This window comes from Staurois parvus, unplaced genomic scaffold (assembly GCF_062004578.1).
Source record: "Staurois parvus isolate SC_StPar_1 unplaced genomic scaffold, SC_StPar_1.0 ptg000147l, whole genome shotgun sequence".
NCBI classification, from domain to species: domain Eukaryota; kingdom Metazoa; phylum Chordata; class Amphibia; order Anura; family Ranidae; genus Staurois; species Staurois parvus.
Window position 1 is genome coordinate 8,729,285 of NW_028317943.1, and position 288,358 is coordinate 9,017,642.

Consider the following 288,358-nt stretch of genomic DNA (forward strand, 5'->3'; position numbering starts at 1 on the left):
ATATATTGATTTGCTTACTTTATAATTTATATGTTTGTTCACATAGTTTAGTATTTCATTTATTTAGCACAACACTGGGTATTTATTAATTATATATAATTATATTTTATTTACAATATAATTATTTATAATTAATTATATATATTCTCTGCTGGAGAATCAGTAACCTTAAATTTAGGGGTAATTATAGACACCCACATGGTTTACTGCTCTGGATGGATTATTATCCTCCAAGAGAATATAAGATAATTGTCACTTTTAATGATTGTAGATAGGGAGGGTATTGTTGATTATTTTTTAGGGACATTATTAATAATGAATTTTGTGTATTGTGGAATATTAGAGTGCACTCCCCCCATATTTTTTTCTTTTATTGGTAATAGATAATTGGGAGTCACACACCACCTTATACTTTTGGTGGATTTAGTAACCTGCAGTGCTGTAAAAGACTGAGCTGGACCACATCCATAAATCCAAAACTAGCTTAGCTTAGCAGTAATATATTTATTTACAAACACAAAGAACAGGACAGAAAATTTGTTTAATAACTTTATTAAAAACATTGCTTTATTTCCATTTATAGAAGCCTCACACTTACATTAGATAACAAAACAAGTAAAACAAAATACCTATCAAATATGCACCAAAGAAATAACTGTTTTTGTTATTTCTAGGAATGCAAAAGTCCGGTGACACTTTATGAACAACATTCAAGTCACGTTATATGCCCTCAAATTCTGTCTTTGAAAGCAACAAACAACATATTGTCAAAATAAAACATTACAACATACAGTACAGTGCAATTATAACAAAGAAACAGGGAGTCATTTAAACACTGTGGAGCAAATACTGAAATTTGTTACTCTGACAGTGAATCTGAAAATGAGTAAATTACTGGAAATGTTTAAGAAAAGCAGCTACGGTTCCTTATGTGGCTAACTCGGAGCCAAATTCAAATCCAAATTCTATTGCATTATTTAAATATCTCCCGTATTTCAGTGTACTACATAATGTGCTTAGTTTTACAATGCATACTTCAAGTATTTATTGGTTCCAAATATCAGAATATTCCATAAAGACAAATATACACTGAATGATTTCAATATTATAAATACTGGTTGATAGTACTGCATTTTTACGCACCAGAAAATAAATAATGTTTGGTCATTTTGTAAGAATCCTGGAAAATATTTTAAATGGTGATTACATGATAGGTGACCTGGTCACCCAAGTGTGTTAAAAATTACATTTATTACCTACAAAACTGCAAAAATTGTTCAGAAGATGTATTGAACTACACTCAATGGACAGTGTCAGTGTGGTAGCAGAAAGTAAAAAATCCTTGGTGCAAACTTTAAACAGAGAATCCCCCATATATTAAAAAAATTAAAGCTGAACTCCAGGGAAACAACTATATGTACAGATACGGCACATGCAATGGATTTGCTTCACCTGCAAAAAGATTTGTATTTTTTTCTATCCAGTCCTGAGTTGTACACAGCTCTGTCATATAGCACTGTCCTGTGTGCCAGGACAGAATACTCTGCTGACGTTCAGTAACACTTACAGGTCTTCTACAAAATACTTCCTCTAACCCCCCAGCCAATGGGGAGGGAAAGAAGACTTGAAGGGACTTTAAATGTGCCACAAAGAGAAAAACATACAAAAATAAAAATTGTTAAAATAAACATCTTTATTATACAATTAAAACATTATTAAAAGAACAACCCCCCAACCAGTAGTTGTCATGTACATTTATATTTAAATTATGTATGTTGTTCCAGAGTGACGTGATGGATCGACATGTTTCGCACTAGTCTCACTTCCTCAGGATCAGCACCCTTGTATATGCAACCAATATGAATCTGGAAATCTAACTTTTGCAGATTGATATTGGTTGCATATACCAGAGTTTGTATCCTGATGAAGCAAGACTATGGTGAAATGCGTCAATCCATCATGCCAGTCTGGAACAACATACATCATTTAAATATAAATGTTCATGGCAACTACTATTTGGGGGGTTGTTGTAATAATGTTTTAATCGTATAATAAATATGTTGTTTATTTTAACAATTTATTTTTGTATGTTCTCTTTGTGGCACAATTAAAGTCCCTACAAATCTACTATCCTCTCCATTGGCTGTGGAGGTTGGAGGAAGTATTTTTTTTGATTCTTAGTTTGTGCCCAAAAAGAAATTACAGGAAGTCCACCCACAATACATTGGGTGACCTACAGGTCTCCTCTCCATCCTCATCCTGTGACAGTAAAAGGAAAAGCAAAAGCAGCAAACTAATGAGCTCATCTCTCTGCTCACTCCTTCTATCCAAATGCTCCTTTAACTGCAGCACAACTAATTGGCTGCTTGTTCTACTTCTTCCTGCCCTAGTCTGAACTCTGCTGTACAAGGACTGCAGGAGGCTGATGCCACAACAAATTCAGATATTTATGTGGCTTGCTGATAAGCAAAAATGTAAGGATATATTAATAAAGACAGAGCTGCATTAATGTGTTTTTTAAATTTACCTGGAGTTCAGCTTTAATCTTTTTGGCTGCTAATGTTCTCATAAAAAGTACCAAGTTAAAGTACAGAAAACTAATGATGAAAGTTGCATATCCGCACAAAATGTATTATGAGCATATACTGTATCTCATAGGTATGGGTGAAGCAGCAGCAAGATACAGGGGGTGATTTACTAAGGCTGGAGAGTGAAACATCTGGTGCAGCTGAGCATGGCAGCCAATCAGCTTCTAATTTTAGCTTGTTCATTTACGCTTTGACCTGGAAGCTGATTGGTTACTATGCAGAACTGCACCACATTTTGCACTCTCCAGTTTTAGTAAATCAACCCCACAATGGACCTAGGAGGACTATCTGCTATTGCCTCGTACTAATGTACAAGTGGAACACACTGACACTGCCATGTCCATGTAGAATTTAGGTGCAGATTCCTTGCAAAATCACATTGGTATGAATCAGCCCCTTTGGCCTGTTTTGTTATAATTAACTGAACTTGTATTGCCACTGTTTTATCCAGGTTGATTGTAATTTTCAGTGTATAAGTAACCTAATAACTATTACATACATTGAACTGTTCCTATAAAAAGGTAAAGAATATTTTAAAACGTTCATCATCTACTGTGGTTAAAAAGGGTTCCCTACTTATTGTGTCTGCTTTATTGTATTCTTTTGATTTTCTTTCTGTATTTATTCCTAAACCCTAATAAAAATGTTTAAAAATAGTAGCAATGGATAGGGAAATAGTATATTGTTATTGCATTTAGGAATGTTAACAGGATTTTCTTTTTTAAAATGCAATCAGTACAGTGGCTAGTTTATGCTTCCCTGTAACCTTTTAAGTTACATACACATGTACAAGGTACATACACATGTACGTGCGGGTCATGCATAAGGTCATGCATACGGGCACAGAGGGCTGCACACTGTCAACAAGGAATGTATTTCTACACCTAGAAGTCATGGCTGTTTGCTTACAGCTTCAGCCGGGAGCCAGTACAAATCAATGATGGATGTAACCACACATCTGAGCTGTTACAAGTGTACAGGGTTGGATGAGTAGGCCTGAACACATACTGTTTGCATCCAGGGCTGCTCAGACATACAGCCAAAGAAACTTTCAGCCTGTCATTGCTATATACAAGCTGATGGCCATGGCTGTAGGCAAGCATTTGTAAACCTCAGGTGCAGAAATTAGCTCCTTCTTGGGCCCTCTGCACCCATGTGCATAGGCTCTTTGTTTGCACTCAATCCTTTTCCTGTTCAGGAAGTGGCGCTCACTTAGCATTTGGTTTGGTTCAACCTTACAAAGGAATGTTTTATTGTTTGGTTCCACTAAACAGGTATAGGGAATGTGCTTTTGCTTGTGTGCTCTTTTATCCAGCGCTGTTGTATGACAATGGTACATCAAGATGTGCTCATGATCTGTAAACTACATTTAAAGCAGAACTAAACCCATCAATTCAACTGGTTCTCAAAACAGTTACATTCAAGCCATGCTGTGAGTGATAACTGTCACATTTGCTTGTGCTCCCAACGGAACTGTCAAATCATCAAATGGCTGGTGTCATAACTGATCACATGTACAGCACCATGGCAACTGCAGATCAAACAGAGGCTAAGAGGGCAGCTTCCTTGGTTGTAAAGGATAGGAGGGTTTACTTCCGCTTTAAAGTGGAACTAAACCGAACAGGTTTAAAAATCCAGTTACATTCCTGGAATGCCAGGAATGATAACTGTCACATTTGCTTATGCTTTGCAACCAGACTGTCAAGCCATCAAATGGCTGGTGCCATAACTGATCACATATGCAGCACCAGCAACTGCAGATCAAACAGAGGCTAAATTGGCAGCTTCCTTGGCTGTAAAGGATAGGAGGGTTTAGTTCTGCTTTAATTATAGGCAAATCAAATGTTCAAATATTTATAAAAAGTATAGTTCATCAATATGTTATTCTTAATAAAGGGAAAGCACCGCCTTCCTTGGGTCCAGTAACAGATGGCAATGTGGAAAATTTTTACATATACAATACATGTTAAATTATAATAGTTTGTTTTTGTCTTAAGAGTTAACTGTAAGACATGTTTACTTCAAATTCTACACCAGACTACATCTATGAAAATACTGAAAATATGATAATTTATGTTTTTTCTAACTTGACAACTAAAAATAAACCATTGCAAAAATATATAGCATATTATCTATGTACAGCATATATACATATAAACAAACAAATAACTCTGAACCAAGAATATCCAATGCATAGAGTTGTAACTTTCAGGTTGTGTGATGATGTAGCGTGATAACAATCCCCACTTGCTGGTGGCTATTAAATCTTATATAACTACAATATCGAATTAATGATACACATTAGCCTGATATGTTTTATATGACTAATACATGATGGATCTGATCACGTCATTTCTTACTTCAGTCTACAGTGCTTTCCATGATTGATCTAATCATACCATTATTACTGTTTCACTCAGACTACGGCAAAAAGAAATTTACTTTTTTTGTACGTATAATATTATACAGCAATTTTTACAGTATATGCGAAGACCAATTTAATAATTAAAATTTCCCATGTAACATAATGGTAATTGTTAAGGATTAGAGGAATAATTTATTTACCATTTCACCATGAGAAAAGAAAAAAAACAGTACATTTAAACATGTTACGAGATAGGTAATATATGTAAAAGCCACAGAGCCTGGCTGCAGCTCAATATGAAAAAAGTGCACTCACGATATTGTGCTGCTCTTTTCACAAAAATACAGTATTGCATTGCAGTTTGCTTAAGGAAAAAACTGCAAAGGTGGTCACAAACAACAACACTACTAACACTATTTATTACTAGACACTACACTATAGCTTAGAAAACTAAACATGTTGTTCCCTCTGAAAGTAACACAACACACGTACAAATACACATCATCTCCTGCTACTTTACCCAGCTGCATCCAAACTCCTCTACACCTCCTAATTCAACCTGTAGAGTTTTAGGCTATAAGATCTTATTAACTGTTATTTTCCCCACTAACTTACTTGAAATAGTCACTTATGCTGGGCATAAATTGGACAGGCTTTTCATCCATACAATGAAGGAACTATTGTTTAGTTATTATCCAAGTGATTACAGAGCAGCATAATCACGCAGCAATGTGTTCTTTATGACTCCAATTTCTATCTCTTCCCTTTAATCTCTGACATAAGTATATGTCATACTGACTGAAGTCCTCCTATTGCCTGCGTTAATAAGGCCAGCCATAAAGGGCAAATTTCTCACAGAGAACATGTAGTAAGAGATCTGCCCATACTCATCTAGATTGCTGTATTGCCAAGACCATCATGATTCTTCCTGATTCTGCTGGCCTTGCATTCAGTTTAAAAAAAAGCTGAAAATTTCTAGCACATTGGGAACTGCAGAATGAGCATTTCCAAGGCTCACAAATGCTCAGTTTGATTTGGAACTTAGTTCATAGCTGCCTGATTGTTGAAAGCAACCTTTAAAACCTATTTGCAAATATTGGGCCATGGATGGAGGGCCCCCTATTTTCTATCCACCATCTCCACATCAGGTTGGCAGAGGTATGTGGTACTCAGCAATATGCATGCTATAGGGAACCACAACACACTTTAGATCTTTGCTTTCCAAATGTTAGATCTTTAAATCTTTGTTTTTTTACATCTTAGATCTTGGCTTTCTAAATGTTAGATCTTTAAATCTTTGTTTTTTAAATCTTAGATCTTTAGATCTTGGCTTTCTAAATCTTAGGTCTTTGCTTGCTAAATCTTAGATCTTTAGATCTTGGCTTTCTAAATCTTAGATCTTTGCTTTCTAAATCTTAGGTCTTTGCTTGCTAAATCTTAGATCTTTGTTTGCTAAATCTTAGATCTTTAGATCTTTGTTTGCTAAATCTTAGGTCTTTAGATTTTTGCTTTATTTGATGAGTTCTTCACTCCTAAATACTGATACAACTGACAGCTGATGGTTATGCCCAACTGCCTGATTAGCAGACTCCATGCCACACCACTTTACTTTGCTTTATTAAATATTATAACAATTGGTACATCTTTTTAAGAATGTGCTGTTGTTCAGTTTTCAATAAATACGTTTAAATACCTTCCAACAAACTAAAAGCTTTTAAAAATAAGAAAAAGACTACAAAGTACTGTACCCCTCGAGTATAGCCAACATTCAATACTAATACATAGCAGCACTCTACATCTAGCAATTTAAAAACAAATGCAGCATATATATTTATTTCTTGGTAAGCACACCTGGTCAGTAATTTAAAATAATCAAAATACATGGAGCTATTCAGCAATTTCGTGTGAATGTAAAGTCAAAGCTGCTGGAAGCTATTTTTTCTTTGTGAGAAAAAATATCCCTAGGTGTCATTAATCTGAGGTAGAGACAAGTAAGACACCCTTCATTTGTTATACTATACAAACAATAAGACAGTTCAAGTTCCTATACAACTATAATATATGGAAGGATCACGTTGCTATTTACGTCTATGGGGTCATTTCCTCCAAAGACCAGTCCACAACATATAGCTAGATTAGCCATGGTTAAATTTTTGTGTAGCATTTTTTCAAGATATCAGATATACTTCGGAAGATGTTGTGTTGTTTAGTGTAAAATAATACCCAGTGTACAATTACTGTTTTTAACTATTCAATGCCTGAAAATCTGGCAAAGTGTATATATAATGCATACGTTAAAACACTTGGGGGTCTATACATGTTTCCACCCAAGATTCACAAAACTTTACCCCGCGATTCACACATTTTTTTCAATTGTATTGGATTCAATTGAAAAAAATGTGTGAATCTTAGATGAAAAGTGTGTGAATCTTTTGTGAAAACATTTATAATTGGGTGGCACAGTGGCTTAGTGGTTAGCACGTCTGCCTTGCAGTAAATGGGTCATGGGTTCGATTCCCGACCATTTTGCCTCCTGCATGGAGTTTGCATGTTCTCCCTGTGCTTGCGTGGGTATCCTCCGGGTGCTCCGGTTTCCTCCCACACTCCAAAGACATGCTGGTAGGTTAATTGGATCCTGTCTAAATTGGCCCTAATATGTGTATGTATGAATATAACTTAGGGACCTTAGATTGTACACCCCTTGAGGGTTAGGGACTGATGTGAATGTACAATATATATGTGTAAAGCGCTGCGTAAATTGACAGCGCTATATAAGTACCTGAAATAAATAAATAAACCAATGATATTTATTTTGGTTCTGCAAAGCAGCTTCAAGATTCAATTTACATTGGTCCCCTGGTCAAACAATTTGAAGTAATTCTCTACAATAGAATGAATTGTTGTAATTTACATCTTTTCAGAATTTAGATAAGAACATGGTAACATTGTGTATATATATATATATATATATATATATATCACTATGTATGACTACTCTATGTAGACACATATATAAATAGAAAAGATGTGGAGTACATGTTCCATCGACAGTGTTAAAGGATGTCATTACAGGTAACAACAGTGGTGACATCGGTGGGATACATTGCAGTGATTTACAACAATTAAGTTAAAGGCAAACTACACAAAAACTCTCCAGGAGTAGAATAGATGTACAGTTGTGTATACAACTGTAGGTTCAAAAAAGACAGGAAACGTAATGTCGGATGATAAAATAGCAATGACATTGTGATAAAGAAACATAGACTATAACGTATGCAGACTTTCCCTTCTGAAATGTTTGTGCCTTTGATTGTGGTAATGAAGGTAAGCAGCCATTGTGTAGTCATACTTAGTTTCCATTTTCTTTGCCTCCTCCATGAGCCCAGTCATAGATCACTAAAGGAATACTTACTAAGGAGAACAGCAAACCCAATGCAAAGAAAGCAAATGCCTGCAAGAGAAAGTAAGGTATGTTGTTAAATGGATATTACAGTCTGGTAACCTCCACCCAATGGTTCACTGTAGTGGTTTATACTTTGCATAGATTTTAGTGCCAACTGTGAAAACATAACAAGACCTCAGATACGCTTACAGCCATTCATTGTATGGCTGGCTGTGCTCATCTCTTGCAGCTCTCCAGGTATTGAAAAACACCAGCAATTTGATTTTTTTATTCTCAAAGATCACAACAAAAATTCAAAAGTCAGGTTTCACCAGCTTAGGGCTCAATCACACCAGGTGTCCTGGGACTGAGCTGGGCAGCCTTACTTACACAGTTCCAACACAGGGCAAGGGAAAAACCCTGTTCTCTATGAGGACAGTTCACACCACTGCGTGGAAGCGGTGTCCACTGAAAAAAGTACTGCATGCAGCAGTACAAATAGAAACAAATAGAACATAATGAAATGTCACTTGTGATAATTCAATAAAGTTTCAACAAAGAAAGAAAAAAGTAAACAGTGCAGAGTTCCAGGATCAGTGCATTGACACAGTTTATTGTGCCAGCACACACCATGAGTCATGTGACCAGCATGGCTGCTGGTGTAAACAAACTTTAGAAACACCTTCTTTTGTTTACATCAGAGGTCTGGCAGCCTGTCAAAATCTGCTCTCAAATAAAAATGCCTGTATTGTGAACTTTAAAAATTAACTTCATAGCTTATAGATACAGAGGTGAATGAGGGATAAGAAAAGACTTCTGAAATAGTTCTTCCCTAAGTTACCTTCAGCTAGGGGCTGTGTTGAAGAGCTTTGGGCTTATGTCATTGGCATCAGTTTGACTTCAGTCTGAGATGCTTTTGAGAGCATTCAAAATGGACTGACAGGTGCATTTGACCAGCAGTAAATCTCCTTCTGACCTACAGTTAATCTGTGTCATGCACATTTATCACTACCATAGACTTACATACACTATATTGTTAAAAGTATTGGGATGCCTGCCTTTACACACACATGAACTTTAATGGCATCCCAATCTTAGTCCACGGTGTTCAATATTGAGTTGCAGCTATAACAGCTTCAACTCTTCTGGGAAGGCTGTCCACAAGGTTTATGAGTGTGTCTATGGAAATGTCTGACCATGCTTACAGAAGCGCATTTGTGAGGTCAGGCACTGATGTCAGATGAGAAGGCCTGGCTCGCATCTCTAATTCATCCCAAAGGTGTTCTATAGGGTTGAGATCAGGACTCTGTGCAAACCCGCTCATCCATGTCTTTATTATTATTATTATACAGTATTTATATAGTGCCAAAAGGTTTGCTCAGTGCTGTACATTATAGTGGGGGACAGAACATGAGACAATACAATAACAAAACAATACACGAGGGGTTTGAGGGCCCTGCTCTTTTTCGAGCTTACAATCTAGGAGGGGGGGATAGTGGTACAGAAGGAAGTGGCTGTGGGGGATGGAGTGGTAGGAGGAGTGGAGGAGATCGGCTGTTAGGTGAGGGTGGGGTAGGCTTTCCTGAAGAGATGGGTTTTCAGGGTTCGCCTAAAGGTGAGGAGGGTAGGTGACAGTCTGATGGATTGGGGTAGTGAGTTCCAGAGGATGGGGGAAGTCCTGGAGAAGTCCTGCAGTCGGACGTGGGAGGAGGAGACCAGGGAGCTAGAAAGTAGGAGGTCTTGTGAGGAGTGAAGAGCTTTGTACACAGTCATGTTGGAACAGGAAGGAAGGGGCCATCCCCAAACTGTTCCCAAAAGTTGGGTGCATGAAATTGTCTATGTATTGGTATGCTGATGCCTTAAGAGTTCCCTTCACTGGAACTAAGGGGCCAAGCCCAACCCCTGAAAAAACAACCCCACACCATAATCCCCCCTCCATCAAACTTTACACTTGGCACAATGCAGGCAGGTAAGTACCATTCTCATGGCAACCACCAAACCCAGACACATCCATCAGATTGCAGAGAAGTGTGATTCGTCACTCCAGAGAACACATCTCCACTGCTTTAGAGTCCAGTGGCGGTGTGCTTTACACCACTGCATCCGATGCTTTGCATTGCACTTGGTGATGTAAGGCTTGGATGCAGCTGCCCGGCCATGGAAACCCATTCCATGAAGCTCTCTACGCTGTATTGTTGTGCTAATCTGAAGGCCACACAAAGTTTGGAGGTCTTTAGCCATGGACTCTGCAGACAGTTGGCGACTATTGCGCACTGTGTGCTTCAGCATGCACTGACCTCGCTCTGTCATTTTACGTGGCTTTCCACTTGGCGGCTGAGTTGCTGTTGTCCCCAGTTGCTTCCACTTTGTTATAATACCACTAACAGTTAACCATGGAATATTTATTAGCAAGGAAATTTCAAGAATGGACTTATTGTACAGGTGACAACCTATCATGGTACCATGCTTGAATTCCCTGAGCTCCTTAGAGCGACCCATTCTTTCACAAATGTTTGTAGAAGCAGTCTGCATGCCTAGGTGCTTGATTTTATACACCTGTAGCCATGGAGGTGATTGGAACACCTGAATCCAATAATTTGGAGGGGTGTCCCAATACTTTTGTCAATATAGTGTATATAGCAATGCAAAACCTGTCTGAAGAGAACAAAAGCCTGTCGACACAGGCCCCTAAAGTGCTTAAGTTAAAGCTGCTTAACCACTTGCCTACCGGGCACTTTAACCCCGAAAAAGAGCATCAATATTGAAAAAAAAAAGTTTCTTTTTTTCTATTATAAAATTTTGCAAACAGGTAATTTTTTTCCTTCACTGATGCACATTGATGAGGCTGCACTGGTGAGCACTGATAGGCAGCACTAATGGGAACTGATGAGGTGGCACGGATAGGTAGCACTGATGGGCACTGATAGGCTGCACTGATGAGGTGGCACTGATGAGGCGGGCCTGGTGGGCATTGATGAGGAGGCACTGATACTGCTGCACTGATATGCAGCAATGATGGGCATTGATGGGCACTGACAGGTTGCACTGATGGGTACTTACTCATAGATGGCACTGACAGGCGGCACTGACTGACAGCACTGACTGGTGACACTAATGGACGGCACTGATGGGCGCAACTGCTGGGCGACACTGGTAGCATTGATGAGTGGCACTGCTGGACACTGGTGGGTGGCACTGATGGGCACTGGTGGGCGGTACTGATGCTCACTGGTAGGCAGCACTGATGGGCACTGATGATCAGTGCCCTGATGATCAGTGCAGGTGTCCTCTGTGACATTTGCCGGTTATCGGCAGTACTTTCCTCCCGCTGTGACAGAGTGAGGAAAGTGCTGCCGATAACTGGCAACTGTATTTACTTTGTGATCTGCTGTGTCATTGGACACAGGTGATCACGTGGTAAAAGGCTGCTGTGATTGGCCTGTTACCATGTCATGTGACCAGCTGTGTCTGTAGGACACAGTGCTCACTGACAGCGCTGGATGCGCACCGCTGGGGTGTGTTCTGGAAGGACGTCATATGACTCCCTCCCACACCTGGACAACCACGCCGTAGCCATCATTCGGCTATAGCGTGGTTGTAAAGTGGTTAAAGGTATAAAATGCAGACACCTAGGGGTAGATTTACTAAAACTGGTGCACTCAGAATCTGGTGCAGCTGTGCATTATAGATAGCGTCAAACTTTAGCTTGTTCAATTAAGCTTTTGCACTTTCCAGTTTTAGTAAATAACCTCCTCAAGGTTCAAATGCTGGGATGTTCTAAGCCTCCATTCATACTTTATGCTCAGTCACCCTATACTCTACACTCAAAAAACGTACATGATCATATGTGGTTTCATTTTTTTTTGTTGCTCTCACTGACTTAAAAGTGTGTGCTTGTAAACACACATGCATTTTCTTGCACTTTTGCACCTGAAACACATCTTTCCTTCTGTAGAAATACTCTCTTCTCTCATTGCCCAGCCCAGGAAAAAAACCTGAAGCTTGATACACATCTACAGTAGGTGCTGACACGTTATACCTGCTAGCATCTTTCTTTTTTAGGAGACCATCTCTTTAAATACTTAGCAACCATATCTTTAAATACATAGCTTTTCTTATCTTTTTACTGTAACTGCTGAAATCAATTTCTGAGTATTCCATCTTTAGTATAATTTACAGTTATGGCTGTTAAGAAATGAGCTGTATTCAGTTAGTGCTTGAATGCAACCCACAAGCCTATTTGTAGAAATGTGGGAATTCTGAAGATTTTTATCTATACTCAGTCCAGTAAAAGGAGAGAAAGAAGAGGAAAAGATCACTAATAAGAATCAGGTACTATAGGACATACAGTATTTAAAAAATGTTTTATGTTTTTAGTATCATGAAGGCATCTAGTGACAATAAAAAGCAAACTTACACATAATCTTTGAGTAGCCAGTGCATCATTTCCTTGAGTAATTTTCAAATATAAGGAAGAGGGGAGAATAAAGATCAGCATGTTGGCAGATGTTGCACCTGTAAAACATAGCAGAACATATAGAGTGAGCCAGGAATATAGGTGATACATATTATATTGTATGGATGTGAGTATATATATATATATATATATATATATATATATATATATATATATATATATATGCATTCATACACATTTATACTTGTCTGCATGATGAACAGAATGAAATGGTTACATCTTGGGGGTTAGTTACCAAGCAGAAAATGATATACATCAACTCAATAATCTTTGGTGACTTAAAAGCAGGGGCGGACTGACAACTCATGGGGCCCCCGGGCAATAGGGGATCATGGGGCCCCTGTGTCCTTGCCCAAACTAAAAAAAGCTTATGAAAAAGGTACCAGGGGCATCTCATGGGGCCCCCTACTGACCCCGGGCCCTCGGGTAGTTTCCAAATGGTCAGTCTGCCCCTGCTTAACAGTAACAATTTAGCATAATAGATGCAAAAAAAACATGCATTAGTGCTTTTTATATGTGTTTTTATATTATATATATATGCACATTTTATATATATATATATATATATATATATATATATATGCACATTTTATATTTTTTGGTCCTTATAGCAAATACAGCTTTGCTAAGTTTAAGTATATCCCCTTATTGTTACCCATACTGGCAAAAATGTGACCATTCATTGAAAGAGGTGGAATTCGTAAGTATCAAGGGTACCAACAACTTCTCTCTACTAATATGTCAAAACTGTGATTGGTACAGCACTGTGTTCAGAGGGTGGAAAGGTGTATAGTGAGGTTACAACACAATATACTTTTCAAATACACCCAAAACGTATCATACCCAACCTCTCTGGATCAGCAGACTGACACTTACCAGGCTGTAGGTTTCCTTCTGACATGAAGCTTTACCCATTTCCTGCGCATCCCTTCCAAGCCTAAACTCTATTATGTGATTGCAGGTGGGGTTACCTGTCACTTACTTTGTGAGTTTTGTCTTATTTATAATTGCAGAATGTAGTTTGTAAAGTAAACTATGAACTTCACACCTAAACACATTGTCCCCCATATACAGTAGTGAGAACTTCATCTCAATGTTACATAGACCAGATAAGATCAGTAACTAACAAACTGGTTTCTGAAGGAGAAGCCACCATTTATATTTATTGGTGAAACATAGCAAATGCATCAGGTCCAATTATTATTTTATTAATTTCCATACAGTAGGCACTGATGTAAATAGGTGTAGAAAATGTAGTATGTTACCTTTAGAAGAACAACAGAAAAATTTGAGCGTAGCCACATTCATTAATTCAACTGTTATCCAAAATAGTTACAATCAAGGCATGCCATGAATGATAACTGTCTCAGTTGCTTGTGCTGTCAATCGAACTGTCAAGCCATCAATTGACTGGTAATCACATGTGCAACTGCAGATCAAACAGACGCTCAAATGGCATCTTCCTTTGAAGTAAAAGATTGGAGGGTTTAGTTTCACTTTAATTAAAATCGCTTTGATTGTAGTAAATTCTTGATTTGTAGTAAAATCTAAAAAAATCTAATGTTTATATGTTGCTTAATATTTTCCTATAAGCCCAAAAATAGAAAAAGGTTTTTACCTATTGCACCAAATATATCCTTCATTGATGGTATGAATATAACAAGTAGATCGATCAATGATAGAAGAACAATCGTCACTGTTAAATGCTCCAAAAGATTATACTTTGTCTTCCGAGCAAGTTCAAATATTGAAGAACGTACCTTTAAAAAAACAAATAGATGTAAATCTTTTGAACACTGTAGTCATATCAAATATGTATACACAGTTAGTAGACTCAAGGCATCTTATTAAAAAAAAAAATTTAAAACATTTAAATCCATCTTCACTTCAATACCAGTTGAGCCTGCCAGTGAAGTCCACTTAATTCAGCTTCCTCTGATGGGGTGGCAATGATGCTGCACTACTCAATAAATGCAAAGTGAACCAACCTGCACAGTGTAAATCATTAGGCAAAACAAAAAATACGTGACAAATTATGGTGATAACTAATATGTGAGCAACAATAATTGTAAATAGATCACTCAATAAATAAACAGAAAAAATAAATAAACCCGTAGAGTGTGCATAAAGGTGACAGTATACAAGAAAATCACAGAGCAAATAACATTCGTGTCCAAAAAAAGTGAGTAAGCAAATTATAGTGAATGAGTAACATGGATCATATAAATATAAAGTTAACAAATGAATGTGCGAAATGCAACAATAAAATGCACAGACGCAATAAATCTGTGTATCTTCAGCAACAACGTGAAACATCCAGTGACCACTGCAAAAAAAAACACAATCCTCCAGCAGCTGGCATGCGCACTCACCTCCAGGCTACGGCCCACAAGGGGTCATAAAACTTGTATGCACTCAGCCGATGATATCCCTGTATATCCCCTCAATACTTGTCAGGGCAATCCTCTATGGTGGAGATGATGAGCACTCATAAGCGTGCTAGCAGTAGTGGCTCAGATGTCCCCTCACGGATATAGCCAAACACTCTCCTCTCCAATGACCCACACATGGAAAATGAAATCAAAAACTTCTCAGTGTAGTAAGCAAAAACATTTATTGAATAAAAAAGGCAGAGTGACTACTCACATTAAAAACAGGGTCCGCAGACCTATACAGGCAAGTAAAACTGCAATAGCAGAGAGGTGTATTACACTGAGGTGTACCAAGATGGCGGCTGCCGTCCATACCGGAAATTACATCACCACGCTTCTGTCCTAGATGTTACGTCACGAATCATGTGACTTCCTCAGGACTTCCTGAGCCCTGAGGAAGTAACGTGATTCGTGACGTAATGCCTAGGATGGAAGTGTGGTGACATCATTTCTGGTACGGACGGCAGCCGCCATCTTGGTACACCTCTCTGCTATTGCAGTTTTACTTGCCTGTATGGGTCTGTGGACCCTGTTTTTTAATGTGAGTAGTCACTCTGCCTTTTTTATTCAAGAAATATTTTTGCTTACTACACTATGGGACGTTTTTGATTTTATTTTCCATGTGTGGGTCATTGGAGAGGAGAGTGTTTGGCTATATCCATGAGGGGACATCTGAGCCACTACTGCTGGCACGCTTATGAGTGCTCATCATCTCCACCAAAGAGGATTGCCCTGACAAGTATTGAGGGGATATACAGGGATATCATCGGCTGAGTGCATACAAGTTTTATGACCCCTTGTGGATCGCAACCTGGAGGTGAGTGCGCATGCCAGCTGGTGGAGGATTGTGTTTTTTTGCAGTGGTCACTGGATGTTTCAAGTTTTTGCTCAAGATACACAGATTTATTGGGACTGTGCACTTTATTGTTGCATTTCGCACCTTCATTTTTTAACTTTATATTTATATGATCCATGTTACTCATTCACTTTAATTTGCTTACCCACTTTTTTTGGTCACGAATGGGATTTGCTCTGTGATTTGCTTGTATACTGTCACCTTTATGTACAGTCTACGGTTTAATTATTTTTTCTGTTTATTCATTGAGTGATCTATTTACAATTATTGTTGCTCACGTATTATTTATCATCATACTTTGTCACGTATTTTATGTATTGCCTTATGATTTACAATGTGCAGGTTGGTTCACTTTGCATTTATTGAGTAGTGCAGAATCAGTTAGTTTCTTTTCTTTTTATACACTATTAGGATTATAGTTAGGTGTTTGCAGCCACTCGGGGGTTTTTTTAGGGTTATTGGCAGTGCAGGAGGTTTTCTTTATTTAATGATGCTGCACTGCTCCTGAATTCAAAGCAGAGTTGCCACACTAATGTAGGCTGTGCCTGCTTGAACTACAGTAGGATAAAAACATTTTCCTGTGGGTGTGGCTATCAGCACTGTCACTTCTAATTCACAAGTCTGTAGCTTTTCAATGGATGCCTGGCCACACCTAGTCCTGCCCACTGCTTTCTGTACTGACTGCACTGCCTTTCTTGCTAAAACCTTTTCACTATGAGCTGCAGTGTCTGGGAGGGGGAACATGTTAAAAACCAATAAAGGAGGAATTATTATTATACAGGATTTATATAGCACCAACAGTTTGCTCAGAGCTTTACAATATAATGGGCGACAGTACAGCAACAATCCAAGAGGGATAGGAGGGCCCTGCTCCTCGGAGCTTACAATCTAGGACTGGCTCAATCAGTGAAGGTAAATAGGTAATTGTATTTTTGCTTATGTTATGAGGCTTGTGCATTACTTTCTACTTGTTTAGAACATAAAAACAGAAGTCTGTAGTTGTAAATTAGTGATCTCTTAAAAAATACCTAAAGCATAAATGACCAAAAAAAGGAATCTACAAAATTGTATTAAAATTGCAGCCTAATATTGCCTACATAAGAGACTAAAACTTCAATCGCATGGGTGCTTTGTTGCCACGTTGAAAATTCCAGCAGCAAGAATCTACCGATTTCTGATTTTGGAGCTGACAGCTGTATACAGATAGCATAGAGTATATATACATACAGATAGTATACAGTATACAAATACCTTGTGTGTGTCCAGCCACCATTTTTTTTTTAAGTCCGCGAACGTGCGAAAAACGAAAAAACCCATAAGTGTTCACAAAAAATGTGCAAGTGCAAAACACCACACAAAAAAAGTGCACTTAGGGGTGTGCTTTGCCCTTCCCCCGAAGGGGATGGACCTCTACCCTGATCCCCCGGGGCACGAAGCTCCTGACAGGGACAAGGTTCCCATTTGGTCCACCTAGCCAAAAGGCCTGGCGGACCACCGTTCCTTGTGGCCAGCCGAAACCAGCCACTCAGTACTTGGCCAGGGGGTTCTCCTGAAGAGAAAACCCCCTAGGGACAGGGGAGGAAGGAACCAAAAGGCCACACATCCTCCCCCTAGACTTCAGGCCACCATTACTATAGGCAATCGCTGGCTGTGTGAACAGTCACAAATAGCTGCGGCCACTGACATTCTGTCATTGCACTGTATGGGTCTGGTGGCTACAGCTATCCACATACAGTTGTCAATCCCAGATGCAGGATTCAGGAGACTTTTGCTTCTGAGACTCCTAGTGTGGCAAAATGCCAGTGTCAAGAACCTACAATGTCTTCTATTGGGAGAACATACTACTGGTTCTTAAAGCATCCTTTATTAGGGATCTTGATAGTTTTCACTGCTTTCAATTATGTTAATAAATATCAGTATTACTTTATATTTGAATTTGTACCGTGAAGTTAAACACTAGCTCTGCCTGCTTATACATAAAGTGAATATTTCTATACACCCATATATAGTATTTTCAGTGGCATCTTATTTCTCAAATATGTAGTCTTCCTTATCCATGTAAAAGAATAATCCTAAAAACGTCATATCTCATGCAAATAAACAGAGAGAATTTATTTTTACTTACAGTAAAAAATAATACTGGGACGGTGAGTATAACTGCAGTTATAACAGCCAAGCGTATGGTTAAGATGAGGACATCTTTTTGATTGGTATATGTGCTGAGGAGCTCTGAATGCACTTTACCTAGAGGAAACAAACAATAATGTTACTAATAACAGTCAAAACTAAAAATATTGTACACTAACAAAATATTATATGTATTTTTATGTGATATTTAGCAGAGGGCATATAGCAGGGTTTAGAGCAGGAGTCTCCAAACTGCATCCCGAGGGCCGGATATGGCCCTTTGCTACCCTTGGGGCACTATTCCTCCCACTGAGACCAGCAATGGGGCAGCACTTCTTCCATTGAAACCAATGATAGTGTACTATTCTTCCCACTAATACCAATGATGGGGCACTATTCCTCCTACTGACCATTAACCCTGAGGCCATGTTTATTCTCACTGATGCTTGGACCAGAACATTTTCTATGCTCACTGGCCCTAATCCAGCCCTCCTAAAGTCTGAAGGACCATATACTGGCCCTTTATTTGAAACATTTGGAGAGCCCTTGGTTTAGAGGGATATAATTTTAGCAGGTGCACATTCATACATGCACATACTACAGCCAAACTTAGACAGGAGCCAATTAACCTACCAATGAAGTTAAATAGCTTCGATGTCATGTGATGCAAAATCCCACCACACACTGGGGTTGATTTGCTAAAACTGGAGAGTGGAAATTATAGTGCGGCTGTTCATGGTTGCCAATCAGCTTCTAACTTCAGCGTGTTCAATTAAGCTTTGACAAAAACAACTGGAAGCTGATTGGTTCCTAAGCAGAGCTGCACCAGATTTTACACTCTCCAGTTTTAGTAAATCAACCCCACTGTTTGTAGTATAGCATTCCAGCAAGGATATAAAAAAACATGTTCCTACTCCTTATCATGTCCTTGATATAATTAGGTGATTATTTGTTTCTGTTATTTTGTCCAACTACTGTCACCATAGTTGCTGATGTGCTTTTTTTGTCTAGATGGCCCTAAATTTAAGCCTGGGCACCACTCTTTTACTGATCCCACTGTCATCTTGTGAAGATACAACACAAGAATAGTGCACAACCTAGAATAATGTGACCCGAGGCAAGGCGTCGGTCTTCTCCAGGTGCCCTGTGAGAAATCTGTAAAGTTAGGCTTGCGTGCATTGTAATAAAGCTAATTTTCTGATACATGGTAAGTAAGATGACAATGTTTCAGTGAACCCTGAAAAAAATGCAGTAAATTGTAACTTTTTCTTTATTGATACTATTATGGAGTTACCAGCAGTAGAAAAGTCAATGATTATGATGCCTTTTTTTAAATTTCTGACTCAATATCCAATATTTGTATGTGCCTGGTTACCCTAGACCAGCCATTCTCAACCATTCCTCTGGGGATAGCTAGGAGTTCCTTGAGCTGTGGCTAGCTGACTTTCCATGAGCTAACTGACACTTAGGTCCACTTCACACTGACTTGTGCTAAAATGCATGGAAAATGGATGTACATTTCCATCCATTTTAGTCACGGGTTGACGTCCATTGACATACATTTTAACGTCAGTTGACATGCATTTTAGCGTGCGTTAAAGCACACTGGGGTTTATTTACTAAAGCTGAGGAGTGTAAAATCAGGCTCACGTCTGCATAGAAACCAATCACCTTCCAGGTTTTATTAGCAAAGCTTAATTAAACAAGCTGAGATTAGAAGCTGATTGGTTTTTATGCAGAAGTGAGCCTGATTTTGCACTCTCCATCTTTAGTAAATAAACCTCACTGCATTTTCAAAGGCTATCCTTTGCATTGCGTTGACATCCACTTACATCCATTGCATTACACTAAAATGCATTTTAGTGCAACTCAGGTCCAGGGGCGGACTGACCATTTGGAAACTCGGGCACTGCCCAAGGGCCGGGGTCAGTAGGGGGCCCCATGAGATGCCTCTGGTACCTTTTTCATAGGCTTTTTTGAGTTTGGGCAAGGACACAGGGGCCCCATGATCCCCTATTGCCCGGGGGCCCCATGAGTTGTCAGTCCGCCCCTGCTCAGGTCAATGCAGCATTATGGTGTGAACAGGACACATTGGAAATTATTGTTTTTCAGATGTCCTCCATAGATCTGCATTTTACAGCTGCGTTAAAGGCAGATCAACACACTGGTGTGAATTGGCCTTTGGTATTAGTGAACTGTGTATGGTCACAAGTTCTTTTCTTGGAGTTAGATTACTTTTAGGGCCAGTTCACACTACATGCATTTCAGTGTGTTTTTTTTTCTGCATCCAAACGCACAGAAAGTAGGTTATATGGTTGTAAATGTCATAGTTCATATCAGTGCTTGCAGTTTCAGTGAGTTTCGGTTGCAGAAAAAAAATTGAATAGGCTGCATTTTTCTTGCACTGAACTGTACAGGAGCACGATAAAACGCATCAAAAACGCACTGGAACGCACCAAAAATGCACTGCAATGCATATATCCCTATTTCAATTGAAGAAAAAAAGGGGGGAAAAATTAACTGAAATGCTTCAAAAACGCACCGCAATGCACCAAAAATGCACTTAAACGCATATATCCCTATTTCAATTAAAGAAAAAGAGGGGGGAAAAATTAACTGCAATGCTTCAAAAACACACCGCAATGCAACAAAAATGCACTGAAACGCATATATCCCTATTTCAATTAAAGAAAAAGAGGGGGGGGGGGAAATTAACTGCAATGCTTCAAAAACGCACTGGAAGACGTTAATGATGCATCAAAAATGCATCGGAATGTGCCAAAAGCGCGAATGCATAAAAGCATCTTGACTGCATTTCTATAGTGTGAACCGACCCTCAAGGTAAAGTAACTTGACTTTGTGACCTTAAATGGAAGACAAGTCAACACCTAACAGACTAAATCTACTCCCGCCGCCATTCTAAACCTATTCTATTTACTCTGTAAAAGGAAAGATGACTATACCTACCTATTTTGAAGTTGCTCCGGTCTGGTCACATGATCGGGGCCCAGCGCCGGCTTGAGTGTACAGGAGGGACAGCTGACAACGGCTGTAGAGCCTGAGCTATGACGTCACCCATAGGCTTATTGTCGGGCAGCTGTTGTCATCTGTCCCTCCTCTACAATGAAGCTGCCACTGGAGAGATCATTTTACTGGACCGGAGCAACTTCATAATAAGTAAATAAAGACATATTTCCTTTTTCAGGTTAGATAGAATAGGTTTAGAATGGGGGTGGGAATAGATTTAGGCTTAGTTAGGTTTTGACTTGCCTTCTACTTTAAGACATTTGCCATGATTTCCAAGTTGCATTAGTATTTCACCTTACAGGCATACCTCGGTTTACGAACGCCTCGATTAACGTAATTTTTGGTTTACGAATGAAATTCCGATGAAAATAATGGCTCAGTTTACAATTTTTTTTTTGCAATACGCATGGATCAATTGGTTTTCAATGCATTTACGATTTTTTTTTTAATCAGGTTCCTTTATGCCTTTAAAGTGCACATTATTAAGAGTTTTGAACAGATAAAACTTTTGACTTTTTTCTGACCTCTGATTCATTGGTTTTCAATCCATTTACAAATTCATTTTTAATCATGTCCCTGTACAGTATTTATGCCTTTAAAATGCACTTTATAAAGAGTTTTGAACAGATAAAATACTTTTTTTTTTACTTTTTTCTGACCTCCGAAATGGATTAATTGGTTTCCAATGCATTCCTATGGGAAACAGCGTTTCAGTTTACAAATTTTTCACAATACGAAAAGTCCCGCAGAACGAAATACATTTGTAAACCAAGGTACAGTATATTGGGGAAAAGATCAATGTGTGGGACTTTTAAGGTGCTTTTATTACACTCAGGAAAAATGATTTTACTTGAATTATATATATAAAAGCACCTTAAAAGTCCCACACATTTTGATCCTCTCTTTTCTCTAATATAAGCTAATAGGGATGTGATGCTAATGGATCAGCTATTCCTACTAATGGTTTAAAATTAGTATTTGACCTATTTTACTTGCCTTTATTTGCTCTACAGTACCTACCATAAAATGTCAGATATCCGAAAACAGCAGTCATAAGATACATAGCAAACATGGCAAAGAATGATATATGGGCAACGAGCTGCATTTTCTTCTGGGAACGGCTAGAACACAAAATGAAATATATTATACATTTCTGTAAATCAATACACCTTAGTATCTTGTGTTGCTATTTGCAAGTTAGATGGAATAAAAATCTATATGACCAGTTTGTAAGACATGCTTTGTGTTCATCTAGAAAGCGAGAAGCAAGAAAATATCTAAATTATGAGTACTGTAAACCAGGGGTGGACTGACCATTTGGAAACTCGGGCACTGCCCGAGGGCCCGGGGTCAGTAGGGGGCCCCATGAGATGCCCCTGGTACCTTTTTCATAGGCTTTTTTGAGTTTGGGCAACGACACAGGGGCCCCTTTATCCCCTATTGCCCGGGGGCCCCATGAGTTATCAGTCCACCCCTGCTGTAAACTGATATTGTTAGATTTGTTTATTTGTTTGTTTTTACTTAGCCAAAAGAAACTGTGCTTGCTTCAAACACCCAATCATGTGCAAGAGAATTAAAAAACAGGACGTTTCTGCACATTAGGTGTCAAAACTAAATACTGATACACAGGGCAAAGGGAAAAATGTACTTCTTAAAGTATATGTAAACCCTCACCTTGTAAAACAACCCATTCAGTTTAAAACAGAAATGAAAGCAATACATTTGTGTATAGATATAAATACATGACGTATAAATACCTTTTTTTACCTTGTTTTATAAGTGATCACATATACTCTTTATGCAGCTGAGAACAGAAAGCTAGGAAAGGAGAAACAGCAGCAGACTGAACTTCCCAGTGAATGGTTGTGCGGGGGGTTGTCAGCAGAAATCTGATCATTGGAGGGGAGCAGGCTGAGTTCCAGCACAGCTAGAGAACTGACCATGCTGTGGGGTTTATTTACTAAAGCTGGAGAGTACACAATCAGGCTCACTTCTGCATAGAAACCGATCACCTTCCAGGTTTTATTGCCAAAGCTTCATTGAACAAGCTGAAGTTAGAAGCTGATTGGTTTATATGCAGAAGTGAGCCTGATTATGCACTCTCCAGCTTTAGTAAATAAATCCCTGTGTTCTGCTTAGTGTGGTCAGTTTTAATAGGAAAGCAGAGGGACTGGCAGGAACCAGGGATTTCACAGATAGGATGCAATACAAAGAGAACTGAATACTTTTTCATACAAGTACATGGTACAGCAGGCACATATCAGGAATATGAAATGTTGGGTTTACATACTCGTTCAGTAATTATTACCCTCAATATTTGTATGTTCTTTTCTTCATCCATTTTTTTTTCTCAGTCCTTGACTGTAGTAAGCAGTCAGAATGAATGTTTCACTGATATGGCTAATAACTTGACAATTTTATTGGCTGATATCACTTTCCACATTATTTCACTCTGTGTGGATTTAGTGAAAAGATTGAATGACTCTTGCCTCTGTTGTTACATAGTCTGGCTGAAAAAAGACAAAAGTCCATCCAATTCAACCACAGAAAAAAAAAAAAAACAAGTTATAATCCTATACCCACAGTTGTTGTAGATAGACACACCTATAAATCTGCTTGTCTTCAACATGATTGGGACTTTTTGAGTACAGCTACAACAGCTGTTCCTCACTTATGCACATACTAGGCGTATGCACAGTGAAAGGATCAGTCTTTTGTCTTTAACCTCTTGCCGACCGCGCATAGCCGAATGACGGCTTCACCGCGGCCGGCCAGTTCTGAGTGGACGTCATATGACGTCCTCCCAGAACGCGCTCTCCTGCGTGCCCCAGGGGGCGCGCACTCGGCGATCTCCGTGATCGCTGTGTCCTACGGACACAGCTGATCACGTGATGTGGTGAAAGGCCGATCCCACCGGCCTTTTACCACGTGATCAGCGGTGTCCAATGACACGCTGATCACAGGGAAATGCAAGTGCCGGTTCTCGGCTGCACTTTCCTCACGCTGTCAGATCGTGAGGAAAGTACTGCCGAGAACCGGCAGTTGTCAGAGCGGGGATCGGCACCGATCATCAGGGCACTGATGATCAGTGCCCTGATGATCGGTGCCCAGCAGTGACACCCGCAAGTTCCGCCCAGCAGTGCGCCCACTAGCCCCGCCCACCCGTTCCCAGCAGTGCCCCCACCTGTGCCCAGCAGTGCCCCCACCTGTGCCACTCTGCAGTGCCACCTACCTGTGCCCAGAAGTGCCACCTACATGTGCCCAGCAGTGCCACCCACCTGTGCCCACCCACCTGTGCCCACCAGTGCCACCCACCTGTGCCCACCAGTGCCACCCACCTGTGCCCACCCACCAGTGCTGCCCACCAGTGCCACCCACCAGTGCAGCCCAGCAGTGCTGCCAGTCAGTGCCACCAGTCACTGCCCAGGGGTTGTGCCAGCCAGTGCCGCCAGTCAGTGCCCAGAAGTGATGCCAGTCAGTGCCGTCTATCAGTACCCATCATCAGTGTCACCTATCAGTGCCGCCTATCAGTGCTGCATATCAGTGCCGCCTATCCGTGACCCCTAATTAGTGCTGTCTATCAGTGCCACCTATCCGTGCCACCTCATTAGTGCTGCCTATCAGTGCCCATCAGTGCCGCCTATCAGTGCCCATCAGTGCCGCCTCATCAACGCAAATCAGTGAAGGAGAAAAAATACCTGTTTGAAAAATTTTATAAAAGAAACAAATAAACTTTTTTTTTTTTTTCAAATTTTTTGCACTTTTTTTAATTTATAGCGCAAAAAGTAAAGCACCCAGTGGCGATTAAATACCACCAAAAGAAAGCTCTATTTGTGAGAAAAAAATGATCAAAATTTCATATGGGTACAATGTTGCATGACCGCGCAATTGTCAAAGTGCGGCAGCGCTGAAAGCTGAAAATTGGCCTGGTAAGGAAGGGGGTATAAGTGCCTGGTAGGCAAGTGCTTAAGCCCCGATTTTGAATCGCAGCAGATTCGCATGACATGTGAACCAAGGTCCTTTTGTATGGAGCTGGTTCACATATGTGCGGGTCGGCCACAGTGCGATTTCAAAAAGAGTCGGATACAATTTTTTTAGCGCATTTGAGGTGCGATTTCCAATGTCACAAACTTTAATGATTCACACCTGAACTGCTGAACGAAGAAGCATTAGACGTGGCTTGAAATCACACTGCAAACCGGCCCCAAACATATGTGAACCAAGGCTAAAACATAAAATCTGTTTCCTATAGAACAAAACATTCGGTTCAAAAGGCTTTTCACCGTACAAAAACATCTCATTGACCAAATGCGCAATTGGGAACAGTTCCACAAGCGGAACAGTCAGTGCAATAGTCAGTGATTCAGGAAAAACGTATAAATTCACTTTTTGAAAAAAATATTACACAAAAAATGTGCATTTACTTTTTTTTTTCAAGGGAGCCTGCAGAGCATTGCACCCATGATCAGGAGATCGCAGGTGCAATGTCAGGCTCCTGCAGATTCTCAGGATAGCTGTCTGCCTGTACCTCTTATACAGGAAGGCAGTTACTTGAGAACAGGAAGAACAATGAACTAATGTCTGACAGTACTTGTAGTCTATTCATTCACAGGATACTACACAGCCATACTGTTTTCAAATCGTGACAGTGGGTGTGGGAAGAAGGTCCTGCTCCCACTGTCACAGTGCAAGGAAGAATGTCACCAGCACACCGAGGATCACCAATATGGGTCCAAAAGTTTTAATGAACGATCACATAGTTACAGCAAGGCAACGTTTCGGAGTCTCGCAGGACCCCTTCATCAGGCATGTTACGACTGACATGCCTGATGAAGGGGTCCTGCAAGACTCCCAAACGTTGCCTTGCTGTAACTATGTGATTGTTCATTAAACTTTTGGACCCATATTGGTGATCCTTGGTGTGCTGGTGACATTCTCCCTTGCTGATTCTGTTCAGTTCCAGTCAACGGTCGCTGCAGCACCCACTTATACACACAGCCATTTTTAAAGCAGGAACATGTGCGTTTGGATTATACACTTGCATACTGAACATGTTACACCTTAAGTGCACGTGTAACACATAACATGTTCTGAAGGTTAACTTAGCCTTTAAATCAACATAACAGCCAGGCAACTAGCATTTTTAGAAGGAGGTTAGGAGCAGAAGTCCCCATATTACATAGATAGTTACATAACTTATCAGGTTGAAAAAGACACATGTTCATTACGTTCAACCAAAAGACAAAAAGTAAATAAGATGTAAAACCATAGATCTGCAGTTGATCCAGATTTCTCTTGCAAGAGGTTTAGTTTAGTATGGGTAAATCTTGGGTCAGTAATGACAAAGTTGTTTGATGAATTAATTATTGTACAAATGTTCTCCAAACACCTTGCAGTGACTTCAGATTTTAAATGCTCGTATGTTCAAACAAAAGATATACATTCAATCTTTATAATATGTTGTGAACATGGTTTGTATATTAGTAGTTATTGTTGGTACTAACACAAATTTAAAGAATATGCAAACCCAACATTTTATATTCCGGATATGTGCCTGGTGTAACGTACTTGTATGAAAAAGTATCCTGTTCTTGCATTGCTTTCTTTGTGATAAATCCCTGGTGTTCCTGCCAGTCCCTCTGCTTTACTATTAAAACTGACCACACTAGGCAGGAGAACACAACGTGTGGTTCGTTTCTTACCGAAATCAAACTCGGACAAATTTTTTGTTATTCGGAAATTCGGATGTATCAGAATGTCTGAATTACAATAGCAACAAACTTAAACAATTCCAAAATAATGAAACAACATTTTGGCCAACATTCCAATTCAAATTGAATTCAAAACCAAAAATAGACTAAAATAGAGTATAAAATAAAGGAATAGATTTATAATAGAAAAGAATAGAACAGAATAGAAAATAAACAAAAAGGAATAGAATAGAGTAAAACAGAATAGAATAAAATAGATTAGAAAATAAAGGAATAGATTAGAATAGAAAAAGAATAGAACAGAAAATAATAGAATAGAAAAGAAAGAGTAAAACAGAACAGAATAGAAAATAAAATATAAGACTATAATAGAAAAGGAATAGAATAAAAAATAGTATAGAACAGATTAGAATAAAAAAAGGATAGAATAGAAAATAAAAGAATAAAATAGAATAGAATAGAAAAAAATAGAATACAATAAAAAAAAGAATATAACCGTCTTCCGGAATGTGAATTTCAAATAGAATACATTTGAATTCGAGTAGAATATATTAAAAAAAATAGAATAGAATAAAAAATAAAGAATAGAATAGAAAATAATAGAATAAAAAAAATAGAATAGAATAAAATAGAATATAACCATTTTCTGAATTTTCAAAATTTGAATAGAATAAATTCAAATTTGAATAGAATAGATTAGAATAGAAAACAATAGAACAGAAAATAAAATAAAAAGAATATAACTATCTTCTGGATTTTAAATAGAATAAATTTGAATCATAATAGAACAGATTAGAGTAGAAAATAACAGAATAGAATAAAATAGAAAGAATATAACTGTCTAATACTAGAATAAATTTCAATTTGAATAAAATAGATTAGAATAGAATAGTTTAGAATAGATTAGAAAATAATAGAATAGAAAATAATAAAATAGAATAGAAAAAAAGCAATAGAATAGAATAAAATAGAAAGAATACAACCATCTTCTGAAATTTGAATTTCAAATAGAATACATTCGAATTTGAATAGAATAGATTAGAATAGAAAAGAATAGAATAGAAAATTCTAGAATAGAAAAAAAAGAATAGAATTGAAAAGAACATAAAAAAGAATAGAAAGAATATAACTGTCTTCTGAAATTCAGATTTTGAATAGAAAACATTTGAGTGTCAATTTGATATTTTTTAATGCAGTCGAATTGAATTTGAAAACGAGTAAATGAAACAAATTCCGAAAACAAATTAAATGAACCTAACTAATCAAAATAATTTAAGTAATGAATTGAAACTAAACACATTTTTTCGTTCTGCACACGTCTGTGATCACTTATAGAAAAAGGAAAAAAGGTATTTATGTTTTTTTATACCTATACACAAATGTTTTGCCTTTCATTTCTATTTTAAACTGGATGGGCTGTTTTACAAGGTGAGGGTTTACAATCATTTTAAATGTAATCCTCTGAAATGTAACACAGCCAAACGGTTTGTCTCTCCAATGACTAGATTTCCAGGTTGCTATTATTTTGATGAATTCTGCATTTGTATTACTCCTGCTGAGAACGATGCTGACGTGATACAAATAAATAAAGGTAAGGTTTACTCTTACTCTCTTAGCTCACTGTATATGGGAAGGACAGACGGGTGACACACAAATGCAAATGCTAGTGTCGGCAGTGCATACGCAGTCTGTGGATGAAAAAAAAAGACACACGTGATTAGATTACCTTGAAATCTAATAATAGCCATCACTGCAAATGCCAAACACATTTGCAGAAAAAAGGCATATCTAATAATCTGACACAAATGAATATAACACTTTTTACAGTGCAGAATTCATTGTAATGGATGGAAATGGAGGAAGCCAGTGAAAAATCAAATGGAATGGACTGAAATCATTTGTTTAGCTGTTTGAAGGATTTTAATATATTAAGCAGGATTGCGAAGGTGAAGTCATTAAAATAACAATTTGTATTTCCCTTGGGTGATTATGGTCACAGAAATGTCAAATTCAAGTTCCAGGAATATTAATTCACACTCTGTTGGCAGTCTACTAAAGCCAGTCGCACATCACTAAGGGGTTTATTTACTAAAGCTGGTTCACTCTGCATAGAAGCCAATCAGCTTCCAGGTTTTATTGCTAAAGCTTCATTGAACAAACTGAGATTAGAAGTTGATTGGCTACCATACACAGCTATACCAGATTCTGAGTGAACCAGCTAGGTTCACACCTATGCAGGTTACATTTGAGCCATTTGTGCATTGCATTTTGCGTTTTTTAGGTCTTTGATGCTATTTGCGCATTTAATTTTTTTTCTTGTTGCTAGGCAGATTTAAAACGCAAAATGCATCAAAAATGCACTACATGCTTTTCTGCAGCATTTCCATTGAAGTCTATAGAAACAAAAACACAACATTTTGCGTAAAAAAAAGTCCCTGACCCTTTCTAATAAACACACAGGGTGAAAGCATGGAGATGTGAACATGTTCCATAGGAAATCATGTTAAATGGAGTGCTGTGCGTTTCTGCAAAATACTGCGGAAAACGCTTAGGTGTGAACCTAGGGTTAGTACATAAACCCCTAAATATTTTCTAGGTAAGTGACTAAAGCTGGCCATACATTATACAATATATAATAGGAGGTCAAACCTAAACAACACTTTCATATGTATCCTCTTAGGCAGGCCGTTGAACTACATAGTTGAAGGTAAATCTAAAGGAAAATGGGCAGAAATTGGACAGAAAATTGTATAGTGTATGGCCAGCCTAACTGTAGTATAGCTACAGCTGAGCTGTGTAGTAGTTATAGTGGTATTAAGCAAACATTTATTATATTGCAGCTTAACAATTCTTAGATGAGGTGGCTGCATTAGGTTTCTTTTTGTAGACTGTTTTTACCTTTTATGTCACCTGGTGATCTAGCCAGTAAGCCTGTTATTTTTCAACTCCCTTTAACAGACCAAGCTCCTCAGCAAATGTAGAAATTAGAGGGTTCAGAGACACCATGTACCACTGACAGAGGTGGTCAGCTTTTATTCATTAATGTAAAATCTCTATCTCAAAAGAAAAAAATGTTGCTGTAATTGCTTACAAAGTGTTTGCTGAAGTTCAGTTCATTAGTCAAGAGCCCTTTCACATTGTGCTGCTCTGCTATGTGGGTGGATCCCACGCTGAACTGGAGCTGAATGGAAGGGATGTCAGTTTTTTTTAACCTCCCTAGCGGTATGATTATTTCAGATTTTTGGTGCTGAAAGCGGTACCATTATTTTGCATGGAAATATGTAGTTTTTTTATTGTAGGCTGTAATTTTTAGGAATAACTCACTGAAATCTGTCCGAACAAGAGTCTATTAAACATCTCGGGTATGACAAAATTTGAAACACAAAATCATAAATTATAATTTAATAAATAATCATAAAAAATAATAATATAATAATAATAAATTTAATTCAATAATATAATCAAACCAAAAACACTGAAATTTGAAATAGAGCGCCAAGTTCGCACATCACTGAGCAAAGTCGTTTTCAGTGTCTGATGACGAATTTCCCCACGAATCATTATCACTCAATTCTGCAAGTGGTTCTGATTTACTATCGCTGTTCTCTAGCTGGTCTAAACCCGCTTTTGACCTAAGGGGACGCTTTTTGGATGCCATGGACGTTTCTTAGTTTCCAGGCAGAAAGAACAGACAAAATGCAGGCAGGGCACAGGATAAAGCACTCGGGACAAAATGTATGTGAAATGGGTTGAAACAGCAATGTTTTACTATGTAAAATTTGTTTGGAAAAAAATGAAATTTTTTAAAATTTTCAAATTTCCCACCGCCGGCAGCGCCCGTACGTCACGACGTCACAGGGACCAGAACACAGAAGCCTGATGCCGGCATCGGCCGGAGGAGATGGCCAGGGACGCTGCAGGGGACACATCGCGGGAGCGCAGGACAAGGTAAGCTCTGCAGGGAATTTCTATGCAGCGCCGCATGGTAAGCCAGAGTGTAGCTCGGGGTTACCACTTTTGGTACTGACATTTTACCCCGAGCTACACTCAGGAATACCGTTAGGGAGGTTAAATCCATGCCTCTTCAGTTTGTGTCCACAATTGCACAGAGGACAGGGGCGGACCCATGATGACCCTATTGGCAGTCAGATGGAAACAGACTTGTGTCCATTTACATCAGGCTACCTCTGATCCTTCACATTTAGGTACTGAAAAATAGAAAAGGATGCAGTCCTTTTCCATTTTCAGGCGTGGACAGATTCGGAGGTAGGTGTAAACATACACACATCCACTTAAGGCCCCTTTCACATGGGCCGGCCCCGACAGCGGATCCACTTACTCAGTGGGGGATCTCTCCGATGATCCCCACTGAGCAAAAGGATGACAGGTCCATGTCCACTCTGTTGCTGCAGAATGGACATAGACACAGCCCGCTCTCTTCTATGGGCGGTTGGATGGAAACGGACCACCTGTCCCTTTCCATCCAACTGCCATCCCATCTGATCCGATGGATGAAAGGGGAATCTGTTTCTTTTTGGCAGATCGGATCGGATGTTGGCAGGTGTAAATGGACACATGTCCGTTTACACCCACCGCTCCATAGAGGATAATATAGATTCCGATTGGGTCTGCCTGAAAAACGGACAGGTGAATCCGATTGGAACGTCTGTGTGACAGGGGCCTAAATCAGCCTGTCCATAGACCCATATGGAACTCTCGATTAGGCTTGCATGAAAAAAACATACAAGTGGACCTAATCAATAAGACCGTGTGAAAGGGCCCTAAGGCTGGCCATACATTATACAATTTTCTCGAGAATTTTGATTTAGATTTACCAAAACCATATAATATGAGGTCAAACCTAACAAAACTTTCAAACTTTCAACTGTGTCCAATTAGGCAGGCTCTTGCACTACATAGTTGTAGGCAAATCTAAAGGAAATTGTATAGTGTATGGCCAGCCTTAATCTGCTAGTACATCTAACTCTACCCTTTTCCAGGACGGAAAATGCTGCTGTACAAAGGTGTTTCTGTTTCTCCCCCAGTGCAGTGATTTCTCTTTTTTTGTTTTTGGGCTTCATACCACTCAGACAATGGACGTGCTACACATGTCTGAACAAGTGTCAGCAATGCCAGCAATTCTCAGCTCTAAAAATGGAGCTGGGAGTAGACACAGCAGCTAAAACAGCTGTCAAAAAAGAACCATTTGACTCAGTGCTGGTTGAACTGCATCCAATTTGCATGACGTGAGAAAACATTGCATCCTATGGTGTCTGTTCACATATGTCTGGTGCAATGGCAGTGCAGATTCAGTGCAGTTTGAAAAAGAGTCCTCTCCGATTTCTGAGCAGTGCGATCTTGTTCAGGTGCGCATTACAGACTATTGACTTCTATGGCAACCGTTTCTAAACTACATATGTGTGAACAGGATAATCCTGAGAGCTAATCCTGTCCTGAACCTGACGTAAACCTGACATGAACTGCTGAACAACTACACTATCAATTAGCTGTGAAATCTGAGCTTCAATCCACACCGCACATGTGGGAATCAGCTCTCAATTTGCACCGCACATGTGTGAATCCGCTCTCAGTCTAGGTTCACACCTATGCAGTTTGCGTTTGACCCGTTCTGCATTGTGTTTTTGCACCTGCGTTTTTGCCATGTTTTTGATGTGTTTTGCGTTTTTTAAACATCATTTTTCTTGTTGCTAGGCAGATTTAAAACGCATCAAAAACACATAAAAAATATGCGGCAAAAATGCATTACACATACAGCAAAAATGCACTGCATGCTTTTCTGCAGCACTTCCATTGAAGTCTTTAGAACCAAAAACTCAACTTTTTGCATTAAAAAAAATCCCTGACACTTTCCAAAAAACTCATCGGGTGAAAACACGAAAATGTGAACATGTCCCATAGGAAATCATTTTAAATGTACTGTAGTGCGTTTCTGCAAAATGTGGAAAACCCTCAAATGTGAAGCTAGGGTTTGTGTTTATCAACAATGTTCAGACTGAAATGAAGAGATAAAATGTAACATAATTACTTTTGTAATTACTCTGTTTCATTTATCTCCAGATCAAAGGAATGGACATTGATCTGCAGATGCTGTCAGTTAAAGCAACCTGACAGTTAAAAAAAAATAGACACATTTCTAGAAAAAGTGTTTTTTTATTTAACCCTTTATTAACCATTAGTTTACCCTAATCAGCCCTAATTAACTCATTCTTCCCCTTTTCCTTGAATTATTATTTTCCTTCTGTTTTTACTTTTTTTATTTTATTAATCACATTTAAAAAAGCACAAAGGCGAAAAAAAATCCTTTATTTAATATGTAAATAACTTTGCAAATTATCTCTAGTGTAATTTTAACAATGTGAAATTATAGAATAAAATGTATACTTTTATTCTACAGTAGCACATATTTTATTTTTTTTTATACGAACACTGGTCAAAAATTAAAACAAAAGCTTTTTCTAGGGGTTTTTTTTTGCATAAAATTGTTGACTTTTGACAGTGTCAAAAAAAGAAAGGCTTGTTTGTCTTAGAAAAAACAGTCTCTGTTCTATATTGTTATCCTAACGTGGAATTCCAGCCTAGATCTAACTAAGCCTAAACAGCCCCAAACCCAGACCTGACTACTATTCTAACTCCCCTATAGAAGGAAGGTGCTTATACTTAACTATTCTCAGGGTGCTATAGTCTGGACAAGTGATCTGCTCCCAGTGGCCGGCTTCATGGGAGAGGAGATACAGCTCACAATGAATGTCCCATATTAAGCCTAGTTTAATCTAGATGGGAATTCCACTTTAAGCAATGACAACTTTATTGCAGAAAAACAGGACTATAGTAGAAATGCAAAAACGGTTCTGGTCAATAGGGGTGTACAGGTGTGAGAGGGGAAGTGGTTAAAGCACCAGACCACATGCTCTACTGAATGAGCATTCCAATCTGAAATTCTGTCTGATCCTTATCACTGATACTCCTCTCTGTCTGAAACTGCATAACCAATGCTTAAACACTGGACACATTAACTACTGAAACAAGTTACCCAGAGCACCTCTATTTAGTACCTGTATTTATAAACTGGAAATAACTACTGTAAGTTTACAGTGGAACAGAGGAACATGGTCATTACAATACCTTTCACACCTTTCACAGTACAGTATAGGTCTGCTGTAAGGTTCACTAGACCTATAAAGCCACTTTCAAGGGAAACAGTTATCCAAGTTCAGAAGAGCAAATTTTTGAGGTGTATCCACAAAATATTGAATTTTTTTTTTTTTTTTACTGAAAAATGTTACAATTGAATATTTTCTCCTTCAAAGTATGCATCTTGTGAGTGTACACAATGTTCCCAGCAATTTTTCCATTCTTCATAGCATCCCTGGAAGTCTTCAAGTGGGGTGGCGTTCAGAGCCTGTATAGTGGCTTTTTGGATGTTATCCACACTGCCAAAATGGCGTCCTTTCAAACCCTTCATCTTTTGGAATATGAAAAAGTTTTAAGAAGCCTAGTCGGGACTGTAGGGTGGATGGGTAAGCATCGTGATGTGGTTTTTAGCCATAAACGTTCTGACGGCCAAAGTACTGTGACTTGGTTAGTTGTTCTGATGAAGGATCCAAGTTGAGCCAATCTCAAGATGCACACTAAAAACTCTTTGTCTCGAGTGACCAAGAACTTCCAGGTAAAATCTATGATTCACAGTTTGACCAGTAGGTACAAATTCCTTATGGACAATTCCATGTGAATAAAAAAAACAATGACCATTGATTTGACGTTTGATTTGCCCATTCAAGCTTTCTTGGGGCGAGGTGACGTTGGTGTGTGCCATTCTAAACTTTGTTTCTTGATCTCAGGATTGTACTCAAGCACCCAGGATTCATCTCCTGTGATCAGTTGACTCAGAAAATCAGGCTCTCTTTCCAAACGGGCCAACAGGTCTTGGCAAACGTGTTGACGGTGTTCCTTCTGGTCAGGTGATGAGTTCTTTGGAACATGTTTTGCACACACTTTTCTCATGTTCAAATCTTGAGTCATGATTTCATGAACAACTGACTTGGTAATTCCCGTTTCCTCTGCAATCATTCTGATAGTGAGCTGTCGGTCACAGTTGAGAATAGACCTCACTGCATCCACATTCTGTTCTGTTTTTGATGAAGAGGGATGCCTTGATTGATGTTTGCCTTCAACACCTTCTCGTCCTTCCTTGAAGGCCTTGTGCCATCAGTACACTTGTGCAGATAGTGCAGCTTCTCCATAAGCTTTCCTCACCATTTCCAAATTTTCTGATGCACTTTAACCCAATTTCACACAAAATTTTATAGCATACTGCTGTTTCTTAATATGAGATGCTTGAACAGGGTGTCACAAAAAAGAATGTCTCGAATCTGACAGAGCTAGAATGCAACTGATCAATGTTCTAGCGTATACATGGCACCCCACCCCAAGTGTCCTTGGCCAGCTTCTCCCTTCACAGAGCCCTTCTAGAGCGTAGGAACTCCATTCTCATTATATTCTGGACCTTGTATAGTGAACAGACAAATACAGTATATTTATCATGTCTTCCTTACTGTCTGACAGTAAATAACTCTGTCTTACATAATGGTAGATATTGCCTATTTCTACAGCAATTCCACCTAACTGCTTTCCCTTTGATTGTTGGCTCAGGCGTTATCAAGTAAATGGTGGAGAATTTGTTAATCATGAGTTTGCTTGGATTATATAAAATAAAATACATCAAATATAAAGAAGAAATATGTAATATTAAAATACTAAAATGTTACCTTAGAATTGAATGTCAAATACTTTGGTGTACACATGTCATCACTTGTTGTGTTGTGTAGACTACTTGAGGTTCCATTCACGCTGTCTTGGGGGCACGGAATTTTAAATTTGTTGTATATCACCTATAATGCAGCAACATAGGAACCAAAACATCTAAGAATAATTGGCAACCATAATGTACTACACAATGGATAATATTTCTATGACTTACCACAACAAGGAAAAAAACCATACACGTCAAAGAGAACCCACTGGTGTAGCCTAGATAACCTGTAAAGGTAACAGAAAATAAATGTTATTCTCTTTAAAGAATGTTTAAAGCCTTTTAAACACCTATAAATTATGACACTACCTGCCTAGAGATTGTATGTTCTCCCTGTGCCTGTGTGGGTTTCCTCCCACACTCCATAGATATGCTAGTAGATTATTTGGCTTCTGTATAAATTGGCCCTAGTATGAATTTGAGCTATGAACCTTACATTATAAGCTCCTGATGTGTTAGTTCAATATGGGATTGATTTACTAAAACTGCATGGTGCAAATTCTGGTGCAGCTCTTCATAGAAACCAATCAGCTTCCAAGGTTTTTTTTTTTTTTGTCGATTAGCTACCATGCACAGCTGCACCAGATTTTGCACATTCCAGTTTTAGTAAATCAACCTCAATATATGTAAAGCGCTACATATATTGTTGGCGCTATATTAATACCTGTAATAAATAAAAACTGAACGGTATCCATTTTAGTACATTGCACATGTCCATGTTTAGTTTAACTGTATTAACATTCATCACCAGTAGGTGGTGCCTCATATAAACACTTTGGCCATGATTTGCTAAGGTCACAGCTAAGCCATCTGTTACCAGCAGGGATGTCTTTTATTGATTTGCAAAAACTGATACTGACTCACAAATATTTGTCCATTAATTTAAAGTCAAGTACACAAGCCCATAGTTGGTCTCTTCCATGATAAGGAGTAACTGATATGTTCTTGACCAGATCACATTTTGCAATTCTGGGAATTGAATTTAATGTTTTTCAGGACTTTCAGATTTTTAGGAAGATTGTTTTATTAAAATATCAATATGAAATACACTGCATATATGCTTTCTTTATTCAACATGGTTGACAAATAAGTAAATAAAAAAAAAACACAGCCTATTAACCACTTGCCCTCCAGAGGATTTATCCCCGTTCCTGACCAGGCCATTTTTTGCGATACGGCCCTGCGTTATTTTAATTGACAATTGCGCGGTCATGCAATGCTATACATTAAAAAAATTTATGTTATTTTTCCCCCACAAATAGAACTATCTTTTGGTGTCATTTTATCATCTCTGCATTTTTTATTGTTTCTACTACAAACAAAGCAGGACCATTCATTTAAAAAAAAAAAACAATATTTTTTACTTTTTGATATCAAATATATCCAATAAAAAAGTTTAAAAAATACAATTTCTTCATAAATTTATGCCAAAATGTATTCTGCTACATGTCTTTGCTAAAAAACAAAATCCCAATATGTGGAAATTATTTGGTTTTTGTGAAAGTTATAGCGTTTACAAATGGTGGTATATATACTGGAATATTTATTTATTTATTTATACTAGTAATGGCAGCAATCAGAGACTTATAGCGGGACTGAGGCAGGTATTCTGACACTGGGTGGGAACTGACTAACGACCGCTGACATCTCCAGTGACACTAATACAGTGATCCGTGCTAATAAAAAGTACTGACACTGCACTAATGACACTAGGCAGGAAGGGGGTAACATCTAGCGCGATCAAAGGGTTAACTGTGTGTTGTGCTTACACTGTTTTACTAGGGAGACATGCTGCTTTCACTCTCTCTGATTTCCATGCTGACAGGAGAGAGGTCTGTGTTGTTTACACACAGATCTCCCCTCTCTCAGTTTTAGCAGCAATCACAGAGTGCCAGCCAGGACCCAGTGACTGACATCCATTGCATCAATGGCAGCTCGGGTAGGGCGGTGCACGCGCCCCCTACCCAGAACTGCAAAATCACGTATATTTACGTGATTTTGCGCAGCAGTATGTCTGCTATAGGGCGGTAGGTAAGTGGTTTTAATTACATTTTAGATTTTCTAGTAATGTTGCAAATATTTTTACTAAAATATTCCCCTGATTATAAAGACCCCAGATGAAATGCATGTTTTAATACATGCTGTTGGGCTGATTTATTACAGGAGTTGGGAGTCTTCACTCAAAAAAAATATGTGGCTATTTACTTGAATTATTAAATCATGTGAAAAGCATCTGCACATGATTGCATATTTAAAGTAAACAGGAATTTGCTTTTCAGATGATTGGACTAATTAAATAGTTGTTCGTTTTTTGTAAAACCTAGTACACACTATGAGAAAATCGAATAACCGATCGTTTGATTTTCCATAAAAGTGCATATCATAATGTTGTTAGAATGGTATTGACTTGTACGAAAATTCTTGACCGACAAAAGCAAATGTAAGTACGTACTAGCCTAGTAGAAGAGGAAATGTAGGGTTGTTCTATACTTCTGAGAATGCACATTTTTTTCTATTTGATTATTTTCATATGATTACTGTACACATTAAATGAAAATCTGACGTGTTCACTTATGATAAACATTTTCTAGCTTGCACCTCTGGTTTTTGTCGTCCGAAAAGTCGGAATCAGCTGTGGAAAGCACTATACTAATGATCAGATAATCGGCAAATCATTGATCTTATGGACATTTTCGTTTGATCTTCTTATCGTGTGTACGGGCCCTAAGGTTCTCAGCTATTTTAGTAAGTCAGCCTTTAAATCTTGATGGTGTATGGTCAATAAAGACCTGATGAGATGTTATATTTTAGGGTATACTTCAATAAAAATTGAGAATGAAACCATTTATATTGATAGGAGCACTGTTTACCTGCTCAGTACTGTGGTACTTTAAATCCAGGCTTTGCTGTAGCACACTAGTCCATCTCAGTCCCCTTTGCCTGTTATCTTTTGATATGAAAATCTTAGCTTGTAATGTAGGTCCCAAGAACAAAAACTGCAAGCTTTTTACTATCTTAAGCTGACGTACACTGACGACATTTGTCTGGTTCAGCAAGGATTGCCCGAATTTCGATCAGTGTGTGGCTTCCTCAACTTGATGAAAGTCAATCATTTGATCAACTTCTGTCAAAGGACCATGACAGAAAACCTTTCCTGATCAGCGGCTGCAGCCACTGATCAGTGTATTTCGACAGCAGCTGGTCTCACTGTCAGAATATAAAGTCCCAGCAGGGGTGAGGGGTATTCCTCCATCCATCATATTTGGTGAGGATGGAGGAATCTGCTAGATCCTCTGGCTAAAAAAAAAAGAAATGACAGTGTATGGCCATCTTCACTCATACAGAAAGTCTGATGTAAAAAAAAATGTCACCGATAAGAAGTTTCACCCAGCGCCAATTAAATTACCTTCTTTCAACAACAAGATGATTGTTGATACAAAATGCTTAGAGAGAGAGAGAAATAGTTACATAACAACCCCAAAGTGTCAGCACTGTAAAGATTTTTCATTGGCCACTGTCTGTCAGCTTTTGGCAGGGACATCAAGTCACAATTTAAGGGAGAAGTGTGGGGGGAAAAGAAACACATACAGTTGTGTTCAAAATAATAGCAGTGTGTTGAAAAAAGTGAATAAAGCTCAAAATCCTTCTAATAGCTTTTATTTCCATACACACAAATGCATTGGGAACACTACACATTCTATTCCAAATCAAAACATGAAGAAAAATATATCAAATGTGTGTTGTTCCTCTAAAAAAATTGAAGAAAAGTGAATATTAGACTGTTCAAAAAAATAGCAGTGTTTGTATTCTTCTTTACAAACTCAAACATTCACTATATAAACTGAAAAATGTTTGAAGATTTTGCTTTCCTTTGAATCACTTAATTAATATTTAGTTGTATAAGCACTGTTTCTGAGAACTGCTATACATCTGTGTTGCATGGAGTCAACCAACTTCTGGCACCTGTGAACAGGTATTCCAGCCCAGGATGATTGGACTACATTCCACAGTTCTTCTCTATTTCTTGGTTTTGCCTCAGAAACTACATTTTTGATGTCACCCCACAAGTTTTCTATTGGATTAAGATCCGGGGATTGGGCTGGCCACTCCATAACGTCAATCTTGTTGGTCTGGAACCATGATGTTGCATGTTTACTGGTGTGTTTGGGGTCGTTGTCTTGTTGGAACACCCATTTCAAGGGCATTTCCTCTTCAGCATAAGGCAGCATGACCTCTTCAAGTATTCTGATGTATTCAAACCGATCCATGATCCCTGGTATGTGATAAATAGGCCCAACACCGTAGTATGAGAAACATCCCCATATCATGATGCTTGCACAACCATGCTTCACTGTCTTCACAGTGTACTGTGGCTTGAATTCAGTGTTTGGGGGTCGTCTGACAAACTGTCTCCGGCCACTAGACCCAAAAAGAACAATCTTACTTTCATCAGTCCACAAAATGTTGCGCCATTTCTCTTTAGGCCAGTCAATGTGCTCTTTGGCAAATTGTAACCTCTTCAGCACATGTCTTTTTTCCAACAGTGGGACTTTGCGGGGGCTTCTTACAGATAGCTTGGCTTCAGATAGGCATCTTCTAATTGTAACAGTCCTCACAGGTAACTGTAGACCTTCTTTGATCTTCCTGGAGCTGATTGTTGGCTGAGTCCTTGCCATTTTGGCTATTCTTCTATCCATTTGAATGGTAGTTTTTCGCTTTCTTCCACGTCTTTCAGGTTTTGGTTGCCATTTTTAAGCATTTGTGATCATTTTAGCTGAGCAGCCTATCATTTTCTGCACTTCTTTATATGTTTTCCCCTCTCCAATCAATTTTTTAATCACAGTACACTGTTCTTCTGAACAATGTCTGGAACGACCCATTTTCCTCAGAATTTCAGAGAGAAATGCACTGTAATCAGCATGTACAACATTTGCTGCCTTCCTTCCTTAAATAAGGGCAATAATTGCCACCTGTTTTTTAAAGAATGAATGACCTCACTAATAGAACTCCACACTGCTATTATTTTGAACATGCCCCTTTCAATTAGTGATTCAATTACACAGAATCAGCAGCATGCATGTCATGGCTGTTGGGTCTGTTGGATTTCTATTACTCTACTACACCTGCTAGTAAATTATTTTGCCATGTAGAAAACCATTTCTACCAAAAACAGTGATTGATCAGGTTTGTGATGTCTGACTGCTATTATTTTGAACACAACTGTATTTAGCTATGTAGCTGTCTCACGCTGGCTCTTATGCAGACCATATATGTTACGAATTCCGAACGATTTTTGTACGAAAATCAGACCTAAGAATAATCGGATGATTTTCGCTCTGTTAGTGGGGCAATGGCATTGACCGATTTTCGTGGTTCCTCCCCATTTCGTTTATCGGGCATGCTGGAAAATTAGTGAAAAACGACAGATTTTCTAAATCATTGGTGGCACCATCGGATTACAGAACAAACAACGTTTCGATTTTACGGACGAAAAATTGTTCAGTATTCGAACTGATCGAAGTGATCGCTTAGTTTGTGGGTCCGCTCTGAGCACAGTCATTGGCTCTCTGCTCTGCCCCTCCAGCGCACACTGGAGGCCGGACAGTGGATGATGTGGGAGTGGCTGGCTTAGGTTCACAGCGGCACGCTGAGAGGATAAGCCAGCTGCCGATCAGGCATCTGGGTGGATCCCAACATTATTGTCGGGATACATCCAGAGAAAGTAGTGGCTCGGGACATCAGCTGACCGCAATCTAGAGCCCACTGCCAGCTGATTCTGGGTCACAGGAGTGTACCATTAAATGCACTCTGTGACACACAAGAGAAGTATAACCAAACGTTTTTTTTAAACCCCTTGCTGTCTTAGTGACAATGGTTTCATTAGACAGGGAGTGAAGAAAAATCATCAGCAAGGACACAGACCTTCCTCTACTCTAAGAGAAAAAAATGTATTTTTCTTTGTGTTTCTGTTTCATATTTTCCTTGACTGGTGAATCACTGTCACTGTTTCAGGAAGCAAGGATATACTGTATATATACATTTTTATTGTATTTATTTTAAGCATTATCAAAAGGGTGCAGGGTGAATATGATATGTAACCAACAACTAGAAGAAACACTAAAACATGATCCGGATGCCTATGATATTGTACTTTACCTAAATTCTTAAGAAGACACAATGGAAGGATGATGAGCATAGTGACAACGACCAGAAGAAAACGACCATCCAAATACCATGGACTGTAAAACAAAATATAAATAATGAATAAAAACAAAACAACTAAAATATGGTAAAGCACTTAAATGAAATGCTTTGTGCTACTATACTTGTTTTACAGCAACATTCTGAAAGGTTCATTGTGCCATATTCATACCTGAGCATCTCACTAACAAATCTCTCATCACCATCAAATATAAGTTTCGAATTCATATTACTGAATCTATTTTGAGTTTCATTTCTTAAAATCCAAATTACGGTTGGGCGAGAATACTATGCGTCAGTAACATCTTAGCTATTGTTGCACAAAAAAACTTGTCTGAGCAGGAATAGAACTGAAAAAATCCTTAAAGAAATCCTGTCACTGGTGGGGGGGACTGCTGAAGTTTAAATTGCAGGCCTTCACTTAGGGCCAGGATATCAGAAGAATTCAGTGGTCCAACTCCCTAATTCCTAATTTCTTCATGAGTTCAGAATTAAACATCGTTAAAGTGTTACACCCCTAAAAAAAAAAGGTACCCCTAATGATATAATAATCAATATACAGTTGCAAGAAAAAGTATGTGAACCCCTTGGGATTACGTGGAGTTTTGCATGAATTGGGCATAAAATGTGCTCTGAACGTCATCTAAGTCACAACAATAGAAGAACACAGTCTGCCGAACATAATACTACACAAATATTAGATGTTGCCATGGTTTAATTGCACATAGCATGTAAATATTCACAGTGCAGGGAGGAAAAAGTATGTGAGGCCCTAGCTTAATGACTTCTCCCAGAGCTAATTGGAGCCAGGAGTGAGCCAACCTTGACTCCAATCAGTGTGATGATATTGGATGTGTTGCTGACAGCTGTCCTGCCCGTAAAAAACACACACCTGTTTTGGGTTTACTGGTTTCAAGAAGCACTGTCTGATGTGAACCATGCCTCGCAGAAAAGAGCTCTCCGAAGACCTAGGATCAAGAATTGTTGACTTGCATGAAGCTGGAAAGGGTTACAATAGTATCTCCAAAAGCCTTGATGTTCATGTGTCCACGGTAAGACAGACTGTCTACAAATGGAGAAAGTTTAGCACTGTTGCTACTCTCCCTAGGCGAGGTCGTCCTGTAAAAATGACTGCAAGAGCACAGCGCAGAATGCTGCATGAGGTAAAGAAGAATCCCAGAGTGTCAGCTAAAGACCTACAGAAATCTCTGGCACATGCTAACATTTTTGTTGACACATTTACAATAAGGAAAACATTAAACAAGAATGGAGTACATGGGAGGACAACACGGAGGAAGCCATTGCTGTCCAAAAAGAATATTGCAGCACGTTTGAAGTTTGCAAAAGAGCACCTGGATGTTCCACAGCACTACTGGCAAAATATACTGTGGACAGATGAAACCAAGATTGAGTTGTTTGGGAAGAACACACAACACTATGTGTGCAGAAAAAAAGACACAGCACACCAACATCAAGACCTCATCCCCACTGTAAAACATGGCGGAGGGAGCATCATGGTTTGGGGCTGCTTTGCTGCCTCAGGGCCTGGATGGATTGTTGTAATTGATGGGAAAATGAATACCAGAGTTTATCAAGACATTTTGCAGGAAAACGTACAACCATCTGTCCGCCAACTGAAGCTCTGCAGAGGATGGGTGATGCAACAGGACAATGACCCAAAGCATACAAGTAATTCAACAAAACAATGGCTGCAACAGCACAGAATACGCCTTCTGGAGTGGCCCAGTCAGAGTCCTGACCTCAACCCGATTGAAATGCTGTGGCATGACCTTAAGAGAGCGATTCACACCAGACATCCCAAGAATATTGCTACACTGAAACAGTTTTGTGAAGAGGAGTGGTCCAAAATTACTCCAGATCGTTGTGCAGGTCTGATCTGCAACTACAGGAAATGTTTGGTTGAGGTTATTGCTGCCAACGGAGGGTCAACCCGTTATTAAGTCCAAAGGTTCACATACGTTTTCTTCCCTGCACTGTGAATGTTTACATGTTATGTGCAATTAAACCATGGCAACATCTAATGTTTGTGTAGTATTATGTTCAGCAGACTGTGTTCTTCTATTGTTGTGACTTAGATGACGTTCAGAGCACATTTTATGCCCAATTCATGCAAAACTCCACGTAATCCCAAGGGGTTCACATACTTTTTCTTGCAACTGTAGCTTGTTCTTTCTCGCAATTCCTCCTGGTACCTATGTAAGCCCAAAAAAAGATAAATCCAGGTGGCAAGCCACTTTCCTTGAAGCCCCCCACATCTGCACTATCCCTTCTCAGAAATATATGTAATATACACAGGGTATGGGCTCCCCTATCTGAATGTTTAGGAAAGTGTTTGTGGCTGGAGCTGGTGCCAGAGATCAGGAACAGCAGTTGAGGTGTACTGGGGCATGGAAAGCCAGTGGAGTAGGAAGTTTTTTTTACCTTAATGCCAAGAATGCATTAAAGCTGACCTCAGGAAAACTAAAAAGTCCTGTGTTCACACTGCAAGCAGTAAGTGCTCATTAATTCTAGGGAACAGTAAGAGCACTTTTACAAACTTATTCCTCTGCTCCCTCTGGGTCTTCACATCCAACGCAGGTCTATGATCCATGCACTGGTCTTAATAACATCATGGACCTTAGACCACCAGAGTGTAGGGTAGGAAAGCCTGCAGGGACCAGCCTAGAAGCTCATAGAAGCCTGCAAGACCAGAGGTTCAGGCCTCATTCACACTTAGCATTTTGGAATCATGGACAGAATTGGAGCATTTCTGCCTGCGATTTCAAATCGCTCTAAAATTATGCCAAATAGCACAACGTGTGCTTGGGTGCTATTCACTTTTAATGGCAACCCAAGTGCAATTTTGCTGCAATTGTCACGCAACAAAAATGCATGGAAATCACAGCAAAACATGCATGAAATAAAACACACAAAGCTCGTCACCCAAAAAATGTGCAGGAGCTTCATTTGTGCAACAAACATGCATAGAATGAGCTGCCCCATGCCGACAAATGGTAGCGTGTGCAAATTGCCCCCCCCCAAAAAACTGATTCAGAACGTGTGTTCAGGCTACGTGAAGCGTGAATGGGGCCTTAGGTAAGCTGCTTTTTAAGGTGCTCTAGGCATAAACGAGGAGTTAACCCTTTCAGTGCGACACAGACTTTTTCATTTTCCAGAGCTCAGCTTTAAATTAAAAAGCTAAGCCATTAGTAAGCTAAGCCTACTTTAAAATTACACCTACAGTACAGTGAGTGAGCGTTGTCACCCTAGAACAGGAAGTATGTCATTGGCAGGAGCACCAGTGACAATATAGGAAAAAAAAAGCCTCGTAAGGGCTGGTAAGCAGCAATTTATTCATTATTTTCTTGAATATGTGTATATATATATATATATATATATATATATATATATATATATTTTAGGCAATTCACAAACCACTGCTTGGGTATAGGTGGGGAGGAAGAGTCAGGCGCAAATTAGCATTAGGACTCTGTACTTCTCTAAATAAGACTTAATGTACATTAGCTTTTTTAGAGCCATGTACCACAGCTTTACCTTCTCTGGTGTCATACTCATTACTGTTTCTTCCAAGAAATTAATGTCATGGGTTTCTACCTGAATCAAATGAAGCCTGCGTTCATAACCACATATATGTGAAAATTCTCAAAAGGCAATGTTTCTCTTGCATCATTGGTTTGCTATTGCTCGTCTATCATTAAGCTGTATCTTAAAGGTTCTTAGTAGTTAAATTCAAGAATGTTTTGCACAGGCATGAGAAACACTAAGGTTTCATAACCAGGATTCAAAATATGAATAATTAAATGCTTCTCCTCAGTTAACAAAATAGCAGAAATAGTGAAAGAACATTTGCACCTCTGGTGTCCTTGCAAGCTCTTCATCTACATTTTTGCTAGCAATGCAGAAGATCTGGGTATCATGTGGTCTCCTCCTGAACATTAGTCCTTCAAGCACCTTTAGCAGAAATCCTGTGACCACTAAAGGAGCATTTGGTCTTCTGATCCACACCAAATGTAGAACTGAGTGTCCTTGTATTACCATTTATTAGTATAATAGATTGAATTTTGTAGAACAGGGGAGCATAGTTGTTTTGTTATGGATGTATTTTAAGGGTGGAGCCTCCATTTGCTGACGTCACTCCGCCGCTGCCGATGGTCGGAGTGGTGGCCATCTTGGTACACTTTTTATGCTTTTTGATTTCTGTCTCCACATGGATACTTTTTAATGTTCTAATAAATACTACACTATATGCGACTTTACTGGCTCCTGTGATGAGCTATTCTCTAGAGGACAAGAGCAGGTGAGCTATTCCCTCTAGGACAAGGGCTGACTTCCCATCCGAGTGCCCAGGACGAATTTGGTCCAGTTTAACCCTTTGGCCGCCTTCCATTCTCAGATGTTTAATGCTTGATTGCCTGTTACCAGTTTTCATCTGGTGAGTGTACATCCGAGAGAGGTGGTGGATTCTTCTGTGTGATCATCAGCACATTTGCACTCTACACCTTAATTATACTGCGCCTTATGGTTTCACAGACAATTGCTTCCATTTATGGATATTTGACTATATAAATAGCACGTTTAACCACGGACATTGATGTAGAGTTGTATCCTATTTATATATCTCAGTTTTTATATGTTTATTGTAACATCATTTACTACTGCATTTTACTTCACGGATCACCACGGACATTATTGTATTTAGATTCTATCCGTGATACACTTTATTGTTTGGCACTTGCTTTTTGAGCTGTTTAGCTGATATTTTCATGCTTTTACTTGATGCACTTTACTGTTTCACTCAGCTCATTACATTTATGATGCACTTTACCATATTCTTTGATTTTTAGATTTCGCATTTACTAATGTTTTTTGCACTTTTATGTGTTGCACTGTACCATTCTGCAATATAATTTTTTTTTTTTTTAGTGCTGCACTTTCTTACATATAGTATTTTAAGGATAATTGACTTGGCATGAGACCATTTCCAAATTTTGTATTAAAAGAAGCTATATATTTAGCGGACTGATGATTTGTCATGGGTTTTAAGCTAAAATGTAATCAATACATAAATTTAATTCACATCATAAAATAGAATATGCTCAGTATCTAAAAAGTTGACTTACGTTGAATCTTCTATTCCCACCAGAAATTTAAGGACATTGGGTAATTCATTCTTAACTATAAACAGATAGCTGAGCATTGCTGTAAAAGAGAGAAAAATATTAACAATATCCATAGCAATGTTTTACTCATATTTATGAGCAGTCAGGCCTTTAATTACCACTGAAGGATGCAGAGTGAGCAGCAATGCCCCAGCTTTACAATAACACTCAACAAACCAACCATTCCTAACTAAGGTTCCTCCAGAAATTGCTAGGGGTTCTTCCATTTTGAAAGTGCTTGCATAGTTCCAGAGCCAAAACAGCTGCATGACACCATTGAGTTTTTTGGCTGCAAAAAGTGCCATTCTGAATACCACTGTAAGGGTATTCTTCCTACTGGCTATCACGGTAAGGGGCATTTTTCCCACTGACCTCCAATGAATTGGTTTTAGCATGGGTTCCCCAAGACATGAAGATTTCAAGGGTTCCTCAGGGGTACACCATTAGAGAAAGGCTGCTGTAAAGGGTTGGAAAAGAGAAAATTGCACACTGTCTGATGACATCCAATCCAGATTTTATAACATCCCATCCAATCAGATCACTGATTGGGGACCCGAGAAAAAAAGGATCGGGACTGCTCTGTGAATAACCACTGCACAGAGCAGGTAAGTATGACATCTTTGTTATTTTTTTTTTAAGCTGAACCTTTAATACCACTTTAAAGCTACAGTTTAGGTATGGCAATTTTTACATAATCCAGTGGGATCTCAGTGAACGCTGGAAATCACTGTACCAGGCACTGCTACTATAGTGATTTCCACTAACCTCTGGGTCCTGTGCTGAGTGGCTGTCTTGCTGCATTGTGAGCACAGGAGGTCTGCCTCTTGGCACAGTCATCATTTAGAGCAGTGTTTCTCAACCTTTTTTCAGTCAAGGAACCCTTTAAAATTATGGACAATTTCATGGCACTCTTTAAAATTATGGACAGTCTCAAGGCACCCCATTTAAAATGTAAAAAACTATTCTAATAGTTTTACATACTGCGTCAACATCCATACACGTAGGACACCCAACGTTAGAGCCGATTTATTCTTCCAGATCAAATACACTTTTGCACACTAGTACTGACTGGTATTCCAATGTTTCTCTTTCTCTTCCCCTAGTTTTCTCCATCACTCAGCTAATGTGGCCACAGCAAAGACGGAGAGTGGCACAGGAGTGTCAAACAAGGATGCTTTGCAGATGACCACCATTCTCCTTATCAACTGATGATGTTATTGGTTGTTGGGATGCCAGCAGCTAGAAGGTCATAATGATGCACAATGCAAACCCATGGCTTTGTGTAACTAACCCACTTGATTCACCTCTGACTTGTACACATGTTTTGGGCAATTTTTAGGCATTTTGCCAAGGCACCCCTGAAGAAACCTCAAGGCACCCCAGGATGCCTGGGCACCCTGGTTGAGAAAGTCTGATTTTGAGAACACTTTGCATTTTCTCAATGAATAAAAAACATTCTCTGATGGGAGAGTTGTAGAGGTGGCGTGGTGACATCACAATCACCACCTTGTCCAATCAGAGAACACTTTGCATTCATTGAGAAAATGCAAGGTGTTCTCTGAATAGCTCCTGTGCCAAGAGTTAGACCTCCTGTGTTCAGTAAACAGAAGGCTGGCCTGGAAGCTAACAGCAATGACTGTAGTAGTGGTGTCTATGAATGTGATTTCTAGCTTCCACGGGGATCTCACAGGTATGGCCCATACATAATTACTTGGTCCAAACTGGACCAATGTAACTTTATAAAATGACCAAACCTAAACTTCAGCTTTAATTTCCATAAAAGTTGTTTAGATAGCATTTATAGACAAATATGTAAAAGTATCTGGAAATGACCACAAAGTGTGCTAATTATAGTGGATTTCCTGTCTAGTATTTTTTTCAAAGACAACTAGCAACTGTAATTTTGTTGCTTCCTTTTTGTGCAGTAGAAGCTTGCACAATGTAATAGGCAGCATGACGAAGTAAAACAATACTGTATACTTCAAGGTCTGTAGAGCAGGACATACATCTACATTTATTGCTTCGTATTATATTCTCGGGACTCCCACATTCCTATAATGTAACTTTTATGTCCTGGTGTTGCAAACCTTTAGGAAAAATGAAAAACATATGTTGTACTATTATTATGAAATCTAAATCAGTCATTTTCTTACCACCAACATTCTGAAGAGATGTTGATCCGAACACTAGCAACCTTCCTGTTGTGCCAAATACTTGTTCTCCTAGCTTCTCATATACCATACATCCTGGTTAAATGAAAACAACAGTTTTAATCTTGAGCACATTATTGAGTTAGAAGCCATCTACTCAAAGCACAATGAATAAGCATTTTTTTTTCAAAACAGGACAACATTTTTTGTAATTATATCAGTTCTGGGGTTTTAATTAATTCAATGTGGTTGCAACAGGAAATACATTTTTTTTAATGAACAGCACTTGTTTTTTTCAGCAAACAAACATAGGGGTTGACTTATAAAGAATTTGCATAGCCAGTTGAACAGTGAAAGTGCATTTGCATTCATTCTGTGCAAATGAGGCAAAAAAACAAATGTTAGTAAACTATATCCTGTGCTGTTCAAATGTAAATCAATTATCTAGAAAATAAAATTCTGCATTTGGCCATTAGATGGAGCTAAATATCATAGAAATGTCCTATAATACTTAGCTTGGTTGGGAATTTTCCATTTAAAATCAATTATTGTTTTACATTCAATCAGCTTTGGACATAGCCTATTTACATTGTTTTTTACAGAGGATGATATTACCTGCACTTTAAATGGGCAAATGGCACCTGAATTTGACTTGGTATAGATCTCATTCAGTATACTCTACTTTGCACAGCAAAGAGGAGAGAAGGAGGAAGAAGCAACACAAGGAGCCAAGCAGGTGTGCTGCAGTGAAAGGAGCATGCTATCAGGGAGAGAGCAGAGTGACAGGAAGATAAGCTCATCAGAGTGCTGCTTCTCTTTTCACTGTCCAGTCAAGAAATTGGAGTGGGAAGTTGACCTGTAAGTGAAAATGAAACTACAGCAAGAAAGATTAGGTCCCCTTCCCTACTAGAGTGGACTATGCTGTGGCACAGAGAGGTGTAAATCTCAGGATTGGATGGACAGAAATACAAATTATTTGGCAGGTAAAACATATATGTACTTCATCTGTGTACCTAGCTGTTTGCCTGAAGCTTTAAAGCTTCTTTTTTCTGAAAATAATAAACGTTATATTTACCTGCTCTGTGCAATGGTTTTGCACAGAGCAGCCCCAAACCTCCTTTTCTGGGGTTCCTTGCTGGTGATCTTGGCTTCTCCTTTTTTCCGTGTGCCACCATAGCAAGCCACTTGCTATGGTGGCATTTGTACAGGCTCACTCCCGTGCTAGGTTTTGTGAGTCTATAGACACACACAGCACGGATCGGCCCTGTCCCCTGCTCCCTCCTCACTGGATTTGACTGAGAGCAGCAGGAGCCAGTGGCTCATGCTAAATCTTTCATGAGAAGAGAAAGAGGGGAGAAGAGCTGCTTCAGACTGGCACAGTGCTGGTTTGAGATTGGGCTCAGGTGTTTAAGTGGAGTTGGCGGGGAGCAACTCTTGAAACATTTTTATATTTTAATGCAGAGTATGCATTAAGATAAAAAAAAACCTTTTGCCTTTATAACCACTTTAAATATGAATTGAATCACATAGATACTTTATATACATAGTCACAATGTACTAACAATCACCATTTTTATAATTTTATCTCCATTTTCAAGTTCAGATAAGTACTTACATGTAAAAGTATGAGAAAAGAGAAGAGACTGGAGGCCACACTATGTGGATTAAAATTAATAGGGGGAATAGGGCAGGGCCGGTGCTAGACTATTTTGTGCCCTATGCAAGACTAGCTACTTGTGCCCCCCCCCCCAAAAAAAAGTTTGAAAACAGTAGAAAACATTAAATCAACAAAACATGAAACTGATAAATTCCTTTTAATGTGCAAAATGAAGTGCCACAAGATGCTATTAGCAACAATATTAAAGACAGAATCAGTGTCACAGACGGACTGTATCTGTGGCTGGCAGTGGCAGGGTGACAGTTGCAGTGAGTGGAGGATGATGGATCAACACTCTGACAGATCCCAGGCTGGAATTCCCCAGGCAATGGGAGGGGGGGGGGGGGGAAATCACGCTGCAGAACTGAGCAAGCCCACACAGTGACAGATCTGACACAACACACCACCACCGACACAGATCAGCAGACACTGTGGGATTGTGATGATGTCATCACTCACTGACACATTGCACATGTGATGGGTGTCCAGCTGGCCAGGTCACACTCGCACAGACAGGAGACATCAAAGTGCGACATTACCTTCCTCCGCAGGCACAGCTCTGCCTCTGCTGATGAATTGGAAGAGAAGGGCTGGAACTCCACAGTGATCAACAGCTGCCAGCAGGCTTGCAGTAAGGGACTGAGTCTGAGAGGAACACTGGAAGGAGCGACAGCTCAACTGCTACACTGGCCCCAGACACCCGGCATCTTCCTCTGTCCTTTCTTCCTCCCCTCTGCTGCCCCTCCTCTCAGCTAAAGGATCATTCATGATGTGGCGATGTCCCTCACAAAGAGAATGCCGGCCTGTGCTGCGCCCAGGCACCCCTTGGTGGCAGTATGCCCTAGGCGGCCACCTAGTTTGCCTAGTGGAAGCACTGGCCCTTTAATAGGGTGAAAAACTTACCCTACCATTCACTCCCACAGGCTTCTTCCTATTAATGCAACTGTCCCTCAAAGCTCACTGTGAACCTAAACAGAAGTATCACAGCCACTGCACACTTCACCCAGCTAAATGATTAGCTAGTAAAAGCAGCCTCAGCTTGCTCCTTCAAAGTCCCCATGATTAAACCCTGGGGGCGGGACGAAACACATTGGGGCATGGCCTTGATGGAGCGAGCTGAGGCTGCGTTTACCTGCTAATCATATAGCCGGGTGAGGTGTGCAGTGGATCATTTTTCTTAACTTCACAATGAGCTTTGAGGGACTAGTTGCATTCATAGAAGGAATCTTGCTGGAGTGAGTTGTGATGGACTCATCCCTAGCCTGCACCTTCAGTGACAGCAGTATATAACCCACGGGGCTTCAGTTGCCTGAGCAGGGTCCCTAAATCTGATCCATTGTCCCTCGAAGCTGCTTTACTTCATTGCACCGTCGATTGCTGCTCTATGACATCATCACTTATAACACAAAGAGCAGGGGCTCCTCTTCTGTACTGAAATTGCTCACTCTGATTGTACTGCAAACTCTGAGTTTCTCACAGTGTGCATTAGAAGCTGTTGCATGTCAGGGCATACATCATTTCCTGACTAAGGGACGTCCAGTATCATCTAGAACTTTCCTCCCCAGCTAAAGTGTCCCTAGCCTGCCCTTTTTATTGATTGGATTTCAGTTTTTTGAATTGTGGAGGCTCAGCATCACATATAAACATTACGTAGGGCAGCCTGCATACAAATACAACGTGCTAGGATCATCCATGCCTCCAGACTGACCTCCACCCATCAAAGCATTTTGATATTTGCATAACTCTTGAGAGGAGTAACTGAAGCAGGGTGCTGTGAGGTTTTCAGGAAGCTTTGCACAGTATCCTGCTAGTCACTCCTGCCAGCCATGATCTATCTGCATAGCATAGAGAAACACAGAGACCCAGTGATGACATCATTGGGTCTGATGTAATAAAAAAGGAAAAGATTTACTGGAAAATTTCAACAAATTTTTTTATGTGGGGTAGTGGTAAACCAGGAAAGGCAAAATATAAGTAGATTACACTTTAGCTTTTGAAACCAGTGAACAGCTTTTCACTTTGAACAGCTAATCAGCCCCAAGAGAACCGTCTATTTTTTAAAGTGAGATCAAGAATGCTGATGTTCAGAATATCACAACAGTACTAAATCATCCACAAAAAGGGGGATCATGGAATTCTACTGATGAAAATGCTGAAAGAACCCTTGTGCTGTTGTGTAAATAGCGTGCTTATATAAAATTGTACGGCCGCATTATTTCTACCTCAACATGTAATTATATGTAGTAAATATAACATTTAAAGTTTACTTAGCAACAAGTGAGTAATTCAAACATTATAAACATGGCATCTGTATGGTAAAGCTGAAGATCTAGAAATTACCTGTTTCCTGGGAACATTTCAATAGAAGGTTTATGGAATAGATAGACAGTAGAGTGACTGATATCAGAAGCAGTCTACAAAGGAAAAAAAATAGATTCCATTACATTATGTAAAAGCAAAAAAATCAAGAAGAAGTAGATGCAAATGACATGGTATTCAAAAAAGACGGTCAAGGATTATGGAAAGTATGCTGGCTATCGCTAGTCTGACTTCTCAGTTGAATGTATATGCCCATCAATATGAGGGTCAGAATTACTTCATTTTTTAATTAGAAACAGACATGACTGATTGGTTTGGATTTCTATTGATTCTTTGCATGTTGGATAAAATGCAAATTGTACAACGGCAAAATCTGTACAATAGAGAATATGTAAACCCAACACTCCATATTCCTGATATGTGCCTGCTGCACTTGTGTGAAAACGGATTCTGTACTTTTTGTATTGCTTCCTTTGTGTGAAATTCCCGATGTCCATTCCAGTCCCTCTGCTTTCCTTTCAAAAACTGACCACACTAGGCAGGAGAGCACAGTGTGGTCAGTTTTTAGCAGTGCTGAGAATTCAGTCTGCTCTCCTCCAATGATTAAAATTGTCCTGACACGCCCCCCCTTTTCTCTGCATGAGAAGATCAATGTATTGCTGTTTCTCCTCCCTCAGCTTCCTAAGCTCCTTATGCAGCTGACAACAGAGGGTATGTGATCACTTATAAAAAAGGAAAAAAATGTATTTATACTTTTTAAATTACATTTTTTTTATAACTACACACAAATGTTTTGCCTTTCCCTTCTATTTTAAACTGTATGGTTGTTTTATAAGGTAAGGGTTCACATATACTTTAAAATATAGGGGGAGTTACAGTATTTTAAAGTATTTCCAATGACTAATTTCTATAATCACTTTACACTTATAGAAAATAAGAACCGGAAGCAGAATACAGAATTGTGCCGTAGAGTGAAAGCCTATCATTTTATGTTATGCACTGCTAAAAACAGCATAATAGTAAATATTATTGAGGAGACACTGATGCAACGCTGAAAAGCAGAGAGGGTTATTTAATAAAGTCAACTAAAATCATGTGCTTTTTGCTTCAAACATCCAGTGATGTGCAGGAGAATTATACAGATAGGGGCTGTATGTGACTTAAAGCTGAGCGCCAAGCAAACATTGTCTAAATACAGGAGGACTGTGTATTCTTCCTTGAAGCTTAGTGAGCATTGGGCATTTTGTCCAGATCTGTACAGTAATCCAGTGTGAAACCGTGTCTCTGTATAGGCGCTTCATGTAATAAAGACCAGTCACTACTGTTCTCTGTCCTTGTGCACAGTGACCGGTCCTAAGTCTGCCCCTTCTGTAGTTATCTGCAGGCAGCCTGTAGAGGGTGGAGCTTGCTGGGTCCCTCTGCTTTTACAAGGTAATAACTGGGTTTGCTAAAGCATTTGGTACACAAAGTGGATTTATACAGCATTTCCTTTAGAGCAGGGATACTGAATTAAAATTCACGGAGGTCTGTTTGGTAACATTTTCTTTCTGCAGAGCTCCGAAACTCATTTTTCTTCTATTACACAAGTCTTTCACATCAAAGCTCCCTTTACATTAATGTCCTCAGTCCCCTTTTTCCCATCACAGCCCCACCGTGCATCACAACTCCCGTTCACATCAGAGCCCCCCAACATTAAAGCCCTGCTTACATCACAGCCCCCCTTCACATCACAGTCTTTCCTTGACACCACAGTCCTGTAGCAATCACAACCCCCTACATCACAGCTCCCCCTCTCCTGACATCACAGACCTTTCATATCACAGCTCCCTCCTCTCACATCACAGCCCCCCATATCACAGCTCTCCTTCTCACATCACATTTCCCAGTATTACAGCTCCCCACTCTCACATAACTCCCTATCACAGCCCCCCATTTCACAGCTCCCCCCCTCATGTCATAGCCCCCCATATCACAGCTCCCTCCTCTTGCAGACCCCCCATTTCACAGCTCCTCCCTCTCACTTCACAGTCCCCCATATCACAGCTCCCTCCCTCTCACTTCACATCCCACCATATCACAGTTCCCCACTCTGACATCACAGCTCCCTCCTATCCTTTCATAGCTCCCCCCCCTCATATCACAACCCCCTACATCACAGCTCCCTCCTCTCACATCACAGCCCCCCATATCACAGCTCTCCTTCTTACATCACATCCCCCAGTATTATAGCTCCCCACTCTCACATCACAACTCCCTCCTATCACAGTCCCCCATTTCACAGCTCCCCCCCTTATGTCACAGCCCCCATATCACAGCTCCCTCCTCTTGCAGACCCCTCATTTCACAGCTCCCCCCTCTCACTTAACAGTCCCCCCTATCACAGCTCCCTTCCCCCTCACTTCACAGCCCACCATATCACAGCTCCACCCTCTCACTTCACAGCCCCCCATATCACAGCTCCACCCTCTCACTGCTGTTAAAGTCACAGCAGGGAAGAGGGTGGGAGGAATAGAAGGAAGGATTCCTCTTCTGAATGTACCGGCTTGCCTCCGCTGAACTCAGAGCAGGGAGGAGGGTGGGAGGCATAGAAGGTTTCCACTGAGAGCGGGAGCTACCCAACTCTTCCTGGTAAAAAACGAGTGACCCAAATGAAAGGTTGGCTCTCATTTCAACTCCCCTGTAGACCTGCAGTGTTTTCCGTTCTCCTCCCTGCTCGGAGTTCAGCGGCGACAAGGTGGCACATTCAGATGCTGGAATTCAACAGCAGATGAGTACATACAGGAGTCCACCCTACCATTCCTCCCGATTATTAACAGCTGCAGTAGTTGGAGGAGAGGAATCCATTCAGGCTGCTAAGTGGTGTGGCTGCGGTCCAGATGTTAAACCTTTCCTGCCCAGTGTCATTAGTATAGTTTCAGTGCTTTTTATTAGCACTGATCACTGTATTAGTGTCATTGGGATGTCAGTCGCACTTGGTTCCCACCCAGTGTCAGAATGCCCGCCGCAGTCCCGCTATAAGTCGCTGATCGCCACCATCACTAGTATATAAAACAAAATCCCACTATATATACCGCCATTTTCAGATACTATAACTTTCAAGTAAACCAATTAATATACCATTATTGGGTTTTTTTTAGCAAAGACATGTAGCAGAATACATTTTGGCCTAAATTTATGACAAAATTAGTTTTTTTTTATTTTTTTTGGATGTTTTATAGAAAATAAGTCAAAAATATTGTTATTTTTCCAAAATTGTTGTTCTTTTTTTGTTTATAGTGCAAAAAATAAAAAATGTAGAGGTGATCAAATACCACCGAAAGAAAGCTCTATTTGTGGGAAAAAGACATAAATTTAATTTAACAGTGTTGTATGACCGCGCAATTGTCAGTCAAAGTAATGCAGTGCCATATCACAAAAAATGGTCTGGTCAGGAAGGGGGTAAATCCTCTGCAGGGCAAGTGGTTAACAACAGCTTTTTACACAGCACTATAGCTTAGTGTACTAAAGTGTTACTAAACCCAGGACTCTGCATTCACTATATCTTGTCTCCCACAGTACAGAGAACATGGAAATGCAATTGCTTTAGTAAATATAAACTGCTAAATACTTTTTCTCCTCAGCAGTTTGAACAGTCTTTTGACTTCTATCAGTGTCCAGCAGAACACTGATTAAAGCTTGTGGGAGGGGTTTTCATTCTCCTCTGATTGTCCTATGAGGCTGCAGGGCCCCTGACCCTCCATCTGGACAGCGCTGATTGGCCCTGTGCTGATCACATGCACTCCCAAGAAACATTTTTTTGCTGAAGATACACAGATTCATTGGAACTGTGCACTTTATTGTTGCATTTTCACATTTATTTGTTCACTATATATTTATTTCATCCATGTTACTTATTCACTAATATTTGCTCACTTATTGATCACTTTTTTTGGTCATGAATGTGTTTATTAATTTGCTCTGTGATTTGCTTTTATACTGTCACTTTTATTCACACTGTGCGGGTTTATTTTTTCTTTGTATTCTTTGAGTGATCCATGTTATCTATTTACAATTAATTTTGCTCGCCTATTATTGATCACCATATTTGGTCACAAATATTGTTGTTTTGCCTTATGATTTACACTGCAGGTTGGTTTACTTTACATTTATTGAGCAGCGCAGCATCAGTTAGTTTCATTTTATACACTATTGGGGTTATATTAGGTGTTTGCGGCCACTCAGGGTTTTTTAGGGCTATTGGCAGCGCAGGAGGATTTCTTTATTGAGATTTTTTTTATTTGTGGATAGAGTGGGGATGTCCAGGGGCGGAACGACCATTTGGAAACTCGGGCACTGCCCGAGGGGCCCGGGGTCAGTAGGGGGCCCCATGAGATGCCCCTGGTACCTTTTTCATAGGCTTTTTTGAGTTTGGGCAAGGACACAGGGGCCCCATGATCCCCTATTGCCCGGGGGCCCCATGAGTTGTCAGTCCGCCCCTGGGGACGTGTACGACAAATTTTGATTGCTATGACTCCTTTAAGGATTTTCACCCTTCTGTCTGTTCCGTTGACGATTGTCACAGAAAAAGAAAGTGAGGGGAAATACAAAATGTCAAAGTTGACCCCAGAAGAAAAGAGAAGAGGAAACCTTCCAATGGGAACACTTACTCTGGGGACACTTGCAGTGAGATGGGGAGATTTTCTCTACCTGTTCCGCTTGTGAGACAGAAAGCGAAGGGGAATTTCCTCAAGACATCAAAAAGTAAAATGACAGGGTTTTAAACCTTTCCTACTCTACCCAAACTAGAAAAAAAAAAGTTTTCGCTATACATGCACTTTAAAGTGTATCTAAATCCAGTAATGTACTTTATTGCAGCTACCAGTCCTTTCTGTGATGGCAGCATTTGTTTACTGTATTTTTGTTCCTACGTTTAGTTCACACTGAGCTGAGTGTTTTCAGGCATTTTTTAAGCCTTTTTATCAGGAGTTTTTTAGTGTTTTTTTTTTTTTAGCAGATTTGCAAATATTATAGGTGTTTTTCAGGCATTTTTCATTTAGATGTTTTTGCTGTGGCCAAAAAAAATAGAAATATCAGTTTGATCTGAAAATGCCTGAAAAAAACACTCATTCCCACTGTTCAGGCGGTTTCTATTAAAGTCTATGGGGACAAAACACTCAGATCTGCCTGAAAAGTTGCTCAAGTCCTTTTTTAAGTGGCAGGCATTTTGCTACAGGACAGAAAATTCTCAAATGTGAATAAGGGGCCATTGGAAATAATGGGATTTTACATGTTAAGTGTTTCGGATCGTTGAGCTTTGAGATGAAATACGTTCAAATGCCAGCATAAAAAAACTGTCCTCTGTAGTTTCATGTTTAATCTGTCAGTTTGAATAGAATGTACATTTTACAGTGCACCTGACAATTTGTAAAACTTGATAAAACAGCCATACGATATGAACAACACCACCAGGGGCGGACTGACCATTTGGAAACTCGGGTACTGCCCAAGGGCCCGGGGTCAGTAGGGGGCCCCATGAGATGCCCCTGGTACCTTTTTCATGGACTTTTTTGAGTTTGGGCAAGGACACAGGGGCCCCATGATCCCCTATTGCCCGGGGGCCCCATGAGTTGTGAGTCTGCCCCTGAACACCACTATAAAGCAGGTGATATACAGCTTGTCTGCTCTGCTATGTAGGTGATGACTCTTCCTGTTGAGGTCAAGAGCTGACCTACCCCCCTCCTGCACTTCTCTGCTGGTCTATAGCTGTGATGGGGGACCGTAGTAGGAACTATGCACACTACAGTCCCTAAAATTGTGAATTTTTGGGGGCACTTGTACAGATTACAGTTATATTAGAACATTTTAGGAGCTGCTGGGTATACAATCACAGCCAACAAGACAAAACTTAATAGGTCCCTTTGTACTTGTGAGTAGTTTGTCTTCTTGCCGCCAGCCACACACTATAAAAGGAAATGAGACGTCATAAAACTGCCACTTTTTTTTTCTTACAAGGGTTCTGGGAAGTGATGTGGTTTCCGATCTAGTTTCACTGAACTTTATATATTTGTTTTAGCTTCAGCTAAACACCAGCAAAAAGACTGTCAGTGTGTGTTTTATTTCTCAATCTCCTGTTATTTTTTTTTTTTTTTATGGAAGCTGTAAAGTGATTCTAAAGCCTTATTTTTTTATGGAAAAAAAAGAACAAACATGTCTATACTTACCTCCTGTGTGCTGTAGTTTTGCACAGAGCAACCTGGATCCTCCTCTTCTCAGGTCCCCAGCAGGCTCACCTTGCCCCTCCCTCCTGTTGGGTGCCCCCACAGCAGGCAGCTTGCCATGGGGGCACCTGCTGCTCCATTCACACACAGATCCTCGGCTCAGCCCAGTCTGCTCTCTCTTCTCATTTGCTCACTGGCTGTGATTGACAGCAGCGGGAGCCAATGGCTCCCGCTTCTGTCTCAGCCAATGAGAAGAGGAAGTCCCAGGATAGCCAAGACTCCAGTGCACATCACTGGATCGAGAAAGGGCTTAGGTGAGAATTAGGGGGCGGGGGGCTGCACACAGAAGGTTTGTTACCTTGATGCATAGAATAGTAAAAAACCTTGAGCCTTTAGAACCACTTTAAGTTGTCAGTTGTTCTGTAGTTCAGATGAGCACTGACACAGTCCTGTGTGCAGGCTCCCTTTGTTTTTACACCTGCATCCACCCCAGGCTATGTGCGGGCAGGATATAGAAGAGAATGCAGATGCATGGAAACACCTGCATATACAAATTTGAAATGTGAGTAGGAGCAAATACAAAAACCCAGACAGTTTTTGCATTTGGATCAATACACCCGCTCCTGCCCTCATGTCAAATATTGACATGCGGCTTCATGCAGCTGTGCTCATGCAGCTGCTGCATCTACATACACCTCTATAGGCTGCGCGCACGCAGTCTGAGGCAGATGCAGGCACAGTAACAAAGGGAACCTCTTTACAGGACACAATCTTATTTGCACAAATATAAGGGTTTCTATTCAAGATGTTATTGCTGAAAAAGAGATTAAACTAAAGTAATATTTCTGTAAGAATTGTATGCATTATAAAATCAAGTAACATAATTTAATTATGTACTAGTATTCACCTTTTATTTTGCAGTAATGCTGTACTTTCATTTTGATGTATATGTATTAATACCATTAATTAAAATCAGGTATTGGGCTACAGATTTCAATTTAACTAAAAATAATTAATCTATCATACGTGGGGCGTTCAAGTCAAATTGGGACTTTTGAGTTTATATAATAAAATAACAATTTTCGAGCAGAGAAAACTGCATTTATTTTTTGACATAGTCCCCTGCAACATTTATACACTTGACCCAGCATTTAACTAATGCCTGGAAAGCTTTGGCATAGAGAGATAGATAGATAGATAGATAGATAGATAGATAGATAGATAGATAGATAGTACGCCTGAACAGGGTCAGACTGACAACTCATGGGGCCCCCAGGCAATAGGGGATCATGGGGCCCCTGTGTCCTTGCCCAAACTCAAAAAAGCCTATGCAAAAGGTACCAGGGGCATCTCATGGGGCCCCCTACTGCCCACGGGCCCTCGGGCAGTGCCCAAGTTTCCAAATGGTCAATACGCCCCTGCGCCTGAACCATCCTAAGGCAGCCTGCTTTGCTTCGTCATCAGTGTCGAAATGCCCCCTTACAGCCTGAAACAGGTCCAGGCTGTAAAGGGGATGATGGCAATGCCCAGTTGCTGTAATGTGCTGCAGTATGAGCTTGTGCATTGTCCTGGAGAAACAGGATGCCCTCAGTGATCAAGCCAGGCCGTTTTTTTTTCCGCAGAAACATATGCCCATCACTCAGAACATAACAGTAATCTTGGTATTCAGCGTGCACTAACTTTTTGAAAATTCAAATGTTTATGAATGATTGTGTTCTTCACAGAAAGGTTTGTCTCTTGTGCAATTTCCCGACAGGTTATGCGACAATTATCCAGGATAAGGCATTCCACACGCTGAATGTTCACAGGAACGACCACATCCAGGATCGTCACTGACGGACGTATGGCCATCTTTGAAACATTTACATCATTCAAATGTCTTACTGTGGCTGAGCATCTCATCACTGTACTGTGCTAGAAGACTTCTGTAGATATCCACGGGTTTTAGGCCTTTGTTCACAAGAGACTTCATCACCACATGCTGTTCCATGCACACACTAACACTGATGTCTGCCATCTGAATCAACGGTCTCTTGACTGGCCTGCGACATGTGTACCACCTATCAGTACACACTTGCCACTTACTACTGCATGTAGTACTGCCACGCTAGCATTCCTATTTATACCTGTAAAATTAAAAGTCCCAGCGTGACTTGAACTACCCTCGTATAAAAGGGTCTAGTGACACTGAGGAACTACACCAAAAATGCATTCCACTATGAGTTCAAGGTCTCTCACCTGCACAGCTATCAAATACAAGCACTGCATCTTCATAGATTTAAAGGGGTTGCCTGCTTGTAGAACTGGGTATCTTCAGCTGCAAAAACAAACGGCTGATTCACGATGTATGGACCTCAGCACCCATGAGAATGAGGCCATAGGCTGCCAACTATGGTCCAGCTTACTTTTGTACAAATGGGAGAGGGAAATGGGAAATTTGTCAAACTTTTCTGACCCATTAGGTCTTTCTGTTTGTGGCACTGGTCCCTGTGAATGCACCAAAAGAATATATATATGAATATATATTTCATATATATAATATATGAAATATAAAATAAGTACTAAATGAAAAATCCCCTCAGTTAAGCTAGTTAAACATAATCCATTTTGTTTTTTACACTGTCATGTATATGTTTTATGTTCTTAAGCTCGGTACACACAGACCAAAATTGAGCAGTTTTTCATCTGTGTGAGGTCCGCCTTGTTCAACAGAAGTGGGACTGCTGGAAAACTTTAATTTTATCAGCAGCTGCAGCCAACTGAATGTAGAAATCCTCCATCTACAGTTGTGGCCAAAATTATTCAACCCCCACTGAAATTGAGTGTTTTGGCCAGTTTGACATTGCTTTTGATCATTCAGTCATCTTGCTTACATTTACATTAAAGAGGCACTTGTAGGTCAGACAAATATAACATAACAGTTATAATGAAATAACCACAAATGTCTTTTCTGTGCTCACAGCATTATCAGTTTTATTCAACCCCCAAGTGACATTCAATCTTAGTACTTAGTACAGCATCCTTTTACAGTTATAACAGCTTTTAAACGTGAAGCATAGCTTGACACAAGTGTCTTGCAGCGATCTACGGGTATCTTCGCCCATTCTTCATGGGCAAAGGCCTCCAGTTCAGTCACATTCTTAGGCTTGCGCACTGCAACTGCTTTCTTTAAGTCCCACCAGAGGTTCTCAATCGGATTTAAGTCTGGTGACTGCGATGGCCACTCCAAAATGTTCCAGCCTTTCCTCTGCAACCATGCTCTAGTGGACTTGGAGGTATGCTTGGGATCATTGTCCTGTTGAAAGGTCCAACGTCTCCCAAGCCTCAGGTGTGTGACGGACTGCATCACGTTTCCATCCAATATCTCCTGGTACTGAAGAGAATTCATGGTACCTTGCACACGCTGAAGCTTCCCTGTACCTGCAGAAGCAAAACAGCCCCAAAGCATGATTGACCCTCCACCATGCTTCACAGTAGGCAAGGTGTTCTTTTCATCATAGGCCTTGTTCTTCCTCCTCCAAACATAGCGTTGATCCATGGGCCCAAACAGTTCTAATTTTGTTTCATCAGTCCACAGAACACTATCCCACAACTTTTGTGGTTTGTCCACATGGCTTTTGGCATACTGCAGTCGACTCTTCTTATTCTTTGGAGACAGCAAGGGGGTACGCCTGGGAGTTCTGGCACGGAGGCCTTCATTACGCAGTGTGCGTCTTATTGTCTGGGCTGAAACTTCTGTACCCACATCTGACAAATCTTTTCTCAGTTCCTCAGCAGTCACACGGGGACTTCTCTCCACTCTACGCTTCAGGTAGCGCACAGCAGTCGAAGTCAGCATCTTCTTTCTGCCACGACCAGGTAGCGTTTCAACAGTGCCCTTTGCCTTGAATTTGCGAATGATGCTTCCTAAGGTGTCTCTTGGTATGTTTAACATCTTTGCAATCTTCTTATAGCCATTGCCCTTCCTGTGAAGAGAAATCACCTCTTCTCTTGTCTTCCTGGACCATTCTCTTGCCTTCACCATGTTTGTAACCACACCAGTAAATGTCTAGAAGGAGCTGAGTATCACAGTCATTTTAAAGCTGCCTAATTGGTGCTTATTATGCTTGATTGCTGCTCGGTGACATCCACAGGTGTTTTCAATACCTGATGGAAAGCACCTGTATGAACCTCTGTTCTTCAGAGTGGTAGTCTTTAAGGGGTTGAATAATTGTGGCAATGAAGAAACCACATAAGAACCATTTACTACTGTATTACATAAACAATTGATGTCATTTTAGTTGCATTTGGGTAGTTACAACGTCCTTGTAGGATTTGATTCTGAATACAATTCCAAATGTACACTATAGTCCCTAAACCCCTTTACAGCATTGGGGGTTGAATAATTTTGGCCACAACTGTATCTCCCTCACTTGTGAGGATGGAGGAATCCCTTTGGTTTTTTTCCAGTCAGCAAAATAAAAACACGTATTCCCAGCTTTATATGGTGCATTACGTTGTGTATGCTTATATAATATATCACACTAAATTTATTTCCATGTCTAACCAAGCAGTAATCGTCACCTGTATTTAAGGTGACCCTGCCTCTACACAAAATATTTTCAGCAAAAGCATACCTGGTTCCCAAACTCAGTTCTCAAGTAACACCACCAGGCTATATTTTGGGAATTTCCCTTAGATAAAATAGCTTTCATAAATACAATATACCAAGCCACTGCATTGATTTAACCACTTCCTGTCCGGACACTTTTACCCCCTTCCTGACCAGGGCATTTTTCAGCTTTCAGCGCTATCACACTTTGAATGACAATTGCGCGGTCATGCAACACTGTACCCATATGAATTTTTTACCATTTTTTTGAGACAGATAAAGCTTTATTTTGGTGGTATTTATTCACAGCTGGGATTTTTATTTTTTTATAAAATTTTGCAAATAAATAATCTTTCATCATAAATCTTGACCAAAATGTATTCTGTTATATTTTTAGTAAAAAGAAAATAAGCCAAATTAGTTTATAACCAAAAATTATAATTTTTAAACATTTTTTTTACATTTTTTTTTACATACTGTCACCCTAGCAGTACAGTGTCACCATGGTGACACCGTACTACTTGTGGGGGATGATGAAGATTTTTTTTTTTTTTACAGTGATTGCTTTTACACCCATATAGGATGTAAAAGCAATCATTTCTCTTTCTCCCTGTTTGCATTCTTGCAGCCATTGAGAAATACTGAGTGAGCTGTGATTGGTCACACCTTGTCACATGGTACAAGGCTGTTGTGAATAGCCTTGTACCATGTGACCTCTGTGATCATTCACAGATTTCACAGGTAGTAAGCAATGATGTCACAAGTGACATCTTGCTTACTACTTTGCATGTGATCACTGATTGGCCAATCAGTGATCACATGATTGGGACCTCATACAGAGGTCCCGTCCGACGATCGGAGTTTCACTGTGTCCGGAGGACACAGCGGGCACTGGATCGCGGTGCTGCGCGCTCCCAAAGAGCGCGCACAGCTAGAAAAGGCAGGTGCCGTTTATGAACGGCAACCCGCCCCTGGAGTGCCACCACCCTGCCGTTTATAAACAGCAGGTGGATGGCAAGTGGTTAAAGAATCAGTACAAGATGAAGGAAATCCTGAAAACATGATGTGTTGGGGATACCTAAGGACTAAGTTTGGGAACCATTGCTGTAAAAGAACACTCTAATGTACACACTCTTGAATCATAAGAAAATCTTCCTTGCAGTCTGCATGGAAACCAATGATTCTATTAGCATCAATCCCCTGGGTCCCTCACAACTCTCACTGGTTCTGTCTGCTGACCAACCCAGAGGATCAACACTTCCAGAAGAGATGGTTTCCCTGCAGACCAAAGGGGACCATTTCTTAGACTGGATTTCTGGACTGGTGTTCAGCAATGCAGGCAGTGGTAAAAGGTAATAACTTTACAGCAGAATATAGAAGCCTTACAAGAAGATGAGGTTTAATGTTGAAAAAATGTAAAGTAATGTACCTGGGGCCAAAAACATGAATGCAAGTGTCAGGAAAGGACTCATCGCTGGTGGTGCTGGAGCTCACCTGCTCTATGGGCTGCAGTACCAGTTCTTACCAGCGAGTGTGTCAGGAAAGGACTCACCGCTGGTGGTGCTGGGGCTCACCTGCTCTATGGGCTGCAGTACCAGTTCTTACCAGCGGGTGCTTTTCAGCAATCAGGATCTCACTCCTGCAATCAAGCCATCAACTGAGGCTGATTGCAGGAGGTGTATTTAAGCAGTAACCAGGCCTTCAATCAGTGCCTTGGTGTTTGTTCCCTTGAGCCTCTGTTACCTGCTACCCGCTACCCGTTACCCGCTACCCGCTCTGTCTCCTGTCTTCCTCTACTTCCCATGGTTGATCTCCCGTGTATGACCCCGGCTAGCCTGACTACACTTGAGTGCTGTATATATATATATTGGGTGAAGGTTTTTGATTATTTGGGTTTGTTTGCACTGTATGTTGTTATACACTGGTGTAGCTCACAATAATATATATTTATTACATCACTCCTGAAGCCTGCTATTCCCTGTGTCAGTCCACACATTTCTGGTCATATCCGGGTTACTGACAGCAAGTTACTTGCCGGGGGGTTACCTTTGGGGAGGTTCAAGGATGGAAAAAGATCTGGGGGTTCTAGTAGATCACAGGCTCAGCAATGGCATTCAATGCCAAGCTGCAGCATACAAAGCAAGCAGAATATTATCATGCATAAAAAGGGTATTTACTCAAGGGATAAATCTATAATTCTACCATTTTACAAGACTCTGGTTCAGCCATATCTTGAGTATGCTGTCCACTTCTGGTCACCAGTCCTCAGAATGAAGGTTCTGGAGTTGGAGAGAGTCCAGAGAAGGGCGACACAGCTAATAAGAGGACTGGAGGACCTCAGTTATGAGGAACAACTACAAACATTAAACCTATTTTCCCTGGAGAAGAGACACTAGAGAGGAGATATGAAAGCGATACACAATTACCTAAGTGTTGATTTCTGAATAGGGAGGAAACTATTCAGTTCAGGAAGCTTAAGAAGACATGCGGCCACTCATTGAAATTGGAGGAGAAGCGGTTCAATCTTAAACTGCTCAGAGGGTTTGTTACTGTTAGAGCGGCAAAGATGTGGAACGTCCTCCCACAATCAGTGGTGTCAGAGAGAAGTGTCAATAGTTTCAAAAAAACTATTAGATAGGCATTTTAGTGAACAAAATATACAGGGATATGGGAAATGGTATTGATCTAAACACACAAACATACACACACTTACACAGGTTGAACTAGATGGACTGATGTCTTTATTCAGCCTTACCAACTATGTAACTATGAAAGAAGTACAATGTGTAGGTGGATTTTCCCTTTAGAGGTATGACTTTTCTAAGAAAATGTTGTATACAGCTACAGGGACATTTAAGCATGGAATGTGCTAGAAAAGGGTGTCTCTTTAAAGAGTCATAGCTTGCCTACTATTTAATCTCTTAACGGCCTTTTGAATCAGTTGAAATGTCCCATGACTCAAAGCAATGTACTGTGAGAGGAAGCATTTTGACACACAGTGTCAAAGACCTATAGCCGAGAAATGTACAGTAATAGTCTTGGAATGTTTGCAAAGAGCACACTAAGAACAGAAAAAGATATCAATTGCGATATACTGTACCATCTCACAAACCCTCACTTCTAACAGCAGTCATCCATCCCACAAATTCCTAAACATTAAAAACAAACTACCATAGATTAAGGAACACTATATGGAATTCATACATTCCACTTATACATAAATAGTACATTCCTCCCCTCCATGGGCAAAAAAAATTGATATGCACAGGACCAGATTGATACTTCCTGACCCCCCCCAGCCAGCGGTCAACACCCCCCCCATCACACAAACTACAGTCAAGTGGCTACTCCAATTTTCAGTTCATCAGATCAGAAGTCTAAACCACAAAAGCCACACAGACCACACAGATGGATGCACAGAAGCAGAAGAGACCATTTGCCTACTTTGTATCAATACATTTTGAACTGACAGAAGAATAGAGCAATCTCCTGTCCTGTACTATTAGCAGTTAAGTTCTGTGTTTACAGGACCAGAGCACACAAAGATAAACCCCAGAATGAACTATTAAAAAAAAAATGTGTACAAACACAAGGACAGTTTCAATGAGTTCCTAGCTGGAATGTATAGTCAGGTGCAGTTAGCTTTCCCACCTGTGGGTGGCCTAGTGCCATTATTGCGTGGGGAGGGGGCCTTGTATTGGAATTGGTCTTTTAGAGACTTTGTTAAGTGCCTTGAGAAAGGAAAGTAGTCTGGTTGGATACAGAACTTGTGAAAGACTTTGGTGGCCATCTTGAGTGAGGAGACCTTTTAAATAAGGCACCCCTAGTAATTTTCAGGACACTTCTAGTGAGTGGATGGATAGGGACAGGAACCTGCTTGTGAGGCAAAGAACTAAGCACAGGGAGATGTTCCAGGCAAGGAGGGATAGTTTAGGGCAGGCTGCTTCTGCACAACATACACTCTCATATTGAAGCATAGAGCTTGTGCAGGCTGCTGAATTATCCTGTGTATTCCAGGAAAGTGCAATACCCACGCTAACTGAAGCTATCCAGTACTACACCTGACTATATACTGAAACTGTAGATGCTCTGTATCACTGTTATATCACTACCCCCTTAGGAGTTGCAAAGATTTCGGGTCTATAGCCCTACATAGCCAAGCAACACATATTTTCATGCAGACTTGCATCCAGGAATCAGAGATCAGTCCTTGAGCTTTTTTGTGATTTTATTAGGGGGATTTGAACTGGAATAGGATTAGGGGTGTACAGGATGCCCAATGGAACCGATGAACTGAGGACAACTTCCTGGAAATGTTTACAGGCCTCTACTGCAACACAGTCTCTGTTGGAGAGCTAGCCAGCGTCTCCTATTGTGCTACCCTAGAACCTAGATAAGCTCTTCCTTTACCCAGCTGTCTGGAGGTATCCCTGAGCAGGGGATGCGGTGCCTGTCACTTTAAGAGATTAGACAGTCCCAGTAGGTGACAAATCTGGTTTCCCACCAGAGTGCTCCTTTCCTTATCTGGCCCTGGGGTTGCAGGTGTACTCACTCAGTCCGTCTCCAGTGTGGCTGGTGGGTTGGTGGCTGCTACCAGGCCTTCTAGCTAGGCTGCTCCTCCCCTACTACACAGATGGTTCTTGCTCTGGGGGCCAGTGAGGGTCTGAGTTTTCATCCTTCCCAGGTCCACTGCCTGTAAGTGAACCCCTTTCTCCATCTGGGCTCCCTCCCAGGCTCCTGCCTTCAGCCTCACATCTTCCTCCAAAGTTCTAGAGCAGGAGGAAATTCCAGAGGTCTGGTCTGCAGAGCCTTTCAGCTCTGACCAAAGTTTGACTCCTGCTAGCTATCACACCTTGACTACTCAGCCTTCCTAGCTAACAAGCAGGCTCTTAGCTCCCCCAAGCTGGCTATGACTGTGCTCCATTGTATACCTGTGCCAAGAACAGTTTGCTCAGAACTTATGTAAAGGATATCAGTGTGCTATCCATTATGTAAGAGTGATTCCTCCCAAACATCGTACCCATTATAGACCTCACCTACAAATGCATCAGCAGGCAGGGCAGCAATCTGGACCTTTGTTAGGCCCCATACACACTGGGCACCTAGCCCCTGGGCATCCAATCCTGAGGTTTAGGTGGCCCAGGAGGCACAGGTGCCATATTCTGATCTGCTGCTAGCAGCCTGTAAAAGTCTATGACAGGCTGATATGTGTTGGGCTGTATGGGGCTGAACTTTGTACCAAGTGATACTCGAATCTAGGGCTATGTGTATTCCAGGACAAATGCTCGGAGCACAGATGTTCTGCCATATACTTTGACAGGCTGCAGGCAGCAAGGCTGAATGCTGCACCTGTGCCTTCTGGATGCACTAAATGCCAGGACATGAAGCCCAGTGTGCAAAGGGCCTTACCAATAGCCAATCACATCTGTGGGTAGTTGTGTGCCACCAAAAACTTGGCCTATGCTGGCTATGCAGAAATCTGCTCCTGAATATGCATCATACTGAAGACCGTACACTGTACACTATGACAAAATCTGTAGAGCCTGTAATATGACTTCAGGTTTTTACCTAAATGATCTGGTCAATGTTACAACTATTAGTCATTTAATATTGATGATAAACACTAGGCTGTTGGCATTAAATTCACTCAGACAACATTACATAGCTACCCTGCCATTCCCCTTGTGCAGGGTGCTGGCTTTGTGTTTAAGAAAATACATGCCAGTAGTCCACTGGTTTGTGCACCACTGGTCACAATAACATACAGTATATGCGTTGCAGTAATGTGTAGTATAATGTGTGATACCACAACACATGTTATTGTATGAGTATACCGTATGTGCCTTACTGTGCTCTGGCATTCAGTGTGACTGGCACCCTAATGACATTTACAGGGCAACATAACAGGCACCCTAATGACATTTACAGGGCAGCATAACATTATCATGCACAGAAGTGCATTGTGGTATGCTACATTCACTGTTAATTTTGAAGCCAAATTTCAGTTTTGTTTTAGTCATAGTCTTTTGACTAAAATGCCATTTTAGTTTTAGTCATATTTTAGTAACTTGAATTGTTTTAATTTTAGTCGACTAAAATCTCCAGTACATTTTACGCAGCTAAAATCTCAAGTACATGTTAGTTGACTAAAATCTCCAGTAACACCGACTCAGCGTAGCAGGAATGTGTGATGAGTGGGTGGGGGGGGCATATTTAGAAAAATTAGATGGGAGTGTGCAGTATACTTTTCGGGGATGGGGAGGTGACTTGAAAGTGGGGATGGGGAAGTAAATGGAAGTGAGGGAGTGCATAGGGCAGGGTGCTTTATACTTTGGGGATGAGGAGCTGACCTGCAAGTGGGGATGGGGAAGTAAATGGGAGTGAGGGAGTGCACAGGGCAGAGAACTGGACAGTCTGGGGAGGCTGTCATATTACACAGTGCTAAGCACTGCTACCTTGCTGGGAGATGAAACACTCACTGCACCACATCCAGCCTGACATGAATCTAAATAAAGAATTCCTCTGTGGTTTGCAGGACGTTGTTCCAGAACTCCCAGGCAGCAGGCAGACAGAGGGAGCCTGTGTCTCTCAGCTAATACAGCTTGACTGATAAAGTCAGGGGGCTAGGGCTTTAACAGACAGGAAGAGCTCCAAGGAAAGTGCAAGTTTAGGTGGATAAATGTCCCTCCCTCACATTTTTGTTCTGTTTTTGTTCGTTGGTGAAAATACTAATTTTCATGATAGTTTTTGTCAATTGACTTAATTCTAATGTTATTTTCATTTAGTTTTCATCACTGAAAATATACAGCTGATGAAAACAATGATGAAAATATTTTTGGCAACTAAATTAACACTGGACTAAAATTAGAATTGATTTTCATCAATTGACTTTATTCTAATTTTATTTTTCATTCAGTTTTGAGCACTGAAAGCATGCAGCTGATGAAAACTATGATGAAAATTAAAGCTTGTAGAAGGAGTTTTCATTCTCCTCTGACTGTTCTATGAGGTGGTGTTGATTGGCCATGTGCCGATCACATGCACCCTCCCAAAAAGAAAAACTCTATAGCAATACATACCAAACAGATCATCTGCAGACTTACCACTACTGCTCCAACAATGGCAGATGGATTGGGGACAGTAGAAGAAGGGGAGGTTTAGATAAGACAGGATCAAACAGACTTTTTACACAATGTAGAAGATTAACCCCTTAGGTTCCACAGTCAGTATAACAAGCACACTTTAGTGCATATACAGACTGGTTTTACTGTTGTTGGTTTAGTAACACATTAACCACATAAATGCCGCCCTATAGCAGATATACTGCACAAAATCACATATATATACGTATATTTCCAGGTAAGGGGCGCGCGCGAGCCACCATTTGCAGTCGCGGCTGTCAATCAGTGATTACCCGCCGACACCTGATGAATACCAAGGATCTCTGATGGGGAGGAGGGCTGCTTTGTTTACTAACACTCCTCCTCCCTGTCTACTCGGGCACACTGCTCTAGATGGCTATGCACAGCACAGCCATCCAGAGCAGTGTCCTTACAGTGAAGCACCAACACACCACCCCCCAGTACAACACTCCCAGCACACAGATAACCCTTTGATCGCCCCTTATGTTAACCCCTTCCTGCCCATTAGTACAGTGTCAATGCTTTTTGTTAGCACTGATCACTGCATTGGTGTCACTGGGGATGTCAGTGACTCCAAGTCAGTTCCCCCCAGTGTCAGAATGCCCACCGCAGTCCCGCCATAAGTCGCTGATCACTGCCATTACAAGTAAAAAAAAAACAAAATTCCAGTATCTATACCGCCATTTGTAAACTCTATAACTTACACGTAAACCAAATTAATTTACACATATTGGGATTTTTTATTAGCAAAGATGTGTACCAGAATACATTTTGGCCTAAATTTTGGACGAAAATTTGATTTTTTAAATTTTTTTACTGGACATGTTTAATAGCAAAAAGTCAAAAATATTGTTTTTTTCTCAAAATTGTTGGCCTTTTTTTTTAGAGCGCAAAAAAATTAAAACCGCACAGGCGATCAAATACCACCAAAAAAAAAGCTCATTTTGTGGGGAAAAAAGGACGTAAATTTAATTAGTGTGCAGCGTTGCATGACTGCGCAATTGTCAGTTAAAGTAACGCAGCGCCGTAACACAAAAAATGGCCTGGTCAGGAGAGGGGGGGATCCTTAGGAGGGCAAGTGGTTAATACAATGCACATTAATGCAAAACAATACATGTTAACACACCGCAACAATGGATATGGGCCCTTTTCTGAGACCACTGATGCGCTTCTCAAGAAATGTAGAGCATGAGATGAAGACTGCACAGTAAAGGAAAATGTGACAATAAGTTTCACTCTATACCAGAAGCATTTGAAAAGAGTGGTCAACCTAGCTGCAAGTAATTGTAAAAACGACCGAATAAAGACGAACAGAGCAGATTTTCTGATGCTTCTGATGCAGTTTGTTGATTTACAATTATATGGTGCTTTCCCTGGCATCATCATCATTCAGGCCTGATCAGTCTAGACCAGTGTTTCTTAACCTTTTTTCAGTCAAGGCACCCTTTAAAATTATGGACATTCCCGAAGCACCCTTTAAAATTATGGACAGTCCCGAGGAACCCTTTAAAATTATGGACAGTCCCGAGGCACCCTTTAAAATTATGGACAGTCATGAGGCACCCTTTAAAATCATGGACAGTCCTGAGGCACCCTTTAAAATTATGGACAGTTCCGAGGCACCCTCTAAAATCATGGACAATCTCGAGGCACCCTTTAAAATCATGGACAGTTCTGAGGCACCCTTTAAAATTATGGACAGTCCCGAGGCACCCTCTAAAATCATGGGCTGTCCCGAGGCACCCTTTTAAATCATGAACAGTCCCAAGGCACCCTTTGAAATTATGGACAGTCACGAGGCACCCTTTAAAATCATGGACAGTTCCGAGGCACCCTTTAAAATCATGGACAGTCCTGAGGCACCCTTTAAAATTATGGACAGTTCCGATGCACCCTCTAAAATCATGGACAATCTCGAGGCACCCTTTAAAATCATGGACAGTTCTGAGGCACCCTTTAAAATTATGGGCAGTCCCGAGGCACCCTTTTAAATCATGGACAGTCCCAAGGCACCCTTTGAAATTATGGACAGTCCCAAGGCACCCCATTCTAAAATGTGAAAACTATTCTAATAGATTTATATACGTAACACACCAACATTCACACACATAGGACACCCAACATTAGAGGTGATTTATTCTTTCAGTGCAAATACACTTTTGCCCACCAATACTGACTAGTATTCCAATGTTTCTCTTCTCCATCAGTTGTTCTCCATCACTGAGCTAATGTGACCCCAGCACTGATGGAGAGGGGCAGGGGAGGGTCAAACTAGGATGCCGTGCAGACAGCTGACATCCTCCTTATCAACTGATGATGTCATTGGTTGTCAGGACACTGGTGGTTAGAAGGTTGTAATGGTGCACAGTGAAAACCTGTGGCTTTGTGTGACTAAAAGGCAGCCAATGGCTTTTATACAAGTTTTGGGCAGTTTTTAGACATTTTGCCAAGGTCCCCCAGAAGAAACCTCAAGGCACTCCAGGGTGCCTGGGCACCCCGGTTGAGAAAGGCTGGTCTAGACCACTGAGCTCTGTTTAGTTGGTGTGTATAAATGAAAGAGTCAGTCCTTCCAAAATTGATGTTTAACCACTTTCCTACCGGGCACTTATACCCCCTTCTTTACCAGGCCAATTTTCAGCTTTCAGCGCTATCACACTTTGATTGACAATTGCGCGGTCATGCAAGATTGTACCCATATGAAATTTTTTTCATTTTTTTTCTCACAAATAGAGTTTTCTTTTGGTGGTATTTAATCGCCGCTGGGCGCTTTACGGTTTGCGCTATAAACATAAATTGCAAAAATTAAAAAAATTTTTTTTTTCTTTGTTTCTATTATAACATTTTTCAAACAGGTAATTTTTCTCCTTCACTGATGTGCGTTGATGAGGCAGCACTGGTGTGCACTGATAGGCGGCACTGATGGGCACTGAAAGGCAGCACTGATAGGCAGCACTGAAGGGCACTGATAGGCGGCACTGATAGGCAGCACTAATGAGGTGTCACGGATAGTCGGCACTGATAGGCCGAACTGATGATGGGTACTGATAGACAGCACTGATAGGTGGCACTTATTGGCATCACTGCTGGGCACTGACTGGCGGCACTGCTAGGCATTGACTGGCGCAACCGCTGGGTAATGACTGGCAGCACTGCATTGATGGGCACTGGTGGGCACAGGTGGGTGGCACTGGTGTCACAGGTGGGGTGGCACAGAAGGGGGGCACTGCTGGGCACAGGTAGGTGGCACTGCTGGGTGGCACTGCTGGGCACAGGTGGGTGCACTGCTGGGCACAGGTGGGCGGAACTGGTGGGTGGCACTGCTGGGCACCGATCATCAGGGCACTGATCATCAGTGCTCTGATGATCAGTGCCGATCCCTGCTCTGAGAACTGCCAGTTCTCGGCAGTAATTTCCTCGCGCTCTGACAGCGTGAGGAAAGTGCAGCCGAGAACCGGCAATTGCATTTCCCGGTGATCAGCGTGTCATTGGACACGGCTGATCACGTGGTAAAAGGCCGCTGAAAATGCTGCGCCTGCCTTTCTCTGATCTGATCCTTATGTTAGGCTTTAAACTCTGGCTTCTGGCTTGTAGTCACTTTCTGGTTTCTGCTTTCTTGGACCTTGACCTTGCTCAGTTTGCTCAATTTGGTTGGTCCTCATTATGATTCAGATTGGACTTCAGAGATAAGTGAAGGCAAAACTTTTTTTTTTAGGTTTAGCAGGATTAGAACACCTGTCAAGTTTTTATTGCTGTCCCCATCGCCTTTAGGGAGATTCAGCCTATCTATTTGTCCTGGTGACCGTTATCACCAAGACTGAAAGTGAAAGAAAATCTCAAGGAATAGAGGGAACTCTTTTGATGGGGACCAGGGATTCTCTCCACTTTGCTGGGATTTCCTCCCACTTTCCATTGTGGCTACGTGATAGGAAGTGAAGGGAAATCTCCCCAGTGGGACATAGATGGCAAAACAACTTGCATGGGATATAACCATCCCTTACTCTCTCCAAAATTAAAAAGAAAACATTTACCTTTAGTTTTTATTGTTTAGTTTAGCCTTCTGTCTGCTGCCTGCTCTGACCTTTTGATTGACTATAGACTGCTATGCAATTCAGAGTGCCATGCTCCTAGGAGTTGTTTGCAACCAATTCCATACATACCATCAGAGGCACTGGTGAAAACCAGATACGTCTACAAATTAAAGCCCATCTCTGGGCAAAAAAAAAAAAAATTCACATACAGTGGGACTTTACCCGTACTCCACGAGTTAAAGTGTTACTAAACCCACAACAATAAAATCAGTCTGCATATGGAGTAACGCATGCTTGTTATACTCACTGTGGAACCTAAAGGGTTAATCCTCTGCATTGTATAAAAAGGCTGTTTGATCCTGACTTCTCTGATACTCCCCTTCTTCCAGTGTCCCCCTCTTATCTTCTGATAAAACATAGTGTGGAGTCACTCTGCACATGCTCAGTTTGGTGTGTATTGCTAGAGAGGGTTTTTTTTTCTTTAGAGACTGCATGTGATCAGCACAGGGCCAATCAGGACTGTCCAGACAGAGGTCAGGGGTTTTGCATACTCGTAGAGCAAAATGAAAACTCCTCCTACAACCTTTAACTAGTGCTCTGCTGGACACTGATAGAAGTCACAAGACTGCTCTATGAGAAAAGGTATTTAGCAGTTTAAATCTACTAAAATAATTGCATTACCATGTTCTGTGCACTGTGGGAGACCAGATATAGTGAATGCAGGGTCCTGGGTTTAGTAACACTTTAGGTTGCTCTTGGATTTTTACTTTTGTCTGTAGTAATTTTGAAAAACTGTTTACTTGTTTCTTTACTATCACACTCTGTAGCAAAACCACAGAATAGAGAGAGGAAATGACTGGCAGGCCTCTCTTCATTTCTCTTCTTCATTTTTGTCTAGAGGACAGGTGTAAGAAGATATACATTACTTAACTAATCCTCCAATCTTCCCAGCACAAGTGGCTCCTGTCCCCCTGCAGTCTAGTGGTCTTGTTAGAAGGATAGTTACTCAGTCTAGAGTGGGCTAAATAGACCAGGAACTGTCCACTGCTGGACCGTGGGGGAGCGCCGTTTTCCAGTGTAACAAAGGATCGGGTGAATATAAGCTTTCTCCTCATCCCTAGATAAAACGAGCAGTTGACCCGTGCAGTGCGGACACAGCCTGAATGCATGGGAAAACTTTTTTCTTGCCTGATGTTGGGCTTTCATGTGTTGACCTGAGCCTGTTATAACAAGCTTGTGACAGAGAGGATCCACTGTAGCTCTAGGACAGCCATGGCTTTGTTTCTGCCCACGGTGCATTGCTCTGTGTTTGCATCCATCTATTGGTGTTCTCGCTGTTAACAGTTAAATTGCGAAGCAATAGTGCTCTACCAGGCTGCTTTTATTAAAGTAAATGACCGTAACTCCACAGTACACACGTCTTTTGGCCAACTTTGGGAGTTGGTGGTGCAAAGTAAAAGATAAGTAAGATAAAGTAAAATATAAGCTATTTAGCATCACATAGCATGATAATCCACAGTACGTTACTTACAAGTCTCTTGGCAGCCCCTGTCTTAACTAGTCTGGGATATACTGTATGCTTTTTTTGTGCTCTGTTAAAACAATGCTGTCCCAAGATGACATTTTAGTGACCAGTAAATCACGCCCTGCAAACCAATCAACATATATTCTTTTAGGTCAACACTATAATCTGGATTTTCCTCTAAAACACAAAGCTAAAGCTAAAGCTTTCTTGCCGTCTGTGTCTCTACAGTACAAATCAAGGCTGCGAGGACAAAGCACATGGCAGTTTGTACTACTGTACAAGATTAACAAGAGAAACAGGAAGAATAAAGAATACATTTTAACTAAACGTATTAACATTTTAAATTAAAAAGTGATAAGGTCACAGCTTCCTGACAGATAATAGCCCTGATGACCAGTTCAGTACAGTGCTATCTTACAACAGTATTGTTGTGAAGATTCCATAATAACACCAGTCATATTGATAAAAACAGAAAACTGATATTTTAAATGAAAGCTAAATACTAAAGTGTCTGACTATGAATAGGGATAAATGTTCAGTTCAAAGAAGCGAAAGGGGGACATAACTGAAACCTTTAAGCTTACCATAGATGGATCGAAATGCAGACGGTTGAGCAAAAACCGGCCAAACTTTGATCCTTCTATGGGCAGGTCGGTTGTACAAAAGTCAATCTATCGATCAACTTCAGTACAATCATCTGGTTGGGTACAACCAGCCCATGGTTGAAGGAAAGGAAAGTTCATAATCTATGACCAGCCCTAGGCTTCATATACGGGGGTGCAATTGCCCATGCACAGCATATTTCTGCTGCCCAGGATTTCCTGGAGTTACGTACAGTCGTCCATAGATACGAATGGGTAAAGGCAGCTCTATGTGCCATTATCAGTGTAGAGTAGAGCATGCGCACAAACATAATGTCCCGAACGCACATTACCTGCATTCAGGACATTACGTCTGTGCACATGCACTACTTTGTGTTATTAGCAACACATAGCTGCATACAGTTGCCTCCACCTATTCATGTCTATGGGTGGCAGTACGCAGCACTATTACAACTCGGGCACCAAAATACGTAGAAAGTTTACGCGGCAGTGGCAAATGCATCCATGTGCATGTAGCCTTAAAAGAGAAGTATGGACTTAAAAAAAACAGTTATACTCAACTACGCCATCAGATCGATGCTGCGCTACTGATTGCTCAGTTCTCCCTCCTGCTTAGAAGCAGAGAGCCATAACCGTCAGTCACCGGCTCTGTGCTCTGCCTCTCCAGAGCTCACTTGAGCTCTGGGCTGTGGGGGTGGCGGTGGGGCTGGCTCAGGCTCTTGGAGGATTTGCTCAGTTCTCCCTCCTGCTTAGCAGCAGAGAGCCATAACCGTTAGTCACCGGCTCTGTGCTCTGCCTCTCCAGAGCTCACTTGAGCTCTGGGCTGTGGGGGTGGTGGTGGGGCTGGCTCAGGCTCTTGGAGGATTGCGAAGAGGCTGACCCAGCTGCCGGTCCAGGCTTCTGGGTGGATCCTGACCATATGCTCGGGATTGTTGGGCTGTGGGGGTGGAGCTAGCTCAGGCTCTAGGAGGATTGCAGAGAGGCTTACCCAGCTGCTTGTCCAGGTTTCTGGGTGGATCCTGACCATATGGTCGGGATTGCTGGACTGTGGGGGTGGTGGTGGGGTTGGTTCAGGCTCTAGGAGGATTGCGGAGAGGCTGACCCAGCTGCCGGCCCAGGCTTCTGGATGGATCCTGACCATATGGCCGGGATCGCTGGACTGTGGGGGAGGTGGTGGGGCTGGCTCAGACTCTAGGAGGATTGCAGAGAGCCTGACCCAGCTGCTAGTCCAGGCTTCTGGGTGGATCCTGACCATATGGTTGAGATGTTTTCAGAGCCTGGCCCAGCAGAGTGATGTCAGCCAACAGCAGACTTTAACCCGCTGTCAGCTGAATACGGGTCACAGAATGAACTAGAGGAGAAGTACAGTCAAAATATCTCTGGCTATACTTCTTTAAATACATTTAGAGTGTGAAATAGGTTCAGGAGGGCAGCATTTTCAATATTAAGCTAAGATCAAGAACACAGGGGCATGACCTCAAACTGCAAACTAATATTTCACCCAAAAGAATAGTTAATGCTTGGAACAGACTTCCAACAGAGGAAGTCAATCAGTAGTAAGTGAATGTAACCACTTCAATACTTGGTACTTTCAACCCCTTCCTGCCCAGGCCAATTTTCAGCTTTCAGCGCTGTCGCACTTTGAATTGCAATTGAGCAGTCATACAACACTGTGCCCAAATACAATTGGTATAATTTTTGTTTGAGACAGATAGTGCTCTTTTGGTGGTATGTATTCACCACTAAGTTTTTTTAATTTTTGCTAAACAAAAAAAAAAAGACTGAATTTAAAAAAAAACCTTTTTCTTTGTTTATGTTTGAATTTTGCAAATAAGTAATTTTTCTTCTTTACTGATGTGCGCTGATGAGGCTGCTCTAGAGGGCACTGATGAGGCTGCATTGATCACCACTAATGAGGCTGTACTGATGGGTACTAATAAGGCTGCACTGATGGGAACTGATGAGGCAGCACTGATGGGCACTGATAGGTTACACTGATGGGCATTGATAGGCTGCACTGATGGGCACTAATGAGGCTGCACTGATGGGTACCAATGAGGCTGTACTAATGGGCGCTGATGAGGCAGCACTGATGAGGCGGCACTGATGGGCACTAATAAGCTGCACTGATGGGCATGGATGAGGCTGCACCGATGGCGGCACTGATGGGCACTGATAGAAGGCACTGATGGGCATTAATAGGCTTCACTGATAGCCACTAATAATTGGTACTGATAAGCAGCACTAATAGGCACTGATAAGCTGCACTGATGGGCACTGCTGGGACTGAACCAATAATTAGGGTACTGATGATCAGTTCCCTGATTATCAGTGTAAGCAAATCACTGACAGCCTTGCTGGGTATCGGCTTTCTCTTCCTCACACAGACACAGTGTGTGAGGAAAAGACTGCCGATAACTGGTAAGTCTGTTTACATGTGATCAGCTGTGATTGGACACAAAGGACACAGCGATCACAGAGCGTGCCCGATACGTGCCCCAGGACGCATGAGCGAGGCACATTTTCAGAAAGTCTATAGACACCTTCCCAGAATGAGAGAACTGCGCTGTAGCCGTCTTTCGGCTATAGCACAGTATTAAAATGGTTAAACATGCTTGGAACAAACAGATCTATATTTTTAAGATCATCACACTGGAGCTTTCACTTGTACTTAGACTCATTACTTATTTTTATACTTAAAAAACAAAAAAGCAAAAGAGGAAGCAACAAAATTAAACTGGGTCCTGCAAATTCATTTTTTAATCTCCTTAAAGAGGTTCTTCGGTCGGGTTTCAAAAAATTAAAAGTTAGCAGCTACAAATACCGTAGCATGTGATCTTAACCATCTAGCTCTAATAATTATGACTTCCTGTTAGGAGATTAAAGGGGAACTCTAGGAATGATCTTTTTTTGCAAACCTACAATGGTTCGGAGGGTCACTGGTTATGCTGAAAATCACTGTAGTAGGCCACGCTACATACAGTAATAGCTGTGACCTTCAAGGTGTTGCTCCACAGCTTCACCTCTGCACACTGAACACTCGGGGTGTCACTCGCTCAGCTATGCTGCCTTTCAGAGAATGCTCTGTATTTTTTTTCAGTGAATACAAGGTGTTCTGTGATTGGATGAGGTAATGCTCTGTATTTTTTTCAGTGAATACAAGGTGTTCTGTGATTGGATGAGGTAGAGATTGTGAATCATCCACCCCTCCTATCTACCTTGTCCAATCAGAGAGTGCTTTTATTCATGAAAAAAGTACAAATATTCTCTGAATGACAATAGTGCCGAGTGAGTGACTCTCTGTACTTACTGCACAGAAGGAAAGTTGCAGCACCCAGAGAATCACAGTTATCACTGTACGCAGCAACTACTACTGCAGTGCTTTTCAGCATCCCCAACGATCCTCCAGACATCAGATATGGATATTACATCGAGCCAAGCTGGACCAGTTTAAGAAGATAATTCCCGGAGTTCCACTATAATTGCTGATCAGACCTTTGGCAACACTTGGGATGTGCGTGTTGTGAGTTTATTGTGGCATTTTGGAATTTTGGTTACATTAGCAGTTTCTTTACATATACATTGCACTACATCTGTCAGATACTGCAGCAGACCATAAATTAATGATGAGAGGGAGCAGCGTCCCTAGCTTGTAACTCCCTGTAGATTCATTAAATTGGCAGGAAAGTTATCTTTCCTGTTTTAGTTACCGTATCTTGTTTGCAAGCACACATTGAAGGATCTTTATTTCAGATAAATATTTATTTATTGCACCATGCCTGTAGGATTATCTGACAGTGACTTGAAATTGGCATGACAATATACTATTTACATATCAATGAAATAAAATACACACAAACAATATCATAACTGTCTTATGATAACTGATTTGGAAGTAAAACCACAGAACATTTTTTAAACAATATTTTCTTATCGATTCAAACAAAGAAATGCAGTGGAATGAAAAAGAGCCTAAGAATGACTCCTCTGGAATGGCTAACTATAAGGCCTCATGCACACTAGGCATTGGCTCCTCTAAGGCTCCGTTTACGCCTATGCAATTTCCTTTTTGTCCGCTTTGCAGTGCTTTTCACAGTCCGTTTTGCGTTTTTCTACATGCAATTTTACCACGATTTTGCCATGATTTGTGTTTTGTTCAGCTTTTTTTTAAAATGGAATTTTTTTTTGCTAGGCAGAATAAAAATGCAAAACCCAAAATGCGGCAACAACGCAGCATAAACACGCTACCATTCATTTCAGCAGATTCCCCATTGAACTCTATTGTAGCAAAAACACTGCTTTTGGCTTTTAAAAAAGTACATGACCCTTTTCAAAAATGCAGGGGCGCAAAAAAAAGCATAGATGTGAACATGTTCCATAGGAAACCATGTTAAATGCACTGTAGTGCTTTTCTGCAAAAAGCACTAAAAAACGCATTGGTGTGAACTGAGCCTAAATGCGTTTTTTTCCTGACAAGATAAAAGCTGCAGAAAAAAAAAAGCCTTAAAGCTGCAGTTTGCACATGCATTTACGTGATTCAAGCATTTAAGGGTTTGTGGATTCCATTGGCCAGAATCATAATTTATTCTGGCTACTGGAATGAATGAATGCTCAAGAACTAAATGTGCCTAGCATTTTGGTGCATTTAGACATGTGTACACACCTTCAGACGCATTTAGACCTGGTTCACACTAATGCGGTGCAGGAAACACAGCAAATACTGTACGTTTCCCGCACCATATTGCGATCGCACAGCATGCGATCTGGAGCGGGAGTCAATGTTAAATTAATGACACCTCGAAACAGATTATAAAACGCAGTGAGATTGCAGAATTTACATCCCATGAGTGTGAACACCCATGTGATGCAAATCAGGTGTGGGGGAAAAAAGAGTCCTGCACCTTTTTGGTGCAGATGCAATGTGATTTGAGACATGTAAAATGTATGGCTCATATCACGCCACACAGACATCACATGTGATTTGCACAGGAATGTGGTGCAATTCCTGTGTGAATTACATGCAGTGTCCCGACAACGCACAAGTGTGAACACCTTCAGGCATATTTAGACATGTTTACACACTATTAAGCTCATCAAGTGTTTTTTTACACCCAATAGCTTTTCTGAATGCACTGGTGATTTTTTCTGCCTGTAAACGCTCTTCTTTAATATTTCTGTAAACAACTACACTATATTGCCAAAAGTATTGGAACTCCAGCCTTTACACGCACACGAACTTTAATGGCATCCCAGTCTTGGTCTGTAGGGTTTAATATTGAGCTATATCAGCTTCAATTCTTCTGGGAAAGCTGTCCACAAAGTTTAGGAGTGTGTCTATGGGAATGTTTGACCATTCTTCCAGAAGCACATTTCTGAGGTCAGGCACTGATGTCGGACGAGAAGGCCTGGCTCCAAAAGGTCTGGCTCGCAGTCTCCACTCTAATTCATCCTAAAGGTGTTCTGTCAGGTTGTGATCAAGACTCTGTGCAGGCCAGTCAAGTTCCTCCACCCCAAACTTGCTCATCCACATCTTTATGGACCTTGCTTTGTGCACTGGTGCGCAGTCATATTGGAACAGCAAGGGGCCATCCCCAAACTGTTCCCACAATCTTTGGAGCATGAAATTGTCCAAAATGTCTTGATATGCTGATGCCTTAAGAGTTCCCTTCACTGGAACTAAGAGACCGAGCCAATCCCTTGAAAAACAACCCCACACCATAATCCCTCTCCACCAAACGTTACACTTGGCACAATGCAGTCAGGCAAATACCGTTCTCCAGGCAACAGCCAAACTCAGACATCCATCCATCGGATTGCCAGGCAGAGAAGCATGATTCAGCACTCTAAAGAACACGTCTCCACTGTTCTTGAATCCAGTGGCGGTGTGCTTTACACCACTGCATCCAACGTTTTGCATTGCACTTAGTGATGTAAGGCTTGGATGCAGCTGCTCGGCCATGGAAACCCATTCCATGAAGCTCTCTATGCACTGTTTTTGTGCTAATCTGAAGGCCACGCAGAGTTTTGAGGTATTTGACTGTTGACTCTGCAGACAGTTGGCGTCTTCTGCACACTACACTTCAGCATGCACTGACCCCACTCTGTCATTTTATGTGGCCTACCTCTTCATGTTGTTCCCAGTTGCTTCCACTTTGTTATAATACCAATAACAGTTAACCGTGGAATATTTAGTAGCAAAGAAATTTCACGGATGGCCTTATTGAACAGTTGGCAACCTATCACGGTACCACGCTTGAATTCACTGAGCTCCTGAGAGCGACCCTTTCTTTCAAAAATGTTTGTAGAAGCAATCTGCATGCCTAGGTGCTTGATTTTATACACATGTGGCCATGGAAGTGATTGGAACACCTGAATCCAATGATTTGGAGTGGTGTCCCAATACTTTTGGCAATATAGTGTATGTGTGTATGGACACATAGGATAACATAGAGGTGCTTCTTCAAGCAGAAAAAAAGCCAAAAGCCTGTAAAAGCAGTGTTTAAGCCCAGTGTGCATGAGGCCTAAAACATTTTGTTCTTCTGGTCTCTTAATATAAACAAATACTCAGCCCAATAAGTAGGCAGGAAAGTTTGTGTTTTCCCCAAATATGAGCACTTTGGGAAGATAAAATAAGCAAAAGTAAATTAAAGAATAACTGCACTTTATAACACAATAGATATTTAAATATATTCAGCAAAATCAAGCAAATGTAACCTGTTATCTGTGCATTTTTTATCTGTGCTTTGCAGTCTGTCATCAATGGCCTTGTCCAGTTAAACATTGCTTTGTTTACATTGTTCCAGTCTGCAACCTACCCTTAGTTTTAATATGTAGAAAACAGAAACCTATTTTATTCAGTATCTCCAGTGCTGGAAGTCATAAACGGTGATATTATAACTGCAATGTAATCACTGTAGCATGCAAACTGAAGCTGCCAATACTTCCACCGAGTGTGACTCTAAGTGCTGCCTATCCCAGAATTGCATTTGATTCTAGATGAGGTTTGATCTATCAATCAATTTCCATACAACCGCCCTATTGGATTTTCCCTGCTTGATCAGTGCTGTGGGCTATAGCTATATATCAGTGTATTCTGGTGGCAGGGAGGTCTCACCGCTCTCAAAATACTATAGCTCAGTGGGAGGATTCCCCCATTTACCTCAAATATGTGAAGGGGGGAAGCGGGTTAGTTTTTTTGTTCAACCCACTGATATTTTATGGGATGCTTTCGTTTTTTTCATTGATGGCTGAATTAAAAAAATTAACAGTGTATTAAAAACTTAAGACTTCTTTCAGAATCATCCCATGAATTTGATTATTTACATAGATATTTGAGTTTATTTAATAAGGTGGTACAGAGAACAATAAGTGCACTAAGTGTAATAAAACCACACATTTCTACAATTCATCAGTTGTAACTATGAAAGAAGCTTTCTGAATAATTTACATGGGCTGCACTATAAAGAGACCCTTTTGCCAGACCCTAAATTTTAAACCATAAATTAATATGATCATATGTGTATTTACATATTTTATGCATGTTTACCCATAAATGCCTTCCTTGTGTAGGCATTCAAAGGGCCTGAGACTGTTCCTGGATGCTGTCATATTGGATGTGATGTCAGCAGACCCAGTAGATTCAGGTTTGCTTGGGTGTTTATTACCTACTTTGGTAGTTTGCTTCAGGCAACTACTACTCTTTTTTGTCCAGTAGATTCAGGGCTTTCATTCAAGTGACGACCTTTGAAGTATTTCCCCACACACCTTCCCCCAGAAGCTAAATAACACATTATGTAGGGAGGGGTGGAGGTGCTTGGCTAAAACAGAGATAATGTAGACATTCTAGAAGAGGGGAGGGCTATGGCATGCAAGGAGGAAGGAGGCTGAGAGAAGAAATTACTAGTTTCCTTGGCTGTCAAGGTGATCCAATGACCTAAACCGTTTCTAATTTGCTGTCTCAGAATAAACATATAGATTTTAAGTTCTAATTTTTTTTCTAACTTTATTAGTTGCATACATGTTTCAAGTCAGCAACTAAAAGTACTGAAAAGACAATCAGGAAACTAGCATTTTAAGGCCAGCAATGATAGTCTATATGATGTCAGATAGTCTGAATTATACTGTATATTGACTTCATAGCTTTTATAACAGCTTCACATGCACTATATTGCCAAAAGTATTGGGATGCCCCTCCAAAACATTGGATTCAGATGTTCCAATCACCTCCATGGGCACAGGTGTATAAAATCAAGCACATAGGCATGCAGACTGCTTCTACAAACATTTATGAAAGAATGGGTTGCTCTCAGGAGCTCAGTGAATTCAAACATAGTACCGTGATAGGTTGCCACCTGTGCAATATTTCAATCCCTGAAATTTCCTTGCTACTAAATATTCAACTGTTAGTGGTATTATAACAATGTGTAAGCAACTGGGAAAAACAGTAACTCAGCCACCAAGTGGTAGGCCACATAAAATGAGCGGTGTCAGTCCATGCAGAAGCACACAGTGCACAGAAGTCGCCAACTCTCTGCAGAGTCAATAGCTAAAAACCTGCAAACTTCATGTGGTCTTCAGATTAGCACAACAACAGTGCGTAGAGAGCATCATGGAATGAGTTTCCATGGCCGAGAAGCTGCATCTAAGCCTTATATCACCAAGTGCAATGCAAAGCATCGGATGCAGTGGCGTAAAGCACGCCACCACTGGAAGTGGAGACATGTTCTCTTGAGTGACATATCACGCTTCTCTGTCTGGTAATCTGATGGATGTGTCTGGGTTTGGCTGTTACCAGAACAGTACTTGATTGATTGCATTGTGCCAAGTGTAAAGTTTGATGGAGGGGGATTATGGTGTGGGGTTGTTTTTCAGGGGTTGGGCTTGGCCCCTTAGTTCCAGTGAAGGGAATTCTTAAGGCATCAGCATACCAAGACATTTTGGACAATTTCATGCTCCCAACTTTGGCTCCTTCCTGTTCCAACATGACTGCGCACCAGTACACAAAGCAAGGTCCATAAAGACATGGATAAGTTTGAACTGAAGGAACTTGACTGGCCTGCACAGAGTCCTGACCTCAACCCGACCGAACACCTTTGCGATGAAGTAGAGAGGAGATTGCGAGCCAAGCTTTCTCGTCTGACATCGGTGCCTGACCTCACAAATGCGCTTTTGAAAGAATGGTCAAACATCCCCATAGACACACTCCTAAATATTGTGGACAGCCTTCCTGAAAGATCTGAAGCTGTTATAGCTGCAAAGGGTGGGCCAACTCAATATTGAACCCTACGGACTAAGACTGGGATGCCATTAAAGGTCATGTGCGTGTAAAAGCAGACGTCCCTATACTTTTGGCAATAAAGTGTAGCACTACATAGAAAATCCTAATGAACAGATTATGAATAAGTATTCAGTTTTCTATTACATACTGCACATTATGTTAAAACAGTTTTCAGATGTTAATAAAAGTACTAAAAGTACTTACACAAATAACGCTATTCCTGTATTTGCCAAAGCAAAGGCTAAACCGAGGATTCCGCTGCCCATAATTGCATTACTCAAGTTAAACACAGACATTCCAATAGATGTAGTCCCAGGACTCTGTGAACAAGTAATGCTTGCAATTAATGAAAATACATGTCTGTTTATCCACTTAAATATTATAAATAACATATTTTACATTTGCTTTAATGGTGAGTAGAGATAACCTCAAACCCGAGCCAGATTGGTTGCTATCATGAAAAACAGATACAGTCAAATGAAAAAGTAAGCACATCTCATGGAAATTGTTGACTTTTTCAACATATTTGAATAGACATTACATCTTGATTTAAACAGAGCATACAGATAAAGTGATATATCTGATTAAAACACAAGGAAAATGTTCCTTTTCAGTCATTCATTCTGTAAAAAGATCAATGTAATGGTGCAGTGTAGTTTCTGGCAGCTATACAGTGAAATTTGTGACCACTCCTTTATGAAAAATCATTGAGTTTCAAGATGTTTGTGAGATGACTTGCATGAACTGCCTGTTAATTCCCGGCAACATTTCAATGGGATTAAAATCAGGGCTTTGAATCCATTGCAGTCCATAACCCAACATTTGCTTCTTTGTGAGCTAATCCTTGTTAGATTTGATAGTGTGATTCTGGTCATTATATTGTTAAAAGATCCATTTCCATTTCAAATTCAAATTTTGGATAGGTGACCACACATTCTCATCAAGCACACTGATATATTGCATGATTCATAGTTGACATGGTGACTGCAAGCAGCCCTGGCTCTGAACCAGCAAAGCAATCCCAAAATATAACATTTTCACTTACATGAATGTCTATCTGATCTAATGTTTGCCTGTTCAAATTCTGAAACATTTTTCTTGGTTTGGGATACAGTGGGGAAGGATTGGAACCCCTGTCAGGTTTTTACTGCTATCTGGGGCTCTATTAGAAAAAAGTACGCTTACACTCACACTTACTGTTACAGTGACAACCGTTTCACCAAACAGTAAGTGAGGAAAAATCTCCAAGAGCGACAAAGAAATACAAATAATATAGCAATAACAGAAATACATCTGTGAGGATGGACCCAGGTCACAAAGCAAATGACCTCAGGCTTTGAATTGTAATTGGCCAGGTGGAGAGGGAGTCAGAGTTGAAACTGTAGGGCAAGGGTCTATATCTGGGGTCCCCAAACTTTCACAACAAAGGGCCAGTTTACTGCCTTTCAAACTTTAGGGGGTGGTTGGACTGTGGCCAGCTGGAGAAGGAAATGCCATAGGCTTGGTATTCAGTCTGAGTAAAAATAAATTACATAATTGGTTTCAGTGGGTAGGATAGTGCGCCATCATTGGTGTCAGTGGGAGGGATGGTACCCCATCATTGGTATTGGTGGGAGGAATACTGCCCCATCATTGGTGTCAGTGGGAGAATTAGTTCCCTATCTCTAGTGTCAGTGGAAGAAATAGCACCCCATTTTGTGTGTCAGTGGAAGTAATTGTGTCTCATTTCATTGGAAAGAATAGTGACCCAAAAGTCGGATAACGGCAAGTAAATGGCCACATCTGGTCTGCGGGCTGCAGTATGGAGTCCCCTGATCTATATGATCTGCAGCATTTAGAGCTGCAGTGTCCCAGAAGCACAGTGTACAAAGCACAGGGCTGTATTACTCGGGCATGTGAATGCACTCATTTTTAAGACAGTCTGCATGAATGGAGGTTTGCAGGTGAGGCCAGGTTCCCCCAGGTTTAAGTTGAGCCTTCAGGTATGTATAAGCAGAGATTTTGAGCATCATAAAGTACTAAACAATTTTTTTATAAACGTGGTTTCTCATTTTAAACTTATATTTTATACTTGTATGAAATGATAACACAGGTAAGTAAAATTGTAATGTTTTGTGTATACACATTACACAGCATGACTGGTTGGACGTATATGTGTTGTCTGTGTCATGGGACTTAGAAAAATTCTCTAGTTAGCTGCATTTAGCTATAAATTCCTCCAGGCACAACTTCATTTCCACGCTAGCAAAAAGAATGTGGCATCTTGAATATTAACTAGGGTTCTATTTAATATATGCTATTGACTTTTAAAATGTAATTAAAATGTATAAAATGTGTATTGCATTTACAATAAACATTAAATCAAACTTATTGTTCCTTGAATGCATAGGTACAGTTTTTAAAGTGTAATGACAGTTCTTAGTTAGGAATATTATACTGTATCAAACTATATATTCAATGACATGGCCGGAACTAGGGGGGTGCTGGGGTGGGCTATGCTCCCCAGATTCAGTTGCGCCCCCACCAAGGCCATCAGCTCCCCCACTCCTGCCCCTAGGGCTGCTGATAAGGGGACACATTCAGACAGGGTCCCATAAGGTCTGTGGTACAGAGCCTGTACATAAGACTGCCAATATACCCTTTTAATAAAAGATCACCTGTATTATAATATAAGTCCTCCTAGCCCACCCGCATAGTAAGGTAGTTGGCTTGGACTCAGGAGATATTGAGTGACATCAGGAGGGAGGGGCTTAGGAGCAAAATTCAACTACCCATTGGCTGAGGAAGCAGAAGGAAGCACCACCTCTTCAGTCAATGGGTACACAGGGTGTGCTGTCCATCATCGCAATCAAGTCTTTATCCCGTGGGCTTGGTGGATGGATCGGCTCTGCAAAGATCTTGCAGTAATTGAGGTGAGTGAGGAGCAGGCAAGAGGGAGAGTGTTTTACCAAAGCAGGGAGCTGCTGGAAATTTTAGAACTGCCTGTGCAGTACATAGCTTCTACCTCCCCCCCCTTTAACACCAGTCACTGTAATGCCACCTATATTGCTGTCCTATGCTGCATAGGTGTCAGCTTATTGTCACCCTATTAAAAGGACAGCAATATAGGTGGCATTGCAGTGACTGGTATTAAGATAAGTTCTCATTAGCCAGTGCTCTAAAAAGCGATCCATGGTGGATTGCTTTTTAGAGTGCAGCTAAGAAGCCATGGTCAGGCATTCAGGTGCTCTGGGGGCCCTGATATAAAGGGGGGGGGGTGACTCTAGGGACCCTGATGTTGTGGAGAGGACTCTGGGGGCCCTGATGCAAGGTGAGTGACTCTGGGGACCCTGATGTAAGGAAGGGGGCTCTTGGGACCCTGATTATAAAGAAGATGGGCCCTGATGTAAAGGGGGACTCTGGGGACCTGATGTAACTAGGGAAACCTTGGGCACCCTCCTTTAAGAGAGTGAATCTGGGGACCCTGATTCCCCAGATTCAGGGGGCGCTCTGGGGATTCTGATGTGAGAGTGGGTGACACTGGGGACCAGAGTCTTTACGGCAGGCTCAGACAGAGAAGGTGATAACTTTTTTTGTGCAGAAAAGCATGTGTGATGAAAACATTTAAATATTTAAAAATGATCCTTCTTTCTAATGTTTACGTGTATCTGTGAGATTGTCACTTGTAACATAGAAAGTAGAAGTATTTTCTGGGTGCGAGGACTGATTGTACAGTGTATACAGTGACTAGGCACAGATTCTGTTTAATCATCCCCCCTTAATCTTCTCCCACTGTTAGGCAAAATCTGTCCTCTGCATCACTTACTACTGACCCCTGAACTCCGCCCCATCTACTACTGACACTGTCCTTCGCCCTGCTACCCCTGTACACTGCCCTTCAAAATAATGGCCTCTGCACACTTCCCTACAATCTGCTGACCCTATCCTTTGCCCTGCTTATCCCCTACACACTGCCCTGATGACCTCCTATCCTCTTCCCCAGACATTTTTTACTGCACCCCCACATCAGACAGGCTAGATCCAGCTCTGTTCAATGAAAACATTATCATGGTAATGTAACTATTTTGTTTTAAACCAGAGTGCTTAATTTGTAATATAACTAATTGGGAAAACCTGATTCTGATTTTATGATTTGAAGTGGTGGTAAACGTTGGAGGTGTTCGATGAGGTGTACTTACTTTTCTACGTTTCAAGGTTGCTCCCTTGCATTTTGGAGTGAGAACCGCATCTAACCTTGACTGAAGGTCAGTGCTTCAATACTGTGGATGGTTATCCTATTGACCAGATTCAGACAGACACACATATAAGGGGATTTACTAAAACTGGTGCACTCAGAATCTGGTGTAGCTGTGCATAGTAACTGATCAGCTTCTAACTTCAGCTTGTTTAACTAAGCTTTGACAATAAGCCATGCTTCACACCAGAGTGACTTGTCATGTGATTTAACAGTTTCAAATCACATGACAAGTCGAACCATATTGTCCACAATGGAACCATTTCAATTGATGCGACTCCAACATGAAGTCGCAGAGATGTCTTCCAAGTCACACCTGAAGTTGTGCTGACATGCGACTTTGAACTTCACTTGAAATCCCACTATTTCAAAGTTGGATCCAGTGTGAACCAGGGCTAAAACCTAGAAGATAATTGGTTACTATGCACAACCACACCACATTCTGTATGCGCCAGTTTTAGTAAATGATCCCCATGGAGCAATATGAGAAGAAGAAGGCCCACCCACATAGTCAGCCAGATTCAACCCTATAATCAATGTGGTGGTGAACGCTGAGCCAGATTGCCATCACTTTTTCTAAGGAACAGGTATGGATTGGGTGGGCCCTGCCGTTTTCTTAATACATTTTGCCTGGTAAGGATTGGGGTGACCCCCACGCATTTTTTTCTCAAGATTTATTGCTGGCAATTTCAACTGGCAGTTGATGAGCCATCGGTCGTTAAGGATGCGGCAGGCATGCCAGCCCACTCGTTAACAACCAGCTATTGCTAAGGATGCTGGTGGCCGCCTGCTCCTAAAATTTGTGTTAGAATCTTGCCAATTTTGACTTGCCAATTCACATCTAAATCACAGCTGAACCGCTGAATAACGACTTTGGAAATTCGCACTGAAAATGGACCTGAAATCACACCGTACATGTGTGAACTGGGGCTCAGATTGAATAACTTATAAGCAGAACAATAAAACAGAATTGATTTGTAGATGTCCATGCCCATATAAGAATATTTGTCCTTATAGCGTCTATAGTTCTAATGTGCATGTGTGTATGCTATACAAATGGCTATTAATATATATAATGTTACACCACTAACAAATGATAAATTGTATGCAAAGAATAAGTAGTTAACTACAGGCTTACATAATCATCGCAGGATTTCTTTTTTTCAAGGTGACTGTTTGTAAGACTTCTTCTACTTTCACGGTCAGCAATAAATTTACTGTAAAGAGGAAAAAATGTGCATTATTACATAGGTAGAAGACTGTTTTATGTTAAAGCATAGGCATTACTTTCCTGCCTTGAATAAAAAAAAGGTTGAAGGTTTTGATCATTTTTATAACTCCCTGAATAAAGATCAGTTAATCAATGCCCAATCAGCTTATTCGCTTGGGCATAATGGAGTTGTCAGTTGGAAAGTGATTTAACAACTTATGAACTGGCTTGCTCTTGTGTAGTTCCTGAAAAGGTGCATACTTAGGATTGTCTGAATAAGAGGTGATAGATCGGGGGTGATTTACTAAAATTGGAGAGTACAAAATCTGGTGCAGCTCTGTAGAGAAAGCTATCAGAGTCCTGTGACGGGCGCGACGTCAGACCCCAGCCCTTCTCACCAACTTGTGACCGAAGAACCAGCCAATCTAAAACCGCACTGCCACTTGCGTAACAATACCATTTTCAGCTGCACCCTGCATAACGATTTTCCAGCACACTGGACCACAATCTATGTGCCAGCAGCCTGAGAGCGATTGTTACTGGGTCAGGTTAATTATGCAATTAACCCTTCACACTGCCACCACCACCTTTTTAAAGAGAAGGAGGAAACTCACAAATCTTAGCAGTAACACTATGATGTTTGAATAAGCGTCTGTATACACACTGCTACCACAGACAGATGTATGCAGAGGTTTTAAAACTCTTCAGAGACAGGGATTATTAGTTTGTATTAAAGAGCTTTAGAAACAGTTCGACGCTTTTCAGAAAATAGGATTTATTACTAAAAAGGTCAAAAAGGTGCAATAAAAATATTTACAGAAAAGATGTAGCCAGTATATATATATATATATATATATATATATATATATATATATATATATAAAAATAGAGAGAGCAATAACACAACAGAAAGATAAAAGAAATACGTTTAAGACAGTAGGATACTTGAAGTCCTTGGTTTAAGCAGAGCTCAAGTGTCCTGAACAAAAGGGTACCTTTTCTCCCAAAGTTGGTTCTTGATGTTAAAAGGGAGAATCTCTTCATTCTTTCTCCAGGCATGACAGCCTTTTTCTAATGTCCCAGCAGGGGGTGTCTACTAAAGCCAAGGGCCAATCGCCTCATTTGGGGAGGGGTGCTAGGCGGAGACCCAGGCTGTGACCCAAATCCCTCCCCAGTTTATACCATGGTCAACAACCTTCACTAGGTACATGTAGCATCCTAGCCACTGGCAGATTAATATGCAGAATCATATTCTGAACGTCCAGACACCAAATATGACTTACTGCTCCAGATAAAAACATATTGCTTTCTACTCTCGTGTAGACGTTACCTAGGGGTGTAAGGTATCAGGTGACTTGTATTAGAATTACCTATCTGAATATATGCTTTGTTTTAATGTACCTTGTTCCTGTCGGGATTTATGAATTTGTATGAGAAAGTGAGTCAAGTGGGATGTACATTTTACAGCCACTCTGAGATAAGTTTTCATGTCAAGTGAAGGACTGAGTTATAGTTTTACGACCGGCCAGATGAAAGGGTGTATCAGACATCCTGGGGTTACAACCATGAAGCCCATTAGCTGTGCCCTATGCACTCGTGAACTCAGCACACACACAGACCACATTCCTGCAAGGGGAGGGGGACTGGAGGGAGAGAGAATGATATTTGCAGAGTCTGACACAAAATATGGTTGTCATTGTCCATATCTGCACGTACAATTATCACACTTCCAGTTTTTTTTTCCGTCAAAGCTTAATTAAGCAGGTTGACGTTAGAAGTTTATTGGCTACTATTTACAGCTGCATCAGATTTTACACTCTCCGGTTTTAGTAAATCAACCCCATTTTGTTTGGTTACATACATTTCAAATTGTATGTGGATATCAGATGATAGTTAGATGTACAGGCACAATCCAATAGCCATTTAAAGTTAGTTTTATTTCAGAATGCTATATAACCATGCAAGCTGGGGTCTCCTGAGAATGCATATTTACTGCATAAGAGCAAGGAGAGGAACACAGACATTCAAAATAACCCATACAGCTTGTCACTATGAGCTACATTGGACTGTTTGTCCAGAAGTGTCAGATTCTGTCTTATTGTGCCTACAGAAATAATAGCCAGATATAAAAATCAGCAAGCATTTAATACTGGGTAATATTTATGAACCATTGCCATTAGTAGCCAGGATTGTATTTGGTTAACATGGTCTGTATTTGGCTTCAATAGCAAGGTTTGATTGTGTTATATTTCAAAGGAGAGATAATTTAACTTTTTTTTTTTATTACTATTAAACAGGATTTATATAGCGCCAACAGTTTATGCAGCACCTTACAATGTAAAAACATACAGTACAATTACAAAATAATTTGATACAGTAGGAATTAGTAGGCCCTGCTCGTTAGAGCTTACAATCTAGGAGGGAGTAACACAAGATACAAAAGGTGGAAATACAGTTGTTAGGTGGGAGCAGGGTAGGCCTCTCTGAAGAGAGGGTTTTCAGGAATAATCTAAACGTAGACAGAGCAGGAGATAGTCATACAGATTGGGGTAGGGAGTTCCAAAGAATGGGAGAGGCTCGGGAGAAGTCCTGGAGGCATGGGAGGAAGTGACAAGAGATCTAGTGAGCAAGAAGTCTCGAGAGGAATGAAGAGAATGATTTGGTTTGTATTTTCAGACTAGGTACTTGATGTAGCTGGGAGCAGAGCTGTGGATAGCTTTGTAAGTTGTTAGTATTTTGAATTTAATTTGTTGGGTGAGAGGAAGCCAGTAAAGGATTCGGCTGAGTGGGGTAGCAGACACTGTGCGGCTGGTAAAGTAGATGATTCTGGCTGCAGCATGATGGACTGAAGGGGGATTACCTATGTAAAGATAAGCCAATGAGGAGGGAGTTGTAGTAGTAGTATTCTTTAGCAAAATGTGGAAAAAGATATAAGACTAGGGATTTTTCTTCTCAGAGCAAACTTTTGTAGTGGATTTACAATCAAAAAAATGAAGATTTGCCATCTTATATAGAACATCTAGAAGTGTAACTGTGGCTAAACAGTGTCCTGTAAAACTTACATTTTGGCGTTGATTTGCCAAATGCAAATATACTGCTCATTTTTCATCTCCAAGGAGAAAAATCCTCTTGATCAGCTTCAGCAAAGTAACTGTAGAATGGGCTCCCAGGCCAGCAGGGCTGAGACCTTGATGAGCAGCAGAAAGCAGAAGCACATGCTGGCTGCCCAGGAGGGCGGCATACCCTATATAATGGACTTCCTCTTCCAGGACAGGACCATTCTGCTCCAGGTCTCAATCTATTCATACCCATTTCCCAGCAGCCACCTGTACAGGGCTCACAAAGATTGAGTGGGACATTTACATCACTCCACACCAGGGGCAGACTGACAACTCATGGGGCCCCCGGGCAATAGGGGATCATGGGGCCCCTGTGTCCTTGCCCAAACTCAAAAAAGCCTATGAAAAAGTTACCAGGGGCATTTCATGGGGCCCCCTACTGACCCCGGGCCCTCGGGCAGTGCCTGAGTTTCCAAATGGTCAGTCCGCCCCTTCTCCACACCTATGTTCCAGAACCACTGGGGTTCTGAAGATACAGAGAGCAATCACACCTGCAGCCTGTGAGACACAGAACAGACCTAACCAATCACAAGCAGCTGCACTGACTACCGTGAGCTAGAACCAAATTTGCCTAACTCAGAAATTGCAGCCACACTGAGACAAGCTAAATTTGCCTAACAACAAAAATACAGCTTCACCGGATACAGTGAGCCAGAACTAAATCCATCTTATCCTAGCACCTATCTAAGAGGGTGCTACAACCATAAGCTATTTTTCTTTTTTAAGAGGCTTATTTACTAGTATTATTCGGAAAGTGCAGGCTTCAGTTTATGTGTTTTTACTTAGTACTCAAGTAAAAAAGTGTTTTTTTTACTTTATTTTGATCTTTTCATGTCTTACTGTTGAAGATTTCTGTTCTTCCAGCCTAACTAGACAGCAGTAGAAGATAAATATATTCTTTATTATGCTCTTCTGGCTGTGAAGTGGAAACAGTATTGAATTTGTCAGAAGGAACCTCTCCAGCATGATAACTCAATATTAGACACTGAAATCTCTGCCACGACACAGTATAGAAATCCATTCACTGATTAACATGCATATAACAACCTAAAATGTTTTTTATAAGTCTATCTGCTGTAGCTCAGTCTGTTAACAATGTTACACCAAAATGAATGGATAACAGAAATTATGACCATTTCTATAAATTTAGAAAATCGTGCTGAAAGTTTCAATGAATGCCTGTCTTTTAAATGCAGTATGCAGACATATGACTTAGATTTAAAAACACCCCGTACAGGATAATGGGAGGTTTGCGGTTTACAGGTTAACAATGTAATTCATAGGAAATTGTTTACTACATTTATTCAAAAGTTGTTTTTTTTGTGGGCCAAGAGAATTATTTAAAAAATGAAATCTTATTAACATATTGTAGTTTCTAGTTATTATCCAGGAGCTTCAGGTTTGTGCATTGGATTCCTTCCTGACAGAATACTAAGGACTGGGAAATTTCTAAGAGCCTCCATAGCTACAGGTGAAACTCGAAAAATTAAAATATCAAAAATTAGAATATTAGTGCAAAAGTTCATTTATTTCAGTAATGCAACTTAAAAGGTGAAACTAATATATGAGATAGACTCATTACATGCAAATCAAGATAGTTCAAGCCGTGATTTGTCATAATTGTGATGATTATGGCTTACAGCTCATGAAAACCCCAAATCCACAATCTCAGAAAATTAGAATATTGTGAAAAGGTGCAATATTCTAGGCTCAAAGTGTCCCACTCTAATCAGCTAATTAAGCCATAACACCTGCAAAGGGTTCCTGAGCCTTTAAATGGTCTCTCAGTCTGGTTCAGTAGGAATCACAATCATGGGAAAGACTGCTGACCTGACAGTTGTGCAGAAAACCATCATTGACACCCTCCATAAGGAGGGAAAGCCTCAAAAGGTAATTGCATTACTGAAATAAATGAACTTTTGCACGATATTCTAATTTTTCGAGTTTCACCTGTATGGAACATCACACCTTCACCATTCACAGAATGTCTTGTATTTTTTCAAGTTATACAAGGCATTTTTTTATTAGACAAGGCTGAGAGAAGGGGTGGTGATTCACGGTCGCTACCTCGTCCAATCAGCAAATGCCCTGTATCAATTTAAAAAAATGAAGGGGCATTCTATGAATAGCAAAGATGCCAAGCGAGCAACCACCTGTGGTCAATGTGCAGAAGTGAAGCCACTCGCACAGAACTCGGAAGATCACAGGATTCATTGTATAGAGCAGGCTAATACAATGATTTACAGCATCCCCAGCAGTCTCCTGCAAATTAGATATGGGGGTCAATGCACTAAAGGTTTCTATGTGTGATATGAGGGTCACATGACTCAATTTTCAGAAATATTGCATGAGATAGCAAGAGACTCAATTCATCAAAGTCAAATATCAAATGTGAGGTAAATCAAGTCAATTCACTAAAGCAACCCTTTTCAACCAGGGTTCCCAGACACCCTAGGGTGCCTCAATGTTTCTTCAGGGGTGCGTTGGCTAGATACCTAAAAATTGCCCTAAATACTTTATAGAAGTCAGTGAGTGGATCCTCTGGTGGAGTGTAACGTGTAAAAAAAAAATAAAAAAAATAAACAATGCAAAAAATAATGCTAAATTTAAGTGATAACGCATTTGGTAAATAAAGCATGTTTATTAGTGAATTGACTACTTTTGAGATAAATACCACATGAGTTATTTTAACTCAAAAATGTTTGCAGTACTCCCAATGTAAGTATGCAAAAATATATATTTCAATATATATTTCAGGGAGTTCAGCTTTAATAGCTTTACGAAAATGTTAAACTCTGCAGTGGCGTTGCTATGGGGGTGCAGGGGGCTCGGCCCGCACCCAGGTGACATCTGCCAGAGGGGTGACACCAGGGCTTTTTCTTGGCCAGATGTCCTGGAACCCGCTGCTCACTGCTGTCACTTTCGGGTGATAGCGCTCCTCTCCTGGAGCTGAGCACAGTATCCCTATGAGAGCAGAGGAGGGAGGGGTAGGGGATGTGCACAGCTGCTCTATTGTCCTGATGGCAACTTCTTCTGCAGCCTGCACATACTCTGTAAGCTGTAGCTGCTCTTCGGCAGCAGCCCCTCTCTCCTCTCCTGTGAAGCATGCAGAACCTAACCTTGTACCCTGTACAAACTATTCAGCCTTGCACCCTGTACATAGCACACCCTTGAGTCCTGCCCCTGTACATAGCGCATTCATGAGTCCTGCAACCTGTACATAGTGCACCCCTGAGTCCTGCAATCTGTACATAGCGCACTCCTGAGTCTTGAAACCTGTACGTAGCACACCCCTGAGTCCTGCCCCTGTACATAGCACACTCATGAGTTCTGAAACCTGTACATAGAGTACCCTGAGTCCTACAATGTGTACAGAGCGCACTCCTGAGTCTTCCAACCTGTACGTAACACACCCCTGAGTCCTGCAATCTGTATGTAGCGCACCTGAGTCCTGCAATTTGTATGTAGCTCACTCCTGAGTCCTGCAAAAGGTACATAGCGCACTCTTGAGTCCTGAAATCTGTACGTAGTGCACTCCTGAATCCTATAATCTGTACGTAGCTCACTCCTGAGTCCTATAATCTGAATGTAGTGCACTCCCGAATCCTGTAATCTGTACGTAGCTCACTCCTGAGTCCTATAATCTGAATGTAGTGCACTCCTGAATCCTGCAACCTATACATAGTGCACTCCTGAGTCCTGCAATCTGTATGTGGTGCACTTCTGAGTCCTGCAATCTGTACGTAGCGCACCCCTGAGTCCTGAAATCTGTACGTAGTGCACTCCTGAGTCCTGCAATCTGTACGTAGCGCACCCCTGAGTCCTGCAATCTGTACGTAGCACAATCTTGAGTCCTGCAGCCTGTACGTAGCACACTCCTAAACTCTGCACTCTGTATGTAGTGTACTTCTGAACCCTGTGCATAATGCGATCATGATATTTAACAATGGCTTTGTAAGGCCCTCCCATTATTAGTGCAATTCGGCCACACCTACTCTTTCATGTGGTCTTCTCTCCCCCTGTGGGGAGGGGGGGGGTTGCGGTGGGGGCGTGGTTGAGTTCCCGCACCAATCTCTGAGAAAAAAAGCCCTGGGTGTGGTTGACACCATCAAGTGCACTGTGGCAGGCTTGCCAAGTGTCTACTGCTCTGTCCTGCTCCTGCTGTTCCAGCAGCAGGAGAGAGCACTGGGGCAGGCAAAACGTGGTGTTGTCCCAACGGAGTGACTCCATGTTTTACTGCACCGGGTAACACTAACCCTACTGACGCCACTGAAACTCTGCAACTAGAATTGGATAGGATTATATACACATTAAATGGAAAATAATGGTTTTGCCTTGTTTTCCAGAGCAATGGAAGATGGTTGGAGGCTGGGGTGCCCATTTATGGAGGCTTGAAATCTAGTATTGGTACAGAATGTATGGTTAATCTTTAGAGCCTTTGTCTTTTTTCTTCATATTTGTTTGGTCTATTGTTTTGCATCTTTATAATCCATAAAATTATTACGTTGCCTTTGCTAACATCTTCTTTGGTAATATTGACCTTCTAGCTTCCGTAATTTGAGTTACTAAAGCTGGCTACACATGGCTCAAATTGTCAAACGATTCCTGGTGAATTGCCTGATATTCAAGCCATAGGGGGCTTTAATGGCACCACCCAGATCACTTAAAGTCAATTTAAAATCAACGGTGGGGTGGAAAATTATCGGCCAAAGCAGATGTGTCACTGTTCAGGTATTCAAGCAACTGCAGGTGCTGTGGCTGCCTGAATTTAATAGCCATCAGTGTAAATTCCACCATCCATGCTATTTGTTCATAAAAAGGGATGTAAAAGTGAGCGCTCTAAAAACAGCAGCTAATACACCAAAGGTAACCAATATAAAACCTTCATCAATCTAATATGTTAATAAAGTGCAGCGCTAAAATGTCAATGTGAAGTGAAAAATATATAAATGATCACAAAGAGACAGTCTGTGCAGGTCTAGGTGAAGGTAATATCAATCACGATCTAGTGTCGGTGCTCCCAAAATGATATGGTAAGAGTACGCATACAGCGCTGGATCCAAGTAGCTCTGGAAATTAATTGCTCCACATAGGAAGCCAAAGAATAGCGCCCATAGTGTAGTAGTCTTATAATAATGTAATTTATTAAAATGTATGGTAAAAACATCAGATTAAGGGCAGGTAAAACAGCAATGCAAAAATTGGACTGACCGTCCAGATACCAAGATGGCCGGCGGGCCTCAACGTGGCTCCGGCAGCGTGACATCATGACGTACTGGCTCCACTGTATAACTATCCAGAGAGGGGAGTTCCTGAGATATAGGTTTCCATATCCACTCACCCCTTAAAGGGGCCTCTGGCTGACTGGTTCCATCACCATCTGAGAGCTCCTACAGCACCACCTATATGCAGAGGGAGGACCTTTCCTGCCCAGGACCACATCCAACACCTAGAGGGGACCTTTACTGCTTTAACATTGCACATCTGGTGAGTGCGTACTCTTACCATATCATTTTGGGAGCACCGACACTGGATCGTGATTGATATTACCTTCACCTAGACCTGCACGGACTGTCTCTTTGTGATCATTTATATATTTTTCACTTCACATTGACATTTTAGCACTGCACTTTATGCTATTTGTTCATGTTCAGCTCCAAAAACAAAATATGCATGGCAAGCTTTAGTCAAACACAACATGCTAATAAGGGCTTCTGACTTTTATATACAGTACATATTGGTTCAAGGTCAGTGACTCAGAATGTACTGAAGTCAGAGGGTTAGCCAGGTAACCTGCATTTTCAGAACAAGATTAACAATGTAGCTTCTGTGTTTCTCTTAGGAAATGTTTTGTTTCCTGCAGGCTCATACAGTGTACTGACAGTCTAATGGGCTCTGCCATACATTAATTTATCCACCTTGGGATGATACACAGGATGGAACATTCCCTTTGGATTCCCATACAGAAAGGTCTAAAAACAAGCATGAGATATTGAGTTATTCCGGGTATCCCCTTCAACCCACAGAAATCTGCAGAACAGCTATGTATTAAAGTGGTTGCAAAGGCTCAAGGTGTCTTGCATTAAGGCATTCTATGCATGAAGATAAAAAACCTTCTGCGTGCAGCGGCCCCCCTAATACTTACCTGAGCCCCATCATGACCCAGCGGTTTGTATGAGAGCCTCAGTTCTCCGTGGACTCTCCCTAATTTTTTGAGGAGGTTCTGGAGTGAGCCTGTTTCCACAGCTTGCCATAGCAAGCTGCTTGCTCTGGGAGCAACCCTGGCAGGAGGGAGTAGCCAGGAGCACCGGCGGGGGGACCCAAGAAGAGGAGGCTCGGAGCTGCTCTGTGCAAAACCACAACACAGATCAGGTACTGTAAGTATAACATGTTTTTCAGGTTTTTTTAATTGCCTCTAATATCACTTTAACTTAAATAAAGACTGTATTTAAAAGTTTCTGTATACCAACTTATAGAATATGTAAAATCTCACCTTGTAAAACAACCCATTCAGTTTTAAATAGAAATGAAAGGCAAAATATTTATGTATACATACAGTATAAAAACATTATAAATACTTTTTTTTTCTCTTTTACAACCTCTGTTCTTAGCTGCATAGGGAGCCCAGGGAGAAGAAACAGCAGCACATTGATATTCCCATTGCATGGCTGTGCAGAGGGGGCATGTCAGCACATACCTGATGATTAGATTAACTCCCAGCACAGCCAGAAAACTGACCATGCTGTGCTCTAATGCCTGGTGTGGTCCATTTTTATTAGGACAGCAGAGTGACTGGCAGGAACACCAGCGATTTTACACAAAGGAAGCAATACATGGAGAACAGGATACTTTTTCATACAAGTACATGGTACTGCAGGCACATATCAGGAATATGAAATGTTGGATTGATGAATTCTTTCAGTCCTTGAGCAGGGGCCGATTTTATGCACACTAAAATATTTACATATTCTGAACAAGCAGTAGAAGCACTTTATCACTATTTTACTGCTTGTTAAAAATACACTGCTCAAAAAAATTAAAGGAACACAATTTGAAAACACATCTGATCTCAATGGGGAAAAATATCATGCTGGATCTCTATACTGATACGGACTGGGTAATGTGATGCCCCATCGTTTGATGGAAAGGAAAATTATTAACCTACAGAGGACTGAATTCAAAGACACACTGAAAATCAAAGTAAAAAATGATGTAGCAGGTTAGTTAATTTTGCTGAAATTCATTGCAGCAACTCAAAATGGTACTTAGTAGTTTGTATGGCCCCCACGTGCTTGTGTACATGCCTGACAGCGTTAGGGCATGCTCCTAATAAGATGACGGATGGTGTCCTGGGGTATTTCCTTGCAGATCTGGACCAGGATATCACTGAGCTCCTGCACAGTCTGAGGTGCAACCTGGCATTGTCGGATGGACCGAAACATGATATTCCTGAGGTTTTCTATTGGATTTAGGTCAGGCAAGCGTGGGGGCTATTCATTGGTATCAATTCCTTCATCCTCCAGGAACTGCCTGCATACTCTTGTCAGGAGGCCGGGCATTGTCGTGCACCTGGAGGAACCCAGGACCCACTGCACCAGCGTAGGGTCTGACAATGGGTCCAAGGATTTCATCCCTATACCTAATGATAGTCAAGGTGCCATTGTCTAGCCTGTAAAGGTCTGTGTGTCCCTCCATGGGTGTGCCTCACTGACCCACCACCAAAACGATCATGCTGAACGATGTTACAGGCAGCATAACTTTCTCCATGGCTTCTCCAAACCCTTTTACGTCTGTCACATGTGCTCACAGTGAACCTGTTCTCATTTGTGAAAAGCACAGGGCACCAGTGGTGGACCTGCCAATTCTAGTGTTTAATGACAAATGCCAATTGAGCTCTGTGGTGCCAGGCAGTGAGCACAGGGTCCACTAGAGGATGTCAGGCCCTCAGGCCACCCTCACTAAGTCTGTTTCTGATTGTTTGGTCAGAGGCATTCACACCAGTGGCCTGCTGGAGGTAATTTTGTAGGGCTCTGGCAGTGCTCATCCTCTTCCTCCTTGCACAAAGGAGCAAATACTGGTCCTGCTGATGGGTTAAGGACCTTCTACGGCCCTGTCTATTTCTCCTAGGATAACTGCCTGTCTCCTGGAATCTCCTCCATACTATTGAGACTGTGCTGGGAGACCCAGCAAGCCATCTGGCAATGGCACGTATTTATGTGCCATCCTGGAGGAGTTGGACTGCCTGTGCAACCTCTGTAGGGTCCAGGTATCGCCTCATGCTACCACTAGTGACACTGACCCTAGCCAAATGCAAAACTAGTGAAAAACAGTCAGAAAAGATGAGTAGGGAAATAAATGTCAGTGGCCTCCACCTGTTTTGGGGGCCATCTCATTGTTGGCCATCTAGTGCACCTGTTAATTTCATTAACACCAAAGCAACTGAAACTGATTAACAACCCCCTCTGCTATTTAACTGACCTGATCAATATCCCAGGAGTTTATTTGACTTGATGCTATACTCTGTATAAAAAGTGTACCTTTAATTTTGTTTGAGCAGTGTATATATACTATATACCATAGTGCTCATAGGCTGGACATAGGTGCTTTTAAGCTTTTTTTTCTTGGTTGAGCATTGATAACAATTATATTCAAAAGTAAATCAAATTTCAAGAACCATGCTCATATAAAACAGAGCAAAAAATATTTTTTGACTTCAATGACATGATGGAATTTTAATCAGATGTAGTTAATAATTAGTAAGATGACTGTAGTTTCAGTGATCCATATCTAGGAACATTACCCACCTGCTGATACGATTACCATCTGCCTCACTGAGCTCATTGGAGTCGTTGCTGATATTGTCATCCTCTGGCGTGTTCATGTTCTGTAATTCTGTCAATTCCAAACCGTTTTTGAAAGGCATTTTCCAAGCTTGTTTCCAGTTGCTAGCTTTTATTTAAAATGTATTTTTCTCTGTGTATGCTTAGCGGTGAACCTTCAGAAAAAAAATATTGTTTTGTGAATATACATCGCCACTTAATCATTCAAAATAAGCCAAGTCAAGAACTATATACATTATTCGTAGCCTAAATCCATAAACAGTTTTGGATAGAGCAGGAAAGGGTGAGAAATTCAGTCAGGTGTTACATGCTGAAAGTATTGGGATGCTGGATCTCTTCAAACAGTAGGGGGGAGATTTACTAAAACCAGAGCACTCAGAGTCAGGTGCAGCTGTACATGATAGCCAATCAGCTTCCAACTTCAGTTTGTTCCATTAAGCTTTGGCAATAAAACCTGGAAGCTGATTGGTTTCTATGCAGAGTTGCACCAGATTTTGCACTCTCCAGCCATTCATTTTCTTTTAGTAAATAACCCCCTAGGTGTTTTCATTCCACACTTAGTGTAAGCAGTGTAGAAGGACTAAAGCAGAATGTCACCTAAAATGTGAAGTTCTGCCAATCCTCCCCCTCACCCCTCTTCTGCCTGTTTTGGAAACTTTACTTTTTTTAAATGGGTAACTCTTTCTAGCAGGACCCCTTTCCCAATTCCCCTATGTTCACTTAGGTGAGCCGCTGTGAAAGTCACTGCTAGTTTCCCACATCCAAGATAGAGGCACAGGGGCCCTAAAGCCTGGTGAAGAACCAGCGCAGATGGAGATAGCGCTGGATCCCTGGACCGGTAAGTGACTTTTTGTTAAAAGTAAATAGCTACAGTATTTGTAGCTGCTTACTTTTAATTTTTCAGAAACGACTTTACACACATGCCTAACAAGAGAGGTAAGTAAGTACGTTTTTATCACTAACAAAGAGGATGCCTCCACAGAGGCCAAAATTTTGTGCAATGACATCATTCTGAGATGGGGATGCCCTCTTGTGATTGATTCAGATAAGCGCCCAGCATTCACATCCAAAGTGGTAGCCAAATTAATGGTTATTCAGTGGAAATTTCACATCCCTTATTATTATTATTATACATGATTTATATAGCACCAACAGTTTGCACAGCTCTTTACAATATAAGGGAGAGAGTAAAATTACAATACATTTCAGTACAGAAGGAATAGGAGGGCCCTGCTCGTGCAGCTCACAATCTAAAGGAAGGAAGAGGTGATACAAAAGGTGATAACTGCGGGGGATGATCGAGAGGATGAAACGGACAATTAAGGATAAGTTGAGGAAAGCTGCTGAAGGTACATTTTGTTAAGTGGGAGACTTATTTGCTTGCAGCGTTGGCTGAAATCAGGATGACACCAAACAAAACAACTAAATTATCACCTTTTGAAATTTTAATGGGCAGACCATTTCCTACCCCACGGACCAAAAGGTCCGCTGGTGATTATGCCTGGAAATTTAGAGCTGATCCAAGAAGCATATGTGACGAATCTTATAAGGCTTTTGAATGGCATCTACGGTGATGTATCTCTTTCTTTTCCGCTTCCCTCACAGGAACCAACCCATACTTTCAAGCCTGGAGACCACATGGTTGTTAAAGCTCTACATAAGCACAAGGTCCTGGACCCACCTTATGGGGAGCCCACAGTGATAACAGCATATACATATACAGCAGTTCTGACCATGCATTCTCAGGCCTGGATCCATGAGTCAAGGGTAAAGAAAGTCAAAGATTCTCTTCCACCTGTGGTGTTGACTACAAAAGATGGTGAAAGAGGTGTCAGACAACCTGAAGCAGATGTGTTAGAAAGAGAAGCAGGCAATGTAGTTCCACTATAAGAGAGACAGACCGAGTCTAATCAAGGGGTCCATACTTTTGCATCCACAAACCATAGCAGTGACCATAACATGATTTCATTTATTGTTAGCTGTAAACAGCAAACACATACACGAAAAATAAAAACAGTCAATTTTAAGAGAGCTAATTTTCCAAGGCTGAGAGCTGCTCTCCAAGGCATAGACTGGCAGGGAATATTGGCATCAATGAACACAATGGGAGTTCTTCAAAAAGACTGTATGTGAACACAATGCAAAATATATTCCCATGGGCAACAAGTTTAAAAGGCTAAAAATCAAACCTATGTGGCTTACGGTAAAAAAGCTATGGATAATAAGAAAAGAGATTTTGTTAAATATAAAAATGAAGGAACGCTATCAACATTTAAACTTTACAAAGAATATAACAGAATATGCAAAAAGGAAATAAAGGCCGCAAAAATTGAAAACGAACTTCAGATTGCAAATGATAGCAGGACCAACCCCCAAAAATTCTTCAAATATATTAATAGTAAAAGTCCGGTCCGAGCATGTAGGCCCTTTACAAAATAATCTAGAGTGGGTGACTGGGGACAAAGAGAAGGCAAATTTATTAAATACCTTCTTCAGCTCTGTGTATACAAAGGAACATGGGGGAGCTCTTGTCCATAATGGGCATGGTATTGACACAGCTTCAGATGATCCACATTGGCTAACAACTGATATGATCCAGAAATATTTAGACAGAATAAAGCACCTGGACCAGATGGCGTACACCCACGGGTCCTTAAAGAATTGAGCTCTGTTATTTCAACGCCATTGTTTCTCATTTTTAGGGACTCTTTAATGACTGGCATACTACCACTGGATTAGCGTAAGGCCAATGTGGTGCCTATATTTAAAAAGGGGTCAAAATATTTACCACGTAAGTATAGATCTGTTAGTTTAACTTCTATAGTTGGGAAGATACTGAAGAGTTTAATAAAAGACCACATAGATGAGTTCTTGCTGGAATAAAATATTTTAAGCAACAGACAGCATGGATTCATGTCACACAAATTTGATTTCTTTTTATGAGGAGGTGAGCAAAACCTTGGACAGGGGGTGGCGGTGGATGTGGCATACTTGGATTTTGCAAAAGCGTTTGACACAGTTCCCCACACACAGCTAATGTGTAAGGTAAAGTCTACAGGCTTGGACAATTCTGTATATAAATGGATAGAAAACTACAAGATCGTATTTAGAGAGTAGTGGTTAAGGATTCATACCCTGGTCTAGGGTTGTCAGTGGTGTACCCCAAGGTTCAGTGCTGGGACCTTTACTTTTTAATATATTTATAAATGATTTAGGGTCTGAGATTAAAAATCCCATTTCAGTCTTTGCAGATGACACCAAGCTGTGCAGTGGAATAACGTCCTTACAGAATGTCTCCAACTTACAAGCTGACCTCAATGCACTGTTTCATTGGGCAACTATATGGCAAATGAGGTTTAATGTTGATAAATGTAAGGTTATGCACTTGGGGGCTAAGAATGTGCATGCATCATACATACTAGGGGGAATACAACTGGGGGAATCAATGGTGGAGAAGGATCTGGGAGTTCTGGTAGATCATAAGTTCAATAATGGAATGCAATGCCAAGCTACGGTTTCTAAAGCGAGCAAAATCCTCTCTTGTATTAAAAGAGGTATAGACTCCAGAGAGAGAGATATCATATTACCCCTGTACAAATCATTAGTAATACCTCATCTGGAATATGTGGATCAGTTTAGGGCACCAATTTACAAAAAGAACATTGGGGAACTGGAGAAAGTATAGCAAAGGGCAACCAAACTGATAAGAGGCATGGAGGAGCTCAGCTATGAGCAAAGATCAGAGGAACTGAATTTATTCTCTCTTGAGAAGAGGAGATTAAGGGGGGATATGATCAATATGTATAAATACATCAGTGGTTCATATAGTGAACTCGGCATAGACTTATTCACCCTGAGGTCATCACAGAGGACAAGGGGGCACGTCTGGAGGAAAAGAAATTTAATCTTAAAATACGGAAAGGTTTCTTCACAGTAAGAGCTGTGAAAATGTGGAATAGATTCCCTCAAGAGTTGGTTCTGGCCAGCTCAGTTGATTGCTTTAAAAAAGGCCTGGATTCTTTCCTAGATACACAGAATATAACTGGACATAACATTTATAGGTAAAGTTGGACAGAACAGCCATCTGGAACTTGTCTGCTGAACAGCAGGACTCAGCTGGTGAGCAGGGTAGTCAGTGACTACATTTCCCAAGAAAGGTAGTGTGTGGGCGGGGGCATATAAATATCTAAGCCCGGGAGATCGGCCAAGAGAGTGTGGGGAGAGACTGAAGGAGAAGGAGGTGTGCCGATGGCTGAAGTGCTGAACTGGTTGCGTAGCCAGGGTTGGAGAAGAGTGGAAAGAGCCTACTGACCACTTGGTCTGCCAAGCTGCCCAGCAAGAAAACCAGACGGGATGCTGAGTCTGAACCAGAGAGTCAGTGAACAGATGCTATCTGCAGAGATCTGCTGTACTACTTTGATCAGGTGAGAGAGACCCATGCACATGACTACTGACAGTTTGCCAGCTCAGCTATCTACCTACACACTACATATAGTTGCCCCGTTTGCGGCCTAGTTCTCCCGGCCGCCATCGTTAGGATACATCTGCATTACAGTTTATCATACAAGTTGACTGCAGGAACATACAGTTGCAGGCCAGGATACAGCAGTACCAACTGAAACAACACGTTTTCCTTCTTCAATAAAGCAAGATTCCTGATACTGTTAATTTTGCCTTTGATATTCAGAGGGAGTTGTCGTTGTCCATAGACACTTATGCCAATTGTTGCTATTCATTACTTCAAGGCTGTCCTATATTTAGTACTTTAAAAGGGACCCCGCCCTAATTCACTACCACCAAGAGGAAAAGTGTAAATCTCCCTTTTTCTCTCACTATCTTTGTGTTACTATCCTAAAGGAACTATATACCACACTTCAACTCAACTTCATACCAACTGCGCCCCAACAAGCGTGCAGAAGACATGTTAGTGTTCTTAAAAAGACAGTGCTCAATTTCAAATGAGAATTCTATTTTTTTCCACATCTAATCCTTGTCATTTAGTTCTGAGGACCCACAGTGAGCTGACGTGTTTCTTGATAGTTGTTCCTGCTCACTGGGGATTCAGCAGTTCCCTCGGATTGGAGGTAGTGGAATAATTCTGAAAGCAGGCCTGCCAACAGGTATTGTTGCTTTACAGTGAATGTCATTACTTTTACTCACAATTACCAAGAGATATTATATTTGCTGCATATAACAGTGTCATTTTGTTCTTTTTGACCAAGTTACCTTTAATTCCAATACAAACTTCATATTGGTTTATACTAATTTGTGAGAGAGTTCATTTTACAGTTGTGATTTATTTTGGTCACAAGAGCACGGTGGTCTGTTGCTCAGTGGTCCAAAGTCCTCTTTTCTGATGAGAGCAACTTTTGCATGTCATTTGGAAACCAAGGACCCAGAGTATGGAGGAAGAATGGAGAGGCACACACTGCAAGATGCTTGAAGTCCAGTGTGAAGTTTCCATATTGATTTGGGGAGCCATGTCATCTGCTGGTGTTGGTCCACTGTGCTTCATTAAGTCCAGGGTCAATGCAGCCCTCTACCAGGAGATTTTGGAGCACTTCATGCTTCCTACCGCAGACGAGCTTTATGGGGATGCTGACTTCATTTTCCAGCAGGACTTGGCACCTGCCCACACTGACAAAAGCACCAAAAGCTGGTTCAATAACCGTGGGATTACTGTGCTTGATTGGCCAGCAAACTCGCCTGACCTGAACCCCATAGAGAATCTATGGGGCATTGCCAAGAGAAAGATGAGAGACATGAGACCAAACAATGCAGAAGAGCTGAAGGCCGCTATTGAAGCATCCTGGTCTTCCATAACACCTCAACAGTGCCACAGGCTGATAGCTTCCATGCCATGCCGCATTGAGGCAGTAATTGCTGCAAAAGGGGCCCAAACCAAGTACTGAGTACACATGCATGCTTATACTTTTCAGAGGTCCGATATTGTTCTATGTACAATCCTTGTTTTATTGATTGCATGTAATATTCTAATTTCACTGTTCAACAGGTAAAAAGTTTTGGGCATAAAATTAGCTAATCTTATATAATTTTGGGGTGCTGAAAACGAAAATGACCCTAAAAAATGTTGATTGGCTCTAGTTTCCATGATATATTCACCCATCTAATGACGTAAGCCATTCAAAATTATGATGCAACTTCAGCTGCATATTGCGCAATTGATACTGGTGACCAATAGAAAATTGCATGTATACTGAGATGATGCAATATTAGCCTTTAATTGCATCACTTCACTGCATAAAAGCTGCAGTATCTGTAGCTGATTGTAGTTCGACAGCGTCTTTACATTTCGTTTTATGCTTATATAGGCTACTCAGTAATGCCTCGAACTTGTGTGAATAAAGCAGATAATTTCTGCTATATCTGCGGTGAAATAACTTTTATCTCACAAAAAAGGAGGATAACAGGAATGATTAAGAAAGCCTACAACTTGTATTTTGGCTGCAAGATAGGAGACCAGGACAAGAGCTGGGCACCACATATATGCTGCAATTCTTGTGGGACGGCACTGGAGCAATGGTTGAATGGAAAAAAGGCATCTATGCCTTTCGCTGTGCCAATGATTTGGAGAGAGCCAACAGATCATGTTAGTAATTGTTACTTTTGTATGGTGCCTCCAATTGTAAAAGGGCTAAATAAGAAGAAAAAGTTATCTGTGCACTATCCAAATATTCCATCGGCAATACGTCCAGTTCCTCATGGAGAGGGGCTACCAATTCCTAAAGCACCAGAATCCTTCGTGGTTGAGTCAAGTGAGGAAGAACCTGAAGCGTGTAGTCACGTGCAGTTGTAAGAGATAGCCCTTTCCTCGAATACAAGAGAAAAGCCAAGAGAAGCAAAACCGACACAAACTGAAGACAAAACTAGTGAGAATCCTAAGTATTAAAATGATTCAACTTAGTTTATGGCTATAATTTTTCTTGGTAATCCTATGCAATATATTATGCCATTTAGGCTTTGTTATGTAGTCAATATCACTTGCTTTATATTTGTGGAAAGACATCTATCTATATAATTATTGTGCATTGTGTAGTCATTACGCCTATAGTAGAAAACTTTCCGTTTACAGAAAAACTAGAGCCAATTGACAAATTTCATTGTTATATTTGAACTCAGAATGTGAGATTCATTAAGAAATGGATCCTTTTGTTTCCAAAACTGGCAAAAAATAAAAATTTGTTGAACAGTGTTTTCTGAGATTGTGGATTTGGGGTTTTCATGAGCTGTAAGCCATAATCATCACAATTATGACAAATCACAACTTGAACTATCTTGCTTTGCATGTAATTATTTATTTATTTCAGGTACTTATATAGCACTGTCAATGTACACAGCACTTTACACATATATTGTACATTCCCATCAGTCCCTAACCCTCAAGGGGTGTACAATCTAAGGCCCCTAACTCACATTCATACATACAGATACTAGGGCCAGTTTTAGACAGGATCCAATTCAACTACCAGCATGTCTTTGGAGTGTGGGAGGAAACCAGAGTACCCGGAGGAAACCCACGCAGGCACAGGGAGAACATGCAAACTCCAGGCAGGTGGTTCCGTGGTTAGGATTCGAACCAACAATCCTAGTACTGCCAGACGGAAGGGCTAACCATTTAGCCACTGTGCTGCCCTGAGTCTATCTCGTATATTAGTTTCACCTTTTAAGTTGCATTACTGAAATAAATGAACTTTTGCACGATATTCTAATTTTTTGAGTTTCACCTGTACTTATACACAAATCTACCGCTTTCCCATGATCAATACATTTTAAACCCATGATAAAATCAAAATGAAAAAAATTCTGGCATAGTTACATTTTATGTAGTATCTCGTTGCCATTATTTCATGATTCTGTATCACACCCTTATAATGGGCATAGTATGTCCACTTTTTGAACCTTTTTCAGGCAATGCATATTGATACATATAAAATTAATACATGCAATATGGTTCATTAGCCTACTGCAACATATCAGTGTTTCAACATGCTTGACACTAACACCATGGTCAATCATGATGGCAGATGATAGGTAACACAAAGAGATGAAATTAGTCAGATAGCATACATGTGAATGATCCAACAATAACATGGGTTCATAACCAATAAAAGTGTGACCCATGGTTCACATAAATATGTATTTTCTGAAAATTTTTAGTAAACCTACTGTTCAGTTTTATTGAATATTCAGTGAGTATTTTTATTAAATAATTAGTGTTGCCTATAGCAAGTAATTTAACTTGTCACAATGTCAAAAAGTAAATAAAAAAATGATTCAACATTTTTAAAATGTTATTTACTAAGAGTCAACATGCAGAGTAAACATGCAGTATTCATTTAAGAGTTACAGATTGGTTCAACTCCAGTGTGGGTTGATCTGCACAGGATAACTAGCTTGACTGATTTAGGAAGGTCATAATCTCACTCACCAGACTGTTGATCTTGGGCAATGTAGCAGGGATACTTTAATCTGATTAACTAAAAACAAACATGGTGCACATGTGTCTGCGTGACAAATGCATGAGTGTACCCAGTGTACCCAGCTAAGGAATGTGAATACAAATACATTTAAGTAAAATTGAAATCTCGTTGTTTTCTATAGGTTACTGACATTTTTTGAACTGTACATAAAATACGGTAAATCATTTGCATGTAGATTTAAAGTAACACCCCGCACCCTCAAAGCCTCTCTCACCCCTCCCTGAAATTCCTTGTAATTTAAAAATTACATCTTACTTACTTTAAATCTTATTTCCAGGTTTTTCATTTTTTTAAAGGTATTGGAGACCCTTACTGATGGATAGAACACTCTCATGTGATGTGTGATATGTGCCGTTTTGTACATCTGTACTGTAACCCCAGACAGGCATGATGACGCTCCTTGGGGAAGGGTGGACATGGTCATTGACAGTCTGGGCTCACAAGAAGTGGGCTGAATGACATTGGGTGCCATTCAACTAGGATGAGGAGTGGAGGCTGGTCAGTCCCATGAGCAGTGAGTGAGTCTGTGTAGGGGTAGCACCAGAGAAGAGGTGAGTATTGCAGGGAAATTTGTTTTTCTATGTTTTTTTTTCCATTACATTGCAATACATTTAAAGGAAAACCTGGAGTTCTTCCCAACACTGGCAGTTTCCATTTAGTAAGTTATTTACTTAGTAAATGTTAACTATGGGTATTAGTAAATTTAAGACTCCACCAGAATTTTGAAAAATTTAAAGGAAAACCTGAAGTTCCTCCCAACACTGGCAGTTTCCATTTAGTAAATGATTTACTTAGTAAATGTTAACTATAAAATTGATCATATTTAAGGCACCACCATTAGTTTGAGATAAATTGTTGCACTTCATTCTGCTGCTTATTGGTGTATTAATAAATTCTTATAAATAATGCCATAATGACAATTAACATTATTTAGAAATTACCTAAATATAACCTTTTATTTGCATTATTTTCCAAGCCGGCAGTTGACATATGTAACTCATGACAGGTTCCCTGTAAGGCTCCATGCACACTGGGCATTTTAATAAGGCTGGAAACATTAGATGTGTAAAGTCATCTTAAAAACATGAGCATTTCAGCATTTTTGCATTAGCGTTTAGCCGCGTTTTTTAGCATTTTTTTTTTAACAAAAAACCCACTAGTTCTGGGTTTTTTTCCAGCAAAAAAACGCCTCTGCCAAAAACGCTGACTACAGTCTATGTGTGCATGGACACATAGGATAAAATGCTGGGGGGGGGGGGGGGGGGTTACTAGCTGTAGAAAAAAATGGCAAAAGCCAAAAACAGCAGCTATAAAAACCTCCAGTGTGCATGAGGACTAAATGTATGTGCACAACATCAGATACAATTTTATCACTTCCTATGTAAAAGAGAGGAGAGGCCTGCCAGTCATTTCCTCTCTCAATTCTGTGGTTGGCAGTGGTTTTGCTAAAGAGTATGATACTAAAGAACAAATGGTAAACAGTTTTTCAAAATTACTACAGACAAACGTAAAAATCCAAGAGCATCCTAAAGTGTTACTAAACCCAGGACCCGGCATTCACTATATCTGGTCTCCCACAGTACACAGAACATGGAAATGAAATTATTTCAGTAAATATAAACTGCTAAATACCTTTCTCATCAGCAATATATTGCAATCATTTCACTTCTATCATTGTCTGGCCGAGCACAGGTTAATGCTTGTAGGAGGAGTTTTTATACTCCTCTGACTGTCTTATTAGGTGGTATGACCCCTGACCCTCTGTCTGGACAGTGCTAATTGGCCCTGTGCTGATCACAAGCATCCTCCCAAAGAGAAAAAACACTCTAGCAATACACACCAAACTGAGCATGTGCAGAGTGTCTCCTAGGGCGCTGTACTATCAGCAGATGGATTGGGGACAATAGAAGAAGGGAAGGATCAGAGAAGACAAGATCAAACCTTCTTTTTACACAATGCGGAGGATTAGGTTCCACAGCGAAGCAGGCCCAAACCAGAAAAAAAGAGTCACATCCTAAATTTTTGGAAGCTGTAGCTTTTTTTTTTTATTCTTTACTTAGGGTATTTTTGGATTGTACAATGCATCCATTAGACCTATAGAAATATATATTGAGGAGTCTGTGGTCACCAAAAGAACAATGCATTCACTTAGTGAGAGGTATAAACAGCAGTTCCTCAGTTACAAAAAAAAAAAAAACTATTGCGGTTGATTTACTAATTAAAGAATTAATTGAAGAGAGTTTATATTTCAGAAATGCTTGTGTGCAATATTTAATAGTGGCCCAGTTATCAGAAGGGTTCTCAGATGGGAGAGCATGTGAGATCGATACTATGGCAGATGGTGTAAGAGGAAGCTTGAGGAGGCCATCTCTAGGTTTATCCAGTGTTTTAAGCTGCCATGTATTTTCCAATCCGGTAACTGTGTGATGTATGCTGCCGCATAGCAATTCAGGATGTCTAGAAAGGGGGAATTAACTATTTTGAAGAACGAGGGGGGAATGTGGACAGCTAGGGTTGACAGTAGATATAAGAATGTCTGAAGTAATGTCATTTTAAGTATGTTGCAGCGTCCAAACCAAGAAAAAAGGAAACTGTGGCTTTACCTAGGAACAAACAGTAAAGAGGTTGGTTCAGACTCATTATTTTTGAGCCTAAAATGTAAAATGTAGACAGCTTATCACCATATAAAGGTCATGCAGAAAAGAAGGGGGTAATGCAGATAGATCAACAGCACTAAGGATGAAGTTCAGGTTTGGGTCTTATATGGAACTGGGGAAGCTGACAAACTACATAAAGAAAGATTAGGGTCAGTTAGAAAGCTGGAAGGGGGCTGTGAAGGGCCCTGAGCTCTCCACTCTGTAATTTCAGCTCTCTACACCCTTTTTTTGACCTCACAGACAAGCTTTATAAATTCAGCACTTTTAATGCATGTAGAGGAGAAAAGACTGCAGAAAGACAGGTACAACATATGTAGGAGGATTTGTTTAATCTCTATGTATCACCAGGCCGTTCACTTCACTGGGTATATGTGAGGATTTACAACCACTTTACGGTAAGTTGTAAGTCACTATTAGCTGTTGTCCTTCCATAGCAACCTCTTTCTGCTGCAAGGCTTTCCTTTTTAAAAAATGGGCTTTTGTTTCAGGGAGCAACAGTTTCCATTTATTTTGGGGGGTTATTGCTCTGTATTTTATATTGTTAGGACCCTTAGTTTAAGTTGAACTGTTTTTTCTTTTTATTGTTTCTCTTACAATTTAACGCAGACCTTTATCCAAGCATGCAGCCTGGGTGGCAAGGAAAATGAAAGCACTGAGTGTGTGATTATAATTTCTGTTGGGGGTAGGGATACCTTGAAAGCGAGGGCAGAAAAGCCTCCCCCTCTTGCAAAGCACCTTTGTTCCATTGATAACGGACAAGGGCTTCTATTGCAATTAATAGACCCCCAACAAGGTGGTGGAGGTAGCATTGGGAGACTTATAGAAAAATCCCCCTTGTAGGGGTGCTGTTATACAGCGGGGAAAATATTTTTTGATCCCCTGCAGATTTTGTAAGTTTGCCCACTTACATAGAAATGAAGGGTCTATAATTTTTATCATAGGTGTATTTTAAATGATAGAGAAAAAAACACATGATACAAATGTTATAAATTGAGTTGCAGTTCAGTGAGTAAAATAAGCATTTGATCCCCTACCAACCAACAAAAATTCTGACTCCTATAGACTGGCTATGTGTTGATGTGGTACAAAAATTAGTACTGTAAATTTAAGAAGGTGCTCCGAACGCCAACTTCTTATGTGTATAAAAGACACATGTCCACAGAATCTCTTTCTTGAGCCCCACCATGGGCAAGACCAAAGAGTTGTCAAAGGACGTCAGGGATAAGATGGTAGACCTGCACAAGGCTGGAATGGGCTACAAGGCCATCAGCAAGAAGCTTGGTGAGAAGGAGACAACTGCTGGAGCAATTATTTGCAAATGGTAAAAAAAGTGGGAAAACTTACAAAATTTTCAGGGGATCAAATAATTATTTTCCCCACTGTATGTAAGCCAGCAGAATTTACACTGGATTTGCCAAACCTCCCACCAATTGAACCCATGATTTTCTCTTCCCTAGTCAGCACTTATCTACTTAAGGCCCCTTACACACGAGTGGACCGAACGGGTCCACCTCTCTGTTTGTAAACGGACATGGGTGATTTCCCAGCAAAATAAAGCATGGAGACATGGATGGATGGGGGAGTTTGCATTAAATATTAAAAACAAATTAAATTTCAATTTTGGTTTGTGGTGCTCATATGCAGTATAGTTCCACTTTAGGTCATTTAAAAAACAACAGAATGGCTACATGTATTTCAACGTAGACCTGTCTTAGGAGATACAGGGCTGACATTGCTCTCCTCTTTCTCAAAAAAAAATGCCTGACTGTTAAAGCAAGCCTGTGCGTGTGAAAAATGTGCTATAGCCCTGCAGGGCTTCCTTTCCTCACTAGGCCATAGAGGATAGGGGAGGGGGAGGTCAGGAAAAGTAGACACAGGAGCAGTAGAGTGAACCTGTTTTTTTTCCTAAATGAAAAGAACACAAGTTTGTATATGTACGTGCAATAATGTGCATTGTAACTTCTTCCTTTACATGCAATTTCAAGCCTTCTCATGCACACTTTAAAGCGGAGTTCCAACTGAAAAAAAAATACAGCCACTTACCTGTTCCTCGGTCCAGTGGCTTCCTCACCACTGCTGGTTTCACTGACCGTCTTCTCTCCCTGGTGCCGGCATCTTTAGTGTGGGCACCCATCTGTGACAGCTTGCGGCTTCACAGCTGGGTGCCCACTGCGCATGCGTGAGAAGTAGTGCACTTTGTAAATGGCCCCATAGTCTTCTGGGACCTGTAAAGTGTCCCAGAAGACTACGGGGAGGGAGGACAACTTCCACTTCCAATCGCCTAGGTGATCACAATGAAAATGGGAGGAGGTACCTGTCAAATTCGGGTGCCTGCTCCCCAAAGGTGCCAATCCTCAATGGGGAGCGGGGGACAAAGCATTAAAGCGGAACTTCCCCTTTAGGGTGGAACTCCGCTTTACATATTCATCATAGTTAATTTTCTCTGTGTGTTTACTGAATGTTACAATACGGTTAATGCTGCATTAAACAATATCCTTATTCTCCAAAAATAATCCATACACATTTAGTAATCAGTGGCCCTGTAATCTATTTTTCATTAAATCGTTTTTCAATGTTTTTTGTAACTTTCTCCCTTGCTTCCAAACTTCTCCTTTTCCTCTTTACTTCCACTTGTTTGGAACAAGCAGTGCATGTTAAATGCGTTCATGAGCACTTCTCTATGCACATTACAAATCCCATAGTCCATAATCCATTTTAGGAGTGAGCAAGAGGGGGTGGCCATGTTCCAACATACAGTGGGATTGTGGAGAATAAATGTAGCCACCCTCTAACAGGAACTTGGATTACAGCAGTGAAAAATGGAATCTGGAGATTTTGAAGGAAGCTGAGAGCAATATAAGGTACTTTTGGAGTTAAAGTGGTTGTAAACCTCAGACGTGGAATATGAACAAAGCATATCCTTCTAGAGTGTGTACTTGTCTCAATGTAGAGCAATAAGTGTCATTTGTCATGTGTGCTGTATCGTTTCTCTGCTATCTGCATGAGTCACATCAGGTTTTCGTGACACCAAGAGAAAAAAGGTGACAGGGAGGGACCTCTAGAACAAAGACTTTGATTGACAGTCTCAGATCTGTTCCTGTGTGCTGTGTGAAGGGGAGGGTGTCCCTTCCTTCCAATCAGCTCTTACTGAGCTCTGAAAAGTGTAACTTCAGTTCACTGCTCCCTGCCTTGTGAAAGCTGTATAAATTCGGCACTTTGAAAGGCTTTAGAGAAGACAGGGCTACAGATAATCGGGTACAAGTTATGTAGCTGGATTTGTTCCTTCTCTGTGTGTCTCCTGAGGCCAATCACTTCACTGGGTTTTTGTAAGGGTTTACAACCACCTTAAGAATACACATTTAAATCAGAGCTCCACCCAAAATGGGACTCTGCTTGTTTGCATCCCCTCTTCCCCCGCAGCCTTCTAGGACACTTCACAGGTCTCAGAAGACTATGGGACAATCACAAGGTGCAGCACGACTAGCGCACGTGCAGCAGGAAACCGACTGTGAAGCCGCAAGGCTTCACTTTTGGTTTCCCTTACTTGCAATGCCAGCACCTGGAACCCGGAGGTTAGTGAAGAACTAGCCTAGGTGACGACAGAGCTGGACCCCTAGACAGGCAAGTGTCCTTGTATTAACAGTCAGCAGTTACCAATTGTTTTCTTGGTGACTGTGGTCCCAGCTGGCTGGAGATCATTTACAAGATCATCACGTGTAGTTCTGGGATAATTCCTCACTGTTCTCATGATCATTGACACTCCACGAGGTGATATTGCATGGTCCACCAGACCTAGGAAGACTGACAGTTGTTTTGTGTTTCTTCCATTTGCGAATGATTGCACCAACTGTTGTCACCTTCTCACCAAGCTGCTTGGCGATAGTTTGGTAGCCCTGTCCAGCCTTGTGTAGGTCTACAATCTTGTCCCTGACATCCTTGGACAGCTCTTTGTCCTTGCTATGGTGGAGAGTTTGGAATTTGATAGTTTGATTGCTCCTGTGGACAGGTGTCTTTTATACAGGTAACAAAATGAGATTAGCAGCACTCCCTTTAAGAGACTGATTCTAATCTCAGCTTGTTACCTGTATGAAAGACACCTGGTAGCGAGAAATCCTGCTGAATGATGGGGGATCAAATACTTATTTCCCTAATGAACATGCAAATCAGTGCATTTCTTTTGAATTTTTCGTTGCTATTCTGTCTCTCAGTGTTACAATACACCTACCATTCGATTTTTAGACTGATAATTTCTTTGTGAGTGGGCAAACATTCAAAATCAGCAAGGGATCAAATACTTATTTCCTTCACTGTATCTACCCATACCAGACTTTGGTATACTTGGTGATCCTATCTCCTAATGTGGTGTGGAGGGTTCAGCTCAACTGTAGCACTTATCATAAATTTCAGTCCTGCCACTAACATATGCTGCATGGTTTTCTTTGCCCATTTTAATTAAAAGTAAAGGTTCCTTCCATCTGGATTCCATCACAGGGGTTTCAGTTTCATACAGCATTCAAAGAAAAAACTGTTTCCTGGCTGTATAGCAGCTCACATTGGACAACACAGTCCCCAGTCCCGAAACTCTCATTCCAGAACACAAGAGTGTTCACACATACACACGTGCAGCAAAATGTTGGCCTGTCATGTCAATGTAGAAAGTCCCTCATATGTCCATTCTTCTGCTCCCTGGCAGCACAGTGTTCTCCTCAAAAGGGTGGAGCCCTGAACCATAGTCAGCCCCTGTATTAAAAAGGGCTGTGCACACCTGGAAATCAGTGGGCAGATTGTCCATAATACCTGAACCCAGGGTCGAATGCTTCATCCCACCCAATACTCTGCCAGGCTTTAGAACTCCAGAACCTTAGCAAAGCTGGAGAAAATTTTAAAGCCAGTTTTCTCTAGGCATATCAAATTCCCTGGCAACCCTCAATTTGCATGAGTGAGAACTCTGGGTAACACCAAATTCTTCCAACATCATGACATGATACAGCACTGTCGGATAGGATTTCATCTTTTCATGTTTCATATTGTGTGATCCTAGTTTTTCTTTTCAATGAGGCAAAGTTTGCAGCCATTAGCACTTGCATTTGGAGCCTAAATTGCACATTAGTGATATCTAGGAGGCTTTTTCTGCCAAAAGGTTTGCGTTGTCATGCAGCCTCACCAAAATGGGACCCTAGTTTTTTTTCACATTCCTGGAAGCAAGATGGATAGCCGGGGACACATTTGCTTACCCTGTCTGGGACTAGGTACCAGTGGGGGGGCATTACATAAATTGATTCTAGGGCCGTAATATTAAGGCCCCATTCACATCTGGAGTTTTAAGATCTTGGGCAGAATTGCTGTGATTCTTCCCATGATCCCAAATCGCACTGCAGTAGCAGGAAAACACACCACGATTGTTTGGGTACCATCCATTTTCAATGGCACCTAAACTTGGTGGTGTTCTCCCGTGATTGTCACACAATACATTATTCTGCAATTGCTCAAAGCTTGTTGCCCAAAAAGGAGCAGTAGCTTCATTTGTGTAATAAGCTTTGCTCTATGAGGTTTTCTATAATTGCAGCATGATTTATCATTCAACAATCGTGGCAAAACCATACCACATTTCAGGGGAGTTTGAAAATTAATGGCACCCAAACACAAGTGGTGCGTTTTGCCACTATTGCAGTGCAATTTTGGATCATGGGCAGATTCGCAGTGATTCTGGCCAAGATCCCAAAACACCAGATATGAGCGGGGTCTAAAGGACTGGTTGTTGTCCACATTTGGTCCCAATATTGCTGATCAAGGGTGACATTGCGGTCACCTGTCCACGCTCAAGTGTGAATGCAGCCTAAGCGTTTATAGCCATGGGAGACACCAACATACTATAGATATGTATGAGGGCCCATTGTGCCGGAATAAAATGACTACAAGACAGCCTTTGACAGATGAGCCTATTGGTTCACAAATGCTTTGACAAAAGACGGCTAAAAAAACCCCACCTTGTATTATGTTAACAGCATCAGTATTTAATAGGGGTATGCTTACTTAAAGCGGAGTTCCACTCACACTGTAAAAAAATAAAAGTCAGCAGCTACAAAAACTGTAGCTGCTGACTTTTAAAAAACAGCCATTCACCTGTCCCACGATCCCGCAGTGTCCTCCCCGCAGCCCGTTTAACCAGCCGTCCTGTGTTCCAGGCACCGGCATCTTCAGTGTGGGCACCCGGCTGTGACAGCTTGCGGCTTCACAGCTGGGTGCCCACTGCACATGAGTAGCACTGCGCTTCCTGAATGGCCCCGTAGTCTTCTGGGACCTGTCACGTACAGGGGCGTATTTATCACAAGGCAAACAAGGCACTTGCCTAGGGCAGCAGCTTTCAGGGGGGCAGCACCTTCCCCCGGAAGAAGGGAGGAGAGAAGGGACACGCTTTGCCATGGGAACCAGGTGGGATCCGAGAGAGGCTGCAGGCTGCTTGATGGTGTATGTAGAGCCTGACTTTCGTTCCTGGGGAGCTGTGAAGATGAGTGTCTTTTTCTCTATCGCTGGGGGGGCAGTGAAAGGCTGTCCCGGGTGGGAGACAGGGGTGTTGTTGGTCAATGTCAGCATTGTCAGGTTCTCTCCGCAAGAGGGGGAAGGGGGGGTGCCCGTGTGGGCAGATGATGTTTGTGTTGCCTAGGGCAGCACAAAACCTAAATACACTACTTGTCATGTGTTCCAAAAGATTATGAGGAGGGAGGGTAGGAGGACAACTTCCACTTCCGGTCGCAGTGGAAGTGGGAGCGGGTACCAGTCAATTTCGGGTACCTGCCCCCCCCCTGCTCCCCAAAGATGCCAATCCTTAATGGGGAGTAGGGAACCAGTCTTTAAAGTGGAACTTCCCCTTTTGGGTGGAACTCCGCTTTAAGGGCAACTTAGATTGTAAGCTCCGAGGAGCAGGACCCTCCTAACCAGGGGCGGACTGACCATTTGGAAACTCGGGCACTGCCCAAGGGCCCGGGGTCAGTAGGGGGCTCCATGAGATGCCTCTGGTACCTTTTTCATAGGCTTTTTTGAGTTTGGGCAAGGACACAGGGGCCCCATGATCCCCTATTGCCCAGGGGCCCCATAAGTTGTCAGTCCGCCCATGCTCCTAACCCTCTTGTATTGAACTGTATTGTTGCTGTATTGTCTCCCTTATATTGTAAAGCGCTGAGCAAACTGTTGGTGCTATATAAATCCTGTATAATAATAATAATTATAAAGGTGGCCTTTACTACCTCCTCATTCCCACTCAGCGTAATCAAAATAGGAAAATACCTATCTTTAGTCTTTGCTGCAGGACAGCTTGTTCTGTTGAAAAACAACAGACTAACTGACAGGATCACCAGGTCAAATTGAAGGAAGAAAAACATAAAAAAGAAAACTAATGCAGCCACCATATCTAAGAAATGGTAAGCTGCAATATAATAAATGTTTGCTTTTGGGTTTAATACCGCTTTAACCTGCACTATTATTATTATACAGTATTTATATAGCGGCAGAAAGGTTTGCTCAGCGCTGTACATTATAGTGCGGGAACATGAGACAATACAGTAACAAAACAATACACGAGGGCCCTGCTCTTTCGCGCTTACAATCTAGGAGGGAGGGGATAGTGGTACAGGAGGAAGTGGCTGGGGGAGATGGAGTGGAGGAGATCGGCTGTTAGGTGAGGGTGGGGTAGGCTTCCCTGAAGAGATGGGTTTTCAGGGTGCGATTAAAGGTGAGGAGGGTAGGTGACAGTCTGATGGATTGGGGTAGTGAGCTCCAGAGGATGGGGGAAGTCCTGGAGAAGTCCTGCAGTCGAGCGTGGGAGGTGGACTATAAAAATTACAGCTGAAAACCAATTAGTTGCTGTTGACAACTCCTTAGCTTTCCATTTTTAAGAGTACTGTGATGGCGATTATTATCAACAACAATTATAATAATTGTTATTTTATGTGGCGTAATGTTTTAAACGATGAATCCCGTAGACTATTTCTTTTTTTTTTTAATTCACACACAATATAATAGATAATTCTCTAAAGCAAAGAAGAGCCAGAAAAGGCATGTGATATATGTCTGTGCTCCCTTTTTCCTTTACACGCAGATCAGAATCCAAGATTATACTGCATGTGCTAAGAGGATTATGGAGGATGGAAAGCCTCGCTTCCTGCAACGTCATTCCTCAATGACCAATCACAGAGGAATTTCCCACGTTACAGCAATGTTGTCTTGGTAAGGAAACATAAACCCACCAGAGAACACACTGCTATTGCTTGACATAAGCTTTAAAGCCATGCAGGATTCAATGTCACAGCTGCTGCTTTGCAGTACATTGTGAACAGTGCGACGATGCTTTCACTGGAGGGGTCAGCTGACAAACGCCTAGAGACCTCTATATGTAGATGATGAAGTGCCGTGACGTCACAACCACCTCCGTCCATGAGGCTCCCTCCCAGTCATGTGCCAGCTCATTAAAGTACAGTCATCACCAACCTTCGTCATCGCTTATGTGTTTTATAACACCGATCAATAAAATATTCCACTTCGATTGTATAGGAAATACTAAGGGGGTGGCAGCACTTTTCCCTCCAAAGCATCATCATGTTATAAAGGCAGCAATCCAATGCAATCCTACATCAGGCTTGTAAAAAAAAAAAAAGTGACAGTTGTGGGATAATTATTAATATTATCCAGTGTGTTATCTGTCTAGGTAGAAAAAGAAGAGTGCATGAAAGGGAGGAGGGGTGGGAAGCTATTCAGCTCTAGATTCATCTGTGACATAGAAATAGGAGCGGCCGTGTGACTCTGCCTTTGGGTCGCATGAAATGGGTCATTCAGTCTCATCGAAATGGGTCATTCAGTCTCATCCAGAGATAATATACCCCAGTGACCGTCAATGCACTCCATTTAATAAGGACACGCCATGAAAACGTGCTGCTATTTACATCCATCTGTGAACATACCAGCCCCATCCAGAAGGACATGCCATAAATGAAGTGCCCTGTCCAAGGAGACTGTGGTCACATAACTGCCATGCCACAGGACATCCACAGAAGAACAGGATGTACCGGATCTGTTCCCCCAGCTTAACAAAGTATTCTGATCAGAGAATATAATATATTCCCCAGTGACAGCTAATCATAGAAGTCACAGGGACCTTGAGCACATGTTAGACGCCATACAAGGATGCTAGCTACTCTGTGCTTCTAAGCAGCAAGGTCTTACCTATACGTTGAAGGTGTTGAGGTAGTTCCACAGTGAGGACTAGGCAGTACATCCAAAGATGGGGAGCTAGGATCACTTGCTGGAGGGATGGATGGAGGAGACAGGAAAGAAGCAGCTGTACCAAATGGATGTGCGTACTCTACTGTGCAGACAAAGGATTGCATCAGACTGAAGCGTGTAGAGCTGGGAGCACCTCCTACCTACCTACATAACTGCTAAGATCCTGAAAGACACACAGGGGCTCAGGTTCTAGCAAAGTCACTCATGCGTTTCTTGATTATCTGGAATTCATTTCTCTTTCTCTGTAAAAGACATGACAACACTTTAGATTTTTGCTTAGGAGCTTACATTTTAACCCTTTTGCTGCTTTTTTTTTTTTTTAATTCCTGTTGTGCACATGTGCTAAAAACCTAAAAAACTCAAAACATTATAGAATTTCTGAAAGCAGAGACCCTGTTGAATAAAATGAAGGCGGTGGCAAATTTATTTATTTTTATATTGCAGAATAATGTGCTACTGTTTGTCAAATTTATTGGTTCAGTAAAAAAAATACACTCACATTCATTTTAGTGAACACCAACACAAAATAATCTCCAGTTTTAGTAAATAGATAAATTGTGTTGAGTAAATAGATACCAAATATGCCAAGTCTAAAAAATTGTGTGTACATGCAAAATGGTGAAAAACAACAGTATGCAAAATTATGCATAGCGAATGTTTTAAGAAACCTTCAGGTAGGGATCAGGGATGCCTAATAGGTGCTGCACAATTGTTGTTTTCGAACATGTGTGTCTGACATTGATGTTTGAGTTTAAAAACATGGGGGGGCAGAAATTTTTAAAAAGGTTTTTCTTTATTTTGTTTATGTAGCTGTCTTTTCTTTTTTTTTTTAAACCTTTTATTTCTTTTTTATACTAAGTCACCGGTCACACTGCTGCAATTTAAAATTGTTTGTGTGCGATTTCAGCACGATTTCAAGTGCAATTTCTGAAGACTTTATTGCGAATTGTGAAGATGTTCAACAATTTCTTGTGATTTGCTTTGCGATTTCCATTGTATTCTACGCATGTGAAATCGCACAAAACTTCAGAAAAGTAATGGAAGAACTACTGTAGAAACCGCGCTGCAGCAAATCGCATATGTTAAGACACTGTCGATTTTAGGTGCGATTTCAATTCTCAAATCGCACCGGTATCACTGGACACTTAAAGTATAACTGAAGGCAAAATTTTTTTTTTTAGTTTTGGATAGAGTGAAGGGGGATTAGAACCCTTGTCAGTTTTTATTGCATTCTGTGCCCCCCATTAAGGAAATTCATCCTCTTTATTTGTCCTGTTTACCATTATTATTGCATTTTCAGGTGTGATTTCAATTCGCAAATCGCATCTGAAATCGCACCAGTATGACCGGGCACTTAAAGTATAACTGAAGGCAAAATTTTTTTTTTTGTTTTAGTTTAGTTTTTTTAAAACCTTTTATTTTTTATACTAAGTCACCGGTCACACTGCTGCGATTTAAAATTGTTTCTGTGCGGTTTCAGCAGGATTTCAGGTGCGATTTCTGAAGACTTTATTGCGACTTGTGAAGATGTTCAACGATTTCTTGTGATTTGCTTTGCGATTTCCATTGTATTCTACGCATGTGAAATCGCACAAAACTGCAGAAAAAGTAATGGAAGAACTACTGTAGAAACCGCGCTGCAGCAAATCGCATATGTTAAGACACTGGCGATTTTAGGTGTGATTTCAATTCGCAAATCGCACCTGAAATCACACCAGTATGACCGGGCACTTAAAGTATAACTGAAGGCAAACATTTGTTTTTTAGTTTTGGATAGAGCGAAGAGGGATTAGAACCCTTGTCAGTTTTTATTGCATTCTGTGCACCCATTATGGAGATTCACCCTCTTTATTTGTCCTGTTTACCATTATTATTGCATTTTCAGGTGTGACTTCAATTTGCAAATCGCACCTGAAATTGCACCAGTATGACCGGCACTTAAAGTATAACTGAAGGCAAAAATTTTTTTTTGTTTTAGTTTAGTTTTTTTAAAACCTTTTATTTATTTTTTATACTAAGTCACCGGTCACACTACTGCAATTTAAAACAGTGTGGTTTGTGTGCAATTTCATTGTGATTTCAGGTGCGATTTCTGAAGACTTTATTGCGACTTGTGAAGATTTTCAATGATTTTTTGCGATTTGCTTTGCGATTTCCATTATATTCTATGTATGTGAAATCACTCAAAACTGCAGAAAAGTAATGCAAGAACTACTTTAGAAATCTTGCTGCAGCAAATAGCATATGTTAAGACACTGAAGATTTCGGGTGCAAAATCGCACCGGTATGACCGGGCACTTAAAGTATAACTAAATGCAACATTTGTTTTTTTCATTTTGGATAGAGTGGAGAGGGATTAGAACCTCGGTCAGTTTTTATTGCAGTCTGTGCCCCCATTAAGGAGATTCACCCTCTTTATTTGTCCTGTTTACCATTATCATTGAGGGCCAGTTCGCATTACATGCGTTTCAGTTGTTTTTTTTCTTTATCCAAAACGCACAGAAAGTAGGTTATATGGTTGTCAATGTTATAGTTCAGATCAGTGTTTGCAGTTCCAGTGCGTTCCGGATGCAGAAAAAGAAGTAGAACAGGCATCATTTTGTCTGCACAGAAGTGTACAGGAATGCAGTAAATATGCACCGGAAAGCACTGGAATGCACCAAAAATGCACTGGAACGCACATGTCCCTATTTAAATTGAAGAAAAAGAGAGGGTAAAAAATGAACTGGAATGCATAAAAACGCACTGAAACATGTTAAAAACGCACTGTAATGTGCCAAAATTGTGCATGCAGAAACGCATCCAGAACGCATCTGGACTGCGTTTCTATAGTGTGAACTGGCCCTGACAGTTAAGAAAATCCCAAAATTTGCCCCCGTTGATACACATGCGATTTGTCATGCGATTTGATGGTTCAAAATCGCACGACAAGTTGCACCCTATTTGTGCCTATGGAACCCTTCAAAACGGTGCGACTCCGACTTTGCAGTGAGGCACCGATTTTGAAAAAAAGATTCCTGCACTTTTTTGAGGATTTCATGTGCGACTTGCATAGACATCTGTGCATGAAGTCACACGGATGCCAGGCAAGCCGCACATGAAATTGCACTGCCCAGTGGCTTTGAAATCGCACTACTTCAAGTAGTGCAATTTCAAAGGCGCATTCAGTGTGAACCAGGGCTTTGGGTTGTCTTCAGAAAAGTAATAGAGGGGAAATCTTCTATTGGGGACACTAGTTCTGGTGACCTGGAGGTCCCCAAGGGATTTGCATATATTTCCTCTCACTTTGGCTTTGGGACAAGAAGTGAAGGGAAATCTCCGAAATTGGACAGATGGCAAAAAAAAAAATCTCACAGGGGTTATAACTAGAGATGAGCGAATCAAACCAGGCAAAGTGGAATTCGTTTCGAATATCGGGAAAAATTCGATTCGCATCGAATCCGAATTTTAGCCAACTTCGGGTGCACGAATCAAATTTTTCCCGATCAGCCGGCAAAAGTGTCACTGCAGAGAGCTCCGCTATTTCTGACAGTTCATTTACAGCGGTTGAAACATTGTATCTATTTGTTTCCATTTAGGATACAGATGTTTTTATTCGGAAATAAATAGATACAATGTTTCAACCGCTGTAAATGTGAAGGAACTGTCAGAGAACTGTCAGAAATAGCAGAGCTCTCTGCAGATACACTTTTTGCTGTACTGGAATACTTCTTCTTTTCATTCTTCTTCTTCTTCTTCTTCTTCTTTTCATTCTTCTTTTCATTCTTCTTCTTCTTCTTTTCATTCTTCTTCTTCTTCTTCTTTTCATTCTTCTTCTTCTTCTTTTCATTCTTCTTTTCATTCTTCTTCTTCTTTTCATTCTTCTTCTTCTTCTTTTCATTCTTCTTCTCCTTCTTTTCATTCTTCTTCTTCTTCTTTTCATTCTTCTTCTTCTTCTTTTCATTCTTCTTTTCATTCTTCTTCTTCTTCTTTTCATTCTTCTTTTCATTCTTCTTTTCATTCTTCTTCTTCTTCTTTTCATTCTTCTTCTCCTTCTTTTCATTCTTCTTCTTCTTCTTTTCATTCTTCTTCTTCTTCTTTTCATTCTTCTTTTCATTCTTCTTCTTCTTCTTTTCATTCTTCTTTTCATTCTTCTTTTCATTCTTCTTCTTCTTTTCATTCTTCTTCTTCTTCTTTTCATTCTTCTTTTCATTCTTCTTTTCATTCTTCTTCTTTTCATTCTTCTTCTTTTCATTCTTCTTCTTCTTTTCATTCTTCTTTTCATTCTTCTTTTCATTCTTCTTCTTCTTCTTCTTCTTTTCATTCTTCTTTTCATTCTTCTTCTTCTTCTTTTCATTCTTCTTCTTCTTCTTTTCATTCTTCTTTTCATTCTTCTTCTTCTTTTCATTCTTCTTCTTTTCATTCTTCTTTTCATTCTTCTTCTTCTTCTTTTCATTCTTCTTCTTCTTCTTTTCATTCTTCTTCTTCTTCTTCTTTTCATTCTTCTTCTTCTTCTTTTCATTCTTCTTCTTCTTCTTCTTTTCATTCTTCTTTTCATTCTTCTTCTTCTTTTCATTCTTCTTCTTCTTCTTTTCATTCTTCTTTTCATTCTTCTTTTTCTTTTCATTCTTCTTCTTCTTTTCATTCTTCTTTTTCTTTTCATTCTTCTGTTCATTCTTCTTCTTTTCATTCTTCTTCTTCTTCTTCTTTTCATTCTTCTTCTTTTCATTCTTCTTCTTCTTCTTTTCATTCTTCTTCTTTTCATTCTTCTTCTTCTTCTTTTCATTCTTCTTTTCATTCTTCTTCTTCTTCTTTTCATTCTTCTTCTTCTTCTTTTCATTCTTCTTTTCATTTTTCTTCCTCTTCTTTTCATTCTTCTTCTTCTTCTTTTCATTCTTCTTTTCATTCTTCTTCTTCTTCTTTTCATTCTTCTTCTTCTTTTCATTCTTCTTCTTCTTTTCATTCTTCTTCTTTTCATTCTTCTTCTTCTTTTCATTCTTCTTCTTCTTTTCATTCTTCTTTTCATTCTTCTTCTTCTTCTTTTCATTCTTCTTCTTCTTTTCATTCTTCTTCTTCTTCTTTTCATTCTTCTTTTCATTCTTCTTCTTCTTCTTTTCATTCTTCTTCTTCTTTTCATTCTTCTTCTTCTTCTTTTCATTCTTCTTCTTCTTCTTCTTTTCTTCTTCTTCTTCTGGCAACTCCACCACGCAGCTCATTTTTGTTCCAGTATTACTGTATTTTGCTCCTTCAAAATCCTGAAACTTTCTTTTGGCAGGTGTACAGACTCAGGTACTCAGTGCAGGAATGGTGGGAATCCCTCACAATGGACACAGCAGGTGTACATACAGACCCAGGAATTCAGCACAGGGATGGTGGGAACCCCTCATAATGGGCACAGCAGGTGTGCATACCCAGAACCTCAGCACAGGGATGGTGGGAACCCCTAGTAATGGGCGCAGCAGGTGTGCAGACCTGGGACCTCAGCACAGGGATGGTAGAAACCCCTCATAATGGGAACAGCAGGTGTACAGACCCAGGAATTTAGCACAGGGATGGTGGGAACTCCTCCTAATGGGCAGGGCAGGTGTACAGACCCAGGAACTCAGCACAGAGATGGTGGGAACTTCTCATAATGGGCGCAGCAGGTGTGCAGACCTGGAACCTCAACACAGGGATGGTGGGAACCCCTCATAATGGGCACAGCAGGTGTGCATACCCAGAACCTCAGCACAGGGATGGTGGGAACCCCTAGTAATGGGCGCAGCAGGTGTGCAGACCTGGGACCTCAGCACAGGGATGGTAGAAACCCCTCATAATGGGAACAGCAGGTGTACAGACCCAGGAATTTAGCACAGGGATAATGGGAACTCCTCCTAATGGGCAGAGCAGGTGTACAGACCCAGGAACTCAGCACAGGGATGGTGGGAACTTCTCATAATGGGCGCAGCAGGTGTGCAGACCTGGAACCTCAGCACAGGGATGGTGGGAACCCCTCATAATGGGCACAGCAGGTGTGCATACCCAGAACCTCAGCACAGGGATGGTGGGAACCCCTCATAATGGGCACAGCAGGTGTTCGGGGGTTTAACTCTCCAGCATCCATTAGAGACTGATATAGTAATATAGTTCATTCTTCTTTTCATTCTTCTTTTCATTCTTCTTCTTCTTCTTTTCATTCTTCTTCTTCTTTTCATTCTTCTTTTCTTTCTTCTTCTTCTTTTCATTCTTCTTTTCATTCTTCTTCTTCTTCTTTTCATTCTTCGTCTTCTTTTCATTCTTCTTCTTCTTCTTTTCATTCTTCTCATTCTTCTTTTCATTCTTCTCATTCTTCTTTTCATTCTTCTCATTCTTTTTCTCATTCTTCTTTTCATTCTTCTTCTCATTCTTCTTTTCATTCTTCTTCTTTTCATTCTTCTCATTCTTCTTTTCATTCTTCTTCTTTTCATTCTTCTTCTTCTTTTCATTCTTCTTTTCATTCTTCTACTTCTTCTTTTCATTCTTCTTATTCTTCTTTTCATTCTTCTTTTCATTCTTCTTCTTCTTCTTTTCATTCTTCTTCTTCTTCTTTTCATTCTTCTTTTCATTCTTCTTCTTCTTCTTTTCAATCTTCTTCTTCTTTTCATTCTTCTTCTTCTTCTTCTTCTTCTTCGTCGTGCCCCGTGACTGCCCAAATGAGTGAAGTGTGCGGTGATTCTAAGATCGACGGCACTCATCTGCATGTCATACTGACTGACAGTATTATTTCTCTTCCCCAGCAGACTCCAAGGGCATTTAAATTAAAGGTACAGTGTTCTGCACTAATATAAAGGCTCTCTGAAGCCTAGAAACCCTTTAAATAAGTTAAATTCGCGGCGAATAAATTCGCATCGAATCAAATTTCTCCCGCAAATTCGGCGAATTAGCCGAATCAAATTTTTGAATAATTCGCTCATCTCTAGTTATAACTCTCCCTTCTCTATCCACAATAATAAAAAAACGTTTTGACTATAGATCTACTTTAAAGTATATGTACACTAGTAATACATTTCTCTTACTTGCTCCCTGGTCTGTTAATTACATTTTTGAAAGCATTGTATTTTATCTATCTGACAAGTACAAAAAAAAAGCTGCTCACCCAGCCAGGATTCTTGGGAGCTCTCTCAGCATTGTTTCCTGCCATCACTATCTACAAAACACCTCCCATGTTATGGAGAAAACAGGAGTATTCCTACTGATATTTAGTCCTAGTAAACTCCTTGTCCTAGTGTGACAATGCAGCTCAGTATGGCTGTCACTCTAGGACAGAAAGTGTGTTAATGGTAGGATTACTGGGTGAAAATAAATGAAAAAAGTATGAAAAAAGAAAACTAATGCATCTACATTTTGGACCAGTAACCTGCAATACTATCATTTTTAGTTTTGGGGTTTAGACTTTAACTTTGCTGCTATTGTAAGGGGGCTGGTAAACTCTCTTTATGATAGCACAGCACAAGTGACAGGTCCTTTTTAACCGCTTCCCCTCTGCCCTATAGCAGAGGTACAGCACCAGGGCGGCAGGGCTGCGCAAAATCACATACTATATATAAACGTGATTTGCACTCTCGGGTAGGGGGCGCACGTGCGCACACCGCCCTACCCGTGCTGCTATTGGTGGCTACAGCTGTCGATCACCGGATTCTAGCCAGAGATTCCCTGCCTGCACCATGGTGATTGCTGAGTAACACTGACAGGGGAGAGAGCTGGGTGTAAAAAACACAGGTCTCTCTCCTGCCAGCAATAACATGCTGCTGCGTATTTCTCTGCACAGCAGCATGTCTCCCTAGTAAAACACACACAGCACATGGTGTAACACAGCACACAGTTACCCCTTTGATCACCCCAGACGTTAACCCCTTCCTGCCCAGTGCCATTAGTACAGTGTCAGTGCTTTTTATTAGCACTGATCACTGTATTAGTGTCATTGGGATGTCAGTGGCAGTTAGTCAGTTCCCCCCTTCCCAGTTTCAGAATGCCCACCATAGTCCCTGATCGCTGATCGTCGCCATTACTAGTATGAAAAAAAAAATTCCAGTATATATACCGCCATTTGTAGACTTTCACGTAAACCAATTAGTTTAAATGCACTGTGAGGGTTTTTTTTTTTTAGCAAAAACATGTAGCCTAAATTCATGAAGAAATCTGATTTTTAAAATGTTTTTAATTGGATATGTTTTATAGCAAAAAGTCCAAAATATTAGGGTTTTTTGCAATTTTTTTCAAAATTGTTGGTCTTTTTTTTGTTTATAGCTCAAAAAATAAAAACCGCATAGGTGATCAAATACCACCTAAAGAAAGCTTTATTTATGGGGAAAAAAGGACGTAAATTTAATTTATGTACAGCGTTGCATGACCGCGCAATTGTCAGTTAAAATAGCACAGCACCATATCGCAAAAAATGGCCTGGTGAGGAAGGGGGGTAAATCCTCTGGAGGGCAAGAGGTTAAAGAGACATCAGGGATCTGTTAATATGGCCATGAACTATATAATCTTCTTGTACGATTCCTGTAAATCTCCTTTGCAGTTACTATGTAAACTGAAGGCAAACCTCAACAATTCATTCAATTTGAATGGAGCCAAGCAGGAACTTGTACTACAAAGTGTACTACAAAGTTGTTAGTAGATCTAAAGGAGATTGCATAGTCAGATTGTACAGTGTATGACCAGCTGTAGACCACATTGCTCATTATGTGGTCCAGGAAAGACTGATCTCCTGAAACTCATCCAAATGGTATGTCTTACAATTCACAAGCCATCAGACAGCACAGAGTTTTTTGTTTTAGAAACATAATTTGTAATATTTGTAAACTGTGAGTGATGTTCTTGAACTGTCTTTGCACTGCATGATTCATAACCCTTTGTAAAGCTGCAGCCTCTCTCAGCTCATTATTGTTAGTTGTACTTATAGAGCTTGAACATCACTAAATGTCCCACCACCTCTACCACTATCATTGTTTTTTCCTTCATGTCATGATGACAGGTCACAATGGTTTCCACAGTTCTCTACAGCTGGGGTATGACATTACAACTGAACAATGCATGTGTACTGGCACAAATACAAAAGACTAATTGAAGGAGATTGGTATCCAAATTAAGTCCTCTTTTTAATGAATAAAACACATTCCTTTAACCAAATAGTTGCTTTTATAAAGCCAAGCATTGAAAATTTCGAATTTTTTATCACTTCATTATTTTTTTCTTAATAGTACTTGTGTTTTGCAGAATACAGCCCACTACATAAACGGAAAAGGTGATGGTTCGATAAACTCTGATGTCTCAGTAAAGACCCCTGATGTCTCAGTAAAGATAATTACAGCAAAATGCTATCACATAGGGTCCTTGCACCTCCATGTGAAAGCAATAAATTAAGTAAAAAAGTGTACAAAATTAAAGTTACAACGAAGCACTTAAAAATACCCTCTAAAAAATGTAAATCCCCACATATGAACATAAATGCATGCACCAGGGGCATAGGAAAACATTGATTACCTTACACATGCTGATGACACCCAGATCTATCTCTCCATTCTCCAGCTCACCCCGTCAATCTCCTCACGTATCACAAATCTACTAAGCAACATAATAGTACTTGTGTTTTGCAGAATACAGCCCACTACATAAACGGAAAAGGTGATGGTTCGATAAACTCTGCTTTGCTCCCCCCCTTTTTTTGCTGGATTTATCTAGAAATGGGGATGGGGGCCACTAATACAGAGGAGGGAATCAAAGTGGTGTATTGATTTGTAAAAAATATAAACAAATAATAATGCCACACTATATCAATCTGTATAAAAATGTGGGTCTATTAGACCTCTGATGTCTCAGTAAAGAGAATTACAGCAAAATGCTATCACATAGGGTCCTTGCACCTCCATGTGAAAGCAATAAATTAAGTAAAAAAGTGTACAAAATTAAAGTTACAACCAAGCACTTAAAAATACCCTCTAAAAAATGTAAATCCCCACATATGAACATAAATGCATGCACCAGTGGCATAGGAAAACATTGATTACCTTACACATGCTGATGACACCCAGATCTATCTCTCCATTCTCCAGCTCACCCCGTCAATCTTCTTATGTATCACAAATCTACTAAGCGACATATCAGCATGGATGTCACACCATTCCCTTAAACTCAATCTTTCCAAAACTGAGCTTGTAATATTTCCTCCTCCCCGATCCCCCACTCACGACTTTACCATTAAGATCAACAGCACAACTATCGGTCCTTCCCCTCATGCCAGGGTGCTAGGTGTAATCCTAGATTCTGACCTCTCCTTCGGGCCCAACATCCAATCACTGGCCAAATCATGCCGCCTCAACCCCTGGAACATTGTCAAAATCCACCCCTTTCTGACCAATGACACCGCAAAACAACTTATCCATGCCTTGGTTTTATACCGCCTCGATTACTGCAACTCCCGCCTCACCATTCCACCATTACACAGGCTGTCCCCCCTTCAGTTTATTATGAATGCTGCTGCTAGACTCATACACCTTACCAACTGATCAGCGACTGCTGCCCCTCTCTGCCAATCCCTTCACTGGCTTCCACTAACCCAACGTATAAAATTCAAAATACTAACCACAGCTTACAAAGCCATCCACAACACTTCCCCTAGCTACATCGCCAACCTCATCCACAGATATCGCCCAAATCGCCCACTCCACTCCTCCCAAGACATCTTGCTCTCTAGCTCCCTCATCACCTCCTCCCACGATCGCCTCCAGGACTTCTCCAGCGCCTCTCCCATCCTCTGGAACTCCCTACCACAGTATGTCTGGTCAGCCCCCACCCTGTCTGCCTTTAGGTGATCTTTGAAAACTCACTTCTTCAGGGAAGCCTGCCCCACCTCTACCTAAGAACTGTACCTGAATCGCCTCCACCAGATCATCCCCCTCAGCTATCACCTTCTGTATCACCTCCCCCTTCCTTTAAATTGTAAGCTCCATGAGCAGGGCCCTCATATTCCTTCTGTACTGAAATGTATTGTAATTGTAGTGTCTCCCTTATATTGTAAAGCGCTGCGCAAACTGTTGGCGCTATATAAATCCTGTATAATAATAATAATGTTACATATCGCTGCACGTGCCAGAGTGAGTGAAATGATTGTAGGGTGATCATTTTTATATAATAAATACAATCTTGTGAGCTGCTATGGTACCTATAGAATTGATAGTGACAAAATTGAAGTGAAGCCTGACACTAATTTATTGTATTTGATCATTTTTATCTAACTTTAAACTAATGACCTGCGGAGAATTGTAGAGCCTATGGAAAATGTTGTGTAGTGAAGCTTGTCATTGTTCAATGGGAACAAGCAATTTTAAAGGCTAAGTTCACTTTTTTTCTCAATTCCAGCTTCCCTATATACCAATATACCATTAATGTACAGTACCTCTGTTGCAGAAAATAAACATATATCTGTATATTATAGAGCAGGCATTACCTCAGCCTTGAGTTTCTCCTTTAGAAAACTCCTCCATTACTTCCTGGTAGTCATCCTGGTATTTGGGACAGAAAAAAACGTTCTCAGGACGTAGTTCAGCAGCTGACCTCATTAACACACACCCTGCACTAGGCCTCCTTGTCCAGGCTATGGCTCCTACCCACCTTTGTACTCACATACAATCAGGGCTTTTTTTTCAGCGAAAAATGTAGGGAACTCAGTTACGGCACCTCCAACACTGAATGTATGTAATGACAAGGAGTGTTGGGGTGAGCTGGAGGATCTATTGATGCTGGCTGCTGGGAGGTCTATTGTTGCTGGTGAGGAGACTATTGTTGCTGGGGAGGTCTTGTGTTGCTGGGGGTCTATTGTTGCTGGGGGGGATCTAATGTTGAGGGAGAGGTCTATTGATGTTGGCTACTGGGAGATCTGTTGCTGCTGGGGGTCTATTATTGTTGGGGTGGAGCTATTGTTGCTGAGCTGGTATTTTGTTGCAGGGGTATCATTGTTGCTGCGTGGGTCTATTGTTGTGGGGGGATTTATTTGTTGCTGGGGTCTTTTGTTGTGAGGAAATCTATTGTTTTTGGGGATCCATTGTTGCTAGGGGTCTAGTGTTGCTGGGGATCTACTGTTGCTGGGGGATCTATTGCTGCTGGCTGCAGGGGATCTATTTTACTGCTTTTTTTTACAATCATTGGCAAATTCTATACAAATTACTTAGCACCACAAAATGATTCTTGGTTCTGTATTCTCTAAAATGGGCAGTACTGGGAGGTAGGTAGGGGGTGGAACCAAGGGACAGTGCTTAGAGGTGGGTAGGGGGTGGAACCAAGGGACAGTGCTTAGAGGTGGGTAGTTGGTGGAACCAAGAGATGGTGCTTAGAGGTGGGTAGGAGGTGGAACCAAGGGATGGTGCTTAGAGGAAGGTAGGGGGTGGAACCAAGGGACGGTGCTTAGAGGTGGGTAGGGGATGGAACCAAGGAACGGTGCTTAGAGGTGGGTAGCAGGTGGAACCAAGGAACGGTGCTTAGAGGTGGGTAGCAGGTGGAACCAAGGAATGGTGCTTAGAGGTGGGTAGTTGGTGGAACCAAGAGATGGTGCTTAGAGGTGGGTAGGAGGTGGAACCAAGGGATGGTGCTTAGAGGAAGGTAGGGGGTGGAACCAAGGGACGGTGCTTAGAGGTGGGTAGGGGATGGAACCAAGGAATGGTGCTTAGAGGTGGGTAGCAGGTGGAACCAAGGAACGGTGCTTAGAGGTGGGTAGCAGGTGGAACCAAGGAATGGTGCTTAGAGGTGGGTAGTTGGTGGAACCAAGAGACGGTGCTTAGAGGTGGGTGGGGGTGGAGCCAAGGGACGGTGCTTAGAGGTGAGTATGGGGTGGAACCAAGGGACGATGCTTAGAGGTGAGTATGGGGTGGAACCAAGGGACGATGCTTAGAGGTGGATAGGGGGTGGAACCAAAGGACGGTGCTTAGAGGTGGGTAGGAGGCAGAGACAAGGGGTGATTCCTGCACCTATTCTCTGAGAAAAAAACTTTTGATTTTTAAAAAAAATTTGTTTTTAACCACTGTTAATCAAGACTGCGTATTCAATACAACCAATAGGAGGCTTCATTTATGAAAGTACTGTATTTCCTGTATTTCCAGTCTCTGGTCATCTCCTGTACTATGTCTGCAGTCTCTGGTCATCTCCTATAATATGTTCGCAGTCTCTGGTCATCTCCTGTACTATGTCTGCAGTCTCTGGTCATCTCCTATACTATGTCCGCAGTCTCTGGTCATTTCCTGTACTATGTCTGCAGTCCATTGGTTCAGAATATTTTTTTTCTTGTTTTCCTCCTCTAAAACCTAGGTGCATCTTATGGTCAGGTGCGTGTTATGGAGCGGAAAATACGGTATCTGAAAGAGGAAATGTGTTGCTTGTTGAGTTGGAAGAAATTCTGACATCAGGCCTCCCTGGCAACTGGGGAATATTTTCTTTGTATTCAAATGTTCTTTTTAACTTTTTTTATTTTAGGCTTGTTCACATGGGGCAATTATTTGTGTATCCTGTGCAGGACCCTGGTTTTCCTGGAAAGAAATGCATGCATCACTGTGCCGGTGGTCCCATATATGTCCTTGAACAGCACAGTGGCTAAGTGTTTAGCACTTCCTTCTGGAAGCACTGGGGTTTTTGGTCTGAATCCCAACATTGGCACTACTATCCTGGAGTTTGCATGTTTTCCCTGTGCCTGCGTGGGTTCCTCCTGTTTCTTCCCACACTCAAAAGACATGCTGGTAAGTTAATTGACTCCTGTTTAAATTGGCCCTAGTATTGGTATTGATGAATGTGAGTTAGAGACCTTTAGATTGTACACTCCTTGAGGGCAGGGACTGATGTGAATGTACATTATATACGTAAAGTGCTGCGTAAATTGATGGCGCTATATAAGTACCTGTAATAAATAAAAAATAAAATAAAAAAAGCCCTGCATACAATCAATGTCAGAAAGCACTGTCCTCCCTCAATACACAGCCAGTGTCTTCCTCTACTAAAGTATCATTTTGTACATTCTTCTTGCATAGATTCTTCATTTGGAAGAGTGTGCAGGAATTGAGTGATCACATAGCAGCCTATATGGAGCAGAGCTGTAGTATTGTGTCTCTGAAAGTCTGTAAAGGACACCATATATTATAAAATCTGTACAATCTCCTTTAGATCTACCATCAACTATGTAGAAAAATTTATAAAGTGCAAAAATGCCTCATGAGCTTTTTTGCTGCCTTTGTGGGAAAAAAAGGAGATAAATTTAATTTATGTACAGTGTTGCATGACTGCACAATTGTCAGTTGAAATAACGCAGCACCATATCGCAAAAAATGGACTAGTCAGGAAGGGGGGTAAATCCTCTGAAGTGCAAGTGGTTAAAGACACATCAGGGAACATGGCCATGAGCTATATAATCTTCTTGTACGGTTCCTGTAAATCGCCTTTGCAGTTACTCAGTAAACTGAAGGCAAACCTCAACAATTCATTCAATCTGAATGCAGTCAAGCAGGAACTTGTACTACTGCTACTGCTACGCACGTGGGGCAGCCCATTGAAATCAATGGGCTCTCCTATGTGTGTCACGGAAAAACGCACCAAAAAATTATGCTCCCACTGTGCTGTGTGAGTGGGACCTGAAAGTGAATATGGTGTATTTACACCCTCCCCTCCATGAGCTGGACCTGGATTACAAGAACATTGACAGCTGAATGTCTCCCATGTACTTGTATAAAGATAGCCATTGTTTGTACAATTTCTGTACAATTTCCTTTAGCTTCAACAAAACTATGTAATATAAACTGAACAATCTATTCAATTTGTAGCAAATCAGATCAGGTCCTTGAACTATGTAGCTGATGGTAGATCTAAAGGAGATTGTACAATCAGATTGTACAGTGTATGGTCACCATAAATGAAGCATTAAAAAAAGTGGAAGGAAATTAAAAAAAGGAGGTACATTAATGGGGGTGGGGTCAACAGAAGTAAACACACCCTATTCTGTGATGCAGTAAGGCTGTGCATGAGGGGATATGAAGTTTCCTGGAAGGTTACATGATGCTACAGGAAGTGGCAGGCTCAGAAAGCATTTTTTATAAATTTTGAACCCAAAAATGAATATTGAAAGCTGCCATGGACTAGATAGATGAGAGATAAGCACATTGGGAAGGCTTGGGCAGAAAAGGCTTCCATTTATTATGAAAAGTGAAATTCTGTTGGAAAAGGTGAACTTAGCCTTTATGAGATGAAACAAAGGAAGAAAGAGATGGGAGGTACATTTTACTTATATTTAAAAATGTATTTTATTTTATGAAAATATGAGTTTAGCCATTTAACTGTTATTGTGTGACATAAAAAAATTGCAAATACTATCAGTTGTTCTCAAGAGTCTCTGCTTTCAGAAAATATATGTTTGCGTTTTAAATAATCTTCAGGCCTAAAATGTACATTTGAATGTGTGAGCAAAACAACGCCTTAAGTGGTTAAAGGACAAAAACTATTTTAAAAAAACAAAACAACATAATAATGAGTCTAGCATTTAACCATTTCGCTGCCAAATCATTTTAAATCTTAAAGATGGGTGCAGACACCCTAGAGAATAAAATAGTGGTAGTTCCATTTTTTAATGTTACATGCTATTAGCACTGGACACTAAAGTTAATTTACACAAACGCAATAAATTGTCCAATTATTTATTTATTTATTACAGGTACATATATAGCGCCGTCAATTTACGCAGCTCTTTACATATATATATATATATATATATATATTGTACATTCACATCAGTCCCTAACCCTCAAGGGGTGTACAATCTAAGGTCCCTAACTCATACATACACATACTAGGGCCAATTTAGACAGGAGCCAATTAACCTACCAGCATGTCTTTGAAGTGTGGGAGGAAACCGGAGTACCCGGAGGAAACTCACGCAGGCACAGGGAGAACATGCAAACTCCAGGCAGGTGGTGCCGTGGTTGGGATTTGAACCAACGACCCTAGTACTGCCAGGCGGAAGTGCTAACCATTTAGCCAATTCTCTATAAAATATTAGCTTGCACTGAACAAATAGATACCCAACAACTTGAGTACCCTAACTTTTCCATAGGAGACACTTTAAAAGCCCGTACAAGTCATCAGTTTAGAATCATGCAGGAGCTCTGGTGCTAATCAGGGTTTTCAGGGTTAAGCGCTCCCATTTACATTCATACATGCGTGTATGAATGTGTATATGTGGGGGTGGAAGGGCTTCAAGCATTTTTGGCTGGTTTTATGTGCTTTGGTGTAACTTTAATTTTTTACCTTTTTACATTTAAGATGTGATGATTTTTTAGTGACAGGTTCTGACAAACCAGGGATCTAAAAGACCCCTGATGTCTCTTCTGTCCTCCAGTTAATCTAATGCAGTACAGATTGCATTGCATTAGATTCTTCCCCAGCCATACATGCAGGGAAAATTGACGCAGGGACCCGGGAAGTGATGTTTTACTTGTCCAGATCAGCAAGAAGAAGTGCAAGAGAGCAGACACGCGTCATGCTGGTGGGTGCGCAAAGTCCAGGATGCATGACGGGGGTGTGTGGGCTGGAGGGTATGGGGGTGTTTGAAAGTGATCGGGCCGCTGTCCAGCTGCCAGATTGCTTCTATCTAACCCCCTGCTGTCAGGTCTGTAAGAACTGGCAACAAAAGAGTCAATACCTAGTAATAAATTAGCAATATAAATGATATACCTTTTCCACATAAACTAAGAATTTGCAATACATTGCAGTTTACCAATCATTACACGTGGTGACTGCATTCATTTTCTTTATTAGGCTTTTTTTCTTTTCTTTCGCTTGGAGATGCAGCCAGTAACACATTTCCCATCTTAGGGTGGGTGCATTCTGGATGAAATACTAAAGAAGCAGACACCTTTGAGCAACAACATTGTCGTCTGGGGAGAGTAATGTTAGATGAATTTGACAAACAAAAACTGTTTTTTTTTAATAATAAACAGATTTATACTTACCTGCTTTGTGCAATGTAAGAAAAATTTGAAATAAAAACATTTTTCTTAGTTTCTGTTATAGAATTTTCCAAATAAATAATCTTTATTTATAAATTTAGGCCAAACTGTATTTTGCTGTATTTTAAAATTCATCAGTCCTGATGTACTGACAGCCTATTTCATTTCTTGAGGCCCCCCCAAATGACCCCTTTTTGGAAAGTAGACAGTCCAAGGTATTTAGTAAAAGGCATGGTAACTTTTTTGAAGAAGTAATTTTTTACCAAAATTGGCAAATAATGAAAGTAAACAAAATTTGTGTTTTTTCACAAAGTTGTCATTTTAACAAGGTAAATCGTACGCACAGCATAGACATACTTACAATAACACTTCAAAACACAATCTGCTATTCCTCCCAAGCATGGTGATAGCATGTGTGATACTTTGTCACAGCTTAGCCACATAGAGAGGCCCAAATTCCAAAGAGCACCTTATGGCTTTCTAGGATCATAAATTACGCATCTATTTTCTCAACCACCGATCAAACTTTAAAAGGCCCTGGAGCACCAGGACAGTGGAAACACCCACAAAATGATAACATTTTGGAAAGAAAACACCCAAACATATTTTCTACAAAGCATAGTGAATCTTTTGGAAATGCCATTTTTTCCACAAGTTTTTGGAAAATGTGAAAAAAAATAAAAATTAATATTTTTTAATACACAGTTGTCAATGAATAAGATAGTTCTAACAAACATCATGATCATACTCAGAATTACCCCCCAAACCACATTCTGTTCCTCTTCCTGAGTATGGTGATACAACCTGTGTAAGACCTTTTCAATATTCAGTCTGATTATGTACCCAATAGCGCACCACAAAAATCAGTTAACAGCGAGTAGAAAACAATGTACTTTAATGGTCACCTCTGTACAAGTGGTCAGAGAATATAGCTTAGTGTAGCTTCACTTACAGCAGTCCTTGTTCCAAAAAACAAAGCAGGTCCAGTGGCATGTGGCTGCTCCCATAATGCTATTTTCGCTGGCCAGGAAGTACAGGAGTCTAAACAAAGAGTGAACAAAAGAGTACCTGTGGTTCCAGTTGTGCAGTTGTCCACAGAGGATGAGTGGGACTGGAGTCTCACAAGAACATAGTGGGACGTGAAGATGGGTCAGTACTGACGGCAGGCAGAGATGTGGTCAGAAACAGGGAAAGGATTGGTCCAGGCAGTAGGCAGTAACAAAACAGTTGATATACAGGCCAGGGTCAGTTCAGGCAGAAGGCATAGATGTGTTTAGTATGCAGTATTCTAGGGATGTAGTAGCCTGCTTGTCTCTGGTAAGACCTGGACTCAGGTGTAGAGGTTTCTTCCCATACAGAGCTCTACTAAGCCTCCGGACTTTAGACCCTGATCCAGGATTTACAAAACCCAGAGAAAACCGAAAGCTTAGTTTTCTCCACCATGAAATAATACTATGGAGCCCTACACTCTGCATATGTGAGGACACTGTGTTGCCTTCAGTTGCACTACTACAGTGCAAGGCCTCACCATGTCACAGCAGGCAATCAGTCCAGACCGCAGGCAAAAAACATGGTCAATTAACAGGCCAAGGTCAGTTTAGGTGGTAGGCAGAGATTTGATTAATATGCAGGCAAAAGATCAGTTGAGGCAGAAGGCAGAAAAGTGGTCGATAAACAGGCCAGGATCAGTTCAGGCAGCAAGCAGAGGCATGGTGATTATTCAGGCAAATGGTCAGTCCAGGCAGCAGGCATAAATGTGGTTGATAAAATTGCCAAATGGTCAGGGTACAGGACATCAGATTCAGGAAAAATGCAGGTAGTCAGACATAAAATAAACGCCCTCACCATACCTTCACTACTATCACAGTGAAGTATGGTAGCGATGAAAGCAGTCCTTTATGCAGAGGCCAGGTTGTGAGGAACATTGGGGACAATAATAATGTGTCATTTTTTTGGGGAGTTTTGGCCTATTTCGGCAGGAGGTGGAATATCAGGCAAGTGTGTCTCACACAGCTTGCTGACTGCATCAAAGCAAAGGTTTTCGGGTCCAGAGCCTTTCTGGTAAACAATGGCAGTTATAATCTATTCTTGGTGTTTTACAAAGGAGTCATACCCTCCAGTAGCCCTGTAGATGATGTAGGAGTTGTAAATGGCCAATTGGAAAATGTAGATGGACACTTTTTATATCAGTGAATGCATCTTCTGGTTGCCAGGTAGGGCATCATTATTCGGTCATTATAATTTATACCTCCCATGAACTGACTGTAGTTGTGTATGCAAAGAGGTTTTTGCACCAGACTATGCCTTCCTTGAAAGATTATAAATTCTTCAACTCTGATGGGCTTCCACTCAAATGGATGTACATAAATGCAACTGGGATTATTGGTGATGTACTGCTGGGCCAACAGATTTAATTGATCACAACTGAATTGAAAAAAATATGTTGTGGAAAACAAATAAAAAACTGAATTGGTGTAAAATGTTTGAGTTCTACCTAAATGCCTGGCTGAGCTGTAAATGGGGGGATAATAGGTGCTGCTGAATTAGAAGGTAGCTATAAAGGATTTTAAAGTGCAACTGGGACACTAGCAATAGCCCTAATCCTTTGTGGCTGATCTGACACATTCCTCACAGCAGCCAGGGGAGTGGAGAGAGGGGAACCTGGCAGCTCTATGGAAAAGGGGAAGGGGGGGCAGGCAGGGCCAGTGGAGCACACAGGGGCCCAGCCAGCAGAGATAAGTAACCCAGAAAAGAAGGGTGGTATATACATCCCCTACATTTTCCTCCTGCAGCTGCTTAATGCAGGTCGTAGGGAGAAGAGAAGAACTAGGCTTTCAGCAACTGCAGGATGAAAATGAAGGGCATCAGTTCATGCATATGCCTCTCCCGCCACTCCTTCTGTGCAGGTGTAAAACAGGGAGGCTGCATGAGCCTTTTGAAGCATGGGGCCGGCTCTCAATTGCGACCCTTGATGGTATGTCTCTGCCTTATGAAAATATGGCATCTGTCTCTGTGTCGGAGAGCTGAGGATCAACAGGCATGGGAGTATCCTCCAACTGTTGTCCAACCAGCCTGGAATGCAACTTCTCACAAGCAAAAACTGTGGAGAGGCATTGGACTTCAAACTCAATCTATCTACTCTGCATTTTAATCCCTCCCTAGTAGTGTACAATAGTCTCTCCTGGTCCAGGATTTTATAGCATGGACAGGACACGGGTCTTTCTCTCCCCACTTCCTCCTTCCAGTGTTTCAGAGCCAATGGCCCAGGGGCAGGAAGCTCATATACATTTACAGGCATAGAGGGCAGTCCAACCCTACACCTGCAACACACAGCCCTTGCATGTTTACAGCTTCCTCTTGCTATATTTTAGGTGGGTAGTCAGGGAGCCATTAAACTGTAACTCAAACATCTGTTTTTACTGCCCCTCTGACTGCCTATTTGAATGAAGTCTAAGGATGTTATCTTTCTGCAGAATTGTGTTAGTAAACAGTGTATATGCAAACGAGCTAACATTTTGACACAAGACATGACAGATTATAAGGTTGCTAAAGTAGTCAGACATGCAGGCATGACCCATCACTCTCCAGACCAACTAATAAACTGCATGCTGAATTCCATTAAGAAAATCACTCATTTATATATCCATCGTACACTACAACTGAACAACTACAACTGATATGGATATAAATCCACTTTTGTGCACCAAATGTCTTTTCAAACCCAGATATTCTTTTGCAAAAGCAGGGGTGACAGCATCACTGTGCTGCACATAATTTGCAGAAAGTCGAGCTGGGGACCTGACACTGAAGATCTTCCCACTGCAAGCTGCCTGCAGAAAACTACAGGAGGGGCAGATACAAGACCAGTCACCCTGCACAAGGAGAGAAAACACCAGTGATTGGTCTTTATTACAGCAAGCCCCTGCACAGAGTCCATGCAAAAGGTGTTTTTTCATGCTGAGTTACTGCACAGATCTGGAAAATGTACACAAAGTAACACCAAGATTGAAGTAGCTTAGATCATTTTAGTGTGCTTGGTTATGTACAGTATATATATATATATATATATATATATATATATATATATATATATATATACAGTGGGGCAAAAAAGTATTTAGTCAGCCACCCATTGTGCAAGTTCTCCCACTTAAAAAGATGAGAGAGGCCTGTAATTGGCATCATAGGTAGACCTCAACTATGAGAGACAAAATGAGAAAAAAAATCCAGACAATCACATTGGCTGATCTGGAAAGGATTTATTTGCAAATTATGGTGGAAAATAAGCATTTGGTCAATATCAAAAGTTCATCTCAATACTTTGTTTTATATCCTTTGTTGGCAATGACAGAGGTCAAACGTTTCCTGCAAGTCTTCACAAGGTTGGCACACACTGTTGCTGGTGTGTTGGCCCATTCCTCAATGCAGATCTCCGCTAGAGCAGTGATGTTTTGGGGCTGTCGCTGGGCAACACGGACTTTCAACTCCCTCCAAAGGTTTTCTATGGGGTTGAGATCTGGAGACTGGCTAGGCCACTCCAGGACCTTGAAATGCTTCTTACAAAGCCACTCCTTTGTTGCCCGGGCGGTATGTTTGGGATCATTGTCATGTTGGAAGACCCAGCCACGTTTCATCTTCAATTCCCTTGCTGATGGAAGGAGGTTTGCACTCAAAATCTCACGATACATGGCCCCATTCATTCTGTCCTGTACATGGATCAGTCGTCCTGATCCCGTTGCGGAGAAACAGCCCCAAAGCATGATGTTGCCACCCCCATGCTTCACAGTAGGTATGGTGTTCTTTGGATGCAACTCAGCATTCTCTCTCCTCCAAACACGATGAGTTGTGTTTCTACCAAACAGTTCTATTTTGGTTTCATCTGACCATATGACATTCTCCCAATCCTCTTCTGGATCATCCAAATGCTCTCTAGCAAACTTCCGACGGGCACGGACATGTACTGGCTTAAGCAGGGGGACACGTCTGGCACTGCAAGATCTGAGTCTCTGGCGGCGTAGTGTGTTACTGATGGTAGCCTTTGTTACGTTGGTCCCAGCTCTCTGCAGGTCATTCACTAGGTCCCCCCGTGTGGTCCTGGGATTTTTGCTCACTGTTCTTGTGATCATTTTGACCCCACGGGGTGAGATCTTGCATGGAGCCCCAGATCGAGGGAGATTATCAGTGGTCTTGTATGTCTTCCATTTTCTAATTATTGCACTCACAGTTGATTTGTTCACACCAAGCTGCTTGCCTATTGCAGATTCAGTCTTCCCAGCCTGGTGCAGGTCTACAATTTTGTTTCTGGTTTCCTTCGACAGCTCTTTGGCCTTCACCATAGTGGAGTTTGGAGTGTGACTGTTTGAGGTTGTGGACAGGTGTCTTTTAACTGATAACAAGTTCAAACAGGTGCCATTGATACAGGTAATGAGTGCAGGACAGAGGAGCCTCTTAAAGAAGAAGGTACAGGTCTGTGAGAGCCAGAAATCTTGCTTGTTTGTAGGTGACCAAATACTTATTTTCCACCATAATTTGCAAATAAATTCTTTCCAAATCAGCCAATGTGATTGTCTGGATTTTTTTTCTCATTTTGTCTTTCATAGTTGAGGTCTACCTATGATGGTATGTACAGGCCTCTCTCATCTTTTTAAGTGGGAGAACTTGCACAATTGGTGGCTGACTAAATACTTTTTTGCCCAACTGTATATATATACAGTGGGGATCGAACGTTTGGGCACCCCAGCTAAAAATTTGTATTAATGTGCATAAAGAAGCCAAGGAAAGATGGAACAATCTCCAAAAGGCATCAAATTACAGATTAGACATTCTTATAATATGTCAACAAAAGTTAGATTTTATTTCCATCATTTACACTTTCAAAATAACAGAAAACAAAAAATGCCGTCTGCAAAAGTTTGGGCACCCTGCAGAATTTATAGCATGCACTGCCCCCTTTGCAAAGCTGAGACCTGCTAGTGTCATGGATTGTTCTCAATCATCTTCTGGGAAGACCAGGTAATGTCAATCTCAAAGGTTTTAAATGCCCAGACTCATCTGACCTTGCCCCAACAATCAGCATCATGGGTTCTTCTAAGCAGTTGTCTAGAAAACTGAAACTGAAAATTGTTGACGCTCACAAAGCTGGAGAAGGCTATAAGAAGATAGCAAAGCGTTTTCAGATGTCAATATCCTCTGTTCGGAATGTAATTAAGAAATGGCAGTCATCAGGAACAGTGGAAGTTAAAGCAAGATCTGGAAGACCAAGAAAAATATCAGACAGAACAGCTCGCAGGATTGTGAGAAAAACAATACAAAACCCACATTTGACTGCACGATCCCTCCAGAAAGATCTGGCAGACACTGGAGTTGTGGTACACTATTCCACTATAAAGAGATACTTATACAAATATGGTCTTCATGGAAGAGTCATCAGAAGAAAACCTCTTCTACGTCCTCACCACAAAAATCATCGTTTGAACTTTGCAAATGAACATATAGACAAGCCTGATGCATTTTGGAAACAAGTTCTGTGGACCAATGAGGTTAAAATTGAACTTTATGGCCGGAATGAGCAAAGGTACGTTTGGAGAAGAAGGGGCACAGAATTTAATGAAAAGAACCTCTGTCCAACTGTTAAGCATGGGGTTGGATCAATCATGCTTTGGGGTTGTGTTGCAGCCAGTGGCAGAGGGAACATCTCACGAGTAGAAGGAAAAATGGATTCAATAACATTTCAGCAAATTTTGGATGGTAACTTGATGCCATCTGTGAAAAAGCTGAAGTTAAAGAGAAGATGGCTTCTACAAATGGATAATGATCCTAAACACACCTCGAAATCCACGGGGGATTACATCAAGAGGCGTAAACTGAAGGTTTTGCCATGGCCTTCACAATCTCCTGACCTCAACATAATTGAAAATCTACGGATAGACCTTAAAAGAGCAGTGCGTGACAGACAGCCCAGAAATCTCAAAGAACTGGAAGACTTTTGTAAGGAAGAATGGGCAAAGATACCTCAAACAAGAATTGAAAGACTCTTGGCTGGCTACAAAAAGCATTTACAAGCTGTGATACTTGCCAAAGGGGACAGTACAAGATATTAACTCTGCAGGGTGCCCAAACTTTTGCAGATGCCATTTTTTTGTTTTCTGTTATTTTGAAAGTGTAAATGATGGAAATAAAATCTAACTTTTGTTGACATATTATAAGAATGTTTAGCTGGGGTGCCCAAACTTTCGATCCCTACTGTATATGGGAGGGGAGCACAGGTAGCTAGGCTCAGCTTATTACATTAATGACCTGGATGATTACTTGGAGGTACATGATAGATAAGAATACATGATATTTTGCTGCACAATTCCTCCTTATTAGAAATATGACCGGAGCAGGCCATATCAGCATAGCTATTGTGATTGTGTGTGTAGACAGGTGCTGGCTATGCCATTATACAATTCAGGGACACTTACAGCTGAAACTATGATTGCTAGTGCCCAGTACTGGAACAGCTACATCGCTGTTCGCAGAGTGGATTCTATTCTTCCAACCCAAAAGATTATGGGACCTGTAGTCCTATATAGCCAATCCATACTGCAGGAGTAGGCAACCTTAACCACTTGCCTACCAGGCACTTATACCCCCTTCCTTACCAGGCCAATTTTCAGCTTTCAGTGCTGCCGCACTTTGATTGACAATTGCGAGGTCATGCAACATTGTACCTATATGAAATTTTGATCATTTTTTTCTCACAAATAGAGCTTTCTTTTGGTGGTATTTAATCGCCACTGGGCACTTTACTTTTTGCGCTATAAATAAAAAAAGTGCAAAAAATTTGAAAAAAAAAAAAAGTTTATTTGTTTCTTTTATAAAATTTTTCAAACAGGTATTTTTTCTCCTTCACTGATGTGCGTTGATGAGGCAGCACTGATGGGCACTTATAGGCGGCACTGATGGGCACTGATAGGCAGCACTAAAGGGCACTGATAGGCGGCACTGATAGACAGCACTAATTAGGGGTCACAGATAGGCGGCACTAATATGCAGCACTGATAGGCGGCACTGATAGGTGACACTGATTATGGGTACTGATAGACGGCACTGACTGGCATCACTGCTGGGCACTGACTGGCGGCACTGACTGGCACAACCCCTGGGCACTGACTGGTGGCACTGACTGGCAGCACTGCTGGGCTGCACTGGTGGGTGGCACTGGTGGGCACAGGTGGGTGGGCACAGGTGGGTGGCACTGCTGGGCACATGTAGGTGGCACTTCTGGGCACAGGTAGGTGGCACTGCAGAGTGGCACAGGTGGGTGCACTGCTGGGCACAGGTGGGTGCACTGCTGGGCACAGGTGGGTGCACTGATGGGCACGGGTGGGCGGAGCTAGTGGGCGCACTGCTGGGCGGAACTTGCGGGTGGCACTGCTGGGCACCAATCATCAGGGCACTGATCATCAGTGCCCTGATGATCGGTGCCGATCCCCGCTCTGACAACTGCCGGTTCTCGGCAGTACTTTCCTCACGATCTGACAGCGTGAGGAAAGTGCAGCTGAGAACCGGCACTTGCATTTCCTTCTGATCAGCGTGTCATTGGACACCGCTGATCAGGTGGTAAAAGGCCGCTGTGATTGGCCTTTTACCACATCACGTGATCAGCTGTGTCCGTAGGACACAGCGATCACGGAGATCGCCGGGTGCGCGCCCCCTGGGGCGCGCAGGAGAGTGCGTTCTGGGAGGACGTCATATGACGTCCACTCAGAACTGGCCGGCCGCAGTGAAGCCGTCATTCGGCTATCTGCGGTCAGCAGCTGGTTAAAGAGGTGGAGATGTATCTGAACAACATGGGAGAAGTCAAAGATCACCGGGCACAGTGTCACCTCCTCATACCTGATTTAAAACTTTCTTTGCCGTACTACCGTGTTGCAATTTGTATGCATTGCATGGCAATCATGAGTTTAAATCAGGTGGTGAGGAGGCAACATATCGCCTCCTCGCCACCTGTCAAACACACTCGGATTGCTTTTCAGAGGAGCAGCTGTGCCTGCTACACTTGTGAATGATCAATAGTTGCATTTGTCAGTGGCACCCTTAGGGCTAGTTTACACATAAAGTTGGAGGGTGGGAAAACCCTGCGGTTTAATCACAGTTTTACTGCCTCCAATTCATACCTCCTTTAGGTACTGAGGCAGCAGCTAAAGGTGCACACATGCCGCAGCAGGAGATAAATCCTCTGTCGCTTTTGGTAGGTGCTACCGCTTTCCAATCACGACCCATTAAAGTAAATGGGGCCACTCTGCAAGCGCCCCACAAGGCCCACATGCCGCATCCAAATGGTTAAAGCAGGTGATAAGAAAGCAACACAATGCTGGGCACTTGCAGAGTGGCCTCATTCACTTGAATGGGTCATGCTTGGCAGGTGCTTCACCCATCAACCATGATAGGGTGTATAACTTCTGCTGCAGATGAGACACGTGTACACCCCTGGCCACTACAGCTAAAGGGAGTCCGGTTGGTAAAAAAATGTCTAAACTATAGGGTTTTACCACCCCCCCAAACTGCAAATGTAAATGGAGCCTTACTGTTTTGAGTCCCCTATAAGGCTGCTTTCACACTGATGTGCTGCAGTTTACCTGCACTACAGGTACAGTGCATCTGTGACTTTCTTGGGTTTGCTGCATTTAGCCATAGACTTCTATTATATCCTGCATTCAGGAGCTTTTATGTGCTTTCAGAAAGTGCACCACAGCTGCAGGATATAATGCAAAACTATGATTAAGTGCAGCAAACCCGCAGGAAAGCTGCAGGTACACTGCACTGCACCCACGGTGTGGGTAAACCGCAGCGCATCAGTGTGAAAGCAGTCCTATACTGTTATGTCCAGTGTATTGCTTCACACTGACCTTAAGATCTCTTCTTTCCTGCTGCTGGAACCACTCTGGAGCCAGGATAAGAGGTGGAGTGCAGTTGGTATCACTCTGCATGGGACAGGAGCCAACACTACAGAGGAGTCATCGGCTTATGCGGCCCTTGCTCCCTACTACAGTTCCAACTTTACAAGTAGTCCCTCTGCAGTGCACTCTGTTTGATAGAAAATATGACAGTATGACAAGAGCAGCACTGCCCGCAAAATGTGGTTAATTGAAAATCCATGCGGAGTAATATAACTGCATTAAATAGCTACAAAAATATTTTATTTGATCACATGGATCATAAAGAGGTTGGACATGGACACGGTGAACAAATCATAATAAAATTACAAAATTAAAAAACATTCGACGTCTTCAAATCTGGTTATTTATCTGCAAGCAGGAATCCACATAAGGCAATGAAGTTTCCTAACTACATGGTCATAGAATTCCATATGGTTCCACATGGTATCTGGATAGGGAGATCATTCTTCAAAAATATTCTTTGGTAAACACTACAATAAACGGAATTACTTCCTATAATGGAAACCAAAGAAGGATCATAGTAGTGGAAACATAAAGAGTAATATATGCACTGGTCATGTACTGAAACAAGATAACCAAACTTAGTAGTAAACTAGTAGTTCCATTACCTTCTCATGAGCTTGACCATCATGAAAAAATGAATGTAGTGCCTTCCTAGGTGACCACCCCAAATAGAAATGAATCCACAATAGCAAGTGGTACTAAGAATGTATAAACATAAATCATGAGTATCAAACAAAATACCTGAATAGAATAAATGTAAGGGTAAAAAATATATTACCATAAACAGGATCAAGGAGACTCCATCTCACTTGAAATGAGATCAGGTCTTTGTGTTTCTTATAATGAATATGGAGGTGGAAAGCCAGGTGGTCTATATATATAAAGTCCAAGCTGATTATAGCAGGCAGAATATACCTGAATGTATATACCCAAGTCAGGGTTTCCAAAAATTTCTCTTACTGAGAAATGATGCGGTTCCTTTTAGATATATATGAGACTAATATCACATACCACAGCACATATGTAGCGTAGTATAAACGTGCTCCTCCAATAGGAGTTCAAAAATTCCCCCAAAGAGGGGCTTATGGGCAAATGGTTCCCAATATGCGGAGTATGCTCCCCGTATACAAATAGCAATTGAGACTATCTAAGCCAAACAAGCTAATAACTTGCCACCGGTGGAAGTGAGCTGTGACTCTAAGTCGCCATGTGCGGGCTGCTTAGGATGATGGCCTCATCGTGATCTTAATGCCTCGTGCCTTTCCAATATGGAGCTGAAGCAAATTGCTTCTTCCCTCCTCGTGGGCACCGCACCCTATGAAGATGCCGAGCGTAATGATGTCATCACGTTGACGCGTTTCGTCCGCCAATCACCGCAGACTTCGTCAGAACGTCTGTTTGATACTCTGGGATGGCGGGTCAGCAAGCCCAGACCATGATCTACCAGTCACCTGGCTCCAATATACTGGTTGCTGACCCCCGACATACTTTAATCCTGAGTAATGATTGATCTACAACTACCAGAGAGCTGGCAAACGAGAAGGATGCTGGGAAAGCAGATATATTCTACAGCAAGGGACAGACTTGCTCTCTTGGTGCGGGATTTAGAGCTGGACACAGGGGGACTGCTGTTCTCCTACAGAGACAAATTACTGGCCTAGTGCTGCGGGGCTCTGCTCTTCGCACTGACAGGCTGTCAGGCAGTAACTCTGCACATCTCAGCATACAGTCAAGAGCAAGTGCAAGAACTTTTGTTCCAAGGAGGTCCAACCTCTTTCTGTCATCACTCTAGAGACACTGCATGCAGACACTTTTACACTTCAGTTACCAGGAGACCTTTGCTTTGAGCAGTACCTTCATTGAATTGCCACGATTCACTAATGTTTATGGGCCCCACCATTGCTAGCAGAAGACAGCAGACACCACCACATCAAGAACGTTTAACATCACAGGACTCAAGCTGCATTCTCTAGTTAAAGGGACCTCTTTTCTAAGGCCATTGTTACTCAAACTAGGGTAACTACATATATTTATGCTGGAGTATACATTTACATACTTTTCTGCATACCCCTTGTAGCGCTGGTGGCCCTGAGGGTGTTGATAAGTTAACAAGTCTTGTCTTCCTCCTCTTACTGCCAGTGTTGCAATTATATAGCTAATTCTTACTTCTCATGACTGTATAATCCGTTAAACAGTGGTAATTAATTGTTTCCATTGTACCAGTGTTAAGCTTTTATGTGTTAACTAGGGTTGTGCACCCAAAACCCAATATTCTGTTGGTCTACTCTTTTGAACAAGTATAATAAAGAGGTGTTACTAAAGAATTGTGTCTCTTGTATTATTTACTTTTGAAATATGTCTGAACTAAGAGTGTCAGAGGTGTCGGAAGGCTTGTAAGCAAGGTCAGGGGTCACTGGGAACAAGCATCATTGAGTGGCCCCTATGGGGGTAGCACTGCATGTGATTAATAAAAGGCAGATCTTTCCCCACTATGGATGTATGAATTCAAGAGTTTTAATTTCCCTGAGATTTCAGGAAAACTTTCCCATTTGGCAAAATGCATTTGAGCGAACATGGAAGGCAAAAAGTAAACTGATTTTGATGATTTGTAAGAGTGCAAAGGACTTGAAATGGCTCCTGAGGGTTATGGAAATTTTTTTTTTTACTATTATGGATCTGTTATGCCAAAAACAGCCCCTCATTAGCTTAGATTTTGGAAACTGTAAAAATAAGTACTATAAAAATGTAAAGCAAAAATTAACAATAAGGATCAAATATGCACAAACAATATCACAAGACAAGTAATACATACACCAAATGAAATAAACTAAAATACCCTAAATACACCCAAAAACTTTTGCCTAAGCAGCTAAATGAGTCAAATTGCATTTCTACTTTAACTAAATGTTAATGCCAGCAAAATAGGTAAGTATTACAGAGAAATCAATTTTACAATAATCACTTCACTAATCCCAATTTGGTACTCATAATTTTTTGCAAGACAGCTGCCAATTTTAGTTACACTAAATGTACACTTTATATTAGGTAGGCCATACACAGGCTGGGCATAAATAAAATCGATTTCTCCAACCACGCCTTTAAAGTGCAGATGTACAAATCTCCTGCTGTGACTATTGCATTTTGACAGCCAGCTGTCCACATACCCGTACATCTGATGCATCTAATTGGATATTTTTTGTGGCTGCCGAAACATGTTAGCTTATTTATAGATTTTTAATTATAAATAGACTTCATGCTAGGATCCTACATCTGGTCTGGTATGCTTTTATTTTACTGTACATTCGACGTATCTTGTCCAAAGTGCCACCTGTTGGCCATTTTGGTTTGGGAGAAGCCTTACCCAAGTCATCATACTTTGATATGCGGAATTCACAAATCATTCTATTCTACTGTAGACCAAACCTTGTGAGATCCAGTGCTACTCAATCTACTCACTGGTACGATAACCCAGCGGCTTCAGTATTTTCTTGAACCCAAAACAAGTAGACTGCAAGTGAAAGTAAAGTAAAGCAGAACTGCTTATTTACATATGTAGCACTCTCCTAGATAGGTTGTTGGAAAGGCTAGGCACATTTAGTTCTTTTTGGCTCCACTGTAACCAGTGGAGTAGTTTGTGATTGCTTTGGGCTGCTCTGGGCTTCACTGACTGTAGGTTTGACTGCTCCCTGCTTTCTGGAGGGTTTTAGATTGTAGTGGGTTGGGCCTGAGGCAACTGGGTTCTTGGTCAGAAGAAGTTCAGAGCCTGAAGGGCTCCTGCCCTTCTAGACAGCCCAGCTGAAGTTCTACAAGTCCCAGCTATGCTAGAGATGGGGTGCCAGTTTTTCGGAGAATTTCTGGAAGTCAAGGATTTCACTGGGGATCTGGTCTGGAGAGTCAGGAAAAATGTCTGGCTGATTTTGGAAGGAGGCATGCAAGTATCCAGAGGCATTTTGAGTACAAATCTGAGTGTAGGATCCTAGTGGCTGTTTGCTGCTTCTATCTCTTGTGTATCAGTGCCAGAGCTTGCTTAAATTGGGATAGTTCCTCTTGGGTCTTCATGTTATGAGAGCCTTTGACAAAAAGAAGAGAGTTCTCCTTTTGTTTTCCAATGTTGCTGGAGTATCCCATGGCTCTCTGCACCCCATCCAAGTTCAACTTTACAAAAAACATCAAAACCCTAGACTGCTCATTGTGCCAGAAAGAGTCACTGCTGCTGTGCTCCTAGCTGCCATTATATCAAATTGGGAACAAACCAGCATGCCCTTACAGGGGTGAATGTTACACATACTTGATCTGGGTTAGTGATGTTTGATCAGCATAACAGACAGCCAGATAACATCTTCATAAAAGGGAATCAGTGGCAGCTATTGCTTTTCTTTTGGTACTGATTTATTTTAACCTAAACCCGTGCTTAGAGAAATATGGAAGCTGCTATTGCTGAACTCTCCTTTTAAAAAAACTCGTTTACTAGTTGTCATGTCATTTCTGGCTTTAAAGTGGTTCTTCAAATCAAAAGGTTTTTTTTTACCTTAATGCATTCTCTTCATTACGGTAAAAAAACTTTCAATAGTAGCTCCCCCCAGTCTTCGTTAAACACTTACCCGAGTCCATTCTTGATGCAGCACTCTGCCTGTCTGCTGCAGCTCTTCTCTCCTCTTACTGTATTCACTGGAGGCTCTAATGCAAGCAGAAGCCAATGGTTGTCAGTCAAATGTTGTGAAAAGGGAGCAGAGAGCTGATCTGAGCTGTGCAGCGTTTGTATATGGATGCACACAGTCAACACACATCCACCACCTCCTGCTCTCAGGGACTCAGATCAGGGGAAGGCCAATCGAATAAAATGATAATGTTCATCCAACACTGATCAAAGGTTATGCAGCTCAAACACGAAGCTGGGGAAGCTCGATATAGACTGTAGTCTATATAAGAAAAAACCAACATTGCGCATTACCTCAGTAAACAGTTTGTGAATTTATTGATTAATTATACTCACAAGAGTAGCAGTAAAAAGGCATATAGCATCCAAAACCACCACAGGGTTAGTAGACACGAGCTCTGAGGAAGAAGGGACCCCCGTTCGAAACGCGTCAGCTTGACCAAGAGTATACAGTATCTCCCTTCCGGATGGAACTCCCACGTGTCTTCTAACCCTGTGGTGGTTTTGGTTGCTATATGCCTTTTTTTACTGCTACTCTTGTGAGTATAATTTATCAATAAATTCACAAACTGTTTACTGAGGTAATGCGCAAGGTTGTTGAGCTTTTTTCTTTTGTTCTCTACTACAGTCTCTGGATGCACACAGCCTGGCTTGGGAGCGTGCCCACACATGTGCACTCATAGCACACACCTAGCTATGGAGGCACACTCAGAGGAGGAATGCTGAAGGGGGATCCCAGAAGAGAAGGTAAGGGACCACTCTGTGCAATAACCTTGCACAGAGAAGATTAGTATAACATTTGTTTTATTTTATAAAAAAAAACAAAAAAAAAACAGCCTTTAGTATCACATTCCAAGTCACTCACCCAGAACATGTATGCAGATCAGGACTTCTGATTTCCCTTTGATTCTATTTGTTGTATGCTAGTCCCATGTCATTGTCCTGATATGGTCATGTCATCATATTATTTCAACGATGTCACGGGCATCTCTGGTATACTGTATGTGCAGCTGCTCCTAGGCCCAGCAATACAGCCAACTTCCGGGTTCAGATTCAACCCAGGCTCATCCCTGGTCTTGATCCGTAAGAGTGAGAGTGTGTTGTCATCCTGAGACTGGACATGTTTTACTAGCAGAATTACCAGGTGAAAGTAAAGGGAAAAAAACTTTAAAAAAGAAAACTAATGCTGCTACTACATCTAAGGACTGGTAAAGCTGCAATATAATAAATCTGTTTCTTGGAATTTAGCTACATCTTAAAGTGATACTAAACCCAGGACCCTGCATGCACTATATCTGGTCTCCCACAGTACACAGAACATGGAAGTGCAATTATTTTGGTAAATATAAACTGCTAAATACCTTTTCTCATCAGCAGTTAGAGCAGTCTTCTGACTTCAGCTGAGCACTGGTTAAAGCTTGTAGAAGGAGTTTTCTTTCTGCTCTATGAGGATGTGAAACCCTTGACTCTCTGTCTGGGCAGTGCTGATTGGCCCTGTGCTGATCACATGCACTCTCCAAAGAAAAAAAAACCTCTCTAGCAATACACACAAAACTGAGCACATGCATGTGACTACGGATTCAGTCTGCATCAGGTGGTCATTTCAACAAGAGGAGAGGCAGAGAAGACAGGATCAAACAGCCTTTTTACACAATGCAGAGGATTAACCCCTTAGGTTCCACAGTGAGTATAACAAGCATGCTTTACTGCATATACAGACTGATTTTACTGTTGTGGGTTTAGTAACACTTTAAGTTCACAAAGGGGAAGCTGCAATGTGCCGAAAAAATAATCCATGTCAGTAACAGATTATTGTTGAAAGCATCCGACAATGTTATAGTTTGCCCTGACTACTGTACAGTATCTGTCACATTTGCAGGACAACTTGGATTTAAATTCATTCCATGCATTGTATTAACCACACACAGTTATCGGAATACAGTGTTTGCTTCTTTAGTGTTTTTTTAGGAGAGGCAGCTGGTGGTGTTTTACAGTGAGATTACATACGGAATAACATTATCTGTCAGAAAATATAAAGGGGAAATTCAGTCCAACTAATGCTGGCATCACAACAGAACAAAACCCCACCCACCACCACCCTGCCGCAGGTGCCACCATCTTTGAAAATCAGGCAAATGCGCAGATGTGTTGAATGGCTCTGCCCAGACTTCAGTCCCCGGCAGAGACCGTTGGCACTTCTTCACAGATGTCGCGTTTCCCCATGCAAGAGGAGACATCCGGACCTCGGACCTCTCCATAACTATGGGTGTCTTCATTTGGAAAATCCGCATGTGTGTGGCTGTACTGATAGTCTCTTTTGGGTCCCAAAGGCTGGGCAGAGTACTTTGACGCAATGTAATTCTTGTCTAGGTGAGAAATGAGGAAATGCTGTGCTGCAGCATAAAAAAGTTAAAAATACAAAAAAAAGTTTTCTCTAATTGTGGGAAAGGAAGGGGGCTACAGCCAGGTGCATAGAGCCAGGGGCGGACTGACAACTCATGGGGCCCCCGGGCAATAGGGGATCATGGGGCCCCTGTGTCCTTGCCCACACTTAAAACACACCCAAAAAAGCATATAAAAGGTACCAGGGGCATTTCATGGGGCCCCCTACTGACCCCAGGCCCTCGGGCAGTACCCGAGTGCTCAAATGGTCAGTCCGCCCCTGCATATAGCTTGTCCACTTTTAAGCAGTAGTAAATTCCACTTTTTCTCTATAATAAGGCTTTCCTGTAGGTACAGTGAATATCTCCTATATTTGCACCATTTAGGAAATATTTACATGTGTAGCAACTGTTGATGTCACTGGTGCATGCACACTGCATTCTCAATGGACGTCATCATGTCCATTGAGAGAGCTGTGCAACAGTCATGAAAAATGAGGGCTTTAACATAAGAGCCCGAAAGCATGGGCATGCAGACGCCATCCCTTATTAATTTACAAAAAAAAAAATTCTCCTCATGAATAGGTTGCAATTAGATTAGGGCCCCTTTAAGAGATCTGACAGAGAAAAAAGTGGGAAGAGAATAACCACGTGATCTGGAACATTTTGGAATTTTAGGGGCTCATTATATAAAGGGCACCTCGTGGTTGGTCAGAGTTGGCCAATAGGCTCCCCACCCTCCCTCCTTTGTCGCAAGGCACTATTAATGTGGTTTGTGTCACCTTTTCTATAGAAAAGGGGGACTTACTGAGAGAATTATTTCAGATAGCTCAACTCCTTAACCTCTTGGCGCCGGCGCCTCCCGGCCCTTTAACAGTTTCAGAAGTTGGGAGGCGGGGGGGGGTTTAGGGTCATGTGACCACCATGATTCGCCGTCACTGCGGTCACATGATTGAAAAAGGTCCCAATTGCAAGGGGAGATCGGGACCTTTCCATGAGCCACGGACATATGTGCTGGGAGCACGCAGGGTGTGCGCTCTTAGCACATATGTATTTTCTAATGGCACGCAAATATGCGGCTGCTCGGCGTCAAGGTCCAGACACTGAGAGGCCGCTCAGCGTCAAGGGGTTATAGATTGAGCAAGTTTATTCATGGTTGATAATTAAAGTGTAAGAGGTTTGAATATATTATATTGCAAATTTAATTTATGTTATGTGTAATTACCAATAAAAATTCCAAAAGAAGAAATATTGTGTGTGTGTCATTATTTAAATTTAAATTATGTAAGTATAGTTATTTCGGGGAAGAGGGATAACGTGCGGCCTGCATTCCCATGACTCCCACGCACATGTGTGGGAGTGATGTCATCACAGCTCAGCCATTCAAAAGGTCGGAGTCTGCAAACCCGGAAGGAAAACTGGATGAATATGGAATCAGAGCTCTCAGCATGCTGCTGGAAGGATCCACTTTACAAGCAAGTCTGTTGTATTGGTGTTCATTTACTAAAACTGGGGAGTGAAAAATCTGGTGCAGCTCTGTATAGAGACCAATCAGCTTCCAGGTTTTATTGTCAAAGCTTAATTGAACAAGCTGAAGTTAGAAGCCGATTGGCTATCATACACAGCTGCACCAGTTTTAGTAAATCAACCCCAATGTGCTAGTATGTGGCGCTCTGTTTTTACTCTGTACCCAGGAGAGATATATGAGAGGAGAGATATATTACTATAGATACCAGGATAGATATATTACTCTGAGCTAAAAAGATGCAAAAGGGGATGTAGGTCATACCTGGTATGTAAACAATACAATGGACTACAAAAATGTCTGCCTACAAAAAAATGCATAGACAGCTATGTAGAAAATGATTATTATTATTATACAGGATTTATATAGCACCAGCAGTTTGTGCAGCGCTTTACAAAGTAAGAATAACTGCAGACAATCTGACTATTACAATTCATTTCTGCTTTTGCTATGCGACCTTACACAATTTATTGCATTTCCGGGATATCCTGTTGTGGAAACTTTCAACTGCATAAGGAGGGTGATACAAACAGTGCAAGTATATAAAGCAACAGCAAATCCTTTGTAACAGACATTTCAGTGAGAGCAGGGGTTATGTTATCTGGCCTCTGGCTATCTCCATTTATCAGTTATTTGTAAATTATCCTATAATGATCATTAAGGCTACGCTCACATCTGAGTGTAGCAAACAAGGCGCGTGTTTTTGCCGTGTTTGTGGCGCAACAGCACATTGATTTGAATGGGCTGCGTGCTACATGTAAAACATGCCAAAAAAGCTCAAGTACCAAATTTTGGTGCTCAGCCAAGTGCATTTGGCTATGCACATCTTTTCATGCTTTTGTGCATTTTGTAATTTGGGAACTGCTATCCATACTAGGGGTGCCATTAAGAATAGTGGCACCCAAGTGTGATGCGCATTTTAGTGCATCTTTCATGTGTTTGAGAAGCGCAGGTACAAACTTGCGTTTCTGCCTGCGTTTTTGCTATGGTCAGATGGGAACGGGCCCTAATTCTGAACTCTAGGCATATAAAAAGCTGCAAATGAATGTGGCTCTGTAGTCATTAATACGTCTTTAACTGTATTATAAAACAAGCAGTGTAAGTGACTATAACTCAGTGTTAGCCTGTTGCAGTCTCTTTACAGCAGGGCTGGAGAGTGAGAATGAGAAGTAGCACAAGGAGATGACCAGTTCATGTGCTGAGAAGAAGCATGTGGAAAGGATGAAAAGCTAGTATTTTATCTTTGAAAAGGCTATATATTTTTATCTTGGTTTTTTTCATCAGCTTGATCAGTCCTGATGTTCTCAATGTCTGTCTCATTTCTTGAGGCCCTAAAATGTCAAGACTCTAAAAATACCCCTAAATGACCCATTTTAGGAAAGCAGATAGTCCAATTTATTTAGTAAGAGAAAATGTGATATTTTGAAGTTGTAATTTTATTGTCACAACTTTTTGGAAAATGAAGAAATTAAATAAAATGTGTTTATTTAATTTGGTATTTCTCTCCCACAGCATAGGCATACTTAGAATTACACCCCAAAACACATTCTGCTATGCCTCTTGAGTATGGGAATACCACATGTGTGAGACTTTTTCATAGCCTAGATCAGCAATGGGCAAACTACGGCCCGCGGGCCGTATACGGCCCGGTGGACCTTTTAATCTGGCCCGTGGAGCGTGATGCTGTCAGGATGTGTGTAGGCGGGGCAGCGTGACGAACGTGAGGGGAGCTAGGCTCCTCTCACAGTCCGCCCTGAAGACCGGAACGGCGCGGGAACACGGCGAGAGGAACGCGCGGAGCAAAGGTAAGTGAATGAATTACTATAGGGGATGAATTACTATATGGGGGATGAATTACTATGGGGGATGAATTATTATGGGGGATGAATTACTATGGGGGATGAATTACTATATGGGGGATGAATTACTATGGGGGATGAATTACTATGGGGGATGAATTACTATATGGGGGATGAATTACTATGGGGGATGAATTACTATGGGGGATGAATTACTATGGGGGATGAATTACTATATGGGGGATGAATTACTATGGGGGATGAATTACTATGGGGGATTAATTACTATGGGGGATGAATTACTATGGGGGATGAATTACTATATGGTAGATTAATTACTATGGGGGATGAATTACTATGGGGGATGAATTACTATATGGGGGATTAATTACTATGGGGGATGAATTACTATGGGGGATGAATTACTATATAGGGGATTAATTACTATGGGGGATGAATTACTATGGGGGATGAATTACTATATGGGGGATTAATTACTATGCTTACTATGGGGGAATATTACTATACTTACTATGGATGACACATACACATCATTCATCTACTCTTGGTCCGGCCCCCGGGTCCAATATATGAACCCATTGCGGCCCTCAAGTCAAAAAGTGTGCCCACCCCTGGCCTAGATGCATAGATTGGCCCAAAAAAAGAGCATAAATTACTCATCCAATTTCCTGACTACCTATCACATTTATGGAGGTCCTGGAGCACCAGGACAGTGGAAACACCTACAAAATGACTCAATTTTAGAAAGCAAACACTCCACAGTATTTTTTGAAAGGCATAGTGAGTCTTTTGAAAATTGTCATTTTTCTCCACAAGTTTTTGGAAAATGCAGGAAAGAAAATGAAACTATATTTTTTTGCACAAAATTGTCAATTAAAAAGATATTTCTAACACACATCATGTGCATACTTAGAATTACACCCCAAAGCACACTCTGATACTCCTCCCAAGTATAGGGATATCACACGTGTGAGACTTTTTCACAGCATAGCCACATAGAGGGGTCCAAGATCCATGGAGCCCTTTCGGGTGTTCTATGAATATAAATTATGCATCTAATTTACAGACTACTTATCACATTTGTGGAGGCTCTGGAGCACCAGGACAGTAGAAACACCCACAAAATGACCACAAGATATTTTTAAAAGGTATGGTGAGCCTTTTGAAGACTTTTATTGCTACAAGTTTATTTTTACAATATCATGTAGGATTTGTTATTGGCAGAGCAAAACTAGTTTTATATCCTGAGCACACTATACACAGACATTGTGGTTACCGTCACCTCAGTAATGGTTGTTGAGCTCAAAGCTACATTTTTCAAGGGAGTGCTGGATTACATATATAATAAGATCAGGCGATTCTATGTTTAAGTTTACAACAAAATGCTAAAGATTAGGAGGTTCACCTACCACCTACTCATCACAACCCTGCAGACCATGAAACATTAGCTGTTACATTTTTGTATAATACAGAATGGCCTGTCCCCCAGAGTAACCTGTTTGAGCTGGTAGATGCTGAACTCCGTCCTGAGGTCTCAACACTACATACAGTAACCTCAGAGTCATAGTAAATCTGACACAGTTAGATTTAGCCTGGAATTTACCCATCCAAGCTATTGATTGCCTAGCCCACATATCTGGTTGCTTCAAAGTTGCCACTCATTCAAAAAATAGCAACTTTGATACCACTTACACCACTTACAAAATGTCTGTTCAGTAGAATTTTACCAATCTCAGGATGTCACTATCTGCACTGTGCAGTGTGAAACCTATCTCCGGAATATTGACTGTATTGGAAACAAATTAGCTATCCCTAATGCTTTATCCATTGTTTGATCAAGATGGACTACTGAGAGTAGGTCACTACCTTAAAGTAACCAAGTCGTTCTCCAGACCTGTTTCTGAACTGTTTTATGGTCCCCAGAAGACCCAAATAAAGGTATTGGTTGATACCAGGTAGGGAGTGTCATGCCTCCAGCACAGGGTTTAAATATATCTGCCGTTGTTATTCTTAGTATTCCTCTGGAGCTCCACTTATTTGCCAAAGTGCACTATGTTATATTAGTACACAGACTTGTTTACCAGTCTTTTGACCCCTGCAAAGCTTCTAAAGCTTTCCATTATCACTCTAATAAAAAAGAAAGAAATACGTGCATCCTGGGAAGACCAGACTCCATTTTGAGGAGTACATGTGAAGGAGGAACATCTGCAGGAGCCCAGCCATCATCTTTTGCACATGTTTGGTGCAGAATTACATTTGTGTTTCCTCTAAGTGGCAGCATCAATGGTAAAAATTGAACTTTACTAACATCTGCCACACCCTTTAGGAGTCATGTGTATTTGTACATATTATGTGTTTTTGCTGTATTTTCTCTCTAGTTTCCAGTTTCACTCTGTTTTTTTCTTCAATAAAGCTTAAAGAAGAACTCTAAGCAGAAATTTCTTTATATGTCCTTGCTGGTGATTTCCTACCCTCACTGAATATATCATCCATCTTCTAGTTCACTAAGTAGTTGCTCTGAAATAGCCTATTATTTTCAAATCAAGCCATTCAAATCTTTTTGGTTTCCTGTTTGTAAGGCCAGTGGCTACTATGTCTTCTATTCCATCAGCCACTGGTCTTGGCACATCCCTTTTGTAGTTCTTTCTCCGGGAAGCAGTGATGTAATTCAGTGTGAGGATCGGGACTCTCAGACACATTCAAAATATACAGGCCTAGTGTACCCATCAACATTCACTACAATTCCCTGTGGTTGATGGGAACTGTAGTTTCTTTTTACTGAAGAGAGAGATGAGAGGATATGATGTAATCCCTGCTGTTACACCTCCTCCTTGGCAGAACAGATGCTGTTATCTTTTGAATTACAGAGATCAGGTCAGGAAAGTTCAAATCTCCTAAATGGTGAGGCTTTTCAAAATGTTATTAACTGTTTAGTGTTTTGTGTAGTGGGTGTACTATTGGGGGATTTTTTTGCCATTTCCCAGAGTTCTTCTTTAAAGATTTTCAAACAGTGTGGTGTTTGAGTTATAGGAGGATTTAACTTCAATTCAGAGGCACACAATCCATTGCGTAATGTGTAGTGAGGACAGAACAGTGTACATTTTGTGTCCCACATGCTGTTTCAGGGTATGTACTAAGTTACAACTAAGAGGAAATCCTAGAGCATGCTGTGGACACCCAGCTCTAATATATACACAGAGGTCTGACAATAACTGTTGGGGCAAATCAATGTCATCAGTATGGTTATGGGACATGTATAAATCCTTGTGTACTGATTGTATTGATGTCACTGCATGGCCATTAATGTTAGTTTTGTGAGTTTTTTGTTGTGCACATGTTGTTTGTGAGTGCGAAAAAGTGAAAAAATGTAATAAAAAAGATCTGATTTAAAAGAAAATAATATATATATATATATATATATATATATATATATATACCGTGTTCCAAATTATTATGCAAATTATATTTTTCTCATTTACCTAAATAATTGATGTAAATAACAGTCAGCATAATTCTCATGTTATCAACTGTTAAGAGTACAATTCACATTTTATTGAACAAACCTAATGATAACAGTATTTTTGTTAAACATAAAAAACTTACACTGCACTGTTCCAAATTATTACGCACAGTAAGTTTCAAAACACTTTATAGGTTGTAAAGAACTGAAAATTGTCATTTGTTGTGTTTGAAGCATATTTACTGAAATCGAAAGCTATTTCAATCAAACTTTTAACAACATTTTAACTTTTTAATCATTTTAACAGGTCACTTTACATTTTAACATAGGACCCCTTATTTGATAGCAGCTTCACAAGTCTTGCATCCATTAAACTTGTGAATTTTTGGACAGTTTCTGCTTGAATTTGTTTGCAAGATGTCAGAATAGCCTCCCAGAGCTGCTGTTTGGATGTAAACTGCCTCCCACCCTCATAGATCTTTTGCTTGAGGATGCTCCAAAGGTTCTCAATAGGATTGAGGTCAGGGGAGGATAGAGGCCACACCATGACTTTCTCTCCTTTTATCTCCATAGCAGCCATTGATGCAGAGGTATTCTTTGCAGCATGAGATGGTGCATTGTCATGCATGAAGATGATTTTATTACAGAAAGCATAGTTCTTCCTTCTGTACCAGGGAAGAAAGTGGTCAGTCATAAATTCCACATACTTTGCAGAGGTCATCTTTACACCTTTGGTGACCCTAAAGGGTCCGACCAGCTCTGTTCCCATGATTCCGGCCCAAAACATGACTCCACCACCGCCTTGCTGACGTCGCAGCCTTGTTGGAACAGGGTGGCCGTCCACCAACCATCCACTACTCTATCCATCTGGACCATCCAGGGTTGCACGGCACTCATCAGTGAACTGGACTGTTTGAAAATTAGTCTTCATGTATTTTTCTGCCCAATGCAGCCGTTTCTGCTTGTGAGCATTGGTTAGTGGTGGCCGAATAGAAGGTTTATGCACAGTTGCAAGATTCTGGAGGAATCTACACCTTGATGTCTGTGGGACTCCAGAGGCACCAGCAGCTTCAAATATCTGTTAAAGCTGCTATGTAATGGTATTTTAGCAGCTGCTCTCTTGATCCGATGCATGGATCTGGCAGAAATCTTCCTCAATGTGCTTTTATCTGCACAAACCCGTCTGTGCTCTGAAAAAGCCGCAAATCTCTTAATAGTGCGATGGTCACGCTTAAGTTTTCATAAAATATCTAATGTTTTCATACCTCGTCCAAGGCATTGAACTATTTCACTCTTTTCAGCAGCAGAGAGATCCTTTTTCTTCCCCATATTGCTTGAAAATGGTGCTCTGCTTAATAATGTGGAACACCCTCCTTTAGTAGTTTTTCCTTAAATTGGGCTCACCTGCCAATCTAATTATCACAGCTGTCCGAGATTGTTTTCAGTGATCAAAAGAGCCCTGACACACAATGCCATCCATGAGTTAAACTGAAAATCAAAATGTTTCATCTTTGTGACACTTAAATAGAATTTGCATAATAATTTGGAACGCGGTGTATATTAACAGAGTATTTTTATCAATACAAGGAAAGCATCTAATTGTGTTATTATCATTAATTAAAGTCCATAAAATACAAATGCAGTATATTTTGTAATAGAGAAAAGACCAATTACTCACAGGGAGTTAAGCTGTCATACAAAAGATTAGCCTGGATATGTAGATAAAAATACATCACAGCACCCTAAGCTGCTTTTGTTGCAGACAGCTCAAGAAGGCACACACAACTCTGTTCATGTTGCCAAACCCATCAACACAACAAACATGCACACAATTACTATACTGTTAGCTTTACTGGTTATTCATTATGCAATTTAACCCCTTCATGACAGCAGGTAAAACAAATCCTAACGCCTGAACACAGTTTTGCAACTTTGACATGTGTTAGTAAAACTGTACATATCATTACAAGTACTTGTGTATGTAGGCGGATTATACCTTGTTTTTTTTCAGAACAAATTATGTTTTCATTTGGTGGTAAATGGTAATAAATGTTATTATTATTTTAAATTATTATTATCAAAGGAAAACTGATCCAAAATAATAAAAAAAATTTAATAATTTTTTTTAAATGCGGTTGCATATTTCTTTCTATTACTATAATCTACCAATGACTAACAACCAAAATTAAAATTTCCCTGCTCCTGATGATACCATATGTGTAATTTGTTATGTGTACCCATAGTAGGGCCCAAAACAATGGTGCTTTTTAAAAAATGTTTTATCCTACCTAACACACAGTGACACTGGCACTAACTGACACTATTAATATTAATTTGCACTATTACTATTCATTTAATTTTTCTTATATCTTACCTAAAATACACTCGCCATGACCTTTGACCCTGACCTTGACCTTTGACCCTAGCTCTGACGCTGCCATAGATCAATCTCTGATCTAGCTTTTTTCCTTTCTTTTTTTGCAATAACCTTTACTTGTTTACTCCTATCATTACTACAAGACCCAGGGCCCAGTCTCTGTGCTGGGAGTTCACTGTGCAACACGCTCCCAGCCCAAACACATACGTATATATGCAGCCCCACAGAACAAAACCCACTTTCATGAGTCTGCATATATGTGTACAGTCTGCGGCAAGATGTCGAACAATTATGATATAAAAATAAGGCCTAAATAATTGGATAAAAAAATCATTTGCCAGGTTGCAGTTTTTCAACTGCAGTCATCTCCCAGAGGTGGAAAAAGAGAAAGTTAAGGTCTATTCATAAAAAATTTGCTGTAAATAAGAACCTGACAAAGATTCTTACAGTCACAGTGAAAAATAATTTTGTTTTTTTTCTAATGATTACAGCATTTCCTATGTTGGTAAGTGCCATCTAGTGGCAATATAGCAGTACATTTCCTGATTGGGATATTGATCTGGTCAACAGAGGGGATTACTAATCAGTGTCAGCTGCTTTGGCAGTGGTGTATTTAGGTTTTGTGCTGCCCTAGGCAACACAAAAATTGTGCGCACCCACTAAAGAAAGAGCAAGAGAGTTTAATGAGTGTGTGTGTGGATATATGATTCTCTTTCTTCTCTCTCTTCCTCTCTCTCTTCCCTCTCTCCTCTCTCTCTCTTCCCTCTCTTTCTTTTCCCTTTCTCTTCCCTCTCTCTTCCCTCCCTCTCTCTCTCTTTCCTCTCCTCTCTCTCTTCCCTTTATAAGGGTGGTCTGAGGGCCCGAGGTCCTCTAGTGGGCCCTGTGCTCACTGCCCGGCACCATAGAGCTTGATTGGCAATTTCCATTGAACACCAGAATTAGCAGTTCTGCCACTGGTGCGCTGTGCTTTTCATAGATGAAAGCAGGTTCACCCTGAGCACCTGTGACAGACGTGAAAGCCGTAGAGAATGTTATGCTGCTTGTAACATCGTTCAGCATGACCGTTTTGGTGGTGGGTCAGTGATGGTCTGGGGAGGCATATCCATGGAGGGACGCACAGACCTCTACAGGCTAGACAATGGCACCCTGACTGCCATTAGGTATCAGGATGAAATCTTGGACCTATTGTCAGACCCTACGCTGGTGCAGTGGGTCCTGGGTTCCTCCTGGTGCACGACAATGCCTGGCCTCATGTGGTGAAAGTAGTAGACATTTCCTGGAGGATGAAGGAATTGATACCATTGAATGGCCCCCACACTCGCCTGACCTAAATCCAATAAAACGCCTCTGGGATATCATGTTTTGGTCCATCTGACTCCGCCAGGTTGTACCTCAGACTGCCGAGGACCTCGGTGATGCCCTGGTCCAGATCTGGGAGGAAATACCCCAGGTCACCATCCGTCCTCTCATTAGGAGCATGCCCCAATGTTGTCAGGCATGCATACAAGCACGTGGGGCCATACAAACCACAGAGTACTATTTTGAGTTGCTGAAATGAAATTTCAGCAAAATGGACAAGCCTGCTGGATCATTTTTTCACTTTGATTTTCAGGGTGTCTTTGAATGAAAGTCCTATGTAGGTTGATAATTTCATTTCCATCAAATGATAGGACATCCTTACGTTCCTAACACATTACACAGTCCATATCAATATCAATATCCAGCATAATATTTTTCCCCATTGAGATGTGATTTTCAAAGTGTTCCTTTAATTTTTTTGAGCAGTGTGTGTGTGTATATATATATATATTTTTTTTTTTTCTATATTTCTTCAGGTGCTTCCTGGTCTTTGGCCTAGGCCAAAATGATGCCATACATCCCAAGAGTCTTTCATTTTGAGGATGGGAGGAGGAGCTTTCTCAGATAGGCACACCCTCCTGCTTGCATGCCTGAGCTAAGGGCAGATGCTTTCCAGGGAGTAAATGCTACATGAATCATCTACCCTTACTCAAGATAGATGTGTCTGGAAATGCTAGGGGATGTTTTTCAAAGTGATTAAAAAGAAATTGAACATGGAAACATGGATGGATGAGTTTAATTTGAATATTAAAAATTAAATAAATAGCATTTTCAATTTGTGGTACTCAGATACAGTTAAAGTGGTTCTAAAGGCTCAAATGTTTTACTGTCATGTATTCTATGCATTAAGGTAAAAAACCTTCTGTGCAGCATCCCCCCCAGCCCTAACTTGATCCAGTGATGTGCACTGGAGTCTCGGCTATCCTGGGACTCCCTCTCCTCATTGGCTGAGACAGAAGCGAGAGCTATTGGCTCCCACTGCTGTCAATCACAGCCAGTGAGCCACTGAGAAGAGAAAGGTGGTGGGGCAGAGCCACGGGTCCATGTGCGAACGGACACACGGAGCAGCGGGTGACCCCATAACAAGCTACTTGCTGTGGTGGCACCTGACAGAAATTAGGGGCCAGAAGAAGAGGAGGATCTTGGCTGCTCTGTACAAAACCACTATACACAGCAGGTAAGTAAAGACATATTTGTTATTTAAACAAAAACAAATTAAGCCTTAAAACTACTTAAGTTTCACTTTCAGGAAAAATACTGCATTATGGCCATTAGATAGGACTGGCAATCATAGAAAACATAAAGGAAATATAAAAAAAATGAGGCAAATTTTCATTGCAGCTTTGTGAATGTTTGTCACATTTGATTTTTTTTTTTTTTATATATATTAACCCCCTTGTGTATGGCTAGCCTAAAACTGGCCACACACCAGTAGAATTTCATTGAGATTGTACAAAAATTCTGGAATATCATTCATCAGAGCACTCAGTCTTGCCATCTTGGGTTTACTGATTGTGTACCTGAAAATCTTATGATTAGAATTCATATGCATTCCTTTGCTTGGTCTAATCCCCTTTATGGCTGCATTGGGCAGCACAAAGCTATGCTGACACAACATATTGCTTAAAGTGAACTTGTGCATTGCCCAAGCAGGGAAAAATGACGAGTTCATTAATGTAGCCAGCAAGCAGCCTTATTTACTTTCCCTGCACTCCTCCACCGCTCTGATTCTGAGTGAAAAAAAAACCAGGTACTTCTGGCTATGGGAAGTCTGCAGTCTGTAGCGCATTTTCCTTCCTCCCACATGACAGCTGTGGAGCTTGGCAATGTCAGGATACTAACAGGAATAGAGGAGCACATGTGCCAATATGCAGGTTGAGGACTTCTGCCAGTAACCTGCATGGACATGCATGATTGCACACCATCATATGTACACTTGTTGGGCTAACACCTGTGCATGCTTGCACACATCTGAACCAGGAACTGGCTTCAAATGCCTTGTTTAAAGTGGAGCTCCGCTCAAAAGGGGAAGTTCTCCCCTTTAAGTACCCGAATTTGATAGGTACCTGCTCCCGCTGCAATCACCTAGGCGATCGGAAGAAGAAGGTTTCCTCCCACGAGACAGGTCCCAGAAAACTATGGGACTATTCACAAGGCGCAGAGCTACTCGCGCATGCGCAGTGGGCACCTGGCTATGAAGCCGCAAGCTCTCACAGCTGGGTGCCCACACTGAAGATGCCGGCGCCGAGGAGACAGGACAATCGGTCAACCTGGTCGGTGTGAGGACACCGCGGGATCAAGGGACAGGTGAGTGTCCATTTTTTAAAAGTCAGCAGCTACAGTTTTTGTAGCTGCTGACTTTTGTTTTTTTTTTTAATTATTACCAATTATTGACTTGTTTTTCTCTTGGAATTCTCTCTGCCTGACTCCTGATCATGACTTAGGCTTGTTGATAGACCTCACTTCCATTTCATCTTCCGTGTGATTATGTCTCTGATCTTAGTTGCGTATCTGTATATGACCCCAGCTTGGCATCAAGACAATGTCTCTCTTCTACCTACCTATGCATAACTTCAGTGTTCCTGCCTTCTAGACTTGCCCTGCCCTGCCCTGCATCATCTTACCACAGGCATATGTTCTACCAACTACAGTTCCTTCCAGGGCACCTTTAAGACTCCTGCTTGCTGCCTAGTTACCAATTTTGCTAACCAACTCCATAGGCAACTGTTAACCATTATCACCCAAGCTACGTTATGCCCTGCATGCCTGTATCCAGGGATCTGAACCAGAGCCACAAAGGAAGCCCTCTCATCACTTTGACCTCCAACCAGGCACATGACACAGGGAGTAAAGGGAAATATTCTTATGAGACTAAAGACAGCAATAAAATTCTTATAGAGTCTGATACCTGTCAAATTGAACTGAACTGGAAATGGAATTTTTTGTCAGTTGCTGTCCTTCCTGACACCAGTGAATTGGACAAAAAGTGTGTCATTTGGTGTGGTCCTAGTTACTGCCTGTGTAATACCAAGCTATATTGAGTAGGGTAGTTTATGAAAGTAATGGGTATTCTGACTCAGATTGTTGTGATAGCGATTTATCCCTTGTGAGACATCTCTGCCTAGCCTGTATAAGCAGATATAATCACTGTGGGCAATCCTTATCAGATAGCTGAACTCACCAATACTGTGTTCATCCAGAAGTTGCTTTATTCTGTACATGTGACAACAGGATACAGCAGAATGAATGGTTTCCAGTATTATGCGGTCAAAAGATGATACTTTCTGTAGCGTACTATGCAGAATACATGTGTCCCTGTTACATGTGGTCTGTTAGCTGCCTCCATGACACAGGAAGTGCTGAACTCAAGAAGAAGGGAGGAGCTTCATATACAAAGGAACTGTGTCATAGATCTCAGGGAGAAAAACAAAGTGTATACCAAATAAGACCACTGGATGGCAGCATTACTAACTATAGAAATGTCCATAGAAAATGGTACAAAAAATAAACTATATGAATTCTCATGTACATTAACATGAATATTAACTGTGTAACAGCATACTCCCCGTCTGGCATTGTAAATGTCACTATTTAAACCATAACGGTAGTTATACAATTGCAAATAAACAACAGTGCAATTTGCTTGATGTCTTGAAGACCTGAAAGACATAAAAAAGAGAACATGCATATAGTGCAACAATTATAACGTAAGGCTTCAAGTTATATCAATTAAAGTTCAAGACACTTCCTTCTTGAAGTCACAGGTTGGATCCAGCAGCATACGCAAGCAAGTTCATTCTCCAAGGGCAAGAGCAGAACAAGTTCCGTGATAGGTCTGCTGAAAGTCTTTACAGTCCCTTGTCTTGCAACTTTCACCTCCACCTTGCGTACCTTGCCGTCATCACTAGGAATGCTCTTTACAATGAGTCCCATAGGCCACTTGATTCTTTCAGCTTGCTGGTCCTTCAGCAGAACGAGATCTCCAACTTTAATGTTAGGGTTCAGGCGTTGCCATTTTCTGCGTCCTTGCAGAGTAGAAATATACTCCATTCTCCAACGATTCCAGAAGCAGTTGGAGAGGTGTTGTACTCGCTTCCACTGGTCATAGCACATATTTCCTGTTTTAAAGTTTCCAGGTGGAACAGGAACGGACCCAAGCTTCTGGGTAAGTAGAGTAGCTGGGGTAAGGATAGTTGGGGTCTCTGGATCTGTAGAAACTGGAACAAGTGGTCTTGAATTGATTATGGCAGATGCTTCTGCCAGGAAGGTGGTTAGAATCTCATGGGTAAGTCTTGTGGAGTTCAATTCCATAAGCATAGAGTCCAGTATTTTTCGTGTGATGCCTATCATTCTCTCCCAAGAGCCACCCATGTGGGAAGAATGAGGAGGATTGAAAATCCATGTACAGCCCTTTTCAGCTAAAAGGTCTTGGATTGGCCTAGAGTTAAGCTGCAACTCTCGACAGGCTCCAACAAAATTAGTTCCACAGTCAGATCTTAGTGTCTTGACTGGTCCTCTGATGGCAAGAAATCGTCTTAGAGCATTGATGAAACTTGAGGCATCCATAGATTCTATGACTTCAATGTGTACTGCGCGCACACTCATACAAGTGAACAGCACTGCCCATCGTTTGCTGTTTGCTTGGCCTCCTCGAGTTCTGCGGGCTGTTACCATCCATGGTCCAAAGACATCCAAACCAACATGAGTGAAAGGTGGCTCAGTACTTAATCTGTCGGCTGGCAAATCTGACATTTGCTGTTGCTGATGTTTACCTCTTAGTTTCCGGCACTGAACACAGCTGTGCAGTGTAGTTGTAATCTGTCTTTTTCCTCCTATAATCCAAAGGCCTGCAGCTCTTATGGCACCCTCTGTGAAGTGTCTTCCTTGGTGCTTAACCCCTTCATGGTAGTGCCGTATGAGCAGAGTGGTGATATGATGGTGAGCAGGTATAATGAGAGGATTCTGTTCTTGATCTCCCAACTCAGCCTTGTTTAAACGTCCACCAACCCTTAACATGCCATCACTGTCAATGAATGGGTTCAGGTTAGAAATTGAACTGTTTTTTGGAATGTCCCTCTTGTCAAGGATACATTTAATTTCTGAGCCAAAGACATCCTGTTGTACATTGTGGATTATGATCATTTCACCTTCAGCAATGTCTTTTGCAGAAAGAAGCCTTTGGCACATGTGCCACCCTTGACATTGAACATTGGTGGGCTTTGTGTGAAAGCAGTGTGCAATATGGACTAACCTTGCGATGGTGCGTACAAGTCTTATCCACTTAGAAAAACGTTCAAAGCGTTGACAGCCCAAGACGAGTCTTTGTTCAGTTCTGGTGACAAGGGTTTTGACTTCAGGACGAATCTCTGGATCTCTGTCAGGTTCTAGAAGACTGAAGATATCAGCTGAGGTTTCTTCTGGATGATCCAGCAGGAATTCAGGACCTGTTAACCATGAAGAATTTGCAAAGACACTTGCAGACACTGGCCTGGTGGCATGATCTGCAGGATTCATGTCAGATGGGACATAATGCCATTGTTCAGGTTTAGATGATTTTCTGATTCTTTCTACACGGTTGCTGACATACACATAAAAACGTTTAGTCTGGTTGTATATATAGCCCAGAACAACTTTGCTGTCTGTGTAGAATTTGGTGTCATCTATCTGAGTGTCCAACTCGCGCAGTAGGAAATCGGCAATTTCTACAGCTAGCACAGTTCCACAAAGTTCAAGCCTAGGAATTGTGTGCTCAGGCTTAGGTGCTAACTTAGCTTTCCCAAACAGAAACCCTATGTGGGTTTGATTAGAGTCTATTACCTTGAGGTAGGCAACAGCTGCTATGGCCTCAGTAGATGCATCTGAGAAGATGTGAAGCTCTTTCCTCTGACTTGTAGCAAGGGAAGCTGAGGTGTAACAGCGTGGTATACTGATTCCATCTAAGGCATGTAGAGATTGTTTCCAGGACTCCCACTTTGGAAGCTTGTCTGTAGGCAGCGGAGCATCCCAATCTTTAATAGACTCTGAGAAATGTCTAAGTAAGGCTTTACCTTGTATGGTGATGGGAGACACAAATCCCAATGGATCGTATAAACTGTTCACCACTGACAGAACACCACGCTTGGTAAATGGTTTGTCTGCAGAGCCGACTTGAAAGCCGAAGGTATCTTTTAATAAGTCCCACCGTAGGCCCAGACTTCTCTGTACAGGTGGCATGTCCATTCCAAGATTTGAATCTTTAAACCCAGTGGCATGATCGCCAGGTTGAAAGGCTTTCATAACAGCAACACTATTCGAGGCAATCTTGTGTAGTCTGAGGTTAGCCTCGGAAAGCATACCTTGTGTCCTTTGGAGCAGGTCTATGGCTTCTTCGTCTGTAGGTAAAGACTTAAGTCCATCGTCAACATAAAAGTCTCTCTCAACGAAGTGTCGAGCATCCGCACCATACTCCTTTTCTCCATCAAGGGCAGTCCTTCGTAAACCATATGTTGCAACAGCGGGTGAGGGACTATTTCCAAAAACATGTACCTTCATGCGGTATTCAATTATCTCATTGTCCATGTTGTTGTTACGGTGCCACAGAAACCTTAGGAGGTTCCTATGGTCTTCACGTACAATGAAGCAATGAAACATTTGCTCAATATCAGCAGTTATGGCAACTGGTTCTCTTCTAAATCTCATAAGTATACCTACAAGGTTGTTGGTTAGATTCGGGCCAGTGAGAAGAACATCGTTCAGGGATACGCCTTGATGCTTGGCACTGGAGTCAAATACTACCCTGATTTGTTTTGGCTTACGTGGATGATACACTCCAAAGAAAGGCAGGTACCAGCACTCATCATGTCTTTGAAGTGGTGGCGCTGGTTCGGCGTGATCATTATCAAAGATCCTTTTCATAAAAGCGATGAAATGTTCCTTCATTTCAGGCCTGTTCTTTAGTGTTCGTTGAAGTGAGTTGAATCTGGATAGAGCCTGTTCACGATTGGTTGGGAGTGTGGCCCTTGCAGCACGAAGAGGTAATGGTGCGATCCAGCTGTTAGACTCATCCTGGAAGAATTCTTCGTCCATTATTTTGATGAACTCTCTATCTTCGACCGACAAGGCTATTTTGTTGTCATTACTTGTAGTACAAAACACTGTAGTACCTAGGTTGTCATTACAAAGAACAGGAGTAACATCAGGTACTTGGATGATGTCAAGAGGCTTCTCCTTTACTTCATAATGGTGAGGGCACTGTTTGAAGTGGGATGCACGTCCATTTCCCAACATGTAAGTTTTGAAGGAGTGGATCTCAGTTGATGTTCTGTCCAGGCATACATCGCCCACTATTACCCAGCCTAGGTCAAGTCTTTGTGCATAAGGGGCATTGTTAGGTCCATCGCATTGGTCGCGTACTTTATGTACTCTGAGAATGTCTCTTCCTAGCAGGACCAAGATTTCAGCACTCTTGTCCATCGCAGGAATCTCATCAGCAAGGTGCCTTAAGTGAGGATGATGATATGCAGCTTCTGGAGTAGGAATCTCTTCTCTTTCGTCTGGTATCTGATCACATTCAACTAATGTTGGGAGGGGTATGCCTTCTCCATCCTTGATATGAGAGACCATGAATCCATCGACCCTTCTTCCAAAGGTCTCTACACGACCAGAACAGGTTCTGAGAGTATACGGTGTGGCGTGACCTTCTAAGCCAAAGATCTCAAAGAATTTAGGCTTAACCAGGGACCTGTTGCTCTGTTCATCTATTATGGCATACATCCTAGCAGCTTCCTCAGGATGATCCTTGGGGTATATCTTGACTAGGCATATCTTGGCACAGCATTTGTGATCCAGTCCCTCTCCACAGACTTCTGTGCATGAAGAAGAAACATTACTTTTGGCTAGAGCATGACTTTGTTGCTCCCCACATAATTTGGGACAGGGGTTGAGGTAGTTAGCTGCTGCGGGTTGTCTGGAAGTAGAGTAGGATGCATGGCTGTAACATGTCTGTCGCTACCGCATTCTGTGCACTTGATGACAACTTTACAGTCTTTAGCAAAGTGGTTATAAGAAGCACAGCACTTGTAGCATATTCCAAGTTTCTGGAGAATCTCCCTGCACTCTTGTAAAGGCTTTGCCCTAAGCCCACGACATTTCTTAAGCGGGTGAGGCTTCTTGTGAATAGGACACTGACGATTAGGGTCTTTATCTCTGGCATCCACAATGCCTTGGTCAGTAGGCGAGGTTGTGGAGGGTGAGATGTCTGTCCTTTTAACAGATATTGCTCTAGTATAGTCTCTACGTTTAGCTGATGTGTTATCATACCTTGATGATGATGAGGATGAAGCAGGCAAGTTTGGTTCACTGAAGCTGAAGCTGGGATCGTTTCTCGTCCAGGCATGATCGCTAATGAACCTGCAAAAGTATGAGAATGGAGGAAAGGATACATTATAGTCTCTTTTGTACCTTGAGCCCTGTTGTGCCCATTTCTCTTGCAGGCCGTATGGCAGTTTAGACACCACTGGGTTAACACCATGAGCGGTGTCCAGGAAGCTTAGTCCAGATAGACGTGGGTCTGTCTTTGCCAACTCTAGTTCCATGAGGAGGTCACTTAGATCTTGGAGCCTGCGATAGTCTTTGTTTCCTATTTTTGGGAAGTTTTGCAGTCTCTTGAATAGAGCGCTCTCTATGGCTTCAGAGCTACCATAGGCTTGCTCAAGTCTTGCCCATGCAGCAACAAGACCTGCGTCTGGGTGGTCAACATGTACTGTTCTCAGTCTTTTAACACGATCTGCAGATTCTGGTCCCAGCCACTTTATGAGCAAATCAAGTTCTTTCTTAGTAGTAAGGTTGAGATCAGCAATAGCAGCCTTGAAGGTTGATCTCCAGGCCCTGTAGCTCTCTGGACAGTCGTCAAACCTTGAGAGGCTGGTGTTAATGAGCTCACGGCGAATCATATATCTGGCAAAGTCATTCAAGTCTGATCTCTCACTCTTTGGTGCCAAAGTAACTTGTGGAACCCCTTGGGTGTGAAAGTTCTCTGGTGATGTAGGGTGAGATTTACCAGGGTAAAATGATGTTGCATGAGCGTTTACCTGTGGTGTAGTCTCTAAGGCTTGTGCTGGCTGTGGCTTGAGCTGCGACTTGTCACTGGAAGTCACCTTGTTGTTGGCAGGAGTTGATGTGGTTTGCTGCATAGATGTACTTGTGTTGTAGATTTGAAGAGGCTTAGGCATATGGAGCCGAGAGACCTCTGTGTTGAGAGTCAGAACAGTGTTGTTAGTAGGAGGTACAGGAGATGACTCTGTATCTTCGCAAGTGTTATGCTTTAATACGTATTCACTGGTGCGTTCAACTGGATCCTCCAGTTCTGCTGGGATAAGGCAGTCTGAATTAGTACTTTGTCCCATTACTTGTTCAAGGACTTTCAGCCTTGCTAGGGAAGCTGCTTCCTCCCCTTCCATCTGCAGAATCTTTATTTGGGAATCTGCCTCTGCTTGTTGAGAAGCCATTTGTGCTTGGAGAGCTTTGCTTTTAGCTTCCATCTCTGCTTGCTTTCTGGTAAAAGAGCTTTGCGCCTTTTTTGATTCAGCATCAGCGCGGGCCTCTATTAGCTTATCGCTTAACGTGGAACTTCTGGAGCGAGAGGATCTAGAAGAAAGTGCAGTGCGCTTGGTTGAGGTGGATCTGTGAGATCTGGTCTCCTGCAGTTGAGTAATGCGGAGTTCTGCTATAAACGTAGCATTTTTCACTGCAAGATCCCTTTGTTGGTTTAGTGCATCAGTCCTGGTCCGTTCTGCTGAAGAATCCTCTATATTAGAGTCCTGCAAGAAAGCTGAGTATTTTACAGACAGCCGCTGGTAGCGTTCATACGCAGCAGATAGGCGATTTATAGAGTCTCTTAATTCAGCTGGTTGATCATTAAAGTGTGACAAAACTGACATGCATTGTGAAGTTCGGTCCCAGAGGTCTGACAGATTACTGGAGAACTCATCTCTAGTGGCTTCATAGTTTTCCCTGAGTTTCTGTGTCGGTTTTATTGTACGTTTGGGTTTTACGCTCTGTTCGGGAATGTCTGCAGAACCTGCTCCCTGTATGTCTGCTGGTTCAGGGGAATTATGTATCTGCGTTGGTTCGGCCATAAAGGAGTGTTCAGAGCCTTGTCTAGACATTTTTTACTGTTCTGCAAAAATTGGTACTGTCTCTTTAAGAAGATGAACAGCAGCTTAGACAGGTGGGGTAACACAGTTCAATGCAGAGAAACAGTTTTCAACATTCACATGAAGTGCAGTAAACTTGTGCGACCATGTGCTTTGCAAGATGGCGGATGGCACTGAGCTTGATTGCAGATTAGGCACACACATATACACAGCAGGCTGTAGGGATTCTATGCATCTTTTGACTATTCTGACTCAGATTGTTGTGATAGCGATTTATCCCTTGTGAGACCTCTCTGCCTAGCCTGTATAAGCAGATATAATCACTGTGGGCAATCCTTATCAGATAGCTGAACTCACCAATACTGTGTTCATCCAGAAGTTGCTTTATTCTGTACATGTGACAACAGGATACAGCAGAATGAATGGTTTCCAGTATTATGCGGTCAAAAGATGATACTTTCTGTAGCGTACTATGAAGAATACATGTGTCCCTGTTACATGTGGTCTGTTAGCTGCCTCCATGACACAGGAAGTGCTGAACTCAAGAAGAAGGGAGGAGCTTCATATACAAAGGAACTGTGTCATAGATCTCAGGGAGGCAACATGAAAAACAAAGTGTATACCAAATAAGACCACTGGATGGCAGCATTACTAACTATAGAAATGTCCATAGAAAATGGTACAAAAAATAAACTATATGAATTCTCATGTACATTAACATGAATATTAACTGTGTAACAGCATAATGGGCTCTGTGATGTGCTTAAATGGCAGAATTTTACAAAGCAGATCTGGTAAGTGTAGCACTCACTCCCACAGGAGCCCACAGTTTTAAGGTCCCTAGGGTCTTTTCCCATAGTTGCCCCACAGCCAGGTACACAGTCACAGTCGCTCCTTTGGCTCAATGAACAGTCAAGGGGTATGCTTCAGTTGTGACTGGAGGACACTAATCTTCTTTTTAAATGTTAGCAGAGTCCTTGGACAAGCAAATAGTGGACTGAGCTTTGTAGTAGCAACTTGAGGAGTCTAAACTTTCCCCTAAAGATATGAGGACAGTCCTTGCACAAGCAATTAGGGAATGAGCTTTTCAAGACACCAGTCACAATGTTTCCATTGAACACAGCTGCCTCTAGCAAAAGAGGGATGACAACAACATACAGTCTCCAGGATCTCTCACACCAACCTGTGCTCATTAATGTATTTGGATAATTGGTTTCCTCCTTTCAGTATATTCCAGACAGCTTTCCAGTTTTACTAGACTAAATCCCCAGACCAAAAGTCCCTCAGTCAGCTCCAGCATGTTTCAGCAGAATAGGCCCCCCAGCCTAGCCTAGCTGGGACCTTGATGACACACACACACACACACCACACCAGGCTGTGCTCTCTTCCTCCTGGAGAAAGATAAGTATTTATGCATACTCCCAGCCATCATCTGGGCAACTCTCCCCAGGGATTAGCCAGGACTGCATAAATATGCCGCTACTGATTTGATTTTCCCAGCTCTCTATCTTCCAGAACATTTCCAGACAGACGGGGGAACACTCAACCCTGCAGCCAGTTAAACACAAAACATACCAAAATAATGACACACAGCTACACTGATTACAGTGAGCCAAGAACTAAATTTACCTAATCTAGAAGGGCAGTTTATAGTCAATCCTAAACCACAAACATTTCAGTTGGGGAGGTTGTAATCCTAGGATCCCAGCTGTTCCAGTTTATGCAGCATTTACCAAATAACTCTGCTTTAAGAAATATTACTGAGTAGAATAGTACAAAAGTGACTCTAAAAAATTTTCTGGCAAACAAGAAAGAATTGTATCTACTTATTCTGCTCTGAGTGCTCATTGCCTATTCCATAGAAAGAGATGTTCTGAAAGAATTATAGAGATGAAATCATAGATGTGTTGTTACCACCATGCTAAGCTGTCAAGATGCTCTCATACACAAAGTATAGCTGCAGGTATCACTTACAATATAAAGCTGGAATAAGGGCTCTGTTTCTGTTTTTGAAGTTGTCAACACTTCAATAAAAGATCATGTTCCTGTTATAACAGTAATTACTAGCATTGCAAGAGATTCTGTACTTGCTGAAAGAAAAATCATATCTGCTGTGGGTCTGAAATTTTTTTTTATATCAAATGATAAAAGAATTAGCCATTAGCAAAGACTGAATAACAACAACAACAAATAATAAAATGACAAATGTAAAAGAGAGAAATTGTCTCTTTGTCCATCCCTGTTTCTTTATATACAAACATATTTATGTAAGTAGGATACCCTGTAGGACATCTTCTACAGAGCATCATGAGTAGGGTTCAAGGGACCTCAAAAATTGGACTTCAGCTGTGACTGGTCCTAAAATTGGCTGGAAGCCCACATAATGCTAGGAGGCATAGTTCTTAGCACATCAGGCTGCTGTATTAACTGTTAGATTAGTAAAGAATTCTAGGTATTGATATTTTATATATAGTTACATTGCTCCAGCAACTATGCATATGCCATACCTGGCCAATGCTCCTAGAACCTGGAAACCTGGAAAGACACTGCTACTCTAGTGATCTCCATTTGCTTCCATGTCCCATGCTGAGCTGCTGGCCTGCTGCATTGTCTAGAGTCCCCCCCCCCCAAAAAAAAAAAAAAATTACTGTAGCTGCTGACTTTTAATATTAGGGCACATACCTTTCCAAGGATCAAGCGGTGTCCTCCACCCCAAGCCGATTCTTAATTTGGCTGTTGGGTGCAGGCGCTGCCATTTTGACTAAGGGAAACCGGCAATGAAGCCGTGCAGCATCACAGCCGGTTTCCTACTGCACAAGTGTGAAGTACGCTGCACTTTATGACTGGGTCACAGGCCTCTGGGACCTTGGAAGTGTCCCAAAAGGCTGCGGGGGGGTGAGCAAACGTCTGGCTCAGTTTTCCACAGCAAACTGAGCCGGAAGTGGGAGCAGGTACCTGTCAAAACCAGGTACCCACTCCCCTCTTGCCTCCAGAAAGTTCCAAATGTGGCAGCAGAGGGGGGGAGGAGGCAGATAAGCAGAGTTTCCACTTTTGAGTGGAAGTCCTCTTAAGTTTTTGTTTCTGTGTTCCAAAAAAAGAAGATTCACCAATACTTTATCCTGGTGAAGGAGAGTGAGGGAAAATCCCCAGAGTTTTCCCTATTACAAGACTCAAAGAGAAATTTTCCAATGGGGGCAAACATTCCAGGAATAACCGTCCAAGAATGTTTCCACTCACTCTGAAAGATTTCCTTTAACGTCCTGTTGTGTCTCTGGAACACTGAAGGGGAATTTCCCCAATGGTACATAGACAACAAAACATTATCTGGCAGGCAATTAAACCTTTGCCTATTTTATCCAAATTTTTAAAACATTTTGGCTATATATACACTATGTTAAAGGTGTAGATTCCTGGATTGTCACCCTGATTCTTTAATCTCATACAGATATGTGCACATCAGGCATCCCAGCTTTTTGTCGGCTCATGTGTATTCAAAATCAGAGACTTTAAATCAGTGCTAAGACACAAATACTCACCTGTGCTACAATGGTCCAGTGACCGCAAGGTCTCTTTTTCCCATGCAATAAAAAGACTGTCTGCTAGCAATTTTTTACTTTTTGCCATCAGTTCTGCTTTAAGCAGTGAGGAAATGATAAGGACCACAGTCTTGAGACTAATAAATTCATGACAACGTAGATGTGGCAGCCAGGGCTGGTGCTTCCACTAGGCAAACTAGACAGCCACCTAGGGTGACTGCCACCTAGGGGTGTCTGGACACAGCACAGAACTCTGTGTGGGACACTGCCACGTCATGAATGATCCTTCAACTGAGGGGAGGGGCAGCAGAGGGGAGCAAGAAAGGACAGAGGAAGATCCTCGGTGTCTAGGGCCAGTGCAGCAGCTGAGCTTCCAATCCTTCCAGTGTTCATCTCAGACTCAGTCCCTTACTGCAAGTCAGCTGGCGGCTGCTGATCACTGTGGAGTTCCAGCACTTCTCTTCCCATTTATCAGCGGAGGTGGAGCTGCACATGCAGAGGAAGGTAATGTCTGACTCTATTTTCTCATGTCTGTGTGAGTGTGACCCAGCCGACAGCCCAGCCATCCATCACATGCGCAATGCGTCAGTGAGTGATGACAGCATCTCAATCACACAGCCTGGTTTTCTAGTGCCTGCTGGGCCTGCTGATCTGTGTCAGTGTTGGTGGTGGTGTGTTGCGTCGGATCTGTCACTGTGTGGGATCGCTCAGTTCAGGTGTTCTCAATGTGTGTGAGCTGGGCTGCTTGCTGTCGCAGCATTTTATCTCCCCCCATTGCCTGGGGAATTCCAGTCTGGGATCTGTCAGAGTGTGGATCCATCTTCCTCCACTCACTGCAACTGTCACCCCGCCACTGCCATCCACAGATATAGTCCATCCGTGACACTGATTTTGTCTTTAATATTGGTTCTGGTGGCATCCTATGGCACTTATTTTTGCAAATTAAAAGACATTTATCAGGTTCATGTATTGGTGATTTCATATTTCTCCTGGTTTTAAAATTATTTATTTAGGTTTTTTTTGGGGGGGGGGGGGGATGTAAGCAGCTGATCTTGCCTAGGGTGCAAAATAGTCTAGCACCCTTTATTTCTTTCTTGGCACACCTTTAACAGAGACTGTGCCTGGCCTGACCATCTGGCTGTAACATTTAAGAGACTCTGTATGTTACTTAGCCTACATTTGTTTACCACTGTGATATTCTACAGTGGTAGGCAATGACCATTACTTTCATGTAGTCTCGCTGTTGTCCTAATCCCTATTGCCTAAACTATTTTCCTGATTTGTATTTCTGCTCTCAGTTCCAAATCACCTATCTACGGGCACAAGGCTGTCTTTTACTGACTGCCTGATGATGTCTACTTTCAGCTAGCGTAGTCATCATATACACCGCTGGCCAAGAATGCATTCCCCATAATAATCCAATAAAAAAAATCCTTCATGAATTGTTTTTAGAGTTATGTGTGGCCCCTTGCCCACAGTTGATTATTATTTTTCTAATATCTCCTTTTTCTCATTTCTTTTCTGTCAAACAAGGGAAGGTTAAATAAAACATATTATATTCAAGGTCATCCTAATAGCATCATAGGCCCCTGGTAAGGTAATATACTGGGGCCCCTATCAGGGAGATGGTGACCTGAAGTGTGCCATGCGTGCAGCTGCAAAAAGTGGGTGTGTCAAAATGATGGTAACTATTGGGTGTGGCTTTTTATTTTGATTAGAAACAACAAATAAACGCAGCCAGGAAATTCTTCTAAATTAAATTCACCCCCTGTACACACTTTCCTACCCTCTCTACTCATTTCTCCTCTCCTCCCCTGTAAACACTGCTCCCACTACCTTATTTACACTATCTTCTTCCCTGTACACAGTGCCCCCTTGTCATAAATGCTTCTCCTAATCATCAGCGGCCTGTATTTATGCATGCCTGTTGTGACGGAATGTGGTGCCCGTCCCCTGCCCTTCTCATCAACTTGTGATAAAGGATCAGCCAATCTCACATCGCACTGTCACTTGCATAACAATGCCACCATCTGCTGCGCCCTGCACAAAAATGTCCCAGCTCACGGGACTACAGTCTATGTGCCAGCAGCCTTAGAGCGATTGTTACTGGGTCAGGTTAATTACGCAATTAACCCTTCATATTGCCACCACCACCTTTTTACAGGGAAGGAGGAAACTCACAAATCCTAGCAATAACACTATGATATTAGCATAAGGGTCTGCAACACACACTGTCACCACAGGCAGATATATTCAGAGGATTATTACATACAGTAGCACTCTTCAAGAGGCAGGGATTCTTTAGTTTGCATTAAAAGCTTTAGAGACAGTTTCAACACTTTTCAAAATAGGGTTTATTGCAAAAATAGACAAAATGGCGCAATAAAATAATTACAGAAAAAGATGTTACAAAGACATCAAGAGAACAATAAAGCAGCAGAGAAATAATAGAAAGGATTTAAGAGGGTAGAATACTTGCAAAGTCCTGGTTTTAGCAAAGTCCAATTGTCCGAGCAAAATGTTGCCTTGGCTCTCAAGTCCGTTAAGCTGTTTCTTGATTGATGTTAAACGAGAGCTCTCCTCACCAGGCCTGGCAGTCCTTTTCTAAGATTTTAAAGGGGTGTCGCCTGAGAACCACTGACCAATCACCTGGTTTAGGGGATGGGTGCTAGGTGGTCACCAAGTTTATGACCAAGTCCAAACTACAATTTCATACTAGTGTTAATACCTCCAATACGTGCAGGTGGTATTCTAGCAGCTGGCAGATTAATATTCAGAGTTATAGCTCAAACCTAGGGATACCAAACACAGCGTACCTTTGTCACCCAGGAGGGAAGAAACTGCTTTCTTCCCTTTCCTATTTGCTAACATAGTCATGTAGGACCTTCTTTGGCTTGGCATAAAATGATCTCTTCAAATATATACCTAATATTCATGTGCCCAGTTCCTGTTGAATTTTATGAATTGTTACATGTGGAATAAATGTTTTATGGCACGCTCTGCATTCCTAGTGCTCTAATGGCCTAACAAGTCATGTGTGATGGCTGACTGAGTTATTGTTTTACGATAGGGCAGAGGAAAGTGTCTTTTCAAAATAGACATCTTGCCAAGACTAATTAGCAGTTTACAGCTCTGGAGCTGGCCTCTATTTGTGTTTTATTTACGATAAGAGGCTCTTTTGAAGTCTGTTACAACTTACAGCTACAAATTTCATTTCAAGAGGAGGGAGGAGGGGTGAAAGATGATTGTTTACGAAAAACAAAATGGCTGAGATCTTAATAAGATGGCTGTCATGTACAGCTTCCATGTCTCTATTGTGCATAATCGTTACACCTGTATGTTACTCTTTGGCCTTTTTCACACGGGTAGTCAGGACACAGCAGCTACATGGACACAGCCGTTGCTAACAATCTGAAATCCAGGTGGGTACGATTCCCCAAATCCTGTATTGCACTCACATGTATTCCCAGCAAAAACTGCCTGTCACCACATCCTATGGGTGTACTGCATGGTAACTGGGTAGAGCAAGATAGCCGCTGCAACCAGAAATGCGTCAACTCGTACCGGAAATGACGTACTGACGTGTTGCGTCACGTGCCCCGTGACTTCATCAGGGTCCTGACTTCATCATTACCGTGATGAAGTCACGAGGCACGTGACGCAACACATCGGTACGTAATTTCCGGTACGAGTTGCGCATTTCTGGTTGCAGCGGCCATCTTGCTCTACCCAGTTACCATGCAGTACACCCATAGGATGTGGTGACAGGCGTTTTTTGCTGGGAATACATGTGAGTGCAATAGTAGTTTTATTTGTTTTCTACTAATAAAATACTGCACTATGGAAGGATCTTTGTTTTGTATCCTATGCATACTATTTTGAGTGGAGGTGGAGTGGATAAGGTGCGCTTGAGAGAAGTCTTTATCACATTCCATGGTCCCCTTGATGAGAAGCAGAATTGAGAGGACCTGATATTGTGACTTATAGCCTTTTGGCCCTGTGTGGGTCAGGGTGTGGAGGTGAGCAGGCTTTGCTGCCATGAGTGAAGATCACGTGGGCACAATCACACTTGCATGGACTTTATGCTTTGAAATTTTACAGATGATTTTTGCTGCATCATATATTGTTATTTATTATTTATAATTGTGTAGTTATACAAATAACACGTGATGTTATCCTTATAATTTTGAATAATCACCATCACCATTTGGATGTTCACTTTATTTAATAGTTTGTTCACTTTGCATTGTTCAAAAATTAATTCATTTTGGATTTTCCACTGAGCACTATTATGTTGGCAATATTAATTTAGCATGGTAGTATTGCACCAGCGTTAGATTAGATTGTTATAGCGCTTCACTATTCATATATATAAGGTTCTTTGTCGTCATCATCAACACTGTTGCAGGGTCCACAGCACTGCACTGGATATAAAGACACCGAGCAGTCCACCACTGAAGGATCTGCCAGGGAAGCAGAAGAACAGATAAGTAAAATGCTTCTACAATCTTCAGACATAAACAAGCATTTAATCCTCGCAGTGCAGGTGCAGCCTAACTGCAAGGGAGGAGTTTACGATTTTCTGGAGTTGGGTTTTAAAGCAAATGAAATCTTGAAGTACTTTTGAATAGCATGCGCAGGAGCTAGTCATCCCACCCCACAGAACTGACCCAGTTACTGTAAGCTGAGCTGCACATGTGTGACTCGGTTTACAATCCAGGGACTGCTGTGATCAGGCAGGTAGGTGTGTTTTATTAAAAAAGAGACATTGCATGCATGCCTGCTCACAGGTTTTCATAGCCAAACTTTAGTTCCACTTTAAAAATTACTGTTTTTTCCTAGAGGAAAAGACCTCAAATCGTAGGTCTTCTTTTTAGAATGGCAGCTTCCTGAATGGAAGAGAGTTCAGAGGACTGAACTCCACCTGCTGGTTGCACATGGTAAATATGGAATAATCAAATGCAATCTTTTATATTTACCTTATAAATAAAATACTCAACCTAATAAATAAATAAAAATATTAAAACACTGTAGATTGTCTTTATATAAGGCGCTAGAAGTAAATAATGACTGTTACAGAACTGTAAGCAACCAAAGATTGCTTTATAATTTTACTCTTATGTCATTTTATCTAGTTTTTTGTTCTGTGGTCATCCTGATTTGCATAAAACTGGTGAAAAATCTACAGAAATGTAATGCTGCAAACAGGTGCAAAAACAAGAACATATATTTAGAATGAACACCAGTGTCAGCTTCCTCCCAAACATTATTGTACCAGTGCAGTATATAAATAAGAAAATTCAGGAAGGGAAAGAGAGGTAGACCAGCACGAAAACCCAGCAAAGTTTGTTTCAAAGTTTCTTTCAATGGAAGTTTGGCAAACTCAGGGGAAGTCTGGAGACCTCGAATGTAGCGTTGAACCCTGCTGAAGCCTATGGGGAGCAAATCTTTTTTTTCTGGCCCTTATCACGGCTAATTTACAAAGCTAAAAAGGTGATGGGTAGAGATGTGTTTACAGTTCAGCATATTTAGCCAAGTCACCTGCTGGTTCCCTATCTGTAAATAAAAGCAGCTGGGGATCCCAGGCAATGTCTTTAACCAAATATGGTCATGTATTTGGTCAATGATGTCAACCATGATGCTCGGCTGGTTTGTTTACAAACAGCAGCAGTGGATCTGTCAATTAACAGTGGTAGTGCTGTAGGGCAACATTGTCAGGGAATGTGGGTCATTGTGGTTGACAATAAATCTACAACACTGGGCGATGTGATTAACCATTTGACCCCCAGGCTAATTCTGACATTTCTCTCTCAAATGTAAAAATAAGCAATTTTTTATAGAAAATTATCTAGAACCCCCACACAATATATATATTTTTAAGCAGAGGCCAGGCCAGAAACTTTCTGTTTATGTTAATTTACATTAGTCCAAAACTGGAAGTGTCAAAAAACTTGCTTCCATTTTCTTAGACCATAGAGCTGATCAGAGACATTCCAGCTTCAGTTTAGGGAGGTGGCAGAAGGTGGCGGGAGGGGGGTGACCCCCTTCCACCACATGTTAAAGTGATCCAAAGGCTAATTACCTGCTTGGATCGCTTTTACATTGTAGAGCATGGCTGGCTGAGAAAAATGATTCTGGGGTCATGACTGCAACTGCAGCCATTGCCCTGGTAAAACCACTCAAACATGAGGATGTACAGGTATGTCGTTGGGTGGCAAGTGGTTAACAATAGATCATAGGACATTGCAGGACTTCAACATAGTGTGAAGGTGCCTTGCAAGTCTGGTATGATATAGGAAAGTGGGCTGCATGCTTGCTGCCCACATTTTCCTGGCCACACAGGTTGCATTCCTGGATAAGGAAAAGAGCTTTGGCTCTACTCCTCCTGGGGATCACTGGTGTGCACTTCATTCTGCACTAAAGCCCACTGTTGGCTGACATCACAGAGCTGGTCAGACTCTGGAGAGATACCAACTTTAAAGTTGGGATCTACCCAGATGCACTCTCTGCTCAGAGAAGACAGAGAACTGAGCGATCAGCAGTATTTGATCATTCAATTTTCTGTTATAAGGCAGTGGGGGACAGATGCAGCATGGGAATGATGCTGCATTCACCAAGGTGAGTATAGTTTTTTTTGTTATTCCCAAAATTCTTTTTAGTTTCATAAAGGGTTTATTGAATCAAACAGCAGTATACATGAACAACTACTTCAAAGGACTACTCCTCGTCCTCTCATACAAAAAATTAGGTGCAAAATAGCAAACAGCAAAACAGGAGCATTCCGAAACACAGTAATGGTTATGTCATAATTGTTCAGTATACAGCGCATACAATCTCTCATACAGCTTATAGTGCCAGATAAATAGCTTGTGGAAATGTCTACAGCGTCTATTGAATGGGAAAATACAACACAGAACAATACTTCAGCTGGTCAGTGTATTTACAGCAATACTATTACTGTTTCATCTTATCTGCACACTACCTAGGATATATCTACCTAATTTGATTGTATGTGTATTATCTACTATTTTAGTTTCATCATTCATAATAAATACCATTAAATACTACACTATGGGAATCCATCTTCTTTGCTCCATGCCGAGCAGTTGAATCCATCCAGGACCCCAGGTGCACCACCAGGATTAGAGGACGGAACCAGTGACCAGACCCCACTACAGTTTACCAGTTCCAGGACGTTTAGGAGGGATATCTCTAACACCCGCGTTTGCAGAGGAGAGGATCCTATTCCAGGCTGTACCGTCAAGGGAACCCCTGCTCCTGGTTTATCTGATCATTGCGCATTAAGATTGTGCTTCCGGTGAGTGGGCAATCTTTCCATATCCAATTTGATCGCACGTCACCGGATTTCCAGATTTAAGCACACCGGGAGTTTTATAATATCGGTCCATCATTTACCAGTGGGAATAACTACCACCAGCAGATTGGCTAACTCTGGACACTATACTGTATATTGTATTTTATATCTATGATTGGTTAGTCTCTCATATATTGGCCAATATTCATTTAGCGCTGCACTACGTTTATGATCTATTCAATTGAGAAAGTTTATAGTTACTTTTTTGGTGCATTAGCTGCTACAGTAAGCGCTCGCTTTACACTCTTGGTTCTGACAACACAGAACAATACACAAACAAAAATACAAAATAAAAAACTGAGAAAGAAAAAAAGAAAAACAGTAGAAAACAGAAAGTGCCAGGGAGAAAAGAGGGATTCAGCCAGGAAAAAGGAGCGGGAGAGAAAAGGAAGAGGGAAGAGAAAGAGAAAAGAAAAAAAAAAAGGGGGGGAGGGGGTGACGGGGTAAGGGGAGGGAGAATAGGCAAGGGAGGTCCATAAAGGGAAATGCTCTCCGTGCTGAGAAGAGGACCTAGCCATTCCTCCACCGGCACAACATTTGGTCCGTTCCACTTGGTAACCATATGTTGGACATCAGGGTCTTCCACCCTGTAAGTTCTCCAGTAAAAAGGGTAAGTAAGTAGGTAAGTGTATATAGCCTCAGTGTCCCACCAGCGTGTTGCTATGTTCTGCTGTGGTTTGAAAGTCCATCCAGCAAGCCCAAGTCACACAGTACTTTGACATGCTCTGTCAATGTAGCTAGTAGTTCTTCCAATTTAGACACACGAGTAACTCTCAGAAACCAGTATCTCATAGAGGGAACCATGGCTTGTCTCCAATAGATAGGAATGCATTGCCTCACTGAGTTGATAAGGTGCATGGACAAAGATTTCCTATATGACCCCTACATAACTGAAGAATGGTTCAGCATAAATTGTGTGGGCTTAAACTCCAGAGGGTAAGAAGACATTCTAGAGACCAGGTCGTGAACCTTTCACCAATGAATTTGAATACGAGGGCAACTCCACCATATAATGGAGGAAAGAGCCCCAATCCTGTTCACGTCGCCAACATTTGTCTGGCACTGAGAGCGATATCTTGTGCAACAAAGAAGGAACCCTGTTCCACCTGAAGCTCACCTTATAACAATGCTCCTGTACTTGCACATTCATTGAGCCCTTAAGAGATGTTAAATTCGTCGCCTCCCATTCACCTTCTGAGAGAGTCTGAGGTAGGTCATCATTCCAAGCTTTCAAAGCGTTATCTATGTGTGGATGATCTTTTGCTATCAGGCGTGAATAAATTGAGGAAATAAGGTGGCAGCATGGGGAAGGAAGCAAACAAAGGTCTTCCAAGGGGGTAGTAGGTCTTTGAACTGCCTCCCATCTTGAAGTATTAGTTAGAAATGAACGTATTTGAAAGTACGACCAGACTGAAAATGCCTTTTCCATTGTCCACGACAAAAGAAGCTGCTAAGAGACGAATCCACCTTTGACGAAAAATTTGCCTGCTCTAGGACTCCTTTGGAATCTACACTGCAGTTGAAACTTCGGACATAAGCCCGGCAGAAATGTGGGGTTTTGAAAAATCGCTTGTTTTGAAAAATTGCTTGTTCCAAAGAAACCTAGTCTTTAATCGCACCATGAATATGCCAATCCACCAGTAAAACAAGCAGACATGCCTGATGGTATCGTTTAAAATTGGGGAGACCAATGCCCCCTTTGAGTTTCGGGCACACCAGTCATTGCACACTGATTCGCGGAGATCTCTTACTCCATATGAAGGAGTTAATGAGGTTTTGTAGGTTCTTGAAGAATGAACTGGGTAGCCAGATAGGAATGGTTTGCATCAAATACAGTATCCTAGGGAGTACCGTCATCTTCATGATAGCCGCTCTCCCAAACCACGAAAAACATGGCCTATCCCACGTCTTTATATCATGTTGAAGAGACGTCAAGAGTGGCAAAAAGTTTTTGAGACCTCTGATGTGGTTCTGAACCTCAAACCAAGGAAGTGCATGCCCAGGGTTGGCAACCTGTTGACCATGATCTGGGCATGGCAACCCATCTTCCCAAAGCACCAGAGTGCATCGAATTGGCACCAGCAGTGGAGAAATCATAAGCTGAAATGTCCACTATAGGGCCGGCTCCTGTTCCAGGTGGGGTGATACCAAGTGCACTTCACCTGGGACCTTTTTAGCAGCCTAGAGAGCCAGATGCCAGCAGAAGCTGGAAGCAGAAAATAAGGGCAGCTAAAAACCCCCATGTGACAGCATTTTGCATGCAACAGGTACTGTTTATGGAGATATTGCAGGTCTAATAGACCCCAATGTCTCCTCTGTCCACCAAACCAGCTACAAAACTTGGATTGTGCTTGGTTAGCTGCTTCCCTGGCTGTAGCAATCAGGGAACGACAGCTCTAATACTGGAATCGACAAAATCATCATCACTTCTGGCTCCATCCACTGTAGAAGAGATTGAGGAATAGATGTTCCTTGGTTTCCTCCTGCTCACCATACTGAAGCCCTCCAATATGGTCCTGGGCTTCCAGGAAGAGTGGGAGAGCCCAGTAATAACAGAGGGATGTGGTGCCGGGTTGGGGGAGGGGGAATCAAACCATGTGCACTGTACACATGGAATGGCTATATGTATGCAAGGTGCAAGGAGCAAGGAGCACAGCTATTTAACCCTTCACTCTCTGGATGTATGTCCAAAGAGCTGAAATAGTTATGCAAATATATTTTTTTGGCTCTTCTTCCTTCCTGCATTCGTGCCATTTCATTTTTTCATTTCACACTTTACTCATCATTATATTTTATCTCTTCTCTGCAGACCTATAAAAAGGTACCCCCCACCCTCAGCCCCCTGGGACAGGTGGAGTAAGGAGCACACCTAGAGACTGCGAGGGTTGACGTTTACCTCAGAGATTATATCTTCGCAAGTATTGGGCTGTTTGTAAAGAGCTGGGTTCTTTTAGGTATATTTTTACTCATAGGGAAGGGGTTTCAGATGCTCCAGAACTTTGTCAGAACTCCAAGACTTCACATGCAGATGCACAAAAAAGGGAATGACACTCCTGTCTTTTAGCAACTTTCAGCAGACTTTGTGAGCAGCAATAATATTTTTCTTCTGGAAAGTCAACCACCTGCTTAGGGACTCAATCCTGTGTCTAGTCTTCTTCAGGAGAGTCAACCACATCCTTTGAGACTTCATCCTGTGTCCGGTCTTTTTCAGGAGAGTCAACTAACATCTTTGAGACTCTATCCTGTATCCAGACAGGGACAGCCACAGGCCTAAGTTCCAGGCCTATTCACATACAAGCCTCTTTAGGCAGTCAGGCCTAAATAAATGGCTCAGGAACCCATGTACCTTGCCAGGCCGCAGCCTGGGGAAGGGGAGAGCTTTCTCCCGGTCACCAAAAATATTTATACTCTTTCCATGATGATCTACTGGCAAAAAAAACTCCTAGTAGTTGGCTGGGAACGGATGTGAATATTCATTACCCGAGTCCACTGTGTATACTCATGCTAATGCCAGAGGTACATTGACCCCTACTGCCAGAAGGGAGAACTGACAGCCAGGGTGAACTTTGGAGAACTGAACAAAGCCAGACTACAAATTATCATTGACTGACTACTGCCAAGCAGTCTCATTTTAACAAGACACTCCTGCTTATGGCACGGTGGCTTTGTGGACTTTGCCAAGGAAAAACAGATGTGACTTAATAACACCTCCTGTGTGTTGGAATGAGGACCCTCTAATGATTCCTACTGAAAGCTCCTCTATTATTACCAAGTGTAGATGCCCTTGACAAAAGTAGAGCTAGGCAGAAAGACTTTTGCGGACTAGACTGTGAGGAAGGCAGAAGGCCACACAGCAAATATCATGGAGGAGCAAGATTAATGGTATTTAACCAATTGAATGTTGCCGCAGCTACATTAGGATGTGGCAGAAATAAAATGTAACAAACAAAGCCATTTAAAATAAAAACACATATTATTGCAGGAAAATATATATTACCTGCACAGAGCCAACAGAATATTGTACCGCTATCAGTGGATTGCAGGTGCAAAGTTAGGCTCCTGCAGACATGTCATCTGGCCTTCTGCCCATACTTCTTTATGGATTTTCTGTTAGAAAACCGGAAAACATGTCAGTGGACTACAAGGGTGCACATCAGTGCCCTTGCAGTCCATTGAAAACTACAAACCATCTGCCGTGGTTGCAGACGGGATTTGTATTTCTCTCATTTACGCATTCCTGTGAATGAACAATGGATAGAAGTTGGATTGGGAAAAACCTATGCCTGCTGTCACGGGGGGGGGGGGGGGGGGGTCAAGGGTGCTGGGAGAAGTGCTGGAACATGTTGCAGGTTACACCCGATATACAGATGTAATGTGTAACAGGCTCCAAAAGGTGAACTTTTCCTTTAAGAGAACGCTTTAGGCTCTCTGACAGAAATTATTTGGGTACCTGCACAGTGGAAACATGCAGCTTGAATGGAGTGCAGAGAAGGAATTAGTAGTCTACTAGAGCTATGATACCTTTGTAAAGTGTACAAAAAATTACCAGCAGTGCTAGATCCAATAAAGGAGAAAAGAAGAAACTTCCACCAGTGTATGAAGAAAAGCAGTAGATGATGCTGCACCCAAAATCGAATTTCAAATTTTACCAGATCCACTGACTTCAAACTGAATAAGAGAGGCCAGATTATACAACGTCACATGTTCAAAAGTAATGATCTTGACACTAATCACTAGAACAACTTAATCTCTATGGGTTGAACTAGATAGACTTGCGCCTTTTTTCAACCAGTCTAACTATATAATTATGCAATCAACAGATTCAAGGACCTCAAACTGTTTGAAAGAGGTCAGTCTGCATTTATGGTAAGTTTATGGAGGAAGCCACTGCCAGAGCCTCAATAGGCTGTCTCCATTCCACAGATCTCTCTGGGCTGTCTCCGTTCCACAGGTCTCTCTGGGCTGTCTCTGTTTCACAGGTCTCTCTGGGCTGTCTCCGTTCCACAGGTCTCTCTGGGCTGTCTCCGTTCCACAGGTCTCTCTGGGCTGTCTCCGTTCCACAGATCTTTATGGGCTGTCTCCGTTCCACTGATATATCAGGGCTGTCTCCAGTCCACAGATCACTCTGGGTTGTCTTCGTTCTACATATCTCTCTGCGCTGTCTCTATTCCACAGAGCTCTCTGGGCTGTCTTTGTTCCACTCTTCCTTTAGCCTTTAAAATTTCTGAGGGATACCCAGTCAAGATACCTCATAGACCTGCAACTACTGTCTTTGTAAGTGGCTGCTCTCATTGCTTTCCAGAGCCAGAGGCTTTGCTGAGAGGGATGCAAATAGACATACAGGTGCATCTCAATAAATTACAATATCATCAAAAAGTTAATTTATTTCAGTAATTCAATTCAAAAAGTGAAACTCATATTATATAGATTCATTACACACAGAGTGATATATTTCATGCATTTCTCTCTTTTAATTTTGATGATTATAGCTTACAGCTAGTGAAAACTCAAAATTCAGTATCTCTGAAAATTAGAATATTACATAAGACCAATAAAAGAGGATTTTTAATACACAAAATGTTGGCATACTGAGAAGTACAGTCATGGCCGAAATTGTTGGCACCCTTGATATTTTTCCTGAAAATCAAGTATTTCACACAAAAAAGGTATTGCATTAACACATGTTTTGCTATACACATGTTTATTCCCTTTGTATGTATTGGAACAAATATAAAACAGAGGCAGAAAAGCAAATATGACATAATGTCACACAAAACCCCAAAAATGGGCTGGACAAAAGTATTGGCACCCTTAACTTAATATTTGGTTGCACACCCTTTGGAAAACATAACTGAAATCAGTCGCTTCCTATAACCATCAATAAGCTTCTGACACCTCTCACCCGGAATTTTGGACCACTCTTCCTTTGCAAACAGCTCCAGGTCTCTCTTATTGGAAGGACACCTTTTCCCAACAGCAATTTTAAGATCTCTCCACAGGTGTTCAATGGGATTTAGATCTGGGCTCATTGCTGGCCACTTCAGAACTCTCCAGCGCTTCTTTGCCATCCATTTCTGAGTGCTTTTTGACGTATGTTTGGGGTCATTGTCCTGCTGGAAGACCCAGGATCTTGGACGCAAACCCAGCTTTCTGACACTGGGCCCTACAGTGCGACCCAAAATCCTTTGGTAATCCTCAGATTTCATGATGCCTTGCACACAGTCAAGGCACCCAGTGCCAGAGGCAGCAAAACAACCCCAAAACATCATTGAACCTCCACCATATTTTACCGTAGGTACTGTGTTTTGTTCTTTGTAGGCCTCATTCCGTTTTCGGTAAACAGTAGAATGATGTGCTTTACCGAAAAGCTCTATCTTGGTCTCATCTGTCCACAAGACGTTTTCCCAGAAGGCTTTTGGCTTACTCAAGTACATTTTGGCAAACTGTAGTCTTGCTTTTTTATGTCTCTGTGTCAGCAGTGGGGTCCTCCTGGGTCTCCTGCCATAGCGTTTCATTTCATTTAAATGTCGACGGATAGTTCGCGCTGACACTGATGCTCCCTGAGCCTGCAGGACAGCTTGAATGTCTTTGGAACATGTTTGGGGCTGCTTATCCACCATCCGGACTATTCTGCGTTGCAATCTTTCATCAATTTTCCTCATCCGTCCACGACCAGGGAGATTAGCTACAGTGCCATGGGTTGCAAACTTCTTGATAATGTTGCGCACTGTGGACAAAGGCAAATCTAGTTCTCTGGAGATGGACTTGTAACCTTGAGATTGTTGATATTTTGCCACAATTTTGGTTCTCAGGTCCTCAGACAGTTCTCGTCTCCTCTTTCTGTTGTCCATGCTTAGTGTGGCACAGACAGACACACAATGCAAAGGTTAAGTGAACGTCTCTCCTTTTTATCTGCTTTCAGGTGTGATTTCTATATTGCCCACACCTGTTACTTGCCCCAGGTGAGTTTACAGGAGCATCACATGCTTGTAACATTCTTATTTATCCGCAGTTGTGAAAGGGTGCCAATACTTTTGTCCAGCCCATTTTTGGAGGTTTGTGTGACATTATGTCGAATTTGCTTTCTTTCCTCCCTTTTTTTGTTTTGTCCCAATACACACAAAGGGAATAAACATGTGTATAGCAAAACATGTGTTAATGCAATACGTTTCGTGAGAAATACATGATTTCCTGGAGAAATATCAAGGGTGCCAACAATTTCGGCCATGACTGTATGTCCATGTACAGTATAGTATGCACTCAATACTTGGTCAGGATTCCAATTCATTTTGCATGAATTACTGCATAAATACGGCGTGGCATAGAGGCAATTAGCCTGTGCCACTGCTGAGGTGTTATGGAAGCCCAGGTTGCTTTGATAGCGGCCTTCAGCTTGTCTGCATTGTTGGGTCTGGTGTCTCTCAATTTCCTCTTGACAATACCGCACAGATTCTCTATGGGGTTTAGGTCAGGCAAGTTTGCTAGAATTACCTGGAAGAGGGCTGCGCTGACTTTGGACATGATAAAACATAGTGGACCAACACTAGCAGATGACTTGACTCTCCAATTCATCACTGACTGTGGAAACTTTACACAGGACCTCATGCAACTTGGATTCTGTGCCTCTCCACTCTTCCTTCAGACTCTGGGACCTTGATTTCCAAATGAAGTACAAAATTTACTTTCATCCGAAAAAAGGACCTTAGACCACTGAGCAACAGTCCAGTCCTTTTTTTCCTTAGCCCAGGTAAGACGCTTCTGGCATTGTCTCTGGTTCAGGAGTGGATTGACACAAGGAATGTGACAGTTGAAAGCCCATGTCCTGGATACGTGTGTGTGTGGTGGCTCTTGAAGCGCTGATGCCAGCAGTGGTCCACTCCTTGTGAATCTCCCCCAAATTCTTGAATTGCCTTTGCTTCACAATCCTCTCAAGGCTGCGGTTATCTCTGTTGCTTGTGCACCTTTTTCTACCACACATTTTCCTTCCACTCAATTTTCCATTAACCATTTCCAGTCCAGACACTTTCACCCCCTTCCAGTCCAGGCCAATTTTCAGCTTTCAGTGCTATCACACTTTGAATGACAATTGTGCGGTCATGCAACACTCTACCCATATGAATTTTTTTGTATTTTTTTGAGACAGATAAAACTTTATTTTGGTGGTATTTATTCACCACTGGGATTTTAATTTTTTTTCTATATAAATGAAAAAGTCCAAAAATTTTGAAAAAAAGTGTTTTATTATAAAATTTTGCAAATAAATAATCTTTCTTCATAAATCTTGGCCAAAATGTATTCATCTATCTTTTTAGTAAAAAAAAACCCAAATTAGTTTATAACCTGTTGATCCGCTATTGGTTCCCAGTCTGCTCATTCCCTGGTGGGGTGATCCTGAGATCTGTGACCTGGTATTAACACGCAGCCCAATCCATCTCCACCATTAGGAGCTCTGGTGAATACCGGTTAATACTTAGACCCCGCACCTCAGGTGAGCCTGCGTCATTCCCAGGGTGACCTGCTGGTGTACCTATCCTGCTGGTTCCAGGTAAGCCTTTTACTGCTATAGCAACTGGTCTCTGAACCTGACCTTACACCGTGACACTGACTTTCATCAACGATTATTCCAGGTACACAATAACGTATCTAATGAAGCACAAAAGTGCGACATTACAAAAACTTCAAGAGTTTGTAGCTATGACAAGCAACAAGTTTCAAAGGAAACCTGTAATAATACGCACTGACAATGGAGGGGAATATATAAATAAAGAGATGGAATCATACCTAAAGAAACAAGGTGTTATAGACCAAACAACTGTACCATACACTCCTGAGCAAAACAGCATAGCGGAAAGAAAGAATCGCACTCTTGTAGAAATAACCAGATGTATGATTTCAGACGCTGCCTTACCTAACAAATACTGGGGAGAAGCAATAATGACTGCAACATACCTACAAAACAGGCTCCCATCAAAAGCTATTGGGAGTACACCATATGAAATGTGGAATGGATCAAAACCTAATGTAGGACACATCAGAGTGTTTGGCTGTAAAGCATATGCCCACATTCCAAGTTGGAGAACAAAGCCATAGAAGGCATTCTGATGGGCTACAGTGAGCAGAGTAAGGGATATAGAATGCTTTTTCCAAAGACCAACAAGGTCACAGTAAGCTGCAGTGTTTATTTTGATGAAAGTGAAGCACCAGATAATACAATTCTTGAAAAATGTAGAGAGGATTTACGCGAATGAATCGGCAAGAGACACTGACCCATGCGAAGCAGGACAAGAGCCAGAACAAAAAGTGGAACTTACAATCAACCAGCCAATAGAACCCACTGAACAACAAGAAATAAGAAGATCCTCTCAAATGACAAAAGGGATACCACCCCGCAGGTTATCATACGCTGCTAAAACACATCAAACACAGGAGCCAACATCCTGGGAAGACATAGAAACTTTGCCGAGAAGGGAAGCCGATCAGTGGAGAAAAACAGCTGAAGAAGAAATAAAATCACTTCAAGAAAATAAAACTTGGTCACTAACAGAACTCCCTCCTGGTCGCAAAACCATCGGAAGCAGATGGACTTTTAAAGTGAAATATAATGCAGTACCTAAAGGGAACAAATCGGATGAAGCTGCAACTTCCAGCATTGTCAAACCCAAAACTGATTGGATATGTGGATGCCGATTGGGCTGCAGACACCACTGACAGCAAATCTACAAGTGGTTACATCTTCCAGTATGTACAAGGAACCATAAGCTGGTCTAGTCGGAAACAAGTGACTGTTGCACTCTCTTCAACTGAAGCGGAATACATAGCAGCAGCACATGCATGTCAAGAAGCCATTTGGATTCATCAACTTCTACTAGACATGGGACTGAATATGTCACAACCCACACCCATCTTTGAAGACAACCAGGGATGCATAAAGCTTACACACTCTGAGAAGATTAACCCAAGAACCAAGCACATTGATGTAAGATATAATCTGCTCAGAGACATGCAAGAATAAGGGGTTATCGACATCCAGTACTGCCCATCAGAGGAGATGACTGCAGATGCACTCACCAAACCTTTGCCAAGGGAACATCATTGTTTTCTACAAAAGAGACTAAATGTCATAATTATGCACATGCCATTAAGAAGGGGTGTTGGGGATGCAATAGCATGTACTATATACAGTATTGTGTGCTAATATCACTTGACCAGTAGATGGCACTGTACACTAAGGTTACCAGTTGTGCATATCTGTAAAACTTGTTGGTTCTCTCTTCTTCTCTCTCTCTTCATAACCAAGATGTCTGCTGTTACAGTTTACTGAAATGTTTTGTATGTCCACAACTTAAGCCACACAAGTAAACTAAGTTCTGCCTCATCACAAGCTACTAGTGTCTTCTCTAACACATAACCAACAAGTATAACCTGCAAGAAGTCAGTAGCCCAGCAAGGGGCAAAGTATCAATAAGCAGTAATAACTAAAGAAAGAAAAAATAAAGCAGGAAACAGGAGTAAAAAAAAAAAAAGACAAAGAGGAAAAGATAGAGGAAGAAAAGAAAAAGGGGGAGCAAGGGAAAAAGAAGAAAACAGAAAGGATAAGAACAGAACAGAAGCCATCCACGTGACCCACACCATAAAACCGAAACAGAGCACTCAGCAATACTAGAACCCAGTTTGTAGGTAATCAATCCATGGATTCCATACCCATTCAACCTAACAGAAGTATCCCGTAAAATACTAACCGATTTCTCATTTACCATAATCCAAGAGAGTCAACAACTGGACCCTTCCACGCTGTAGCAATTGCAATTTTAGCTGCTAGGAACATAAAATATAGTAGGCTCTGAGCAGACCTGGACACACCCACAACCGTCTCATTAAGCAAAGCAACATTAGGGTTCTTAGGAACATTTTTTGATGATATTCTAATTTATTGAGATGCACCTGTATATTGTAAAGACATTTTATTTTTTAGTAAAACTTTAAAGAATACAAAGTATAAAAAAATCACTGGTATGAGTATAAACACAAATTCCATACCTTTGCAAACATTTGTCTGAAGTCAAGCACAATACTAATGTCAAGCACAATCCTCTGCCCTGCCCTACACATTCTGCCCTGTGGGGCATCATCAAGGGCTTGTGTGTGGACGTCTGTATGTTATTTAATATACACAGTGGGTAACAGCCAAGTTCTTTAACCCATTGTGATCCATGCTGACTATAAATATTTCACTCCTAACTAGTATCTCCTAAACAATTCAGGCATAAATCAACTTTTAGTCCTTAGGTTTAAGGATATTCATAGGGAATATCAACTGTAATTTCTTTTTAGATATTTCATATTTTGTATTGCACCCTCCAGTTTATACCCAAATGATCAACAACAGATACACTTTAACGTTGAAGGTCTCTTCCATGACACTTTGCAAAATGTAAAGATAACTTGTGTGATATCATACCTTTTCCAATATCACAAATGTATTCAACAATCCTAACTTGCAGTACCTCTGGTACATCCAGTATACTGAATTCAGCATGGGCACTCCACAAGGTAAACTACATGAGTCAAATAAGAAATAAATGTATTATGTTTAAACTGCTTTCTTTGATATATATATATATATATTCAATATACTCACTGTATGCATCGCACAACATGTGCACGGGAAAAAGACCACAGTGGAAAGAAAATGTCCCCTTGCTGCATCCCATTTGGGGCTAAATTATTTCTCAAGGAGATAACCTTTTAGAATATCACAGCTGAATTAGCTGGGAGGGCTTCTGATAATACTCCCTTGACTACCTGGACATCTCTGGTCTTCAAGTGGTTATACCGGAATGATGCCTACAGCTTCAGGCATCATCCTCTCTTTTTTTTTTAGAGCCGGTGGTCAGCTTTTTTGTAAAAGCAATCTTAGCAGCTAATTAGCTGCTGAATTGCTTTTACAAGCAGACAGAGGGGACCTCCCCAACTCCTGCCACATTCCACAGCTCTCTTGGGTATCCCGGCCCATTTGGAGACCCGAGCTGCCTGGTGCTGGCTGACCATATAGGTAATCGGAGCCCGGAATGGCTCCAATCATCTCTATGGTATAAAAAATTGGAAGCAATGAGCATTTATCACTTCCTGTTTCCCCAGGTGTAAACAGTGCCAATTTTAAATTGGGAAAGCATCTGATCACACTTATTTTAATTTCAGCTTGCACTACTATGAGTGGAATAAAAACGTGAAATATCTAAAAAGGAAATGGTGAATATTCACTATGAATACCCCTTGATGTTGATTGAAATATAAATTGTTTTAGACAATTTGTATAGTCCGCATGGACCATAAAGGGTTAATGAAACTGGGGGGTTACCCATCATGACGTCATCCATTTGCTCTTTTCCACCTCTGCCTCAGCCACTTAGTAGAAGCCTTGTATTCAATAGTAAAAATCACAAGGCTTCTCAATGGTGGAGCAGTATTCAGCTTGGCTCAAAAATACAACAACAAAAGGATGAGCAAAACAAGTAACACAACACAAGTAAATAGCCCTTCCAGGAGCTGTAAATGTCAATCAAGATACCAAATAAAAGGTGAGGACATTACTTGAATAGTTAGGTGTGCCTTGCACCGTCAAGAACATAGATGCAAAAGTATCTTGGCTGTCCTTATACGCACTAGCAGGCAGAAAGTCACTTCTGCTGTTGGAACACAGTGTCGCTATAAGCAGCTAATGCGGTCCATTACAGCACACCCAGCGATCAAATCTTTCTGTAATGGAAGCAGTTCATTTGGCCAGCTTGACCCAAACATACAATTTAAAGGGACATTAAACACGTGTTGTTTAGTTAACATACACACCCGCAGCAGTTCACATGAACGGGAATGCAAATTCCACAGCGCATCACTGTGAACCCAGGAAGAAGGGTAAGGAAAGTGTAAAAAAAAAAAAATCACTGATGTCTTCTCAGAAGCTATTCATTAGGTGTAATGTATTCATATCCTGAAATTCTTGGGGACAAGAGTAGTTTAGAGGACATTGTGTTTTTTTTAATTTTGGTTACGCCTTTCTTCATTAATCTGTTATAAGAAACAAAGCAAATGATGTGCTGCCATATGAGACACTTCAATATACTAGCTAGTTAGTTAAATGTAAAGTTTTGTAAAATGTATGTGATGAACAAATTAAGCAAAGTTTCGTTTTCTGGACATTCACTGAACCCAGCAGTAAATCTGAAAAACCCTGAATATACTGGCAAACTTAATTTAAGCCTACAGAAGGCAAATATTGTATTTCTTTCTGGCCTTTTTCAAAGTCAATTTGCAAGCATTTGGTAAACAGATGGCATGGGTAGCTGGGCACTGCCATGTGCCAATGCAAAAACAAAATTTTAAATGCAGTTTTGAGAGGAGGTCTTTTAATGCAACTGTTATTGTGATTGATGCTGGATCTACATTGCTGGAGGACATGATTGACACTAGATTTACACCACGGGTCATTAGTAATTTTTTTTTTCAAATACATTTTTCTACTGTGTGTTTTTTTACTATTATTTTTTTGTGAATGAGCAATAAGGGGGTATCCCTTACTCATTTATGTAGGGAGAAGGACCAAATATCTGAGGTCCACCAATGGACCATGAATGCAAGGATGAGGTCTTTGTCTTCAGCAACATTGGAACAGGATGCTTTGCCAAGATGGGAGTCACTCTGCCACCCCCTGGCAAAACATCATTCCAATGTTGAGGGCATGTAGCCTTGAATGGTTTGGGGGAGAGTCATAAGCTTACTGCACATTTCTTAAAGAGACATTTTTAAAAAGAATGCATAATGTCCCTCAAAAAAATGGCATGGGGTCACCCTAAAAAATTATAAATGGCCCGTATCCAGGCATGTAGCCTGGATGAATCATAAAAGGTCACAGGCCCCCAACATTGGGAGGATACCTTGCCAGGTAGGACTGCATAGGCACTACTATGCAATGGTCTTGCTGGAATGGAAATTGTATCTGTGGATCTGCAGACAATTATATCCCTATTTCTGTTTCAATCATTCTGTGGGTCTTTGATTCCCGCAACTCTTCTGTTCCTGCTTGATTGCTCCTCCCTCAGTCATCAGATCACTAGGCATCAGGGAGGCAGCTCTGACCAGGGGCGGACTGACCATTTAGAAACTCGGGCAGTGCTCGAGGGCCCGGGGTCAGTAGGGGGCCCCATGAGATGCCTCTGGTACCTTTTTCATAGGCTTTTTTGAGTTTGGGCAAGGACACAGGGGCCCCATGATCCCCTATTGCCCGGGGGCCCCATGAGTTGTCAGTCCGCCCCTGGCTCTGACATAAGGAAACAAAGCTGTGCTCCTCCATTAGTATGGCAGACAGAATCAGTACAAAACAAGGATTGGTAAGATAGTATTGGGGAAGCAATTGGCTTTAGGTGGAGTCCAGGCAATATGGGCAACTTTTGCACTCTGCTTGTTTTTATTTGGAAGCAACTCCCACAGTTCAGGTCTTGTTAAAGCAGTGTTTCTCAACTCCAGTCCTCATGGACCCCCAACAGGTCATGTTTTCAGGATTTCCCTCAGATGGAACAGCTGTGGTAATTACTAAGGCAGTGAAACTGATCAAATCACCTGTGCAAAATAATGGAAATCCTGAAAACATGACCTGTTGGGGGTCCACGAGGACTGGAGTTGAGAAACACTGTGTTAAAGTAAAAAAGATAGGTATCTGTAACAGATTATTCAGTGTTGAGCAAGCATGCTACAAAGTGAGAACTGCAAGTTTGATTTACAAATAATGTATTTACTCAAGTCTAATGCGCCATCGAATCTAATGCACACCTCTATTTTGAAAGGCTTGAAACAGTTTGATGGCGATTGTAGTGCACACCTGCATACGACAATGGGTTAAAGTTACAGTACTTTAGACAGCAACAATAAATTCACCATATGTTGTGGTACATTTTTTATTACAACATAGTAAACTATTAAACCAAATACTGGCCTAAAATAAGTTTTTACATAGAAAACGTTTTAATAAATGGTAAGTTTAAGTATAGCTTGGAATGACAGCTTAAAATTACGGTATGGAGACGGAGCAGATGGGGGGGGGGGGGGGGGGTTGGAGGACATGATGGAGGGGGCCACTGGAGGAGATGGGAGGGGCGCTGGAGGAGATTGGGGGACACTGGAGGAGATTGGGGGGCACTGGAGGAGATGAGGGGGGGCACTGGAGGAGATGGGTGAGGGGGCAGCTGGAGGAGATGAGGGGGGGTGCGCTGCAGGAGATGAGGGGGGCCACTGGAGATGAGGGGGGTACTGGAGGACATGATGGAGGGGGCCACTGGAGGAGATGGGAAGGGCGCTGGAGGAGATTGGGTGGCACTGGAGGAGATGAGGGGGGGCACTGGAGGAGATGGGTGAGGGGGCAGCTGGAGAAGATGAGAGGGGGGCCGCTGCAGGAGATGGAGGGGGCACTGGAGGAGATGGGGGGGCACTGGAGATGAGGGGGGGCACTGGAGGAGATAAGGGGAGGTGCTGGAGGAGATGAGGGAGGGGGCCGCTGAAGGAGATGTGGGGGGGGGGCCGCTGGAGGACATGAGGGAGGGGGCCTCTGGAGGAGATGAGGGGGTCCACTGGAGGAAATGAGGAGGGGGCCGCTTGAGATGAGGAAGGGGGTTGCTGGAGGAGATGAGGGGGGGCCGTTGGAGGAGATGAGGGGGGCTACTGGAGGAGATGAGGGAGGGGTCCGCTGGAGGAGATGAGGGAGGGGTCCGCTGGAGGAGATGAGGGGGGGTATGCTGGACGAGATGAGGGAGGGGGTTGCTGGAGGAGATGAGGGGGGGAGCCACAGGAGGAAATGAAGGAGGGGGCCACTGGAGGAGATGGGGGAGGGCCACTGTAGGAGCCTTACCACCGGGTGTGTGGCGGCACTGTCAGGTGTGTTAGAGGCTTAGCAGAGTTTGCCTCCAAATGTAAGGCGCCCTTGAATGTAATGTGCACATTAAGTTTAGAGCCTCTTTTTAGCCAGAAAAGTTGCGCATTACATTTGAGTAAATATGGTATAAAATGTACACTAATTGATACATTCAACTAGAAATAAGAAAATGTATGTCTTACATATTCAGCATCTGTATGGTTCCCTGGTTGTAAACAAGACATTACTGGAATAGATCCTACCACACAGTTTAAGACTGTGAGCACCAGTGTCATCATGAGCAGCTCACAGAGCATAGTGCCTTCATTGTGTGTTAATTACCCAGAAAAATCCAATTTAAATAAATGACGTCAATGTTTATCTGAACCAAGAAGTTAGAATTCAAGACAGAATGACATAACTAAGCTAGAAACTATAAATGATCCATTTGACTATTTTGTAAGTTATGTTTTAGCGTCTAGAAATATACGTCTAGCTATATGGTCTGTAATTCAACTACAATAACAGCAGCTTTTATGCTCTATACCAACATTTGTAAAAGGACAAAGAAGGTATAGAGGCTGCCATTATTGAGTTGTTTATTTATTTATTGTAGGTGCTTATATAGTGCTGTCAATTTACGCAGAGCTTTACGTATATATTGTACATTCACATCAGTCCCTGCTTACAATCTATGGTCCCTAACTCACATTCAGTCATACATACACATGCTAGGACTGATTTAGACAGGAGCCAATTAACCTACAAGCATGTCTTTGGAGTGTGCGAGGAAACCAGAGTACCCAGAGGAAACCCATTCAGGCACAGGAAAACACACAAACTCCAGACAGGTAGTGCCATGATTGGAATTTGAACCAACGACCTCAGTGCTGCTAGGTGGAAGTACTTACCATTTAGTCACTGTGCTGACCATTTTCTATGACAATACTAAATTTCTGTCTGCTATGCAGAATCTATGTCTTTACAATCTTAGTTTTTGACATGCAGATTGGTTGTTAACACTTTATTTCCTGATGTGAATGCTTGTTATTGGTCAGTATGTCAAAGTAATGAAGCTAGGCAGGCAACTATCATTCCAAAAAAGTGGTCAGCAATTTCAGCCTCCATATTTGTCTCCTTTGGGAACTTGGGAAATCCAGGAACATTAGCATGCCTACAGTAGCCCAAAGTCAATGCACATTTATTAGTATTTATCATTGTATATATGATTTTAAGGGAAGAAGCAAACATTTAAAGGTACATATGAAATCATTTTTCTCCACATGTACAATTTAGGATGTCCTGTGAGCTATCCTATGGTTCTTCACATTTACTGCAAGCCTATTTTCTGCCTTCTTCCTTTTCTAGCAACAATGCGTGGTGGTTGTGGTTATATCATCTTGAATACATGTATATGGGATGGAAGTGGTTATATATGACTGTCAAAGGCTACTTAAAGACTCATCACTGCAGAATTACCTAGGAAGTGCAGGAGATAAGGTTGATGATGTTTACTTCTTCTTACTATGAGCATTATATTGCTCTCAGCAGGTGGCTTTTCACTTTTCCTCCTTGCTAGTTTCCAGAATTGACAGGTGATAGGCAAGGAGAATATTAGGGTTGCTCAGTAATAAGGTCCATGTGAAAAAAGCTGAATAAAACAAGAGATGAGATTTTTACAAAAATGCCACTGGCATCTACAGAAGAAACCAGTACATATACCTGGGAAGCATTTCCAACTCTGTTCAGCCAGGCTCATAATCTAGCTGTAGACGGCATAGCTAGCTATGTGGCTTCACTATTCTTCAACGTAAATATGATTCAGTTACATATTAATGTAAAGACACACGGTGAAGTGCACTGTACTGTAACCCATCACAAATCATCATAAGTGGTCGTCAGTGCACAGCTTTGTTGCTCTCTTTGCATCTACAGTATCCTATTGAGTAGCTATGAAGAACAAGGACATTCCATTTCAGGAAGGCAAGCTACAGATGGAAAAATGTTTTACTAAGAAAAGCAAGCTGTGACACATCTGTCTATTTCCAAACACATTATCTTAATACCTTCTCTTCTTTCTCAAAAGAAAAAAGAATGATTGATGTCTATTTGTGAGGACATTTTTCAAAAAGATGGGAGATCGCTGTAAATGATAACAAGTGCTTCTGAGGCCTGGAAGTAAACTTGTCATCGCTTAAGGTCTAAAAGACCAGATTATTTCCTTCTTGTCACAGTTGGTCTTGTTCGGCTTTCTAAGGATTTCTAAAGTCAGCCATGCATGGATCGAAATTTAAATAGTTCAGCAGGGATAGGCCGAATTTCGATCTATGTGTTGGCAGGTTGGTTGTAGAAAAGTCAATCTGTTGATCTACTTCTGCACAATCACTCTGTTGGGTTTTTACTCATCCTTCAGGGCTACATCCTGGAGCACTGATCAGTGGAAGTCTACCTACTGTCAGATTCTCCCATCCTACATGAATTTGTGGATGTGGGGACTGGGTAATTTTTTCATTCAACTGGCTGGTTGAACAAAAAAAAAATATGACCATTGTAGGGGCTGCCTAAATCTATTCATATGTAGCACAATGAGAATGTTACAGAGTAGTTGTAGGAAATATTCTGGGCAGAATTACTATTCGTAAAAAAGGATTGTAAAAACAGGAATTAGGAGTCAAAAAAGGGTACATACTTACAAAGGTCTGCTAGTGTCAGCATCATCATCTGCAGGATGTGATCTGATTTGTTTGACCTGTCAGACAGCGGAGTGTTGTGTACCATATACATTTTATAACAGTTGCCTAGTTGTTGATAAGGTTTATGGAAGATATTTTTAAAGTGAAGTCACAGGATTGTTTTATGTCATCAAATCAATGTTTTTTTTTCCTCTCTTTTTTTTTTCTACAGAAAGTTCTTTCTCCATGCTGACCTAATCATATAAAGTTGTATGTTATGGGGAAATGCTCTAAGACATGAAGCATTGTTTGGTAGAAAATCACTTGTCTGATAAAGTATCAGGCATGAAAGCATGTGGGCAGGTACAGTGTGGTGCTACGGCAGTGATGACGCACAGCCCGGTTGCAGATAACTCAGAAACATGTACTGAAGAAGAGTATGCTCAACTACAAACAACCGGGGTGGGAGAGCACAGCATCTGGTAAGACTCTTAGTTCAGTGCAGAGAGGCAGTGGGTAAGATGCACTAAAAGCATCTGTCTTCGGAGGGTGGAATGCAGCCTGACCAGTCCGTGCAGGCATCCATACAGGATTGCATGTCCCTAGCCTGCCCTTACTTGTCAGGAACCTTCACCTGCAACTAGTCACTTTCCCTGACAGGTGCCCTACTCTGACCACTTTGAAAAAGTGCACCAAAACCTGGGGGCAGGGACTTGTAAAGGTCTTGCTGACCCAAGATAGCCACCAAGGGTCACCTGAACGCAGCATAGCCAACCGGATTGCTGCCCTTAGCGACCAAGAAACCATAGAATAACCAGGTTCCTCCTGACTTCCTCTCCTGCTGTGGCAACCCTCCGGTCAAGGCCCACCTACAAGCAACTGCTGAAAATGTTTTGTGTGATACTTCTTGATAGTGTTTAAGACCTCATGCACAATATGCATCTGAAAAATCCCCTCTGAAAGCCAGAACTACTGCTAGAGAAAAGAGGCATAAAAAAACGCAGTATGCATTTTGAAGTTTACTAGTGTTTTTTATACCAAACACTCTACTCTGCTCATTGCTCTGTCACTCACAGATGACCACAATGCATTGCAAGACATTATTTTTTAATTTTCTTGTGCCATTTAAACTTTGAGTCGAGGGAGCACTGGGAGAGCAGAGAACTATGTCTTACTACACTGCATTCAGCATGAATTCCAATATCAACAAGATTGATGAAGCAGTCCTGCTGACTTTGTTGAGGAGGGTGAAAAGATGGAGAGAATTGGAGGAGAATAGATCCAGTTGTTGCTACTGGACACATTCTTTGATGTCCCTGTGTTTTTCTTCAAGATACTCCACAGGTATGTATGGGGAGTTGCAAATTTATCCATAGAAATTTCTCATTTTTATGCAGATCTTTGCTGACCTTCAGGAGCAGCTGTGATCCAGGCTTAGCTGTATGGACGCCTAGCTGAGGATGAACATGTCACCAGAAATGCCTCCTGGTTACACTCAAGTATGTTATTATCCCAATGGCAAATGTAAATTAAAAAATTACTATAATCTGAACAAGAAAACAAAAATGTATGTGTCCATATACAGTATTTTTTTCCCATACATCATTTCCCTTTGCATTTTCTTCATTGTGAAGAACAGAGGACAGAAATGACACTTAGTACTTTGGACTGAGACAAGCAGACTCTGTAGAGGGATATGCTTTGTCCATATTTCATGTCTGAGTTTTAAAACCACTTTTAATATATTGCAAAACCTTTTTATTCTTTCTGAAACAAAAAGAAAAGTGGCTGCAACATTTAGCCAATGGGCACAACATAGGCAAAAGTGGTGAGAGGAAAACTTAAAGGTTGTGATAAACTGCGTAGGGAGAGAGAGATTGGCCTTGCGAGAAATTGAGGAGGGACTAGGATGTATCATTTGAGGCAGGGGGAAAGGCATGGGGCTGATAATGAGGAGGGGGCGCTGAGGAGCTGTGGTTAGGGGGTATGGCACCACAGATGGGTATGGTGGTATACCTCGGGGAGCCGTGTTCATGTACTGTCAAGAAGCATACTGGTGGGAGGAAAAAGCAGAGTGACAGAGAGATGAGCTTATCCCTATGCTGCTTCTGATTTACTGTCCAGTCGCAGGCCAGGGGGGCAGGCCCAAGACAGCCTTAACTCAGAGGAAGTGGGTTGAATGATGCTGGCCATCATTAAACTCTAAAGACTGCAGACATCTAGAGGTGATCATAAACACTGTGTCACACAGATCTGAATTGTAGAAGAGTATTACAGCAAAGGCTACTTTTTCATTATATCTTTTAATTACTTTTTTTTTCAACTTAGACTTTGTTTTAGGAAGGGAGACAAAGTAAGTGTAAGTTAAGTGATTCTTCTGTGTAGTGGCCATACTACAAATCTCTATATTATTATTATTATACAGGACTTATATAGCGCCAACAGTTTGTGCAACACTTTACAATATAAAGGGAGACAGTACAATTACAATACATTTCAGTACAGAAAGAATAGGAGGGCCCTGCTCATGGAGCTTACAATCTAAAGGAAGGCGGAGGTGGTACAAAAGGTGATAATTGCGGGGGATGATCTGGTGGAGGTGATACAAGTACATTTCTTAGGTGGAGGTGGGGTAGACTTCTCTGAATAAGTGAATTTTGTAAGGTTTCCTAAAGGCAGACAGGGTGGGGGCTGACTGGACATAATGGGGTAGAAAGTTCCTGAGGATGGGAGAGGCTCTGGAGAAGTCCTGGAGGCGAGCGTAGGAGGAGGTGACGAGAAAGCTAGAGAGCAAGAGGTCTTGGGAGGAGCGGAGCGGGTGATTTGGATGATATATGCTGATGAGGTTGGTGATGTAGCTAGGGGCAGTGTTGTGGATGGCTTTGCATGTTGTGGTTAGTATTTTTAATTCTATATGCTGGGTTAGTGGAAGCCAGTGAAGGGATTGGCAGAGAGGGACAGCAGTCGCAGATCAGTTGGAAAGGTGTATAAGTCTAACTGCAGCATTCATAATAGACTGAAGGGGGGATAACCTGTGTAACGGTAGACCAGTGAGAAGGGAATTGCAGTAATCAAGACGGGATATAACCAAGGTGTGGATAAGTTGTTTTCTGGTGTCATTGGTCAGAAGGGGGCGGATTTTGGAAATGTTGTGGAGGTTGAGGTGGCAGGATTTAGCCAGTGATTGGATGTGAGGACTGAAGGAGAGGTCAGAGTCTAGGATTACACCTATCACCTTGGCATAAAGGGAAGGACCAATGGTTGTGCTGTTGATCTTAATGGCAAAGTCATGAGTGGGGGATTGTGGAGGAGGAAATATTACAAGCTCAGTTTTGAAAAGATTGAGTTTAAGGGAATGGTGTGACATCCATACTGATATGTCGCTTAGGAGATTTGTGAAATGTGAGCAGACTGAGGTGGTGAGCTGGGGAGTGGAGAGATAGAGTTGGGTGTCATCAGCATTGATGTGATATTGGAAGCCATTGGAGGTTATCAATTGACCCAGGGAAGAAGTGTAGATAGAGAAAAGGAGGGGCCCAAGGACAGAGCCTTGGGGTACCCCACCGAAAAGAGAAAGAGGAGTGGTTGTTGTATGTGATGCTGAAAGTGCACTGCAAAAGGTATGCGGAGAACCAGGAGAGAGCAGAGTCACGTAGGCCAATGGAGTGGAGTTTACTGAGGAGGAGCAGGTGGTCGACTGTGTCAAAGGCAGCAGAAAGGTCTAGGAGTATGAGTATGGAATAATGGCCATTGGTTTTAGCAGTTAGTAGGTCGTTAGAGATTTTTTGTAGGGCAGTTTCAGTGGAATGTTGTGGGCAGAAGCCAGACTGTAGAGGACCGAAAAGGCTGTTGTCGGTGAGGAAGCAATTCATATAGTTGTGAACAAGATGCTCGAGAAGCTTGGAGGAAAACGGGAGCAGGGAGGTGGGTTCAAAGTTATTTAAACAAATGGGGTCCAGCGAGGGTTTTTTAAGTATGGGGGTAACCAGTGTATGTTTGAGCAGGGAGGGAAAGGTGCCCATGGAGAGTGAGAGGTTGAAGATGTGGGTTAGAGAGTTTAGGATAGAGCAGGAAGGAGGCTGCAATAATCGTGAGGGGACAGGGTCCAGGGGACAGGTGGTGAAGTGAGTCTTGGAAAGGAGTTAGGTAACTTCCTCGGTTCAGTAACTTCCTATATTTAATGCAATCCTATAAATATAGAAGGCTAAGCATTTAAAATGTGAACATTGTATCAAAATGTATTTTAAAGCAAAGGCTGTAAATAATACTACAATAATTATTTCTAATCATGTATTGCTTCAACTCTCTATTCTCTAGTTCTTAAGGAAAACATTAGGGAAAGTTCAGAGGCTGCTGAAAAAAAAATGCAGAAAAGCTCCTGAACGTGAGTTTATCAGCTGCAATGTACATGAGCCCTAAGAGTAAACTTCCCACCACATCCATTCCTTATTTACAATATCTACTCATATAGTACCTAATGTAGTTTAACACAAGCAATGTTCTAGGTGAGATGGAAGATGAGGGGAACTTCTTGCACTATTGTTTGTTGTTGTTCACTAGTTCTTTTCTCTTTCATGTACCTCACTAAGAATGAATTTTTAATACATGTGTGTCAGGTTTCTAATGCAGACAAGAATAACCTGAGCGGAGACGTATGGTTTAAATTATACAACAGTCTAAATTGCATAAGCCGTAGTTTTTAAGCAAGCTTGGCCCAGTTATTACAGCTGAAAAGGTTACAGTCAGTTATGAAAAAATGTAATTGCCAGATTTCTGGGGACAAAAGTATGAAAGTTTTTCTTATGCATATGGATAATTTTGAGAATGTGCTAGTAAACAATATTTTCCATTATAGTGATCCTATAAGTGTTAAAGGATTAGACCAAGAGTTAAAGCTAATTTCTGTGAATAAATGTCTCAAGCGCACCAGGGATCCGCCAAACAGGTCCACAGTCTTATTCCATGTCACATCAGTGGTGTACTTAGGTTCTGTGCTGCCCTAGGCAACACAAAGATCAGCCCCCCCAACCTCTCCTGCAGAGAGAGCCTGATACCAACCAACCAACACCCCCCCCCTCTTTGGAGAGAGCATAACACTGACCAACAACCCCCCAAAGGAGAGAGCCTTAAACCAACCAACACCCCTCTCCCAAGCGTGGAGAGCATAACGCCAACCAGCAACCCCCCCCTCCCCAAGGGAAGACCTGACAGCAACCAACACCACCTCCTCCCCCCCCACCCCCCCGGCCGACGAGAAAGCCTTCCACTACCACCGCCTCTCCCATAAACCCGTTGCACGCCCCCCCCGACAAGAGTGAAACTCAGACACTCACCTTTACAGCTCTGAACATCCCCCGGGACAAGAGTCGGGTTCTGCATAAGCCATCAAGCAGTTCGCAGCCTCTTTCAGATCCCACTTGGTCCCCAAGTGGCATGTGTTCCTTCTTCTGGGGGGGGCAGCGCCACCCTAGGCAAATAACTTGTTTGCCTTGTGGTAAATACATCCCTGTGTCACATAGTGCAAACATAGTGACCACAGAATAAAACGTTGGGCTTGTTTGAGGAATCCTTGATGTGCTGGTGACATTTCTTCACATTGAGTGTCTATGGTTCCCAACCTGTGATTACTGTAGCACCGACAATACCGAACAGCCATTTTCAGGAAGGTGTGCATTGGGAATATTGTGATTACAGCTAATTTCTGGGTGCAAAGGAATAAAGTTCTAAGTCTAGAAGATGTCCCTGCTGCCTGTAGTTGAAAATATTCTTATGCAATTTTGTTTTTTTTTTACAACAGCATAAAACTATTTTAGTACTGGGAATTGTCACAATCATGCACACAGGGAGAGGTGCGGTTCTCCATTTTGCTCCAAACGTCTGCAATTTGGTATTTCTTTTAAACTCCTATGCTATCACTTGAGGGGGGGGAGGTGTAGCAGCTGCGGACACTAGAGCCAGGCACGGCTCTCACTGTGTTAAGTCTTAATGTTATCCCCTCATTCCCTCTCCCTCAGGAATGCAATCAGTGTATGATGCTGAGCCCCTGCCTAACAGTCCTCTGCCCAAACAAGGCTTGGCTTGTTCGATGTAGGAAGATACCAGTTGATTTTGGGTAGAAAAAGAAGCTGTTATGCTTTGTGTGTAGACAGAGAAGTGAGGACCGTCTGCGTTTTAACATCTAGCAGACAGAGAGAAAGCAAAGTCTCCTGCGATGAACCAATGAAACTAACAGTCGAGACCAGAAATCCCTTTTAAGCTCATCAGACTTGAAACTGCTTAACCCCAGGCATCTTTGTGGGCAAGTACTTATTTACCTAAACTTCTTTCTGTTATCTGTTTGCTGTGCTCTGTGTGTTTATATATATATATATTGGTTATATCTTTTTTCTGTAAATATTTCTACTGCACCCTTTTGACCTTTTAGTAATAAATCTTACTTTCTGAAAGTGTTAAACTGTTTCTATAGCTCTTGAATGTAACTTACGAATCCGTGCCGCTGAAGAGCGCTACTATGAGTGTTTAACCCTCTGTATAACCTGTCTGTGGAGATAGCAGGATACCGACGATTAACCAATCATCCTAGTGTATTGCTGGAGTTTCCTCTTTCTCTGTACAAAAAGGAGGTGGTGGCAGTGTGAAGGGTTAATTGCGTAATTAACCTGACCCGGTAACAAACACTCCCAGGCTGCAGGTGCGTCGATTGTGGTCCAATTAGGTGGAAAATCGGTGTGCAGGGTGCAGCTGGGTGTGGCATTGTTACGCACGTGACATCGCGGTTTTAGATTGGCTAGTCCTTCGGTCACGAGTTTGGTGAGAAGGACTGGGGTCTGACGCAGCGCCCGTCACAGGAATTACTTCTCCTATGTTGTTTCCTTTTATGAAAATCACTTACCACAACAGCTTACTTGCCTATTGCTGGGTGAATGGTCTTATACCCATCCAGCTTTACAGCTTTCTTCAGGAATTATTGATGTCAGTACATAAAAGCTGCCTTGTATTGGAGTTTACTTCAGTTAAACACAGTGGTCTTTCCCTGCCCTGCTTCATTGATTTACTGGTGTCTGTGGTCAGCAGCTGAGAGTACTGATGTTTAGAATCAAATAAAAAGTGGTTGAAGGAAGAAAAACCAGCAAAGCTGTGACAGGGTAATGGGCGGCCATAGCTCACTAATACATGTGAGAAGCAAAGGCCCATGTAGTGTGATCCAATAGAAGAGCTACTGTAGCTCAAATTGCTGAAAAGGTTTATGTTGGTTCTGATCGAAAAATGTCAAAACACACAGTGCATCGTAGTTTGTTGCATATGGGGCTGTGTAGCCACAGACTGTTCAGGGTGCCCATGCTGACCCGTGTTGACAGCCAAAAGTGCCTACAATGGGAACATATCAAAACTGGACCATTGAGCAATGGATGTAGGCAGGGACGGACTGACCATTTGGAAACTACACGGCACTGCCCGAGGGCCCAGGGTCAGTAGGGGGCCCCATGAGATGCACCTGGTACCTTTTTCATAGGCTTTTTTGAGTTTGGGCAAGGACACAGGGCCCCCATGATCCCCTATTGCCTGGGGGCCCCATGAGTTGTCAGTCCGCCCCTGGATGTAGGTGAAAATTTGTTAATAATTTCACAGGTCTGCACTAGTGCAAAAGTCCATGGGGTAGTACTCAAAATAAACACATCCAACGTTATTGTGAATCCCACACCAAGGATGTCTCAGACACCCCAAAAGGCTCACCAAAAATATATGAATTTCAAATTATAGAAAAGTCATATAATGCACAATATGGTTACAGCCGCAGTTACACCCAGGCTTCCGTGTCTCATCTGACACAAGGACACCCAGAAGAAAGTGTTGACTTATGAACTCACCCCCGGTCCTCATGCATACAAACATATTGAAAAATATATTGAAAAAAGAAAGGAGACAAAGCACTCCACATAGTGTAAAACACAGTAAACTCTTTCATAAAAGAGTTGGCAGAGACATCTGTAGCATGGGATTCACTATAACATTTTGGTTTTGTGTATTTTGAGTACTACTGGACTTTTGCACTAGTGTGGACTTATTATTAACACATTTTTCACTTTAAAAATTATGTGTAAGGTTTATTTTAAGTAGCACAGCACAGTTGACAGATGAATGTTTGGACTATATTAAATATCTTGTAAGGTGCTGGCAACTTCTAATTTTGGTACACAAATTTCCACAAGAGCAGTTACTTTAATTATATGACTAATGGAAGAAGGTAGCCTAGTCTGATGAATTCAAGAATGGTTTAAGGAACTTGACAGTGAGTTTTAGGTGTTGTCTGTGGGATGTGCTTTAGAAGCCTGATCCATGGAGGCCCCACCAGTGCTTACAAGACTTAAATCATCTGCTACTGACAGCTTGGTGCCAGATACCACAAAATTCAACTTAGGCAAAGGACTAGTGGAGTTTATGCCTCCAAGGGTTATGGTGGGTAATCTTATGGCTGATCAATGTGTGTATTATTTATTTATTTCAAGTACTTATATAGCGCCATCAATTTATGCAGTGCTCTACATCCATATATTGGACATTCACATCAGTCCCTAACCCTCAAGGGACGTACAATCTAAGGTCCCTAACTCACATTCACATACTAGGGCCAATTTAGACAGGATCCAATTAACCTACCAGCATGTCTTTGGAGTGTGGAAGGAAACTGGAGTACCCGGATGAAACCCACGCAGGCACAGGGAGAACATGCAAACTCCAGGCAGGTGGCACCATGGTTGGGATTCGAACCGACGACACTAGTACTTCAAGGGGGAAGTGCTAGACACTGTGCTGCCTATATATATATATATATATATATATATATATATATATATATTGCCAAAAGTATTGGGACACCTCTCCAAATTATTGGATTCAGGTGTTACAATCACCTCCATGGCCACAGGTGTATAAAATCATAAAATCAAGCACCTAGGCATGCAGACTGCTTGTACAAACATTTGTGGAAGAATGGGTCGCTCTCAGGAGCACAGTAACAGGTTGTAATAAGTCCATCCGTGAAATTTCCTTGCTACTATATATTCAATGGTCAACTGTTAGTGGTGTTATAAGAAAGTGGAAGCAATTGGGAACAACAGCAACTCAGCCACAAAGTGGTAGGCCACGTAAAATGACAGAGCGGGGTCAGCGCATGCTGAAGCGCACAATGTGCAGAAGTCGTCAACTGTCTGCAGAGTCAATAGCTAAAGACCTCCAAACTTTATATGGCCTTCAGATTAGCACAACAATAGTGCGTAGTGAGCTTCATGGAATGGGTTTCCATGGCCTAGCAGCTGCATTCAAGCCTTACATCACCAAGTGCAATGCAAAGGGTCGGATGCAGTTGTGTAAAGCACACCGCCACTGGACTATACAGCAGTGGAGACATGTTCTCTGGAGTGACGAATCATGCTTCTCTGTCTGGCAATCTGATGGACATGTCTGGGTTTGTCAGTTGCCAGGAGAACGATACTTGCCTGACAAATGCACTTCTGGAAGAATGGTCAAAATTTCCCATAGACACACTCCTAAACCTTGTGGACAGCCTTCCCTGAAGAGTTGAAGCTGGTATAGCTACAAAGGGTAGACCTACATAGGGTGAACCCTATGGACTAAGACTGGGATGCCATTAAAGTTCAAGTGCATATAAAGGCAGGTGTCCCAATATAGTGTATATATATATATATATATATATATATATATATATTGCTCAAAAAAATTAAAGGAACACTTTTTAATCAGAGTATAGCATCAAGTCAATTAACCTCCTGGGATATTGATCTGGTCAGTTAAGTAGCAGAGGGGGTTGTCAATCAGTTTCAGCTACATTGGTGTTAATGGAATTAACAACAGGTGCACTAGATGGGAAACAATGAGACAACCCCCAAAACAAGAATGGTTTTACAGGTGGAGGCCACTGCCATTTTTTTTCCTACTCATCTTTTTGACTGTTTTTCACTAGTTTTGCATTTGGCTAGGGTCAGTGTCACTACAGGTAGCAAGACTAGTAAAAAATTCTGGGGTGCAATGTAGGGCCCAGTGTCAGAAAGTTGGGTCTCCATCAGAGGAAATGGGTCTTACAGCAGGACAATGACCCAAAGCACAAAGAGAAGACCCAGAAATGGCTTTAGTCACAGCGCTGGAGAGTAGCGAACTGGCCTGCAATGAGTCCAGATCTCAATCTCTGTGGAGAAATCTCAAAACATGCAGTTGGGAAAAAGAACCGTTCCAATCCGAGAGAACTAGAGCAGTTGGTGAAAGAAGTGGTCCAAAATTCCAGTAGAGTGGTGTAAGAAACTCATGGATAGTTTTAGGAAGCGAGTGATTTCAGTTATTTTTTTCCAAGGGGTGTGCTAACAAATATTAAATTGAGGATGCCAATAATTTTGTCCAGTCCATTTGGAATGCGTCAGATCTGACTTTTTGTTTCTCCACTTTTTTGTGGCATAACAATACAAACAAAAGAATTAAACCTGAGAATGCCTAAACATTTGTAATTGCAACAATTCTCTGGGCGAAGTAGTGTATTATCTGACAGACATGCAGGGGTGGCAATAATTTTGGCCATGACTGTATATATATATATATATAATATATATATATATCTTTACAAAGAAAGACGTTTAATGTATGACAAACATTTAATACATGACAAAGAACAGTGATTCCATAACACTATGGGTTAGCCAACCAGTCTGACTATCCATGCTTTGAGGGTCAGTCTGTTAGAAACATTCTACTCAATCTTCTGATAATCCCTGACCATAACATACAAAGAGAAATGATGTTCAAAATCAGTATACATTTTCTGTAAAGCAGTATTAAACCCAAGACCAAAAATGCTATATATTGCAGTTTACCTATCATTAGATGGTGGTGGCTGCATTAATTTTCTTTTTAAGGCTTTTTTTCCTTTTGTTTTCACCTGGTGATCTGGCCAGTAACACACATTTTGTATTAGAGCACAACTGCTCTGGATGAAGAAGTACAGGGGGCACCTTTTGGGCAGCAGCATTGTCAGTCTGGGGGGAGGGGAGTGTTAGATGTACTAGCAGATTTAAATACACAAATTGAATCTGAACTCCAGCTATCACTTTATAAGCAGTTACAGCACACATTTTTTTTACCTTGTGGGATAAAGGCTTTACATAAATAAATAAATGCTGATCATTGTAAGCACCCCTGTCAGTTTTAAATGGTTTGCCTCACTCCTGTAACTGATAGATCTGTAAGAGAGTTTGTTTATTGGAAAAACAACAGACTTACTGGCCAGATGAAAACAGAAGAAAGAAAGCCTAAAAAAAGAAAATGAATGCAGCCATCACGTCTAAGAATTGGTAAGCTGCACTAAAATAAATGTTTGCTTTTTATTTTAATACGGCTTTAATGAAATCACGGTTGTTGGGAGATTCTTCAGGTGCCCCACTGTCAGCAAAAACAACACAGAATATGATTACAATTTACTTTAATTTTTGAAAGTTCTATACCTGCACAAATGGACTTGTTCAATCCATATGCATTCACCTGCATTGATCTGTGAAAATCAAAGCAGAATCAATGTTAGGGCACATAAGAAACTATTGTTTTCCATGCGCATTGACCTGTGCACATTAATGTATGTTCAATGCATCCAAAAATCGCTAAGCGCTGCTGTGTGAAGACTTGCATGAAGTGTCAATTTGTGATTCTTCAATAACGTAAACTAAAAAGAAAAAGTGAAGAGCACAAACCACTCTAACAGCGGGTTGCACTGTCCTTCACCACCCTCCATAACAGACACCAGTCTACATGCTAAAATGTAGGAATCCCACTTGGAATCCCCTAGCTGCTTTGTTTACAAACATGAGCTAGTGAGAAAGAAAATGTAATTTAGCGGTGCAACATAAATGAATGTAGATGTACCATAAGTGTAGGAACAGGATAGTTTCACAATACCTGGAAGGTGACATGATCTGTAGAAGTAGTGTAATTGTAGATATACAGTGGATATAAAAGTCTACAAACCACGGTTTAAATGTCAGGTTCAGTGATATAAAAAAATGAGACAAGGATAAATCATTTCAGAACTTTTTCCACCCTTTTTCTTTCTTTTTTTTAAGTTAGAAATGACGTTTATTAATGTTAAAATTATACAAATCTCAAAATGACAAAGCATATGCAGAATTGTATCAAAGACTCAATCATTAGCAACCAAACAACATAATAAAGAAAACATTGCAGTGCTATCAATTAGACAAGAAATCCAAGAGTTTCTGCAACATTACAGAGATAACATGTTACAATGCAATCAGATGGCATGGTATTTTTTTCACATATACAGGACAATAGGAGAATTCCCACAACAGTAGACCTGCAGGAAACAGAAAGCACTTTGCCCCCCACCCCCCACCCCCCACCAGGAAACGCAGGAAAGGCATAGGTTAGCTTTAAGAAAGTGAAAATCAAATTACAATTAAAAGTAATTACAGCAGCCTATGCATTATTAGATCAAAAGGGGCTAACCCTGGAGTGGCCAACCAAGCATCCCAAAGTTTCTCAAATTTACCTGAACATCCTCAATGCTGGTAAACTACACGATCATATTGTAAAATAATTGCCATATTGTGCTTCCAGTCGACAACAGTGGGAGGAGTATCCGAGGTCCAGCACGTTAGAAGTGCCTTGCGCACCTGGAACAGGGCCTTAGAAAGGGCCTCTAATATAAATGTATCCTACGTTACCGAATCTAAAATACCCAAAAGGCACCACTTAGGGTCCAGAATTAAATTAGTTTGAAACACCAAATTAAGGGTAGTTACCACCTCCTCCCAATACCTATGAAGTTTTGGACATCTCCACAACATATATATCAGATCCCCATAGTCCCGCTTGCATCTGCACCTGTTCTGGATAGGATGGGTTAATTCTGTGAAAATGACCATCCTGCTTAAATTGTTGTATTATTTTCACACCCTCCCAGTGTGGGTCCCTCCTCATTTTCTCCGGTTACTTCAGGCAATGATTATGCAATTTATCTGGGCTGACAGACGACCCAGAGTCTCCAGAAATATCCTTTTCACCCATAGACTGCAGGGAGGTCAAGGGGTGCCTAATGTAGCTAAGTATTACTAGTCAAGCCAGATTGCCCCCCTGTCTATGTTGCACACTTCCTCTGATGTCCCCCTATGGGTCCTTTTGGAACTACTTAACTGTGCCCCCATTACGACATTGAACCTTTTATGGCTCCCTCTGGCCCAACATTGAGTCCCATTTTGCTCCATGGCCTATGAGTGAGGAATTTGATACGCTACTCTAGTGGCTTGATGTCGCCCTTTCTACCTTTGCTCCCAATTATCAATAATCCTCTTTTTCTGCTGGGTTTAGATCAGCCATGGGCATTCTCTTGATGGGTGGCCAATGGTTTTTTGCAGGTGGGACACTTTTTGACCTCTCGCTCTTTCCCTACCGGGAACTCTCTACAGGAATCACAGGATATCCCTCAGGCAGAATTTCTCTGTTACCTTCAACTGCGGCACTGGTTGACCTTACTGTGTGGCACTTACATTTTTCTATATCAGAAATCAGCCTTTGAACAGCATTGCCAACAGCGTCCGGGTGCCCCGGGTCTTGTCTCCCTACTCTATGCATCCTTGAATAGGTGCTGAATGCATACTTCTCAATAATATGTTGTCCAGTGGGAGCTCGACTTGGGGACGGACCTGGAGGAGTGGAATAAGGCCTGGTTGTTTGTAGCTAAATGTTCAATACAGCCATGCTGGAGGCGGCATACAAAGTACTGTTGCGTTGGTATTGGGTCCCAGCTCGTATAGCCCAGGCGAACCCTGCCTATAGTATTCGCTGCAGTCGGGGTTGTGGCCATCGTGGAGATGTGTTGCATATATGGTGGTCATGCCCAAGACTGATTTGGTTTTGGTCTCGTGTCTTTTGCCTTTTTCTTTACACCTTGTTCCATCTTTCCATAAGCCGGGAGGCTCGGTGTGCTTTGCTTCATTGTCCCATACCGGGCCCGTTGGCTCATCAGCAGAAGTTGTCTTCCTATTTGTTTCTGTCGGCCACTAGGACAATTGCCCAGGCATGGAAGAGCCCATCTGTCCCTCTTCATGAGGTGCGGGACTGTATGACCACTCTGATGCTCAATAAACAGATGTCGGGTATCCATAATGATTCTCAATGAAAATTTTTGAAAATATGGGAGCCATGGTTGACATATGCTTTTCCCATGCTCCCCCTGGCTAGTCTGGGTTTATGTGGCTGTATGGTATTGGTGTTCCTGGATCCCTGCTTCTGGTCTTGTTTTCTTCTTCCTTCTTTACTCTTTTTTCCTCTTTCTTTTTTGTTTGATTATGTGAAGCGATAGATACTTGCCTTTGGCTAGAATTTTTGTTGGTGTTATATCACTGTTTCTGTATTTTATGTGCTATTGATAGCCCCTATGTGGACGCACCTCTTGCATTGTTGGAGTTACAGAACTGATCTCTTTCATTTTTATGTACCATTAATAGCCCCTGAGTGAACGTGTCTTTTGCTCTAGTCCTTCGTGTTAAATTGTTTACAAAAGTTAATAAAAACCATTGAAATACAAAATTCAACCCAGTCTCTTTTCCAGGCAAGCAGCCTTGTCTACAGGGAAATGAAGGGCAGCAAGTCCATGGCTTCTTGCAGGCCACACGACTTTTAAAATGGCGGGTGGAGGGCACTTCGCCAGTGGGTGGTAAAGCCTTGCTTGCAAGGCACCTTGTCTCAATTTTGAGGAACAGGGCCTCTTCCCCACATCTGCTCTCCAAGATAAAGCAGTGTAAAATTGGCTGACCTAAGTTTAAATGCCCTTGCAGTGCATTATAGTTACAAAATCTTGGGTGTGCACATGCGTCAATCTTGAGCACGCATGATTTACCTTAAACCCAAACCCAAAACCCATCCCTAATTCTGTACACAACTCAAGCACTTGAAATGTATGCAAAAAATTAACCGTGTCATTTATTTATACTTGCTAATAAATGGAATACATTTTCTGAAAAAAAAAAAAAGTATTCCACAAAAACCACACCCTAGATAAACTGTTCCTGCCAGGAAACCTCGCCTGCAGGGGGCATAAGGCTATATTCCTTCTGATAGTAGTTGTGCACATGAGCTCCCTAGCATTGCTCCATTGAGCTTGCTTAAGGTTGAACAACTCCTCAAAGATATGTAGTACTACCCCTGTAGGAGTCGCTGAAGATTTGGGTCCCCCTGTAGTCCTGCACAGCCAGGCAACACACATCTTCCACAGACTTGCATTCAGCATCAGTAAACAGTCTTTGAGCTTGTTTTTTTTTGTTTTAATAAGGGATGTTAAACTTGGATGGGGTAAGGGGGGTGTGGGATGCCCAATGGAACTACAAACTGAGGACAAACACCTTAGCAACTATGTCCAAGTCTTTACACAGTAGAAACTCTTCTTGGAGAGCTCTCCAGCCTCTCCTGGTGTACCACCCCAGACCCCAGATAATACTCTTATCCAGCTGCCTGAGGGAATCTCATGCCAAGAGAATTCAGTGCCTGCCACCTTAAATGAAACAGTCCCAAGTAAGGAGCTAATCAGCTTTCACACCATAGTGCTTTTTTTTTTACCTTAGCTGGCCCAGGGGTGTAGGACTAATCACAGATTTAGGTAGGTAACTGCCTTCAGGCCTTCCACTGGGCTGACTCCTTTCCTGGCTTTACAGGTGGTCCTCACTCGGGCAATCATATAGGATATAGCACTACACTATTGGTATATAGGTGAAGTGATAATCCACATCCATATTGTTCCCAAGCAGTTTGGGTAAGTACATATTTGCCAAAATAAATCAGCAATTTCTTCTTACCTTGCCTGTTTAGGAGTTGCATCGCCGTTTTCTGCAAGTTTCTCCATTTGGTCTTGCATGTTGCATATACAGCACTTTACAACAGGAGGGCAGACAGTACAGTTACAATACAATTTAATACAATAAGAATAAGGGGGTCCTACTCATTAGAGCTTACAATCTAAGAGGGAGGGTAAAGAGATACAAAAAGTAATAATTGCAGGGAATGAGCTGATGGAGAAAATAAAAGTACAGTTGTTACGTGGGGGCGGGTTAGGCCTCTCTGAAGAGAAGGGTTTTCAGAGATTGTTTATAAGTGGACAGAGTAGGAGATAGTAGGACAGATTGGGGCAGGGGGCTCCAGAGGATGGGAGAGGCTTGGGAGAAGTCCTGGAGGCATGGCAGGAGGTGACAAGGGAGCTAGAGAGCAGGAGGTCTTGGGAGGAACGCAGAGAATGATTATGTTGGTATTTTGTGACAAGGATAGTGATGTAGCTGGGGGCAGAGTTGTGGATGGCTTTGTAAATTGTTAGTATTTTGAAATTTATTTGATTGGTGAGTGGAAGCCAGTGGAGGGATTGACAGAGAGGAGTAGCAGACACTGAATGGTTGGTAAGGTGGATGAGTCTGGCAGCAACATTCATGATGGACTGAAGGGGATAGCCTTTGTAAGGGTAAGCCAATGAAGAGGGAGTTGCAGTAGTTGAGAGATGTCCAGGGAGTGAACTAAGAACTTTGTGGTGTCGTGGATAGGATGGGGCATATTTTGGAGATGTGGAGGTTGAGACCCGCAAGCTTTGGACATTGAATGGATGTGGGCTTAAAGACGTTTATGGTTTTCAGTTACTATATTGGAGATGCTCTGGGCAGTGTCAAGGACAATTATTAATGTGGACTGCCATTTCCACAACAAGAGAACGAAACAGGGCAGGAACTTCAAGGTGCCATGCTTATTGGTACTTTATTCAGCTTGACTTCATGTATCCTTATTTGGAACAATGAGGTCAATGCATTAACAGACAAATACTGCATGAATTTATCTCAAAAGTAGTCAATTCAATATAAAACATGCGTTATTTATCGAATGCATTAACTGTTTATGCTTTGCTATTTTTATCATTTAGACTTATTATTTTTGGCATTATTTTTTCACAATTTTCTTTTTTACATGATAACACTGCACCAGAGGAAGAAATAATGCACACAGGAATATTCTGAAACTGTGAAAACATTCTACTGTGCATTCATTCACAGTACCATCTCCCTCTTGTGAAATGTTACAATTTATTTTTGTCCCTGAGCTCATGGCAGAACATTTTCACACTGATACATTGTATACATTTAATTTACTGGCCAACACAGAGTCCCCCTCATTGTTATTTTGTATATTGCTAAAATACCAAATATCTACTGGCAGCTGATAAATAACAAATGTGTGTGTTCTTTAGTGAGTGGACTTTAATGATGTATCTCTTTTTTTGCAGTATTTAACATATGTGCAGTGTGTGCAGTGCCTAGGGAGCACTATTGCTTAGGGTGCAGCCACATCTTCTGATTTCCCTACTCTGGATCTAGGGGGGCGCTGGGGTCAGCTACACCCCCCCAAAAAAAAAAAACAATTTTAGTTGTTCTCCCCAGGCCTGTCTTTCCAAGGATGCTATGCCTGGCTGTTGAGTGCCTTCCCCCATTCCCACTCTTACAGCTGGGACAAGGAGAGCAGTCTGGAGCAGTGAAGCTTGCAAAGGAGAAATGACAGGAGAGAGCCAGGAGGTGCTGCTGTGCTCTCCTCTCCTGTCCGTGGAGCAATCCTCCATAAAGCAGATGACATAGGATCGCTCTTACATTGGCATATTCAGTTTTGATTCATTTCCTTGATCCCTGCTGCCGAGAGATGAGCAATCATTGGAGGAGATAGAGGACAGGGTAATCAAACTGTATACAGCCCGTTCCGAAGCAAATCACGTGTCATACAGCAGTATGGAGTATCGCTCCGCTGACAGGAGTGAGCACAGCACAACCCGCACCATTCCTTCAGAGCACTGTGCCATGTCCGGAGACTCCCATACGCATGTACGGGAGTGACATCAGTGCGACTCGGCCAGTCCAGTGGCCAGGACTCACGAACCCAGAAGGAAGACCGGGTGAAGATGGAAGCCTCTACAGTGGTGACAGCACACCGGTGGAGGGCTTTGCTTTAAGGTAATTTTTAGATAATGTGCTAGTATGTGATGCATACTAGCACATTATGTCTTTACCTTACAGAGGATTTGTTTTTCTTTTATAATGGACGTTTACTACTGCTTAAAAAAAAGGGTATCTATCAGACAGTCTGTTTTGTGAAGACTATGAGAAGATGGTCAAAGCTGAAAAAATTAAATCACAAATACATATATGGGTAAACATCCCATACATACACTATTTTGCCAAAAGTATTGTGACTCCCCTCCATATCATTGGATTCAGGTGTTCCAATTGCCTCCATGTCCACATGTGTATAAAATCAAGCACTTAGGTATGCAGACTGCCTTTACAAGCATTTGTGAAAGAATGGGTCGCTCTCAGGAGCTCAGTGAATTCAAGCATGGTACCGTAATAGGTTGCCACCTTTGCAATAAGTCCATCCATGAAATTTCCTTGCTACTAAATCTTCTGCGGTCAACTGTTAGTGGTATCATAACAAAGTGTAAGCAACTGGGAACAATAGCAACTCAGCCAAAAAGTGGTTGGTAGACTACGTAAAATGACAGAGCGGGGTCAGAGCATGCTAAAGAGCACATTTCGCAGATGTCAGGAGAACGATACTTGCCTGACTGCATTGTGTCAAGTGTAAAGATTGGCGGAGGGGGGATTATGGTGTGGGGTTGTTTTTCAAGGGGTGGGATTGGCCCCTTAGATTCAGTGAAGGGAACTCTTAAGGCGTCAGCATACCAAGAAATTTTGGACAATTTAATGTTCCCAACTTTGTGGGACCAGTTTGGGGATGGCCCTTTCCTGTTCCAACATGACTGCACACCAGTGCACAAAGCAAGGTCCATACAGACATAGGTGAGCAAGTTTGGGGTAAAGGAACTTGACTGACCTGTACCCGATAGAACACCTTTGGGATAAATTAGAAGAGTTGAAGCTGTTATAGCTGCAAAGGGTGGGCCAACTCAATATTTAACCCTACGGACTAACGTTCATGTGCGTGTAAAGGCAGGTATCCCAATACTTTTGGCAATATAGTAGTGTATCTACATATACATTAAAATTAATTGAAATACCAACGCAATTCATTATAGGCCAAAGATCCTTGGCTGCTTACTTTTTTTTTTTTTAATGACTTATGAGACATATTAGAACATTAGCCAATTTTACAACCCATATAAAGACATGCAAGCAAGAAAATCAACATGTATTGCAAACATTGCATTACTTTTCAAGTGACATATGGGTATAGTACAAAAAAACGTTTTGGGATGAGATTAAATGTCATTGTACAGGGCTGAGAATTGTCCCTTCCTTTCCCTTTCCATTAACAGAAGCTGCACCCAGAAATGACGCTTCTGATGAGTCCGTCTTCTTAAAATGTCAGAGGAAAGCATTATGATAATGCCTGTAAGAGAAGATGTCTTAAACAAACAAAGAATATTCTACAAAGGAATTCCACACAGTTATGAAGGAAAAGTCCACCAAAGAAGGCAGTGACCTCACGGGAAATGTTTCTGTAAATAAAGACGTCTTTAAATAAGGACTGTTTAGAGAAAAATACACACTACAATGCATCTACAAATGCATTGTAGTGCACAGGGGCGGACTGACAACTCATGGGGCCCCCGGGCAATAGGGGATCCTGTGTCCCTGCCCAAACTCAAAAAAGCCTATGAAAAAGGTACCAGGGGCATCTCATGGGGCCCCCTACTGACCCCGGACCCTCAGGCAGCACCCGGGTTCCCAAATGGTCAGTCCGCCCCTGGTAGTGCATGCAATAGCACAATAAAGTTCTGTAAAAAACGTGTAAGCTCATGTTGTGGTGTGAATGGACATAAATACACATGTACTGTATGTATTGTACAGTTTATATATGAGTGGCAAAGTAAAAATGATTTAGTGATATAATGTACACATTTATTGATGCAATTATTAAGGTACATATTTCCCGCATGATATCCTTCTCAGTGATATGCATGCCATAGGCTATGTATGACTGCTTCTGTAAATATTTATTGTTACTTGTACACTGCCCTGTTCTGCGCAATCTGATGCGTAAGCTTAGCAAGGCAGCCACCCCTTATATTTACTTTAACTTTTCCACGGAAACAAGAAAGTGCTGCACTTTCTGTACAAATATCACACCAACAGATTCAAAACACAGACTGAAACAGTCGCATTTTCAGTGATAACATTGAGCAGACCACATGATGCCATCACTGTCGAAACACATTTTCCATCCTTAACAGTTTGCTGACTGCGCACTGTAGTTTTACTGCTACAGTGTGGGCTGGTGGCGCAGAATCGTGATCATACTGTATACGTTATATCTATGATTGTTTATTTCTGGGTAGGGGGCACACGCACGAGTGCCCTCCGACCTGACTGTGCTGTCACTGGCTCCAGCATATGCCGATCAGTGGGTCCCAGCCAATGATTCATGGCTGGGACCTGCCAATTGGTGGAGTGGATGACAGGAGAGAGATCTGTGTTGGTAAACAACACAGGTCTCTATACTGACAGGGGATGGGCTGTTTTTTATCTCCCTGCAAAACCTGCTAAAGCCTACTTTCTCCCTGATAAAATCAGCACACTGTAAACTCATGAACACTAACCCCAAATTTTAACCCCTTCCTACCCAGTGCCATTAGTAGAGTGACAGTGCATATTTATTAGCACTGATCACTGTATTAGTGTCACTGGTGATGTCAGTGGCAGGTAGTCAGTTCCCAATCAGTGTCAGTGTCAGAAGGCCTGTTGCACTATCACAGTAGAAGTTGCTGATCGCCGCCATTACCAATATATATATAAAAAAAATTCAAGGATATACAGTATACCAGGGGTACTGAATTAAAATTCATGGGGTTCGGTCAGGAAAATTTTCTTCCAGTGGAGGTCCGAGTGTCTGTGTCCCATCACAGACCCCTCTCATTACAGACCACTCTCATCACAGACCCCTCTCATAACAGATCCCTCTCATAGACCCCTCTCATTACAGCCCCCCCATCACGGACCCCTCTCATTACAGACCCCCCTCATTACAGACCCCTCTCATCACAGACCCCCCCTCATCACAGACACCTCTCATTACAGACCCCCCCATCACAGACCCCTCTTATTACAGACCCCCCTTATTATAGACCCCCCTCATCACAGACCCCTCTCATTACAGACCCCCCTCATTACAGACCCCCCTTATCACAGATCCCCTCTCATTACAGACTCCTCTCATTACAGACCTCCCCCTCATTACAGACCCCCTGCATCACAGATTCTCTCTCATTACAGACCCCCCTCATTATAGACCCCTCTCATTACAGACCCCTCTCATCACAGACCCCCCCTCATCACAGACCCCCATCATCACAAACCCCTCATCACAGAACCCTCTCATTACAGACTCCCCTCATTACAGACTCCCCTCATTACAGAATCCCCTCATTACAGACCGCCCTTATCACAGATCCCCTCCCATTACAGACTCCTCCCATTACAGACCCCCCTCATTACAGAGCCCCTGCATCACAGATCCCTTCTCATTACAGACCCCCCTCATTATAGACCCCCCTCATCACAGACCCCTCTCATTACAGACCCCCCTCATTATAGACCCTTCTCATTACAGACCCCCCTCTTTACAGACCCCCCTCTTTACAGACCCCTCTCATTACAGACCCCTCTCATTACAGACCCCTCTCATTACAGACTCCCCTCATTACAGACCCCCCTCATCACAGATCCCCTCATTACAGACCCCCCTCATCACAGACCCCCCTCATTACAGACCCCCCTCATCACATATCCCCTCTCATTACAGACCCCTCTCATCACAGATCCCCTCCAATCACAGACACCCCATCAAAGACCCCCTCTTATCACAGATCGCCCCATCACAGTCCTCCCTGCATATTACAGATTCCTGTTCATTTCATAATATCGCAGCACTCCCTCCCCCTCCCCACACTGTCCTAATTTATTCACACAAGATGGCAAGCATGGCAGGTCTGGACATAGGAAAGGACTTTTCATGTTAAAGGCGGGTAAATGATTGCTTGGAACGCCCCTGCTGCCTAGCAACCAATCACCCACAACCAATCACTCACTTCCTCACATGAAACGTCCCGCCCTATGTCCAGACCTGCCATGCTTGCCATCTTGTGTGAATAAGTTAGGACAGTGAGGGGAGGGGGTGTGCTGTAATGTTATGGAAGGGACAGACCTGCTGCGCTTCAAATCTTCAAATGATGTGCCCTTCCTTGAGGACAATAGCGCCAGCAGTAGGCGGGGGGGAGGGGGGTTTGGCAGCGGTGGGGAGGGGATATTCAGGCAACTATTTGGTGAGGCCTTCCGGAAAGGAATGTTTCTGGGTGCACCAGTGGGCGCCGCCATCTAAATGTACATTTATTTGAAACAGTAAAGAGAAATTAAAATTGCACTCACGTTGTATAAGATCATAAAGGCATTACTTGTCCTCTGGTATCTACAGGGCTCAGCAGAGCAGGGTAGAGCAGAGTGATGCCTGGAAGTAGCTAGGCTGTACATGCAGGACACATGGCTGGAGATTGCAGAGCTGGAAAAAGAGCAATCTATTGATTGACTTGCGTACAATCAGCCTGTCGAGCTTTTCCCAAATGATTAGTGTTGCAGGCTATAGTTGGCAACACTGATCATTGTGTTCTGCTGGCAGGGAAGGCTTATCGCTGGGTGAATACAATAGCGCTGTGGGACTGATGGTGGAAGGAAAGAAAACTGCATAATCTATGGTCTGCCTTACTGTACATGTATAAAAGAATGAGAGATATTCCTAATACTGATATGTAATTATAGACCAATCAATTCTAAAGAGCTGGTGTTTTATTACAACAGTGCTATTAATTTTAAAGGAAAACTTTGGGGTTGTCAAAAAAAATAAACAAACATACTCACCTCTATGCAGCAGTATTGACCTGATCAGGCCCGGATTGGCCACCGAGCATTTGCCTGGTGGGCTGGGGCCTAAGAAGAGTGGCTTGTTGATGACTGGGCCTCACAGCGGGAGGTAAGAAGTGACCGTGGTCATGCAGAGGACACTCAGACACTTCCTAGGCTGGCCGCTGCAGACACAATGGCACTGAAGGGACAACAGCAGCTTCTCTCCTTCGCCGGCTGGCACACTGTGACAGCCAAACAGTCCCGCTCTGTAGCGGTGGTGGATTGGGCTGTCTCTTTGCTAGACTGATATATGGAATGAACCTCCCACGCTACCTGCCTGCGCAAAGAAAGGGGGAGCTGCTATAACCTGACTATATGCCCAGATAGAAAAGGTGTGAATATAAAACAAAAATGGTGTAGCTCTATTCCAGAGATTCTATGACTTCATACATATATATCATAATAAACAGTGTAACTCAATAATGATTAAACAAGTGCAAATATTGAACCACACATACAGTATGTAATAATAAAAACTGAAGAACCCAAAGAGAAAAAATAAAGAAACAAAGTCACAGACTAACCAAGAAAAATGGTCAGTGTGATAAAGTGCCCAATAAAAAAGTGGAAAAAACCTCCCTATATGTCATAAAGTGAAAATGTGCTCCCAGACGTCTGAAAATGACATCTAATAATGCCTAATAAAGACTAATGAAAATAAATAGTGAGAACCAATCTGGAAGAGTGCTGACTGAGTGAAAAGGTCAGTAATAGAAACAAAATTGATAATGAATAATTGTTAGCCATCCTGAAAGCGGAAGGCCAAAAAGTGGTAAGGTGAACTCCCAGATGCTCTAAGGATGACATCAACATATGTGACCATAATACCTAAATGCACAAAATACCGTGTAATAACACTAACCGTGGGACCAAAAAGGTCCTAAATCATTCCCATAAATGAAGTGATAATGATGTGACACTATACAAAAGTCAGCTTCATGAACAAATAAACTACTGGAACAAAACACATGTCCCTCTAAAATACCTCCAGTTCAACCAATCCCATATGTGGGAGACAACTGCGAATAATAAAACACCAAGATGTCCAAGATGTGTAAATAAGACCCCCACAAACCACCAATCTCAAAAAATTCAGTAACAATAGTGACAATGACTGCAAGGAAAGTCCACGTGAAGAACAAGTCCTATAACTGTGGCATAAATGCAGGTAACAACTTCAGGTGCAGTGGTCTCAGGAAATGAATCCGTCACCAGCTGAATTGCCCCCTCACCTCAACACATAGACCTTGCAGGACCAATGCGCTAGAAGAAAAAATGCGCCTTGAAGTTGCCTCCGTTCTTTAACCGGGTTTCAGCAATGGTGGTGGTAGCCCCCTGTTCACCAATGAAACTCCTGTCTTCCGGTCTCTCTTTGCAATGATCCACTGTATGCAGGAGTTGGATGTCTTTTTGCTGGATGGGGATGTCTCTTTGCTGCACAGAGACAGTACAAACATTCACATAAAAACATATGCTTTTAACATTCAATTTTGTTTGAATGGACAAAAACCATATTCACTGTTAGAAATTTGATTGTTCGAGAAAAGTTTTCTATTCTGCTTTTTTTAATTTTCTCGTCACTGCTGTCAAAAATGCTGATTTGACCCTATTAATGATTAGAAAATCAAACAAACATTCTTTCTAAAACAAAAATTTTCAAATAAAATTTTACTAATGTACGGCCAACTTAAGTGTGAGAAGGAGCCAACTCAGAGGGTTGAATGATGCTGGCCCTCAGACTGAAGAATTCAGAATTGAGAAATCAGAACACATTATTAATCTCAACAGGGAAATTATTATATTACATTTACACTACAAATGAAGAAAAAAAAAATAAAGGCACAATAACAAAGAAATATAGAATCAAAATAAAAGCAAGTTAATGTGTACAATAATTATGAATTGAAAATAAAAAAATAAAAGCTAAATTATGAAATATTAAATAAAGTATTAAATGTAATTATTATTAAGTTCTACAAAGGAACTGCTGGTTGACACATCTTACCGAACTTCTAGATATTAGAGACTGCAAGACCTCCCTTTCGCTCATGTGACAGAACTGGTACTTGGAAACTGGCTGCTAACCCTGTGTTAGCTCGAAGGTGTAGCACATGCCTACGATTGTTCCAGGCATAAGCCAGCTGGTTTCTTCCCTTAGCTGCTCCTCGTGTATATGAACGAAGCCTGTCTTCCTATTGACATATCAGCAATATTTCTGGCTTATAACAGAGTGGTACACTACATGTACCAGTATACACAGCTCAAAAAGAGTTCAAGCTGGGTCATACTCAACAAGGTAGAGTAGCAGGCCAGGTCATAGGTTAAGTCAGTGGTGTATTTAGGTTTTCGTGCTGCCCTTGACAACACAAAAATTGTCTCCCTCCCCCCCCCACAGAGAGACCCTGACACCGACGCCTCTCTCAGATCCTACCTGGTCCCCATGCTGTGTGTGTCTCTTCTTCTATCCCTTCTTTAGGGGGGTGGTGCTACCCCTGAAAAATGCCACCCTAGGCAAATGCCTTGTTTGCCTTGTGGTAAATATGCCCCTGGGTTAAGTGCCCATTCACAAGTTTATGTTGGATGCTTGGTGCCAGCACCAGTTCTAGGCTTGTACATGTGCCCAAGCAAACACTATGCGTGCAAATGCACACCCAATGGTCACCCTTAGTACAGGGCCCTGCACTGTAATATCTGAATGCTTATGTCTGCATTGATCTCCTTAAGCTGGGTATACATGGGTAGTTTTTTTGTGTTCTACCAACTGGCAGAACCCACATCCACACAATTAATGTGAATGCAGGGATCTTTCCTGCTATGCTATTGTATTCCATCAGCGGGGGGCAACCTCCTCCGCCTTTGGAATACACTGATCAGTGATGCATTGGCTGTAAGCGCTGATCAAATGTTGGTTTTCCAGCATGACCATTCAACAGAAACTGGTCGTTAGACAGGGGTACACACATACCAAAATTCTGCAGGAACCGGACAATTTTTGGTCCATGTACACCCAACTTTATACCTATAACTGGATCTTCCTTACACACTGAAATCATTTGTTGCATTGTCCATGCAGACAAAGAAAAGTATATTCTTTTTAAATATACTTATCTTCAGGGCTTTTTTTCCTCAGAGAATAGGTGCCGGAACTCCCCCCTTCTGAATCACTTCTTGACTTCGCCCCCACCCATTTCCAGCACAATCCCTTGGTTTGACCCCTACCCACCTCCCTGTACAGATCCTTATGGAGAAAAAAGAGCCAATTATAATTTTGTGGTGCTAAGTAATTTGTATAGAAGGTGTTAATGATAACAAGAAAAGCAGTAATATAAACTCCCCTCAGCCAGCAGCAGTAGACCCCCTCCAGCAACAATAGATCACCCTGCAACAATAGAACCCCAGCAACAACATCAGATCTGCCAGAAGCCAGCATCTATAGACTCTCCAGTCAGGGCCGTCTTTATTTATTTATGTATTTATTTATTTTTACCAAGAAGGCAAAATCTGTTACTGAATAAAAATAAAACAGAATTTTACAGTACAAATTGAGTTGTATAAAGATTATACAGAAATGGCAATAAACAACCAAGCAAAACCAAGAAAAATCAACACGGTGACAATGTAAATAGAATACCAATCATGACATAGAAATAAAGACCTGTACAGAGTATATATCTGTCTCCTGCAGGGGAATGACAGCAAATCAACCACAAAAAAGGTAATATATGTGAGTATCGCATATATCTAGCCAAGAAATAGGCAGAGAAACAAAAACAAATGTACAGTCTATATATACGGGGCCACAACCAACCCATCCGATCTAGGTGCAGGTATCTGCAGATGGCAACCAACGATCCCATATTTGAACATGCAAATCAGTGCATCATTTGTTAAACATGCATTTCTTTTGAATTTTTTGTTGCTATTCTGTCTCTCAGTGTTACAATACACCTACCATTCAATTTTTAGACTGATAATTTCTTTGTGAGTGGCCAAACATTAAAAATCAGCAGGGGAGCAAATACTTATTTCCTTCACTGTATGTCCATTCAGCTGAATCAAAAGCCTTGGCGGCATCTAAAGAACCCACAACTCTTGTTCCAACACGGTCGTGAACAGTCTCCTAGTATTCAATGCAGTGTTTTAGGGCAATCTTCAATATTAATTGGACCCTGGGCAAACATATTCTTGGTCCCCCCCCACCCCATGCAATTTTGCTCACCACTCCAACATCCCAAAAATACAAGCATACACACACATAGACTTGTCTCAAAAAATGTTAATAATGTAAATATAAAGAACTGGTCCACACTCACTCACTGATTGGTCCAGGCTCACTGACTGGATGCTAAAGATTACAGCATATCCTTATTGCTCACTGATTGGTTGCTAGACATTACTGCATATCATTACTGCTCACCCATTGGTTGCTAGAGGTTACTGCTTATTAATATCACTGATTGGTTGTAAGAGGTTAAAGCACATCATTACCACTCACTGGTTGGTTGCTAGAGGTTACATCACATCATTACTGCTTACTGATTGGTTACTAGAGGTTACAGTACATCATTATTGTTCACTGATTGGTTGCTAGAGGTTATGGCACATCTTTACCGACAACAATAGACCACCATTGCAAAAATAGATCCAAACCAGTAACAAAAGATCCCCTAGCAGCCAGCATCAATAGACCTTCCAACACACCACAGCACTCCTTGCCATTACATTTATTCAGTGCTGGAGGTGCCGGAACTGCATTTTCCCACATTCCTGATGGAAAAAAGCCCAGCTTACATTTAAAACCAAAACGGTATTACATATATAGTATACTGAAGAGTGTATACAGCTCAGATGCTGAAAGCCATGTTTTTGCTGCAATGTTTTTTGATCAGTGCCCTGGAGGAATAATAATTTCCAAACACAAAAACTGACCTTCAAATTGTTCAATATCAGCATATTCTACATTTAGTAAAACCTTAAAATAAATCATTCACATATTTTAGATTGAGTAAGTAGGCAATAAATGTGTAAACCCTAACACATCAATACATGCAGTACACTGTAGTGGCAGCTGTGACACAATCCATTCATCCACCAATTCCAGGGTTCATAAAACACAGGTAATTTTGTGAAGATTTGAAAAAATACAGTTATGGCAGCATGCCTGTTAACCTTTAGGAATTTTCAGGATTTCTGCATGAGCAGCACCTAAAATGAGGGTTACAGCTAAAGTATTATAATAATAATCATCATCATGATAAGTTACAAGCTTTATACTTGTCACTTTAATGTGCAATATCTATATTGAACAAATGGATGATAATAGGTATGTAAACAATTTTTGCATTGTTTTTATCACTATATATTTATGAACTTTTTTTGCTATTCAGTTATATATTGCTTTAGGTAACTTGGGAACAGAGATTATATGGGGTAACCTAATAACTTGCAGTGATTGTTTTTATATAGCATTTCGTAACATGTGAATAGTCTCTCGTCTTCTTTTGTACCATACATTTTCAGTGTCTTGTGTTACATATGAGTTTTCCTTTATAGTTTCTTGTAACATATCAGCAATTTTTTGCAACGTTAACCATTTGCCCTCCAGAGGATTTACCCCCCCCCCCCCCTCCTGACCAGCCCATTTTTTGCGATACGGCAAGTTCCTTTAACTGATAATTGCATGGTCATGCAACACTGTACCCAAATGAAATTTACATCCTTTTTTTCCCAAAAATAGTGCTTTCTTTTGGTGCTATTTAATTGCCTGTGCATTTTTATTTTTTTGCGCTATAAACAAATAAAACCGCCAGTTTTGAGAAAAAAACAATATTTTTGACTTTTTACTATTAAACATATCCAGTAAAAAATGTTAAAAAATCAAATTTCATCTTAAATTTAGGCCAAAATGTATTCTGCTACATGTCTGCTAAAAAAAAAATCCCAATACGTGTAAATGAATTGGTTTAAGTGAACGTTATAGCATTTACAAATGGCAGTATATATAATAGAATTTTTTATTTTTTTTACTAGTAATGGCAGAGATCAGTGACTTATAGTAGGACTGCGGAGGGCATTCTGACACTGGGGGGAACTGACTCGGTGTCACTGACATCCCCACTGACACCAATACAGTGATCAGTGCTAATAAAAAGCATTGACACTGTACTAATGGTACTGGTCATGAAGGGGTTAACATCTGGGGCGATCAAAAGTTTAACTGTGTGCTGTTTCACTACGTGGGCTGTGTGTTTGTGCTTCACTGTAAGCACACTGCTTTGTATGGCTCTGCTATGCAGAGTGTGCAGGAACTGACAGGGGAGAGATCTGTGTTGTTTATACAAAGGTCTCTCCCCCGTTGGAGATACTCAGTGATCACCGGGTGCCAGCGAGTAATCACCAGCCAGGAACCGGTGACTGACAGCCGAGGCCGCAGATGTCTACCCGGAACTGCAAAATCACATATATATATATGTGATTTTGCGCACCTGTGCTGCCCTGTAGCAGTATTTCTGCTATAGGGCGGCGTGGAACTGGTGAAAGCAGTTTCTTAGAACACACTGGCACACATTAAATGATTGTGATTAAGTCTCCATTGGTGTGAAACACGTCCACACTTGCTCCTACTGTGTGTTATGCTATTTGGACTATTTTGATTTTTTCAATAAACCTATGGATCTTAGCAACAACAGTGTGTGGTCATCCATCTGCTAATTGTTCATGTTCTGTGGTATGAACCTGGCAGTACTAGGGTCGTTGGTTTGAATCCCAGCCATGGCACCACCTGCCTGGAGTTTGCATGTTCTCCCTGTGCCTGCGTGGGTTTCCTTCGGGTCCTCCGGTTTCCTCCCACACTCCAAAGAAATGCTGGTTGGATAGTTGGATCCTGTCTAAATTGGCCCTAGTATGTGTATGTATGAATGTAAGTTAGGGACTTTAGATTGTACGCCCCTTGAAGGTTAGTGACTGATGTGAATGTACAATATATATGTAAAGTGCTGCGTTAAATTGACAGCGCTATATAAGTAAATGAAATAAATAAAACAAATAAATGAACCAGACCGACATCTGTGTCTGCGGTGCTTGAGAGAAGTTGACCAACCTGGAGCGGTGTATGGTGCTTTACAAATTACAGGTAGGATATGCTATCTGGTACTAACAAAACAAAAACAGTTTTTGATCAAATATATAATATCCCCAAAGTGCTTCTATTTTATAATATTTATTAAGAGTATGCTGGCAAATAAATCACCCCTATTTTACTACTCCCATTACAGTAAGCTGTTGGAGTTATGCTTTAACTAATATACTGAAAATGTTTTTTTAAATGTCCTCTTTTGGTATAGACATATTCGCTGTTGAGGATATAGGAAGTTTCCTCCTATTGTTATCTGAACTATGAGAATGTTTCTACCTGCACAGAACTGCTATTCTGAGATCGTTTTCCTGTTACATATACATCTGTTTCTTGCTGTCATTATCGCAGATGACTGTTTTCTATTACGTATACAGTGAGGAACAGAAGTATTTGAACACCCTGCGATTTTGCAAGTTCTCCCACTTAGAAATCATGGAGGGGTCTGAAATTCACATTGTAGGTGCATTCCCACCCTGAGAGACAGAATTTAAAAAACAAATTCAGGAAATCACATTGTATGATTTTTAAAGAATTTATTTTTCTTGCACTTCTAAACATAAGCATTTGAACACCTGAGAAAATCATTGCTAATATTTGGTACAGAAGCCTTTGTTTGCAATTACAGAGGTCAAACGTTTCCTGTAGTTCTTAACCAGGTTTGCACACACTGCAACTGGGATTTTGGCCCACTCCTCCATACAGATCTCCTCTAGATCTGTCAGGTTTCGGGGCTGTCGCTGAGCAACACGGAGTTTCAGCTCCCTCCAAAGACATTCTATTGGATTTAGGTCTGGAGACTGGCTAGGCCACTCCAGAGCCTTGATATGCTTCTTACGGAGCCACTCCTTGGTTATCCTGGCTGTGTGCTTCGGGTCATTGTCATGTTGGAAGACCCAGCTACGACCCATCTTCAATGCTCTGACTGAGGGAAGGAGGTTGTTGCTCAAAATCTCACAATAAATGGCCCCATTCATCCTCTCCTTAATACAGTGCAGTCGTCCTGTCCCCTTCACAGAAAAGCACCCCCAAAGCATGATGTTATTACCCCCATGCTTCACAGTAGGGATGGCATTTTTGGGATGCAACTCATCCTTCTTTTTCCTCCAAACACGACGTGTGAAGTTTAGACCACAAAATTCTACGTTGGTCTCATCGGACCACATGACTTTCTCCCATGCCTCCTCTGGATCATCCAGATGGTCATTGGCAAACTTCAGATGGGCCTGGACATGTGATGACTTGAGCAGGGGAACCTTCCATGCAATGCAAGATTTGAAACCATGACGGCGTAGTGTTCTACTGACAGAGACCTTTGAAACTGTGGTCCCAGCTCTCTTCATGTCATTGACCAGCTCCTCCCTTGTAGTTCTGGGCTGATTCCTCACCTTTCTTATCATCAGTGATACCCCACGAGGTGAGATCTTGCATTGAGCCCCAGTCCGAGGGAGACTGACAGTCATCTTTAGCCTCTTCCATTTTCTAATAATTGCTCCAAAAGTTGATCTATTTTCACCAAGCTGCTTGGCAATTGCCCCATAGCCCTTTCCAGCCTTGTGGAGGTCCACAATTTTGTCTCTGGTGTCTTTTGAGAGCTCTTTGGTCTTGCCCATGGTAGTAGTTGGCGTCTGACTGACTGTGGGGTGGACAGGTGTCTTTAAAGAGCTCAGACAGGTGCTACTAAGTTAGATTAATGAGTGGAGTAGAGGTGGACTTTTTAAAGGCATAGTAACAGGTCTTTGAGAGCCAGAATTCTTGCTATTTCTTAGGTGTTCAAATACTTATGTTCAGCAGTGCAAGACAAATAAATTCTTTAAAAATCATACAATGTGATTTCCTGATTTTTTTTTTAATTCTGTCTCCAGAGTGGAAATGCACCTACAATGTGAATTTCAGACCCCTCCATGATTTCTAAGTGGGAGAACTTGCAAAATCGCAGGGTGTTCAAATACTTCTGTTCCTCACTGTATGTCTATTGTTTATTGTTCCTTGAATATCATGTGAATATTTTCTATTGGTCCAGGGGAATAATCTCTCACCCCCTTTTTTAAATGTATATAAGCTGTCCTGACCTGAATTCAGCTGAATATAGACTGGGTGACCACATGTGTCTGAAGTCTTATTTCCAAGCGCTCGCACTCATTACAGGCTGAACAGAGGCTGGCTAGCAGAAGTGTACCTTCCAAAGGGTACTAACCTGTTAGTAAGTCACATCCAATATACTGTACACAGTTCAGCAATCACATTAAGATGACTGACAGGTAAAGTGAATAACATTGATTATCTCTGGCATTTGACTCAGTGGGATATAATAGGCAGCAAGTATTCATGTTGCATGAGGTGGATGTATTGAAAGCAGAAAAAATGGGCATGACAGTGTATGGAGCTGCATGTGGGAACACAGGAGTGGTGCTAGCAGCAACTACCATTGGTATATATTTACAGTTAAAGGTAGCACAAGAGGTTATACGTATTTACGGGGCTGCTTAGCTGCAGACCAGTAAGGCTGCCCTTCTTGACCCAGGTCTACAGTCAAAAGTGTCTATAATGGGCACGTGAGCATCATAACTAGACCATGGAGCAAATGGAAGAAGGTGTCCTGGTCTACTGAATCACATTTTCATTTATATCATGGGGATAGTCGATGTTCGTTGCTTACCTGGAGAAGAGATGACACCAGGATGCAGTGTGAGAAGAAGGCAAGTCGGTGGAGGCAGTGAGATCATTTGGCAATATTCTACTGGGAAAACTTGGTACTGCCATTCAAGTGAGTGTTATGTTGACACATACCACCCACAATGCTGCTGACAAAGTACAACCCTTCATGGAAATGGAATTACCTGATGACAGTGGCCACTTTTAGCAGGATATTGTGCCCTGCCACACTGAAAAAATGGTCCAAGAATAGTTTGAGGAACATAAGAACAAGTTTGAGGTGTTGATTTGCCCTCAAAATTCTCCAGATCTCAACACAATCAAGCATCTGTGGGATGTGTTGGAAAAACAAGTCCGGGCCCTTGCAACTTACAAGGATCTACTATTTGATGGCTTGGTGGTACATACCACAGCATACCTTCAGAGATCTAGTGGTGTCCATGCTGTGATGTGTCAATGCTGTTTTGGTTGTCGAAGGTACTGTTTTGACAGCAAAAGGGGGACTTGCTCAATAATAGGTGGGTCATCATAATGTTGTGGTTGATCGGTGTATATCTTTGTGCTTTGCCACTATCTGACACCAAACAAAAGTTCCTCAATGATGAACTACTGTGGTAAATATATTTTATTTAATTAATCTCTACCCTCTTTGAACTCTAATCTATACTTCACAGTGTCAGTAAATGTCAATATGGCTTGCATAAATATTTGCAAGGACTGTGATGTTTGGGCCTCCCGAGTGGAGGAGCAGATGGGGCTACAGTTAGGCATACAGCACAATGCACCAAAATTTATGTAATGTTTGTGGCATGTGCAGAAATGATACCAATAGTTGTCGTACATTGCAGCAAACCGAAGGTTTTAAAATTGGTGTACCAATATAAACTTTACTTGGAAAAAAATGTACCTGCCGAATAAAGCCTACTGTTGGCTGATGTCACAGAGCTGCTCTAGGCTCTGGGAAGTTCCTGACAATAATGTCAGGACACAAGCAGATGTCTGATCAGCAGCTGGATCAGCCACTACTGCCCCCTCCACAACCTGGTGCTCCAGTGACTGACAGTCACCGCTCTCTGCTCAGAATGGATTGATAACTGAGTGACCTGTGGTCATGTTCACAGGATTATAGCTGGCGAGGGATAGCTTTACCATGACAATAATGCTACAGCCATAGGGTTCGGTGTGTGTTTTTTTATTCCCACACTTCCCCTTTAAATTGCAGTTAGTATACACTAAATAGATCTTAGTTCTCTGGTTATGCATGAAACACACCTATTCAAAGAAATTCTGAGAAACTGTATTATAAGAATCTTGAAACTTGTTCAGAGGTTGCATAGGTCGCATGGTGGCTATTACATTTTTTTTAATTTCTGAATGGTGGAGACAAGCTTGCTGTTGTTCAGGCATTCAGAGTTTTTCTGTTTTCTTGCCAAAAAAAATTCCTATAACTTAAAAAAAATTACACAAGTGTCTGTTAATTAACTTGCCAGCCATACTGACAGCAATAAATGGCAGTAAATTATACATCTTATACGGTCATGAAATCGGTATCACCAATCAGTTAATTGTGTAGTTAAAGTGTAGTGAAAGCTAACACTTTTTTTTAAAAATATGGGGTGAAGTGAGTAAAGAATGAAGATTTAATTTACATTTTTTAATGTACTATTATTTATATTATTTTGTATATGATTTTATTGATGTATCATGGTTTTATTATTTTTATTATATATTTGTTAATTTTCTTTTTATAGTTTTTATGATTTTGTGAGTTTTTTAAACATGTTTTAAATATATTTAGCTATTATAATTTATATATTATTAGTAGTATTATTAACTTTCTGAGGGTGATTATTCATTACTATGCATAGGAAAAAAAATCCTCTATATTTCTCATTATTATAATTTGTTTTTTCATGTATATGCTGTTATAAAATATCTATCGGGTTAATGAATTTGAAAATAGTATAATTTCCAGTTCGTCAGAAACCACTGAAAGTATGTATATTACACCACAAGCCTGAACTGATGACACTAGAGTGGACACTGCCATCTGGATGTCAGACCAAAAGAAGGTATTCAGTCAACCAGTGTTGATGATCCTATGAATATTGTGACCTGTTTTTTTCTGTTCTTAGCTGACATGAGTTTAACCTGGTGCTGTAACCTGTCCATTCTAAAGTTCACAATCTTCAAAAGTCAGACACATTTCTTCTGCACTCCACTGTTAATTGGTTATTTAGGCAGTTGTGACTTACTGAGAAATTGAAAGTGATTCTCACACTGAAACTTATTGGGGGAGATTTACGAAAGCTGGTTCACTCAGAATCTGGTGCACCTGTGCATGGTAGCCAATCAGCTTCTAACTTTAGCTTGTTCAATTAAGCTCTGACAATGAAACCTGGAAGCTGATTGGTTTCAATGCAGAAGTGCACAAGATTCTGAGTGAATCAGCGTTAGTAAATAAACCCCACTGGGTCTTTTTAAAATTGTATTTGCTGTTAAAGTGTAACGTTTGGATTGAATGATGGTTAGCATCATGCAGCCTACTACCTCTGAGCCAAAGCTTTCATGGACATACCACCTAGGGGTGCATCATAATACTGAATCATTGAAAGGTGTACGCATGTTATTAACCACTTCAATACCAGGCACTTTCACCCCCTTCCTGCTCAGTCCAATTTTCAGTTTTCAGCACTGTCATACTTAGAATGACAATTGTGCAATCATGCAACACTGGACCTAAATTACATTTTTATTTTTTTTTTTAAGCATAACTTTCTTTTGGTGGTATTTAATCACCACTGGGGTTTTTCCCATAAACAAATGAAAAAAGACTGAAAATGTTGAAAAAAACCCCAAAACATTTCTTAATTTCCATTAGAAATTATTTTTTCTTCTTCACTGATGAGGCTGCACTGATGTGCACTGATGAAACTGCACTGATGTGCACTGACGAGGCTGCACTGATGTGTACTGATGAAACTGCACTGATGTGCACTGATGAGGCTACACTGATGTGCACTGATGAGGCTGCACTGATGTGGCAGAACTGATGGGCATTGATGAGGTGGCAGTGATAAGCTGCACTGATGGGCACTAATAGGGGGCACTGATAGGCAGCACTAATTGGCACTGATAACCTGCACTGATGGGGCTGCAGTGATAATCAGGGCACTGGTGATCAGTGTCCTGATTGTCAGTGTAAACAATGTACTGTCAGACTTGACAATTATTGGTTCCCCTTTCCTCCCACAAAGACAGCATGTAAAGAAAAGAATATCGATAAACAGCAATTCTGTTTACATGTGACCAGCTGTGACTGGACACAGCTGAGCACATGGTAAAGGGCTGCTGTGATTACTGCAATCTGTGATCAGCTGTGTCCAAAGGACACAACGGTCACAGAGCATGCTTGATGCGTGCTCCAGGGGGTGCGTGGGAGGCACGCACGTGTGAGGACGTCAATGGACATCCTCCCAGAACTGGAGGGCCACACTGTAGCCATCTTTATGGAAGTGGTTAAGTGATTACCATTCAGCGCAGGAGGAAAGACACCCCCCCCACACCGCCACTGCCAGAGAGGAAAAAGAAGAGGAAGTACTATGATGTACATACAGTACAGTATAATTTTACCTATCTGATGTTCATCTGTTATGATCTGCACAGGTTTTGTAATAAAGTTTATTACTATCTACAAGATGTTATTTGGATCGAGTCACTGTCTGCTATGCTACTAGTTTGTAAGTTAAGTAAATTAAGCTATCTCACCACAGCTGGATCAGCTACAGAGATCACACTTTCAATGCTTAGATTGCAGAAGCAGAACAGTATATATATGCCTCTCTGGATTTGCAAACATCACACTTTCCATTGAGATCTGCCTATCTCTAAAGAGACAGTCCAGCACTAGATGCCCACTCTCTGTCTAGGCCTAGTTTACATGGACAGCAAAGGGGGCAGTAAAAGCAGGTGGCAGTATGCATATGATGTGGCAAATTTAACTAATTTAGCACAAGTATGACAGGAGGCAGTGCCTGTCAAAAACACTCAGTCAGTGGGACCACACTGCCACCTCTTGGCTTGCAGTTGTAGCAGTTGTGACGTGCAAAATTCCTCTTCAGCAAAAACAGCCAATCAAAGGGCATTCAGGAAGTGGCAGTATCTCCTTCTGAATGCCTGGTAGCCACTGTTCTACCTTCCTCTGGAAAACAATCTACAGCAAATCACTTTTCAGAAAGGAGATACAGATGGCAGCTGGTGTGAGTCCTAATTTAAAATCCCTATGGGCAGAGAAGAGGGAGTACTATGTGTCAATGTTCGGACTTATTCATCTGTTTGTTTATTTTTAACAATCTGCTAATGAAGTATGTTCCCATCACAGGCTATTTCTCTCATTTATTTTCCTTAAATAAGCACCTTCATTTATAATTAACACCATAATTTAAAATTAATATTATAATTACAGCGGTTCTAAAGGCTGAAGGTTTTTTTCCTTCATGCATTAATTTCTATGCATGAAGGTAAAAGACCTTTTATGTGCAGCCCCCCTCCAATCCTCACCTGAATCCCCTCCGATACTGTGATGTTCTCTACAGTCTCTGCTGTCTGGGGACTTTTCCTCCTCATTGGCTGAGACAGCAATGGGAGCCCATTGGCCCCAGCTGCTGTCAATTACAGTCAGTGAGCCAATTAGAAGAGCACTGGGGGTGAGGCAGAAACGCGGCTCTATGTGTCTTATAGATGCATAGAGAAACAGCTCGGGGATGAGATGAGAGATGCCCCCAGAGCGAGAGGCTTTCTCTGGGGGCACTGCTGGAGGAGGAGGAGCCAGGAGCGTCAGAGGGGACCCAAAAAGAAGAGGTTCAGGGCTGCTCTGTGTAAAACCAATGCACAGAGAAGGTAAGTATAGGCATGTTTGTTATTTTAGAAAAAAAAAAGCTTTAGTGTCACTTTAAGTAGTAATTCCATTTTTGTCTGCATCCCTTTGAAGTATTTAACCCCTGGGGAGTATCTCACCAAAATTGAAACCTCCTATTCCAGGGCATGCCTACCGTTTGACGTGTATCTTAGCGCAGACTTCTGCAAAAATCAGTGAACCAATCAAACGAGCAGGAAATTACATTTTTGAAGGTGTTCCCTACACCAACAGCTACAGATTGAAATGGAGAGGTCATTTTTCAGAATATTAAAATACAACATGGCTTGTGTAGCAATTGTATATTCTGTACTTTATTTTTATTTGTGATATTTTTTTCCCACAAAAGTGGAATTACCCTTTAAATATTTTTTCTGTTGTTATTCAGCTGCCACATGTGCCCTGCAATTTTGTTTTACTAGAACGTAAAAGGATTGTAAGAGGCTGGAATAGCTGATATGCATCTTCAATACACAAGTGAAAACATTACATTTTAAGAATTTAGGAAATCAGATTCTCAGCTGCATTGGTATCGGGGCAGATTTTCTTTTCAGGTGAAATTTTCTCTTATGGTTAGGAGGGAGGAATTACTGATAAAAAAGAAGGCACTATCAATTTAATGTCTAGTTTGGGGTCATAACTACCTAGGGTAGTACTTGGCATATTTTCTGCTACAGGGAAAAATTTTTAGGGCATTATTTTTTAGGTTCCAGTAATGCACTGAAAACCAAAAGCATTCACACAATTTATTAAAATGTCTCCGGCATTCACACAACTATCACAAATAATCCTGGTAATTCTTCTATTATGTTTATTTTCTATGATTGGCAGCTCCATCTAGTGACCAAAATGTGGTATTTTGCTGGTTGAGGTATTTCAAAGTGCATTATGTGCACTAGGTGATGATAATAAGAAATAAACATATTAGGAAAATTATGGGGATTATTTGTGACAGCTGTGCGAATGCTTAAGACATTTGCACAGCACATTTTTTTAAAATAAATTGCTGTGTTACCTTAATGCATGCAGTTTGGAGGCACACTGTTATGGCACCTCATATTTTGAATAGATTGGCTGCACACCACAATGTACTAAAAAACAAACTTGCAACATTTTTTTTATGCAGCTCACCACAAAGGACAGAGGTACAGAATAGCAAATGTTCATTTTTCTGTATATGTACGTTATACTGTCATTCGTTCAGAATAGCACTGCGGTGAAATACATATACACCTGAGCATTATGTCACAGTAACCCACACTTTAGTGTGCAGTACCACAAACCATATTTGTGAATGAACCCCACGTTTGTTTTTGTTAACATATTACTGAACATTATCTGTATGCCGGTCTCCTTTGTCAAAAGGGCTGAATTACAAGCCTGAATAAAAGAACATTGGGACATAATTATACAAGAAAGGGAGCAAAGAAAAGTGGCTTACAACGATCTATCTACTGTTTTCTGATGATTGGGAGATACAGTATTATCAAACTTGTTTTTTTCACAGATTACTATTTGTGTTTTGCTTTTTTGAGTGTATACAGAGGTGTGGGAATTTTTAAAAAAACTTCTTGTCCAGGGACTAAATTGGGGCCTCGATTCACTTGTCCCTCATGACAATCTACTTGTCCAGATAAAATTTTTTTTTTCTTTTAATCAAAACCGTATTTAAATCAGAGGTGATTTTAGGATTGTCTGGGGCTTTTAAAAACAAAAGAAGCTTTATGGCAAATTAAACGTGTAATATTTTTAACATTGTACTGTTTATCTCCTCCTCCCCTCCCTGCCTGTTTCCAGCACCGCGCCCGGGGACTAGCAAGGAGAGGGGGAGACCTTGCAGTGTGATGAACAACGATTGGCTGCTTGTCAGGAAAAGGTTGGTCAGGGCTTATACTTTATCCCTTTCACTGTTAGAGCCATTTTTGCATTTTTTGCACATGTTTAAAAAATAATTTTAGGCCTGAAGATTACAGAAAACCCCCAAACATTATATATTTCCTAAAAGCAGAAACCCTAGAAAATATTTTTTTTAAAAATCCAATTTTTAATGTTGCATGATTTTACTGCAAAATTGTAGTAAAAAACACAAGTAAGTTAATTTTAGGGCACAGAAAAAGCAATGTTACCCTATTTTTTTGGAAAAATATAAAAGGTTGCAGTGAGTAAATAGATACAAGGATAAATATATATATATATGTAAACCTGCACTAATAAGAACCACAATAGATAATCAATAATCAAAAATGAGGTGTAAAACATATAGCAGCTGAACACAAAAACCCTGATACTAGGCAATCAACAATAAATACATAAAAGTGCAGTGCTTAAAAAGTTACAAATAATCATAAGAAAACAGTGAAAAATGTGTCAAAAATTGCCCATCCAAAAATAAAAGAAAAGTCCCAGAGGCTGTGATGAAACAAAAGAAATCCAAGGACAGTAGTCACCAACCACTACTACAGAAGGCTTACCAGAAAGGCGTGATCCCCTGTTAAGAGTGGTCAATAGCGCTTTGTTAAACAATCCAGAAAGCAGGTCACTCGAATCCTCCTCCTGGTGACGAAACGTGTAGGGTGGAGCCATGCAAACACACACTACTGCGCATGCGTAAACGGACACCAGCTATTTTGGAAACTGGAAAAGTTGGATTTTTTTGTCAATTAACGCCTAATGATGTTTGCTCACATGTGAGTGCAACCATACTTTAAATAAATGTTGTGATTATGGTCTTACACTATGTGGAGCATTCTTTCTTTGCATGTTTTCCACTATGAGTCCAAGCCTTATCCTGAATGGTTTAGCTACCCTTATTAAGGTCCATTGTTTGGAAGATCCTTATCTGTCGTTTTGGTGATCTGGAGGAGGATTCGAGTGACCGACTTTCTGGATTGTTTAACAAAGTGCGATTGGCCACTCTTAACAGGGGGTCATGCCTTTCTGGCAAGCCTTCTGTAGTAGTGGTTGGTGACTACTGTCCTTGGACTTCTTTTGTTTCATCACAGCTTCTGGGACTTTTCTTTTTGGATGGAGTAAACAGATATCCAACTTGTCAAACCTTAAATTTGTGCATGCTCCTTAAATGGCAACGAACTTCAGTACCCTATACTTTTTATAGGTCGACACTTTTAATGCTCCTTACAGTTTAGTGTTACAGAGGAGGTCTGGTGCTAGAATTATTGCTCTCATTCTGGCGTGCGCGGTGATGTGTGACATGTGTATCGCAATCAACCGTTTCATGTGTAGGCTCCCCAGAGTGTGCTTGTACATTTGTATGTGCGTATATGTGGGGGCCTCAAAATTTTTTTTTGGGGGGGGGGATGGTATGTGCTTGGGTGTAACTCATTTTTTTTTTCACTTTTTTTTTTCATCACATAGGGAACAAAGTCCTATATGTGATGATTTTTGGTGACAGGTTCTCTTTGAGACATCCAAGGTCTAAAAGACCCTGCATGTCTCCCCTCTGCTCCACTGAATGCAATGTGGTGCACATCGCACCATATTACATTCTTTCCTGGGGATTGCATTACAATCTCTTAACGGGGACCCGGAAGTGACATTGTAACGTCACTTTCGGGTCAGCACAAGAAGTGGAGCAGACTTGTCCACTCTTCTCCCTCCCCTCTAACCGACAGCGAGCCGGGCCCGCAGATGGGCAAGCGGAGCCTGGGAAACCTCACGGGCGGGGTGGGGGGGGGAGTTTGGCACGGAGAGGTTGGCACTGTGTGCTTCCACCTGACAGGTGAGCCCGCTGCTTGCCCACAGCAGGGCTAAAGGAAGACAAAAGCTACCTGCCCGGGCATCGGAATCCAACATCCCTGTGTATATGTTTTGTGTGCATGTATTAGTATTGTCAATTGTAAAAGCTGTTCATGATGCTCTTAATATTATAAAGCAGTGAAAATAGTACTGGTGTTACTCATAGCCATCTCCTAGTCCATTTATAAAATGTAGGCAAGCACCACAGCTTTATATCAGTTTAGAGGTGTTTGACTTTTTTTTTTCTAATTCCTTTAAACACCCCTCTATTTTATCCTATGGGTTTGATTTCCTAAAACTGAAGAGTGCAAAATCTGGTGCAGCTGTGTATGGAAGGCAAACAGCTTCTAACATCAGCTTGTTCACTTAACTTTTAACAAAAAAAAAACTGATTGGTTTCTATGCAGTGCTGCAGTAGAATTTGCACTCCCGTTTTAGTAGATCAACCCCTGTGTGTCCGTGCGCAACACTTAGGTATCTAGTGGCAGAAAAAAAGAACACCACTGCACACTCAGCAGAGGAGTGTTTTGGCAGAAAAATGCTAAACATGTCTAAACTAACACACCTAAACCTCCCTCAAAGCTGGGTGCAAACTTCAGCTTGTATAAATAAACTGACCAAAAAAAAATGGAAGCCGACTGGTTTCTATGCAAAGCTGCACCAGATTTTGCACTCTTCAGTTTTAGTAAATCAAACCCATAGTGGGCATTGGATTAAAACAAAAAATTCTGCACTGAGAACTGAACAATCAAAAACTGCTGATCATTCAGTTCCCCCCTCTGCTCTGAACACGGTCAGTCACCGACTCTCTGCCCTGCCCCTCCAGCGCTCACTGGAGTGCCAGGCTGTGGAGGGGGCGGTAGCAGCTGACTCAGGCTCTCAGCGGTTCGCTGAGAGGCTGAGCCAGCTGCTGGTCCAGGTCTCTGGGTGGATCCTGACTTTAAAGTCAGCATCTTTCCCGAGCCTAGACCAGCTCAATGACGTCAGCTGACAGCAGGCCTTGGCTCACCTGTTAGCTGAAAATGGGTCACAGGAGTGCAGAACGAACTTTGTATTCATTTTGGCTATACTTCTCCTTTAAGGCCTCATGCACACAGGAAAATATTTTCCTCCCCTATCCTCCAGGGGATGAATAAGCAGAAAATAGAAAAAACACACTTAAAGCCAAATTTTGCAAACATGTCTAGTGTTTGGGCTTTCATTCATTCCATTACCCAAAATATTAATTTACTCTGGCCATTAAAATGAATGAATGGTTGAGCGCTAAAAGAAGCTGATTGCCTACCATGCACAGCTGCACCAGATTTTTCACTCTCCAGTTTTCATAAATTAATCCATATATATTATACATAGAACAAATCTCAGTTTCACACCTAATGCTTGACAATAACATACAGAAACCATCAATGTGTTTTCTTTCTTTATTATTTATTTAGATCATACAACGTTTCATTGAAACTCAAAAAAAGAAAGACTTCAACCAACACCTACACCTGAGTTGTTGGCTTAAACAATAGTAATATTTTACATTTATACAGAGGATGCTAAAATATGTATTGCATGAGCCCCTAGATCATACCTAATAGTAAAATAAGCAAAAACCATGTGCTAATTCTACTCCCCCATAAATGGTAAAAATCATAAAAAAAAGATATTAATTTATTTACAAAAATGGCCCCCTAGCTGTCAGATGTTTTATTAGTGATGATATGGACTTTCCAAACACTGTAGATCGTGTATTGCAAACACGCAAGTTGTTTCGTTCTTTGAGCAGTTTTTCTTTTTTTATTTGTATTTAGTGCTATATTGTAAAGGAAGACCCAAAATCAAAATGTTCTTGAAAGCAAAAAAAATTTGAAGTAGTATTTGTTGTAAAATAAACCAATCATAGTTCGATAAGCAGCTACAACTGTCTCCAGTTCTAATATTTTATATACAATTTCTTACTCAAGGTGATAAGGTTTTTACTTGTTTAAAAACCTATTCAGTGTGTTAGACAGGGACATGTTTAGTTTGTGTCTTTAGAAAGAGACTGCCTAAGAATAAATTGAGTTGTCTTGCTCAGACTATCAAAGCCCTATTAATATGGCATTACCACTCCCGGATATGATGTTTACAGGAAAGTTTCTTAAATTGTCTGCTCTTGACAGATAGTCAAAGACAGCCAAACATGGGTTCCTAGCATGTTTAGAGTGGACTAAACATTTACACATGAGCTTTGGCAGTTGAACAAAACCTGACAATGAGGTCATTGACCTCTATGGAGAAATGTCATACACATGGGTCTCATTCTATAACACATTACAAAGCAGGAGGTAGAGTATATTCTGCTTTATCCATTTCTTCTTCAACAGTTGTCTTACGAAAACCTTAAATTATGTAAACATCTTTCACTTTCCCAAACTGCTGAAAGCTAACTGAACCTAATAAAGGCTTAGATGCACATCTTTCCAAGGACCCTTGCACTCTGGGTAAGCTTTTAAAGCTTTAAAGTTGGAAAGCGGAGAGGTATGGTAAAAAAAAACCGGTGTCAACAAAAGGAACAGGTACAGATTTGAAGTAGTTCTTTTTTCCCCCAGAATTCCCTTTACACTGCATTATTGAAGAATTAAAACAATTCGCTCTAAAAAAAAACACTACTGATAGGTTTATTGATGTCACAAGATGTGCACCCCTTTGTTTTAAGGTTAGTGTTCCCTTGAATGCTTTGTGTAAACCATCTCCAAACAATGATCAAGACAGCCAACATACAGAACAAATAAAACTGTATCTACAACTGAAATATTTACAGGATATTTATATATTTACAAGGTTCTTTTATACATATATCATAAATATTGAAAAATAGGTTGCTATTCAATGAGTCAATGTTCTACAAATAGCACATTAGAGTATATATTCATCCGTGGAAGACAATGAGATGACAGAAGTGGCGATCTATAGATCTGCATGGTGAAGATGTGCGTTAATGTTATTTTGCTTGGTTATTTATAGCAGGTATTGAACTATCACACTTTGCACAGGTTATACACCTGTAGTATTAATATTAAAAAATATATGTAAAGTGTTCATACAGAAACAGCTTTATCTGCTGTGTACGCAAGTTGATAATTATATTTGTATGGTACGATTGTGCGTTTATTATGTGAATAGCTATGCAATCTACTGTATAGTATATTAGACAACCAGTGATATATATTGCTGCACCAGTTTGTTGTGTACATATTGCCTATACAGAATGGAAGCAATTTCTAGTAAATATCAATATACTATAAGGATTAGTGATATCATTAATGCACAAGTCAGCTTCTGAACAAAATCACTTCCACAAAGTACTTCATCCATTCTGCATAGGAAACAAGTATACTTTAATTTGGAATAGTCTGTTTAGTCTTGCATGTAACATACTTGGTTTTAGGCCTCTGGGAATTTTATCCCTACATGCAAGGAAAAAAAATTTAAAATATTGTAAGAGTTGTAGCCTTCGGGCGCTTTTCAAATATTACAACCTTCTATATCGGCAGTGTCTGTGTCACTTACAGAATAGTGGAGAATGCTTTCTAAAATGTATACAGTAAACATTTTCTGAGCAAAAGAAGACAAATCAGGCCCTGTGGTTCATGTTTAGAAAAACAGAAAAAAAAAGTTGCTCAAGTAATTCAGTCGTTTATAAATTAAGCTTTTAAATATTGAAAATTACTATACACAATGTAAACTGCCATGGGCTTCAATAAATTAGCCATTTAAATATTTCATGTATGTACCATGCGTAGAAAATACCCGCAAGTAACACGGTAAAGGTCTGACCAGTAACTTATTTTTTTTTTTTACATTCCGTGTTGTTTAAACAACCAGGTAAAATAATTTGATCAAGTCTTTTAAGCCCATACCATAAGGAGTATTTTGACTTTCAAATTATTTTTTTACATGTTCAAAAAGGCCTTTTCAGTATGAAGATAAACTGCACTTTCCAGCAGTAAGCTGGTGACAGAAAAAACGTTGTTAAGCCTGCTTTTACATTTTTTTCTCTCTCACTGTATCCCATGCTCAAGTGAATATTTACTAAAATACTGACTATATTTAAATATACTGCAGCAAACCAGTAAAAGGTTCTTTAAGCACAGTTTCTGTGTAGCTCCCCTCAGAAGTGCGTCCAATTTGGTGAGCAATTTTTGGTACAAAAAAAAGGGGAGGGATCTGTCCCATCCACCAGATGAACACTTTTGCAGTGTAACATTTACTCACTTCAAATGGTTCCTGTAGGCACGTTCAAGTAATAACATACAAGTATGAGTAACAATAATTGACAACAACCAACCATGTGGCTTCAATAAAGTTTAGATTGTGTGTCCATTCTCCAGAATGGAATAAAATTACTTCCTTCTGCCAAAACCTTTGGAATAAAGAAGGCATTGTCCTTGTTGAGATGTAGAACTAATCTCTGAAAGAGTCTCTTTGTTCTACAAGAATGGGTGTCTTGAAGGAAGTTAAACTGCAAGCAATGGTTACATTTCATTCTCAGTAGAAAGGTTGGGAGTGAACAGTTCCACTTCAAGAAAAGTGCCGTGTTGCTCACCAAGTCATCTAGTGTTTGTCAGGAGAAGCACTGTGGATCCAGTCAAGAATAATCAGGGTCATGCTTCCAATCATTACCACAAAGCCACTAATGAGGAACAGTGCAGCCTACAAAGAAATACATGAAAGTTGTTATTTTATCTGGAAGGTCACTGTGATCAAAAGATAGTCAAAATATGCCCAAAGCTGCTATTACCTGTAGATATTTACTTTTGTACCACCTCCCTTCCTTTTAGATTGTAAGCTCCATTAGCCAGGCCCTCCTATTCCTTTTCTATTGAACTTTATTGAAATTGTACTGTCCCCCTTTATATTGTAAAGTACTGTGCAAACTGTTGGCACTTTATGAATCCGGTATAATTATAATAATAATAAAACTAAATAAAAGGATCCGTTATACATTTTGCTAATTAACACCAACATCACCATCGTACTGTATACTATTCTATACCTTTCTTTTTTTTACTCTTCCAATCAGTGTGGGGGTGTGACAGTATGGAAAGGCCTCAGCCTCATCTGAGTTCTCAGATGGCTTGGCACCATGTGTCGTTTAACTAGTTAAAAAACTAAAGCCAGGAGTAAGTATGGTTATTTATGGTCATCATTTTGGAGTTGGCAGTAAATATTACTATTAGTACACTGAGTAAAAAATACACATTTGAGTATTGGCAGTAAAGTAACAATTTAAGGCCTATATAAATGTTCAACCCTGATTGGCTACAGTAACTATAGAGTGGTGATCTTAGTCAGTTTTTTAGCATACCTAATTGCATCTTAAACTGAATATTTTTAATGTAGGGGGTTGATTTACTAAAACTGGAGAGTGCAAAATCCAGTGCAGCTGTGCATGGTAGCCAATCGGATTCTAACTTCAGCTTGTTCAATTAAGCTGTGAAAAAAGAGCCAGGAAGCTGATTGGCTACAATATACAGCTGCACCAGATTTTGCACTCTCTAGTTTTAGTAAATTGACCCCTATTCTCTGTGTTCTTTCTAAACTTGAACTATTAGAAGCACAATTTGTAACAAAAATCAGAATTGCAATCAAAACTATCAGTTATATGCACACCTGTAAAACACATATGTATGCACTATGATTATATACTTCTGACCAGGGGCGGACTGACAACTCATGGGGCCCCCGGGCAATAAGGGATTATGGGGCCCCTGTGTCCTTGCCCAAACTCAAAAAAGCCTGTGAAAAAGGTACCAGGGGCATCTCTTGGGGCCCCCTACTGACCCCAAACCCTTGGGCAGTGCCCGAGTTTCCAAATGGTCAGTCCGCCCCTGCTTCTGACTATTGCTGTACAAAACAATTAACATCATAATAGCAGACTTACCCCAATCTTCTGCACTGATCTGTTGGATTCCTTTGTCACTAGCTTCAGGTAAAAAGCTGATGGCAGGATAAAGACCAGCATAGCAGCAGCAGAGGCACCTATGACACAAAAGGAAAAATTAATTAGTTTCTACACAAGCAGCTGATTATTTACAGAAAAAAAAAAAACATCCCACGCACATATACATTATTAACCCGGCATGCTAATTAACAAACTGCTGCTAGGATTTTCCCTGCTGCACTCTAAGATGTCAGTGTTTTCCTCCTTTTCCATTTACTGGCAGGCATAATTTTTTTTCCTGCACTATGAAAATCATTTAACCTTAAAGCAAAACCAGGGGCTTGATGCTATCTACGAAAGAGCGTACAGAAAAATAAACAAAGCGGTTGTTTTTCCAATGACTCACCAATGAATCCAAAGATATCTCTGATGGTTGGGACAAAAATGACCAGGAAATTGGTAAATGCCAGAATGAGAAGTGTGATCAAGATGTGGCGCCACCATGCAAAGTCCTTCCCAGAGCACAACAGCTGAATGATGGAGCTACGGATCTAATATAAAACAAGGCCAATTTAGGCATAATGAAAACAATACAAAAAAAAAAACAAACCAAAAAAATCAAGTGACAACATAGAATCTTTTACTTTACAGTTGCAGTAAACTTATGCAACACAGCTTGCATTGTAATACCCTGTGCATAACAATGCTATTTTATACCAGTTATCATTTTGATTAAAACAATGCTCTGTAAATTGCAAGTACATATTTGCAAGTTGACTTTTAGGGGTTTATTTACTAAAGCTGGAGAGTGCAAAATCGGAATCACTTCTGCATAGAAACCAATCAGGTTCTAAGCTCAGCTTGTTCAATGAAGCTTTGATAATAAAATCTGGAAGCTGATTGGTTTCTTTGCAGAAGTGAGTCTGATTTTGCACTCTCCAACTTTAGTAAATAAACCCCTTACTGTCTCCCATGAAGTAAATTTGAGTAACTGGAGTAGTATTGGATCTAGGGTTAACTGAATTTTGGCTATACAAATGCAGGTTCTTTGGTAACTTATATTAAATTTGAAGGCGTCCATCATAAATTGTTTTAGCTAATTATACAAAGTAACATCACTTACTGGGAAAATAACAATAGGAACAGTTAAGGTGACAGCCATGAGAACAGCCAGGCGCACAACGACAAATATAACTCCAGCTCCTGGAACCTTGGAGTATGTGTGGAGTAACTCTGGCTCAACACGTCCTGTTGACAATAAAAAGAGCATTGATTTAGTAAGATATATATACAAAAATAAGATTTTTACATATGGCACAGCTTTGACATCATCATTACCATGCCTATTTTCAACACATCCATATATGCAAAGTATTGCATCTTTTTATTCAAAATGTTTTATACCAACTTAAAAGGACAGCGCCATACAAAACTCACTTTATAGTGGTGGTATTGAATCACTGGTTGGCTTCCTAAATCTCTCAGAAACAAACACAATAGCATGTTCCCACAATAATTTGGGGGTTATTTACTAAAACTGGAGAATGCAAAATCTAGTGCAGGGTTGCACAGAAACCAATCAGATTCCAGGGTTTATTGCCAAATCTTAATTGAACGAGCTGAAGTTAGAAACTGATTGGCTACCATACACAGTTGCATCAAATTCTGAGTACTCCATTTTCAGTAATTCTCCCCCTTTCTGTCTCTGGTACCCTACTATGAAGCCATAACATGGCATCACTCTTTTGCGCTGAATTCTAAAATTATTTATTTAACTTTGTGACGATTTCATTTAGCTTTACATTGGCTGTGTTCTGGTAGGCATATTTTACAACTTAATTCTCTGTGAAAGCAGCAAAATAGAGATTTGGGGTGAATTTGGCTTTTATGATACAATAAACACTTGACAAGTACTTGATTGCACTAATATTCCCTGATACTCACTGTCATTATGACACATTATGATACTGATAGCCATTATGACAGCATATTTCTCAAAATACTTGATTTTTTTTAAAGCTGGCAGTATGTGATATAGATATACATTATTATATTATGAAAGGTAGTGAGAGAAAATTCTTTCAGATTTACTTTGCTTGTGAACCATTGAATCTGAACCAGAAAACAACAGGCAAGCCGAATCACTGTGAATCGGGGCCCAAGCCCACTAATTTGCTTGTCAAGAATGAAAAGGTTGGATTAAGAATTTCTTAGGTACATGGATTTGATAACAGCAGCTCCAGAATATACTAAACTGCTCTGAGAGATTTAAGGACTAAAATGATATTACATAAAAAATAGATTATGACAAAGTATGGTTTTGTTATACATAGTAGCTTCAGATGTTCATGTATTTTCATGGAATACATATGAATTTGTATTATTTACCATAGAAAGTCAAATATCCAAAGAGAGCAGCCAGGAGATACATGATAAACATAGCGAAAAAGGACACATTTGAAACATTCATCATTCTTCTACGGCTTCGGCTGTGGAGAGAGAATAGAATACATTTAATACATGCTCACTTGAAGTCAATGTTCTTTTCCTGGCTTAAAATAGAACAAATCATACCCTTTAAGTTCCTGGTAAATTGGAAGGACAGCTGGGTGACAGACAAAGGAGAAAGTCAGGATGGGTACAGCATACACCGTCTGGAATAGAAAATAGGCAAAACATTTAATTACACAAATAAAATAACTTAAAATCCCTACCAAGAAATGTAGGGTTAGTTCACAACATAGCAAGGTAAATGAATATTGCCTAAAAAATGGGCAACTTTACAGAGGCATTGTTACCTGTGAGTTGAAAACAAAGTATTTTGGTTTGCACATTTCATCATCAATGGTCTCGTTCAGATCAACGCTGTGGATCGGGGCATGTGTGGTCAAGTGAGTCAACGTGTGGTTTAAAGTCATGTTGATGGCATCGTTTTCTAGTAAAAGAGGGCACGCGATCTGAAATTTCTTGTAGATAACCTAAGATGCAAACATAAAAATGATCAAAGTGATTAGAATAACAATGATTAAATAATGATCAAAGTGATTAAATAATAGTGGCATAGAAACTGCTACTGTCTTTAACAAATTAACTTCTTACTACAATATTGGTATCACAAACTGTAGGTTTCTATATTACATCAGCCAGCACCAAAAATTATATATAACAAAGGGCAGCAAGACAAAAAAATTATCAAAAATAACATACAAAAAAGCTTTCAAATATACTATAAAAATGTCAAAAAAACCTCTGAACAAACTGGAAAACATTTGTACCCAGTCAGATCAGTAGGAAGTCACACCTAAAAAACTTATGGCTGCATGTTACTAAAGCCAATGGTTCAAGATTATATATTACCTATTTTTGAACTTTTATAAATAGACCTATATGTTGTAAAAGCTGGTCTACATGAGAGTAGTAAGTTAGAGACAAGTCCACCCAAAACCAACACTCTAGTTTTAGTAAGTGCTGTACAGCTAAATCACATTAACTTGTTTTATGCCCCTCAAGGTTTCGGGGGAAAAGATTTATGTACTTGAGTTCCCAGGTTTGCACACATGCTCCAGCAAATATTAAAGGTTTTCAAAATACTGGTTGAATACTGAATTTATTTTATATTATGAAAAATGCAACAGAGGAAAAGATGGAGTTTATAGACAAAAGATTGAAAGATGGGTGGAAACTTAGCTAAGAGCTAAGACAGGACTTATTGCCCTGAAGTTCCCAAAAAGATATCAGAATCCAGCCGTATCTCCCACCCTCCAGATTTTGGTAACCAGTAATACAAAATTTTGGAAAGACTGACTCTTTCAGGAATATACTTACAACAATGAGGAAAAACACCATACACATAAGTGAAAAGCCGCTCGTGTAGCCCAAATACCCTGCAATTAAAATAAAGGGAACTTAACAAAAACATAAAATGTCATTGGAATATCAAATGAATGTGTAGCTAAGCATGATTCATCAGAAAACATTACTAAACAAACAGATCACGTCAATTATTAATGATTTATAAAATAAAGCTGGCCAAGCAAGTTAGGTTTACCAAAAAACTATGTAGCGTGAGTGCCGTACTGACCAGAAATAAATTTAGTAAACAGTTTGGGTACACAATTGAAGTAACTTGTTGATGGTAGAGTTTAAATAGATTGTACAATCAGATGTTTATTTCACATTTGGAAAAACTTACCCAAGTTTCTTAGCAGTGACAACGGAAGTATGAGGACTATAGAAACTATTACAACCAAATAATCTCCATTCAAGTACCATTCACTGGAAAAAAAAATCAAAGCAGAAAATCAGCAGCTGGATAGTAAATAAGAATAATTTATATTAATTTGTTGTGTAATGGTAAGGTCATACTACTTTAATATCTATTCTTTCAAATCCAGACTGAACAATACACAGCTTTAACAGTCTAAACTAGCTAATTTTATTCTAATTTTTAGAGTTACGTAAACTGGGGTGTGTAATGCTAATGGTATCACATGCCTTTGGGGGAGAGCACACACAGTCCTGTTTGAAGTATTAATAAAACTCGGCTCCATATTCCAGCATTCAGCATGTAACTGCCAGTAAAGGGCTTGTTTTGGCATCTTATGAGTACAAGCTATTAGAACATGCTTTCTTGGGCAGGCCTTTCCTTCACAGGCATTAACTAAAGAGAGCACTGTGTTCGCCCACAGACATTCATTTCAGTGGAATGTGGTGCGTCAAGTCACCAAACATACTCTGAAGCAACACACAGAGGGACTGGACTTCCAGTCAGAGGGACTGGACTTCTTAATTGGCAGAAGTAAACTATTTTGGTTGAGTTAGAACATACAAAGTTACTGAAGATAAACAGTTTTTATAGTCAAGCACTGGTTTCCACACTAGGTTAACCAGAGCTCAGATCACATTTCTAGATGTGTTTCCCGCTATCTCACATAGTTGATCACTGGGGCTCTCCTTCTCAAGGACATTCTATTTACCTTTATCAGATTTTTTCTTAGGCTCTCCGTATATAACGAATGTACATTTTCAGAGAAGGTCACTATAACTTACTGACCCTCACTTAAAGTAATCATTGCAACCAGCTTGGCCCTTCACTGATGCCGGTCATAGATGGATCGAATCTCGGCCAGTTCAGCAGGGACCGACTGAGGTTCAAACTATCTATAGGCAGGCTGGTTGTACTGAAGTCGATCCATTGATCCATCAACAGAGTCAGTGTTGGTGGGGAAATCAAACAAATTTCTTTTCTGCAACCCACGGTTGCAGGACAGAAAATTGCATCATCTATGGCTTTAGCTTTAAAGTGACACTAAACTCTGGTTTTAAAAAAGTATTCCTAACGCAAAAAAGTACATTCTACTGATCTCAGCCTCCTCCAAACATTATTTATTTTTTTGCTGCTGTTTTTAAAAAAAAAATCTGGATAATGGTTATATGTGACTGAAATATACTGAAAGTTGAAATGACTAACTTAATACATAAGAAATAGCAGTGGCTATGCTAAGAAAAAAACTGTTTATGGGGTTTATTGTGTCAATTCACAAACCAGTAAAAGTTTAACAAAGCAAGATACTTACTTAGCACTGGGATCAGTACCGGCTAGTTCCTTAATTACAAGAGGCAACTCATACTTCACAATGTAGAGGTAGCTTGACATTGCTGAAAAATAAAGAAAGGATTAGCCAAAAATAATAAACCCTTTCTTATATATAACTGCATGGTGTGATGCTGGTAGAAGTAAATGGCCTACCTCCAATATTCTGCATGGTTATAGATCCAGAGGCTGCAAGTTTTCCAAATAATCCAAATGCTTTAAATCCCAGCTGCTCATACAATAAAGAACCTAAACAAATTAAAAACATGTTAACAATAGGATATTTGCCAAAAAATATGTCTTTCAAAAGTGGTGCAGTTTAAAACACATACCTCCTTCATTTGCTGTCTTTAACAGAAGGTGAATGGAGTAGAGAGAGAAGATTGACACAAATGTCAATAGAATCCTACAACACAAAACAGAAAGAAATTGGTGAAAGTTCCCAACATAGGTGTGTTCGAGCAATATAATGTATATTGATTTATAAATGCACTTTGGCTTCCATCCCACTGTGTCACTGACTCATTACTCTATTATTACACAAGACCAGCCCAAACCCGTCATTTTCGCACGGTACTTGTTTAATGACTATGAGTTATCGCACTTGCTGTATCATGTATTAACATAACCCTTTGAAGGATGCAAAATACCCCCCCGGAGGTACCATTTCACATGATTTTTGCAGCAATATATAGTTTATATAAGCTGATAATTTACAAGCCAAAATGAAAAAAAAAAATGGTCACCATTATCAAACTGTTTAGATCTCTGTTTCACATACTATATAATAAATTATGTACAAAGGAGATATAATCATGTTATATTTATTTTTTAGAAAGAAACTTTTAAGCAAAAGCTGCTTGTTGCTAATACAATTAATTTGATTACTATATGGCAATGCCCAGGGTTGGTGGCAGTAGTAGTGACCACTACTCAATGGTGGAACTACTGCAATAGCATCCCATGTGGCCGCTTTGGGGCAGAGTGGGGCCAGGTCAGGACCTGGAGGAGAGAGCTGTAGCTCCAGAGCCACATTTTTAACTTGTCTTATTGTTTCTGACACCAATGAACCTTATTTTAAAGTGCAGGGGGTGTTTTTAACAGCGTTTTTCTTTTTTCCTAAAGGGTCCGAGAATAATTTTGCTATGGGGTCCTGTAATTTCTAATCACACCCCTGCCATTGCTGTTTAATAACAGTCAGGGGTGCACAAGTAGAATATGTTGACTATGCAAAGCTCTCCAAACAACAGGGGCGATAAGAACTATATAAACATATATCACTGATACCATTGGACTAATGGTACCACCAACTGCAAGAACTGATGCATTAGGGTGATTTAGAAAATCAGGGCTGGGTTTGTGCTTTGTTTCACTGCTAGAAAGCAATGTTTCCTTTATTTTATAAGAACGGTATTGTCTCAGTGTGCTTTATTTTTGGAACTAAAAGGCAGTACCAAAACTGTTCGGAACACTGTACAATGGAAACAGTGTACATCATTGTTCTGTATTAAATAATAAATATTTTAAACAAAATCAGAGATATGCTGCCCCTAGTGGGGACTAGTACGAAAACACTGCCCTATAAATACACAGCATGTGACATCTACAAAAAGCCTCAGCACAAAATGTCAAGAAAATAAAAGGAAAAAAAAGGGATACCATTGACAATGAAATACTTACATAAATAGTGCAATCCCAGTGTTAGCCATGGCATAGGATAGACCTAAAATTCCACTTCCCACAATGGCATTACTGAGGTTAAATACTGACATGCCAAAAGATGTGGTCCCTGGAAGCTAAGAATAAGAATAGGATAGGTTTAGAACGTTACAAAAACATACATCGTACACAGCTCATTCAATCCATGCTTGCTGAGACAGAGAGGGATTTACTTACGTATTCTGTCTCGCATTTCTTCTTTGTCAAAGTAGGCTCAAGAAGAAAATTTTGGTTCTCTGGATCCATGTCATAATGCCTGAAAATGAATGAACACATTATCAGTCGTCCTATCTAGATTAGGAGTGTCAAATATTGTCCAAGAATTGAATCGCCTAATACGCAATTGCACTTGCATAAGAAATCTAGCGTTTCTATGACGATATTTGTGCATAATTAATGACACACGGCCGCGCATATAAATGAAGAGGACTAACCCTTTAATGGATAGCTTCTTTGCTGGATATTCCGGGTAATTGAAGTCATCGTTGCTGTTGGAGCTGGCGCTGTCCTCATCTGGGGAAATATTAAACCTTCCCATCTCTTGTTTGTTCATGGTGATAAGGAAGATGTACCCTGTTCACAAGAACAGCTGATGTAGTCTGTGTGGATGCTGCTGATCGTACTGCTGCTGCGCTTGGTTCTCTGCCTGCAAGAAAGAGAAACGTCAATACTGCAGTGTGCAACTCAACCACGTGATGTGTTATCATCACGAGCCGCCAGTGAATAAGGAAAGAGGGGAGGAGGTTAGAGAGTGGAAAAATACTAGCTAGGCTCACAGAATACAGCAAATTCCAAGCCACAGAGTCCGCCTCGTCCCCCCTCCCGTTGTCCCTCTCCACCCTCACTTGTCAATCACAAAAATTCCAAGGCCATGAGCAGATATTTAATCCCATCTAATTCAGACCATTGTTTTAGTATGGCCCCTCCATATAAAAACCATATACAATTTTATACACCATCATTTTTTTTAATAGTTTAATGCTATATCAAATAATTATTAAGGTGGTCATCATCACTCAGATGCTACATTACTATGTAACAGCATGAGTACTAATTCATAGCATTATTGAAAGGAATAAGATACAAGTGCAATAATTGCTTCGCCATCTACCAATAAAATATTATCAATGTGATGTAGGATTAGCATGTTTATTATCAGCTACAAAAACATCTCTACGTGATTGAGGTGAATAATGAGCCTGAATAATTACCATCAACGATCCACTTAAATGTAAACCCATACACATAGGACAAATGGATGGAAAACATTTATTGAAAAGAGATTCACAAATAAGTGAACTGATTAGCCTAACTAAATATATACACTTAAAATAGAATAAAATGTCTGTGAATTAAAAAAAAGGAAAAGGAATTGCTTGTCGGTTAAAAAAACAACACTGGTAGCTAAATCAGACAGTATTCCAGGGAAAAAAGGCGCTTGTATCTAGAAATTTCTCTACTGGGGCTGAGTTTACAGGGAAGAAAAGAAAAAAAAAGGAATAAGCTCCACATTGAGCAGTGTACGATACATGGCCACTCCTCGTCCCCTCCCTCACTTCCTCACACTAACCTCTGCTCCACAAGAACACACAAGAATCTGATGCAACCACCACACACTATTGAAACAGATCAGATCCATGTGCCGGATTTCCTCTCTACTCAGCAACCCAGTACAAAGGAGGGGACACTCCTAAAATCCACTGCAATATTATTCACTGTGGATAAGGGATCACCCAATAGATCTTATAAGGATGGGTGGATAGATAGATAGATATATGGACAGACAGATAGATCTATATAGATTATGCATAGAAAGATGAATCATACATATATATATATATATATATATATATATATATATATATATATATGGAAATATAGATGACTGTCAGATAGATGTTACAATATAGATGATGGATAGATTGATCAATAGTTATATATATATATATATATATATATATATATAAAAAGATATATCGATGATGTATAGAGAACATGGTATATTTAGATTAGATATATGGATGGATAGATAATTAGTTATATTTAGATACATAAAACAATATTTAGATGATGGGTAAAGGATTAGTTATATTTAAATAGGTATAAAGATATATGGATTATGGATAACGAATGCGTTATATTTAGAGGAAGGAATTAAGAAAGAAAGAATAACGAATGAATTATATTTAGATAGAAAGGAAGATAATTTGTTATATTTAGATAGACATAATATTTAGATGATGGGTAGAGGATTAGTTATTATATTTCGATATATATTTGATGAAGATATAGATAACTATAGATAAGATTGTTCAATCGATCGATATACAGCGAGATCGATAGGACCTTCTGGTGCAGAATTTGAACCAAGGCCCTCGATTACATTCCTTATTATTACAATTTTCACCTACAAAGTCACAAACCTGTGACAATCAAACAGATCGATGACAGTACAGATCAGATCATATTCTGATCACCATTGGGCCATCCGATCTGACTATAGATGAGATAGAAGAGCCTCTATAGAGGGAGATTCAGTATATACAGAACACAGTGTAATGTCTATCTGCCATGCATTGCTGGTACTTCTCCCCCCCCCCTCACTGATGATGAGTAATGTGTAGTCGCCCCCCAGCCCCCATACAATGTGACTTTGCTGTATCTGTACACACAGCAGTCACATTCCCATGCCTCGTGCGGCACTGTCACCCACACAGCCTGCGGATGTTCTTACCTTGTTCCCTGTACGGCTCCTGCTCCGCTCACACCACCAATGCTCCAATAATAATAAACAGAAATAAATAAATAGGGTCAGAAATATAAATAAAAGAACAAGAAACCCCAACGGCGGCCGTTCTGTGTGTGCTGATGTCTGATGGATACACTCTCTTAATAAGGGTCTGCAGAGGGGCGGGGCTGACGAGGGTGGGGCTGTCGAGCGTCATTTCAATAAACCTGTTCTTTGTGTACCAACATTGGAGGCCCCGCCCATCCCCGCCTCCCTTCCACTCCCGGCGGCCGGGGCTGTGGGGGGTGGGGTCAAGTGTTCCTGGTAGGTCTGGGCTGTTTGTTGTGTGCTGCCAGGGAGCCGATACTTCAAACACACCCGGCTACATGAACTTGACTAGGGAGGGATTCCTGCCTGGGATTCCTGACAACACCCAGTCTGTCATTCCTGGGCTTCTCCCTCTGAAAAGGCTGGTTACATGGCGTCTTCCCGAGCATACACTGTACAATCTGCTCTGGAGGTACCATCACCTATGTAGTGCAAGATCCTGCCTGATTTGATGGCTATGGAATTGGGTGTTTAGCTTTGTCCTCATATGTTTTGGTAACGGTTGGTTCATACACACTGTGCGACACATGCCGTTCTATGTGGTGCGATTTCTTTTTTTGTTTACAAATTGTATATTGAACAAAATCATACGCCAAACACAATTACAAAATATAAACATCCATGTTTACTAAAATAGTATACCTTTAGTCTTCGTTCACAGGACTGCGACTTAAAAGTCGCACGACTCGCAGTGCAACCTTGCCGGGTGACTTGAGTGCTACTTTGAAGCAACTCTGAAGCAACGTTCAGGGAATGCTGGGTAATCTTCCTGTAATGTCGGATCCAAATCACATCAATATAGATGAGGATCCGATTTGGAGGCAACTTCTATTAAAGTCTATGATAGGAGTCAGATAGGAGTCACCTTAACCATTAGCCGCCCGGCCAATAGCCGTTTGGCGGCTTGAAAAGCGCTGCAGCTTTCCGGGTCCACGCCATTTGGCGTGCTCCCGCACATGCGCCGTTTGCGCTATTGCAGAGCGGCGCAGCAGCGGGATCTGTCACCGCCCGTGCACCTCGGACACGGCCGATGACAGATCCGAGTACCGGCTCCCGTTGCCGGTACCATGTGACCTGCCGCGACCAATCACAGCAGGTCACATGACAGTTGTATACAATGGATGGCTTCATTCATGATGCCATCCATTGTATACTAGTGCCTAGCTGTGAATGGTCACAGCTAATCACATGCACATGTCATGTGATTAGCTGTGACCAAATCACAGCTAAGCACAAAAAAAAAAAAAAAAAAAAAAAAAGCTGAATGAATCGATTTCATTCAGCTAAATGCTTGCTTATAGCAAAGTAATTCTTTGCTATAAGCAAATTGTGTAAAAAAAAAAAAAAAAAAAAATACTGATCACTTCCCCAAAGTAGTACAATGTTACTATGGTAACATTGTACTATTTTGGTCATAGTAAAATATGAAAAAAAATCTTAAAAAAAATGAAAAAAAATGTAATAAAAAATTAAATATAATAAAAAAATAAAAAAAAATTAAAAAAAAATATAATTTTTTTTTTTTTCATACTGTCACCAGTCAGTGTCCCTGTTCACCGCCATGCCAGTTATATGATGACGCTGTACTGCACTGGTGACAGTATGTAAAAAAAAAAATAGTGAAAATAATATTTTTCATTTTTTCATTTTCGGAAAAATTATGACAAAAAAATACAACTTCAAAAAACTCGCCATGCCTCTTATGAAGTACGTCCGACTGTCTACTCAGCAAAAAGGGGTCATTTGGGGATATCTGTACTATTCTGACATTCTTGGACCTCAAGAAATTAGATTGGCTGTCAGTACTTCAGGATTGATCAATATTCAGATCTATACCATAGTTTGTGAACTCTATAACTTTCCTACAAACTAAATAATACATCCTAATTTGGGTTATTTTCACCAAAGACATGTAGCAGAATACATCTCGGCCTAAATTTATGAAGAACAATTATTTATTTGTAAACTTTTATAACAGAAACAAAGAAAAATGTGTTTTTTTTTCAAAATTTTTGGTCTTTTTTTGTTAATTTAGCAAAAAATAAAAACCCCAGCGGTGATTAAATACCACCAAAAGAAAGCTCTAGTTGTGTGAAGAAAATGATAAAATTTTAGTTTGGGTACAATGTTGTATGACTGCGCAATTGTCATTCAAAGTGTGAGAGCGCTGAAACCTGAAAAATGGCCTGGGCAGGAAGGTGTAAAATTGCACGGTATTGAAACGGTTAAAGTAGTACAGGAACCTTTTCTAAAGCCGGAGCGACTTCAGTAGTGCTAATTAAGACAGATCTCATTGACTAACATGGGATTTCACATGTCATGCGACTTGGGGTCTCACAAGTCAGGTAGGAGTCGCCTTGAAGTAGTACAGGAACCTTTTCTAAAGTCGGAGCGACTTCAGTAGTGCTAATTAAAGCAGAGTTCCACTCACCCTTTCAAAAACAGCCACTTACCTGTCCCTCGGTCCCACAGTATGTCCCCCGCAGCCCGTTTCACCGGCCATACTGTATTCCAGGCGCCAGCATCTTCAGTGTGGGCACCCAGCTGTGACAGCTTGGGGTTTATTTACTAAAGCTGGAGAGTGCAAAATCAGACTCCCTTCTGCATAGAAACCAATCAGCTTCTAGGTTTCATTGCCAAAGCTTCATTGAACAAGCTGAGGTTAGAAGCTGATTGGTTTCTATGCAGAAGGGAGTCTGAATTTGGACTCTCCAGCTTTAGTAAATAAACCCCCTTGTGTCTTTACAGCTGGGTGCCCACTGCGCATGTGCAAGTAGCACTGCGCTTCATGAATGGATCCCAAAAGACTACAGAGAGGGAGGACACCTTCTGCTTCCGGTCGCCTAGGTGATCGGATCGAAAGTGGGAAATTCGGGTACCCGCTCCCCAAAGGTGACAATCCTTAATGGGGAGCAGGAGAGCAGTCCTTAAAGCGGAACTTCCCCTTTTGGGTGGAGCTCTGCTTTAAGACAGTTTTCATTGACTAACATGGGATTTCACATGTCATGTGACTTGGGGGTCTCACAAATCGGATCCCAAGTCGTACCGAGCAGGGGCGGACTGACAACTCATGGGGCCCCCGGGCAATAGGGAATCATGGGGCCCCTGTGTCCTTGCCCACACTCAGAGCACCAGGGGCATTTCATGGGGCCCCCTACTGACCCCGGGCCCTCGGTTAGTGCCCGAGTGCTTGAATGGTCAGTCCGCCCCTGGTACTGAGCTTTAGTGGGCATAAGAGCCGATAAGTTTACAGTAATATAAGAAACATCAAATTGAGATTTTTTTTTTTTGCTCATCCAATAACAAACACAAAATAAAATGTAAATAGAACAAAATAAAAAAAGGACGGGTACATAAGACATATCAGTTGTAGTCATACCAACAATGCCATAATAACTTTATGAACATAATGTGAGCCTGCTTATGTGAAAGGGCCCTACATTGTGCTTCCTAAATAAATGATCTGAACTCCCAATTTAGGACATACACTATATTGACAAAATTATTGGGACACCCCTCCAAATCATTGGATTAAGGTGTTCAATCACCTCCATGGCCACAGGTGTATAAAATCAAGCACTTAGGCATGCAGACTGCTTCTACAAACATTTGTGAAAGAATGGGTCGCTCTCAGGAGCTCAGTGAATTCAAGTGTGGTACCGTGATAGGTTGCCACCTGTGCAATAAGTCCATTTGTGAAATTTCTGTGCTACTAAATATTTCATGGTCAACTGTTAGTAGTATAATAACAACTTGGAAGCAACTGGGAACAACGGCAACTCAGCCATGGAGTGGCAGGCCACTTAAATGACAGAGTGGGGTCAGTGCATGCTGAAGTGCGCAGAAGTCACCAACTGTCTGCAGAGTCAATAGCTAAGGACCTCCAAACTTCGTGTGGCCTTTAGATTAGCACAACAGTGTGTAGAGAGCTTCATGGAATGGGTTTCCATGGCCGAGCAGCTGCATTCAAGCCTTACATCACCAAGTGTGATGCAAAGTGTTGGATGCAGTGGTGTAAAGTATGCCATCACTGGACTCTAGAGCAGTGGAGACATGTTCTCTAGACTGACGAATCACACTTCTCTGGCAATCAGATGGACATGTCTGGGTTTGGCGGTTGCCAGGAGAACGGTACTTGCCTGACTGCATTGTGCCAAGTGTAAAGTTTGGTGGAGGGGGGTTATGGTGTGGGGATGTTCTTCAGGGGTTGGGCTTTGCCCCTTAGTTCCAGTGAAGGGAAATCTTAAGGTGTCAGCTTATCAAGACATTTTGGACAATTTCATGCTCCTAACTTTGTGGAAACAGATGGGGATGGCCCCTTCCTGTCCCAACATGACTGCGCACCAGTGTGCAAAGCAAGGTCCATAAAGACATAGATGAGTGAGTTTGGGGTGGAGGAACTTGACAGAACTTGTGGCCTGCACAGAGTCCTGATCTCAACCCCATAGAACTCCTTTGGGATGAATTAGAGGGGAGACTGTGAGCCGGCCTTCTCGTCCGACAACAGTACCTGACCTCATAAATGCGCTTCTGGAAGAATGGTCAAACATTCCCATAGAGACACTCCTAAACCTTGTGGACAGCCTTCCCAGAAGAGTTGAAGCTGATATAGCTGTTAAGGGTGGGCCAACTCATTATTGAACCCTCCAGATTAAGACTGGGATGACTTTAAAATTCATGTGCGTGTAAAGGCAGGCATCCCAATGCTTTTGGCAATATAGTATATATATATATATATATATATATATATATATATATATATACACACACACACACACACACTATATTGCCAAAAGCATTGGGATGCCTGCCTTTACACGCACATGAATATATATATTAGTCCACTATTGTATTGAAAATGGAATCCCAGATATCCCATTTTGTATGACAGGTATGCATGGAATCAAAAAGAATGTGAAAAATTCTCTCTGACAACATAATAGTATTGATTCTGTATTTAATCTGTACAAAAGGTACAGAAGGATTTTTCCAGTTAAACTCGTAGTTTCCATGCGGGTTGCGATTTCTGAAATGCTGCAGGGACCTTTTCACTGCATTTCAGGATGCACGGCAGCCCATTCATTTGAATGGGATGCCATACCTGTACAAAACACAGCTTGCAAGCCGCACAGATGTGAACGTAGATGGCTAGTTCACAACACAAAAAAGCAGTCCATATGCATTTCTGCATGCATGTTTTTGATGTGTTTCTGTTTGTTTTTTACCCTCTTGCTTTTTCCCAAGGTTTCCTGTTTTGTTTTTTTTCCAGATGATTTGTGTTTAAATGCATTCCAGTGCTGTTTTGGTACGTCTGTCGAGTTCCAGTACAGTTCAGTGCAGAAAAAATCCACTGAAATGCACTGCACTGGTGTAAATTATGATAACAAAACCAATATAACCTACTCTCCATGTATTTTTGCAGAAAAAAAATGTACTGGACTGCATCTGGCGTGAACTGGCCCTTACATTGATACAGTGCAATTTTCCTGTAACGGAGGTGCAGTGCAGTGTTCCAGCAGTTTTCCTGTGGGTTAGCTGCGTTTTGCCATAGGCTTCTATTAGATTGGGAGATTTTGGTTCTGCAAGCAGGAATTTTGGTGCACTTTCAGAAAATGCATGAATCAGCCCTTTTTATTAGAGGGAAAAATTATATATATGTATGCATGTATATATATATATATATATATATATATATATACATACACTTTGTTGCACAGCTCAGGCTGAGAAAGGGAGAAGCAGCACAAGGGACCAGTCAGTTGTGCAGCAGTGTTTATGTCCTAACAAGGAGCATGCTAATAGGGGGAGAGATCAGAGAGATGAGCCCATCAGTCTTCTGCTTCTTTCACTGTCCAGTCACAGGCTGGGGGCAAAGCAAGACCTGAAAGTGTTACCGAACTTCTGCAAAGAAAAATCAGGCCAGCTACACTGCAAGATAGTACTGTGCTGTGTGACAGAGCTGTGTAAATCCCAAGACTGGAGAGACTGAAATGCAAATCCTTTGGTGGGTAAAACCATTCTGATATAAGCATTTTATCACTGTATTTTGCTGTTTGCCGAGAGTTCAGCTTTATTGCAAGCAGTGTCTAAATTTGGCGTGGCAGTAGCCTGTTGCCATCTGTACAACAGAGCTCAGACTGAGAAAAGGAAAAGCAGCACAAGGAGTCGATCAGTTGTGCTGCAGTGCAAGGAGCATGCTGATAGTAGGAGAGAGCAACATGACTGAGAAAGGACCTCATCAGTCTGCTGCTGGGAGGGACAAAACCTTTAAGTGTTACTGAACTACAGCAGAGAAAAGTTAGGTCCTGCCAGACAGGGCTGTGCTGTGTGTCAGAGCTGTGTAAATGTCAGGACTGGATTAACAGAGACAACTCTTTTGGCAGGTAAAACAGCCCCGACGTCTGTATTCATCTGTGTACTTAGCTGTTTGTCTGGAAGTCCGCTTTCATACTTTCTGGATTTACCCAGATCAGGTATCCAGTGGCTTTCTAATCTGCATGCTTATTCTAGGTCAATGACTCAGAAATGTTTGTAACCGGAGACAGCCAGGCAAGTAGTATTTTTAGAAAGCCAACAAAGTCAGCTCCCACATTTGGTTTTAACACCATATGATGTGTAGATTTATTGGTATGCTTTGCCCAGCTCCTCCCATCCTTCTGATTAACACTGGTAAATATTGCAATGGGCACATTTGCTTTGTCTGTACTGACATGGTCTGTCCCGTCAGACACAATCTGCCAACAAGTGCACCCCCCCTTGTGAAATGACAGGCAGATACACCGCTTTGACCAATTTCACTATCTTACTGATTTACTGAAGGAGTAGGTAGGTTGTAACTGGGCTCCCTGAGCAAGTACTGGGCCCTTTTCCCCTGCTAGGTTGCCTTGTGGATGATCTGGCTTTGAGGGGACAGTGCCATGTGTGACCTTGCAACTAAGTGCTGAGGAGAGGAATTGGGTCTAAATGGTTGGACAGGTTAAAGGATAAGTTCACCTGTTAGTAAAAAATAATAAATGCACATTTTTTTTCTGGTACAAAAATGTGCATTTATTATTCGTGGTTTCTGGAGGCTCTAAAGCATTGAACCAGTGATCAGTAGATCACTGGTGCCATGCAGGTCTCCCTCTGACCTGTCAGTATATCTGCTTGCTTGTATGGGATGTACAAGCAAGCAGATATACTGACAGGAAGAATGATTGAACTACCATGGAGCGCCACAGAGCCCCTCATGGCTGCGTTTTTTAATTTGACAGCTAGCGGGGGGAGGAGCTAGCTGTCAAAGCGGGGGCTGGTCTGATCATAACATGTTACACCCTGAATATGGGTGTAACATGTAACATGTTAAGAAAGGTGAACTTATCGTTTACACTGGCTATTTAAAGATTTTTTTGTTCAGCCTGCAAGCTGACCAAAAAAAAATGTCACTGATTTCTCCATCAATGCTATACAGCATAGATGGAGGATTCTCCTGGTGTGTCTATGGTATGTTGACAGCCGGCACTGCCAGCTGTCATGATACCCAAACAGCAGCTACATCTACTTGGATGCTGTTGCTGTTCCTCTAACAATTTCCCGGCCAGCTCCTTCAATTCTTCAATCAAGGAATGTCAGGTGGGAGGATGCCGACCTGGCCATCTACCAAACAAATTTTGGCTGGTTCATTAGGAAACAGATGGAATTTGAACAGTGTATGGCCAGTTTGAGAGATTGCACCTGGGCAGCTCAGTAGCTAAATGGTTAGCACTTCCACCTGGCAGTACTAGGGTTGTTGGTTCAAATCCCAACTATGGCACCAGCTGCCTGGAGTTTTCATGTTCTCTTTGTGCCTGCGTGGGTTTCCTCCAGGTACTTGGGTTTCCTCCCACACTCCAAAGACATGCTATTATTATTATACAGTATTTATATAGCGCCAACAGTTCGCTCAGCGTTGTACATTACAGTGGGGGGCAATACATGAGACAGTACAATAACAATACAGTGCGATACACGAGGGGTTCGAGGGCCCTGCTCCTTGGAGCTTACAATCTAGGAGGGAGGGGATAGTGGTACGGGAGGAAAAGCTGTGGGGGATGGAGTGGTAGGAAGAGGGAAGAGTGAAGGAGATCGGCAGTTAGCAGACTGTCGGGGGGGGGGGGGGATTGCGTGGGCTGGGGGAAGACTAGGAGCTTGGTTTTGGAGAGGTTCAGTTTAAGGAAGAGGAGCGACATCCAATCTGATATGTCGTTCAGTAGGCTGGTGATTCGGGTGGAGACTGAAGGGGTGAGGCGAGGGGTCGAGAGATAGATTTGTGTGTCGTCGGCATAGAGGTGGTAGTTGAAGCTGTGAGAGTGTATCAGTTGGCCAAGGGAGGAGGTATAGATGGAGAAGAGAAGGGGCCTGAGGACAGAGCCTTGAGGGACCCCAACAGAGAGGGGGAGTGGGGGGGAGGTGGTAGTGTTATAGGTAACGCTGAAGGAGTGTTGTGATAGGTAGGATGAGAGCCAGGAGAGAGCGGAGTCTCTGAGGCCAAGGGAGTGTAGTTTCTTGAGGAGGAGGGGGTGGTCGACTGTGTCGAACGCCGCGGAGAGGTCGAGGAGTAGGAGCACTGGATAGTGGCCATTAGCTTTGGCGGTTAGCAGGTCATTTGTGAGTTTGAGTAAGGTGGTTTCTGTGGAGCGTAGGGGACGGAAGCCGGACTCTAGGGGGTTGAGGAGGTTGTTGTCGTTGAGGTGGGAGCTTAGGCGAGTATAGACTAAGCGCTCAAGGAGTTTGGATGTAAATGGCAGCAGGGAGATGGGTCTAACGTTGTTCTGGTCGGTGGGGTCCAGGGAGGGCTTTTTAAGTATGGGAGTGATGTGTGCGTGCTTCAGAGGGGAGGGGAATGTGCCAGAAGAGAGGGAGACATTAAAGATGTGAGTGAGGGAGCGTAGGATGGAGGAGGAGGGAGATCGTAGGAGTTGTGAGGGGACAGGGTCGAGGGGGCAGGTGGTGAGGCGGGCTTCAGAGAGGACCTTAGTGACCTCCTACTAGTAGGTTAATTGGATCCTGTCTAAATTGGCCCTAGTATGTATGATTGTGAGTTATGGACTTTATATTGTATGCCCCTTGAGGTTAACCCTCAAGGTCTGAAGTAAATGTACAATATATGTGTAAAGCACTGCGTAAATTGATGGCACTATACAAGTACCAATAATAAGTTCCCTGTTCACCTACCTATTCTAAAACTCCTTGGTGCTTCTATAATGTGATGGTGGGCCTCCTTGACCAATAGGTTGCCTTGGGAGGCAAGAGGGGGGGCATTGTTAGACAGACCTTTTACCAGAGATATTATATATGTAAATTCAGCTGACTTTATCTATAGACCTACTGATTATTTGACAAGCAGTTTTCATGGAAGGTAACCTCTATGTTTATTATTATTATTATTATACAGCATTTATATAGCGCCAAAAGTTTGTGCAGCGCTTTACAAAATGAAGGTAGACATTACAGTTACAATACAATTTGGTACAAGAGGAAACAGAGGGCCCTGCTCGTTAGAGCTTACAATCTAGTTTATTATTAATTTTTCATTAAATTACCTAGGTTTGTGATAGGCTTAATGTTGCTGAATAAAATGGGGTTAAAAATAAACATGTACTCATAATACTAAGCAGCCAGCTCAGTAGCTGAACACAGAATACGAAGATCCGGTTTTATCTTATGTCAAGGCACTCCAGCAATGTTAATTACAGCTCTCTGTATAGGTTTTTTTCTTTGTGTCATTGAACTCAGTGGACATGTGCTTTTTCCTGTGTGACTATGTAACTGTGTAACTACCTGGGCAATCTTTAAGCGAATTAACTTTTCATGAAAAAAGAGATTGGATATTTAGTTATAGTCACAATGATCACATGCTAAAATACTTTTCTTTCTGACTTAACCACTTAAGGCTAAAATTCACACTGACATTGAAAGCAGTCATTTGAGGGGCATTTTTTAACGTTAGCCTCATGTCGCTTCGCTTCAAAATCGAAACCTCATGTCGAGGTCTGGAGGAGATTGAAGCCTTTCATTGCCTCCCATTCAAGTCTATGGTAGCGCTCCGCAAACGCTCTCGCAGGCATTTGTGGTCTGGTTGCAGCTCGTTAACATTACAGTTTATTATAGATGTCTGTGGTGTGGTTTTAATGTGCCTTTAATGTGCATCACAAACTCAAATAGGCATTTGGGGAGCGTTTTTAACAAATGTAACGTGGGTCAAACACACCTATCAACGCGCATTAACACTATATGTGTGTTTGTTAAGCGTTAGCATTTTGAGTCAATTGTGAACAAGCCCTAAGTCCCAGCACTGATTTAGAATAGCATTTGAACTCCTGTGGGTCCAGAGCCAGCTGTAGCGCTAGAACCACCAGTTATCCATGACAGCCGTGTCCAGCACTAAGCCCACAGATTCAGATCCTACTACACTGCATTGATAAGAGAACTCTGTTGCTGAGAATGCTGATGTGTTTTGCACAAAAATTGTCAGTGCAGGCAGCAGGTTCATGTACCTGTTGGAAACAGATTTATGAACTTGGGGCAAGCACTGTGTGTGGAGGCACACTGAGGCTGAAGTGCTCCTTCCCGAAGTGCCTTTCAACACCTGCCATTCAAGTCTATGGTAGCACTCTGGAAACACGCTGGCAGGCATTTGCTAGGCAGTTGTGGTGCGGTTGCTGTGCATTAACTTTACAGTTTATTATAGATGTTTGTGGTGCAGTTTTAATGTGCCTTTAACGTGCATCAAAAACTCAAATAGGCATTTGGGGAGTTTTTTTAACACATGTTAACATGGATCAAACACACCTATTAACGCACATTAACACTATATGTGTGTTTTTTAAGAGTTGTTTGTTAAGAGTTAGCATTTTGAGTCAATTGTGAACAAGCCCTAAGTCCCAGCACTGATTTAGAATAGCATTTGAACTCCTGTGGGTCCAGAGCCAGCTGTAGCGCTAGAACCACCAGTTGTCCATGACAGCCGTGTCCAGTATTAAGCCCACAGATTCAGATCCTGCTACACTGCATTGATAAGAGAACTCTGTTGCTGAGAATGCTGATGTGTCTCTGCACAAAAAATGTCAGTGCAAGCAGCAGGTTCATGTACCTGTTGGAAACAGATTTATGAACTTGGGGCAAGCAATGTGTATGGAGGCACACTGAGGCCGGAGTGCTCCTTCCCCTCCACTGCAACTATCACGCAGACAGCGCAGTGACTGAGGATTTTTCAAGCTTGGTGGTGGAACCTTATAGGGTTTTAGACACTAGCTACTTATCAGGTCTGCTTTGCTTGTGACTGACTTGTACAGCAATCTTTCTGAGACTGACTGGAAATCTCTTGGCTTCATCAGATATCTAAACAAATAAATCTCATGCACTTCTAAAAATTGCTGGTAAGAGGAAAGAACCCCAATCAAAGCTGCTGCATGCACCCATAATGTGTTCCCACATCAATAGAAAATAGTAATAGAATATAGTTCTGTGCTGCTAATCGATATGCACATGTCCACATTTAAACCAAATATAAGAAGTGTAAGAAAACACCATAAAAACCTACTCATGTATAATAGCCAAAACAAGAACAAAACAAAACAAAAACTAATCAACTGGATAATGTGACTAAATAGGTATATAAATAACCACCACCCTCTCTAACACTCATACTGAAAAAAAATAATCAAGTGATAATTTACAATCAAAATAATAAAAGGTTTAATCACTGTGTATGAATATAGTGCGACTTATTAACTATGAATGAATAAACACCCAATAGCCTATCTAACACATAGAAATAGCAATAAATAAAGAGTAGAGATCAATAATATTATAATAATAATAATAAATGCATAAATGAGATTAGGAATGTGCAAAGAAATAAGTAGAACAGATAATATAATGTGAAAAGCAAATAAGCAAACACCCCACTGCCCTGCTGACACATAAAGTGTCAAACAGCTGAAGGGTAACTCCAAAAATTAATGAATAGAGGAAAAGGAGTCCATTTAATAATTCAAGATCCAAAAATATCAAAGCATGAAAAAATCCCACTCAAGCGGCATTCATCCTCTTCCAGAATCACCCATGGATCTTCCAGATGTTACATCAATGTGTTCCACCACCATCAGGCATACACGCTCACCTGATCCTCAGACCCATAGGGGTTTATTTACTAAAGCTGGAGAGTCAAAATCAGACTCCCTTCTGCATAGAAACCAATCAGCTTCTAACCTCAGCTTGTTTAGTAAATAAACCCCATAATGTCAATAGGCGTTCACTTATACAGCATCCAGGGATAATCTTTAGAGTCTTAGTGCCCCACAGGCATAACATGCATGAGTATAGAATGGCTCCAACAATTTATGTTAGTTTGCTATGTTCTTCTTCTGCTTAGCAAAGCCAAAATTATCAACCACAATCAACAGGTGGCCCGAGCACAAATATCTGCTTATACAGTAGCAGTTCTTTATTTTTCTATTTGATTAAATTTGGGAGAAGCACCCAAAGCTATTTTTTTGTTGGTTGATGCTATTTACAAAATTTGGAGAGAGGACATACTTTCTTTGTGCTCTTTTTTTTTCTTATAGGGTTTGTCTCCCCAGAAAAAGTAGTTATTTATTGCACACATTCCATCCTGTATATGAAGCACTTAAAGCGGATCTTCACCATTCCATAGCACTCTTCTTTCTATTCTGTCCCCCCTCTGCAGCACAGATATTGATCTGTTTTTCTTTTGTTTATTTACTTTTTTTTCTTTAAAAGGTCTTGGTCCATCTTCCGACATTTGTCTAGGCGAATGATGTCAGTATGCCCAGTGTCTCCTGGAATGCATTGTGTGCATATCTCAGGAGGCACCGGGATCACTATACTAGTTTTACTCCATAAAGGAGGAAGGGGCCAGGCCAAGCAGCACCTGCACCCGGAATAGACGGTAGCTGTTACAAGGCAACATGGTGGCGCCAGAGTCATACAACAGAAAGGAGGATACCAGCAGGACATTGCTGGACCCACTGGCTAGGTGAGTATCCTTACTGTGCAGTACACAGCATCAGGTAACCAAGGGAAAAATATTGGGCTGGAGGCTAAAGTTCCTCTTTCAGCTGGCCATACATGGATCAAAATTTGTCCCGTTCAGCAGAGAAGGGCCAATTTTCGATCCATGTATGGCCACTGTGATTGAACAGACGTTGACCTTCCAATTGACTTCTGTTCAGCCACCCTGCTGGAAAATTTCTGTTCAATCACCGCTGCAGGCAGTGAAGTATTTCCATTGTCAGAATGCAAAGACACAGCAGGAGCATTTCCCCATCCACTGCGAATGTGTAGATGGGGAAATTGGGTCAGTTTTTGTCATAAAACCCTCTGAACGAATGAACAAACTGACTCATCTATGGGCAGCCTTATGCTGTGATGGTGCGTCTAAAACAGAAATGTATGTGCAAAGCTGTCTATACGCTTGAATAGATATTTGCCACATACATACATTTCAAAGAATGGCTGTGCACAGCCCCATAACAGCTAGGCCCTATGCTGGTGACATACAGGTCAATTTTCATCCAGTCATTGATAATTTGGCTGTAATTCACTTAGTGGGTGGCTCTGTTGACCTCCTGTTATCTGACATCCTTCTACTGGATTAAAAGGAGCGAGGTGGCAAATTGTTGATGAGTAGTTGGTGCATCCATTCAACAACCCAGCAGGGGGTTTCTTCCATCCACATTGGTTTTTCATTCAGCCCTCAGGCAAATGAAGATTACAGGATGTGAACACAGTCTTCTCAGCTGGAATATCTTTTGGCCAAGAATGACCACATTAAACTAATATTCCGACACTACTCTGCGCTATTTCATCCCAAAATGTATAGGATCCAAAAAATGAAACAATGGCATAAGGATTTCCCATCCATAGATGGTGAATTGACATTCTTAACAAGCAACCAACTTCTGTTATCTCTGCCAAAGATAAGCTGATCCAACTGAAATACCTACATAGAATGTATTATGCACCATGGACATCATATAGGATGGGGAGATCTCCTGCATCGTTGTGTACCAAATGTAACCATGAAAATGGAGACCTCATTTACATGATTTGGACATGCTTATGTATAAGACCCATTTGGTCTGAGCTGACTGAGATCCTCTCAGAGAAGTTGTCCCTGACAAATTTATATAATGTGTCATTGTGTTTACTAGGAGACTTTTCTGGGGAATAAATAGGCACTATTCAAAAATATTACTTTGCCTTTTGTTTTGTTTTTTATAACAAAAAGCTTGTTTTTTATTGGAAAGATCCTGATCCGCCCACACTACAGTTCTGGATTGACTTGTGGTCTGTATATAAAAACCACAATAATGCATGGTTTCTAAATGATCATTATTATAAATACTCACATATGAGAGCATCTGAGTATGTATACTAGTACAATGGCAGCAGCCTTATCTTGGTGAAAACAATACTCCTATTCCCTTGAGAAGGATGGGGCTGTCTGCTGATACTGAGGGTCATCAGTTGTCAGCTGATTGACCTATAGTCATCTCACGCCTACAGGTTCTACAAAGACATGAGCACTTTAAAGTTCAATCAGTTTAAAGAAGATATAGCATGAAGTGATTACTATTAGAGGAAATTATTCATTTATCTTTAACTTAGAAGAAAGTTCAAATCATTAATGATTACTTGTAAATACATTAAATACATTGTCACAAATGTATCATTGTGTCTTGTGAATGCCACAGGACACAAAAACCAGAAGTATTGTGCTGTATTTTATCTCAAGGTCGCTTCTTGCAATTGCTAATGCTTCTTTCCAGTTAACAAATAAAGGGAACATGATTTGTACTATAAATATGCTCTAGTTCCTTTATTGCACATTTATAAATACCCAGTTAAGTTAGTCCTTCAATACCCAAATGTACGACTTTACAAGAGGTAAAAACATTTTAAACTATCCATGCAGGGAATAATTTGCCAGATTCAGAAAATAACAGAGCTTAATATTCCAAAAGACCCAGAAATCGTCCTTTTTCATGGTACTAAGTTCATATAAAAAAAATATAAAAATTCTGGATTATTGTATTATTTGAATTCAGGCTTGATACCCAAAATTTGGAGGGAACAGGAAGTGCCAAAAATAAAATATTGGGTAAGAAAAGTAGATCATATATATAGATTGGAGGAACTTTACCATATGGACGAAGATAAATTGGAGAGTTTTCATATAAGATGGAGAAAATGGGAGGAATTTAAAAAATCAAATTTATTTTCAGAGTTTATGTAATAGAGATGAGAGGATACAGGTGAACTCTATGGAATAAAAGTAGAATTATTCTAGGCCTGGGAGCCCCATAAGTAAGGAGAAACGCAGAGTGGAGGTCGTGATAGGTGGGGGATAGGGGTAGATATATGTTAATATTTTGACATATTGTTAAGTATGTATATGTTTTTTGTAGTGTTTCTTTTTTTTGTTTTCTTTTTTTTTTAAAGTTAGTATAAACGGGAAATTGGAAAATGAATAAAATATTTAAATTAAAAAAAATTAAACTATCCATGCATTTCCAGTTATATTGGATTGTTTTGTTGTTTTTTTTATATTGTATGTTTTAGGCCACATGCAAACTGTATTCTCTATGACACTTTTCTCCTACAGGAGTTTAGCAGCAGAAAATGCAGTAAAAAGCCATGTTTTTGCATGCATGTTTACATGTGTTTATGCATGTTAACGTGTGTTCACATGCTTTCTGTTAATGCATTCAATTGACCAGAATATTAATTTATTATGGCCATTGGAAATGTATTGTCTAGCGTCTAGTGTTAACATGCGTTTATGAATTGGTGTTTTTTTTCTACCTTTGAACACCCCTGCCTCTAAACCCCTGTAAACACCTATAGTGTGTGCATGAACACATAGGCTAACATGGGGTGCATTTACAGAAAGAGAAAAAAAGCTCAAATGCTTGTAAAAGAAGTGTTTTTGAGCTCAGATGTGCATGAGCCTTTAGGCTTTCAATGTGTATTTTCCTAGTCCAGAACCCATACTGAACAGGAATTAAATTAATTCGGAGTAGTGCACTGTTTAGGATCATTAAATAGCTTACTTTATTTTTAAGGTAATGCCATGTGTAAAGCCAACCTTATTGGGGCCAAGATTGCTGCAGGTCATAATGTTTTCATTGCGGTTGTGGAGTTATTTATCCAAAAATGGAGTGCAAGTGATCAACCCAGAAGACCAGGAGAGACAAATGCAAAACATTCATCTATACTGTGACAAGGAATACAAGAGGTAACTTGTGCTCCACATTACTGCTTATGGAATTGTCCAGCACTGAATGTTCATGTTGGTTGGAGAAAGGGTTGTCAGAAACCAATTTTCCTTTCATAGCAAAGCCCTCCATATATTTCAATTCAATGGTCCTAAACTCATACCTGCTTTCTTTGTGGGTTCACACAAAAGGCACCTGGTGCCAGCAGTAGGGACAATACTGGCATTGCAATTACATACATAGTTACATAGTTAAATAGTTAGTCTGGCTGAAAAAAGACAAAAGTCCATCCATTTCAACCATAAATAAATAAATAAATAAATATAATGCTACACCCACAGTTGATCCAGAGGAAGACAAAAAACCCAGCAAAGCATGATCCAATTTGCACCTGCAGGGGAAACAACTCCTTCCTGATCTCCCGAGAGGCAATCGGATATTCCCTGGACCAACTTTACCTATAAATGTTAGTAACTGGTTATATTCTGTATATCTAGGAAAGAATCCAGGCCTTTTTTAAAGCAATCCACTGAGCTGGCCAGAACCAACTCTTGAGGGAATCTATTCCATATTTTCACAGCTCTTACTCTGAAGAAACCTTTCCGTGTTTGGAGAATAAATTTCTTTTCCTCCAGACAACTATAACTATCAACTATAGATGTTAAACTAACAGGTCTATAATTACTTGGTAAACATTTTGACCCCTTTTTAAATATAGGTACCACATTGGCCTTAAACCAATCCAGTGGTACTATGCCAGTCATTAAAGAGTCTCTAAAAATGAGAAACAATGGCTTTGAAATGACAGAGCTCAATTATTTAAGGACCTGTGGGTGTATGCCATCCGGTCCAGGTGCTTTATTCACCTTTATTCTGTCTAAATATTTCTGGATCATATCAATTGTGAGCCAATGTGGATCATCTGGAGCTGTGTCAATACCATGCCCATTATGGACAAGATGCTCCTTTATTATAATTAAATTATTTATTAAGAACACTAAGTGATACAGAGGCCTATACTAATTACACCCCAAGTAACATTTTCAAATGGCAAGGTAGAATAGAGAGGATCACTATTAAAATCATATTAGGTGGTGGACAGCCAGTCAGTAGGCTTTAGAACCACCCATTTACCCCCCTTACCCAGAGCAAAATGCTTTATTCTAGAATTTCACACCTTTTATCTTATTGAAATCTCTTGTCAATAGCTAATCAACTCATTTTAAAAGGCAGTCTTTAGTTAATGAGATTCAATTGTTTGCAATACAGGTGTTCATAGATAATAGGATCTGATGTCTAGGAGGCTTCCAGTCAGGCTGAATAGTAATTGGACAGGTTAGTCTCTTGTCTGATCACTGATGTTTTCCCCTGATAAGTTGGCACCAGAGGGAGGTGAATGCAGCTTGCCTTCTCCACCCCTTCACACAGGTTAATCCCCAGCTGTTTCCAAAGAAGGTTGTTCATGTTGAGAGGCCAAAGCTGGCCATAGATGGATCCAAAATTGTCCAGCTCAGTAATGACTGGCCATTCCTGCACAAGAGAAGCTGATCTAATGATTTGCTTCTCTAAAAAAGGAGTGTTGGAAAATGTTCCTTCAATCAGCACTGCAGCCAATTGACTGCAGTGCTGATCGAAGGAACATTTTCCAACACTCCTTTATGAGAGAAGCAAATCGATTCAGTGTATTCTGAGCGCAAAGGAGTCCCTACTGTCAGAATACAATAGCGCAGCAGGGAGAATTCCCCCATTTTTTTCATCAGCCTACTGGCTGATCAAATTTCTTTACTTTTTTCAGAAACTTGTAAAAACCCTTTTTTGGTCCTTTGTCATATTCCTCCCAGAGCACACAGAAAACAGATTCCCTAGGGAGCTTCTCAAATCCCCCACATCAGAAACCTCAGAATGTACATCCAATGTGCCTGCTGAGCTAAAATTTATGCAATTGTTTTGTTTCTTAAAAAATTTATATGACTTTAGTCATTCATAGTACCTTCCACAAAGTCCTATATGTCACAGAAATATGTGATCGCTTTTCCATATTTTCCTGTTTCCATAATAGAAGCCTCCATTTTCTCTACTTCCAGGTTCAATTCATTTTTATAATGCTGGTAAAATTACAGCTGATCAGATTTCATCAGGAGCTCTCTCATTTGCTCCATTTGAACCTAAATAGATTGCAGGGCTTGTTCCTCTTATACTAAAATAAATTTGATCAAGTTTGATTAAAAAAAAGATCCATTCATGGTCACCTTTAGCAGCAAGCACAGATGTAGAAGACTTCAGACTATAGTTTGATATTGTAGTTGTAATCTTACTTTTTCAAAAGGTCTTTCTGGCTGCTTTCATACATAAGCATTTAAGTTTAGGTCATCTTAACTTTGTATGTTTCTACCAGTGATTCTTAACCTTTGTGGAGTCACTGCACCCTGTAGCCTCCCTGGCGGTATTCCCGAGTGTAGCTCAGGGTAAAGTTTCAATACCACAGCGGTAACCCCGAGCTACACTCGGGCTTACTCGGGCTTACCATGCGGCGCTGCTTCGCGATCCCTCGGTCACTTACCTTGTCCTGCGCTCCCGCGATGTCCCTCCTGCAGTGTCCCCGGCAATGTAATCCAGCAGATGCCGGCATCTGTCATCTGGGTTCCGTCCTCTGTGAGCGGCGGGACGTACAGGGGACAGAATTTGAAAATAACAAAAAGTGACATTCACAAAAATCACTAAAATCACATAGTAAAACATTATTGTATCAAACCATTTCACATACATTTTGTCCCGAGTGCTTTATTCTGTACACTGCCTTAATTTTTACTGTTCTTTCTACCTGGAAACTGAGAAACGTCCATGGCGTCCAAATAGCGTCCCTTTAGGTCAAAAGCGGTTTTAGACCAGCTAGAGAACAGCGATAGTATATTAGAATCACTTGCAGAATTGAGTGATAATGATTCGTGGGGAAATTCGTCATCAGACACTGAAAACGATTCTGCGACTTTGCTCAGTGATGTGCGAACTTGGCGCTATATTTCAAATTTCAGTGTTGTTGGTTTGATTATATTATTGAATTAAATTTATTATTATTATATTATTATTTTTTATGATTATTTATTAAATTATAATTTATGATTTCGTGTTTCAAGTTTTATCATACCCGGAATGTTTACTAGACTCTTGTTCGGACAGATTTCAGTGAGTTTTTTTTATTATTTAAATATTTATTTATTTTCCATATAAAATACATATTTCATCATTATTCTCATGCAAAAAAAAAAATTCCAAATTATTAATTACATTTCTTACTATCTTTATTCCCATTACCTCCCTACCCCCTATCTAAGTTCCCCTCCTCCCCAAATAAAACCTCCCTCTCCCCATATAAACCCCCCCACTCTGCATTGTTCTATTACCTCTTTTCCTAACTAGAATATATATAGAGTATAGGATATATAAATATTTCCATCTTTCTCACATTGCTACTTCATATATTTCACCATAAATTCTTCCCATTTTCTCCACTTCTTAGAGAATAACCCCATCTTGTCTTCTTGCATATAATACAATTTCTCCATCCTACATATCTGATTCGTTCTCTCCACCCAATCCTCTATCCTCGGCACCTCTGGTCTATGCCAGAACTTAGGTACCAGACCCTTCGCCGCATTCAGATAGCACCATATGCCCGTGTCTTTGTATTTATTTACTGATAGCTCTGTACTGTGTAGTAGACACACTTCTGGGTCCAATCCTATCTTTATCCCAGAGACATTCTCAATTAGTTGGACGATTATCTCCCAGAAACCTTGGATCTTCGGGCACTCCCACCATATATGATATAACGTGCCTATTTTTCCACATCCCCTCCAGCACTCTAGTATATTTTCCACACATATCTTATACTCAACCTTCGGTGTAATGTGCCATCTTGTTAAACACTTATAATTTACCTCCACCTCTCTCATACTTATATTCTCGTGTATTAGTCTATATATTTTCCTTTGTTTATCTTCAGCTATCTCTATTCCCAAATCTCTTTCCCATTTTACTATATACATTGGCTTTGTGTAAGTGTCTAACTCAGTGAGGGTCTTATAAACTTTTGCCGTGCCCCGCCTCCCGTCACTTCGTGTTTCCAACAACCTCTCAAACAGATTCCAATCCTTTCTCGATCTCAACGGTTTTGGAAGGTTTCTGACAAAGTGTTTTAATTGGTGATATCTCCACTCATCTATTTTAATGAAGAGTTCCCTTTTATCTTTTTTCAAATCCTTAAGTGTTCTCAATTCCTGTCCTTCCATAATATTTCTCCATTGGATATCTTCTTTTTTAAACCATTTTCCTGTGCTCTCCTCCTTACCTGGAGGAAAATAATCCGTGTTCCTCAGTGATATTAATTGTGAATTAAAATCCCATTTCTTAACTTTATGCAATTTATCCCAAACCTTTAAAACATTTAATGTAAAAACACTTGTGGTATCTTTTAACCCTCTATATTGTGCTGGTGCCCATATAATTCTACTCAAGATAACTCCACTTAATTCATTCTCAATCTGAACCCACCTTTTCCCCTCTGAATTATGTGTCCAATCATAAATTCTCGCTAGAACTGCTGCTCTATAATACCTCTTAATGTCTGGCACTCCCAAACCTCCCTTCTCCTTTTTTCTACTTAACAAGTCATATGATATTCTAGGTTTTTTATTTTTCCATATGTATTTTGTTAACATCCTTTTTATTACTTTAAAAAAACCTCCGGGATTTTGACTGGAATCATCTGGAATTTATATAGGATTTTTGGTACAATTATCATTTTTATCAGGTTTATACAGCCTATCCAAGACGGATTACCTCCTCCCAATCTCCTTAGTTCCTCCTTGATCTCATTTAAGATTGGGATATAGTTTAATTTATACAGGTTGGTATATGAAGCAGAAAGTTTAACCCCCAAATACTTTATCTCTCTATTTTTACATATAAAAGGGAATTCTTTTTGTATTTTTTCTTTTTCACTATTTGGAAGGTTTACATTTAAGATCTCAGTTTTTGTTGGATTGATTTTCAAGTTTGATAACTCCCCATAATCCTTTAAGCTCTTCATTAGATTTGGGAGTGTTATCCTAGGATTTCCCACATAGAACAAAAGATCATCCGCAAAGGCAGCCACTTTATGTTCAACTCCTCCTATCTGCACTCCTTTTATATCTATATTCTTCCTAATAGTTGCCAATAAAGATTCCAAAGCCTATACATACAACAATGGAGACAGTGGACATCCCTGTCTAGTTCCAGTTGACATCCCAATAGGTTCCGACCTCTCTCCATTAACCATGACAACCGCTGAAGGTTCTCTATACAACTTTCCTGTCCACTCTGTCATTCTTACTCCCATTCCTAAAGTCTCCAGGGTATCCATCATAAAGCCCCAATCTACTCTATCGAATGCCTTTTCAGCATCGATCGAAAGCACTACTACCGGGGTTTTCCCTTTCCTAGCTTTCTGGATAAGCAATAGAGTTCTCAGCCCATTATCTCTACCCTCCCTCCCTGGAACTAATCCTACCTGGTCCCCCTGGTTCCATTCTGGCATAAGATCTTTTAGCCTATTTGCTAGGACCTTTGCGTATAGCTTAGTGTCTATGTTCAAAAGTGATATTGGTCTATAACTAGAGCACTGAGAGACATCCTTCCCTTCCTTTTGTATCAGCACCACATGGGCCTGTAAAGATTCCCATCTCATCTCCATCTCTCCTCCCAGGGCATTCATATATTTCTTCAATTTGGGTATTAACAGGTCACTGTATTTTTTATAGTACCTCACTGTATAACCATCTGGGCCCGGGCTTTTCCCCGTCATAGTACTCTTTAATGCTCTTATTATTTCTTCCTGTGTAATTTCCAAATCAAGGGAATTCAGTTGGTCATAGCTTAGCTTCGGTAGTCCTGCGTTTTTTTAGATATTCCCTTC

At 41.1% G+C, this 288,358-nt stretch overlaps 2 protein-coding genes across 2 annotated transcripts; both read right to left on the minus strand.

Moving 5' to 3' along the window:
• Nucleotides 1–536: 536 nt before the first annotated feature.
• On the minus strand, nt 537–124,605 carry SLC38A1 (solute carrier family 38 member 1). The gene is made up of 16 exons (XM_089674015.1): nt 124,442–124,605; nt 104,032–104,222; nt 92,037–92,115; nt 86,869–86,984; nt 53,324–53,397; nt 49,330–49,422; nt 47,138–47,216; nt 41,952–42,034; nt 35,964–36,022; nt 35,752–35,874; nt 28,574–28,653; nt 22,275–22,375; nt 18,226–18,344; nt 14,431–14,572; nt 12,753–12,850; nt 537–8,404 (listed from the first exon to the last, which is right to left on the minus strand). Exons 2-16 carry the CDS (start codon nt 104,148–104,150, stop codon nt 8,303–8,305), a joined length of 1,467 nt encoding a protein of 488 aa, XP_089530141.1. The 5' UTR covers nt 104,151–104,222; nt 124,442–124,605; the 3' UTR covers nt 537–8,302.
• Nucleotides 124,606–251,485: 126,880 nt separating this feature from the next.
• SLC38A2 (solute carrier family 38 member 2) lies at nt 251,486–266,195 on the minus strand. Its single transcript, XM_089674016.1, has 16 exons — nt 266,039–266,195; nt 263,739–263,950; nt 263,482–263,560; nt 263,266–263,381; nt 261,918–261,991; nt 261,742–261,834; nt 261,569–261,650; nt 260,185–260,267; nt 259,818–259,876; nt 258,791–258,970; nt 258,567–258,646; nt 258,381–258,481; nt 257,116–257,240; nt 256,399–256,543; nt 255,993–256,090; nt 251,486–254,761 (listed from the first exon to the last, which is right to left on the minus strand). Exons 2-16 carry the CDS (start codon nt 263,855–263,857, stop codon nt 254,663–254,665), a joined length of 1,533 nt encoding a protein of 510 aa, XP_089530142.1. The 5' UTR covers nt 263,858–263,950; nt 266,039–266,195; the 3' UTR covers nt 251,486–254,662.
• Between the last annotated feature and the right edge of the window lie 22,163 nt (nt 266,196–288,358).

Coding starts and splice junctions, on each gene's coding strand:
- SLC38A1 (XM_089674015.1), bottom strand. CDS start 104,150: ATGCCTTTCAAAAACGGTTTGGAATTGACAGAATTACAGAACATGAAC. Junction 36,023..41,951: donor GTGTCTTCTTAAGAATTTAG/GTAAAGTACAAT, acceptor TTACCTTTACAG/GTTATCTAGGCTACACCAGT. Junction 28,654..35,751: donor ATTTGACATTCAATTCTAAG/GTAACATTTTAG, acceptor TTTCATCCACAG/ACTGCGTATGCACTGCCGAC.
- SLC38A2 (XM_089674016.1), bottom strand. CDS start 263,857: ATGAACAAACAAGAGATGGGAAGGTTTAATATTTCCCCAGATGAGGAC. Junction 258,647..258,790: donor ACTTTGTTTTCAACTCACAG/GTAACAATGCCT, acceptor TTTCTATTCCAG/ACGGTGTATGCTGTACCCAT. Junction 257,241..258,380: donor TGGATATTTGACTTTCTATG/GTAAATAATACA, acceptor TATTGTCAACAG/GACGTGTTGAGCCAGAGTTA.